The sequence below is a fragment of the Eulemur rufifrons genome, chromosome 28, assembly GCF_041146395.1.
Source record: "Eulemur rufifrons isolate Redbay chromosome 28, OSU_ERuf_1, whole genome shotgun sequence".
Classification (NCBI taxonomy): Eukaryota; Metazoa; Chordata; class Mammalia; order Primates; family Lemuridae; genus Eulemur; species Eulemur rufifrons.
The window spans coordinates 13,195,997-13,405,505 of record NC_091010.1 but is presented as its reverse complement, the minus strand read 5'-3'; the positions used below and the strand labels follow the sequence as shown (position 1 = coordinate 13,405,505).

Below are 209,509 nucleotides of genomic sequence, written 5' to 3'. Positions count from 1 at the left end.
GTATACCAACATGCATTATGGAAATCCCAGAAGAAGGGGGAAAAGAAAGAACAAGACAGATTATTTGAAGAAATAATGACCAAAATATCCTGAATTTGCTGGAAGATGTGAATCCACATATTCAAGATGCTCAACAAATTCAAAGCAGAATTCACTCAAAGAGATCCACACTGAGACATATTATAATCAAACTGCAGAAAGACAAAGACAGAGAATCTTGAAAGTAGCAAGAGATAAGTGACTCATCACGTACAAGGGATCCACAGTAAGATTAATAGTTGGTTTTCATCAGGAACCATGGAGGCCAGAAAGCAGTGGAATGATAAATTTAAAGTACTGAAAGAAAAAAAATCGTCAACCAAGAATCCTACATCTGGCAAAAGTATCCTCAAAAAAATGAAGGAGGCCGGGCGCGGTGGCTCACGCCTGTAATCCTAGCACTCTGGGAGGCCGAGGCGGGTGGATCGCTGGAGGTCAGGAGTTCGAGACCAGCCTGAGCAAAAGCGAGACCCTGTCTCTACTAAAAATAGAAAGAAAAATTATATGGACAAGTAAAAATATATATAGAAAAAATGAGCCGGGCATGGTGGCGCATGCCTGTAGTCCCAGCTATTTGGGAGGCTGAGGCAGTAGGATCGCTTCAGCCCAGGAGTTTGAGGTTGCTGTGAGCTAGGCTGACGCCACGGCACTCACTCTAGCCCGGGCAACAGAGCGAGACTCTGTCTCAAAAAAAAAAAAAAAAAAAAAAAAATGAAGGAAAAATTAAGACATCCCCAGATAAATAAAAGCCAAGGGAGTTTATCAATAGCAAACTTGTACTATGAAGAATGCTAAAGTGAGTCCTTTAGGCTATAATGAAAGGACACTAGATCTTAACTCAGAGCCATATGAAAGAATAAAGGTCACTGGTAAGGGTAACTATGTAGCTAAATACAAAAGCAAGTGTTATTTTTTTTTGTTACATAATTCTTTTTTTCTTCTTTATGACTTAAAGACATGCATAAAATAATTTTACATCAATGGGCACTCAGTGTTAAAAGAGGTAATTTGTAACGATAACAACAGAACTGTGGGGGGATGGGGGAGGAGTTCAAAAGAAGCAGAGTTAGTGTATGTCGTTGAAGCTAAGTTGGTATCAGTCCAAACTAGATTGTTACAACTCAGCACGTTATAATAAATTAAATCTTCATGGTAACTGCTCAGAAAATAACTAAAAAATATACAGAATAGAAATTAAGAGAGGATCAAAATGGTACAGGAGAAATAATCAACCAAACACAAAAGAAGGCAATATTGGAGGACTTGAGAAATAAAAGAGATACAAGACACGTAAAAACAAACAGCACAATGGCATAAGTAAATTCTTTCTTTCAGTAATCACTTTAAATGTAAATAGATTATGCTCACCAATTAAAAGACAGATTAGCAGAATGGATTTTAAAAAGAAGCAAAGTGACTCTGCAGTTGTCTCCCAAGGTGGGCTGCACTGCCCAAGCCACTGGGCTGGGGAAGCCCTGGCAGTTCGCTGCGGGGCCAGCTCCTCCCAGCACTCTTAGGCACACAGCCCGGGAGCCAGTGGCACCGCCCAGGATGCTACTGAGCCGGCTGCACAGCCCATCGGGGACCAGCACCAGCAGAGCTTCTCCCACCTTGCCCTGGGGCAGATAAGTGGCACCCTGGCGCCCCCTCTTTGACCGAAGCCCCACCAGCATCACACCCTGTGGGCCATGGGGGTTCATGCAGCCATCAAGCAAGATGGCACCCTAGAAGCAGCCTGTACAACCATGCTCTCGCAGAAAGAATCAAAAGTGGTGAATATTCCCCACAAATGGAAACCAAATGTGAACAGCAATAGCCATTCTCTTATCATATAAAATAGACTTTAAATCAATAATGGTAAAAAAAAAATACAAAGACGGTCATTACATACTGATGAAAGGATCAATTCAACAAGAAGATACAATAATCCTAAATACATATGCACCTACACAGGAGTTCCCAGATTCATTTAAAAAATCCTACTAGATCTAAGGAAAGAAATAAACAGAAACATCATAATAGCTGGGGACTTCAACACTCCACTGACAGACTCAACAGAAAATCAACAAAGAAACACTGGACTTATGTGAGATTCTAGAATAAATGGACAGAACATTCTATCCCCAAACTGCAGAATATATATGCTTCTTATCAGCACAAGGGACATTTTCCAAGATAAATCATACGTTTGATCATAAAATAAGTCTCAGCAAATTTAGAAAAATCAAAATCATATCACAGTGAAATAAAACTAGAAATCAATTCCAAGAGGAACTCTCAAAACTACACAAGTACATGAAAATTAAACAACCTGCAGCAGAACGATCTTTGGGTCAATGACAAGAAATCAAGAAAGAAAGAAAAAATTTTTTTGAATTGAACAACAAAGATGACATAAGTTTCCAAAATCTCTGGGATACAGTAAAAGCAGTGCTAAGAAGGAAGTTCATAGCCTTAAATGCCTACATCAAAAAGATAGAAAGATCTCAAATTAACAACCTTATGTCACACTTCAAGGAATTAGAAAAAGAAGAACAAACCAAACGCAAAGCTAGCAAGAGAAAAGAAATAGCAAAGATCAGGGCAGAACTAAATGAAAAGGAAACCAAAATAAAAATACAAAGGATCAATGACACAAAAAGTTGTTTTTTTGAAAAGATAAACAATACTGATAAACCACTAGCTAGATTAACTAGAAATATAAAAGAAAGGATTCAAAGAAGCTCAATAAGAAATGAAAAAGGAGACATTACAAGCGATCTCACAAAAATACAAAATATCATACAAGATTACTATGAATACTTCTACACACACAAACTAGAAAATGTAGAGGAGATGGATAAATTTTTGGAAACACACAACTTCCCAAGCTTGAACCAAGAAGAAATAGAAATCCTGAACAGATCAGTAATGAGTAGCAAGATTAAAACAGCAATAAATCTACAAAAAAAAAAAAAAAAAAAAATCTCAGGACCAGATGGATTCACAGCTCAATTCTACTAGACCTACAAAGAAGAACTGGTATCAATCCCACCAAAACTGTTCCAAAGAATTGCAAAAGCAAGAATCCTCCCTAATTAATTCTAGGAAGCCAATATCACCTGATACCAAAGCCAGGAAAGGACACAACAATAAAAGAACACTATACACCAATATCCCTGATGAACATACATGCAAAAATCCTCCACAAAATACCAGCAAATCAAATCCAACAACACATTAAAAAGATAATTCACCACAATCAAGTGGGTTTCATCCCAGGAATGCAGGGGTGGTTCAACATACACAAATCAATAAATGTGATTCACTACATAAACCAAAACAAAAACCATATGATCATCTCAATCAATGCAGAAAAAGCATTTGATAAAATCCAGCATGCCTTCATGATAAAAATCCTCAACAAACTAGGCATAGAAGGAACATGACTCAAAATAATTCAAGCCATATACAACAAACCCACAACCAATATCATGCTGAACAGCAAAGTTGAAAGCATTCCCCATATGAACTGGAACAAGATAAGAATGCTCAGTATCATCACTTCTAGTCACATAGTATTGCAAGTCCTAGCCAGAGCAGTCAAGGAAGAGAAAGAAATTAAGGGCATCCAAATTGAGAAAGAGGAGGTCAAACTATCTCTGTTTGCCAACTGTATTATCTTATATCTAGAAAACCCTAAAGATCCCACCAAAAGACTCCTAGTTTATGAATAAATTCAGTAAAGTCTCAGTTAAAAAATTAATGTACATAAATCAGTACCATTTCTATACACCAATAATAGTCAAGCTGAAAGTCAAATCAAGAGCTCAATACCATTTACAATAGCTGTAAAGAAAATAAAATACCTAGAAATGTACTTAACCAATGAGGTGAAAGATCTCTACAAGGAGAACTACAAAACACTGATGAAAGAAATCATAGATGACACAAACATAGGAAAAACATCCTATGCTTGTGGATTGGAAGAATAAACATTGTTAAAACATCATACTGCCCAAAGTAATCTATAGATTCAATGCAATTCCTATCAAAATATCGATGTCATTTTTCACAGAATTAGAAAAAATAATCCTAAATTTTGTATCAAACAAAAAAAAAGAGCCCATATAGCCTAAGCAAAAGAACAAATCTGGAGGCATCACATTACCCAGCTTCAAATTATGCTACAAGGCTGTAACAACCAAAACAGCATGATACTGGTACAAAAGTAGACACATAGATCAATGAAACAGAATAGAGAATCCAGAAATAAAACCATATACCTACAGTCAACTGATCTTTGAAAAACCAAACAAAAACATACATTGAGGAAAGGATGTCCTATTCAATAAATGGCCCTGGGAAAATTGAATAGCTACATGCAGAAGAATGAAACTGGATCCCTATCTTTTGCCATATATAAAAATTAACTCAAGATGGATTAAAGACTTAAATGTAAGACCTGAAACCATAAAAATTCTAGAAGAAAACATAAAAAAAACTATTTTCAATATTGGCCTAGGCAAAGAATTTATGGCTAAGACCACAAAACCAATTACAGCAACAACAAAAATAAATAAATGGGACTTAATTAAAAAGTTTCTGCATAGCAAAGGAAATAATCAACAGACAACCTATATAATAGGAGAAAATATTTGCAAGCTATAGATATTCAACAAAGGACTCATATCCAACATCTACAAAGAACACAAACAAATGAGCAAGAAAAAAAATGAATGACCCAATCAAAAAGTCAGCAAAAGACATGAACAAATATTTTTCTAAAGAAGATAGACAAATGGCCATAAATATACGAAAATATGCTCAACATCACTAGTCATCAGGGAAATGCAAACTAAAACCGCAATGAGATACCACATTACCCCATCCAAATGGCAATTATTAAAAATCAAAAAACAATACATGTTGGTTTGGATGCAGTGAAAAAGGAACCCTTGTACCTTATTAGTGGCAATGCAAATTAGTACAACCTCTATAGAAAACAGTATGGAGAGTCCTCAAAGAACTAAAAGTAAACCTACCATTTGATTCACAGCAATCCCACTACCAGGGATCTACCCAAAGGAAAAGAAATCATTTTATCAAAAAGACTCTTGCACCCAAATGTTCATTCTAGCACAATTCACAATTGCAAAGATATAGAACCAACCTAAGTGCCCATCAACTAATGAATGAATAAAGAAAACGTGATATTTATACACCATGGAGTACTACTCAGACATAAAAAGGAATGGAATGTCTTTTGCAGGAAGAAATGTCTTTTGCGGCAACTTGGATGGAACTGGAGACCATTATCCTAAGTGAAGTATCACAGGAATGGAAAACCAAATACCACATGTTATCACCTACAAGTGGGAGCTAAATGAAGGGTGTATATGATCATAAAGTTGTGTAATGGACATTGAAAACCAGGAAGGGGGAAGGAAAAAAGGGGAATGAGGGCTAAAAATTGTGTACAATGTACACTATTCCAGTGACAGGTATACTAAAAGCCCCGACTTCAGCATTATACAATTCATTCATGTAACAAAACACACTTGTTCTCCTAAATCTATTGAAATTTTAAAAAAAGAAAAAAAATAAATTTAATGCTAAAAAAGATGAGCAAAGTACATGATACATGATCCAATTATGCTGCTTGCAAAAGACTCATTTTAGACCCAAAGACACAAATTTGTTGAAAGTGAAAAAATGGAAAGAGAATGCATACAAACAGCAACTAAAAGAGAGCTGGAGTGACTGTGCTAATATCAGACTAAGTATATTTTACGCCAAAAAAATGTTACAGGACACAAAGAAGAACATTTTGTTTATAAGAGAGTCAAATTATCAATAAGATATAATGATTATAAACATATATGGACCAAAAAACAGCCCTAAAATATATGAAACAAATTGACAAAATTGAAGGAAGAAATAGTTCTACAATAATAGAGACTTCGGTACCTCAATTTCAATAATAAACAAGGCATTTAGACAAAATCAAAAGGGAACTAAAGGAATTGAATACTGTAAGCCAACTAGACCTAACAGACATATATAGAACACTCTACCCAATAACAGCAGAATATATATTCTTCTCAAGTGCATGCATATATATGGAACATTCTCCATGACAGAACATATATTAGGCCATAAAACAATTCTCAATAAAGTTAAAAAGATCAAAATCATACAAAGTATATTTTCTAACTACAATGGAATGAAGCTAGAAATCAATAATAAGAAAAACTGGACATTTTGCAAATATGTGAAAACTAAACAACACTTTTAAACAACCAATGGCTCAAAGAAGAAATGACTAGAGAAATTAAAATACTTTGAGATTAATTACAATGAAAATGCAACATGCCAAAACTTATGGGATGATGTGAAAGCTGTACTCAGAAGGAAATTTATAGCTGTAAATGCCCATTTAGGAAAGAACAATCCCAAATCAACAACCTAACTTTTCACCCTAAGGTGTAAAAGAAGAGCAAACTAAAACTAAGGCCAGCAGAAGAAAGGTGTAAAAAAAAAGAGCAAACAAAATCTGCAGCCAATAGAAGGAAGCAAACATTAGAGATTAGAGCAGGGAAAATGAAATAGAAAATAGAAAAAAAGGGAATTGACAAAACCAAAACTTGGTTCATTGATAAAACCAACAAATTTGATAAACTTTAAGCTAGACTGACTCAGAAAAAAAAGAAAAGCAGCAAATAACTAAAATCAGAATAAAAATGGAAACATTATTATTGACTTTACAGAAATTAAAAAGATTTGAAGACAATACTATGAGAAATTGTATGCCAACACTTAGGTGCTCTCATGGAAGCAATATTCATCGGGTGCCAGGCAGGTTGGAGGGGGGCGGAGGGGATGGGTAAATGTATAACTAATAGGTGCAGGGCACACTGTCTGGGGGATGGGCATACTTGTAGCTCTGGCTTGGGCTATGCAAAGGCAATATATGTAACCAAAATTTACCCCCATATTATGAAATTTAAAAAAGAAAATAAATTAATGAATTTTTTTTTTTTTTTTTTTTGTTGAGACAGGGTCTCACTTTGTTGCCCAGGCTAGAGTGAGTGCCATGGCGTCAGCTTAGCTCACAGCAACCTCAGACTCCTCGGCTTAAGCGATCCTACTGCCTCAGCCTCCCGAGTAGCTGGGACTACAGGCATGCGCCACTATGCCCGGCTAATTTTTTCTATATAGATTTTTAGTTGTCCATATAATGTCTTTCTATTTTTAGTAGAGACGGGGTCTCGCTCTTGCTCAGGCTGGTCTCGAACTCCTGACCTTGAGCGATCCACCCGCCTCGGCCTCCCAGAGTGCTAGGATTACAGGCGTGAGCCACCGCGCCCGGCCTAAATTAATGAATTTTAAAAAAGAAAAATTATTACATGCAAAGCTGTAACAGTTAAAAAAATATTGTATGCCAACAAATTCCTAGAAACATACAGATTAGCAGAACTGACTCAGAAAGAAATAGAAACTCTCACCAGACCTATAACAAGTAAAGAGATTAATCAGTCATCAAAAACCTCCCAACACATAGAGACAGAAAGCAGCACAATTGTTACCAGGGTGTAGGGGAAAGGGAGAACGGGCAGTTAATGTTTAAGGGTACAGAGTTTCAGTATGGAATGATGAAAATGTTCTGGAGATGTATAGTGGTGGTGGTTTCACAACAATGTGAATATACTTAATGCCACCGAACCGTCACTTAAAAATGGTTAAAATGGTAAATTTTATGTTATGTATATTTTACCACAGTAAAAACAAACAAAAAAATAAATCAATGCCCCAAACCAAACAAAATGTTCAGGCCCTGGTGACTTCATTGATGAATTCTAACAAATATTTAAAGGAGAATTAAGACTAATCTCTTCACAAACTTTTCCAAAAAATAGAAGATGGGGGAACACTTTTAACTCCTTCTATAAGGCCAGTATAACCCTGATATCAAAGCCAGACAAAGACATCACAGGAATAGAAAACTATGCACCTATATCTTTTATGAGTATAGATATAAAATACTGAACAAAATACTAGCAAACCAAAGCCAACAGCTTATTAAAAGTAGGATACACTGTGACCAGGTGGGATTTACCCCAGGAGTGCCAGGTGGCTCAACATAAGAAAACCAATCAATGTAATACATCACATTAGTAAAACAAAGGACAAAACACACATAATCATCTCAATAGATGCAGAAAACATATCTGAAAAAATTCAACACCCTTTCATAATAAATACACTCAACTAGGAATAGAAGGAACTTCTTAAACATAATAAAGGGAAATTTTATGAAGAATACACAGCTAACATCATACTCATTGATGAAAAGTGGAAAGCTTTCCCTTAAGAACAAGACACTTTCACCACTGCTAGTCAACATTCTGCTGGAAATCCTAGCCAGGATAATTAGACAAGAAAAAGAAATAAAAAGCATCTAAATTGGTAAAGGAAGGAGTGAAAATATTTGCAGATGATATGATTCTATATATAGAAAATCCCATAGAATACACACACACACACACACACACTATGGCTAATAAATTAATTCAGCAAAATTGCAGGGTACAAAATTAATACATAAAAGTAAGTTGTGTTTCTATACAATAGCAGTGAAAAATCTGAAAAGGAAATTAAGAAAGCAATTCCATTTACAATAGCATCCAAAATAATATAATAGCTAGGAATAAATGTAACCAAGAAAGTGAAAGATTTGTATGCTGAAAACTACAAAACATTGCTAAAAATAAATAAGAACATTTTTATTCATTCTTTTTGCTTTCTGTTCCTCAGGTTGGATAATTTCATTTGTTCCATCTTCAAGTTCTCTGATTCTTTTTTATGCTTGCTGAAATCTATTCTTGAGCCCCTCTAATAAAATTTTTGTTTCAATTGTACTTTCAACTCTAGAATTTCTATTTGGTTCTTTTTTAAAATAATTTGTATTCTCTATTTGGTATCAATTTCATACTTTCCTTTAATTCCTTAGATGTGGTTTCTTATAGCTCTTTAGATGTATAAAATAGTTGATTTAAAGTTTCTTTCTAGTAAGTCCAATACGTGGGCTTGCTTAGGGACAATTTCCAATGTTTTTTCCTCCCTGTGAATGGGCCATAACATCTTTCTTTGAATTTCTTGTAATTTTTCTGAAAACTGGACATTTTAAATAATATAATGAAACAACTCTGGAAATCAGATTCCACGCCCCCTCCTGCAATTTGTTGTTGTTATTGTTCAGTGCTTAGTGACCTTTCTGAACTAATTGTGCTGTCTGTTTTCTTTGTTGTCTGTGACCCCTGAAGTTTCTACTCAGTTAGCTTAGTGGTCAACCAATGATTGGACAGAGATTTCTTTAAATGCCTAGAACAAATCCGTCTCTCAGCTATGCCAAGGTACTCTGTATTCTGTGTGCGTGTTGGGGCTCCCTGTCAACACTCAGCCAGGTGGTTACAACTCTACCTTAGCCTTCACTTCCTGCTTGCTCAGAGCCTCAAGGTCAGTCAGAAGTGAAAGCTTTGAGCCTTCATGGGTCTCTCTCTTTTTTTTTTTTAGACATAGTCTAGCTCTGTCCCCGGCCTACTGGCATCATCATAGCTCACTGCAACCTCAAACTCCTGGGCTCAAGTGATCCTCCTGCCTCAGCCTCCTGAGTAGCTGGGACCACGCCTGGCTAATTTTTCTATTTTTTGTAGAGACTGGGTCTTGCTCTTGCTCAGGCTGGTCTTGGTCTTGTGGCCTCAAGGGATCCTGCTGCCTCGGCTTCCCAGAGTGCTGAGATTATAGGCATGAGCCACTGCGCCTGGCCAGGTCTTTAATGAGCAAGTACACAGCCCTACATGTGGGAGTAGCCTTCTAGATTCCCAGGAATATGTTAGAATTTTCAAAGCCCCTCTGGCCATCTCATTCCCGTTTCTCCTTTCAGGCTTTTGGTTAGCCTATTGTTTGCCCAAGCTGTTATCTCCTGCCTCATGCAGACACCGCCTTAAACAATGGCTTCTATTAATAAATGTTTTTGACAAATGGACCTAAGGAAAGGGCTTTTGTGCACCAAGGAGCTCCTAGTCAGGAGAAATAAAGACATCCCAGCAGTGAGGTCTTCCTGGAAACCACAAGCCAGGTTAAATAATGACAGTTCTCTGGGAATGAGGCTTTGGAAGAATGCCAACCCTGCGCTGTTGGTTTTCACTGCAGTTGTGAGCTGTTAGTTTTCAAGGTTGCAGTGCAGCCAGTGGTGAGGGGATGAGAATAAATAAGGCAAGTTAAAAACACCAGGAAGCTGGCTGTTCTTAGGAAGATTTTGTTTGGTTGGTTTTAATTTGCTCTTTTTTTTTTAAATTTTATTTTTAGAGACAAGGTCTCCCTCTGTCCACCAGGCTGGAGGGCAGTGGCCTGATCATAACTCACTATAACTTCAAGCTCTTGAGCTCAAGTGATCCTCCTGCCTCAGGCCCCCGAGTATCTAGGACTACAGGCACTCGCCACCACACCTTGTTGATTTTTAAATTTTTTGTAGAGATAGAATCTTGTGTTTCCCAAGCTGGTCTTGACCGCCTGGGCTCAAAGGATCCTCCCACCTTGGCCTCCCAAGGTGCTGGGATTACAGGCCTGAGCCACCATGCCTGGCCATATTTTTTTTTTTTTCAATTTTATTGTTTTTAAGACTAATCAAGTGCAGTAGGGAGAAGGGGGGAAAGGGTAGAACAAGGAGTTCAATCTGTACCTGACTGTGAACCATCAGTTGAGATTAACGCACTACTTTGGACCAACCTGTTTTTAATTTATTTTGAGTAAATTCTCCCTAAATTGCTACAAGCTTTCAGTTAACTTCCAGAGTTCTGGAAGAGTTGATTCTCTGTGTTGTTGTTATTATTTGTTTGTTGTTGTCAGTTTTTTTCATTGCTTTTATGAAGGAGAGAATTTTGGGGGGTCCTGACTCCACCATTTTTGTTGACATCGCTCTCTATTGCTTTTTTTTTTTTTACTGACGTTAAAATATTCACACAAAATCTATTGTTTTTATAACACATTTAGAGTTTGTCTGAGGTTGACTTCACTGCCCTCATTGCACAACACCCACACACAGTAAAAAGAAAAGGAGAGACGAAAGGAAGTGCTTATTGTGTCACAGCAGGCTGCAAAGTGGGGCCAGGGGATGAGGAGAGTGCTTTTCCAACTCTCTGTGGAGTGGACCACAGAGCGGGGAGTGGAGAGTCCGCGAGTCCAAGCCAGTGTCTTTGTTTGTTTATCTACTTCATCGAGGTATGTGGTCCTGCACGTGGCTAGTTTACATGCAACTTGCTGTGCAAGTTCAACAACCCAAGCTGCTCTGTACCTGGCTCAGCAAGAATCATCCAGGGATCACTCTCTGGGAGGTCTGGGCAATGTCAAATTGCTGTGAGTTTCCAAACCCTCTCAGTCATCAAGTGGTAACAAAGTTCCCAAACCAGCAAACTTTGAGTAGCACTTCCTAGGAAGTCATCTTAAATAAGCTGGTACTGCCCTCCATGACCACATTTTTAAAAACATCTATGTTGGTTTTCTGTTAAATTTATGCATCACGGAAATAAGTAATGTAGAAGCAAGGAGTTCCCATATTCCCACAGAGATGGCCACTGTTCATATGTATGTGATATATATGCTACCAGTTTCTTCTACTCTTACACAATTATATGTTTGCTTTATAAAAATGAACTCATTCTACATATATATCTTGCAGCTTATTACTTTACTGTACATTTTCCTGAATGATGTATGTGCATTTTCCTCATTTTTAACAGCCATGGAGTATTCCATTTCATATATTATATATGCAATATTCGTTAGCCAGTCCCTGCTGGTGGCTACCTAGAAACAGTTTCCATTTTCAAGCTAAGGTATTTATAACACACTAGAAATAATAGGTGTCAACTCCATACTGTGTCCCAAACATAATAAGCACAGCAAAACTTGCCATCCAAGTGATTTCTGTCAGCACTTTAGGATGTTTCCAATCTCTTGCTGGTACAAACATTCTACAACGAATCTGTGTTCGCCCTTTGGGCACCTGTATGTACCTGTGCACACCTGAAGAATAAAGTCCCGTGAGAGGAACTGCCATCCAAAGAGGGTATTTCAGTCTACACTGCCACCCACAATGTCCTCATCCTTTTGAGCTTGGATTTGGATTGGGGGATCAAAAGTCATCATGAACCAAGATACAGAGTCGCTGGACCGTGGCAAGTGTTCCAAAGCCAAGATGTTGGAGATTCCTGGGCTATTCAGAAACTTGTGAGGCCAATGCTAGCAGAGAGCCAGAAATATGGTGAGCACCTAACTTATTCTTTAACCAAAACACCTTTTCTTCTAATTTCTGCTGAGAACAAATTTTTGCTTTCAGCAAGATTAATAAAGGATGCCGTATTTTTACAAGTCATTTCTCTTTTTTATTCCAATTGTTTCTCTTTTCTTTTTTTTTTTTTTTTTTCTTTTTTTTGACAGAGTCTCACTCTGTTATTGAGGCTAGAGCGCTGTGGCATCAGCCTAGCTCACAGCAACCTCAAACTCCTGGGCTCAAGCAATCCTCCTGCCTCAGCCTCCTGAGTAGCTGGGACTACAGGCATGCACCACCGTGCCCGGCTAACTTTTTCTGTATATTTTTAGTTATCCAGCTAATTTCTTTCTATTTTTAGTAGAGATGGGGGTCTCACTCTTGCTCAGGCTGGTCTCGAACTCCTGAGCTCAAACAATCCACCCACCTCAGCCTCCCAGAGTGCTAGGATTACAGGCGTGAGCCACCGCACCCGGCCTGTTTTTCTTTTCTTTCTTTCTTCTTTTTTTTTTTTTTTTTTTAATTTTTTGAGACTGGGGTCTGGTTATGTTACCTAGGCTAGTCTTGAACTCCTGGGCTCAAGAGATCCTCCTGCCTCAGCCTCCCCAGTAGCTGGGACTACAGGCACACGCCACAGTGCCTGGCAATTCCAAACATTTTAAGCCAAATGCTACTTTAACATATGTTTAACTTCTATGATACTGACTTGCTTATGGGAGGAAAGAAAGAAGACCGGGCATTCTTGCCCACTACTGTCCACTACCAACAAGCCTGACACAAGTCTCCAAGTGGAGATTCAACACTGGCTTCTAGGACCAGTAAGCAGTGGACTCAGTTCCTCCTTGACAGGATTCTGTAACTGTGCAGCAGAAACTTACATGAAGCAGCTCAGTGGGAGCCTGCCCAGCTAAACTCTTATCAGGTTGATCTGTTATCCCCACCCGTCCTGCAAGAACATTTCAAGAAAACCCCAAAAACATGCAAGACAAATTATGGTCCTCCCTTGGGGTGTTTTTAAAGCATTGGGGGTGCCTCAAAGCTATTAATATACATAGTTTCTGGGGAAACAGCCTTTTAGGAAACGTAGCATAGACACTAACGATTCTTTAAGAGCTCCTTACTGATGAGAAATCTTAGACTGTGAGACAGAAGCATCTGACTCACCAGGGGAACCTATCCACCCCACAGCGGGTGCCCTGTACTGGCGTCCACCCGGCAGAGGAGAAACGGGACATGCACGGTGTTTCTGCTGAAAAATACTTGGCCTAGCGTTTCCAGCCAAATAGAAATAAATCCGGGACTCAGTGTGCACATTTCAGGGTTTTTTATTGAGATTTAGGAAGGGTCGGTGGTGGTGGCAGCTGTGCTCACTGCCCCAGCTTGCCTAGGCCCTCCGCTGCGTGGGTGACGGCATTTGTGACTGTGTTGGTCACCGTCTCAGTGACCTCCTTCACCACTTTGTCCCCTGATTCCTGGGCCTTCTTTAAGGCATCGGCAATAGCTGTTGGGAAGAAAGAGGAAGAATGTCTGGGTGAGCCATTCACCGGGCTAGCATCCCCTGGAGTGGCTGTGGGACGCGGCAGTCTTACTGGCTAGGTCCCTGGAGCAGCCCAGTGGGACCGAGGGCAGCAGGGCTCCTGGCGGAATGAATTCAGATCTGGTCCACTCGCCAGCAACTTGCGTTTCTTCAGCGGAGTGAGACTGAGCATCTGCTCATGGGTGTACTGGCTACTTACCCTTCATCTTTCTGCAAACTGCCTGCTTGAATCTTTTGGCCATTTTTATATTGGGTTGTTACATTGGATTATCATTTTTATTACAAATATTTTTCATCAGTTTGTGATTTTTTCTTTTGGCTTGGTTTATAGTTTGTTGGGGTATCTTTTACTATGGAAAATTTTGAAGTTTTATCTTCTCAAATTTACCTAGTATTTCCTTATGGCTGCTGGGGCTTCTGCCGTAGTTGAAAAGATCCTCCCATCCCTGAGATTGCATCATAGTCTCCTGTGTTGTTACTATGGTCTGAACTGTTTGTGTTCCCCCAAGTTCACATGTCGAAATCCTCCCCCCCAATATGATGGTATTCAGAGGCTGGGATTAGTGCCCTTATGAAAGAGACCACGGAGAGCCAGCTGGCTCCTTCTGTGCGAGGACACAGCTGGAAGTTGCCATCTAGGAACCAGGAAGGGGTCCTCATCCGTCACCCGCCTTACTCTTGGACTTCCTAACCTCTGGAACTGTGGGAAATAAATTTCTGTTGTTTATAAGCCACCCAGTTTATGGTATTTCTTTATAGCAGCCTGAGTTAACACAATTGTCATCTAACAATTTAATAAATTCGTGTATTTAAATTTAAGTCCTCGATCCATCTGGAATCTATTTTGTTGAGGATTGAGGCACACATACATATGCTTTTTACATAGTCCTACTCACAGCACACATACATACATAGCATTTATACAAATATGTATTTATATAAACATATAATTTTATATCTTAAACGTTTTGTCCCAGCACGCTGTCACATAGTCTTGTGACCTTGTCTTCTGAACATTCCACAGAGAAGACTGACTAGACGGAGCCCTAATGCAGAGTGATTCTGTGGCCGCCGATGCGCCAGCGGGGCAGGGTTTGACCTGGTTGGTCAAACAAGGGGTTGGTCCCAGCACCCAGCTTCCCTGCCTCCCCACCTGCCTCCCGCCGGCCTCACCTTTCTCTCCAACCTCCTTGGCATGGTCCACCACCTCCTTCACCACTTCCTCCACGGCATGAACTGAAAAGAGACAAGTCCAGAGTGAGCACACCTGCAGCCTGCGTCTCCTCACGGCGGCCTCGGCACCTCTGGACATCCAGGGTGGGCCTCTGGGATGCTGCCCCCAGCCAGGATGGGCTGGTTCCTGGGAAGGACCCCCAGCCAGCTTCCTTCAGAGATGCTGGGAGACAGCCCAGTGACTCCCGCTGGGGAGTCCTCCTGGCGGGGCCCAGTGACTCCTCCTGGCGGGCCTGGAATGCCCACGAACCGGCCCTCCTGCCAGCTGGGGCCCGGAGCCCAGGCCAGGCCTGTTTGCCAGGTCACAGCCTGGCAGGATGTGCCGGCTGGTCAAATCCTGCCTCCGGTCAAATCCTGAAGCCTCCTCCAACAAAACTAAGTCCCCCCAGGCAATTCCTCCAATAGGAGGGAATTCTCTGCCCTCCTCCGGTTGTGTAAGGTGTGGGTGGGAGTGTGCTGGATCAGAAAGATTTCCGAGTCCTAATTGTTACTCCACCCTCCACTGCTTGGTTCCCTCATCTGTGAAATGGAAATAATGCAAAGCTAGAGGGCTAGTGAAAGACTAAAGGGGCGGTCAATGCCGGCTGGAGAGTTACAAATGAAGGAAGGACATGTCTGCAGCAAACTCCAGCACGAACTTCTTCCCAGTAACGGCCGACAGGAGAACAAGCCTTCCGCAAACAACGTGGACCTCTGCATACGAAATGGGTTTCCAGGGACTTGGGCGAAATTGAAAATGTCCTTTTTGACTTTGAACAGAATCAGACTTAGTGGCTGCTTAATGAAGAAATATTTGAAACGTTAAAGTTACGGTAAAAATAAAAATCCATCTCCCTTTTTCTGCATAGGCTATTCAGGACAGGCTGTTTTGACACAGAAGGGCTCCCCATGTCTCCAGAAGGAAGAGCCCAAGCTGCCAGCTGCTCACCCAAGACTTGGGTTGCCCCCTGTCCCCAGGAGCCTCCTCTAGGCCAGCCCCTCCTGGCTCTCAGCCACAGACCCCAGGGGTCTGAGTCGAGGCACCCGCTTCACGCTGAGCTGCCCTCCGGGCTTGCGCCCCCAGGTGAATCGTGTCCTGGTGGGGCTGGTAGGCGGGGTTCCCCGCGGGGCCAACGCCCTCTCCTGCCTGCTGGGATCAGCTTCTGACAGGCCTAGGTGGAAAAGAGCCCCAGGGTCCTTACCGGCTCCCTCGGTGGCCTTCTCAGTGCGGTGGGCCAGGCCCTCAGCGGCAAGTTTCCCCAGTCCTCCGAGCATCGTGCGGCAGCAGGTGGTAGCCAAGTAGGATGCTGGGGACTGGTGCAACGTGCTTTTATAGACGCCTCTGCTGCCTCTCTGGGTTCTGGGGCACCAAGCCCCCGCCCCAGCCCAGTAGGAGGCTGGGCAGGTGAGTCAGCAAAGGCGGTGGCAGCAGGAAGAGGCTGGGCGGAGCCGCCCCAGCGGTGGGGTGGCAGCTTTGCCTCTCTGGCAGCATGAGATCCCCATACCCCACGTCCTAGGGACCCTGTGAAGGGTAGGGAAGGGCTGAGGCTGGACAGGAGAGGCCAGCTCTGGACATGACCCTTCCCCAAGGCAGGGGGCCTGAGTGCTCTGGTGGATGAGAGCACTTGGGGACAGCAGCCCTGCCAGTCCTCTGGGTCCCAAGCTCCCCAAGCCTGGGCACTAGTGTGTATCTAGTGACAAGGCCTGGGACTTCCAGCCTGCTAGTCAGGAAGTTGGAGGTCCTATGTAGCTGGGCACCTAGGCAGCCCCTAAGGTCAGGAACACAATGGCCCCCCAATTAGCAAGGACCCTGGCTCTGCAGAGCAGCTCTGCGGCCTTGATGGGCAGGTGGGGTGCTCACGGTAGTGCCCTGCCCAGGGCAGAGGAGGACACAGCAATGACCAGAAGTGTAGTCACCCTGGCTTGCCAGTCAGCTGATTCTCACTCACCCAAACAGGTGAGTGGCCCAGTGCCGGGGTGGCCGGCAAATGAGGGAACCCCAACCCTCTCTGCGCCTTGAGGCCCGGCCTCTCAGGGAGGCTCTGTGAGGTCAGCAGTGGCTGTACGTCACATTCGCAGGGAACCAGGCTGCTCCCTCGTTACTCAGGATGGACAGAGATGTCTCAAGCCACCTGCCACATACGGCATCCCTTAGTCACTAGCCCAACCTGAGCCTCAGTTTCCTCAACTATAAAATGGGGACAACCCTCCATGACTTCCTGGCTATGTCACTTGCATGTTTTGGGTGGGACAAAGCATGCAAGCTCTTAATAAACACCTGTTCCCTTGCCCTCGTCACTGAGGTGCTAGGGAGGTGTCCCTTGGCAGTGAACCCCAACCAACCAGTGGGGTGGGTCAGGAAGTGGCTGGGGCATGAGACTGCCTTGGAGCCAGAGGGCTGGGGCATGTGATCCCTGCTGGCCAGGAGTTGAGGCGAGAAGGCCCAGGCCTGGGGCGGGAGTCCGAGGCCACCTCCCCCCATGCAGGCTCCCTCATCTCTCAGAGCTGCCGTCCTGGGTGTGGCAGGGCCTAATTAGTGTTTACCGGACTTCGGGGCGTCTCAGCCTGGGCCCTAGGAGCTGAGGCCCTCTCACATTCCTGTGCAGTGCTGAGAGGACTCTGGGGCTATGGCTGGCCCCCTGGGGTGGGCGGTGGGTGCAGCACGACCTCTGGGTCACGAGGCCACTGTGCCATCTCCCTTGAGCAGGGGTGGATCAGGGCATGAGCAATTTGGAAACGGCCTCTAAGAAAAAGAATACAATAATTGACTCTTACACACTTTACAAATATATATATATGTATGATCCCATGGACCCAGAAAGGGCCATGAAATTGGGGTGCCCTGGTGCTCAAGCAGGTCCAGACAACCCTGTCCTCCTCTTGTTACAGCCAAATTCCAGAGTGTTCCACCAGGGGCATCAGGCCAGCACTGCAGGGGGTAGGGGGTGCTTCTGGGACACGACTGGTAGGAACTGGGCTGAGGGACCCCCTGGACCTGTCAAATTCCTTCTCTGTTTCCTCTGCGGCTGTATGTGTCCCCCCCACCCCCACAGGGATCCTCCCTGCACCTGCTCCCCTAACAGATGTCACCCACTACCTCTGGGATGGCTTCCAGACCCCTTCCCACAAGCCCCCACCCTGGGGTACTCTTCCTAGTTCCCTCTCTTGGGAGCTCACCAGCCCCAGACAGGCCCTCGTCAGGGCTCGACCACTCAGCGAGACTCTGGCCCAGTGCCCGGTTCAGAGCCTGGCTCCCCACAGCCTCGGGGTACCGCCACCCTTTGCCCCCGATGGGCTACTGTTGCCCCCTCCACACCGTCCCCTGCCCTGAGACCCTGCCCTTCTTTAACATGCTGCCTTGCAGTGAGCACAGTGACTCCACTGAGCACACACCACAGCCCCCGGTCTCCTGGGGAGGGCTGGGTCCTGGCGAGCATCCTAGACACCTGCTGGGGAGGAGGCAAGACACCTGGGGAGGCCGGGCTGCCCGGGACCAGACCCGGACCCCAGGTGCTGCTGCTCTGGCCCAGGTCGGTCCCACTTGGCCTTCCGGCCCCAGCTGTCACCAGCCTCCCATCCTCCCAGCCTAGCCCAGCCTGTGTACCGCAGCAGGCCAACCCCTGAGGACTGGATCCCTTTCTTGCTGAAGAACCTGGGATAGCCCAAGACCCTCCTAACCATGGATGGATTCTGGTCTGAGGGCTGGGCTCGGTGACTCCTGCAGGGAGCAACTTCACCTGCCTGGATGAGGCTGAAGATGACTCAGGTGGGGCCCGCCCAGGGGGTGCCTACCCTCCATGGTCTGCCCTCCACCATCTCATCTTGGAAGAGGCCCAACCTACACTGGGCCCCGAGGGAGCCACCCCTGAACACAGGGAGGGACCCAAGTCAGCATATCCTGAGTCAGAAGGTCAAGTCCAGCCTCCTCTCAGGCAGGGGGAATCTGGCTTTGACGGGAGCAGACCAATTCTGCAAGTGGAATTTGCCCACAACCCAGTTTGGCAAAGGACCAGGGGCTGAGTCACCAAGTTGGGGAGAGCCCATTTGCAGACAGCAACTTGCCAGCTTAGCAATTATTGCCAAAAAACAAATCGTTCATTTCAGACAGTTAAATACTTAGAGCCATCTCACTTCTGAAGCATGACAATTGATTTCTTCTGTGAGTTAAACCACAGACGTCACAGATGTCCTGAGTTTTGTGAGAATCCGTCTCACCTGTGCTTTCTCCCACCTCTGCTTCGTGGACTTGAGCCCAGAGTGCGTTCTATGCCCCCAGATCCTGCACGAGCCGACCACGCTCCAGAGCAAGACTTGCCCAGAAGCGTCCACGGTGTCAGTCTGGGTCCTGGTAAAAACCAGAAGGCATACTCAATTGGGTACCTGAGAAAAGGGACAGTTCACAGGGGTGTGGACAGAGTTAAGGACACCAGTGAGACAGGGTGAAGCGCCATGGGACAAGCAATTGTGGGAGTTGTTATCTCCCTGGGTCTGGAGGGGCAGGAGAGGTGTCCGCAGACCCCAGCGAGAGCCGGGACCCTAGGAGCGGATCTCCAGACAGCAGCTGCAGCTGGAGGAACACGGCCACTGCCACACCACGCCCAGGAAGGAAGCAGCTGCGGAATAACAACCTCTCTCCCCGTCTCCGGTCTCCAAACAGTATCATCCCCCATTGGGTGCACTCAGCCCGGGCCAGAGGGTGAGGGAGCCCGGGGATGCAGTCCAAGAGGGCGCAGGCAGGGAGGAGGCAGGCGGCGAGCTGGTGCGGGAGGGGCACGCAGAGAATCCCAGCTCCCCCTGCCTGACTTCTGGGTCCAGTGGGAACATGGCAGCAGCTTAATTCTAAACTGTCCCATCTCTCCTTCTTGGAACTCTACGGGGCAGCGAGGAGGACAGAGAAGGAGAAGAAAAGGAGAATGAGGAAGAGAAGGAGGAGCAGAAGAAGAGGAAGAAAAGGAAAAGGAGGAGGAGCAGGAAGAGGAGGAGGAGAAGAGGGGATCTCGTCATCAACACGTACATCAGACTTAACTTCAGAGAAACTAGGGAGCTGGGAAGATATGCAAACCCAAACTCAGGTGACACCAGCAGGACCGATGCAGGAAGCCAGGGAAAGGCAGAAGAACAGGGCACAGGAGGGACCCTCTGGACGGGGTGGGGGGGGGGTGTTGGCTGCTACCAGCAATGCTCATTCCCAGGAGGAGGGGGCCCTTTGTGTGAGAATGAAGATCTGGGGAAGTGAAGAAAGTAGGGACAGATGGTGCCCAGGAAGCACAGGGGTGTGGCATCTCAGTTCCACTTTCCCAGAGAGAAGGGAGCCCCTTGGGAAGGCTGCAACAGGGGAAAGAAGGCTGGCGGTAGAACCTTCCCCAAGCCAGTTGGGTTCTGAGAGGCAGAGGGGTTGTGGCTACACAAGTGAGTCTGACACATTTGTGAAGGAAGGACAGGCTGCTGAGGAAAGGAGCCGGGTACCCCTCCCTCAGAATCCCACCGAGCCCCACCCCCACCCGTAGGAATTTCTTTCTGAGGTCTGGGAAATTCCACTTCATATTTGAAAGACACCACCATGAACAGAGAGTCTCATGGCTGATAGGGTAGGTTTCTCTCTTCCAAGTCAATAGTATAGTTTCCGTACATTCCTTGCCAGCACTCCCCGAACATTCACTTCTTACGTATAACCACAGTACAGAGATCAGAACCAGAAAATTGACATTAGCATATTTTACTAAATTAAATTTAATATTATTTCATGAAATAACTAAACTTTTTAATTTAAATAAATTTAAATTATTTAAATAAGTTAAAATTAACATATTAGCTAAATTAAAGACCAGTTTTTCCACTAATGTCCTTTTTCTGTTCCAGAATCCCACCCAGGGTCACACACTGCATTTAGTGGTTATTTCTTCTTCATCCTCCTGCAGTTTCGTAGGACTGCAATGACAGTTCCTCAGTCTTTGCTCATCTCTTTCATGACCTTGACACTTGTAAGCAGGACTGGTCAGTATTGTCAAAAGTTCCTTGATTTGAGTTTGTCTGATGTGTTCTCATGATTGGACTGAGGTTATGCATTTTTGGCAAGATTACCACAAAAAATGATGTGCTGTGCTTCCCAGTGCATTATATAACAGGGTTATGGTGTTGATATGTCTTATTACTGGCAATGTTGAACTTGATCATTTGCTTAAGGTGGTTTCTGCTGGGTTTCTCCACTGTGAAGTTGCTATCTTTCCCCCTTGTAGGTAACAAACATCTTGGGAGAAATACTTTGAGACTATGCAAAATCTGTATCTCCTTAAACTTAACAAAAATTCTATTTTTAATTGTGGTAAAATATACATAAAATTTACCATCTTAACCATTTTTAAATGCACAATTGGGTACTGTAGAGTATAGTCACATTGTTGTGTAACCAGCGTCCAGAACTTTTTCATTTTGCAAAACTGAAACTCTATCCATTAAACAACTTCCTGTTTTCTCCTCCCCCCACAGTCCCTGGCAACCACCATTCTACTTTCTGTTTCTGTGAGGTTGCTGATCCTAGATACTTCATGTGAGTGAAATCATACAGTATTTGTCTTTTGTAACTGGCTTATTTCACTTAGCATAATGTCCTCAAGGTTCATCCATGTGTAGCATGTATCAGAATTTCTTCTCTTTTTAAGGCTGAACATTTCATTGTACGTATGACCATATTTAGTTTATCCATTCACCTGTCAATGGGCAGTCAGGGTACATCCATGATCATGGGTGTACAAGTATGTCTTCAAGACCCTGCTTTCAATTCTTTTGGATATATACCCAGAAGTGATATTGCCGGATCATGTGGTCATTCTATTTTCAATTTTTTTAGAAACTGCCATACTGTTTTCCATAGCAGCTACACCATTTTACATTCTCACCAACTGTGTAACTAACTAGGATTCCAATTGCTCTACATCTTCACCAACACTCCCTATGTTGTTTTCTTTTTTTTTTAAATAGCAGTCATTCTCATTGTAGTTTTGCTTTGCATTTCCCTAATAATTAGTGATTTTGAGCCTCTTTTCATATGATTATCAGCCTTTTGTATATCATGTTTGGAGAAATGTCTATTTAAGTCCTTTACTCATTTATTGAGTTTTTAAATTGTTGAGCTCTAAGAGTTCTTTATATGTTCTGGATATTAACCTCTTACCACATACATTATTTGAAAATATTTTCTCCTATTCTACAGGTTGCCTTTTCACTCTGTTGATTGTGTGGTGTTTTTTTTCTTTGTTGTTGTTTTTTTTTTGACAGAGTCTTGCTCTGTTGCCTGGGCTAGAGTGTCATGTTGTCAGCCTAGCTCACAGCAACCTCAAACTCCTGGTCTCAAGCAATCCTTCTGCCTCAGCCTCCTGAGTAGCTGGGACTACAGGCATGTGCCACCATGCCCGGCTAGTTTCTTCTATATATATATTTTAGCTGTCCAGATCATTTCTTTCCATTTTTAGTAGAGACGGGGGTCTTGCTCTTGCTCAGGCTGGTCTCGAACTCCTGACCTTGAGCGATCCTCCCGCCTCGGCCTCCCAGAGTGCTAGGATTACGGGTGTGAGCTACCGCTCCCGGCCAGTTGATTGTGTTCTTCATGCACAGAAGTTTTAAATTTTGATGCAATCCAGTTGATCTATTTTCCTTTTGTTGCCTATGCTTTTGTTGTTATATCCAAGAAATCATTGCCAAATCCAATGTCATGAAGTTTTTACCCTGTATTTTCTTCTAAGAGTTTTTATAGTGCTAGCTCTTATATTTTGTCTTTGATCCATTTTGAGTTAATTTCTGTAATGGTGTAAGGTACTGGTCCAACTTCATGCTTTTGCACGTGGATATCCAGTTTTCCCAACACTATCTGCTGAAGATTGTCCTTTCCCAATTTAATGGTTTTGACACCCTCATTGAAAATCATCTGACAGCTCCTCAAACTTTTGCATACTAATTTGAGCATCTATCAGTGAACTTCATTTGCAATAATTATTACTGTGGTTTGCCTAATGGTAGTTCACAGTTGCCCTCTTTCCTCCCACGTTAATTAACTGGAATTCTCCCATAAGTGTTGCTCCTTCTCCACATTTATTTAATCCATGATTTATTTATATTAGTATGGATTCATGAATATTAGATAGTAATCTAATACTATCATTATTTACTTTGTTGCTCAAATGATTCCAGCTTTTGCCATTAGAAGTTCCTTCAGGTTTGCTCCTGTGTTCTTTCAACAAGCCTCTATTTTTAAAAAATTATTTATTTTTGTTTCTTTATTTTAGTGTTTTCTGACTTTCTGGCACTCTAAGGTGTTCTGGGCTCATCTTGCATTTCCCATCCCCTAGCCCTACAATCAACCACTTCTCCTGAGAAATGTGGCCCCTGTTATTAAAGAATGGCTGCCGGGCGCGGTGGCTCACGCCTGTAATCCTAGCACTCTGGGAGGCCGAGGTGGGCGGATCGTTTGAGCTCAGGAGTTCGAGACCAGCCTGAGCAAGAGCGAGACCCCACCTCTACTAAAAAATAGAAAGAAATTATATGGACAGCTAAAAATATATATAGAAAAAATTAGCCGGGCATGGTGGCGCATGCCTGTAGTCCCAGCTACTCGGGAGGCTGAGACAGGAGGATCGCTTGAGCTCAGGAGTTTGAGGTTGCTGTGAGCTAGGCTCACGCCACGGCACTCACTCTAGCCTGGGCAACAGAGTGAGACACTGTCTCAAAAAAAAAAAGAATGGCATTTGGACACCAAGATCTGGTGCTACATATGCTCATTATTTCTGGTTGTCATTGTCTCTAGGAACTCTCAACAGACAGAGCTAGGAAATATATGTGTGTGTTTACTAACCCATTCATATATATTTCTGTATGTATCAGTATATGAATTAACAACCCATGCATCTACATTGGTACTTCAGATTCCAATCCAGAACCACATAGGGTGTTGGAATACTGTTCCCCATTCTTCATTTTTAATTTCTTTCTCCAACAGTGACAAACCCAGTTCTTACTATCTACAGTGTATTTACTTGTGTGTTCAATTCTACTACATGCAGAAAGTTGTTTCAGAATTGCTTACCTACAATCCTGTGAGAATCACATTTACTGAATAGATTACAGAATTTATGTACAGTTCTTCTTGCCTTTAGCCCTACAGAATCCACTCAGTATACTATTCTCTAAGGTTACTTGGGTGTTTTTCTTTTCTTCCCCACTCCCTTCAGTGCAGCTATTTTCTTCACTTAGAGTTAGGTTAGCTTGTTAGTGTTTCTCTTCCATTTTGGACTCCCCACCCACAAATTCTAGTTGGTTTTAATTGTCTGTTTATATTTTGGGTGCGTGAACATTATTATGGTTCTGAGAGTCAGAGCTATAAAAAAGACTGAGAAGTGTCACTCTTCTTGTCCCTGCTATCTTGTTCCCACTGCCCACTTCTTTCCACCCCTTCCCCACCTCCCCACTGTAGGGAACCAATCTCTTTAGTTAGAGATGTACTTTCTTACAGCCTCTTTCATTCTTACAGGAAGGATAGCATACCATAGATATACACTTCACTTTTTTCTAACAGTGAAAACATACTTTTTTTTTTTTTTTCAAGACAGGGTCTGGCTCTGTCTCACAGGCTGGGGTGCAGTGGTGTGGTCATAGCTCACTGCAACCTCCAACTCTGGGGCTCAAGTGATCCTCCCACCTCAGCCCCCCGAGTAGCTGGGACTACAGGTGCATGCCACCATGCCTGGCTAATTTTTTATTTATTTATTTTTGGTAGAGACGGGGGTCTCGCTATGTTACCCAGTCTGGTCTCAAACTCCTGGGCTCAGGGGATCCGCCCGCCTCGGGCTCCCAGAGTGCTAGGATTACTGGCATGAGCCACCTCACCTGGCCAAAACATATTTTTAAATGTGGAAAAAGAATACTCAACATTCCAACATGAATTTTAAAAATAAAAGAAAACACTTAATGAACAATAGTAGTCATGAGGGAAGACTATGAAACAGAAATGCCAGAACTCTGAGATGACTTGGCCAGATAACAGGAATAGATGGATCGGGAACGTACATAACTCAGGAATAAAAGAGAAGAAAAAGGTCCTGGTCGTGAGCGCTGCTGCTCTGGCTGGCCTTGGGGGCGGGGCTGTAAGGAAAGTGCCAAAGCCACTGAGATAAGACAACTGAGGAACAGAAAGTTAAGTGATTTGTCCAGTCATGCAGCAAGTCTGAAGTAAGAACTCTACCAGTGAGAAAATGGCTGCCTCTGCATCATTCTCCTCGGCTGGTGGTGTCAGTGGACGTTCTGTGACTGGGTCTGGTTTCAGTGTCTCAGACCTTGCCCCACCACGGAAAGCCCTTTCCACGTACCCCAGAGGAGCTGGAGAGGTGTCAGAAGGTGGCTCTGAGAGAGTCCTCTGCGCATCTGTGTTCAGTGTGGCATCCACGTTTAACCAGGAGAAACATGATCAGCGACTTGCTCGGATGGAAAAACGAGCTGGTTTGGTACAAGAGCTGGCGCCTTAAGCCCATGGAGCAGCTGCTGGGGTTCACGCCCTCTCCAGGTTGATGCTGCCTGGGTGGCCACCTCTGGAGGCAAGTGCAGAGCCAGCGGGGGACTTTCTCACAGCTCACATAGCCATCCAGAGATGCACGGCTGCATCCCTGAACTGTTGATTCACATTTGTGCTTGGTTTCTCTGTATCTATCCACAGGCAACAAACCCTTAAACATGTTATCTTGCAGGGGAAATTTGTGTTTATTTGTTTTAAAAAGTGTTGGGAGGCCGGGCGCTGTGGCTCACGCCTGTAATCCTAGCACTCTGGGAGGCCGAGGCGAGCTCAAGACCAGCCTGAGCAAGAGCGAGACCCCGTCTCTTCTAAAAATAGAAAGAAATTATATGGACAGCTAAAAATATATATAGAAAAATTAGGCGGGCATGGTGGCACATGCCTGTAGTCCCAGCTACTCGGGAGGCTGAGACAGGAGGATCACTTGAGCCCAGGAGTTTGAGGTTGCTGTGAGCTAGGCTGACGCCACAGCACTCTAGCCGAGGCAATAGAGTGAGACTCTGTCTCAAAAAAAAAAGTGTTGGGAATCAGTTTAAGACAATCAGTTTTAGGGAACCAGGAAGTTTAGGTTGAAGCAATATTTGTAAAATTTTCACAAGCCAGGTAAGGCACATGCCAGAATTGGCCAACCGAATGGCACCTATCCTGTCACCCATACGGTGCCTGGAAGTCTTCGCCAGTCAAGTCCAAGGTCAGGATCTGTAGTTATAAAACACATTTCTAACCCAAAACAGTTCTTTTTGCAGATGAATGTGATTTCAACTCAGGACCTGTCCAAATGAATTTTAAATGTTTTTTTTTTTAGACATCTAATTCTATAGATTTAATTTTTTCTAACCTCTTCTAAATATGACAAATGCTGGCAAAAATAGTTGCTTTTTGAATGTTGTAGCTCTTGTAAAAATAGCAAAATACTTTTATTTTATTTATTTATTTTTTATTTTCATTTCAGGATATTATGAGGGTACAAACATTTTGGTTACATTTTATGTCTTCGCCTCACCCAAGCGAGGATTAGAGGCATGCCCTTCCCCTCTACAATGCTCACCACGTCCATTAGTTGTGAGTTTACCCCCCCACCCCCTCATCCCTGGAGAACATTACTACCGTGTGAGCACCATAGTGTTGATCAGTCAGTGCCAACTTGATGGCGAGTACATGTGGAGCCTATTCCGATCTTGTGATACCTCGCTTCAGAGGATGGGCTCAAGCTGTATCCAGGAAAATATAAGAGGTGCTAGATCACTGTCGTTTCTTATAATTGAGTAATATTTTAATGTTATATTGATGTTATAATATTAATATTATAATTCAGTAATATTCCACTATATTATTCCAAAATACCAAATTTTAATAATCCACTCATGAATCGACGGGCACTTGGGTTGTTTCCACATCCTTGCAATAGTGAATTGTGCTGCCATAAACATTCGGGTGCAGGTGTCTTTGTTATAGAATGTCTTTTGCTCTTTTGGGTAGATGCCTAATAGTGCTATTGCTGGATCACATGGCATTTCTATTTTTAGCTCTTTGAGGTATCTCCAAATTCTTTCCACAGAGGTTGCACTAATTTGCAGTCCCAGCAAAATACCTTTAAACACAGAAATCCTGAATTCATCTCCTTGGTGGACTCAAGCAATTCTGTAGCAAATAAATCCTTTGAAAGAGCTCCAAAAAAAGAAGACGAAGAAAAACAATAAAACAAAATATTGCAGATATGAAGACTGTAAGAAGAACAAGAAAGTGGATACCACAGTAGGTGCCTATGGAATGGAAATGAAAAAAGTAAAGGAAAAAAAGGAATCATTTAAAAGATTCACAGTATTCAGGAGACAACAGCAGATATGGAAACCAGGTAGAAAAGAACCTCATACTCACACCTGGAATTCCAAAAGAGGAAAGCCAAGCAACGGAACAGAGCAAACATTTTAAAATACAATTAAGTAAGTACATGAAAGGTGCTCAACATCACCTATCAGGGAAATGCAAATCAAAATCACAATGAGAGCTTTCACCTCACACCTGTTAGATGGCCAGTATAAAAAAGACAAAAGAAGCCAGGTGCAGTGGCACACGGCCTGTAGTCCCAGCTTCTCGGGAGGCTGAAGCAAGAGGATCTCTTGAGCCCCAGAGTTTGAGGCTGAGGTACATCATAATTGCGTCTGTGAATAAGCACTGCACTCCAGCCTGGGCAACATAGCAAGACCCCATCTCTAAAAAAAACAACAAAAGATAACAAGTGTTGGTGAGAATGTGGAGAAAAGGGAACCCCTGTACACTGTTGGTGGGAATGTAAATTAGTACAGCCATTATTAAAAACAGTATGGCAATTCTCCCCAAAATTTAAAAATAGAACTACCATATGATTCAGCAATCTCTCTTTTGGGTATGTATCCAAAGAAACTGAAATCAGTATCTGGAAGAAATATCTGCCTCCCATGTTCATTGCAGCAATTACTCACAATAGCCAAGATTAGGAAACAGCCCAACTGTCCATCAGCAAACGAATGGATTGTGAACCAAAATCAAATTTTAAGGCTCATCCCCAACCGGCTGTCTAAATGGACCCCCTCCTGGCCAAAGGGATATCCCAAAACTAAATTGCCTGCCAGGAGGAGGGAGGTCACACATGCCTCATCACGGCCCCCTCCCTTCTTAAAGACATCCTTTGTAACCCATTAACAGGCCTAAGGGTATGCAAGACAAACCTGCAGGTCTTCAATTTACACAACAAACATATGTCAGGTGGCTTGTCTCTGATTAACAACTCCTTATGTTAAAACATTCCAAGCCTTTAGACAAAGCTTCTTGTCTTTAAACCAATTACAAGTCAAAAAATCTTTAAACCCATCTATAACCTGTAAGCCCTCCCCCACCTTTGAGATGGCCCACCTTTTCGGGCCAAACCAATGTATGCCTCCCACGTATTGATTTATGACTTTACCTGTAACTCCTGTCTCCCTGAAATGCATAAAACCAAACTGTAACTTGGCCACACCGAGTCCACTTGCTAAAGGCTTCTTGGGAGTGGCTCTGGGTCATGGTCCTCAAATTTGGCTCAGAGTAAATCTCTTTAAAATTATTTTACAGAGTTTGGTCTTTTTTTTCCATTGACAGGATAAAGAAAATGTGGTCTAGGCCGGACAGGCGGTATCTCACACTTGGGAGGCTGAGCAAGAGGATTGCTTGAGGCCAGGAGTTTGAGGTTGCTGTGAGTTATGATTTCACCACTGCAGTCTAGCCCAGGCAACAGAGCAAGACTCAGTCTCTAAAAAAAAAAAACAAAAAATTATTAACTCAGATCCAAGATGTCTTATCAGTTTATCTGTAAATATTTCACTCTTAATACTTCTGGAGGACTAACAATAACCAAATAGCAGAAAATATTTCAGTAAAAGGAATGGCATCTTCAATTGCAGATCTAAGACAAAAACAAACATGTGACTCAGGGATGAGGAATGAAATGTAAATGCTACGTGTTTTCACAACGTAGAAATGAGACAACCAATAGGAGGGGGGAAAAGGGAGAAGGGGAGAGAAAGTAGAAAAATCTGCCCCTTGCACCATCTGTAGTCTGATGGGAGTGAAAGGTGAAATCCAGTGGTAGGTGTTTCAGTACAGAGATGTGAACCTAAAATAAACTCTTAAGCCCCCCAGCCAACTGAATGGAACCCCTCTTGTAACAGAGGTAATAGCTTGAAAAAGGGTAAAATGTTTTATGAGCTATCTTTTTAAAACTCCCCCCACTCTTTTTTGGGAATTAAAACCTACACCCCTTCCCAAGGCCAATAATCAGAGGGGGAGGGGAGTGGTCCTTTGTTCTTTGTATCACAGGAGCTGGCTCAACTGGATTCCGAGATTGTCTTTGCTGGAGATGGGATGGATCGGGACCATCAACTGTAGTTAAACAGCAATAGCCTGAAGCTGAAAACCCTCCCTCTAAAAGCTTAGCATTTCTGCTTATAGTTAGAACGGTGGCACTTAGAGTCTCCATCCTCCTCATTTGCAAATTAAGAAACCTCCCTTTCCTTCTCCTCAAACCACTTGTCCTCGTTCTTCTGATGTAGCCTTGGGAACAAGTGCCAAACTTTCAGTAACACTCTTGGCCAAGGAGACCCCAGAAATACCCTAAAGGTGAGTTGCTGGCCATAAGAAGGGAGATCAGACCTGCCTCTTCATGTCTTCTCCCTTGGAGATAACCTTTGTAACTCATTAACAGGCATAACGATGCTATACAAGACAAAGCTTTAAACCACATCTGCAGGTCCTCAATTTACTTAACTGATCACTTGAGTCTGGGTACATATCCGGGGCTTGTCTCTCACTGGCAGACTTCCTTAACTTAAAACATCGTAAGCCTTTAGACAAAGCTTCATTTCCTTAACCAATTACAAATCAAAGAATCTTTAAACTCATCTATAACCTGTAAGCCCCGCACCCCTGACCCCCGCTTCAAGATGTCCCACCTTTTTGTGCCAAACCAACGTACACCTTCCATGTATTGATTTATGACTTTATGTGTAATTCCTGTGTCCCTGAAATGTATAAACCAGACGGTAACCCAACCACTGTGAGTCCACTTGCTCAAGGCTTCTTGGGCATGGCTCTGGGCCATGAACTTGGCTCAGAATAAACCTCTAATTATTTTACAGAGTTTGGCTTCTTTTCTGTTGACAGAGATAAATAGAAGGAAAGCTCATCCTACTGACTGAAAACGGGCAGTGAGGAAGAGGAGGGAGGAAGGAACACCGTCCAGAGAGATTTATTTAAGGAAATGTTCTCTACTCACAATGTAATTTTAGTGACTTTGTGTCCGGCTAGACAGGGAACCGGGATCCGGAGAATTAGGGATTATTTGGGGGATTGGCAATGGAACACTGGATCTCTGGAGACCTGACTGAGATCCAACGAGGTACAGTGGCCACAGCTGTCTCCTCCTCAGCTAGTCTGGGCTCAACCAGCCTCAGGAACTTCAGTGGAGACAGGCCTGGGAACACACAGGCTCCCATGGGCTCCCCTGGCACTGTACCCTCTGTGTCCCCAAAATGGGCAAAAGACAGGACCCAGCTGGCCCTGCGCTCAGGGCTTACAATGGAATAGAGGCACACAGGAACAGGCACATGCCCGGTGCCATGGGAGCACCAGCTCCACAGAGCTGGGGACAATGCAGAAGGGGCTGCATTGAAGAGACGGCTCCATGTGAGCCTGAAAATGTGAGTACTTACTGTCATCCAGCAGAAGGACGAGAGGACAGTCATTAATGTATTCACTCAACAGTGCTGCCTGGGCACTGTGCTAGGCACTGGGCAAGCACTAATTAGAAGGGACTTGGTTGCAGCCCCATGAACACCCATCACAGAGAAGCACATGGGAAAATAAAGGATTAATTAATTGTGACTGTGAAAAAGACGTACAAAGGATGTGAGAATGTGTTGCCGGTGGCCTGGCCCATTCCAAGTGTGTGTGTGTGTGTGTGTGTGTGTGTGTGAGCGCGCGCACTTGCACTCACGGCTGAGGCCTGAAGGATGGAAGAGCCGGAGCCAGCTAGGCCAGGGAGGTTTCTGCAGAGCATTCCAGGCAGCAAATGCAGATGTGAGGACGGCAGGGGCATGATGGGAATGGAAATGAATAAAGAGCAACCTGGCTGAGGCGCAGAGGGAGGGCACGCCTGAGAGGAGGGTGGCCAGGACTGGCTCTTTCTCTAACCTGCTCTGCCCTAATCAACAAGCTGGCTCTTCCTTAGGCTTGTCCCTCCTGTGGTCGTACGTGGCTGCTACAGTTCCAGGATCCTGTCAGGCCTCAAGATGTCCAGTGGAAGACAAAGGGTGCTTGTCTTTTTTTTTACGCAAGAAAAACCTTTCTTAGAAGCCCCCTGGCCCTCAAACCTGACCTCTCCAGTCCTAGGCCCGCGCTGGGTCACACCCCACGCCTAAGGCAATCACTCACAGGGAGAACAAGTGAGGTCCCCCCTCCCCCGCCGAGTTATCCCTATCCCTGAGTCACGCCACCGGGGAAGGACGCTGACTAGAAAGACCTTGGGGCTCTGCCAGCTCAGCCCCACCAGCCTCCCTGGGCGGCCCCGAGGCCATCTCTCGCGACCCCCGCGCCGGGATACAAGGGCTCCTAGAGACGCTGGAAGCGCCCCCGCACTGCCCCAGGTGTCTCTCCCAGGACCTTCTCATGGAGCCACAGGTAGCAGCCTTGGCTCATTTTGCAGACTTGGGGAGACCTTCTTTTGGGGGCAGTCAGCAACAACAAAGAGCTGAGCATGGGGTCGGGCGCGGCCCCGGGTGAGGGTGGGACCTGTGTCCCGCCCACGGGAGAGATCTCAGAGCGTCACCCACAGCGAGGCCTGGGCTGGGAGCGGGCCTGGGGACACTGCCGCCTGCAGGCAGGCCAGGGAGGGCCCGGAAAGCCGCCCTTGAACGGGCTTTCGAAGGAAGGACGCCGCTTTGTCCCTTAAATCTTCCCGGAACTGAGAAATGCCGCGCAGTCTGTATTTGTGAATTGAAAAGGAAAGTCTCCGAGTGCGCTCGTGGGAAGATCAGATCACAGGTGGAGGGAAACACGGTGTGGCGCGCGTAGGCGGGGAAGAGGAGCCGGGCGTGGCCGCCGAGGGCTGGGGGTGGGGGTGGAGGAGGACAGCGCCGGGCGCCGGGGCTGGGCCTCATCCTGTGGGAGCGGTGAGTCACCCATCAGCAGGGCACACCCAAGACTGGGGTCGCGTGCTTGGACACGTGCCGGGGTGGGAGGGAGTTCGGCTTACTGGAAACCCGGTCCTTCGCGTACCGGCGTTCTGGGCCGGAGGCTACTGGTCTGTCTCAAGGGAAGGGGCACTTAAGGGAGGGGACTCGTGCTCACGCGCGCGCACACAGGGCCTTGTCCCCCCCCGCCGCGGCCCCCGGGCACAGCCCCCTGCGCTGGAGCCCCTCCCTAGAGGGCGGGACCGCGTCCAGCCTTACAAAGCAACCGCGCGGCGCCGCCCGGGACTGGTGCAGGGTAGGGACCGCGTAGACGTCCCGCGGGCCGGGTTGGGGGAGCGAGGCCCGGAAACCCGGCTACTGCGACTCCGAGTCGCTCCCGCAACCTCCCGCCGCCTGAGGTCGTTGGGGACGGCGGCACTGGCGCAGCTCGTGGGGAGAAGTTCCCGAAGCCCCGGCCCTTGCAGCACCCCCCTCATCCCCCCATCCCCCGCCCAGAGCTGAGCCCTTCGAGGATTTGGGGACGGAGCAGGGCCGGGCCCCGGAGCAGGAGAAGCGGCTTTGGAATCAGGGGCGGGGGCTGGGGAGGAGCACGTACCCAGATGGGGATTGGACTGCGGGAAGAGCCATTGAGGGGCGGGAACCGAGTTCCTTAAACAGTCGATCTGGGTTTCCGTATTTGGGGGCCCAGGACTCGATATGGGAGTTCTGCTCTTGGCGGGGGAGGACTGGGCCCGGTTTCCGAGGAGGCATGAAGTGCACACGGGGTGGAGCATGAATTTTAATGTGGGGCCAGACCAAGGAGGCAGCTGGTGAGCAGAGCTTGGGGCCAGGCTCCGCTGCATAGGGCCTGCAGGGGCGTCACCCTGTCTCCCTCTGTCATTTCATGAGGCCTAATTTTTTCGCGAAACCTGAGTAGGTGTCAGAGGCCTGCTTAGCAGTCTTGTCGATGGTTTCCTGGGTGGAGCTGGCCAGCTGGTCCATGGCTGGGGAAGGAGAGGAGAGGTCAGGGTGCCCGTGCAGGGTTAGCATGGCCAGGGTCTCTCCCCGGGAAGCCTGTCTTGGGGCATTGTGGGCAGAGGGGCCTGCAGAGGAGAGGGTGTGCCTGAGCTGGGGGTGTGTTGGAGCTGCCCACCCTCCCTGCCCTCCAACCCCACCAGACCTTGCTGCCCGGCCTCTGTGGCCTGATCCACCACTTGCTGAGCTTTTGCTCCGGCTGTTGTCACTGAAACAGAGAGATGTGACTTTGAGCCCCTGTTGAGGCACCACTGACTACAGGGGTCCCACCATTGCTGCACCCCCATGCATTCTTTAAAGTACTTTGTCCTACAGGCCCAAGGGGTGGATGCCAGTGACATGAAGTCCCTTACCCAAGGCCACCCAGCTAGCAAGGGGCATGAGCCCTTTCCATGCCTCTGAAGAGTTCTTGTTTATTTATAATGCTGGGCCCCTCCCCTCTGGCCTGCTTCCCTTCCCCTCCCCAGGCTTGCAGAGAATCTGTTGGACAGAGGAAGGAAGGTGGGGCAGGGCCAGGCTGCAGCTGGCATCTGGGCTGTGGCTGCTGCTGGACATTGCCAAGGAAGACCCCCTTTAACAACTTCTCCCCTAGAAGCCTGGCCCAGATGCCTCAATTCCCATCTTTAGTGCACTTGGCCCTGGAGCCTCCTCTACTTTTGCCGAGCTCTCTCACCACCTCCTCCCTCCTGAGGCCGGCCCAAGAGAGCACAAAAGCAACAAATGCCAGTGCTTCCTTGGACAGGCAGCTTAAGGCATTAGGAGACCAAGTGCAGGAGGAGCTGAAACTTCCAAGGTCAGGCTGTCCCCTCTGGGCCAGAGTTTCTGCCTGTGTTGAAGGAAGTTTTCCAGGTGGGTCAGCCTGCTGGGTGGGCTGACGGGTGGCTGCGGCCTGGAGAGATCTGATCCATCCTTGCTGCAGGATGGGAAAGGGCTTACCTTACCCAGAGCCCATCCTTGGGAGAGGGCTAGGCAGGTCCTGGGTGTGCTCACAGAGGGTCTGACATGACCCATCAGAAAGCCACAGAGAAGCAGCCTTTGCACCCAGCTCACAGATGGGAAAAGTAAAGCCTGGAAGGAAGGGTCCTACAGACAGAGGCTTCCTTGGTGGCATTGTAGTCTCACCGGGAGAACTGTGGGATTTCCCTGGGACACTGGTGAAGGAAAGGGTTGGTTAGGACGGTGTCACTTGACTGGGATGTGGGGAGGAGGATTGAGAGCTGGAGTCCCAAGGAAGTCTGGGCTAGATGCTGGAAGAGCCAATCCGGTGAGCCAGGGGTCACCTCAGGTCCCCTACCCCCAGCTCCAGGAATGTGTAGCTTCCGGAATGAGGAGGAGAGAGGGGAAGGGACTAAGGATGGGACGTGCCCTGCCGGGTGAGAACTTAAAGTAAGGAAACAATTATTTTTGGGGGGATGGAGGTGGAGTTGAAACAAATCCCCATGGAGTCTGGAGCAGCCTCCGCATCCCATCCGGTCCTTGGGCGGAGACCCCGGCAGGCGGAAGTCGGGGGTGGAGCGCGCTGTCTCCGTGAACCTTCATCCTCGCCTAAGGGCTGGGGTGGGGCAGCTCCCCGCCCGCGCCACCTCCCGTGATGGGCTCAGGCTCCTCGGCACTGATGTTCCCAAACCTCGCTCAGGGCATCCTCCCTCCGCTGCCCGCCCCTCCATCTCAGGGGAGGGCCCTCCCGGGCCTGAGCCTCTGGTGTGCGGACTTGCGGGCTGCCTAGACCCGCGGCTTCTGCCCCCGCGCCTCCAGGCGGGAGCCCCTGCCTGTGCCCCAGGTGGCGTGCAGTCCTCACCCGCTTCCTGGGCGGTCTCCTCCACCTGTTGCTTCAGATCCTGCAAGCTCTTGCTGGCCATGGCTACTGGGGGTCTGCGGGGTCGTCAAGGGCAGTCGCAGCAACGCTGGATCCTGCCCAGAGCGGCGGTGGCGAGCGCCAGCTCCGGTTTTTAAGGCGCCCCGGGGCCGGCCCGCCCCGCAGAAGGGAGGAGGCGCGGGGCGGTTCCCGGCAGACAGGCTGGGGAGTGACCGGGCCCTGCTCCAGGCTCCGCCAGCCTGGGAGCACATCCTGGCCTCAGGCTGGCCGCGGTGGGGAGGGGACAGTTCGAACCCAAGTCCGAAGAGGGGCCAAGGACTGCAGGGGGCCTGTGTCTGGGGTTCAGAGCGGGATCCAGGGAGGAGCTGGGGCAGGAGAGGGGCGCACACACCTCCCCGCACCTCCGTCTCCGATCCTGATTCTGGGCATCCCCCAACCGGAGAGCGCGGGGTCAGCGCCAGGTCGGGAGCTCAAGGCTGGAGTTGACATTAATAACAGCAGCTGCCTTTTATTGAGCATTATCTCTTGTGCCAGGTGCTACCCTAACGCTCTACAGTCTCTTGTATAGTCTTACAACCACCTCATGAAATGGGTGTTTTTATTAATAGCATCAGTTTACAGACGGAAACTGAAGCAGAGAGAGGGCGAGTTAGGTCTCACCCAAACTCATTCGGCAGGGACTCAAATCCGCGTAGGTGGGCTGTAAACTCTAGGGTCTTGGCAACAGCCGCGCCGGCCAGCCCGACACCCGGGTTTGGGCACTGCAGACTGGCCATCTGCCCAGTGGCTCCCGGGACCGAGCGCATGCATACATGGGAGAGTCGGGTAAAGCCCACTCCCAGAGGGCGAGGCACCTGCGGCCGATGCAACTCCAAGTGGAGGGGGAGAGGATGGTCCTCGTATGCCTGGCCTAAGCAAGGTGATTGCCATCGGTCGCCAAAGCCTGACGAGTTGGGCAGGAAGCACGGCTCAGAGAGGGCAGGAATGCGCCCTGGCCTCTCAGGTCATCTCTCCTGCCGGGACGCATGAGGATAAGGGGCGATCTGAGGGGCCAGGAGGGGAGTTAGGAACCTGAGTTTGAGTGGAGGGGTCAGGGATCCCGGGGGCAGCAAAACGACCCGCGAGGCACAACCCCCTGGCACACAAGAGGCGCAGGTCAGGCCTCACACTGCCCAGCGCTGTCCCACTCGCGACGGCCTTTGGAGCCCGGAGCCCGCGGCACACCCTCTCTGGGTCTGTTTGTTGCACCGATGCTGGAGGCTCCCCTGTTCTGAAGCTCTGGGAAGCCGCCCCACCCCCACCCCACTGCGCCACTCAGGCCGGCCCGCCTGCAGGTTCCCTGCCTTTAGTGGAGGAGGAGCCCCTGGTGTGGGGCGTCTGGAAACGCTGCACAGACACAGCGCGCCTAGGACACGGATTAATTGAGAAAAGGTTAACCCTGAGCAAGCGGGAGAGGCAGACAACGAGATTAGGTGGAGGAAGAGGGGGAGCACAGTCGTAGACGGCAAAGCAATGCCGTGGCCCGCCCAGCCCCCGCCCCTCCTGGCCCAGAGCCTGGCCCTGCCCTGGGTGCAGTGGTGCAGCGGGGAGCGGCCTGCTCGCAGCCAGGGGGGGGACCAGGGAGCCAAGCCCAGTCCCTGCCACAGCCCTGCCAGCCCTCCTCAAATCACTCGGGCTGGTTTCTGTAGCCAGGAAGGCCTCTGACTGCTCTAGTTAATCCCTCGGCCGCTGATGCTGTTTGGAACCAGGCCCAATGGGTGATGAGCAGACAGAAAGGCAGCAGCCTCTGTGGAAGAGACAGCCAACCCCCAGCAGGTGATGGCAGAGACAGCTCAGGGTGGCCCTAAGACGGCAGGCACTGGAGTCACTGGGCTCACATACCCCTAGGGCAAGTCCCTTCACCTCTCTGAGCCTCATAACAGAATTTCCCCAAAGTGTTTTTGTGAAGATTAAATGGGTGCCCAACACTCACAGAGGACCTTGCAAGAGGGGTGGAGCACTGGGGCGTCCCAGACTCGGAGAGGCTAAGGAGGGAGGACATTTCAGTGGTCCCCCTTATCTGCACTTTCACTTTCTGGAGTTTCAGTTAGCTGCTGCTGGGGCTCAGAAACCAATACCCCCAAACATGGTGCTTTGCTGAACTGAACAAGCCTCAGGGTGTCTCTGACCATCTCCCGTCCGCCCATCTCTCAGTCCTTGGTCTTCCAAAGCACAGGCTGATGCTCTGTAGTCCCCTTATCTGCCAAAAGTCTGCACCTGCCACAAAAGAAAACCACCACCTCTAGGCTCTTTCCTGAGTTTTCCTTAACTGAACTTGTACAGGAAGAAAATCTGAAGTCTCAACACACCTCTACAGACTTTTGTCTGCTCTGAGGGCCCAACAGACTTGTCCCAGGCCACTGTATGTTCTCCAAGCCCATTGAATTTCCCTAAAAATCATGTACTACCCCCCTAAAGTCATCCACACTTCCCCAACCCCCTTCCCCATACAACCATCTGCACCCCACTGGGTGGTGGGGGCAACACTCTGATTTTCACCCCGTGCATACGAATAAATGTGTATGCCATTTCTCCCACTAATCTGCTTTTGTGAGTTTATTTTTCAGTGAAACTTCAGAGGGCAAAGAAGAAGTTTCCCTTGGCCCCTACGCCAAGGTCAACCAAGGTCAGATGCAGTAAATGGAAAATTCCAGAAATAAACAATTCATAAGCTTTAAATAATTTTTCTTTTTTTTCGAGACAGAGTCTCACTCTCTTGCCTGGGCTAGAGTGCCGTGTCATCAGCCTGGCTCACAGCAACCTCAAACTCCTGGGCTCAAGCAATCCTCCTGCCTCAGCCTCCCGGGTAGCTGGGACTGCAGGCATGCGCCACCATGCCCGGCTAATTTTTTCTATTTTTAGTTGTTTGGCGAATTTCTATTTATAGTAGAGATGGGGTCTGGCTCTGCTCAGGCTGGTCTCAGGCTCCTGAGCTCAAACAATCCGCCCGCCTCGGCCTCCCAGAGTGCTAGGATTACAGGTGTGAGCCACTGCACCCGGCCTAAATAACTTTTATTACAGTATATTGTTATAATTGTTCCATTTTATTATTGTTAATTTTTTTTCTTTTTCTTTTTAAGTAATTAAAAGGGAGGCGAGCCGGCTGGGCTGGCTCAGACGTAGGCAGGGAGGCGGCATGCCTGATACCAGCGGGTTATTGTTGTTTTGTTGTTGCTTTTATTTTTTGCCTTCCTCGCCCCACCTTCTCCAGTTATTGTTAATCTCTTACGGTGCCTCATTTATAGATTAAACTTTATCATGGCTATGTATGTACAGGAGAGAACATAGGCTTCGGGACTGTCATGGTTTCAGGCATCCCAGGAAGTTTGGGATGGGGCAGGGGACCTCCGGCCTCCTCTGGGGAAGTGAGACGCTGCCTCACAGGGCCCAGAGCACGAGACAGGGGCTTAAAGGCAAAAAGCACTGCAGGTGCCCATGGGCTGGGGAAGGGGCTTCCTGGAACACGCAGATCTGGATGTTTGTCATTTGAGTCCAGCAGTAGGCCCTGCGGGGGTGTGTGTGTGTGTGTGTGTGTTAGGGAGGGGGTGCGAGCAGCAGGGACCCTTCTAGGCCCCTTCAGCAGAGGCAGAGGGAGCCTGCGCAAGGCTGTCCCCAGGGGCCGGGTGTAGGTGCCCTCTTCACCACCCCCAGTCACCTGAGCTGGCCTTGCTCCTCCTTGCTTTCTCTCACAGCCCAAAGAGCTTTCGGGCACACCCAGGCCCGGGGTGGCCTGCTGCTGGGACATGCACAGTCCTGTTTACCTGCACGTGGTGTCTGGGCCGGGGAGCAGGAACACCCCTGACTGCCCTGAGCTGCTCCCAGACCCTTCTTCACTCCCACCCTGGCAGGGTTTGCGGGGCAGGGGACCAGCAGCCCCCTGCTCCTTTCTGCCTTCTCAGTGGATGCCCAGGGCAGCTGACCAGGGGACAGCCCAGCTCAGCTGTGTTTGATGGGGCTTCTGGTCCCCAGGCTGCCTTGACCCCTGCTCCCCACTGCAGAGGCTGGCTGGGGAGGTGGTGTGGACGGGGCAGTGTCTGGAGTCAAGTGTGTACTCGGGCTCTGGCCCGGGCACCCAGCACTGGAGGCCCGGGGCAAGTCACTCGGATGCTCTGAGCCCAAACTGGCTGGGTGTCAAAGGGGAGGGTGGGGTCCCCAGGGAAGCCCAGTCTCTGTTCAGCCAACTCTGACCACGACTGCTGGGCACGACGCAAACAGCCCTGCATGTAGGACATTGACCAGCCCAGTCCCTGGGTTGTTTTGGAACTTTGGGAATGGGGGACCTGCCACCAGCACCCTGGAGCTTGTGCCGTCCCAGTGGCTGTAGAAGAGAATGGAGGTCGACCGGGTGGCTCTGGGGCAAAGTCACCTGGGCTTGTGCCCAGCACTCTGTGTCTCAGCAGAAGTGGGATCATACAAATCCTATCTGATAGGTTTGTTCTGAAGATTAAATAAGGTAAAGTGCTCAGAACGTACCTGACAGACGCCTGGGAAGAGCTCAGCAAATACTAATTTTTACTATTTTTCTCTCAAGGCGAGGCTTACTCTCGTGCACCTCCGCTGCTGTGGTTTTTAATGACACCTCACAGGCTTCTGGGTGCAGGAAGGGAAACTCCAGCTCTACTTCCAGAGGGAGCTTGAGGCTGGGTGGGGCCAGGCAGGAGGTGCCCTGGGGTCACCTCGTGTCTTTGCTGGGGAGGGCGCTCCCCGTCTCACTGTGGGTGTAGACTTCACCATCTTTGAAAGATCCTGTCTGCTCCTCGGAGAACGTTAGGTGACCCTGTTCCCTGCAGGACACTGGAGCCGTGGACGCTGGTCCTCACCTCCTGCTGACAGCTGGCTCCTGGGAGACAGAGCGGGCAGGTGGGGGCCACCCCAAGGGTGAGCTAAGGCTGCTCCTGCAGGCAGACAGGATTGTCGGCAATCTTGCCGATGGCCCGGGCGAGCCGAAGGCAGGGCCACCTACTCCGTGTTAGAGGCAATGGGTGAGTTGGGGTGGCGGTGTTCCTCAGGGCAGTGCCTGCTCTCATGGGTTCCAGAAGTGCCCAGTGTGTCCCTGCAGGGTACCTGGTCCCATCAACAGGCTGAACCAGTTCCAGTTCCTGGGAGGGCCCAGCCGGCCTCTCTGTGAACTATGCAGGGCAGAGAGGACGCATGGCCAGCAGTAGGGCTCAGGTTTTATTTGGAGTCACATACACACAAAATAAATAAATACATTCACAGCAGCATCTGTGGGGTCAGAAGGACCAGAGGGCAGGAAGGGCCAAGGGAGGGCGGTGCGGGCGGCACAGCAGCTTGGGCGGCCAGGCGAGGGGCGGGGAGTGTGGGCAGCTGCAGGTCACACGCCGGGCCGGCACTCCTTGTGCCAGGAGGGGGCGGGGTCCAGGGCAGAGGAGTGTCCTCGGGCCTCCGAGCTGGCTGGCAGCCCTCTAGTCTGCCCCACTCTTGGCCTGGAAGAGAGAATGACCCTCACACACAGCTCCAGACCCCCGACCCTCAGTGGCCACACTGAGTGGCCTGGGGAAGCTTGCCACTTGTGCCCCCTGCCTGAGGGATCATTCCTGAGGGGATCTCACACTCAGGTCCAGGATTGGCCTGGCCCACAGTCCCTGTGGGGGCTGCGGGAGGTCAGGGGGGCCCCACAGACCCTGAGAGGGAAGCAGCGAGTCTGTGGGGAATGGGGACCCTACCCAGGAACCCTCCGTGGTGTACCCCAGACCCATCTCCTACCTCCTCAGCCGCTTCCTCTTCCTCTCTGGCTGCCTCGTCCTCCTGTGGGGGGGCAGGTTGCTTCAAGTCATCCTGTAGGGGAGCAAAGGGGACATGAGGCCATGTGGAGGACGCAGGGACCCGCAGCTGCCCTGCAACCAGGGGCTCGTCTACCCCGGCCTCAAAGACGAGCAGAGGGGCTGGAGGCGCGGGAGTGCGGGAGGTGTGGGAGCCAGACTGCAGCTGGGGCTCCGTCTGACGCCACCAAGGCCTTCTGGCATCACCCCCCAAACTCTGGTTGGGCTTCCTTGACGAGGAAGCCAGGGGGGGTGGGCTGAGGTTGGCGGGGTGGGCAGAGGCCCCTGAAGCCCCAGGCCTGACCCTGCCCACATGAACACACACACCTTTCCCCTGCTGAGTCCCGAATCAGCCCTAGGACAAGGGATGTCATCAGTGCTCACACAGGGACCCTGCAGGCAGCGGGGCTAGGTGTCCAGCTCAAGGCCTCAGAACTCACAGGAGCAGGGCTTGTGGGCCTCAAGTCAGGCTTGCTCCAGGCCCACTCAGGTCTCCAGTAGTGTGGGTCCCTCTCCCTGCCTCCTGGATGGGCCCTGGGCACAGGCTGGTCAGGGCCAGCAAGGGTCACACAGTCCTCTCCCACTTCCCATCTTCTGTCCCCCTATACTCCAGGCCAGCCAGACACTTGGCCCAAGCGGTCATGACAGCTGGAGATCAGCCTGGACACTGGTCTCAGTGCCTGCCTCTGCAGGGTCCTGCCACCTCTGTGCTGCCACAGGACTGTCCTGCCCCTTGTTGGTGTGGGGTATGAAAGGGCAGAACTTCAGAGTTGGCCAGGTTCCCCAGGGGAAGGGCAGGTGGTCACCTGCCTAGTCCTGCTGCCCCACAGGGTGATGAGACCAGTGGAAAGCACAGTCGGTCTGCATCCTTCTACGGTTCACCGGGGGTGAGTCATGACTGGGTTTGGGGTGTCACCAGGAAATGAGTCTCCCTTGGGGCAGCTGGATAGGGGTCACCAGCCATCCTCCAGGCTCCTCGAGGAGGGCCCGGGCACCCCCACCCTAGGGCTTCTTTAGCTGGGGATGGGCAGGGAAGGGGGTCTCCCAGGGCACGTATGGGTTCTGCTCAGGCACTGATGATGACAATACAGTCACCTTCATTTGTTGGGCATTCACCAAGAACCAGGCAGACCTCTTCATGGGGGTCCTATCGCTGCCTCGTCACACAGGCCAGTGAGACAGACACTTCTGCCCCCGTTTTACAGATGAGGTAGAGGAGACTCAGAGAGCTTACTTGGCTTCCCAAGGTCACACAGCTAGGAAGGGGCAGGGTGGGGACCAGGAGAGGGAGCAGCTGCCAGCTCCTAGGATGTGGAGGCCCCATGCTGGCCCTGGAAACAGAGACTTGGGTGCCACCCCAGAGCCAGGGGCAGGGTGGCCTCTACTCTTCTACCCACCCACTCTCAGGTTCTCAGTGCTGGGAGCCTCGGACTCCGCTGCCCAGGCAGCCTGGCCTGTAGCAGGTAGGGGAGCTGGAGAGGGCACCGCCACCCCCACCCCCACCCCAGGTTGGAATCTCAGTCCCCCAGCCCACCACCACCTGCACTGCCAGAGTCGCTCAGGGCACAGGCCCCTGGTGGGGAATCCAAGCTCATGTGGACTGGCCAGGGGACCTGGGGCACATCACTTAATCTCTTGGGGCCTTAGTTTCCACACCCTGTCTCATGGGATTTTGTGCCGACTGAATGAGCTAATAAGCGTAAAATGCTTAGTGGAGCCTGCCCTGTGATAGGTGCTGGGACAGCTCACCTGGCCAACACCCACCCTGCGGGAGCGCACCACTGCTCCCACGCTCTCTGCTGCCGGGCCGAGCACACACGTGCACACTCACACGCGCACACAGTGCACCCATAAACACACGCACGTACACAGACACACAGAGTGCACGTGCACACGCCCACTCGCACACAAAGGAAGCCGCAGAGGGCGGGGTCAGGCCGCACTCCCTTTCCACCACCAGGGGGCGCCGCTTCCCTGCTGCTTGGGGAGCCAGGCCCGGGGAGGGAAGCTGGACCTGGGGGCAGGTGGTGACTTGGCAGCTCTGGCCTCGTGTCCACTGCCCGGGAGGCTGCCTGTCACCGCGTGATGCCCTGTTTTCACTTACAAAGTGTAGTATCTCCTAAATGCTGGGAGCCATACAGAGGGCGTGGTGTTGAGCCTCACTTTCCTTGTCTGTAGAATGGGCCCACAACACCCCCCTCATAGGGGAAGAGATGTGAGGATTCCAGTTGCGAATGGGTGTGAAACGTGAAACGCCAAGTTCAGAACCCCCTTCCACCCTGGCACACAGTGGGTGTGGAAACTGAAGCTTCGGTCTGTTTCCCTGTGTGCCCCAGGCAAGGTACAAAGCCTCCTCCCTGGCTGGCGTCCCTGGGCCGAGGACAGATGGGCCAGTCGGAGGGCTGGGGCTCACCTTGCGCACCACCCCAGAAGTGACCGCGATGTTCTCCGCCTCCTCCACGGTCTTGGCCGCCACGGTGTTGACGCTGGTGACCACAGCCTCGCTCACGGCGTTGGCCTGCTCCTTGGTCTTCTCAGCCACTGTGGGGGGACTGTGGCTGGTCTTGGCCCTGACCCTCCCCACTGGGCTGGCCCGCCCAGGTCAGGCCGCAGTGGCCCTTTCCCAGGGCACTCAGAGCCGGGGCTCCACTGGGACCCTGTGCTGCCCCCTTTCTGACTCCAGGGCAGCTCTAATGCTGGTGGGGGGAAGGGCAGGCCCACCCTGGTCGAGCCTCGGGGTCTGGGTTGGGAGCTCAGTTGGGAGTAAGGGAGGACACTGGGCTTGGGCCCTCAGTCCGAGGGTACAGATGTCCCGGGGGTCCCAGCCCCCATGGCCCCCAGGGCTGGGGCTCCTCACCTGAAGTCACGCTGTGCACCACACCCTCCTTGGTCTTGGCTCCTGGGGAGGAAGTGGAGGCATCAGCCCAGCCCGCCCCTCCGGGTGTTGGCGGTGTCAGGGCAAACACGCCACAGAACAGCTGACAGCTGGCCCAGCTGAGGGGTCAGTAGGGGGTGAGGAAGGTGTCTGGCGGCAGCGGCCCCTTCAAAGGGCCACTTCCTTTGTGTCTGGAGGAAGTGGATGGATGGGAAGGGGACAAGACAGGGTGGGGGACAAGAGAGACCAAGCCTGAGGGGGACACTGGTTGGACTCAGGGTCTAGACCCTGTTGGGGTGTGGCCCAGGCCTGAGAAGCGGCAGCAGGACAGGGCGGCCAAGCGCTGAGTCATCAGCCTCCCCTTCCTCCTCTCTGGAGGGAGCCACAGGGGGATGGGGCGGGTCGGACACTGAGCCCGGGTCTCATCTCCCCAGCCCAGCCTGACCCTCTGGGCAACGTGGGGACCTGTGGCCTGGTTGCTGGCCGTAGCAGCTCCCGTGTGGAGAGGGTGGAGAGCCCACCTGAGCACCAGGGTGCTTCGGGGGCTGCAGGCCCAGGGAGCCCAGTGTGCCTGGCCATGCCTTTGTGTGTGCACAGACAGGTGGCCAGCCGTGTCTGCCATCTGAGTGTCCCTCTTGCTGTTCTGCCCCAGGCACTGTGGATGCTCCAGGGCTCAGAGACCCTGCCTTGACAGCCAGGGCTTCACCCCTCCCAAAATGCCTCCCTGGGGCTGGGAGCAAGGTCAGGCCAAGGTAACTGGGCACCCCACCCTCAGGCCACCATGTAGCCGCGCCCTGCCGCGCCCCCACTCACCCACATACACGACCCCCTCCTTGGTCTTCTCGGCTGCCTCTGTCACCCCCTGCTTGGTCTTCTCCACGGCACCCACCACGCCCTCCTTGGCGATGGAGAAGCCCTTTTTGAAGACATCCATGGTGTTGGACAGGTCTGGGCTTGGCTGCTGCAGGCAGGACGGGAGCCGGACTCTCCCTGCGAGCTGCGGGCTGGAGCTGGCGCGAGTGCTGCTGCAGTGGCTGTCCCCGCCGCTGCCTCCTATTGACGCGATGAAATATTGATGCAGAGGCCAGCTGGAGCCCAGCCAGCCCGGGGTGCAGGGAGGGAGGGAGGGAGGCCTGCCTACACCTTCTCCCAGGGTGGGGCAGCAGGGGACCCTGCAGGCTCAGCCCTGCCCTCCTGCCCCTGCTCTCCAGGAAGGGGCTGCAGGGGGCTGGACACATCTTAACCCATCCTGCCCCTCATTCATTCGCTGCCCTGTCCACCTACGGCGTGGGCCCTGGCTGGGTGCTCTCGGGCTGGGGCTGCTGTGTCAGTGCTATGCCTGGGGAGACAGGCACAGAGGGGGAGGCGCCTTGGCTGGTGCCCCCACGTCCCAGGTAGGGCAGGGGTCAGGCCATGCAGGCCTGTCAGGTGAGAGAGGCCAACCTCTCAGACTGATCTGGGCTGACCAGCTACCCACCAGCATCCTGGATGCCCCTGGCCAGGCTCTGCAGAACCAGCTGGAGGAGCTGGGAGGGGCACACAAAGGGCTTCCCCATGCCTTGGCCCCTGGCTGCACGCTGTGCGACCCCAGAATAGCTTCTTTCCTTCTCTGAGCCTCCACCCACCAGCTGGCTCCCACAGCCCAGCGGTGAAAGATGCTGAGGAGGCATGACGTGCCCCCCACTTCCTGGCCAGCAGTGTGGATGGGCAGCGGGTCCCCGAGACCACCCCCACCGCTTCCTGCAGCCCCACCTTGAGGCTTATGTGCTTCTCCTGGCTCCCAGGGAGCAGGTTCCCATGGGGACGTGTTTGGTGGAGCCACCCCTTGTGTCTCCCACATCCCCAGTGTCCCTGAGCCAAGTCCTCTTGGGGTACAGGGAACGGCCTGCGTGGTTGGTGGCTCCTGTGGGGAGCAGGCAAGGGGGGGCGGGGGCCGGATGAGACCCACCGGGTGGGCCGGCCCAGGCCACTTCCTCTCTTTGTTGTCCCTGTGTTTTTTTCCTTCTGAGATTTAACTTGAAACCAACGTCACTGGCAGTTTCTGGAGTCACTTGCTGAGCCAAGCCTAAGCCTGTCCCACCACCAAGATGATCCTGACTCTGCTGCTCGGCCTCGGGGGACCCCTAGCCTGGGGGCTGCTGGGGGCCTGGGCTCAGACCCCTGGTACTGGGTTCTCTGACCCACACAGCTCCAGGCCGCCTGGGGTCTGGAGCGCAGAGGCTGAGGACACCAGCAGGGACCCAGTTGGACGGTAAGAGGGCCTGGATCTTGGCAGAGGTCATGGTGCAGGACCTGAGTCCCAGCTCAGCCAGAGCAGGGCCTCTCTTCCCCATCTGTGAAATGGGCTGATATTGTCTCTCTGCTGGGCCAGCTGCGAGGCTTAACCAGGCTGTCCTTCGAGGGGCCACCCCCAGACAGCCTGGACTGGATGCTTCAGGGTCCGCCTAAGAATGACAGGGAGCTCCCTGTCTGAGCCATGGCGGGGAACACGGCCTTGGAAAGCAAGGGAACAGCTCCTGCCATCAATCACCCAGCATGGGGGCGCTGAGGGACAGTGGCCCTGCACGGTTCCAGCTGGCCTGGCCATGGCTTCTGTTCTTCGAAAGAAATCAATTCTGAAAGCTGAGCCCCAGCAAGGCTGGCCGGGCCGGGGATGGGATTTTGGTCTGAGTCCCGGGGGCGCAGCCTGACTGCCCAGCAGTGAGCAGAGAGGGAGCCCTGCTCGCCAGAGCACGGAGGGGCAGGGGCATCTGGGGAGCTCCGCCTCGGCGCCCCTGGGGAGGGGAGGGGTGGTCTTGTGACTGGGACCCCCGACATTGTCTTCCAAAGTTCTATTTGTCCAGGGTCAGGGCCAGTCCTGCTGGCAAGGTGCTGGGCCTGTGGGTCCCACCGGGGTCTGCAGTGGCCCTGGAGCCTCATCTCCAACCACAGCAGAGGAGCAGGTGCCATTTACTGCGCGGTCTCTGGGCACCTCGCCAAGTGTTAGCTCAGTTAGCCCCCCAGAGCCTGCGGCTCAGAGAGGCTGAGCAGCTTGCCAAGGTCACACAGCCAGGGAGAGCCAGGGCAGCATCTGAATGTGACTCCAGAGCTCATGCTGGACCCTCAGAGTGGAGCGCTCAGAGGCAGCCCACCCCGCCGGGTGCTCTGCCCCACCCCCGGCTACCCCCACCTCCCTCACACACCAGGTTGGTTGGGTGCATCTGTGTGCATTTGGAGGGCGAGGGGGGCCCACTCGCATTCACCCAGCGTCTCCCATCTGGATGTGTGACAGTCACCATCACGCCGGCTCACAGAACTGATCTGCCTGGGACAGTCTCAGTCCCTGGCAGCTTCCCGTTTCCAGGTGAAGGTTTGCTGGGCACTTTCCCAACAGCAGAGTTGCCTGGCAGAGGCAGGGCTGAGAGTTAAGTGCCCATCGGCCCATCGGCCCTTCGTGAGCGGGGCTGGCCATGGAGAAACCCCCTCCTGCGGGCTCCCAGGTCGTCTCAGGGCCGGAGGCGTGGGGGATTCTGGGGGTGGGGGCGAATCCAGTCACCCAGCTCTGATTTCAGGACCAAGGACCAAGCCTTTCCTCCCCAAAGCCACCAGCTCCATGCCTGGGTCTCTGGGCCACCTTCCTCCCTCTGAGGAAGGTTGGGGTCAGGAAGGAGGAGGGAGCTGCTCAGTTGTGGGGAGGAACTTGGATCCCTTGGCCTCAGGGAGCAGGCCTGGGTCCCCTCAGCTGTCCCTGGGGGTCTCAGTGTGGGAAGGTGTGTGCACCAGTACACCTGGCCCAGCAATACCCAGGTGTCCCAAGCCTGGAACCGCCCTGCCTGCTGGGGTCTCCTTCCCACAGCCCGCGAAGCTGCGGTCCCCACAGGCCAGGCCCAAGTTGTCCAGGCTTCCGGAGGGCTGGTGAGAAGGGAGGAAACACTGCGGCTTCCTGGACTAATTGCTTCCCAAGCTCCTGTGATGGGAGGCGGAAGTGTGCGCCAGTCCCCCCCTGGAAACGCTAGTCCTCCCCTGGAAACGCTAGTCCCCCCTGGAAATGCTGCACTCCAGCAGCGGGGGTGGCGACACCGTTAGTGACGAGGCCTCCATTTGCCCTCACGCCTGTTTCCAGAGCCCGGGACCGGGGCAGGCCCTGGACACAGACCTTGTCAGAGCCCGAGCAAGGAGGAGCACGAGCCAAACAACTGTGTCCTCGGACTGCTGGGTGGGGGTGGAGGAGGGGCGTGGTTTACTGCTTCCCAGGTGCTTGGGGACCCCAAAGGGGCCCCAGCCCAGGGAGCCAGCAGTGTGAGAGCTGGGAGTCTGAGAGGAGGAGGCTCTTTCTGTGCTCCCAGGCGTGGTGGGGTGTTTAGACTGTGGGCTCCTCAGACCCAGGACTTGCTGCCCCACTGGGACTGTGTCTGAGGTTGGGACCCTGCTGAGCCCCAAGGAAGGTTTCCCATCTAGCACATTGCTATGACAGCTCAGAGGGGTGGGGACGCTACCCAGGGCCACAGAGCCAGGGCCCCCCAGACATCCTCTGTCCTGTCCCCTAAGAGGGTGGTAGTGTAGGGGGTGCTGCTCCCAGTAGCCTGGCGGTCGTCACCAGCACCAGGCTTCTCCAGCCCTCACACAAGGAGCAACTGGGATTTTGCCACTGGGGTTGAGCCCCAGAGCAGTACAGCGTATGGCTGGAGGTCACACAGGAGCAGGGCGGAGCCCAGGCCAAGGTCTCTGGGCCACACTGCACCTCCTGCACCCACTCTTGCCCTGGGGCACAGGGCCCTGGGCATGAGCAGGGAGGAGCCCCCAGGCCCACACTCAGGGAACCTGGCTCTGGGCTGGCCGCTGAGGGGGCCTCAGGCTTCTCTGCCAAGGCCCCTTTCTGGCTCAAGGACAAAGCCCTGCGAGTTTCTCCCCTGGGATGGTTACGTTAATGGCTGCATTCAGGGCCTCAGAAAACAAGGCTGCTGAGAGTACGCCCTCCTTCCCCAGGACCACGTGGGCCCAGCGGGAGGTGGGTTTACCGGCTGTTGAGAGGCCCTCCAGGCCATTTACATAATGGCTGTGCTCCCGGGTAGCCGCATCCATTATGCGGAAGGCTGGGCTAACAGCCCCTTCCCTGCAGGACGCTCCCTCTGCCTGCCCCACCCCCGTGCTCCAGGACGAGCGAGCGCTTCTCCACGTTTCCAGAACTGGGGGAAGGGCCTGTTCAAGGTCACCCTGGGTTCAGAGAGCAGAGGGCTGAGAGCCCAGGCCTCCCAGCTCCCAGTTAGAAGCTCCAAAGGGGCCAGCAGACTGTCCCATCTGGGGCAGGCCAAGGGCAGGCCAAGGGCAGGCCAAGGGCAGGCCCAAGCCAGACCAGAGAGCCCCTTGCTACCCCCCTACCCGGCACCAAACTCTGGGCTGGCTCCCTCCCCTCCGGAGACCACCGGGAGATGGGGGCACCCAGCGGGGCTCCCAAAGGGAGGGCACAAAGAGGGAACTGGCCTGCGACAGGGGGCGGTGGAGGGGCGGTGAGAACAATGGGCACTTCAGCAAATTGGGCCGGGGGCACAGGCACGGAGGGCCATCATGAAGCTGCCAAGAGCAGGAGGAAACCAAAGCAAAGGTCAGGAATGTTCCCAGGGCTTCTGGGCCAGCAGCCTGCGTGGTGCCAAGGGAGGGACTGCCCAGGGCGGGGGAGCGCGGGCAAGAATAGTGGCTGCTGGAGCCCAAGATTCCGGAGGCCAGAAGAGAAAGTTCCTGGGCAGGAAGGGTGGGCGGCATAGTTTTCGGTTCCAGGAGCTGGAGGTGGAAAGTCCCCATCACTCCTGGCAGGCTGGACCAGGCCGGGCGCACTGGGGCCACAGGCCTTCCAGGCCCTCTGCAGCAGGTCAGAGGGTGTGTGAGAAATGGAACTTTGTTTAGAGACAGTGTTTCTTAAACCTTGGCACTAATGACATTTTGGACAGGCTAATTCTCTGGGGGGTGTAGGGGCTGTCCTATGTATCGTAAGGTGTTTGGCAGCATCTTTGGCCCCCACCCACTGGATGCCAGTCATGGGTAGTACCCACCACCCAGTTGTGACAATACATCTGGGAATAGTCCCCTCTCCTCCCGTTCAGAACCACTGAGAGGTGGTTTAGAGAGGTGCTTTCCCCGACGGCTGAGCCCGAGTTCCAGGGATTTCTAGGGGGCTCAGGGCAGGTGTCTGTGCAGCCAGGTGTCTCACCCGGGGTTCCAGGGCTCCAGTGTTGAGCGAGCCGTCCTTCCTTTCTTCCGTCCTCACCTTGATGTGCTCCCTTTTGCCCACTTCCTAATCCCTTGGGGATGCACAGGCCCCTTCCTGGTCCCTGTCCCACTGATTGGTTTGCCAAACCCTGTGCCAGTGCCCATGGTTTTCATTACTTGGCTTTAGAGCTGGTCTTGACAGTTAGAGGAGAAACTCCTTGCTCATAGTTGTCTTCCAAAACCTTCTTGCTATTCATCTGCATTTTCTCTTCCAGATGGAGATAATTTTATTTACTTTTTTAAGTTTTATTTTTATTAGTTATACATATCTACAGGCAGGGGTCAGGAAACTTTGAACACCTGTTTTTGTTAATAAAGCTTTATTGGAACACAGCCAGGCTCGTTCATTTACATACCGTCAGTGACTGCTCTTCTGCTACAATGGCAGAGTTGAGTAGATGTGACAGAGTCTATGTGGCCTAAAACAGCCTAAAATTGGGGTCAGCGTCAGGAGCATGTGACCTTGCAGGCTCACACAAGGCCCTAAACTCCGCAGGGCCCCACACTTGGTGTCACCATCCTGAAATTCTTCATAACACCTGGACGACAGGCCCCACATTTCCATTGTGCCCTGGGCCTTGCAGGTTATGTAGCTGATCTTGTGTGAAATGTTCACTATCTGTCCCTTTAGAGAAACAGTCTGCTGACCCTCTGGGTTAGAGGGAACTGCTTCCGCAGTTGCGTTAAGACAGTCAGAAGCCCAGCCTCCTCTGATCCCCAAAGGCAATGACTTTCAATTTTTGAGGTGATTCTTTTGCATTTACCTCTGTGTCTCTAAGTAATATGGTTACATTGCTGCTGCTTGGGAGGGAGCGTTATCTGTGACTCAGCTCTCCTTCCTACCGCACGCCACACCCCAAAGTGCATGCGTGTGGACACATTCATGCGACTATACTACCACTTAGGGTTGAACCTTGAAATAAACTATGAATCTTTTTCTCCTCCCTGCGCACTTTTGGTCTTCCCTGGAGTAAAAAATTGCCTTGCTCTTTTCTTTTGTTTAGTTTTCTGCGTCTTTATCAACTCAATTCCCAACTCTCAGCCAGCTGCCCACATTTGCTCTCAACATCTCATTCACGTCAGGTGTTTGACCAGCTGCGTCTTCTTGGAGATGCTGCTCCCAGAGCCTCCAGGTGTGCTCCAGTCTGACTGCTGCCCCCCGTCCCCACAGCCCACTGTTGTCCCTGGCGCTCCCTTCACCTCGGTTCTGGATTGGAACCTGTTTCCTGATACCAGGCTTTCTCTGTCTTGGTTTTCTCTCTTGTACTGCTGAAGGGCTTCCCACGGCACAGCAGTTCAGTCCCGGGCTGTACCTTAGCATGACTCAGAGAGTTTCAAAATGCTGATGCTCAGGTCCCAACCTCAGGGAGTCTGTGATGGGGCCCAGAGACTTTTTTTTTTTTTACAGTCTCACTCTGTCACCCTGGGTAGAGTGCAGTGGTGTCATCATAGCACTCATCATAGCTTACAGCAACCTCAAAGTCCTAGGCGCAAGTGATCCTCCTGCCTCAGCATCCCAAGTTGCTGGGACTACAGGTGCGCACCACAACACCTGGCTAATTTTTCTATTTTTGGTAGAAATGAGGTCTTGCTTTTGCTCAAGCTGGTCTCAAACTTCGGAGCTCAGGCGATGCTCCTGCCTCGGCCCCCAGGGTGCTAGGATTACAGGCGTGAGCCACCGCGCCTGGCCTGGCTCTTTATTTTTCTTATCTTCTCTCTCCTATTTTTCATCTCTTCGTTTGTTCTTCTTTTAGGGAATTTTCTTTAACTTTACCCTCTAACATTTCTATTAAATTTCCTTTTCATTTCTACTGTTAGGTTTTTAATTTCCAAGAGTTCTTTTTTGTTCACTCCTCCTATCTCCTTTTTTTTTTTTTTTTTTTTTTTTTTTATAGCTTTCTGTTCTTGTTTCTTGGGTGCAGTGAATTCTCTTATCAATCTGGGAATAGTGGAAGTTTTGAGGAAGTTCACTTCTCCTTGCACAGTCTTGGTTTTCTCCAAGTTGACTTTTTTCCTTTTGCTCATTTTGACCTCCCCTTTGTAACAGAGATGTTTCTGGGGTGATCCTTGGGTCCCTCCATAAGAGGAGGGAGACTGAGAAGCTGACTAGAAGCTGGGTGTGTGGATGTGGCTTTATGGTCCATGTTTCAGTAGGATGCTCTGGCTGGGCAATTTCATTGGGGGAACGCTGATGTCAGCATCTTTGGGTCTTTTCCTCTTGGGCTGGGCCATTTTCCTGAGGAGCTTTTCTAATCTGCAGTGGAGGCTGACAGCTGCCACCAGGCTTCTGGGAGCCAAGTGGGAAAGTAGGCTGGGGGGGCATCAGCACTCAAAATGGACAGGGCCACTCGGTCCCCTCAGTCCTCTCCCTGCCTTTCCCAGCAATATCCCTGTGTGACAGTGCCCGATGGTCCCAGGACAAAGACCAGCTCCAGAGAGTAAAATCCCAGCACCAGCCACCCCATCACCAAGGCCCTGCCCTCTATATCTCACAAACATGGCCACCTCTCCCATAGCCACCATCCTCCAGTCCAAGCTGCCCTCATCTCCCCGCTGGACCCCTGGCATAACTGCCTACGTCTTACCCCTGGGTCCTTTTTGCAACCAGGAACCACGGTGGCTCTTTCGTGTCACTTCCCTGCTGAAGCCCCTCTGTGACTTCCCATGTCCTCAGGACAGTCCAGCTCTTCCTCAAGGTCTGGCCTCTCCTGATGTCCCCAGCCTCCCTCCTCACTCCCCCACCCCCCTTACAGCTCTTGCTGCCCCAGCTGACTCTCTCCCTTTAAGACATGGTCCAGTGATCTCCTCCTGAAAGTCTCTCCAGATCCTGGCACCCGTCAGCCCTTCTGCGCCGAGTGCCTGCTCTCCCTTGGGACCCTGAAGGGAAGGTCTGCACCTCCATACCTGGCGCCTGGCACCGAAGAGGTGCTGAGCTGATTGGGCCTCGGAGGTCATTACCACTTGCAACTCTGGAGAGCTTTGCCCTGGGAGCTGACTGCCTGGAGAAGGGCCCTCTGACCCCTTCCACTGACCCCATGGAGCCAGCCACCCGGTCAGTGAGCTGGGGCTCTGCCAGCATGAGTGTCCCCCCGCTCCTGGGACCCCACAGCACATGCTGGGGGAGGGCAGAGATGGAGAGGCTACCTCTCAAGGGTTCAGGATGCTGAGTGACACCCCCCGGCCCCCTGCAGGAGCCTGGAGCAGTGGCCTTTCCCAGAAAGGAGACTGCTCTGCCAGCTGCTTTCCTTCCCCTACAACAACTGTTTGAAAGTCCATTTCTGTAATCGTCCCAGTGGGCATGGCCAGGTAGCTGGTGTCCTCGCTGCGGTCTCTAGTGAGGAAAGATGTGAGCAGTGATTGGGCAGGCTGCCGGGGAATGGGGCCGCGCAGCGCGTTCACAGAGCACTTGTCAGGAGCCAGGCACGTGGTCTCGGTCGCCCCTTAGAGGAGGCACTACGATCTCCACGCACAGATGGGGAAACTGAAACTCCCTAACTGCCTGGCTCATGCTCACATAGGCAGAAAGAGCGACGGATTTGAATCCAGGACTCTCCAGCCCCAGCTTCACCCTGAAACCTCCTGGCACCAGGAGAAACAGTGACAGCCCTTCTGGCTCTGCGAGTAACTTTGCTGTGTGATTTTCGGGGCTCCTCGGCCTCTCTGTGCTGACTTGGGGAGGCTTCAGGAAGGCGGCGGAGCAGGTGCCCTCCGCAGCCCAGGGATGAATAATGCAGAGCGCTCCCTGCTCAGGCTAACGGAGTCCCGGATTCCAGCACCGGCGGGGAGGCGGGGTGGGCGCTCTGCACCAGCGCCCCCTGTTGACCAGGGTGTGGCTCAGCAGCCCTCTCCTCTGGCTTGTTTTCCAGTAACTGGTGCCCCTACCAGAAGTCCAAGCTGGTCACCTTGGTAGCCGCTTGCAAAACGGAGAAATTTCTCATCCACTCGCAGCAGCCGTGTCCACAGGGGGCTCCAGACTGCCAGAGAGTCAAAGTCATGTGAGTGGGGGAGGGCAGGCCACTCGCCCAGGCCCCACGGGCTCACCTTGGAGTCACTGAGCCAGCCCTCCTCCCCCAGGTACCGTGTGGCCCACAAGCCAGTGTACCAGGTCAAGCAGAAGGTGCTTACCTCCGTGGCCTGGAGGTGCTGCCCAGGCTTTGGGGGGCCCGACTGCCAGCACCAAGGTAGGGCTCCCTATAGCACCACCCCCTTTGATCTCTGGTTAAGCAGCTCCTCTGACCTCTGGGGTCAACATCCCATGCTTTCTTCTGCAGATTCCATGGCAATTACGGAGCCTGAAGATGCAGGTGATGACCGCCAGGAGCCTTGGGACGGGCCAGTCAGCGTGGCACCTGGTGTGTTGCTTTCCTGGGAGCGGCGGGCAGGCAGGCTGGCAGAGCCATGTGTCCTGCCCTTTCTCCCCTGATAGGGCAGTGCCATTTCAGGAAAACCTTGCTCCAGAGTCAGCAGGGGCTCTTCTGAGGCCCTGAGCCACCTTCCCCCTCAGGGGCCAGGTTCACAGGGCCATCGGCTGCCTGCCTGCTGGTTGAGCAAACATACCCTTTCCCTTGACCGCAGTGTCTGGGAAGAACTGGTTTGTTGGCATTTTCCTTGCCTCTGAACCCATGCCTGGAAGAGGCATTCTCACCCTCCCCTACCCCCCAACCAGGGCCAGGAAGTCGTGCTGGCCCTGGTCTTGGAGTCAGCACAGGAAACCCACCAAGAGACTCCATTTGCCACAGGGCTTTTTGAGGCTGGGCCCAAGGTTGAGAAGGCAAACGAGTTTTGTCCTGTGGTGAACTACTGTTGAGAAGGGCTGCGGTGAATGATGAGAGGCCACATCCATGTGCTGAGGAGGAGAGTGTGCCAGGATTGATTAGTCATGTCTGCTGTGGGCGTGGGAGGCAGGGAGGGCTCACTTGCTATGCATTTGCCCTCCTGGTGCTAAAGGCTGCAAAGGTCCTGCTCAGAGGACACCAGCATGTACCTCCCCTGCTCTCAGCCCAGGCCTGGTGGGTTAGCCCTTGACTCTTACTTGTGATGTGTATTCAGGCCACCCTGTTGCTGAGATCAATGAGCTTGAGGTGCAACAGGAACTACAGGAACGCCTGCTGGGAGATGTCCAGAATGACATTCAGGAGGTGGCAGACAGCCTGCCAGGCCTGTGGAAGGACCTGGCTAGTAACCTCACAGCCGCAACAACAACAACGGAGGCCAATGGAACACAGCAGCTGGGTGAGTGGCAGGCTCTAGAGGCAGAGGCAGAGCCACATGGAGAGGGGAGAGCTGAGAGAGGTGGGAAGGCTCAGACCTCAGAGGACTGCGCTAGTCCCGGCCTGGGGAGGGGCTCCCAGCCTGGGAAGGGGTGTCTGCTTCTGCAGGGCTTTTGTACAAACGTGTGTCTGTTGCAGAGTTCCCTGGTAGCTCCTTGGAGCAAGTGTTGCTGCCCCACGTGGACACCTTCCTGAAAGTGCATTTCAGCCCCATCTGGCGGAGCTTCAATGAAAGCCTGCATAGCCTCTTCCAGGCCATAAGAAACCTGTCTCTTGATGTAGAGGCCAACCGCCAGGCCATCAAGAGGGTCCAGGACAGTGCCGTGGCCAGGGCTGACTTCCAGGAGCTTGGTGCCAAATTTGAAGCTAAGGTCCAGGAGAACACCCAGAGGGTGGGCCAGCTGCAGCAGGATGTGGAGGACCGCCTGCACACCCAGCTCCTCTCCCTGCACCACTCCCTCTCTGAGGTCCAGGCCGATGTGGACACCAAGTTGAAGCGGCTGCACAAGGCCCAGGAGGCCCCAGGGACCAACGGCAGCCTGGTGGTGGCAGCTGCGGGGGCTGGGGCAAGGCCAGAGCCAGACAGCCTGCAGGCCAGGCTGGGCCAGCTGCAAAGGAACCTCTCCGCGCTGCACGTGGCCATGGGCCACGGGGAAAAGGAGCTGCAGAACACCCTCAAGGACATAAGGACCACCCTGGCCCAGCACGCGGATGAGATTAAGGAGCTGTACTCCGAATCGGACGAGACCTTCGATCAGATCAGCAAGGTGGAGCGGCAGGTGGAGGAGCTGCAGGTGAACCACACAGCGCTGCGGGAGCTGCGGGTGATCCTGATGGAGAAGTCTCTGATCATGGAGGAGAATAAGGAGGAGGTGGAGCGGCAGCTCTTGGAGCTCAACCTCACCCTGCAGCACCTGCAGGGCGGCCACGCCGACCTCATCAAGTATGTCAAGGACTGCAACTGCCAGAAGCTCTACTTCGACCTGGACGTCATCCGGGAGGGCCAGAGGGACGCCACGCGCGCCCTGGAGGAGACCCAGGTGAGCCTGGACGAGCGGCGCCAGCTGGACGGCTCCTCCCTGCAGGCCCTAAGGAGCACCGTGGACGCCGTGTCGCAGGCCGTGGACGCGCACACAGCGGAGGGCGAGCGGGCGCGGGCCGCCACGGCGCGGCTCCGGAGCCAGTTGCAGGCGCTGGACGGCGAGGTGGGCGCGCTGAAGGCGGCAGCGGCCGAGACCCGCCGCGAGGTGAGCCGGCTCCACAGCTCCTTCGCCGCCCTGCTGGAGGACGCACTGCGCCACGAGGCCGTGCTGGCCGCCCTCTTCGGGGAGGAGGTGATGGAGGAGATGTCGGAGGAGGCGCCTGGGCCGCTGCCCCTGCGCTATGAGCAGATCCACACCGCCCTGCAGGACGCGGCGAGCGGGCTGCAGGAGCAGGTGCTCGGCTGGGACGCGCTGGCTGCCCGGGTGGCCGCCCTGGAGCAGGCCGCGGGCCGTGGCGCACAGCCCCCACGGCTGGCAGAGCGCCTGGAGCCCAGCCATGACGCGGGCGCACAGGAGGCGGGCGCCATGGCCCTGGCCGGGCTGGCCCAGGAGCTGCAGCGCCTGAGCTCGGACGTAAAGCTCGCCGGGCGGTGCTGTGAGGCCTCTGGGGCCGCCTCCCTCAACAGCTCTCTCGAGGGCCTCCACGGCGCGCTCCGCGCCACCGAGAGCAGCTTGGAGCAGCACCTGCACCTCTTCCACAGCCTCTTTGGGAACTTCCAAGGGCTGGTGGCTGCTAACGTCAGCCTAGACCTGGGGAAGCTGCAGGCCATGCTGACCAAGAGAGGAAAGAAGCAGCAGAAAGGCCTGGAAGCTCCCCGGAAGAGGGACAAGAAGCAGGTGGAGCCTTTGGCGGACGCACATATCACAGGGCCTGTGCAAACTGCCTTGGGCGCTGAGCTCTGGGAGGCAGGTGAGTTTCTGGGCCGGGGAGACCAGGGGATTCTAGGGGGCCAGGATGAAAGAGAACAGCCTGGTCACTGGTCACCATTACCTAGGGTCCACCTTCCCCTTGACCCACTTTCTTTACAGGGCTATGGGCCTCTTAGGCCACCTAGAGTGTGGAGGGGCAGGAGAAGTCACAAGAACCAACTGCTGATGCCAGAGCCTACGAGCTGGCAGAGCCCCCTCCATGCTGCTGTCCCCCGCTCATATCCACACGCTGGGTGCCTGCTGCTCCTGCCGCAGAGGAAGGGGGCACCACCCTCCCTTCCATGGCACATCCTCAAATCCCTCCAGCTCTGCCCTCCCCCGATGTGTCTTTAACCAGCTTACCGCTGTACACAGGGAGTGTGTGCACAGGCAGTGTGTGCACGGGGGCTGGAGCCGCCTGCCATGGCAGTGCCCCACGAGGGCGGCAGCAGTCCCCCTGATCTGCTGTTTTGCTTTCCACAGTTTCAGTTTCCAGCATCAACCACGGTCCGAGAATAGGCAAGTGCAGTACAGTAAGATATTGTGAGAGACAAACCACATTCACATAGCTTTTATTTCAGTATACTTGGTCTATTTTATTATTAGTTATTGTTGTTAATCTCTTACTGCGCCTAACTCATAAATTAAACCTTATCACAGGTATGTATAGGAAAAAATATAGTCCATAGAGGGTCTGGTACAATCTGTGGATCCAGGCACCCACGGGGGGTCATCCCCATGGATGAGAGGGGACTGCTGTACAGGGAAAGGCTGAGGCCTGAGAGAAGCTCATTCTCCCCGTGTGTCCCACAGTAGTTAACCTGGCTCGCCGCTCTGTGCCAGAGCCCCTGCAATGCGCTTTCTTGGGCTGCGTGGCAAGGAATCATCACAGCAGCTCAAGGATGCACTCAGTATCACTGCCTACCACCTTGCCCCAAACTGAGGCTCAAACAGGGGAAATGTCCTGCTCCCACAGCCGGCGAGTGGCACAGAGGAGCCTTGGACCCAGCCCAGCTGTCTCTAGCGTGCTGGCTCTCCCCCTTGGAAAGGCCCTCAACGGCTGGTCCTCCAGGGCCCTGGGCTATGGGCCTGGGAACTGGCTCCGAGGCCGAAGCCATGTGTGGCCAACCTTCTCACCCCCTCCCTGAAAGTGGCCCTAGGAAGGGACCACTAGGCTTTGTGTCTCAAGTAACTCTGCCTGAGGCTGGCGCCACTCCTCACCCAGATGCAGGGGTAAGCACAAGGCTGTCATGCTGGCTGTCTATACTCTGGCGCAGCCTGGCCCGTGGGAAGTCCAAGGCCTTGTTGAAGGTCCCACCCCCGAACCCCATGGCCCAGGAGGCAGTGTGGAGCAATGGGAAGAGCCTAGGCTCCAGCATCACTTATCTGTTTCTTCCTCTGTAAAATGGGAGAATCACTGCCCACATCAAAGGGTTGATATGGAGGCAGCTACCTTTACCAAATACCCAGCACAAGGCTCAGCACATGCAGGAACCCAGTCCATGTTTTCCCATTTCCCCAGCATTTTCAGGGCTGAGGTTGTGTCCATCACCTACCCTAACTCTTCCATCCTTTTTCCTCAAATGAGCGGTGCAAGGCCTCAATATGCTGATGACTTTCAGAATTTGCCCTGTGGTTTAGGTATCTGTGTTTACCACTGCAGTATTTTATAATTTCAAAAAAAAACCACAAAAGTTTTCCTTAAAAAGAAAAGCCCCCTTATTAGTCTTGCAAGCTGTAGGGCTTGAATTTGTGCCCTGCAGGGACGGGCAGTCTCCATTTGCATAAGCCTCCACCTGCCGAGGGGGCCCGCACACCGCGGGGTCCGAGGCCTTCCTGCGGCTGGGCGAGAGCGCCACCTGCTGGGAGCTGGGGGAACTGCGGAGGCCGAGGCGGCCTTCCACTTGGCGCGATCTTACACAAACAGGAACGCTGTTCTGAACTCGCTCATTCTCAGAGTATCTTCCACAACCAGAGAAAAGAAACATTCTGTCATTCACAAGGCTATTGCTGGATTGGGAGCCAAAGAGCTGGGGCTCTATTTCTGGAGCCTAAGTGGCCGACTGTTATGCAAACTGCTCGTCCTCTGGGCCTTGGTTTCATCCCCTGATGAACAGGGTCGTGGTCTCAGCTCCTCGAGAGCGAGCGCCTCGAGGGAACCCACGAGGGACGGGACATGACCTTGGTGCCACGGCAAGTGTCGCGGCCGGGACTCACCCACGCTACCCGTCCCTTGGTCCTGCCCTCCCCCTGCCCACAGCCGGCCAGGCAGCGCCGCTGGCTCCTTGCTGGCTGTAGGGTCCCCCACCCACGCGGCAGGTCCTCGGCCCCCATGCCTGCGCATGCGCGGGGCACCTGCGCTCTGTCTCAGCGTTATTGTCCTCCCAAGGCTGGCTCGTGTGCTCCTGCAGGTGGGAAAGGTGAGAACATCTGAAATCAAGAGACCCAAGATCTGCTTCCAGCTTGGTAATTTACTAGTTGTGTAATCTGGAGCAACAAGCTTTCTGGGCCTCAGTTTCCCCATTTGTAACCCCAGGTCTCTGTGCAACATTTTGAAAACCACCTTAAGAAGACCAGCTTGAACAGGCCTCCTTTCCACAGCCCCACCTGCTCGTTCCTTCTTTCTCTAAGGTCCTGTGCCCTTATCCAGTAGGAACCACCCTTCACTGCTCCAGAGTGATCCCCCTATCAGCATCATTACCATGAGGATGGCTAGTATTTTCTTTCTTTCCCCAGGTATCTCAGGATTCCCAGCAGGTAGCAGTGGTTTGGGAGCAGACGCCTGGGTTCCTGCCCCCGTCTGCCCTTTGCAAACCGTGTGGCCGTGGGCAGCTGGTTAGCCACGCAGCCCCCGTTCCCTCAATCAGGGATACTTTTCCCTCAAGAAAGTTGGAAAAGGGATCACACAAGAAAGTGCTTTGTTAAAATGTACATCAGTTGAGACAACGGACTTGTATTTTCCCTTCTCTGGATTCATGAAAAACTGAGAATTGGCCGTTCAGCTCCTGCTCCCGGCAATAACATTACTATTGGGAAATTGTATTAACATTTCCAGCGCTAATCCAGTGAGAAAGGCAGGTCTCAGGGTTTAATTTCCCATCCAGGGGAGTGAGGGACGAGTCACTGAGCACTTTCCTTCTGTTTCAGGCGCCCCTGTGGCCTTCTATGCCGGCTTTTCAGAAGGGACAGCTGCCCTGCAGACGGTGAAGTTCAACACTACATATGTCAACGTTGGCAGCAGCTACTTCCCTGAACACGGCTACTTCCGAGCCCCTGAGCGTGGTGTCTACCTCTTTGCAGTGACCGTTGAATTTGGCCCAGGGCCAGGCACCGGGCAGCTGGTGTTTGGAGGTCACCATCGGACCCCAGTCTGTACCACTGGGCAGAAGGGTGGAAGCACAGCAACGACCTTTGCGATGGCCGAGCTGCAAAAGGGGGAGAGGGTGTGGTTTGAGTTAACCCAGGGGTCAGTCACAAAGAGAAGCCTGCCGGGCACTGCATTTGGGGGCTTCCTGATGTTCAAGACCTGAACCCTGGGCCCAGCTCTGGTCAGACATCATGGACTCGCCCAGCTCTTCTTGGCCTGGGGCTCTGGCAAGAGATAGTCCGGACACCACCACCCAGTTGGTCTAGCTCTTCCCTGGAAACCTTCTGCAAAGACACCGTGGCATAGGTGGCCTCTCTCTAGCCACACTGGATTTGGCTATTTCTCAGTGATGAGGAGGACTGGAATGCTTCTCTGGCGGGACCTGTTCTTGGCAAGTGCGGACCTGGGCATGGCTGTGTCCTTGGATAGCACAGCCTGGACACCAGCTCTCTGCCACGCCCTGAATTCTACAACTGCTTTGGTGTTTTGCTCCTCCTGTGGTTGGAAACCTCCGTACAACACTTTAAACCTTTCTCTTGCTTCCTCTTCTCCCTAATCATATGCTAGAAAAGTCATTCTTTCCCAGAAGGAATATTTAAAATGGAGGTGACATTTTGGCCAATATTGGAAACTAGTCTCCAGCCACTACAGGGCAATAGGATTAAACCAATCCCTTTGGTCCTTGTCGGTCAGAATTGGGAGACAAAGGACTGGTTGAGTTAACCAAGGGAAAGGAGATTAGTGTCTTTTCTATAGTTATTCCTTGTATTTTCTACAGTCATTCCTTGTATTTATCTGTAATTTTAATTTCATGTCTTTTTCTCCTTGCCTCGCACAGGGGAAAGGCCAAGGCATGCCAAGCATGAACTGAATGTGTACAGCCGTCACCTTTTTTGCTTCCTCCAGTATCTTATGACCACCCTCATTCTTGTTAGCATCTCTACCCAGGAAGGGAGCTGAGGGAGGAAGTGAAGGAAGACTAAAGATCTCTCTCGATAACGATCAACTTTGGAATAAAGCAATGCCCTTCAAACCTCTGCCTCATTTACTTCGAGAGAGCAAAAACATTTGGTAAAGTAGCTAGAAATATGGGACAAAACAAAACTGTGTGGGGTAAATGTGACTTTCATAATTCCAGGTCGTATTTGACTTCAGTTAATTCTACACAAAACATTCAGAGGCCTCCACACCAGGCAGTGACACTAACACTGGACCAGACAGTATAGCTCAGGTCGCAGTTTTTCCTGCAGTATCAACAGCTTTCAAAAACTTATAGATCCTCAAGTAAACAGGCTTGAGAAAGCAGTCATGTAGTTGTTCTAAAATAAAGTGGGGTTTTTTTGATAGTAGGTATTCAATATTTGTTGAATATGCTCTTTGTAAGAAAATCCAATTGGACTTGGTAGTGAGTTGGTTGTTGGGGTTAACAAGGTTACCAGCACTTCTCATTGTTTTCTGGGGGTCGTCAATTCAAATAATTGTTTCTCAGAGGTTTTTGGTTTTTTGCCAGGAAGCTTCATGTGTTCAATGTTCTAAGATCAATGTTAAAATGAATAGCATACCAGGCCACTCTGCCACTGACAGTTTGACTGTGGGGTAAATCACAACCTCTCTTGAACTTTTTCCATCTGTCGTGTGAGGTTGTTAGTCTAACAGCGCTCCTGAAGTATTCTAGTATCTTATCATCTTGACCACAGGTGTGAATCCAGCTCACCCCCAGTGCCGCTCTCAGTTGCCAAGACCAATCCTGACTTGAGACATAATGGGCTTGGGCCACTCCAGACCACAGATGGAAACCCAGTGGCGGGGGTGGGGGGTTACCCTTGCTGCTGGCCATACCATGCTGCTCAATCTTGCTGTTATTGGTCAGGCGCTGTTGATGACTCAGCTGAAACATCTAAGACTTTCATTTGGAATTTATTGCACTAATAAGCAGCGTGAATCGCTCCCTCCATAAAGGGTACAAGTCATCCAACCTTCATATGGTTGGCACTCTTCGATAGGAAAGTGATAACTGATCAACTCTGCCAGCAGCATGTATGAGTCACCCAGAAGTTTCTGGGATGAAACTAGAGAAATGGTCCCTTTTAGACAGGATATTTTCCATGCAACAAAACAAACATGATTAAATTTCATAAAACCTTAACAAGTGTAAATTTTGTTTAAACAGTTCTATAATTAGGACCCCAGATCAGTAAGAATTCTAAAGTTCATCTGGCCAGGAGTGGTGGCTCACACCTGTAATCCCAGTGCTTTGGGGAGTTGAGGAGGGAGGATGGCTTGAGGCCAGGAGTTCAAGACCAGCCTGGGAAACATAGCGAGAACTCCATTTCTTAAAAAAAAAAAAGAAAAAGAAAAAATTAGCTGGGCATGGTGTGCTCATATTCCTAGCTAGCTACTCAGGAAACTGAGGTGGGAGGATCGTTTGAACCTAGGAGTTTGAGGTTACAGTGAGCTATGATGGTGCCAGCCTGGGCAACAGAACAAGTCCCTGTCTCAAAAACAAAAACCCAGGAGGCATCTAGTAACTCTGGATGGAGACCCAGTAACACCCTTCCACTTGTGGCACCAGAATACCACAATGGACTGAGCACACAGTGGAACCTTCCCCAAGCCTGCTGGGGGAAAAGAACATGAAAGAATATTCAAAAATATTAGAAAACAAAGGGTACCATAAACACATCAGGAAAATTAGTAATTCCTGAAAAATAGGAAGTAGAAGGGATCAGGTATAAAATGAAACAGAGCAGTAAATCACAACCCAAAATATTTGAGACTGCTGAGGAGGTGGGAGTGTGTCCAGGGGTGCCCCAAACTCAACCCAGCCCTGCACATGCTTGGGGTCAATGGAGGCAGGAAGCTCCCACACCCAGATAAGCCCAGAGACGTCTCCACAGACCACAACATCGTGTCAGAATAATTCTTGTCCTTTACTCTTATTTCAGAAACTGAGAAGAGGCTATGCTGTATGGTCTATAAAAATATTTTTTGGCCGGGCGCGGTGGCTCACACCTGTAATCCTAGCACTCTGGGAGGCCGAGGTGGGCAGATCGTTTGAACTCAGGAGTTCGAGACCAGCCTGAGCAAGAGCGAGACCCCATCTCTACTAAAAATAGAAAGAAATTATATGGACAGCTAAAAATATATATAGAAAAAATTAGCCGGGCATGGTGGCACATGCCTGTAGTCCTAGTTACTCGGGAGGCTGAGGCAGGAGGATCCCTTGAGCTCAGGAGTTTGAGGTTGCTGTGAGCTAGGCTGACGCCACGGCACTCACTCTAGCCTGGGCAACAGAGTGAGACTCTGTCTCAAAAAAAAAAAAAAAAAAAACCTATTAACTATTTAAAAAAAAAAAAAAATTTCTTAAAATCCTTCTTTCCTCTCATACCCCAGCTCCTCTAGTATCCCTTTATCTCAAAAACAAAAGCTCTCCCACCACAGCCTGGGCATCATTCTTCCATCCTCCTCCAAGAAAGCCCCAAGCCTGTCCTGACGATGATGACAGAACTCTCTGCGGGGTAGGGGAGGTGAACAAACGAGTGGGGAAAGCTGAAATCCTCCCGAGCAGGCAAGAGGGGACAGGATTGTTTGTTTTTGCTCTAACAAACAGCTGCAGGAAGCTCAGGAACACGGAGCAGAGGTGAACAGGTATTCATTAATACGAAGATGCGCAACTATCCCCAAACTGGCAAACATCTGTGAAGGACTATTAATAGCATCATGAACAAGAAGACCCAAAACTCAGCAAACTAAGATTTTGGAACATACACAATACATCTCCAGAAACACAGGAAATTAGAAATTTTAACTTGGATAGTGGTTCTAAATACCATCACCCCTAAACAGAACCAGAGTGCCTTGGAGAAATGGCTGACTCCAGGCCGGGGCAAGGAAAGTACAAGAGGAGTCTGGAATCTCTTAATGTGCTCAAAAGTAAGAGGTGAGATGGGCACGTGTCACAAGGACCCAGGAGCCAGCTTGATGAACTCCCAGTAACCAAGTCTGGGTCAATTTGGGCATCAAAACAAATAATGACCTAACAGACTATAAGTCATTGAATAAAACAAGAATCCATGAGTGTATCCTGATGATAAAAAAAAATAAGGGAAGGCCAGGTGCAGTGGCTCACGCCTGTAATTCTAGCACTCTGGGAGGCGAGGCAGGAGGATGGATTGAAGCCAGGAGTTCGATACCAGCCTGAGCAAGAGTGAGACCCCCCCCCGTCTCTACTAAAAATAGAAAGAAATTATCTGGACAACTAAAAATATATATAGAAAAAATTAGCCGGGCATGCTGATGCATGCCTGTAGTCCCAGCTACTCAGGAGGCTGAGGCAGGTGGATTGCTTGAGCCCAGGAGTTTGAGGTTGCTGTGAGCTAGGCTGATGCCACGGCACTCTAGCCTGGGCAACATAGCGAAGACTCTGTCTAAAAAAAAAAAAAGAAAAAAGAAAAAGAAAAAAAAAAAAAGGGAAAAGCTCTTAGAGCAGAATGCCAATTAAATACAGATGTAGGCCAGGCATGGTGGCTCACGCCTGTAATCCTAGCACTCTGGGAGGTCGAGGTGGGCCTTGAGCTCAGGAGTTCGAGACCAGCCTGAGCAGGAGCAAGACCCCGTCTCTACTAAAAAAATAGAAAGAAATTAACCAGACAACTAAAAAATATATATATATATATATATATATATATATACACACACACACACACACATACACACACACACACACACACATAAAAAATTAGCTGGGCATGGTGGGACATGCCTGTAGTCCCAGCTACTCGGGAGGCTGAGGCAGGAGGATTGCTTGAGCTCGGGAGTTTGAGGTTGCTGTGAGCCAGGCTGACGCCACAGCACTCTAGCCTGGGCAACAGAGCAACATTCTGTCTCAAAAAAACAAAAACAAAAACAAAAACAAAAACAAAAACACACACATATATATGTATGTATGTAATAATGGAATTAGAAAAAGCACCACTTTGCAACTGTTGATTCAGACAAGAATCATTGCTGGATGCTAAAACATAGTCTCAAAGTATCTCCCATAATTTACTCATTACAAGGGGAAAAGGGTAACTTCAGAGAAAGGAGTATCACATTAAGTGACGATGCTGACATCATCAATCATGAGACCCACTGACGTCATGGCCCCCAGATGGGATGTGCTCATGAGTACCAAGTCTACAAAACCACTGGCTTTACTCTAAAAAATGTCAGTACCACAAAGGAGCCATTTCAGGTTAAAGGAGAACCAGGACCTGAGACCAGATTCAGGGCCAGGGCCAGGGCCAGGAAAATGTGTTCTCAGGTCTTCACTAGAACAGGCAAGACTTGAATAAGGTCTGTAGGTTATGGCATTGTTGGTACTTGCAATGGTATCAATGTTAACTTTCCTGGTTTTGATAGTTGTACATGGTAAGTAACAGAATATTAATATTCTTGAAGTATTTAGGACTAAAGGGGCATCAGTTCTGTGACTTCAAATAGTTCCGAATAAAAATGTGTGTGTGTGTACATGAACATTACAAACAGTGCAAGATGAGATTTTACGATTCTTGTATACATACACACACACAATGACAAAGCAATTGTGCAAAATGTTAGCAGTTTATGAATCTGGGTGAAGGGTAAATTCCTTATACTATTCACACAACTTCTCTGAAAGTTTGAAATTATTTCAAAGTAAAGTTAAAATAAAACTTAATTGTTGAAATAAACTTGGTAGGCAGGCTGAAAAAAGCAGAAGGTAGGATGACAGAGATGAGAAACGTTAAGAAATATGGAAGAAACATTTAGGTGACTCGGTATTTGTCTAACAGAAGTTCTAGATCTAGAAAAAGTAAAAAGGGAAAGGAGGAAACAAAAAATAAAGGGAGAAAATTTCCTAAGTCCAAGAAAACATTAGAAGGATCCAATTAGCACTAAGCAACAGAACTAATATATCTAGGAAAGGCAAGTTTAAACTTCAAAACATCAAGAATAAAAAGAAGGTTGGTCCAAGTGCAGTGGTGTTTACAACTAATTGATCACAACCAGTTACAGCTTCCTTTGTTCCTTTCTCCACTCCCACTGCTTCACTTGAGCAGGCTTAAAAAAAAAAAAAAAAAAATTAAAGAAAAAAAAAGAATAAAAAGAAAATAAAGTTAAAATAAAATCTGTGTTGTTGAAATAAAAAATTCAGTAGATGGGCTGAAAAAACCACAGGCTTCTTGAAAACAAATGAAACTACGTGATGTGTGTCACAGATTAGACCCATGTCAGAGTTCCCACCAGCAACAAGGGGAGCTGGGAGATCAGGGAGCGCTATGTTCAGAGTTAGATTCTATCTCCAGCCAAACTTCTAGCCAAGTATGAGGACGGGATCAAGTAATAAAAATTGCTTTTTAAATTACAGCTAGATAGGAGGAGTAAGTTCTAGTGCTCCATACCAGGGTCCCCAACCTATGGTGAGTTATATAATTATTTCATTATATATTATAATGTAATAATAATAAAGTGCACAATAAATGAAATGCACTTGAATCATCCCCAAACCATCCCCCCCATCTCCCTGATCCATGGAAAAACTGTCTTTCATGAAAATGTTCCCTGGTACCAAAAAGGTTGGGGACTGCTGCTGTATACCACTGTAGGATGACTATAGGTAACAATAATACATAGTTTCAAATGGCTGGGAGGATAATGAACATTCTGAACACAAATAAATGTTTGAGGTGATGGATACAATCACTATACATGTATCAAAACATCACTATGTTACCCCATATGTATAATTATTAGTTAATTAAAAAAGAAAAACATTTGCTTTTAAAATGTTTGATCGAAATACCTTGCACAACAGTGTAGGTCTTTTGTTGCAGATTTTCCATTTTGTCTTTTGAAAGTTTCTCAACACTTAACTTGCATCTTAGTCATACAGCAGAGCAACAGATGTACATCATCAACCCAAGCCATCATCCGAGTTTAAATTTGCTTTAAAAAATGGCTTCTTCCGGAAAAAAAAAAAAAAAAAAAGGGACGGTGGGCGGGGGGACCAATTCTTTCTTCTCCCAGCTTGAACATATTTTCAACGTAAGTGTTCTATATTGACTTTAACACTTCAGGTGTCCTGCATAAAATTTAGGATGTGAGCCAGGCACAGTGGCATGCCTGTCATCCCAGCTACTTGGGAGTTACGGTGGCAGGATTGCTTGAGCCCAGTAGTTTGAGGCTGCAGCGGGCTACGATCGCCCCTGTGGACAGCCACTGTAATCCAGCCTGGGCAGGACAGTGAGACCCTGTCTCTAAAAAAATAAAACAAAAACTTAGGCTATGAGTAGTGAAGTGGATGTAGGGGCAGTAGGGGATCTGGAATCTCCTTGGATTTCACGATTACAGCACAAATGGGACACTAAAAGTGAAGGTAATTAGACAAAGACCAGCTGCTAAATTTCAGGAGCAATAGGCAGGCCACACACACTCCATTTAAAAATAACAATTCCAATGTCATCCTATGGTGACTATGGATGAACCTTTCAGCCCTAGTTCCTGCTTCTGTCCAAAATAGTTTTTGTATGTATTTAATACCCTGGCACTGTCTCCTCTTGATCCCCAGAGTCAGGGTGACTCACCCACCTGTTCTGACCCTGCACTCACAGTATTTACCTCTCCATGACCAGGACAGTGCCACCACACCAGGTGACCTCCATTCACACTGCCAGCTGGCCACGTTCAGCTGCCCATGTCCACCCAGCCAAGGCCATACTCCCCCAAGAGCCGAGGGAAGGCTTTTTAGGAACATGCACCTAATTTAATAAAGTATGATGTGCCAGAAATGGTGCACTAGCAAGTGAATGGAGATGTGATAACTGAATTAGTATCTGCTTGAGATTATCTACAAGGATTAAGACTATTCTGGAAGAACAAGGATTAGACTATTGTGTTTCTTAATGTCTGCTCTATTACTTTCAAAAATATTAAGGAAACCTTGGAAATAGTCACTCTTCCAACTGAGCAGTGACAATAACAGATTATGCTGGGAAGGAGAAATGAATATATTTACACAGTGTTTGGGTTAGTGTTTTACAGATGAAAGGAAAGCTTGCAAGTATCTGATAGGCTCGGGAAAACTGAGTCGTCTTCATCATGCTGCATTAGAGTGCACGCTATTGTTCTGAGAAGCGTTTTACACTGACACAAAATGGATTCCTGTGAGGAATCTGTAATAGCTATCTCCAAACATGCCTTTCTTTTGAGGGACATTGACCCGTCCCAAATACTTTAGAGGATCTAACATGTTCACAGCCCTGAGCAAAGGCATCAGGAGGCACACTGACTGGATGGATTTGCACACAACAGAAGACAGCCTGGACAGAGGGTGAGGCTCACTGCAGACGGGACAATGACGAGACACTGTTGTGGAACAGAAGGAAAGCCCGCCAAAGCCTCACCTCCCGCTGCGGCAGGAACACCAGAATAAGGCCGGATAAATGCATTCCATCACTCTAAGTAAAAGAGGAGAAAAACCTTGGAAGTTCCCTGACCAGGTAGTAAGGTGAGCACTCTGATGAACTGCTGGTAGGAATATAAATGAAAACTCTTTTTGAGTAGCAATGTGGGAATATTTTTCAAAACCTTAGATTTTTTTTCATCTTAAACAAATAATCTCTTAAAAGTTCATATCCACTAGTCCCATTTTCAGAAATAAAAGAAAATAAAGATTATGTACAAGGATGTTCAATACGTATTTTCCAAAACAATGGGCACAATCCCAATATTTAGTAGGGGATCACAGAAATAAATTATTCCATCTACTTGGTAGAATATTATGCGGTCATATTTTTATTTACGTGTTTATTTATTTATTTATTTTAGTAGAGACGGGGTCTCGCTCTTGCTCAGGCTGGTCTCCTGAACTCCTGGGCTCAAGCAACCCTCCTGCCTTGGCTTCCCAGAGTGCTAGGATTACAGACGTGAGCCACCACACCCGGCCTGCAGTCATATTTTTTAAACTATGTTTTCAGTGGATATTTAATAGCATACTATGATTTAATACTGTAAAAAATGCAGCAGAAAAAGATTAAAAAGAAATATTCAAATGTAAATAGTGGTAATGTCTGGCAATAGAATTTTGAGTGATTTTTATGTGCTGCTTTATTCTTTCTTATGTTTCCCAAGAATCTCTGCCATGAGTACTTATTTTTATAATCAGAAAATGATGTTTCCTTTCTCTTTTTGTAAAGGAAAAAACCCTTCATTCTAATAGGTTTAACTTCTGTACCTACACAACGAAAAGAGCGTTAAGTCACTTACCTGCATGTGCTCCGTACTAGGTCCTGGTACGTCTTAGGAACATATGTCTGTACACTAACTTATCTGTTATAAAATCTCACCAGATGACTTCTGATACACAATACAGTCCGAGTATGGTATCACAAAACACATCACTAAAGTATACTAAAATAAGGTTATTTACTTAAAAATGATACATTGGACATAATCTGTGTATAGAACAAAGCAATTAATGGTAAACTTAATAAGGCACCTTTTAAACCAGATGCTGTACAAAATACATTTAGTGTGTTACATATCAAAGATGAATCTATATTTTTGGTGTTTTACAATTGCATAATAAAACTGCTTGTTTTTACCCTTCTTTCAATGCCTATGTACAGTATCCCTAATTAAGCTATGATGATATTTTCATTTTATACAACATATACTACATTTTAGTTTTTAAATGGGCAAGGACAAAAGTCACTAAAAGGGCTTAAATAATCCCATTGAAAGCAGAATACAGAGTACAAGCTAAAATTACAATGACATATTTAATCCTTTGCAAAAGCCGTACTCACATACTTTCCTTATGTGACCATCGTTACACATGGCTTCATCTGATACTGCCACAGATTTAATCTGGTTCTTATGAACACGTCTCCCCTCTGCGGTTTCCACTGTGACTCATCTTGCACTGAGGCCAGATGAACTGCTACACTAAAATTTTAACATCTGACTCACGTCAATAATAAATTTTATCACTTCTAAACAATACAAGGGCTATACTTAAAAAAAAAATCTATTACTATTTCTGCTGTTGAAATTATTTTACGTATTTTTAAACATTTCAAAACATTCACGTATATGAAATGTGTTTTAATTTATAAAATCTGCCCTGGAATAAACTATTCAATATCAAATTTGATCTTAGGCCAAATTAAAGATGCATGATTCTTTAAAAACTATAGTGCACTTTTGTTCTAAACAGAAACAAAGGATAAGGTGTTGAATATTTAGTAAATTAAAAAATCTGGCACATTCTGGGAAAACATAATTTTCAAAAACTATAGGTTACTTTCTAAGTTTAAGAAACACCTCTGGACATTGAAAAGGCAACATAAAATGCTGATCAAAATATCTCTGTGTAAATACTTCCAGAGAAATCAGATTCAAATTTTATACTTCAGAAACTTATTAAATAAGAAAGCACAGTGAAAGCTCAGAATAAATACATTGAAGCAAATCCTAATGTGCCTTTAGTCCTAGAGATATTTACCAGCATAAGGAGAATTCATAAGGAGAATTCTCTTTGCGGGTTAACTTTTGCTGTTTATATTTAGGTAGTTTTGGATTTTTGTTTGCTTTTATGCTTTAATTATTTAAAGGGATGACTGAGGCCACACATTTTGAAAGCACGAAATTGTAAGTGGGACCAAATAATGGCTCCCAGGGTTTTAGAACTTATTTCCTAACTATGGGACTAAAAAGCACTTCCTCTTGCTGGGCTGCCATATTCTTTCACTATTTCACTTACTGGGTGAGCTTCAGATTTAAGAGTGGGAAGGAGAGAAGAAAACAAGTTTCATTCAACACTTTTAGATTTTAGGATTCCAAATATAGCAACATTTGCTTTCTAAAGAACAAGTTATACTAGAAAATGTTTTTACTCAACAAGTTTCTAAGGTTAACTCTTGATATCACTTTCACTAGACCAAGCTAATTAAAAGAAATCACTAGAGTAGTCTCATAAACTAATTTTTTGCTTCCACATACCATTTTAACATTTCTAAGAATAAAGTTTGTACCTCCTTATATATTTTCTTTATTAAGATGACAAATGATTTTTAAGATTTATAGTTTACCAAGTCAAAAATAAATCAAGGTTAACTGAAACTAAGTAAATCGATGTCATAACTGTTCTCAAATCACATGGCAATTTAGATTAAAATACCTATATTTCTTAGTATATAGATGGGGAAATAATCCTGGAAAAGCAGGTTACTAAGTATTATCAATATGCAAATTTACTTATCTTGATGAACACTTCAAACTTTAAATATATTAGAGGAAACTTATCAAACTTAAAACGGTTAAGGCAAGTTTCACACTTGTGAAATTTAATGTGCAGACAAATACTGAAGTTTTAACCTTAAATTACAGTCAAATTTTTGGTAATGGATGGACACATGCTCTGAGTTTGCCCCACTGAATTTAAACCTTTTGGGCTATGCTGTGACATAATCACACTGATTTTATGTAGTAATCAAAGAAAATTGTCTCACTTGATGCATCATGAGTTGTATACTCAGAAGAGATTAATATTTAAAAGGCATTATGGAAATATAATAAATTTAAGCAAATCGGAATTATTCCTTGAGGTAACAAGGCATCTATAAAATATGTATCGTTTTGTTGAATAACAGCTGTACAATGTACGTACACATACTGACTAGATACTGCACTTTTCTGCCTGACTCTTCATCGTCTTCACGAGTTAGGGAACAGAAATCATAAAACCAAAATTATCAAACAATTTAGATGCCTAAAACATATTTAACAGTTGTTGAAAATTGAGATGGTATTAAGTTTTTACCTGAATTTAACAAAGGCCTGGATTTGATATATTACTTTGAATACATTAATTCTGAAAATTCATATTAAGTTCTACTTTATAACTTTTCTTCCCTTAAGGATGGGATGTGAGGTACATGCAAGCTGGTTTCTACAGTATGAATGTTATGTACATATATAAAATATGGTTGTAAAGGAGTGGGTATTTTGCAAATAAAGTACATTACACACAAAATATAAATAACTTCCCTTTAACAAGTTACTGAGAATAAAGAATACAGAACACGGTTATAGGCACTTACATTGCTATCAAATGCAGTAATTTACTTCAATAAGAAGTGCTTTCTTTATGAACATGGTTCTTTGCACTGGGATCTCCAACTTTGGATGGGATACTTTCCATGACAAAAATAACTGCCCGAAAAATGATGGCCGTGGAAGGAAAACAGTCCAAATTTACAGACACTTTAAACTTCTTTTGGCTTTTATATCAACTTTTATGTTAAAAAATAAAGTTGGTTGGGCAACTATCTCACTTGCAAGGTAAATGGCTTTTATGAGATTGGCAAATCTTGGTCAGATATTGCATTTTTAAAGCACAAAACCACTGGCCACCAATATCTTCCTGTGCATTCATAAATTATTTTCTTCTTATTCAAATGGCAGCAGAGGAATCCTGGTGTGCATGTGTGTGCACAGATACACACACCATGATCAAGGAAGGCATGACAAACTACCATAAACTAAGCAGTATCCCAAGCAGATCATAATCTACAGGCTGTTTTACAAAGGTAGAATACAAACAGATTAAATTTTCTCAGGTAGAAGGCAAAAGTGTCTATTTTTCCATTTCTGCTGAATTCATTTATCTTCTTAAGGCTTTCACAGAAAGCACCATTTTATGAACAGGCAATTCAGTACCCAGAGTTTGACTGGAGACTTATTAATTGGGATAGAAGTCTTGATGCAGTTCATAAAAACCTAATAAAAAAAAGGCATCAAAAACCACATTTAAAATAAAGCTGTCCACATATAAAGAATGAAGGGTTTAGAAGAAGTTCCCAGCTTATAGTCTAGTAAGAGTACTGAAAGGTTTAATATTAGCAGCCTGTGAATGTGTACTGAGGAAAGAGTCTGAGAACCAAGTTAATATCCTTAGTTGACTCTAATTCCACCCGTTCCTTGGGTAAAACAGTTCTTGCAGTCTGGAGTTTCTCCTCACAACTGTTTAAGTGTCAAATCTTTACATCTTGGGATTCGACCATCTTGGCAAGTGTCTTCTTGATTCTCAATGCTGTAAGTCTGGAGGCTGGATTGTGGGCCCAGCATTCTGACATTAGCTTTAAAACTGCTCGCAGACACTGAAAGGTAAAGAGAATGTAGTGAGCAGACAGTATCTTTCTTTGGTGACGTTTACCAATCACTTCTCCAGGGCACTGAGTTCCACTTACTTCATCACTGTTCCACCGATTAGACACAATTGGCCGCAAACGTTTGACACACACAACTTCACGCATATCTTCGTATGACGGATCACTTGGTACCATGTTGTAATATGGCAACTGGTATTCTTCTACTATCCCTGCAGGGAGTGGCAAAACACAGTGGGCACAAAAACGATGGCTGGACAAAATACACCAATGTATTTAGCATCCTCCTGTGAACTATGGAACTAAAACTCACATAAAGAAAAATACACACTGAATGATTCACTTTTAATAGTAAATGTATGTTTTTTTCTTATTTATGCCCAATTATTTCCTCTACCTCCTCCAGGGGCCTCCATTACAACTGTGATAGAGTCCATCAACAAATGGGATATCGAAATTCCTTTAAAAAATGCACAATGAAATCATTTATCCTAAATTTTAAATCTAATTACTTATATGATTATTCCTACTAATGAATATGGTTATTTTTTTTCCCCTTAAGTAGAAAGACTTACCATGATGTGCAGACAAGAGTTCACACAGCAGGCTTGAGACTGCTGTCCCTAGAAAGGCCTGCTTGCAGGGTCGGCCCTTGCACAGTGTCTGGGACCCTGAATGGTAAACAGTTCCCTACATGGACATAAAACTTTCCAAAAATGATAAGGGTGGCTCACAGTTCCTAGAATGTTTGTACAAACAGTGTGGTGTATGTTGAACATCTGCTTTCCTTCTGGGAGTTTGGAATTTTGGCATATGCCAGGCAGAGGATGCTTATGTGACCAATCTCCAATAAAATCTACAGGTGCTGAGTTGCTAATGAGCTTCCCTGGATGACAACACTTCACAGGCATTGTCACAACTCAAAGTGGGAAGAATTATGCACATCCCCTGTGACTCTACGGGGAGAGGACTTTTGGAAGCCATGCCTACTTTTCTATGAACTTTGCCCCAGACACCTTTTCCCTTTTGCTGAATTTCATTTGTATCCATTCACTGTAATAAATCTTAGCTGTGAGGACAGCTATATGCTTGAGTCCTTTGGGTCCTTCAAGAGAAACTGTAGAACCTAGGAGTGTTCTTGGGGAACACTGACATTATATAATCTAAATTATGTAACTGGAGCTAGGGTTTCTTTTAAAAAAAAAAATTTTCTTTTTTTTTAGACATGGGGGTCTCACTATGTTGCCCAGGCTGGTTTCAAACTCCTGGGCTCAAGCAATCATCTTGCCTCAGCCTCCCAAAATGCTGGGACTATAGGAGTAAGCCACTGGCGCCTGGCCTGGAGCTGTTATTTTTTAAATGAAGGGTAAACAAACATAATCCGAAACATACCACTCAAGCTCTTACCTCCTGTGATACAACGACGAGCCATTTCCCATATGATCAGGCCAAAGCTATAGATGTCAGCCATTATGTAGGGCTGGAAATGGTTTTTATTTAGGCTTTCGTCTAGCACTTCTGGAGCCATGTAGCGTTTGGTGCCCACCCTGGTATTCAAAGGCACATCAACTTCATTTGTATCACTGAAAACAGAAGAAAGACAATGTCCAGGTTCATTCAGAGCCAAGAACAAAATATTTTTGTCATATTTCATAAAAGCTTCTCTCTTTCTAAATACACATTTCCTTATCAGAAATCCTTGGGGCCAGATGTATTACAAAATTTGTATCTTTCAGACTTTAGAAAAGCCACACACCCTTTTAAATATATGCTACATAGTATAAAACATCCATAGCAGGGTTTAGAGCAGTATTCTTTTTTTTTTTTTTTTTTTGAGACAGAGTCTCACTTTGTTGCCTGGGCTAGAGTGCTTTGGCATCAGCTTAGCTCACAGCAACCTCAAACTCCTGGGCTCAAGCGATCCTCTTGCCTCAGCCTCCCAAGTAGCTGGAACTACAGGCATTCCCTGCTCACCACCATCCCCAGCTAATCTTTTCGTTTCCATTTTTAGTTGCCTGGCTAATTTTTTCTATTTTTAGTAGAGACGGGGTGTCCCTCTTGCTCAGGCTGGTCTCGAACTCCTGAGCCCAAACAATCCACCCGCCTCAGCCTCCCAGAGAGCTAGGATTACAGGCGTGAGCCGGTGCCTTGGAGCAGTACCCTTAATCAAACTCATTACTATGCCTGCAGTGAAACACTAAGCCTGAATACTCATATTAAACTGGAAAAAGACAATAAATACCTCACATTACGCCAGGTCAGGTTTTGCCACCAAGTAAGTTTGGTGCCTCTCTGAGAAAGAGGACAACACTGAATATAAGAAGTGGTAATTATGCCTAAAACCAAGTGAATGTGAAAATAAAAGAGGAATCATTTGCTTTTACCACTCTCATATCATAAACTCAGTCTTCACAATGTAAGATTACATTTCTTCTTTTTGGGTCCAATCAACTTAGTTCTGTTGTTAGTAATGTCTACATAATCATATTGATAATAAGTAATAAATGTTTATTGGCTCTTCAATTTTTGGACTATATTTTAGAGTTGAAGACATGAATGTTTGTTGCTTAGGCCCCCAGGTCTGGCAGGTCTCGGAAACTACTGTCAAGCAGAGAGCAATATAATCAATTGCATTTTCTTATATAGCACTCAATGAGTATTTAAGCCAACAAACACTACATTGACTTAGGACAGTCCAACAACCAAGGGAGACGATTCAAGTGTTTTTTACAGTTGTCTTACAGACTGGTACTTTTATTTTATGGCATGAAATGAATTCTGAAATGTGAAACAGCTACAGTATTCTAGATAGAGTTATAACAACATTAAAATGGTTTCAATGGTTTCCTACAAATGTGGTAATTCTAATTGTTTAAAAATATTGCTAATATCAAAGTGGTGATGGAGAAATGATATATGTATCCTCCCTATTTGTGGGAGTGTAAACTACGTGCACTTTCTGAAGGGATAAAATGCAATCCACCATAGTTTACAAGGCATGAGCACTTTGTCTCAGCTGTCCCTTCTCTAGGAATCCGTCACGGAGAATACTTGTAGAAGTGCTCAAGGATATAATATATATAAATAAAACAGGACAATGTTCATTAAAATGTTTTTAAATAATAGAAATAAACTGGAAGCAAACTTAACGTTCATCAGTTGGGTTATAGAATAAATTATAGTACATCCATATTATGGAAAACTTGGCATCTGTTAAAAAGAATGAGGGCAATCTATATAAATTGAAATAGAAGTATGTCTATGATAATAAAAAGCAGGAAATCAAGAATTATGTACAGTAGGATGCAATTTTTGTAAAAAGAAAAACCCGACTATATATTAATATAACCATATAATGAGACTTGCACATTTTTAGAATTCCATTGTCCTGAATACAAACACGCAAAAGTCTTTTGGAGATTAAAATAATTTCAGAACAGCGGGGCAAAGAACCACTTACCTGTTGAATTTAACAGCAAGGCCCAGGTCAGCAATACAGCAACTTCCATTTTTCTTGATGAGGATGTTTTTGCTCTTTAGGTCTCGATGAGCAATTGCAGGCTTTCCCTGCGTGCCGTAAATTTCTGTGTGAAGGTGGCACAGACCACAGGCAGTGGAATACGCCAACTTGAGCAGGGCTCTGGTGTCTAGTGTAGCACATTTCAGGAAGTCATAGAGAGATCCATTTTCATGGTAATCAGTAATCAAATAGAGCTGAGTCCAGGAACCTGTACCTTTAATGTCTGCTGCTATAAAACCTGTCCAATGAATGAGTTTAAAAGGTTAGTTTTCAGAGATGGCTAGGAGGAATAATAAATGCTCATTCAGGAGACTGAGAACAACTTAGGTATCATGTACAGATAATAAAAATTTAATGTGCCTGACAAAATCTCTTAAATACGTGCGTTACCAAAAATTTTATTTCTACCATTTATAAATATATTTTTATAACAAATTTACAATAATTTTAATAATTATGAAACTGACAATAATATGACCAAGAAAAAGATCATATATTATATAACTAACCAGGGGAATATTACCAATCTACAGGATTCTCTAGTAGAAAAGGTTCTCAATTTCAAATCAAAAAGTGGACACTATAATGAGCTTAAAAACGTTCAGCCAAGAGTTGGCTTATTTGCCCATCAGTGACTCATGGCACCTGCCTTCTCAGTCAGCTCCCTGACTACCAAGTCCACAATACTGCTCTTGTTTCCTTTTCACTTCTTTCCTCCTCTCTCCCTTCAGAAAGAGGTCAGTGAGTGCTGTACTGAGTTCAACAGAGTCCCCACAAAGTTCATGCCCACCTGGAACCTATAAATTGACCTTATTTGGAAAAAGGATCTTTGCAGATGTAATCATGTCAAGATGAAGTCATATAGGATTAGGGTGGGCCCTAATTAAATGACTGGTGTCCTTTTAAGACGGAAACGTGGACACAGGCACATAGGGGAGAAGGCCGTGAGACGACACAAACAGAGACTAGAGTGTTGTCTATAAGCCAAGGGACACTAAAGATTGCTGGCAACCACCAGGAGCCAGCAAGGAAGGACCTTCCCCCTGGAGCCTCCAAAGGGAGCAAGGCTCTGCCAACACCTTGGTTTTGAACTTCCAGCCTCCAAAACAGTTCTGCTGTTTTAAGCCACCCGGGTCATGATAATTTGGTACAGCAACCCTGGGAAACTAATAAAAATACCCACTATATGCTGGCAAGGTGCGTGCTCTCTCCAAATTAAAGGTAGGAAAACAGCCTCTGAAAAGAAATTAAGACTCAAGATAGCTAGATCAGCGTATGCACCCTACTGATCAGATCATCATACCTAAGTTATTTTGCTATTGTGTAAATGGGGAGGGGAGAGGAACATATATTAAACACAGAACATACGATGAAGCTCCATGTTGGGTTGCTGAGCTTACCAAAGGCAAAAGGCATAGAGTTAATGTCACCCTAGAAAACTGCTTCAATTATCTATAAAAACTGTGGTCTTCAGCTGGGTGCGGTGGCTCACGCCTATAACCCTAATACTGTGGGAGGCCAAGGTGGGTGGATCATTTGAGCTCAGGAGTTCGAGATCAGCCTCAGCAAGAGTGAGAACCCGTCTCTACTAAAAAAAATAGAAAGAAATTAACTGGACAACTAAAAATATATAGGAAAAAAAAAAATTAGCCACGCATGGTGGCGCATGTCTGTAGTCCCCGCTACTCGGGAGGCTGAGGCAGGAGGATCGCTTGAGCCCAGGAGTTTGAGGTTGCTGTGAGATAGGCTGATGCCACGGCATTCTAGCCTGGTCAACAGAGTGAGACTTTTGTCTCAAAAAAACAAACAACAAAAAAAAACAAAAAAACAAAACAAAACAAAAAAACCACCTTGGTCTTCATTACTACAGGAATAAGTCCAATAAACTAGTATTTCTTTCCATTTGAAACTCATTGCTATTTCTTTAGGTGGTTAGTAAATAAAGTGGTTGGCATTCGGAACTGTGGTGTATTCTACTGGATTTCCTTTAGACAAACGCATATAGTTGAATTTGTATGTTTTCAAAGCACACATGGCAGGTTTCTACGTGCACCCCACTAACCCTGTCAGACACAGAATTGACCCAAATCAATGTGTACCCACCAAGTATGTTTTCATGGCGCATTAGCACAGTTTGGTAGATTTCTGTTTCTCGAAACCAGCTAGCTTCCTCAGTGGTAAAGAATACCTTGACTGCCACTTTTTCACCACGCCATTTACCCATCCACACTTCTCCGTATCGGCCTTTACCAACTTGCCGAACCATCTGAATCTGTTTGGCAATAGTTCGCTGGACCTTAAAGAAAAAAAAGTAAAAGGTTTTGAGCTCTTGATAAAAAGAACCTATTAAGACTGACAAAGGGGTCTGATGGCCCATCCCATCAAAAAGCATGGTATATCCAACCAACCAACTTCAATTTTAAAACTTATAATGTGCTTAAAAGCATGAAACAATGTACAATGTATTCTGAAGTTATAAACTAATAGGTTGGTCAACGTTGCTATGTTTGTTTGTAAAAATGGTCATAATAATTTGCCTCCCAGTACATACAGCATGGGGTGGTCTTCTCTGCAGAGTCAGGAAATGGCCCCTATGACTTGCTTTGGGCAACAGAACAGCAGCAAATGCGATACAGGCAAAGACCTCACAACTGTTTATGAAGTGGGGCTTGTCCTTGTCCTTGCTGTTTTGGGAACCCTGTGACCAACGGACAGCACCACGTGAACTGCCAGCCAAACGTGCGACTGTATCACCTAGCTGTAGCTGAGCAAGTCCAGAAAAGGAACTGCCCAGTGGTCTACACCCACAAAACCATGAGAAACAGTAAATGTTTGTTGCTTCAAGGCACTAAGTTTTGTGGTGGTTTATTATGCAGCAAAATGTAAATGATAGTTAAAAATCTTCAACTCAGTCTTTAAGATTCTACAGGATCTGGCCCAGCCCATAATTTGGTATGATCACTCCTCCGGCACTCCTTTTTGTTTGCCTTATTTCAACTTTTAGAATTCACTCAAGCTTAACTCCTGCCTCAGGGTCTTTTTGCACATCCAATTCCCTTTACTTAGAGTGCTGTTTCTCTTGCTTAAAACACCTTCATAGCACACACACTTCTCAATTGATGCACTTATCACAATTATATTTTCTTACTTACACATGTATTTCCTTGAATTCCACCCCCTACTCACAGGATACAGGTATTTATTTTGGATAATACCTGAAGTACAATAAGTATTTTATTATTTGTTAAATGAAAGATGTACACTGATTGCTATCTTTCAGAAGCATTAATGATCATTCTAAATTAAAAAGAACTATTGTTCCAAGTTGCAAATGCATCTATAAAATGGCTGTTTTGTGCAAACCTAAATTAACTTTATGTATCATTTATTACAGAATCCTTTTATAATTTTTTAAAAAGGTCATGATTATTGATGTATAATTTACATACAATAGAATTCATCCTTTTTGAGAATAGTGCAGTAAGTTTTGACAAATGTATAGTCATGTAATCACCCACACCATAATTAGGATATAGAACATTTCCAACACCTAAAAAAATTCTTACTTTTGGTTAATCCCCTAAGTCCCTGGCATCAGTGATCTGTTTTTTTATCCTTACAGTTTTACCTTTTCTAGAGTATCTTACAAACAGAAACATACAACACGCAGTCTTTTGTGTCTGGCTTCTTTCACTTAGCATAAAATGCCTTTAAAATTTATCCACTTTGTTGCACCTATTAGTAGCTTGATCCTTTTTAATGATGAGTAGCATTCTACTACAGCGGTCCCCAACCTTTCTGGCACCAGGGATCGGTTTCACGGAAGACAATGTTTCCACAGAAGGCGGGGTGCAGTGGTGGAACTCAGGCATGCACGCCCGGTTCCTAATAGGCCAGGACCAGTACCAGGCCTCACCTGGGGTTTGGGGATCCCAGTTCTCCTGTATGAATGTACCACAATTCATTTATTTATTTATCAATTAATGGACTTTTCCGGTTGTTTCTAATTTATGCCTATTATGAATAAAGCTGCTATGAACATTCATATTCAGGTCTTTGTGTGGTCAAGTTTTCTTATTTCTTGGGTAAGTAATTAGCAGAAAGATTGCTTCATTGTACAGAAAGTATATGCTTAACTTTCCAAGCAACTATCAAACTGTTTTTCAAATTGGTTGTACCATCATTTTGCATTGCAATCAGCAATGTGTGAGATTTCTAGCTGATCTAAATCTTATGGGCACTTGTCAGTATTAACCATATTAGCGGATGTACCGTAGTACCTCATTGCATTTCATCTGCATATCCCTGATGATACTGAACGACATCTTTCCATGAGTGTATCTGCCGTTCTTGTATCTTCTTTGGGAAAGTGTTCAAATCTTTTGGCCATTTAAAAAAACTGGGATGTCTTTTTATTGAGTTGTAAAAGTTTGTTATATATTCTGCACACAAATGCTTTATCAGATCTTTTCTTGCCAGTCTGTGAATTCTCTCTGTTTTCTTTCTTTCTTTTTTAGAGACAGAGTCTGGCTCTGTTGCCCAGGCTGGAGTACAGTGGTACCACCACAGCTTGCTGCAACCTCGAACACCTGGGCTCAGGTGATCCTCCCGCCTCAGCTTCATGAATAGCTGGAACTGCAGGCACATGCCACCACACCCAGCTAATTTTTTAAATATTCTGTAGAGAGGGGAACTCCTGGCCTAAGTGGTCCTCCTGCCTCAGCCTTCCAAAGTGCTGGGAATACACAGTGGTGCCCAGCCTCATTTTCTTAACCAGTGTCTGTGCAATAGCAGAGACATTACATTTTGACAAAGTTCAATTTATCATTTTAAAAAATGATTCATGTTTTTTGTGTACTGAGAAGTCTTTGCTCAAACCAAAGTCACAATAATTTTTTTTTTTTTGAGGCAGAGTCGCGCTCTGTGACCCTGGCTAGAGTGCTGTGGCATCAGCCTAGCTCACAGCAACCTCAAACTCCTGGGCTTAAGCAATCCTTCTGCCTCAGCCTCCCAAGTAGCTGGGACTACAGGCATGCACCACCATGCCTGGCTAATTTTTTCTGTATATTTTTAGTTGTCCAGTTAATTTCTTTCTATTTTTTAGTAAAGACGGGGTCTCGCTCTTGCTCAGGCTGGTTTCGAACTCCTGAGCTCAAACAATCTGCCCGCCTCAGCCTCCCAGAGTGCTAGGATTACAGGCATGAGCCACCGCGCCTGGCCCACAATAATTTTTTTCTAACATTTTCTGTTAGAGGTTTTATACTTTGACTTTTACATTTAAGTCTATGCTTCATTTTTTTTTTTTATATATAGAGTGAGGTAAGGTTGAGATCCACTTTTTGGCAAATGAATGCCAAATTGCACTATCTGTTGAGTACACGGTCATTTTGCCACTGAATTACTTTGGCAACTTTGTAAAAAAAAATTAGTTAACCGTGTATGGGTGTGCCCCTTTCTAGACTCTATATTCTGTTCCATTGATCAACATGTCTATCCTGGCCAGGTGCAGTGGCTCACGCCTGTAATCCTAGCACTCTAGGAGGCTGAAGCAGGAGGACTGCTTGAGGCCAGGAGTTCAAGATCAGCCTGGGCATCATAGAGAGACCTTGTTTCTACTAAAATTTAAAAAAAAGGTAATAAATTTAAAATATATTTAAAAAAACATTTTTTTTTTTTTTTTTTTTTGAGACAGAGTGTCGCTTCGTTGCCCGGGCTAGAGTGAGTGCCGTGGCATCAGCCTAGCTCACAGCAACCTCAGACTCCTGGGCTTAAGCGATCCTACTGCCTCAGCCTCCCGAGTAGCTGGGACTACAGGCATGCGCCACCATGCCCGGCTAATTTTTTCTATATATATTTTAGTTGTCCATATAATTTCTTTCTATTTTTTTTAGTAGAGACGGGGTCTCGCTCTTGCTCAGGCTGGTCTCGAACTCCTGACCTTGAGCGATCCACCCACCTCGGTCTCCCAGAGTGCTAGGATTACAGGCATGAGCCACTGCGCCCGCCCAAAAATTTTTTTAAATTTAGTTTTAAATATGTCTATCCTTATACCATAGTATGTACCATACCGTGCTAATTATTGTAGCTTTATAGTAAGTCCAGAATCAGGTAATAAGTCCTTTTTGTTCTTCTACTTCAAAGCTGTTTTGACTTTTCTAGTCCTCTGCATTTTAATATAAATGTTAAAACAGACTCATCAATTTCTATAAAAGTTTGCTCTAATTTTGACTTGAATTGAAATGAAATTACACACCAATTTGAGGAAAACGGAAATCAATAATATTGAGTCCTCTGATTCATAAATACCTCTACTTTTTTTAGATCTTCATTAATTTCTTTCAGCAATGTTTCCTAATTTTCATTGTATAGGTCTTGCACAAATTTTGTTAAGCTTATTTCTAAATATTTCATGTTTTTTATGTTATTTTAAATGATACTGCTCTTTAAATTTCAATTTGTAATTCTTTGTTGCTAATGTATATAAATTCAGTCATATTTGTATAATGACCTTGTATTCTGTAACCTGATAAACTCATTTATTAGTTGTAGTAGCTTTTCTGTACCATTCTTGGGATTTTCTACATTAACAATCACATTGTCTACATATGAAGATGAAGACAGTTTTACTTTCAACTTTTCCAATTAAATTACAGAATTATTTAGTAAGATAAATTTTAAAATTAAAGATCAATGTATTTACTTTCAACTAATGCAATTAAACAACTAAAAACCTATGTACTGTTATAGAGTCATATAGAGTCCTCTCAACCTTTAAATCTGAATATTTCCATATATAAAATCTGTTGGCATTATTTACAACCACCTTTAAAATTATTTTTATTGAATTTGTGTTTTTACATCGACAGAAGTATCCTCTCTATGAAGATCTATGGGAGAAACTTCTCTTTGATTTTAGAATCTGAAATAGTTAAACATCCCTCAACCAATCAGTTTAACCTTATAATGCAAGGAAACTGACACCTGATTCCTCTTCAAGTTGGCTGTTAAAATGCTTAGAGCAAAACTTGTGAGCTAACTCTTGAGCTTATACACATGTAGGACTTTCATGATCTAACTCTCTCTCTATATAGGACTTTTTCCTAACCTTGTTTATGGTTCTATCTTACTTGCCTATTCTATTTTTCCTGGTTCATCTATTTTTTAATTAATATCATCTTTCAATACTGCATACATCTTTCTAAATAAGGAGAAAACAAGGCGTCTAGTGTTGCTCTCCAATCTGCGGTAATTATGCTGTCCATCATTATCTGAGGACACATTCTGTATCAACACCCCATTCATGTGTACATGAAGTTTTAACTTACCAATAAAGGTAGTCCAGATCCACTCCCAGAACTTTGTGACTGGTCAATAAGATCTTTTAATGATTCTCCAACTGGAATAAATGCTTCATCCTGTTCCAAATCACGATTATAACGACGTCTGCTTGAGATGCTCTTGCAATAATGTCTTTTAAAAAAGCAGAAGACAATCTATGTTAAAATTCTAAAACCATAAAATTTTGAGTTAAGAAAAACTGAGGTTTTCTACATCATCATCTTTCCTTCAGAAGGAATCATATCCAATTTAGTTTATCATAGGATAATATATTCTCTGTAAAAATACATCCAGAAATAGACTTTATGAGGTAAACTTCTCTGTATCATGTTAAAATGGAAAGATATCTATGATGTATTGGCAAGTGAAAAAAACAGACCAAAATCAGAATGTAAAGCATCATCTTAGCTATAAAAAAATTAAAGATAATATATTTTTACATATGTCTAAAAAGGTAAGAAAGAATATATAGCATAGGACTATTTACTTGCTACTTCACATATATATATTTTTTATTTGAATTTGTAACCATGTATTTTCATGTTAAGATGAATAAACATATTTCCATTTTAAACAAAGGGAAAAGGAGTTTATGGAAAAGAAACCAAACATGTTCTCTTAATTCATTCTGATGTTTTTGAAGGCCTACTTAAAATTTCAAATTATGAAATATTCTGAACACATAGGAAGGTAGAGATTAACTGGCACCTATGTATAGATCATTTTAATTTAATTAATATTAACATTATGGTATATTTATTTTAGATATATATTAAATAAATAACCAGTAGAAATATTTGAAGCTCTAGCCATTTCTCTGATAATTCCATTTCCCTATTTTTCACCTAAGAGAAAATCACTACCCTGAGGGTTTTTATATCCTTCCTATGTATTTATACTTTTATTATACATGTATATAGTCATGAACAATATCATTTCTCTATAGAAAAATTTACATAAATGGCATATGTTGTATTAATATTTTATATCTTGCTTTTAAAACCCCCTCCTTATGTTTCACAAATTTATCCATGTTGATAGCTCATTTTTACTGATGTTGAGTGTGTCAGACATTGTTCTATGACTCAATTCATTTTTATAAAACCCCTAAGAAGTCAGAACCGTTTTTCTATTTTACGAATGAGGAAATCACGGCCAAGAGGTTCATCACTTGCCCCGAGTCAGACAGCTGCCAAGTGGTGAGGCTGGGATCCAAACCTGAGGCCTGGTGCTAAAACCCATAGTGCTTGTTACTACGATTCTTTTAAGGAAATGACTTAAATGGTGCCCAGTGTTCCTGTTATAAATTTGTCACAACTTACCCTGACGGCCATAGTTCAGTTATTTCCAAAGATTTGTATATGTTAATATAAATGGTACTGCAATAAACATTTTTGTGCCTATCCCCTTGTGCAGATATATGAAAATTTCTTGAAGGTATACATAACTTCAATTTTATAGATATCACCAAACTTCTCTCCAAAGTGGAATAACTTATACTCCCACCCAAAGCATAGTATCACAATATCCAGTTCCTTACAGTCTAATAATACAAGTTATGAACTGTCATATTTTTAGACTTTTGCCAATTTGATGGGTATGAAATACTGCCTTATTTTAATTTGCTTTCCCTTAGTGAGGCTGAATTTCTTTTTCCCCGTGGTTCATAGTTTTTCTGTGAGCTGCTCATTCGTATGTCTCTTGCATGTTATTCAATTAAGGTGTTTAATCTTTTTTCTTTGTTGATTCATAGGAATTCTTTATATAATCTGGACACTGAATCTTTGATAATTACATGTTACAACAATCGTCCCTCAATCTGTGATTGTCATGGCATTCTATTATGGTGTTTTATGTCAGGTTTTAATTTTAATATAGGAAAATTAATCATTCTTTTTCCTTTTTTTTTTAATTGAGACAGAGTTTCACTCTGTTGCCCAGGCTGGAGTGTAGTGATGTGATCACAGCTCACTGTGGCCTCAAACTCCTGGGCTTAAGTGATCCTCCCACCTCAGCCTCCCAAGTAGTTGGGCCTACAGGTGTGTGCCACCATGCCCAGCTAATTTAAAAAAAAATTTTTTTTGTAGAGATAGGGTCTTCCTATGGTGTTCAGGCTGGTCTTGAACTCCTGGCCTCAATCAATCCTTCCGCCTTGGTTTCCCAAAGTGCTGGGATTAGAGGCATGAGCCATCATGGTCAGGTTCTTTTTGCTTTTTGATATATGCTTTTTTGGGCTTTTTTTGTTTGTTTGTTTGTTTTTTTGAGACAGAGTCTCACTCTGTTGCCCGGGCTAGAGTGCCGTGATGTCAGCCTAGCTCACAGCAACCTCAAACTCCTGGGCTCAAGTGATCCTTCTGCCTCAGCCTCCTGAATAGCTGGGACTACAGGTATGTATGACCATGCCCAGCTAATGTTTTCTATATATTTTTAGTTGTCTGGTTAATTTCTTTCTATTATTTTTTTTTTAGTAGAGACGGGGTCTCGCTCTTGCTCAGGCTGGTCTCCAACTCCTGACCTTGAGCGATCCTCCTGCCTCGGCCTCCCAGAGTGCTAGGATTACAGGCATGAGCCATCGTACCCAGCCTTGTTTTTGTTTTTGAGTCTCTCTTTGTTGCCTGGGCTAGAGTGCCATGGCATCAGCCTAGCTCACAGCAACCTCAAACTCCTAGGCTCAAGTGATCCTCCTGCCTTAGCCTCTCGAGTAGCTGGGACTACAGACATGTGCCACCACATCTGGCTAAGTTTTTCTATTTTTCGTAGAGACAGGGTGTTGCCCTTGCTCAGGCTGGTATCGAACTCTTAACCTCAAGGGATCCTCCCGCCTCAGACTCTCAGAGTGCTAGGATTACAGGCATGAGCCAATGCCCCTGGCCTGCTTTTGTGTCTTAAGATAACCTTGCCAACCCTTATGTCATCAATACCGTCGTCTCAAGGATTTAAAATTTTGATTTTCTCATTTAGTCCTTTAATCCATTTGGAATTTATTACATATATTAGAAATCAGAAAACTAATCAAATTAGATTTATTTTCCATATAAACAGCCCAATTTACTTAACCATTTTTGTAATTTTATTTTTATTCTTAAAACTTTATATGAGTAATCAACTTGACTGGTTTAAAATTCACAAATGGGTATACAGTGAAAAAAGGGTATACAGCCCTATCCTTAAGCCAGCAAGTTCACTTCCCTGGAAGTGAGTATTTCCCTAGTTCCTTAGAAATGGAGGTATTCATAGTTTCTCAGGTTATCTTCTGGAGACCATGTATGCATATTCAAATAAAAACATGGCCCGGCGTGGTGGCTCATGCCTGTAATCCTAGCTGTCTGGGAGGCTGAGGCAGGCGGATTGTTTGAGCTCAGGAGTTCGAGACCAGTCTGAGCAAGAGTGAGACCCCGTCTCTACTAAAAAAATAGAAAGAAATCAACCGGACAACTAAAAATATATATATATAAAAAAAAATTAGCCGGGCATGGTGGTGCATGCCTATAGTCCCAGCTACTTGGGTGGCTGAGGCAGTAGGATCGCTTGAGCCCAGGAGTTTGAGGTTGCTGTGAGCTAGGTTGATGCCACAGCACTCTAGCCCGGGCAACAGAGCAAGACTCTGTCTCAAAAACAAAACAAACAAACAAAAAAACCCATGTATCTTGATATTCATCTCCCCCACTTTTCTTTTTTTCCCTTCTTCCAGAAGTGGTAATATACCATATATACTGTTTTGCATCTTGCTTTTATATTTAGTGATATATTTAGGGTATCATGCCACGGCAGTACACAAAGAGCCACCGTTTTCTTTAATGGCTAGATAGCATTCCATTGTATGGCTGTTAAACCATTCCCCCACTGGTTATATTTAGACTGTTTCTAGTCTTATTACTTACAAGTCTGAAATGGAAAAATTTCTTGGCATATCTGTAGTACAAATTATTAGAAGTTAGAACAGAATTTGGAATTTTGCTGGAATGCTCTACTGGCCTCTGTAAAGGCTGTACCAGTTGCAATCCTTCCACCATCACTGGAGTGAGCCCATTTTCCGTATGCCTTTATCCAAACCACTTAGTTTTTAATTTGATCAAACTTTGTATTTTGTTTTTACAGAACTTAGTACTTAATTTTACCAAATTTATTTTAACAAAGTACTTAATTTTTGAATGTTTATCTGTTTAGATCAACATTCAGCATCGGCATTATTAAGACTGTAAACTTATCCACATGTGGGCCTCACTGTATCCCATGATTATTTTTTCTTTCCCGCACACTCTCTCACCCCCACACCCCCAACCCCCAGCATAGGCAAAGCACCATTACTTCTGGGGAAGAGGAGAAGCAAATCCCTCTGCCACTGGTGGATGTGTAGGAAATGCTCCCAGCCCCAACCAGGTAAAGGTCTGTTGATGCTGAGGGGGAGTAGACGCAAATACCCTCTCTCCTTGTGGAGAAGAATGGAACCCTTGTGGACACAGGATCCTAGAGCAGGGACAGCCACCTCGGGGGAGGGCAAGAAACCACTGCCCAAGACCAAAGAGAGAAGCTAGGCAGGATCTGGCTGCCCAGAGAGGAGGTGCAGGAACCCTGAGAAGCCCTCATCCTTAAGGTCTGGCAACACACAAGCCTAACAAAGGACAACAGATCCCTCCCCCGCTTTCTACCTGTCTCCCACGTGAGCGATATGTGACAGCGGGAGAGGCAAGAACATAGAGAGGGACCCCACGGTGGTTCAAGCATGCTGAGAGAGCCGAAAGCAGGAACAGAGAAAATCTCTCCCCTCTGCACCTAAATGCCCACTCCAAGCACAATGAAACAGCAGCCCACGCACCACCAAAGGAATCTGACCCCTGTGAGGCACTGAAGGCCCAGGCCCAAAGAATAAACAAAACCTGAACCAATTCAAACCCCCACCCCCACGAACAGCCTAAGAGAAGAAGAGGTGTGCCCATTTCTAGGCATATGTATGTTTTATCTGTCTCTGTTACTCTAAATGTGATGGACAACATTTGAAGTTATAAGAGACAGCAAAAAGCTGGGAAAAACCACCCACTGTTGAGAGGGAAGGTGATCAACAAAACCAGTCTCAGAGATGACCCATACGTTGGAACTATCAGATAGGGCCTTTAAAATAACCGTGATTAAAATGGCAAAGCATCTAGTGAAGGTAGGCAACATGGATGAAAAGATGGAGAGTTTTAGGAGAGAAATGGAGCCAAACAGGAATGCTAGAAATGTAAAACATGATATTAGAGATAAAGAATTCTTTTGATGGGCTCACAAGCACACTGGACACAGTTGAGGGGGAAAAAAAAAAAAAAAAAAATCAGTGAATCCAAAACTAGGTAGATAGAAATTACCTGAACTAAAACACAATGAGAAAAAAGGGTGAGAAAAATTGAATAAAGAATTCAAGAGCTTTGGCCGGGCGCGGTGGCTCACGCCTGTAATCCTAGCACTCCGGGAGGCCGAGGTGGGCGGATCGTTTGAGCTCAGGAGTTCGAGACCAGCCTGAGCAAGAGCGAGACCCCATCTCTACTAAAAATAGAAAGAAATTATATGGACAGCTAAAAATATATATAGAAAAAATTAGCCGGGCATGGTGGTGCATGCCTGTAGTCCCAGCTACTCGGGAGGCTGAGACAGGAGGATCGCTTGAGCCCAGGAGTTTGAGGTTGCTGTGAGCTAGGCTGACGCCACGGCACTCACTCTAGCCTGGGCAACAGAGTGAGACTCTGTCTCAAAAAAAAAAAAAAAAAAAAAAAAGAATTCAAGAGCTTCAAATAATCTAAAGTATGTATAATTGGAGTCTCAAAAAGAAAAGACACAGATAAGGGACAGAGAAAATGTTTAAAGAGATAGTGGACAATAATTTTGCAAAAATAATTAACGATATCAAACCACAAATTCAATAAGCTCAGTGAAACCCAAAGTAAATACCAAAAAGGAAACACACATACCCCTAAACATATTATAGTCAATTTGTTTAAAACCACAAAGGGAAAATCTTAAAGGAAGCCATGAAAAAAAAAACTACATACAGTAGATCAAAGATAATTATGTCACGAATTATGCAAGCTGGAAGATAATAAAGTGACTGCTTTAAAAGAAAACAAAACACAAAAACACCAACCAAGCCAATCCGGAATTCTGTATCTAGTGAAAATACCTTGGAAAATGAAGGCAAAAGATTTTTCAGACAAAAGCTGAGAACTTATGGCCAGCAGACCTCCACAGAAAGAAGAAATGTTAAAGGAAGTTCTCAGGCTGAAGGAATATAACAGATGAAAACATGGACCTAATACCTATAATTAAATAAATTAACTGAAGAGTGCTGAAAATGATGAAAATAAACACGATATATATGACCTTTTTTCTTATTAATTACTTTAAAAACTGATTAGCAGCCTTTTTTAGGTATACAATAAATGTTCATTTTCTTTCTTGTTAAATGAAACATTACTTGCAATTTTTTTGCTACAATTGCTGTAATTTTAAAATCATTCATTTTTAATATTTAACTACTGTGGGAACAGGAATCCCTTAATGATAGTGAAGATAACGGGCACACTGTATAGCCAGAAATGGGCTTTTTATCTGATAAATTAATCTGTGATATTGCTTCCCAAGGCAGGCATTTCTGGGCCAAGGGGTGGATGGTTAGCATCAACAAAATTTACTGAGTCTTTACTGCATGCCAACCATCAGGGACACACCGATTCACCATGCTCACCCTTAATAATTCAACAGAAAAGTGGCAATTTAAATAGCCAGCCAACTGATCATCGATATTAATGGACAAGTAATCTCTGCTACCTGTGAAATTCCTGTTCAATGATAAAGGCAGACTTTAGGCAAATAATCATGAATAAGTAAATGAATATTTGCAAATGTCAAAAATGCAAGGTAAAAGTAGCAAATGTTATGGGGGAAAGCATAGGATCTAACCAATTTTAAGTGCTAAAGGAGTTATAAAATAGGATGCCAAAGGAAAAGTACAAGGAACTGGCAGAATGGTTACAGAAATGATACCTCATCCAGAATGGAGGGAGGTAATGGTTAGAGAGGAGGTTGTAGAAAAGGTACTGATTTTGAGGGTCATGTTGTCATGAATGTACATCAGATTCAAGAATAAATTCGTAGCCAGTGGCCTGCGGCTTGGCGTTTGGATAGCGTCTCCCAGCAGCTGCACTGCACCGCTGGGCCTGCTCCTGAGCCCAGTTCGGGAGGGCCCTCTCGCACCTGGGAGCAGACCCTGGTCACAGTGAAGTCAGACAGGGTCAGGAGTGGCTGGCTGGGATGTGATCTAGTACTTTGAGAGGTGTGGCTTCAAGCTGGTAGAGATGAACATGCCGCAGGCACCAGAGAACATCCTTGCTGAGCATTACCAGCACCTGCGGAGGAAGCCCTTCTACCCAGCCCTCGTCAGCTACCTGAGCTCCAGGCCTGTGGCAGCCATGGTCTGGGAAGGGTACAATGTGGTTCACGTCTCACATCAACTTGGTGGAGGCCAAGGACACTTCAGCATCCACATCGGCAACTCCATGAGGGGGCCCAGAGAGAGACCCAGGTGTGGTTCCAGAGCAGTGAGCTGGTGAACTGGGCAGACAGGGGCCATCAAAGCAGCGTGTACCCAGCCTGAGGGTTCAGGCTGCCCTTGGCCACCCAAGTGTCCAACTGGGACCAACTACCCTGATTAATAAGAACTCAAGCCCACACCCATACCTGTCTCTCTCAAATCACTTCCATGTTCACCTGCCCCAACCCAGCCCAGAGGAGTTTGAGCCACCAACTTTACGTTCCTTTCTGTATCCTAGCCAGCATAAGATTGGACCAAATCTTTTCTGTACCAAAGTGCCACAGACAACCTTTGTGGTTTTTTTTTTTTTTTTTTTTTTGAGACAGAGCCTCGCTCTGTTGCCTGGGCCAGAGTGAGTGCTGTGGCATCAGCCTAGCTCACAGCAACCTCAAACATGTAGGCTCAAGCTATCCTTCTGCCTCAGCCTCCCAAGTAGCTGGGACTACAGGCATGCACCACCATGCCCAGCTAATTTTTCTATATATATTTTAGCTGTCCATATAATTTCTTTCTATTTTTAGTAGAGACGGGGTCTCGCTCTTGCTCAGGCTGGTCTCAAACTCCTGAGCTCAAACAATCTGCCCGCCTCAGCCTCCCAGAGTGCTAGGATTACAGGCATGAGCCACCACGCCTGGCCCACAGACAACCTTTGAAGTGTCTTCAAAAGTGACCTCTCCTCCCCCAAAGGGGAGATATTAAAATTCACTGTGCTGGCCGGGCGCGGTGGCTCACGCCTGTAATCCTAGCACTCTGGGAGGCCGAGGTGGGCGGATCGTTTGAGCTCAGGAGTTCGAGACCAGCCTGACCAAGAGCGAGACCCCACCTCTACTAAAAATAGAAAGAAATCATATGGACAGCTAAAAATATATATAGAAAAAATTAGCCGGGCATGGTGGCGCATGCCTGTAGTCCCAGCTACTCGGGAGGCTGAGACAGGAGGATTGCTTGAGCTCCGGAGTTTGAAGTTGCTGTGAGCTAGGCTGACGCCACGGCACTCACTCTAGCCTGGGCAACAGAGTGAGACTCTGTCTCAAAAAAAAAAAAAAAAAAAAAAAAAAAAAATTCACTGTGCTGAGAAAAAATAAAGAATGAATCTGTAGACTAATCTAAACTGGAGGAAAAATGTCATCAGAAAAAAGTGAAACAAAATATTAGTAAGATACAAAAAAGATATACCTTAATATGTTGAAAGATACACCTCTCTTTAACGTTAATATTACCCTTTTTTGGTTTGCTATGGATAGCAACTTGTGACTTACTAAAGTCCAGTTAAATGTGAATGAATACCTGAAATTACTAATCTTGTATAACTGATCAATAATGGATCTTCAAGCATCTAAAACGAGCACATAAAGTTCAAAAGCTAAATAAACAGGGCAGTCATGAGGCCCCTGTAATATTTAGTTTAAAGCTATGAAGGAAACCTAAATGGCCAGTTCCTGATGTCTGTGTATTTCATGAAGTGTCCCAGGTCACTCACTTGAGTGCCCATAGTTTGATTCTGAGCTGAGTGGTCTTTTCAATTAATCTTAAAAGGTACTGTTAGTTTGTTATACCGGGGTTCTCCCTGTGTCCTGAAGCCAAAAGCTCTCTTCAGGCAGTAAGGTGGGTAATCATAAGGCTCACCTCACTTGTTTCCGTTTCTCTGAGATCAGTGTCTCATCCCCTGATGTCCTGACCAGCAGCTGTTAGGATGTGAGTGGGGCGTATCTATCAATTATAGGTTTCATTTGTAAGATATTCTGCCTGGGGGCCATTTACCAGAGCCCTAATGGCAGTATTTTTAGGTAAAATTTTTCTCTTGGGCTGGACAGATTTCCCTAATAATCATCCTTTCTGTTGTCTAGAGCTGGATGTTGTCCGGGCTGCACAGCAGGAGGTGAGTATTAGAAGAAGCTTCATCTGTATTTACAGCTGCTCCCCATCGCTCACATCACTGCCTGAGCTCCGCCTTCTGCCAGATCAGCTGCAGCATTAGATTCTCATAGGAGCGCGAACCCTAGTGTAAACTGCGCATGCGAGGGATCTAGGTTGTGCGCTCCTTATGAGAATCTAATGGCTGACGATGTGAGGTGGAGCTGAGGCAGTGATGCTAGTGCTGGGCAGCGGCTGCAAATACAGATTATCATTAGCGGAGAGGTTTGACTGCACAATAAATGTAATATACCTGAATCATCCTGAAACCATCCTCCCACCACCACCCTACGCTTGGGTCCATGGAAAAAGTGTCTTCCATGAAATTGGTCTCTGGTGCCAAAAAGATTGGTGATCGCTGCTCTAGAGGGTACAGGCCTGGCTGATAGGGTTCTGGGAGGGCTGAGGGGCCCACCAATCAGTATGTAAATGTTCACCACACCTGCTTCTTTTCATTATAATGCCTCACACTCAACAATGGGGTACCACAGTTGAGAAACTGTGTTCTTGTTCTTTCTAAAGCACATACTTCCAAGCCTTCTGTTAGGTAAGAGGTAGGGAAGTCACATGATTATTCAGAGTAGTAGAGAAGATGGAGTGACAATCTCAGCATCTGTGGTAGCCAACATCCCAAATGGCCCATAACGATCCTCACCTCCTAGTGGTTCATGCCCCTGGCTAGTTCCCTCCCATAACACATCAGAGCTGATCTGTGTGACAAATAGGATATGGCAGAAGTGATTTCCGAGCCTAGATCATAAACACCATTGCAGCTTCCACTCCACTGTGGTCTCTGGGATCACTCACTCTCTAGGGGAGGGCAGGTGGCATGCTGTGAGCACACAAGCACTCTGCGGGGGCTCACACTGAGAGCTACTGACTTGGCCAGGGAAGTGAGCTGCCTTGTAAGGTGATCAGCCGGCTCCAGTCAAGCCCTCAGGTGAGTGTGGCCTCAGCCGCCATCTGATTGGAAACTCATGAAAGACCCTGAGCAACCCAGTCAAGCAACTCCTGAATTCCTGATCCACAAAAACAGTGAGACAACAATTGCTATTGTAAGCCACTAAGTTTTAGAGTGATTTGTTATCACAGTATTGGATAAATCGGGCGTCTGACTTTCTGAAAACAGACTTTTAAGCAATCCTCTTGGTTTTATTGTCACCCTCAACTTTACTTCCAGAGATAAAAACAATTGCCAATTCCTGAGTTTCTTGGGGGAATTCTATAGTATAAACTGGTTGTTTCTTGGCTTTCTCAATTTTTAGCCTAGGATTCAGACATTTTAGGTCTACAAAGTCACTTACTAGTCATCCATCTGCTCCACGGTTCCAAAAATTTTTTACTATTACTTTATCTCCTGTTCTCCTTGTCCTAGTTAGACAAAGAAGTTCAGAACTCTATTGCTGTTTTAGTGGGCTGCTAAAAGTACGCTCAATCTGCTATCTTTATTGAAAAGACCTTTTGTCAAATATTTGAATCTTTGCCAGTTAGGAGTAATAAACAATATCTCAGTGTGATTTTTTTTTTTGAGAAAGGGTCCCACTCTGTCACCCTGGCTAGAGTGCAATGGCATCATCATAGCTCCCTGCAACCTCAAACTCCTGACCTCTGATCCTTCCAACTCAGCCTCCCAGAGTGCTGGGATTACAGGCATGAGCCACCACACCTGGCCTCAGTGTGATTTTAATTTATACTTTTCATATTATAAATATTCTTGAGTATTCTTTTATTTTTATTTTAAGAGCTCTATGTATTATTTTTATACAAATCATGTGTTCATCTTTTTTGTCCTATTTTCCCATTGAATTGCTTAGACTTGTTTCCCCTTTGATTCACAGAAATTTTATATTTGAGAAATCATCCCTTCGTAATATGAACTGCCAGTATTTTTCAATTGTAGTCTGATTTCTGACAGCTTGTGGTGGTTTCTGCCCCATAATAAAGTTTTATTTTTATGCAGTTGATACTATTAATCTTTTTTTATTTTAGTGTAATTTGGCGGTGGGGGGGTGGCGGAGTTTGCTTCTAAGTATCATGTCAGACTCAGAAAGTTCTTTCAAAGTCTGAGATTATTTTTAAAAATTCTCCCATGGTTCATTCTAGTACTTTAATCACATATATATATAGTTCCAATCTGACTAAAATTTATTTCAGTGTAGGGAATTGATCCAATTTAATTTTTTTTCCCATATAGCTGCCTAGTCCCAAATCCATTTATTGAATAATCCATCTTCTCCTCAGTGATCTGAAATGTTACCTTTATCATATACTAAATTGCTTTATGTACTTGGGTATATTTATGGGTTTACTAACCTGTTTCACTGATATCCCTATATTCTGCCAGTATGATAATGTTTCATTATTGAAGTTCATATACATTAGGAGCTGCCTCCTCTTATTACTCTTTATTTTTTGGCAATTGTCTTCTGAAATCATGACTAAATACAAATAATTCAGAAGCCTAAAATTACTAAAAAACTATACTATAGGCCGGGCGCAGTGGCTCATGCCTGTAATCTTAGCACTCTGGGAGGCCGAGGAGGGTGGATAGTTTGAGCTCAGGAGTTCGAGACCAGCCTGAGCAAGAGGGAGACCCTGTCTCTACTAAAAGTAGAAAGAAATTAGCTGGACAACTAAAAAAAGAAAAATATATTAAAAAAATCTATAATATAGCTGGTTTCTTGGGACACGCTTAAAAATTCACACATAAGAATTTCATTAATAAGAAAATCACAAGCATTCATGAACACACAAGAAGTATAAAACTGTGTCCAATTAACTAATTGGTAGTAAGGTCTTCTTTTTCCTTAAGATAACTATAATCTAGTAAGATATATAATCAGAGAATACTAAGTTAATGACTTATACAACTGGCTTTAAAAACTGTTGATCCAAAACTGTTTGATCCAAAACATTCAACAAAATGTTTTGGATCAAAATAAATATCTTACTTGTAACAAAAGCAGCTGGAGAAGATGATCATAGCAATTATGCAGACAGCCATAGAAATGAGCAAAACCAGCCATCGAATGCTGCCATCAAATGGACCTGACAATGGAAGTAAACAAGGAAGTAAACATATTATCTTTCTGTCGTATCTTATTAAATATAGAAAATAATTTGTAGTGTTAAATTCTAGGTAGCTTGGTTATTGTTAAAAGCAGAGAAAATATTTTACTGAGTGTCATGCTCAGACTTTTCTTGGCTAACCTACCTATAACGACAGGGGGCAGTGTAGGTTGCAAATACTGGTTACACAAATTTGTCCGACAACATTCTATTGTCCGGCGTAGCTGGGCTTTTGGTGAATCCTAGAAGAAAAGTAATGCTAAAATTAGAAATGGTTTGATATATTAAATCCATAATGAACTTTTTTAGTATTCATAAAATAAATTTCTAATTCACTGAGTGAAAATAACCTGCAAATTTTATATGTAAAAGATTATTGGAAAATTAAAATTTGTGCTGACATAGTGTTGCGAAGACTGTAAAGTATTCTTTCTTAAAGGAGAAATTATCTCTGTGGATGATGTGGTAGAACACTAGATTATAACTCATTTAATTACAGATAAACCAAAGTTTAAAAGCGTTTTTCATTCCAAACTTCGGCATATCTTAACAAATTTGGTGTTTTTAGTGAAAAAGTAATTACTTCAAAGGTCATGAGATAGATCTTTTCCTAAAAAATGTGGGTAATAAATTTGATTATAATCATAAACTAGTACGTAAAGATGATCTCACAGTGGTACTAAGACTTGGATGAGACTTAAGATCAGCCTAAAAAGTGGGGATTGTCCTAGTCCAAAAAAAATGCTGGTTGAGAGCTGGGTTCAGTGCTAAGGATCATTTGAGGCCAGGAGTTCGAGGCTGCAGTAAACCATGACTGTGTCTATGAACAGCCACTGCAGTCCAGTCTGGGCAACACAGTAAGACCCTTTCTCTACAAAAAAAAAAGAAAGAAAGAAAGAAGGAAAGAAGGAAAGTAAAAGAAAAGGCTGGTTAAGAGAAGTGGTTGAGTAGGTAGAGGATACTGTAAATCATAAATCCATATATCAACTATGTCATAATTATAGAGGCTTTACCTCCTTCAGAGCTTCTAAAAAAAAAAAAAAAAATTAGAGAGCCTGATGTGGAAGCAAGTTGAAGCCTACATGGTGAGGAAAGTGCAAACTACAGAAACCATTACGGACCACCAACCAGACAGGAGCTGCATCCCTAACAGATCAGGAAACTAAGCAGAGACAGGGTGTTGTCACAGGAACAGATATTAACAATTATGTGTCACGTTTTATTGGATTTACAGTACAATATCTGACAAGTTAAATGCTGACATTTCAGCAATGCCTGGGAGAACTGTCATTCTAGATCAAAATACTAACAGAAAGAAACTGTTTGTCATTCTAAAAGTAGTAAGAATATAAGCAGCAGTTAACAACATCATTCTTAAATATCAGATGGCCACAAAGAAAAAGCCTCAGTATTACTTTTAAAAGGTGAACCTGAGTCCATGACTTGAAATTCTGTTAGGGAAGATGGACAAGAACATCTGGAAATTTCCAAATGAACAAGTTTTAGATTTTAACTGAATTTTTAAACTTTTTTTTTTTTTGAGACAATCTTGCTCTGTATCCCCAGCTAGAATGCAGTGGCATCATCATAGCTCACTACAACTTCAAACTCCTGGGCTCAAGCAATCCTCCTGCCTCAACCTCCCGAGTAGCTGGGACTACAGGTGTGGGCCACCAAGCCTGGCTAATTTTTCTGTTTTTTGTAGAGACGGAGTCTTGCTCTTGCTCAGGCTGGTCTCAAACTCCTGGCCTCAAGTGATCCTCCTGCCTTGGCCTCCCAGAGTGCTAGGATTACAGGTGTGAGCCACCATGCCTGGCCAATTTTTTTTTTTTACTTTTTAGCAATATTTATTTCTAAATGATCATAAATAGAAAAAAGAGAAAAGCAAGATATGCTAGGGATTACACTGGAGACTGTGAAATAATCCCAGATCTAGAGAAAACATAAATGAAGGATGGAATTAAGAGCAGATAACTAAAGATGAATAAAAGAAGTAACCAAGCATCCAAGAATAGTTCCAGGAAGGCCAAAATGAGCTTAGCCTTGCAGAAGAGAAAGTGTAAAGAAAAACCAAGAAAGGGTTTCTTTGGCAGCGTGGGGAGAAAGTCCACCAAGCCCTGGATGTATTGTTGACATAATAGTGGGTAATGGAAGACAAAAAAATACAATTCTTCAACTCCTGTTTTGTTTCTGTCTTCTCTATCGGTGATGTCTATAGGAATGAAGATGGAAAATCAAACACCAGTAAAGTGGGAACTGATATCCCAAATGTATGAAGAGATTTTACAATGTTTCTGTATTTTATATGAGTTCATATCTTCTAATGCAGGTGAATTAAATCCTGGGAAGATGAGATGGCTGAAAGGTGTGATTTAAAGATTTTAGAAACAAGCAGTGTTGGAGACTAGATAGCTAAATGTCCTATTACTTTTCTTTAAAAGAAAAAGAAAGTACACTTTGCCAACAGATTGAAGACAGCATAGTACTATGGAAAAAGCCGGGGCTTTGGAATCACACAGTTTAAATTCTAGCTTTGCCAGTTACTTTGTGACGTTGAGCAACTGACTTTTCTCTGGGCTTTAGTTTCCTCTGCTGAAAAATACAGGATAAAAACACCTGCCTTATAAAGTAATTGGGAAGAAATGAGGTAGAATATACCAAATACTTAGTATAATAATAGCAAGTATTCAATAAATAAATTCTTCTTTCTCTGGTGAGCCTGACTTGAATCCCAGATGAGATTCCAGAGTAAGTCAAAAAAAATTCTTAAGCCCCTAAAGACCCAGTGTGGTTTCACCAAGAGTAAGCAACATCAGACTCAACTCACATCTTTCTGACATAGGCTAACTATACACCTGGGTAGGCAAAAGTCAGGTCTGCCTAGATTATGGATTTGGGTGATATAACCTTTCCTTTCCTGCACTTCTCACCCTTCTCCTCCACCTAAATCAATTTGTATCTCCAGATTTATGTGGGGAATAAAAATCTTTGTGGGAAAAAGATTCACTTGGCATTTATGAAGTAAGAGATTCTGACTTAAATAAACTTATTTAGTGTGTTTGGCCCAGAGATGGCATATGAGGAAGGAACTGAAGCCAAATTACAAGGAACAGCATTGAAGTTTCTGAAAAATGACTCACCCTATAGGAAGAAACAGAATCAACTAGGTTTACCAACAGAGACTGGGAGACTGGGGGGAATGTGAGGCATGGTGATGATTTGATCCCCACCTGGCGGGATGTGACAGCACTGGGGAAAGGCTCAGGGTAAAACTGAAGAGCTGTTCTGGCTACGTGTTATGATAAAGGCAGTGATGTTTATTTACCAAGAGACACAGAAAGTTATATAAAGTGCTGATCAAAATTTTTTCCTTGTGTAACCCCTGAACAAATCCTGAAAAACAATGTATCCTTCACATATTTTTAGGCTGACAGCTAAAAAATTTCACTCTAAATTTAAATAGTTGCAAAGAATGTATTAATAATTTCTGGCTTTCTGTAAATAATGACAGTTTAAAATAGAACTGTTACATCATTCTTTAATCTATTCAGTAGACTCTAAGTAGCACTGCAATTTGATATCCATTACCATCATTAAAAAAAATAAATGAACAAATGCTTCTATTAAAAATTGGGAATTTTATATTCTTATTTCTCCTTGAACTCTTATTTCCTTTCAACATCTCCAACAATAATTATGTCCTAATGTAATAAATTTTACCATAATTGTCCACATCAAAAATAAGTACATACAAATTCTTTTATTTCCTGTGACTGTATATCTAAGTCTCAAAAAATTTATTCTATTTTATCATAATTATTATCAGTATAAAATTGATATATAGTACAATCTTTATTAAAATACTAATGTAAAAAAATTTTATTGGAAAAGGCATTTCTCAATGAGATGGATGGGACTTTTAAAAAATTAGTGCATAAATTTATGGATAAATATTACTGTTACAGTAAGAAGATTCAGCATTAATTTTATTCTTATTTTTTTCTTTTGTTGGTTAGAACTTAGACATCTTGTCCACATAAAAAAGATGATAATGGAAGAAGTCATCGTCCCATAATTCTTTATTTTTTTATTTTTTTTTTTGAGACAGAGTCTCACTCTGTTGCCCAGGCTAGAGTGAGTGCCGTGGCGTCAGCCTAGCTCACAGCAACCTCAAACTCCTGAGCTCAAGCGATCCTCCTGCCTCAGCCTCCCGAGTAGCTGGGACTACAGGCATGCACCACCATGCCCGGCTAATTTTTTCTATATATATTTTTTAGCTGTCCATATAATTTCTTTCTATTTTTAGTAGAGATGGGGTCTCGCTCTTGCTCAGGCTGGTCTCGAACTCCTGAGCTCAAACGATCCGCCCACCTCGGCCTCCCAGAGTGCTAGGATTACAGGCGTGAGCCACCGCGCCCGGCCCCATAATTCTTTAAAGTCTTTCCAAAGCATCTGTTAAAAATACCATAATGATCCTATCATCAAAAATTATTTTCAATGATCTAGTAATTTGGTTGAAAGCAAAAAACTGACAACCACCTGACATACAGAAGTATTTGATATCCTCACATACCCTACGCTGATACTTTTATTTCAAATTACAATACCGTTTGGAAACTTGAGGTTTTGCACCCTAGGCCTTCCATATGCAAACTGGGAGAGGGATGATTGTGAAAAGGGAGGAGGGAAAAGAGAAACTGCGTAAGAAGCGCCATTCTCAGGCAGATCAATAGTAAGCAAAAGGACCTAAGGAAGTTTAGGATCTGTAAACTGATTCCCTTAAAATTACCTATGTGCCTATGTTCCCTTTGTGGGACAGTCTGTGTGTACCCAGGGATATGGGTAACTCAGTTTGAAGACTGCTCAGTCAGATAACTACACGGTAAAGGGTAACATGTGTTAAGCTCTTACTATGTGCCAACTGTGCTGAGTTATTTACATACATGTTATATCATATGATCTTTTCAATAGTTCCTTTGTGGATGAGAAAACAACTTCAGAGAGTAAAGCTCCTTGCCCAAAGTTTCACAGCTATTAAGAGGTAGCATATGGATTAGAATCCAGATTGTCAAGCTTAACAGCTAATTCATCCTGGTGAATTCAGCTTATCACAGGCCTAGTTTAGGGGCCTACAGGATACTGGTTACTACTGCTGGGCTCACTGCCATAACCATATCTCTTTAATTTTTTTAAGTGATTAAAAAATGCACAATATGTGTGGTTGATCAATATGCAAATGGCATAAAACTGGAAGAAACAATTAAATCAGCCTCCTTTAAATCCTGATAAATTAGAGCAAAGGACTAAATTTTTTGTTTGTTTGTTTGTTTGTTTGTTTTTTGAGACAGAGTCTTGCTCTGTTGCCTGGGCTAGAGTGCCGTGGCATCAGCCTAGCTCACAGCAACCTCAAACTCCTGGGCTTAAGCAATCCTTCTGCCTCAGCCTCCCAGGTAGCTGGGACTACAGGCAGGTGCCACTATGCCCGGCTAATTTTTTTCTATATATATATTTTAGCTGTCCAAATCATTTCTTTCTATTTTTAGTAGACACAGGGTCTCACTCTTGCTCAGGCTGGTCTCGAACTCCTGACCTTGAGCGATCCTCCTGCCTCAGCCTCCCACGTGCTAGGATTACAGGTGTGAGCCATCGCGCCAGGCCTAAGTTTTTTTTTTTTTTTTAAGACAAAGTCTCACTCTGTTGCCAGGGCTAGAGTGCCGTGGCACCAGCCTAGTTCACAGCAACCTCAAACTCCTGGGCTCAAGCCATCCTCCTGCCTCAGCCTCCCAAGTAGCTAGAACTACAGGAGTGTACCACCATGCCCCGTTGATTTCTATTTTTAGTTGGCCAGCTAATTTTTTTCTATTTTTAGTAGAGATGGGGTCTCACTCTCGCTGAGGCTGGTCTCGAACTCCTGACCTCAAGTGATCCTCCCTCCTTGGCCTCCCAGAGTGCTAGGATTACAGGCATCAGCCACTGTGCCCGGCCTAGGACTAATTCTTATATGATGAAATTTAAAATAGACAAGTATGTGACAAGTGTAGAGCAAAATTCCTTCCAATGCCAAATACTTCTCTGTGTCAAGAAAGCAACAGCACCAGTAAAGAGTGGAGGAGATACGGCTTAGCAGCAGCATGAGTGAAAGACAGGATTTTAGCTGACAGAAAGCTCAGTGTTCCAAGAATATGGTGTGACTGCCAAACATCCACCATGAGGAAAAGGGAAGGGTTACTTATTCTCTGCTTTTTCCCTGGTCAGACCACACTCAATTCTGCACATTACACCGAGAAGCTGGAGAGTGAACAGCTCTAATGCTGGCCCTGTAAGGAGCAGCTGAGGTCACTGTGAAATACTGTTTTATTGAGCAAAGACTAGAGGTTGTGGGGAGGAAGGTAGGATGAAGCTAACTTCCTCCACATAGTAACAGGCCGCCATCTGGAAAAGGGGTTAGATCTGCTCTCTATAGTCCAAAGAAAAGAAAGATATGCAATTCTTTGCAGAGAGGTTGAGACGTACAACCTTTCAGGTTTCTATCAATTATGAGAATTTCTGAATAGTATTAATAATTTTCTAACATAGCTGAGACTTGAATTGTGTACAAACAATTCTATCTGGAGCTATTTTTCAAAAACATTGGAAGGATCTCCTGGAGTAAAATTACTATACAGAATTTTGAAGAGATCAGGTTTGTAACCCAGAGCCATCAGGATGTTGATAAACCATTACTGATCCTCTGAGTCCTTTGCCACTGCTCTCAAACTAGCTCCACTGACATCTCCTTACAAAGGATTAACATTTCTAGGTTGCCTCACAGTGATACAAAGGTCACTGCCCATCATCTTAAAGTCATTTCAGTAAATTTTATAATCTACAAATAAGTGTGACAATACTATTTGTTACAATAATAACAACTTAGGATGATTTAAAACATTTTTTAAAGCAAAATAATCTGAGCTGGGCATGGTAGCTCATGAGGGTAATCCTAGCACTCAGGGAGGCTGAAGCAGGAGGATCGATCGAGGTCAGGAGTTTGAGACCAGCTTTCAGCAAGAGTGAGACCCCATCTCTACTAAAAATAGAAAGAAATTAGCCAGGCGACTATAATAGAAAAAATTAGCTGGACATGGTGGTGCACGCCTGTAGTCCCAGCTACTTGGGAGGCTGAGGCAGGAGGATCGCTTGAGCCCAGGAGTTTGAGGTTGCTGTGAGCTAGGCTGACAACGCCACTGCACTCTAGCCTGGGCAACAGAGCGAGACTGTCTCAGAAAAATAAAATAAAATAAAATAAAAATAAAAAAAGCAAAATAATGTGGAACTTCAATTACCACGGTCATATTACTTGAAGTAAGAGCTAAGCTTCCTCTTACACATTTGCTTACATGAACATACAGCAATGTGTAGATCGAGCACATTTCTCCTTGGAGAAATCAGTGTTCTCCATAGGGCCTCTCCCTTCTTTACCTCATGGGTCTCAAATTAGATCTTACCTTGCACTGAAAATCAGATCCTTCATATTTCATACACCCTGAAGCTAATGTGGTTTCTCCCTGGTCATCTTCTTCAATGATGGCAAAGCAATGTCCATTAGTTCTATAAGAGAAAAAAACAACATAATTTCACATCAGAGAGTACGAATGAAATTTGAGTTTGAATGTGAACAGGTACTGATCGCCGTTAGTACCTTGTTTTTTGAATTAGAAGTGCATTCACATGTAATTTATTGGCAAAGCCATATAGGGTTTAAGGCCAATGAAAGCTATGCCTGAACTAAGATTAAAAAGGCCAATGAGAACTCTATGTCAGTGGAAAAGGATTTCCCTTAAACAAGTGCTCCAAATAAGATATGTGACTTTTCTTTGTAAATCAGTCATGTGATCATAGCTGATTTGTAAAATTCTATAAGTAAATAATCTTAATGTTTTGAAAACTACTTAAAAATAACTTTGTCTCTTTTTACCCGTAATATTTTCAGTATTCACAAACTGAACATGACAATAGATAAAAACAAACTTTTCTGTGAACCATACAAACAGACTCAAAGACAAAAAAGTAGTATATTTGGGAAGAAAAGTATCAAGATTCTGAAAGGCACTTTTTACCAAATGTGGTAGGAAAACAGGGAGAACTTCTGAATGTTGAGTTTTTAGTATTTACATAAATATATCTATATTTAATGAAATTTTATCATTTTAGTATTAGTATCCTGTGAAAATTTAGGATACGTTCCTTTCGACTTTAATAGGTATGGAAGACACTTCTAAAAACTTTTTCTGTGCTATTTATTGTTAATATCAGTGAATGTATTGCTTCTACTTAAAAGAATTTTGCAGAGTTTTTCATTATCTTTTTTTTTTTGTAGAGACAGGGTCTCACTATGTTGCCCAGGCTAGTCTAAGACACAATGAACTATCACACAATCTCAAGATTTTACTTGTCAAGTTTTATGCTTTATATCTGTCCCATTCAAAGAACATACAATTATTATAAAAGTATAAAACATGACATCCATTATTACTTTATTAAGAGACAATTAATTAACTGATGAGATGGAGTTGTTCAGGGAATTTTGTTTTTTTGTCTAGTAAGTCAATTCCTCAATGTCCCTAAAGAATATGGAACAGAATTATATGATCATATGTAAACATTTTGAGTAATTAACATAAAATTTAGTAGGAAAATTAAGATAATTATATAAATCAGATTTGGACTGGAGAGTTTACAGGTAAGAAAATAACACAAAATTATCACATCATTTTCATATATCCATAAAATATTTCAACCAATTAAGAAGTAGGAAGCCTGTAATCTTAGCGCTCTGTGAGGCCAGGGTGGGAGGATCACTTGAGTCCAGGAGTTTGAGGTAGCTGTGAGGTAGGCGGACACCATGGCACTCTAGCCCGGGCAACAGAGTGAGACTCTGTCTCAAAAAAAAAAAAAAGTAGGAAGTTGTGGGTAAATTTTGGTTTCTTCTTAGTAATCTTTAAGTTTTCCACAACAACCATAAATAATTTCATGATAAAAAGATCAGTAAATAAACTCAAAATGTTAGATAAAATTAGATTCCTTTTATCTTCTTTAAAAAGCTGTAATATAACTCTAATAAAGTAACTATTGATCATTTAATGGTAATATTATTCCTATATACAAAATAAGAAGCTTTTTGGCTCTTTGGGAACATGCCATGAGGAAAAAAAAAACTCAGATAATCTTAATTCTTAAAATAGCACTAAATGCAATTTTATTCTTCTAACTCTTAAGAAGGACTGCATAAAATACTTACATGCATGTGTTATTAATAGCATCATCTGGGCAGTGTCCTGAGCAATAGCACTTTAAAAAAGGTAAGGTATCCTCTGGTGCTAAGGTTACTCCGTTTTCTGACTTTTTCTGGTCGGAGTCTGATTTCATCCCGGTGCCATGGAGCATGCTGTCTAGATTCTGCCCTGTATTCAAATATGGAATTGTAAATAAATCATTTCTGAAAAGCTAATTGTTTGATTATAACTTTCAACAAGAAAGTTGCTAAGCTTTCTTATCATAGTAATTGCAGCTAATGTGTTTCTCTAGAAAATAACTTTCAGTCATACAATTAACACATTTACTAATAAACTATTATGCACAGAACCCCAGGTAACTGCAGGGTATACAAAGACAGCTATGTCACAATTTTGGTCCTAGTGAATGACAAACAAGAATGGCACAAGGTAGAATATGGTCGTAACTTGTAAGAAAGGTACAAAATGGGGAGTCTCTTCAGGGAAGGCTGAGACTGTTTCCAAACATTAAAATATAGACAATTATGATTTTTCTTTTAAACCTCATTCAAAACTTATGACTGGCCAAAAAAAAAAAAAAAAGTCCTTTATTTGTGCCTCTGTGGAAAAGGGGTTACTAAGCATCTTGCTTTGGCCTTTTATTGCTTAAGTAAGGGAACTGTGAGAGCATGGGGACCATATGTTATCTGGAGGCTTGTACCGCAAGGTCATTACTCTGAACCCAGATCGTGCGGCCATACAGGGAAGGCTGCTGCACCGCAGTAGGGAGCTTATGGAAATAGAACTGGGTTCTTGCACTAGAGTCTAGCAGCCTCCAATGACAGACACTTTGCATTCAGTTCTATTTGATACTGAATCTTTCAGGTTGGAAGCAGAACTAAAACAACTATTTTAGTAATTCCTCCCTCTCAATCAGCTGAGATCAGCTAGGCTGTCACTTGCAGGTTACTCTCAAGGGAATGAAAGGTGGAGCCAAACAAGTAAGTATGTATGTATTTCATTATAAATATTAAATAAGTGGTTCAAGACACAATGTGAACTTGACTTTAAATTTAGCCATACTGATGAGACGAACTATTAAAAAGAGAGAAGAAAAAAAAAAAACACATATGCATACAACAATGACAGAAAAAGAAAATGCTGCTAAATGAAGTGTTTTAGTGATCCATACATTCAATTTTAATTATCTTCATTGTTTATTTGTTTTTCAGAGACAGGATCTTGCTATGTTGCCCAGGCTGGCCTCAAACTCCTGGGCTCAAGCAATCCTCCTGCCTCGGCCTAATTTTTGCTTTCTTATGCTGAATATTTAGTATAGGAATTCATTACTGAATGAGCATTTATTAATAGAAATAAACACCAAGAGAGAATAATTAAAAATAAAAAGAGAGCTAGAGGTTCATGTATATACATGTATCACCCATCTCCCTCACCACTATTCCCCTTTCAGAAATAAATACTGCAGACCTCTCCATGATCAGCTCACAGCACTGTCCCTCCACTGTGCTCAGCACAGGGCCTTCTGTCAATTCCCAGAACATGTCAATCTTCTCCCACCCACAAGTCCTGTGTATTTACAAATCATAAAATTATGCCCTGGGGTGGGCTGGGGGCATAGGTTATATTTCAAAACACACACACAATATTTAATAGCTTACACATACAAGTTATACACGTACTCAGTAAAACATGGAAATGTATACATACAGAGACAAATAGCTGAAAGATAAACATGACTATATATAGGCCAATTTATAGAATGCTCCATCACCAATGGCAATTTTTGACATCAATGATTTTACTAGATTTTTATTCCTGGCTAAATAATTTTTCTTACTTTCCCAGTAATTTATTGGCTTCCTTTATATAAAGCAGAGGAACTGCCTCTGTCCCAATCTTAAAATAGAATGTCTATAATAGGATTCAGATGGCAAAATACTGGAAAGTTGGAGAGACTAATGGGATATGTAAGCATTGCACATATAAGGTAATCAGCAACAGTAGTATTCCAAATGAATTTTATAACAATAGTCTACATAATTAGTTAAATAGGGACCAGGAATACATCAGTAAGAGGAAAGTCAAATATAAGAATTGGCTAAGGTGGTGTGTCTACTAATAGAATTGTGCTGTCCAATATGGTAGCCACTAGCCACATGTGGCTATTTAAATTTAGATGAATTAAAATGAAATAAAATTAAAAATAAGTTTCTCACACTAGCCACAAATCAAGTCCTCAAAACCACCCATAGCTAGTAGCTCTCATAATGGACAGCACCTATACAGAACAGGTATTGGCTTGGTGGACCACCCAGTTTCACAACTATTCAACTCCGCTGTTATAATGCAAAATCGGCCAGACAATGTGTAAACAAATGAGTGTGGCTGCGGTCCAACAAAATTATTTATGGACAATGAAATTTGAGTTTCATATAATTTTCATGTGTAATGAAATATTATCTTCTTGATTTTTCTTCAATCATTTAAAATTGTAAAAATCATTCTTTACTCATGGGTGATACAAAAGCAAGCAATGGGCTACATTTAGCCTGTGTGCTATCCTTTGCAAATTACTGATAAAGAACATTTCCAACATCAAAGAAAGTTCTCACACTATGGTGGGAGAAAAATTAAAGGGAAAAAAAGATGACTTGGTGGCAGGGTCAGAAAGCACAGCAATGGGCTTTCATTATCTGATGTGATATTATGTGAATAATTAAGCTTATTTTATGACATTCTTGGAAGGCAGAATAAGACCCAATAAAGGGAAGTTACTAGTGAGATGCATTTCACTTGAATACAAAACACATTTCATAAGTTAGCACTAATCAAAATTAGTTCTGAACCCATTATCAAGAATGAAGTGATTCCTATACGTACTGACATGCAGTGTTACTCATAATGTTACTGAATGACAAAGAAAGCTGCTGGAAGCCTGACTAATATTACCCATTAAATACCACATGCTTGGCCAGGTGCAGTGGCTTACACCTGCAATCCTAGCACTCTGGAAGGCCGAGAGGGGAGGACTGCTTGTGGCCAGGAGTTTGAGATCAGCCTGAGCAAGAGCAAGACTCCCATCTCTACAAAAAAATAAAAAAAATTAGCCAGGTGTGGTGGTGCACACTTGTAGTTCCAGCTACTTGGGAGGCTGAGGCAGGAGGATCACTTGAGCCCAGGAGTTTGAGGTTGCAGTGAGCTATGATGATGCCACTGCACTCTAGCCAGGGCAACAAAGCGAGACTCTGTCTCAAAAAGACAAAACAAAAAACAAATGCTTAAAAAAAGTTTACATTTTTGCATTCTTGTTTTATTGCACTTTGATCAGAGAATGTGGCTTATGAGATATCTGATTCTTAATGGAAGTATTATTTCAAAATTAACCAAGATAATTCAAGGGTGGTGTGGGTATGGGAGAAGTGCATGGGGGTATAGGTGAAATGGGTTTGGTCAGGAGTTGGTAATGTCAAAGCTGAGTAACAAGTTCATGGAGTTTCATTATATTATTCTCTCTACTTAAGTACATGCGTGAAATAAGTATTTTTCCTATAAGTAGTTTTTTAAATACCCAAATAAAACAAAATGCATGCTCCCAGTAAAAAAAAAATTAAACCATATAAGCAAAACGAAAAGTCCCTTTTAGTCCCATCTAATCCTTCCCCCTCTCCTTAATTGTAATGCTGTTATCTGTTTGGTATGTATGCTTCTAGTCCTTTTGCTATGAATTTGCATATATACATATGAAATATTCTTTCAGAAAACTTAACAGAAGCAGAGAAAATTGTAGCCCACACATACCATATAACCAGATTTTACAATGACCAATTATGGCCCATCTTGTTTTACTCTTCCCCTTTCATATAATTATGAATCTAATACCAGATATGTCATTTTATCTGTAAATATATCAACATGCATCTCTAAAAGATAAGGACTTAAAAAAAAAATAACCACAATCATCACACCTTAAAAAGTTAACAGTTGTTCTTTATCCTTACCAGTATTATCAAACATCCAGGCAAAGTTCAAATTTCCAATTATATCATAAATGTTATAAATTGTTTTAAGAGTTTCCTTCGGCCAGGCGCGGTGGCTCACGCCTGTAATCCTAGCACTCTGGGAGGCCGAGGCGGGTGGATCGCTCAAGGTCAGGAGTTCGAGATCAGCCTGAGCAAAAGCGAGACCCCGTCTCTACTAAAAATAGAAAGAAATTATCTGGCCAACTAAAAATATATATAGAAAAAAAAAAATTAGCTGGGCATGGTGGAGCATGCCTGTAGTCCCAGCTACTCGGGAGGCTGAGGCAGAAGGATTGCTTAAACCCAGGAGTTTGAGGTTGCTGTGAGCTAGGCTGACGCCGTGGCACTCACTCTAGCCCGGGCAACAAAGCGAGACTCTGTCTCAAAAAAAAAACCAAATAACAAAAAAAAAGAGTTTCCTTGAATCAGGATTCAAATAAGGTTCACACATCACAATGGCTATCTCCAAGTCTCTTTAATCTATAGGTTTCTTCTTCCTTTTTCTTTCCTTGAAATTTACTTGTTGAAGATAATGGGTAATTTGTCTTATAATATTTACCACCACAGGCTGGATGTTCTGATTGCATCCTTCTAGCATCACTTAACATGTTCTCTTGTTCCCGATAGTTTGTAAATGGTACTTTGCTCTAAAGCTGTCCAACAGGGCAGCCACAAGCCACACAGGGCTACGTGTACTTGAAATGTGGCTACTTTGTAAGTTGTAGTGAGGAGGGACACAAATGTCTAGTTATCTCTGTTTTCAAGGACTAGACTAATTCAACAGGCGTAGTATAAAATAATGTATTCTAATTCTACCATTTCTTCTTATTTACAGAATACCTCTATAATGAGATGCTTTCCTTCATCTGCTAACTGGATACAAGAGGCATAGTTCACATAAGAAAGGTGGAATTAATGCTTGATTTTTCCCACTACAGTTTTCAAAATTAATGAGTTCGCTAGCATCTTTCAACAGTAGCCAATTAGTTCTTTTTAAAATGTCATTAAAAACACATGGATTTAAACATAATTAATTTTTTCAATCTACTGCAGTTATTATCCTTACTGTTGGCTCAAACTGTTCCATCTCTGGCCAATTCAAACCGTTCCCTGTATCCTTTTAACTTTCTCCTGCTTTCTGGGCAAGATAGTCCAAGCTTACCTTGTACCCTACCTGTCACAGACTTAAAAGTGATTCCAAGGAGTTCCAGAACCTTTTAGTGAAAAAGATAATCAGAGACCATAATCTGGGTGTTACAGGTGCTTGTTGCTACTGTGTTGATCAGTGTAAAAATATACAGCTAAAAAAAATAGTTTTGTATTTTGCTTTTTTCACTTTATCTGTATTCATCTGTTAAATAAAAATGTATTGAGTAACTACACAGTGCTAGGCACTGGTTTAAGCCCTGGGTGACTAGAACTGTAAACAGTATAAAGTCCCTTCTCTATTAGAGCTTATAGTCCCAGAAAGAAACAATAGAGACCAATAAATACTGACATTTGTACTATTTTAATATTTATTCATAGATAAGGGCTATGAAACCAAATAAAGCAGGGTCATTTTCTAGCATGGGAAAGGAGTACAGTGCCTCACAGCAGAAGTCACTGACAGCCAGGAGAACAGACAAAGTAAAGGTCAGGAAATTCCAGAATACCACATCTAGACAAGATATAAGTTTAATGGACCTAAAGCAAAGACCAGAAGCAAGTAGATATTAACACTACTAAAATTTTAAAGGAACTGTACTGCCAAAGATGTCCCAGTAGTCAGGCTGACTCACTGAGCCTGTAAGTTTTCGATCTATCAGGTAATTTCCAGTACCCAGACCTCTACACTAACAGAAAGACCATCCTCCACTAAGTCTATCTCAGAAGTGGCCATGATGGCAGAAACACTAGCCAAGGAACACCAGAAACAAAGGAAATGCTCCCAGAAAATAAAACTGGGGGCTGTCAGACAGACTAACCATCCTTAATTGATAGGCTATGAAGCAATGACTACTGAGGTTGCTCCCAAATTTTCCTTTCTCTGAATGGGAGTTTATATAGTACTGATCCTATTTCATCTTCATCACTGAATCTGGGTACATTGTGCATTTATAATTTCTCTTTTAGCCATACATTGCTGGACCATGAAGAGCCACATCTGGACATGAAGGAGAAGGCTGCACACTAGCCAGAAGTCCTGGATTAGTAGCTGAGTGCACCAAATGGATAAAACTCTGGGTTATATAACCCTTTGAAGATGAATTCAGTATTTCATACCAACATAAGCATTTTCAGTGTATGCATGGGAGTAAGAGTATGTATGATGTTAGGGAGACAAATGTGGTGCCCTACAGCAGATACTGTTATTTCTCCCCCCTTTTACCTTGCTGGCAACAGACATGCACAAGTGTATATACACATACATGCACACCCTTTTTTTGTTTACCGTCTGTCCCTCCTCTACGTGATTCAAGAAAGCACAGCCCTATCCTCAGCAGAGATAACTGTTGGTCTAATCCAACAAGTTTAGGTCTACTCTCCTTGCCCCTGATTTGTCTAACACAAGAGCATGCAATAAACTTTGGCCACTATGATTAGAAGGAATTCTGTTGGAAAAATGAAAACAGTGCCTGGGGAAAGATTTACCAATTAAAAAGAGACAGAAAGAGATATCAATTCCTCTTCATTCATTGAATGTTGTCAATTTGAAGCAACTATTAATGTATCTGTGTTATGTCTGGCCCCTCAGCAGCCACACTGTGGCTGTGCAGGGAATTAAACTATAGCTAAACTGATATTTGGAGGATGACACAGTTGAAATAGAGAAAGAATGTGGGTCCTTTTTTTTTTTTTTTTTTTTTTGAGACAGAGTCTCGCTCTGTCACCCTGGGTAGAGTGCAGTGGTGTCATCATAGCTACCGCAACCTCAAACTCCTGGGCTCATGTGATCCTCCTGCCTCAGCCTCCTAAGTAGCTGGGACTGCAGGTGCCTGCCACCACACCTGGCTAATTTTTCTGTTTTTTGTAGAGACGGGGTCTTGCTCTTGGTCAGGCTGGTCTTGAACTCCTGAGCTCAAGTGATCCTTGTGCCTCAGCCTCCCAGAGTGCTAGGATTACAGGCGTGAGCCACCGTATCCAGCTTATAATCCGGGTCTTGATGAACTACATAATTAACAACCTGTGCAGTCCCCTTAGTCTCAGACTTCTTGTGTGATATTACAAGTCTGATCCTTTCCCCATTTTTCCTGCCTTAAATGCAGACAATAGCAGCCATTTTGTAACCATGAGGAAAATGCCAAGAAAATTACAGAGATATCAACCTTGACACTACTCAGTTACTGAATGAACACCAGCAAACACCCACCACCTACATTAAAAATAAATCTCTTATTCACTTAAAGTTACTTTTAGTTGAGTAATCAGTTACTTAAGCTAAAATCCAATTCTAAAATTTGTGACAAAGAAAAAAGGATTAAGTATCTATCAGATGTTAATATCAAATGATTCGTTTTTATATTCAAACCTGAGTAATTCACCTCAGTGTAAATCACTTAAATCTATACCTAACAGTTGATGCTCAAATATTTCCTTGTTGGCTGAGGTGGGAAGATCACTTGAGGCTAGGATTGAGACCAGCCTGGCAACATAGTGAGACTCTGTCTCTACAGAAAAAAAAAAATTAGCTGGGTGTAGTGGCATGCACCTGTAGTTCTAGCTATTCAGGAAGATGATATGGGAGGATCACTTGAACCTAGGAGTTCAAGGTTACAGTGAGTTATGATCATGCCATTGCACTCCAGTCTGGGCAACATAGTGAGACCCTGTCTCTAAATCAATAAATACAAATTCCTGTTAGGAGAAGCGTTATTTCTATGTTATAACAAGGAAACCAAGCAAAGAAATTTACTTTCTTAAGCCAAAATTCAAGACAAAGCTAGAGATTAAGTCAAAAGTTATTTCCACTAATACCATTCTGCAATCCTTCTTAGTGATCACTAAGAAATAGTATCTTTTCTGCATTGGTTTTAGTTTTCTAATTTTTAAGAGCAAACATTTTTGTGTTATCATTTGAAGCAACTATCAAAATAATTTTTTGGACTGGAAATGTTAACAAATTTTGCTCTTCATCAGAGAAATGTAATAGTTACTAAGATTTTTTGCTTACACATTATACATAACTAATTACCAATTTATTCCATATAATAAAAATTTATTATAGAGCAACTTAATTTGTAGTGGTAAATGAGAATTTTCTATCACATTACAAATATGTGATCTAAACAGATTTAAAATTTTTTATACCAAAAGGGAAATTACCTGGGAGTCAGGTAGCAAATATAAATGTTACATTAAACACTTCATCTTCAAAACTATGACAGCTTTGGTCGATGCTGATCAACAGGCATATAACATATTAAAATAAAGGTGTTGTATTAAATAATTTGGTGTTTCACAAATAAAAGTGGCTTTTGCAAGAGGGCTCTATTCTGAGCATGCTAATAATGAGGAAACTGTTATAATACTGAGGCAACATACAAAGAAGCCGTAGAGTCCATTGTGTGTTCATACTTTAAAATGAAAATATCAAAGGTTTGTGGTGTTAATCATGTTTCTTCTTGTGGGCAGATATTAATCCATACCACTGTGAATGAAACATGATGAAAGAACAACCTGTCAAGTCAAAAACTTGAGAATGAAGATGTCCAATAAATTCTACCTAAAATCCTTTTGCAAAACAGTATTGTCTCTTCAGTTTAAAATATTATCCTAATTAAACCATACAGGAAGAAGCTCATGTGCAAACACAGTCTATCTGGTCCTAAGAGTCATTGTAATAACTTCCTGTTGGACAGTTCCAAGCTGTGAACACATACTAGCAAAATTACAATACTGCTCATAAATAAACTTGCAGTGCTCTATTAAGAAAGTTTAGCAAAAGCAAGTGCCATTTATCTTTCTGAAGTCTTTTAACAATAATAAAATGATTTTTAAATTATTATTTACACGTATCCTTCTTGTTTTAAAGGAGATAGGAATTTTGAAGCTCAGCCTTGAGTGCTACCCTGTCTTTTAGGCACTAGGTTAAGTGCTTTATATACTTTATCTCATCTAGTCCTCACAAGGCCTGATGCTGTGTATCATAATGCCTATATTATGGAGGAAAAAACAGGCTCGGAGAGGCTGAGATTTTAAAAATACTTGAAGATGTTTCAATCACAGCCAGTTCAAAAATTATTTGGCATGTATCTGTTCTTTGCCTCTTTACTTCAAAGCTGTGCTGGTATGCTGGGCCTTACTATTCAAGAAGGGTGAGTTGAAAGAACAGTTGTAAAAAATAGTGCTTTTTATATACAGAAGCAAATTGCTAAAATGAATATCAATTTACCTTGAACATGAGAAATGATGAACAGATAGGCTCCCAATAATCTGATATAAATATATAGCTGAGTCATTGTTCAATTTTAACGTTTCCTGTACACTGTCACCTTCAATAACTGGTCCTCCTAGTTCACTAATTTAAATGACTATTATTCAATGAGATTTTTCTTGTAAAAGGCCGCAATCACTTGACAATGACTCCAACTCCCACTGCTTTCTTCTTATTCCTGAAAGACAAAAATATTAAGAAGGTAATGAACATACCTGAATTTTGGAAAGTTTTCAAAAACTGAGAGGAAAATAAATGTCTAAGCATACTTTTAAACTAAATATATTCTTAAAGATTAAAGCTACTCTTGTTTTCTTTTTCCTTTTTTAAAAAAGGCACTGTAGTTCCAAAGCTTAAATAATTTAATAGTAATTTGCAACCTCCCCTGACCTCAGATTAGTCACACGTAACACAAGAAAAGTACTCTAAATAATCTCAGCAGTCTTTACTGGCTGCTCTAAAGTAATTAAGTTATTTTATAACTATCAAAAATTCCTAAATATATTAAGAATAAAACAAGAAAAGTTAAATTTTAAATATAATTTTAAATATTTTAAATACTTCATCAATATTCTTTTAAATCCTAGATGAAATAAAAATATCTTAAATCTTTCTCATAAATAATTTATTCTGATAGAAAAGAAAGCCTACCTAGAAAATTATACATATTTAAATAAGCAGATGCTTCATCATTAAAGCAAAAGCAAACAGAAATTTTTTTTTTTAACTTTAAAAAAAAATTTCAAAGTATTAAGGGGGTACAAACATTTTTGGTTACACGGATCACTTTTTTTTTTTTTTTTTTTTTTTTTTTTTTTGTTGAGACAGAGTCTCACTTTGTTGCCCAGGCTAGAGTGAGTGCCGTGGCGTCAGCTTAGCTCACAGCAACCTCAAACTCCTGGGCTCAAGCGATCCTACTGCCTCAGCCTCCCGAGTAGCTGGGACTACAGGCATGCGCCACTATGCCCGGCTAATTTTTTCTATATAGATTTTTAGGTGTCCATATAATGTCTTTCTATTTTTAGTAGAGACGGGGTCTCGCTCAGGCTGGTCTCGAACTCCTGACCTTGAGCAATCCACCCGCCTCGGCCTCCCAGAGTGCTAGGATTACAGGCGTGAGCCACCGCGCCCGGCCACGGATCACTTTTGTAATGCTCGAGTCATGGCTGTAAGTGTGCCCATCACCCAAATAGTGTTCATGTACCCATTAGGTAGGTTTTTGCCCCCTGCCTGACTTCCACTAAGTTTTACATTTCTCTGTGCACATGCTCATCTGTTAGTTCCAGTTTAATAGCAAGTACACATGGTGTTTGTTTTTCCTCTTGTGATATTTCACTTAGGATAGTGGTCTCTAAAATGTATCTTAAATAAAATTATTTTCCTAAAATATTGTAAATCTGACTTAATTAGCGTAAAATTGGGCTTTTAATATGGATGACATGAAACATGACCTTTTCAAGTAAAGTCTAGTGATTATTAACATAGACAGTGAACTTTATTATTTTTTTTTTTTTGAGACAGAATCTCACTTTGTTGCCCGGGCTAGAGTGAGTGCCGTGGCGTCAGCCTAGCTCACAGCAACCTCTAACTCCTGAGCTCAAGGGATCCTCCTGTCTCAGCCTCCCGAGTAGCTGGGACTACAGGCATGCGCTACCATGCCTGGCTAATTTTTTCTCTATATATATTTTTAGCTGTCCATATAATTTCTTTCTATTTTTAGTAGAGATGGGGTCTCGCTCTTGCTCAGGCTGGTCTTGAACTCCTGAGCTCAAATGATCCGCCCACCTCGGCCTCCCAGAGTGCTAGGATTACAGGCGTGAGCCACCTCGCCAGGCCTAGTTGCCCATTAAATATCTCTACTGGGATTACATTCCAGCTGGGTGAATCCCACTCACGTCTTTCCTTCTCGCTGCTCTAACCCTGCTCCTATCCATCCGTTGGCTATAGTGGGGAGAGGCGGCACCATCTCGGAAGTCACGCCAGAAATCCTAGCTTCATTCCTGCCTCCCTTGCTAGCTCTCAGCCCCTCTCCAAATTTTCACTTACTCATTCACTCATTTATTCACCAACATCTGTTGAGTGCAAATTACAGACCTGCCTAAGGTACTAGAAATACAAACATGGGTATGCCTGTTTCTGCTTCAGTGAGCTCACAGTCTTGGGCAAGAGGCTGCTATAACTTGTTACATCTTTCAGTGTCACCAGTGTTACTGTTTAAGCTAATTTATTTAAAGCGCTACCACCAAGGCACTCTGCAGAGCTGCCCATGAGACCCTAGGTACTTTTCCTGTCGGAGAAAGGGGACTGCATGATTCCTTCTGCAAAAATGTCCAGGACCCTGCTACCCTTGGCACAAGTTCAAATCCTGGATCTGTCTTAAATAAATAACCTAACCTCTCTGGATGCATTTCCTCATCTTTAAAACTAGGTGCAGTTTTAAACTAGTTTAGGCTAGGTGCAGTGGCATGCCCCTATAGTCCTAACTACTCAGGAGGCTGAGGTGGGAGGATCACTTGAGCCCAGGAGGTCAAGGTTATAGTGAGTCATGATCACGCCTATGAATAGCCACCATACTCCAGCCTGGGAAACATAGTGATATCCTATCTACAAAAACAAACAAATCTGGAATGATATTTATTAATCCATAGTTATTTTGTGAAATAAATAATAATGAACACACATATTCACCTCTACGTACCAGTACCATTATAAATGCTTTGCATATACTAACTCATCTTATAAAAATGGTACAATTATCTTAATTTTACAGAGGAAGAAGTAGGCAAGTAGACTTTAAGGAATTTATCAAAGATCACACAGCTGGTTAAGTGGTAGGGTTATAATTCAAATCAAAGAAATCTGACTCCAGACTCCATGTGTTAACTGTTACCTTACGCTGCCCTACTGGATATTTTGTGTATATTATATATTGCAAAATACATATTATAAACCATTTAGGAGAGCCTGGTAAAAAGTAGGTGCCCAATAAAACTCTCCTCCTCTCTTGCATGTTTATAACACATTTGACCACCCAGCTCAGGAAGTAACAGGTGCTACTCCTGACAATACCATCTGTAAGAAATTTTTACAGACAAAAAGCTTGTGATAACTTGTATGGAGAACAGCCATCAACAGAAACACACTGCTATAACCGAAGAGGATAACTATCTTACTTTATTCCACCTGGTCAGGCCTGTTAAGCACTTTAGAGATGAATGGTGGGAATGCAAAGGACATAGAAAGTACTACACTTGAGATACAACTAAAAGAACCAGGGGTCTTTACTCAACAAGTATGAAAGGAGCAGAGTCTGAATGCACCTTTGTCAGGGACATGACTGACATGACAGAAAAGAAGACCAGATCCCTTCCAATGCTGAAGTCCTATGTGAACAGTGTTTTTGCCACTGAATATTAATTTATTCCCTAAATGTTTATTAAGTGCCTATGTTATGCATGATTCTATATTAGATACCAAGAATACAGTGTTGAGAGCAAAAGAGATCCAGCCTTCATGGAGTTCACAGTCATTAAAGAAGACTAAGACAACTAAGATATTCAGACACTGAACAAGACAACACAAATGATACATAATCATAACCTATAGTAAATGCAGAGGAAAAGTGCCAGGTCCTAGAGGACTATGGAGCAGTGACCCCATCTAAGCTAGATGGAGGAGTTAAGGGAAGCAACGCTGAGAAGTGACGAAGTTCTAGGCACAGGAAAAAGCCTGTGCAAAGATCTTGAGGCAGAGAAAACCAAAGAGAGAACAATGTTTGAAATGTTAAGAATAAGTGATAGAGTGATGGTTAAGGGTGAAGAGACAGAGAAGACAAAGACCAGGTCAAGCACAGTCATATGAAGAATCTGGGATTTAAACCTAAGTGGCCATGATCTGGATTCTATGTAACGGACTAGAGGGGGCAAGAGCAAGTAGACCAATAGGAAGAATATTGTGGAAATTTAGGGGACTGACGACAGTGGTTAAGATTAGGGTGGCAGTGGTACAGTGGATGGATTCAGGATATACTTCAAAAATAGACTAATGGTACTTGGTAATGGATTAGATATGGGGTAAGGGAGAGTGAGGGGGTCAAAGAAGATTTCCACATTTTAGTCATGAACAATTACTGAAATGGGAATAAGTAGATTTTGAAAAGAGTGAAGGGAAGAGATCAAAGGTTCAGATTTAGACATTTGAGATTACCCAAAGGGAATGGTCTAATGACCATTTGGTTCTGAAGCTTACAGGAAACATTTGGGGCTGAAGATATAAATCTGTTATGTCAACAGCATAGAGATATTCAAAGCCATGGCTCTGGATAAGATAGCCTTCTAAGAGTGAAAAGAGAAGAGGGCTCTCTTCTCTTTTAAATGAACAGAGAACTGTTCATTTAAAAACTGCATCCTAGCCTGAGTAAGAATGAGACCCTGCCTCTACTAAAAAAAAAAAAAAATAGCCAGGAGTTGTAGCGCAAGGGTGTAGTCCCACCTAGTCAGCTAGTTGGAAGGCTGAGGCAAGAAGATTGTTTAAGCCCAGGAGTCTGAGGTTGCAGTGAGCTATAATGACACCACTGCACTCTCTACTCAAGGTGACAGAGTGAGACTCTGTCACAATAAATAAATAGCATTAATAAGTGCATTAACACCACATACATTTATGTGGCATTCACTGATAAAATAAGTTCATGGTCCAAGATCATGAATGTACAACATTTATGTTGTGTATATTACCACAGCTGAAATACAAACTACTATTCACAAGTGATATTTTTAACAGTTAAAAGTAGAGCCTAATTCCCTCCCTTGAATGTGAACTGGACTTAGTGACTCACTTTTAACAAAGTAAGATGGAAACAACAGTGTGACTTGTGACTAGGTCATAAAAGGCACTTAAGCTTTCTCCTCGCTCTCTCTTGAAACACTCACCTGAGGGAAGCCACCTGCCATGACATAAGGACACTCAAGGAGCCTCACAGAGAGCCCATGTGACAAGGAACTGAGGCCTCCTGCAGACAGTTATGTGAGTGAGCCGCCCTGGAAGTGGATCCTTCAGCCCCAGGGAAGCTTTGAGGTGACTGCGGCTTCACAGACACCTTAACCGCAATTTCATGAGAACCCTAAACTGGAACCACCCAGCCCCCAATGGATTCTTGACCCTCAGAAAATGTATGAGAGAATAAATGTTAGTTGTTTTAAGCTGCTATATTTTGGGGTAATTTGTTAGGCAGCAATAGATAACTAATGCAATCATTATTCGAAATAATAAAAGCCTAATCACTGAAAGCCACTGCAGAGTCAACCAAGACAGAAGTCTGAAAAGCACAGACAAAGAAGGAATACAACAATATAAGATAGTCAAAATGCCCAAAGAACTGGATCATGTAACTGATATCTTTCTTTCAAGGGAGTTACCAAAAGCAAGCTCTTGTTTTCAAATTATCACAATAAGGCAGGCTCATTTTAGGGGAAAAAAATCCTATGCCTAGTTCTATACTATATACTGCTACATTTGCCCTTTTAAACCATGAGTTCCATAAAAAATGACATCAGTTTTGTGTTCTATGTAAAGGCACTTCTCAAATCATACATAACCTGGGTAGCAAATTTAAGAGAGTGAATTATGATGTCAGCCTGCTTGGTTTAAAATATCAACTCCAGTACTTACTTACCGTATGACTCTGGGGAAGTTACTTAAGCTATCTAGGTCTCAGTCTCCTTAGCCACAAAATGAGGATAATATTACTAACTCCAATGAGTTAGTACCTTGCATATCAGTCCTAAACTCTTCAATAAAGAATAGATGTCAATGGTTATCATTGTGATTGTTGTTATTAGTAACAAATACTGAGGACTTCTCCTTTACTTGTCCCATATTAACTGTTTCTATAATCATGATATAGCAAAATATTAACCTTATTTTACAACCACTCTTAAAACTATTATATAATTCTAACATCTGAGAATAAGACAAATTTTTTAAAATTCCTAAATAACTCATCAGAATTTTTATGTAAATTAAAAAATACCTACTCTTGCAATGTCAAGAATATAAGGATAAAAAAAAAAAAAAAAAGAATATAAGGACATGCAGACATTTAAAATGCTACATGATCAAAACTTTAAAACGCTGCTGGCATTTAAAAGCTCTTAAACCAAATAGGCATCTAAATAAATATGTATTTTCCTTTGCTATATACAAAGATTGGTGCAGTTTCTTCTTCAGGAAAATAACATTAGGGCAAAATTACTCAATAAAATATAAATAATTTCTTTTGAAATAAAAAATTTTAAAGCTTAGCAAATAGCAAAAAGCCTGAATCAATAGTTCAATCAGAATTTTAAAAAAAAGAAGCAGGAAAAGGCTGAAGTCAGCTGAAAAAACAGACTAAAGTCATTCTTTCCTCTTCCCGTTAAGCCCCCCACCCTTAATTTTTACTTTCTAGTAGAGAGGTTTGGGAATTTCCAACAAGCTGGCCAGCTGCCAATTCCATAAAATAGCAAGGAGAAAAGTCGCCTTTCCAGGGGTCCCTCCCCCAGGCAGCTCCAGGCGCCTGGTCTGACAAGCTTTCGGAGAAGGAAAGGGCTCGCTGCAGACTTTCTGGCTCCACAGCCATTGTTTGCACGGCTGCTCTGCTTCTTATCCAGAGCTTGCATTAGCATAAGAATATCGTCTTTTCCCTTAACAAGCAACTCATCCATTCCTTCCCTGATTTCTAACCTCCTCCCCATCAATCTCTTAAGTTAATATACACACGTACAACTGGAGCAAGAGGACTCATGGTTATTATTATTTTTTTTTATCAGTAACAGTTTCACCCAAATTTAAACACAAATGCTTAAGAAAATAACTTGCTTAAAGAGTTGTGTGAGTGTATCTGAGGTAATACACACAAATCTTACCAAAAAGCCTGCCCTGGATGGAGTCCATGCTGTGAGATCTTGCAAGGGGCAGGGCAAGACATTCATAACAAGGTCTTTTAGAAACTCTGACAATTACACCAATGAACCAGGAGAAAAGAGAACCAACCATATAGTTAAATTCTGACCTAAAATAGAAATGGGGAAGAAGTTCCACTTTATAAACTGTCATGTCTTTATCACCTTGAGGCTACTAATTTCATCACCACCCTTGAAATTACTTTCTGACTAGACTCTACCTGTTGCCCACACTCACTCATTCAAAACAAATCACACATTTAACCTTTGTTTTTCTGCTCAATTGTCCCCTCCTCACTCAAAACCTTCATTTTCCTTCTGTGTCAAGATATTTTCACCAACAAAGTACAAATTCTTCCAGAACCAGAGAGGTAAGACAAACTAATATAGCATTATATATAGTTGATGCATTTTTTATTGTTGTAGTTTTTTTTCTTTTCCTTTCTTTTTTTAGAGACAGTGTCTCGTTCTGTTACCAAGCCTGGCTCAAGCAATCCTCCTGCCTCAGCCTCCCGAGCAGCTAGAGTTAGAGGCACATGCCACCACGCCCAGCTAATTTTTGAATTTTTTGTAGAGACAGGGTGTCACTATGTTGCCCAGGCTGGTCTCAAATTTCCTGGTCCACCTCAGCCTCCCAAAGTGCTGGGATTACAGGTGTGAGCCATTGCGCCTGGACATAGCTGATGCATTTGTACGTTTTATGCTTCCTCACTAGGGCCCTCAATATTAGATGCACAAGAAATGCTTTCTGGTTTATGAAATACCTTTACAAATATGAGATAATCTATTTTAAAAAGACCCTGTACTGCAAATTCCCTAACCTAGTTTCACCAAAGCTCATTTAATTGTATTAAATTTAAAAATCTCACAAATAATTAAAACTACATTGTGCCATACACCAGACTTTGGCATATCTGTGCTCAGAAGGCATTCTTAATGTCTGTCAGCTGTTAATTTAAGAGATCTGGGTGTTATTCTCCTGTTTCTCCTCTGGAATAAGCACAAATGACCAAAACAGGTGAAATGAATCAGTAGTTGCAGAAATGCCTGGAAGGGGAGAGGGTCTGCTCACCCCTGTGGGTACATATTATGTATACAGGTTGAGTGTGCCCTATCCAAAATGCTTGGGTTTCAGAAGTGTCTTGGATTTTGGATTTTTTTTTTTTTTGGACGTTGGAATATTTGCATTATATATACTTACTGTTTCCGCATCCCAAATCCAAAATGCTCCAAGCAGCATTTTCCCTTAAGCATCATGTTAGCACTTAAAAATTTTTAGATTTTGGAGCATTTCAGATTTGGGATTTTTGGATTAGGGATGCTCAACCTGCACTGGTAAACAATACTGTCTATGTTTTTCCACAATATTTGAATAGAGATAAAATCAGTATAATTGTGGTACAAGTTCAGGGTCTAGCATGAGACACATCTAAGTCTTTTGTGCAGACTAAATGAGAGAATCTCATCTATATAGTATTTAATGGTAACTGCTTAATTATGTTAGCACACCATCATCTTTGTTATTTTTATAATTTGCAAATTAGTTTTGCATGCATTATCCCATCTATATGACCCTTATAGTAAGTAAAATTATTCTACTTTTACAAAGAAAAGATAGGTTCAGGGAGACAAAGTGAGTTGTTGAATTTCAGACAGCTAGTATCTACAGTGGACAAATTAATTAACACCCAGGTCTCCTAATCCAAAATGCAATGTTTACTCCAGCATATCATAAGTAAGTACATTCAAAAAAAAAAACCAGAAGTTATTTTTTTATTTAGCCACGTAAGATTTTATTTCATCCTCATAACTTTGCAAGGAGAAAGTGAAACTCAGCAAAGTTAAGAAACCGCCCAAGTTAAGAAACTTGCCACAACCAGTAAGTGGGCAAGTCTGCTGCTGACAAAGCCCAAATCCCACTGACTACTGCATGAGAAGAGCTAGTAGGAAAGCAATGGGATTAAAACCCAAACTACTGTGTCCATTATTACACTATTGCTTTTCAGTTCAAAAGCTCTCTGTTCTATGTATGTAGACTCTGCTTTCTGATGCTGAAGCTAGGACACTGCTAACAACATGTCCTTCACCAGCTGGCTCCCTGATGGGTTCAGGGAACGAGAGGAAGCTGGAGGAGCAGAGAAGGGACTTTCTTCTTCCCTGATTTGGTTTGCTGTTTCTGTCAAGAGCTGCCTGAACGCCACCCTTTACAACAGGCAGCAGAAGTTTGCTCTGGTTCCCAGCTTCCGTCCACACTCCTACTACTAGCCTCTTGGCACCCTTTTGGACCCAGTGGTACCTACTCCTCAGAGTCTTAGCCCCAGCTCCTCAAAACCCCAGCTCTGAGCTCCTTAGGTGGCAGCAGTAGCTGGGCTACCACCCCTTCCTAAGAAGATCTAAAAATATGTAGATGATTTTTTGGTTGGAATAATGTCTGGGATGTGACAAGACATATGGTGACCAGGGACTAAAATGGAAAATACAATGCAATGTGCAGGGACAATCCCTCAAAATAAAGAACTGTCTCAACCAAATGCCAACAGTGTCCTCCTTGTTGATAAACAATGGTTCTTGAATAGTATGGTGCAATTGTCATATTTCATTATCATCTAAAGGTCCCTTTGCAGTTCCAGCTATTCAAGTGGCAACAATTTTAGGTCTCTAAGAAGAAAAATTATCTTGATCAAACTAATGTCTGAATATAATTTTACTTTTTATTCTTTTCTTCCCACCTGACTGCTTTAAAAAGGAATCATTCTTGCTGTATTAAACACAGTGCTTGTACAATGTAAAAGCAATTTAAAACTCAATCATTCCTCTCCACTTTTTACTCCTATTTACAATTTTTAAAAAATTCAAAGTATAAAGATTTTCTCTAAGCTCCAGGAGTAGAGGCTCTGTCCTGGGCTAAGCCCATCAGCGTATTCTAAATTCTATGCCACAAAGAAAAGTTAAGAGTTGGTCTGATGGAGTCTCAGGACTTTTCTGGGATTGCAGACTGCAGAAACAAAGTCACTCTTTCAGACTGAATTTGAATAAGGAAAAAGTAGTCCAGAAGCTGCTGGCAGCTATGATGGGCCAGAAGGCAGAGCTAGGAGACTCAAAGAAGCCAGCTCTCCTTGGAGACATCAATGAACCACTCAAGCTACCTTGCCTGCAGCCTTGAATTACTTAAGGAGTTTTCAGCTAAGAGCCAATAAATTCTATTTTTTAGGCCAGAGAGAGTCAGTTTTTCTGTTACAACCAAAAACATTCTAGCTGATATAAGGATTAAAGGGAAAAGCAAACTTTAGTATTCTAGGTTAGATTAGCATAAAATCAGCAATTCTGAATAAAGTCAAAGGTCTTGTCAGAAAAGATACACACTTGCAAAGGAAACACAGGCTGGTATAAGAAAGAGCTAATTATTTTTAAGACAGCTCAAATAGTATAAAAATTGACGTAATAATGTTATCAGCAGCTATATAATTATTACTCCTGATCTTTTCTCTTCTCATCCCCTAAATATGCTAGACTCTGAGTCTTTCCCACCTCAGTTAACAGCCTCATTTCTCTTCTAGTTTGCCAGGCCTAAAATCTCAGTCATTCTTGACCACTCTTTCCCTCCTTCTCATATTCCTTATATTACCTGTCATCAAATCCATTGATTCTACCTTCAAAATCTACCCAGAACCCATGTACTTCTCACTGCCTCCACTGTTCTCGCTGTGGTCCAAACCACTAACACCTTCACTTGGATTGGTGAAACAGCCTCCTAACTGGTCCCCTGCTTCCACCCTTGCCCGCCATGTACTCTCAACACAGCAGCCACAGTGATCCTAAGAAAAAGCGTATTAAACCACATCATGCCTCTGTGCAAACCCCTCCACTGGTGCCCCCAGTCACTCACACTGAAAGCTAAAGTCTACAATGGCCAGCCAGACCGCACTCACTTCATTCCAGCTGCACTGGCCTCCTCGTTGTTCCTTAAACATGCAGCCCCCCTAGTCCTGCTGCAAGACCTTTGCATTTGCAGGTCCCTCTGCCTATCACATTTTTCCTCGGGACATCTGTAATGACTTGCTGCCTTACCCACTTCTAAGCGCTTACTCAAAACCCCTTTCTTACAGGGTTCCTGCCCACCCTATTTAAAACTGTAATGCCATCCCCATGCCTGGCACTCCTATCCTCCCTTTCCTACTATTTTTTTTTTCTTTTTAGCAGTTGTCATGCTGTAATTTAATATATAATTTACTTTTCATTTTGTTTATTGCCTGCCACCTGTTCCAGAATATATACTCCACAAGGGCAGGAGTGTTAGTCTGTTTCATTCACTCTGTATTTCCAGGTCCTAGAACAGTGCTTGGCACATAGTCGGTACTAAATAAATATTTGCTGAGGGAATGACTGAATAGAGCAGGAGGAATTAAAACGTTATGCCAATTCCTTTTACTTTTATATACAAACCAGACTTTCCCAAAAGAGCAGCATAGTGGATAAACTATCCCATTTCCTTATCTCAACACAACTGAAATGATACAGAAACCACACCACTTCCTTTTGCTCACTTCCAGCTCTGACTGTGTCAAGATCCAGTGAGGAAAAATTTCCACTGTTTTCATGCATATCCTCAAGTTTGAGATATGAATTAAAAGGTCTTAAGAAAGGCTTGTATAAGTAAACATCATGTCCCAAAATCTAAAATACTGCTTAAGGCAAACAATGGCTTGGGTTGTACTGTTACAGTACCATATAGTTACACCACATTAAATGACTGTGAGAATAATCACAGACAAAAAGAAAACACAGTCTTTTCTTTAGTACAAACAATGTGATCTGACAAAAGGAACTTCAAAGCACTATTTAAACTCAATTGCAATCTTTCAGTAAGTACGCACAAGAAAAGGTTCAAAAGTTATATTTATACATAAATTTTAAGTCCCCAACTGCTCTGAATAAGAGCAAAGGGTGTTAAAATCATAACTTTAACAATTCTTCCCTTACAGGCATGACCTACAAACTACAGCATAGGAAGCTAAAACCTTACAAACATGTAGGTCTAAGAAAAAAACACCCTAGGATTACGTATTCCTACTGTATGAATGTGAAGCCCAAGAACTTGGAAACCCAGGAAGAGCTTGCCCCCTTGTAATGAGACATCTACATTTTATTTTCTTTACTCTGTGTCACATCTCTTCAGGTTAAAATGTACTGGCTTAGGGTGTTTTCATTAAATTCTGTGGCATGAAATGGACCTGACATTTATTTGTCCTTTTTTCCCTTTTAACATCTTTCTTTAAGCTCAGGCACCTGATTTTTTTCTGAGATTTCTAGTTTAAACAGCAACTTGTCTTTTTATTTTAAAGAAAGGATTGTAACTTATAGCGTTATTTCGCAAATTGTTAAACTTTCTATAGATGTATAAAAACTTTATCATTCCATATGTATAATTTTTTTTCAAACATTGTGAGACATTTCCATGATGGATACATGTAGTTATTCTTAATTCATATTCATTATTATGTAGTTTTCCGTCCTATGAGTATCTCATAGCTGTATTTACCCATTCTCCTGTTAATGGACATTTTATTTTTTATATTATGAAGGGATGTGGTCTCACTATGTCGCCCAGGCTGGAGTGCAGTGGCTAGTAACAAGACTTATCATAGTGTACTGCAGCCTCCAACTCCTGGTCTGAAGTGATCCTCTCACCTCAGTCGCCTTCCTGGGAACACAGGTGCATGCCACCATGCCCAACCATGTTGATGGACCTTTTAGATGGTTTCTAATATTTTGGTATAAGCAATGGTTTTGGTAGATAAAGTTGACCCTTGAACAACAAAGGTTTGAACTGCAAGGGTCCTCTTACATATGCATTTCCCCCCCACACCCCGTACAGTTGGCCTTTGTATAGCAACCTAACACAGATCAAAAATACAGCATTCACTGAATACGAAACCCGCAGATGCACTGGACCAACTTTCCATTTGTACAGGTTCCACAGGGTTGACTGCAGGATTTGGGTACGTGCCAACTGTGGTTTCTGCAGAGGTTCCTGGATCCAATCCCCTGTAGATACTGAGGGATGACTGTATTCTGATGATTTTTTTGCTTTTATTTTTAATTGACATAATTGTACGTATTTATGGGGTAAAATGTGATATTCTGATACATGTATACAATGTGTAATGATCAAATCAGGGTAATGAGCATATCTATTACCCCAAACATTTATCATTTGTGTGGGGAACATTCAAAATTCTCTCTTCTAGCATTTTAAAAATATATAATAAATTGTTAATTATAGTCACCCCACAGTGCTATACAACACTAGAACTTATTCCTCCTATCTAGTTGTAATTTTTATCCATTAACCACTCTCTCGCTATCCCCCTCCCCACAACTCTCCCCTTCTCAGCCTCTAGTAACCACTCTTCTATTTCTACGATACCATTTTAAACTTCCACATGAGTGAGAATGCACAGTATTTGTCTTTCTGTACCTGGCTTATTTCACTTAACATAATATCCTCCAAGCGCCTGTTGCTGTGAATGACAGGATTTCCTCCTTTCTGTAAGGTTGAATAGTATTTCATTTCAATTTCCCCACCATCATTTATTGAGGAGACTGACCTTTTGCCAATGTTTGTTCTTGGAGTCTTTGTTGAGAATCAGCTGGCTGTAAATGCATGCATTTAATTCTGGGTTCTCTGTTCAGTTCCACTGGTCTACGCGTCTGGTTTTATGCCAGCAGCATGCTGTTTTGTTTACTATAGTTTTGTATCATGTTTTGAAGTCTGTTAGTGTGATGTCTCCAGCTTTTTTCTTTTTGCTCAGGATGGCTTTGGCTATTTGCAGTCTTTTGTGGTTCCACATGAATTTTAGGACTTTCTTCCGCTAGTTTCAGGGAAGAATATCATTGGTATTTTTTTACAGGAATTGTAATGAATCTGTAGATTGCTTTTGGTGGTACAGTCATTGTCACAATATTAATTCTTCCAACCATGAACATGGGATGTATTTCCATTTGTTTGTGTCCTCTTCAATTTCTTTCATCAGCGTTTTACAGTTTTCCTTGTAAAGAACTTTCACCTCCTTGGTTAAATTCATTCCTAGGGTATTTTTTTGTTTGGTGGGAGGGGGTTGTAGCTACTATAAATAGGATTGCTTTCTTGATTTCTTTTTCTGCTAGTTCATTATTGGTGTATAGAAATGCTATTGATTTTTTTGTATGTTGATTTCGTCTCCTGCAACTTTGCTGAATTCATTTATCAGTACTAAAAGTTTTCTGGTGAAGCTTTTAGGGCTTCCTATATATGTATGTATGATACGTCATCTGCAAACAGGGAAAATGTGACGACTTCTTTCTAATTTAAAATGCCCTTTATTTCTTTCTCTTGCCTAACTGCTATGGCTAGGACTTTCAACCTTCATTTTTGATTTATCATTTTGCAGTTCCAAATACAAAACAGTGATAAGCACAATTTTAAAATAGTAAAGAACATAAGAATAAACTTTAATAAACAGAAAGATGTATCATGTTATATACAGAAAGCCTCAATATCAGGTATGTCAATTGCTCCTAAATTAATTTAAAATGTAATGATACTCTATCACATGAAGGAAGCTCCCTTCTATTCTTAGTTTGCTGAGAGGTTTCATCATGAATGGAGTTAAATTTCATCAGTGGTTTTTCTCCACCTAGTGATACGATCACGGGATTCTTCTCCTTCAAAATATAAATTAATTAACACTAATTCACAAAAAATATACTAATTCACATTAAGAACTTTCTTGAAGAATACACCATCTTTGGTAGTTTTTAAATATGTCCACAAATTCTTTCATATGCCTCTCTTCAAGAGGTGGACACCAATTCCTTTGGTATGGGCTAAACTGAGTGAACTTCCTTCTAACAAACAGAACAAAGAAAAAGTCCCAAAGTATGACTTCTAACATTAGGTCTTAACAGGCACTGCAGCTCCCTCCTTGCTCTCTTGCTTGGATCACGTTATGGGGGAAGCCAGAAGCTGCTGGTGTGAGGAACTGAGGCCTTCTGCCAACAGCCATGTGAGTGAGCTGTCTGGGAAGTGGATCCTCCCCGAGTCGGGCCTTCAGATGGCTGCAGCTCCTGCTGTTACCCCAATTGCAATCTCAGGAGATATCCTGAGCTAGAACCACACCCAGCTAAGCTGCTCCTTAATTCCTGTAAGTCAGTAAGTATTTCAAGTCTTTTAAGTTTTGGGGTAAACTATTCTTGGATTCCTGAGATAATTTCAATTTGTTATTACTGTATAATGAATAATTTGGTCTTTGTCCTAGGTCCTGGGAGGAAACCTCTAAATCCTTGGGATTTCCTTGATAATAGGAGTATCTTTGCTATTCATGAGCCTCATGGATCATTCCTGAGTCTGTGCTAACAAGATGACTCAGGATGGGGGTTGGTCACCAGAAAGATCACCATGTGATTAGAGGGTTTGAGACTTTGAGTCAGCCAAACCGCTGGGGAGGGGAGAAGGCTGAAGACATGGCCAATTATTCAATCTTGGCTACATATAAAAACTCCGTACACTGTGGCTCAGGTAAGCCTCCTGGTGGGCTAAGGTATTGATGTACCTAGAGAATGACATGCCCTCATTCCAGCAGAAGAGAGCACAGAAGCATCATGTTTGGAACCCTCACAGATCTCAGTCTGTGTCTCTTTTATTTGGCTGGTCCCGATCTGTAACTTTTATAATGAAACCATAATTGTACGTATACTGCTCTCCTGAGTTGGACAAGTCATTTCAGTGAGTTATCAAACTCAAGGCGATTCATAGAAACCCCCAGATTTGTAGCTAATTAACCAGAAGCCCATGTGCCCGGGAACTACCAAACTTGTAACTGGCACCTGCAGTGGACCATCTTGTAGGGGACTGTGCCCTTAAACCTGTGGAGTCTGACGCTAACTCTGTCAGAATTATATTACAGTCAGTATTGTAGACACGATATATACAATGTTTAAATATACTACTGGATTTGTTTTGCTATTACTAGGTTTTACATATACAAGACTGGCCTGTATATTTTTCATATTATTCATGCCTGGTTTTGGTATCAAGGTTATACTAACCACATACAATAAACTGACGAACTAACTATTCTGCTATTCTCTGGAACAGTCTGTGTAAATGTGGACATATCTACCATCTGAATAGTTTGAAAGAATTCACTCTTAAAATCATCTGGGTCAAGGACTTACCTGTAAGCATATGGGAGGGGGTAGCTCTTTAAATTACAAATTGAATTGTTTAGTAGTTACAGAAATATCCAGGTTTTCTCTTTAGTCTGAGTCAAATTTATTAAGTTATGACTTTCTAGAAAGCTGTCCTTTTGTTTAAATTGTAAAATTTATTGGCATAAAGTTATTTAAGGTATTTTGTTATTTTAAAAAGTCTCTGTATCTGAAGTTATATCCCCTTTTACATTTCCAGTATTATTTGGGCTTTTAGTGTTTTGCTCGACTGATCTTTCAAATGCTTTATTGACCTTTTCAGAAAAACAACTTTTGGCTTTGTTAATCCTCTCCAATGTATCTTTTTAAAAAATTGATTATTTCAAACCCCAAATTCTTTTTTCTTTCAGATCCCAAATTCTATCATTAGCTAGAAGCCTGGATAAGTTTCTCTCTGTGCCTTAGTTTCCTCATCTGTAAAGTGGTGACAGTAACAGCACCCACCCCATACGGCTTGGTAAAGATTAAATGAGATAATCCTTGAAAAGAAATTAAACAGTACTTGGTACACAGCAAGCGCTCTGTAAGTATTAGCTTTTTTTAATCATCTTTTATATTACTTCACTGGAATTTATTTTTTTCTTCCTCAATTAAAATTAGAACAGCTTATTAATATTTAATTATTTTAAAATACAAATACATAGGGTGTCAGTGTATCACACAAGTTTTAGTATCTCCTAATTTTCTTTATTGTTTTATTCTAGATGTTTTCTGATTTGCATTATTATTTTTGATCTGTAGGCTTTACAGAATGTGTTTTAAAATTTCCAAGTATGCATACATACAGTTTGTTATTCATTTCCAACCAAAGTACATTTCTTGTCAGAAGGCATGGTTGATATTAAATGAAATGTATTAGAACTTGCTGTACAGCCCAGTAAATGGTCACCTTCATAAAATGCTCCATGTGTGCTTAAAAGAATGTATGTTTTCTAAGAATTGTGAGAGATTAACTCTTTTATTATTATCATCATCGAAGAGGCAGGGCCTCAATCTGTCGCCAGGCCCGAGCATCATAGCTATTCACAGGCAGGATCCTGGCTCACTGCAGCCACAAATGCCTAGTCTCAAGTGATCCTCCCTCCTTACCTCCAGAGTAGCAGGGAATACAGACGTGTGCCACTGCATTTGGCTAGAACTTCCAACCAAATGATCGTGTCCTTTTCTCTGCTCAAAAAACTAAAAATGTTCTCATTTCATAGGATGGAGTTAGCAAGACTTAAGAAGAATTTTTGTGACCTGGCTCTGCCAAGCCCTCCACCAGCGTCCTACTCCTCCACAGCCTTACAATGCGGAAGCCCTTGCAGCCCCTCTAACGTCACAGGCATTCCCTTCCAGACTTCCATTCTTTTGCATACCCTTTGTGCTCTCCCTTTGGTCTTTGCTAGGTTATGTACAATTCACTCTTCAAGGCTTAACTAGGAGTGCTCACTTTGGCAGCACACATACTAAAATTGGAATGATACAGAGAAGATTAGCATGGCCCTTGTGCAAGGATGACAGGCAAATTTGTGAAGCATTCTTCAAAATTAAAAAAACAAAACAAAACAAAACAAAACAAAAAAAATTTAACTAGGAGTAACCATCTGTAGGCAATCCTTGATCCCTACTCATCCAGCTGCTTGGGGTGTCTCATCTCTACTTCTAGTGCACCCAGGAACGCACCACAGCTGCTTCACAGAACTGGAACATTCACTCAAAAACTAACTTGGTTATGTGCCACGTACTGATTATCCAAGACAAATAAAACAGACACAATTCCTCCTCTCATAAAGCTTAGTCAGGTGATATTTTTACTTACCTTGTAGCACTGTAATCTCCACTGCCTAGTACATTACTAAGTAAAGCAACAAATATTCAGTAAATGAATAAAAGGAATAAAAATAATATTAATATCCCATTAAGAGAAATATAATTGGGGAGTTAAGCCAACTATAAAATCACATAATGCACTTTAACAGTTCTTTATAAGTACACTGGCACCTAAAAATACATGTCCAAACTGTACAGTAACAGCCAGTTAGTTACTACTGACCCAACAATCTCTATCCAAGTGCTAGCTCAAGAATTTTGTTCCCATAATCACCACCCTTTTGTGATTTCTAGATGTCATAGAAAAGAAATTTAGATCTGCATCATAAAATGGAGAACCTTAGTATATATAAAAGACCTCTTTTGAAAATATTTCTGGCTTATTTCATATTTTGAATTATCTTAGTACTAAGAAAGATATTAAATACCAAAATTACCTAATGAAGGAAAGGAATACATAAACAGACCAATAACCTGACCTAAAAACAAGAGGTCATTGAGATGGAAATGGGACAGAGGAAGGCAATGGGGTCAAAGGGTAGTGAAAAGCGACTTAGGCTTTGGTGCTTATCATTTAAAATTCTATATAAGAACTTATTTAGGTGTTACTTATGTAATCTTTTAAAAAGTAAAAAACTATTTTAAAAAGAGGCAGTGAGGCCTTCCCTAACCCCTATTCCATAAAAGATGGAAGGCGGAAGGGAAGACTGGAGGGAGGAAGAAAAGAATGTAGGAAACAGATGTGATCAGAGGCTATATAGGAATTTCTATCTAAGGCACCTAGATTGGAAATTACCTTACACATGCTTGAAACGATCAGATGGACATGCCGGAAAGAGGTTATTAGGCTGGAAGACAATATTATGAACTGAAATGTCACTACAGAGAATGAAAAGATGTTACCAAAAATCTTGCTGCATATTCACAAACAACCTGAATCTAAAAGCACCTCAACTGGAGACAGATCAAATAAATAAAGGAGAAACATAACCTACCAAACTTAAAATTAAGAAAAAAATAATAGTATCTTAAAAATTTAGTTATGAGGAGGCAGCTGGGTGTGGTGGCTCATGCCTATAATCCTAGCACTCTGGGAGGCCGAGGAAGGAGGATCGCTTGAGGTCAGGAGTTTGAGACCAGCCTCAGCAAGAGTGAGACCCCATCTCTACTGAAAAATAGAAAGAAAGCTGGACAACTAAAAATAGAAAAAATTAGCCTGTTGTGGTAGTGCACACCTATAGTCCCAGCTACTTGGGAGGCTGAGACAGGAGTATCCCTTGTTTGAGCCTAGGAGTTTGAGGTTGCTGTGAGCTCGGCTGACAACACAGCACTCTGGCCCGGGCAACAGAGCAAGACTCTGTCTCAAAAAAAAAAAAAAAAAGTTATGAGGAGGCAGTCAGAATGAAAGAGTGAGAATAAACTTTCTATGTCTCTTTTTCTGGAGTAGCATAAGAACTAAAGAGCCTGAGGACAAGGCCTGGATGATGCTTCTGAGACCATGAGTTCAAGGCCTCTCTACAGAAGTGAGTGGATGTGTGGCTAAATGTTCAATGGGGTCCAAGGAGAAACCAATATTCAAGATACAGCTCATCTTTTCTACGTGCCTAGGGCTAAGTGCAACCTTGCTGCACGCAGGCCCTCAAAAGGTTGCTAGACCTAACACATCTCAGCAGACCCAAAGGCAACCTTCATACGCTACACTGCTATAGAATCTTGCATTTGGAGGTGTCCAGAGACACTGAGGACTCCCAGAGCTTCGAAAAATGGGTAACAGTTTGATATCCACAGGACGGAAAGACTCCTGCCTTCCAATGCCTACTGGACAACAGATGCCTACAGTCAGAACTAAGTAAGAGCTCAGGGAACTGAAAACCCCCAAAAGTGAACATAAAAAAATATAATTCATTTAAAGGGAACTCAGTAATAGGCAGGAAGACCAAGCTTAAAACTATGACCACTTAAGCAGAACTAACAGATCAGGTGACTCTGAAGCTGACAGTTTTGATTAGGGACCAAGGAGAAGAGGCTCTCGGCAAATCAAGCCCCAGAGCTAACTGCCCTGATGCTCAGGCTCAATAAGCTCAAGGGCACTAGAGGTATCAGTGGTAGACTGAGATGCTGTGCAGATTTTCTGGTAAGTCCCTATAGGAGAGCTGCAGCACAGACCTCTAGACTTCCCGAAGCAAGCACAAGCCTTCGACAGCCCTGTCTGAAAAGCAGTTCCTGCGCTGGACCCCAGTAGGGAACTCAACCACAGAGCACCAAGGATTTTATGACCAGAGCTACCCATCGTGATCCACCAATTCACAAGGCCAGGTGCAGCAGCAATCCATCCCAGGGTGGAACCGGTGTATTTGGAATAGAGCCTAGACAGGTCTAGAGGGCCTGCCTCCAGTAAACTGTAAGAGGTAACCCAGCACCTCACGTGTCCTACCCCTGTCACACTGATTTTTTAATTTCTCCTTGCACCAATAACTTCATGGTAGGTAAACTTGGGTCCTGGTTAACAGACACAAGTGAAAAATGGACTGCGGCTGCTCTATAGACCTACTCAGAGAGCTATGAAAGACAACAATGAAAGGACATTCTCTCGTGAAGGGAAAAGTGAGCAGAAGAGAAAAAACATGGGCCTCTGGGCACTGGAGAATGGTTTGGCTGATTGGTTAGAGGGATGGAAGGGGCAAACCAGGAAAATAAGAGAAAAGGGGCCTGGAAAAGAGGCATGTTGATGGTCCTATGGGAGTCAGCAAAGTGCCAACCTTTATGTTTTATGTTAATGCCCACCACAAATCACCACCAACAGAAGAGGCATTTAACTACATCCCAACTACCAGTGGATGACTCGTTAGTGGCTGTCAGCCAGCTTCTGACCTTGGCCTCAATGCCTGAACAGGCCCGTGAATGGAGCCATTACAGCAACAGAGGAAGGCTTTACATGGGCACCACAGCCTGGGCGCCTTCTTATGAAGGGTGATCTAATTACTGCCACTGCTGAATACCAATAACACAAGGAGGTGCAGAACTAACACTCCAGATGTGGGTTCGCCTTCTTTGCCCAGAGTACACCCCTGTAGAGCATCTCATGGTGAATATCAATTACGGCCTCAGGACCAGCTGCACTAGTGGGGATTAAAGCTTATTCTACTAACCCTCTTGTTTTAGATATTTCTATTAGTGATTAAAACCAGCTACCACTGTGAAGGGTCAGTGACAGAGTGGACTTAATGGGGCATGAGATAATCTTAGTGATGCAAGGGGCCGACTCTAGCAGACACTTGCAGGGCTGTACAACACATTCCCTCAGCCCACCTTTCTCACTGCAGCCACTGTGGACAGTCCCAGGCACTGTCCGGCAGCATCTGGCATCAAGTACGAGCCCAGGCACTGCTCTGTTTTTCTCCTCAGAGACTTCTTCAAACCTAAAGAAGACAGTTCAGCAGTATGGAGACATAACCACAGAAGTGCTAGAGTTAAAGCTCATGGAGCAACTCTCAATTAGCAAAAGATGAAAGTCAGTGGATAAATGTCCCAAGTTCCCTGTTGTCTGGTGGGACAACAGTAACGTATGTTCAGCAGGTTACTAGGGGGGCGGAACCCCAGTTCTGTTGCCAATACTGGCAACTGGCTCATTAATACATTTTATGTAGCTCTACTCCCTTCTCTGCCCACTTTTTCCATTCTCTTACTTCTGCTTTGTGGTTCATCACCCAGATAAACGACCAGCTGTAAGTCCTTTTCTCAGGCTGGACTTTCAAGGGAACCCAAACTAAGAGGCGGTAAAGTCAGGATTCAAACTGAAGCCATCTGGCTCTACTGCCTGCGCGTTTAAACAGAGTATGCTGCCCCTCTACAGTAGTAACGTGTGCTGTACATCATGGGGCACTAAACACAAATTAGAAGCAATGAACAAGTGTGCACACAGCAACAGGAGCTCTGTCTAGTGTTGAAAAAATTTTAAAAAGGCAAAGTGTTTGTAGCAAAACTTACTTGTGTTAATTAAACACACATACACGCACACCAAGAACACTATTTGTTTTATATGGATACACTCATTCGAAGAAATATAGCAAACAAATCAGAATGGTTTCCTATGGCACAAGGAGAGGAAAAATAGAGTCGAGGATCAAGAATAAAGGAGATACTATAAATTATCAACTGAGGGGCCTTATAGAAAACAAAGATAGTAATTTTCCTGTCATGAATTGAAGGTACGATTAACTTAAGTTTCTGAATCATAGTCCAAAACAGAAAAAAATAAAGGGGAAAGAACTGCCATTACTTAAACAGAAAAGTAAGGATTACATGTCATGAACAGGAGGTATCAAGATAAATACACAACTATTAAAATTTTTTAAAATTCAGCCAGGCACAGTGGCTCATCCCTATAATCCTAATACTTTGGTAGGCCAAGGTGGGAGGATCACTTGAGGCCAGGAGTTCGAGATCAGCCTGGGCAACATAGCAAGACTGTGTCTCTAACAAAAAATACAACAATTAGCCAGGTCAGTGTAGTCCCAGCTATTTGGGAGGCTGAGGCAAGAAGATTGCTCAAGTCCAGGAGTTTGAGGTTGCAGTGAGCTATGACGACGCCACTGTACCTAGACTGGCCCACAGAGTGAGACTCTTTCTCCAAAAAGGAAAAAAATTAATTCCCTTGCATTCTGTGAGTATGGAAAAAACTTGAACTGTTTTTCCTCTGCTTTCTCACCACTACAATCAACAAAGAAGACCTGTATGACCAAATGTGAGGGGACTTCTCCCTACAAACAAGCAAGTAGTCAATTCTGCATCAGACACCAGCAGGCTGTCCTCCAACTCAGTTCCAACACCATCTACCTGGAGATGGCGTCAGACCCCACAGGTTTGAAGGCTCAGTCCTCAAGAATGTCCCCCACTTCCGATGCTAAGTGCAAGCCCCAGGTTATTTTGCCCATGCTTTTGACCAACCAGCTATAAATCAGGGTTCCCACAGCCCCTTCCTCAGGTTCGATTAACTTGCCAGAGTGCTCACAGCAGGGAAACAGGTTTGCTGGTTTATTATAAAGGATGTCACAAAGGATACAGAAGAAGAGGTGCATAGGGCAAAGTAGGGGGGGGGGCAGAGTTTCCATGCCCTTCTAGGGTACACCACCCTCTAGGAACCTCCACATGCTCAGCTAGCCTAAAGCTCTCCAAACCCAGTTTTTTGGAGTTTTTATGGAAGCTTCATTATATAGGCATGATTGATTAAACCATTGGCAATTGCTGATTAACTTATCCTTTAGCTCCTCTCCCCTCCCCAAAGTTTGGCGGGGGTGGGAGTGTAAATCCCAACTTTCTAATCCTGCCTTGGTCTTCCTGGTGACCAGCCTCCATCCCGAAGCTACCTAGGTGCCGCCAGCCAGTCAATCATTAGCTTACAAAAAAAGACATCACTTTGGAGATTCTAAGGATTTTAGTTGTATGCCAGGATACAATTTGACTAATGAAATATATATTTTATAATATCATACCTTCCAATTTCCACTCAGCAATCTTCTCATCCTTCAAGACTCTGCTCAAATATCATTTCTTACATGAACTCTGCCTGACAATTTCCTCCTTAGCCTTTCTAGGTGATGCCAATACTTTCTTTTGACATGGTTACATGTGTATTGTTTACATTTTTTTTGAAAAATTATAATCCTATGTAACTATGGGGTACAAAGTGATGTTATGATGTATGTGTACAGTGTGGAATGATCCAATACACTTTTTCAATTATAATATAGCACTTTTCGAATTGTACTTGAATAACTGTTTACATGCTCATCTCTCAACAGGCTATTCTTGGAGAGTAAAGCAAGGAACTTGATTTACTGACCATTTTGTCTTCTCAACACCTAATACAGTGCCTGGCATAGACCAGGTGTTTGATACATGTTTAAAGGGAGAAAAAATTGAACAAACGGAGGCAAAGGTGTCACTCACTGCTATACTTCTGAGAGGTTTTAATATTAGAGTTTGTCCTTACTTGGATGGTGAAGGGGGATTAGAAAAAAAGGAGATAATGAAAACATTTGTGACACATTATAGAGGTAAAACTAGTAGGACTGGAGCTCTGGCTGAGGGCAGGAAGCAAAAGATGAGGAATCAGATACAGGACTGAGACTTTGAGCCTGTGTGACAAAGAGGTCCACTAAAAAAAGAGGGATACTGGGTGTGAAGCTCATGATGAACTAAGCGATAGACAATGAATGTGAAGTCTGTGGTGTTAACACGCTAAGCCATCCTGCAAACAGTTGAAATTATGGGTCTGAAACTTAGACAAAATGTAACACCCGAGAGAGAAAGTTGAAAAAGATCATTTTAGAGGTAACTGTTGAAATCATGAGATTAGGAAAGACAAAGAAAAAAACAGAAGAATTTCAAAGATAAAACCTTGAGGTCATTATTTAAGGGTAAGATCAGAAAGGAAAAAATTGTGAAGGACTAACTAAAGAAGTAGAATTAGAAGAGCACAGGGTCATGGAAACCAAGAGAATTTCAAGAAGGAAAAAATGACAATTACTACAGCAATCAAAGAATATGAAAACTAATAAAAGAATTAGAGAGTCACAGTATTTTCAGAGGAGCCAGTTTGGCAGGGGCAGTGGAGGATGAGTGAAAGCTGTGAGCAGAAGCAACAGGCAAAGCCTACCACTTCCAGAAGTGAAAGTAGAGACTGCTTCATAAAACTGTATGCCCTGTCTATTTTTTAAAACGTAGATCCCTAAAGAATTCAAACCTTTTACTTGACAATTTCAGTATGGCTTTTACACCAATGAGCTTGATTTCCCAGTACATATTGTCTTAGAATGGCTTCCTTTGTCTTGTTTCTGGCATGACTGCAGCTCCTATTTCTTTAAATTCTATTTCCTACTTCTTTAAATCAAATTCTATTTCCAAAGATCTATCATCCTGACATGTTAAAAATCTTCTCCTGAGTTCTAAAATTTGTGAAACTTTCAGAATAATGTAAACATTCATTTTTTTCAATACAATCTACCATTCTGAACTCTGCTTTGCAATCTTGGAAGAAATAAGTAAATAAACCATTTAATGCTTATTTTCTACAAGTACAGTTAATAAAGTGATATTAGTAAGAATAAACATTTTTCACTCTTGAAGAGGATCAACATTTATAAGAGGAAAATATATTAGAATTACTTATGAACTTATGAAGAAGGTGATTAAAGAAACTAATATAAAGTGGTGTTTTAAAGAAACTAAAGAAGCTGAAATGTTGCAGTGATAATTTTCAATTGTTAAGAAATGAGAATTTTCATATTATTTTAATTATTTTATTAAAAGGAAAAGTCTTTTCCTTACCTCGGAAATGCAGCTAGATAAAACTGTGTTTCCAATTTTCTCCAAACAGCTTTGACCTATGCTTCCATCTCATGAATTCCAAGACAGTATTAAACTGATGCATATTTTCATAAATCTGTTTAGGAAAAAAAACTTATTTAAGACTTGAAGAACTTTTGTTTTTCAGAATAACACATGTAGAAGCAATGCTAAAAATGTTTCACGTGCAAAACTATACATTTTCAAAGTAAAGTCAATGAAAAGTTCTACAGTTTTTAAGAAACCTATCACTTTGCCATTTTCCCCAACCTCTGCCCAAAGAAGTTTTTAGTTAGCTTAAAGCTTTGAGAGGGGGAAAAAAAATCTCATCTCAATTTGAAAAAACAGAAACAGGTAGAAGCAGCACTACAATTTACAATTCTGTAATATTCAGATTCCCACTTAGGTAAAAATATATTTGACTACCTAGCTAGTATCTCTTTTTTCACTTTTTATCACAAAGCCTCATAACCAGTTTTAATTTCAGCTGAACTTCTACCTGGAACACTAGGACTTGTGAAGATAAAGAATTAATTGCACTGGTTGGTCTAAGTCCGTGGGATAGGTTTGAACTACTGAATGCTAACGCTGCCATTAATATCCTACTGATTTAAGGGACAAACATTCACAAATCTAAAAGATGGAAAACATTAAAACATTTAATTTATTTAAAGATCTGTGTGCTGTTTACTTAGAGATCTTAAAAATAATTTTACTACATTTATCTTGTAACTGAAACTTGAAATAGCAGAGTATTCTGTTTCGTATTTTAAAATGAGCTAGCTGTATGTACATTACTTATGTCCCACTGCAAGGTCAACTGCCTTTGTCTTCAAGTCCATTTAGAAGTATCATTTGTGTCAACACTGAGGTTTAGTAATCTTGGCAATAATGACTAAATTCCTGTAAACTGGGGCAACTTGAACCGGTCTAGCATATCAGATAGCAGTCTTTCTTAAAGACAACAGTCTCCACTAGGCAGACAGGCGGCCAGAGGACCATGCTAAATCTTTCATGGTCCAACTAAAGACAGCCTGACCCTGAAAGCAATTAGTAATGCTTTGTCTGCATTCAGGAACCTTTAACAGTCTTCTCAATGCGCTAGTTACCCACAACTTAACCAGGCCCTTAACATTTTTCAGAGTGCCCATGACTATAATACTCTCAGACTATCACTCAGGGAAATGAGGGAAGGCAAGAATGGAGACGTCGTTTTTAGTGTTTTTCTGAAATGTTCATAATCTTAAAGAATTTCCCTTATACTAAACAAAAACGAAATGCATTGTATTTCCATTTTAGAAATGACATAAAGGTTTTTCTCCAAAGCCACTCTTTGCCAACTACTCCATTCATCCCTAAGGGAGTGTATGAGAGTGGGGGGGGGGGGGCAATCATTGTATTAATATTAAACAAAGTTCAGATTAATCTATTCCTGAAAAAGTACAGTCCATCAAAGTGTCTCTGTTTAAAAATATATGACTTGATTCTAATTCTACCAGATATTTCCAATGGATCAAATAGTAAATGAAATTAACATATAAGCCACTTACCAAGCATTATTACAGCACTATTTATCACAACATTATTTCCTTGGTTAAAAAAAGTTTTAAGCTTTAGGCTAAATCTAAAGTTTTTAAAAAATATGAAAATATATAACTAAAAGAATTTTCAAATATCCCATCTTCAAAGTCCAAGACCCCAGATTATCCATTCTCTCTCTGTTCTCTCACAAGTACAAACACTTAACAAAACAGAAACTTCAGAAAACCTTTTCTAAAGATTAAACTTAAGACTGGCTGAGGAAAATCAAGTAAGATTTGATTTCATTACTCAGAGGTAAACAAAAGACAATCAAAGGAAAGGATATGCTTCACGTACAGGTCTGCAAACTACTTTGTATTATACATACTAAAAATTATGTGAATAAAGTAAAGGTTAGGAACTTCACAATACAGTGCTATAGTCTTACAAGCACAATCTATAAATATCTACTTAGGATTTACATAGGCAAAATGTTGCTAACAATTTGAGCCACTTAATTTACTAGGTAATTTAGCACAGGCTTTTAGCACTATAAACTTGTGTTTATCTGCAAGGGATGCTACTCAAAACTGAACACTAAATAATAAATTAATTTTTTCACCAAGGATTTTGTGTCTGAAATTTTTAAGCTTATCAGTTGTAGAAATATATTAAAGAGAAACACATCAGAGCTTCTTAATGACTTGGAATAAATGAAAATCAAACCTTTCTAAACATATTCTAACATTTTATATTTCAGAGCTAACATTAAAATTTCCTCAATAACTATTTTCAAAGAAATGTAAAAAATCATTCTAATCCCACATTTTCTTTAAAAATATCTTTTTCTGCCATCAAAATGTAAATATCCTTCTTGGTTTTCAAAATTATTAAAATGGTTAAATCTTAAACCATTAATGTACTTTAAAGATCACTAACCATATGGAGCCTGGATATTATACTAGTTATCTTGGACTCTCAAGTGTTAGAATATCACCCATTGATTTCCGTGTTAGTAAGATTTGCTTTACAGGAAAGAATACCAAGAATATGCTTTTGATAAATATACTCTGTCTAAGACAAAATTTAAGATTACTTTAGAGTTTTTACCATACATCAAAATGTAGAATTCTTAGTATTCTGAAGAATCAGCAACACCGATTGCACACTTTGTTCTTCTACCACTCCAAATCCTCTCTTCCCTATCTTCATTTCTCCTTTCCTCTCGGCACCCATGAAAAGCACCTCATATACCATACAAACACTGCTATAAACCCTCCATCTGTATTCATATAGCCATCATTTATAAACCAAATTACAAAATATTCTACACTTTACAAACATTTCAGTTGGGATCTTAAACTAAAGGTATTACTGTTAAAACCTTCAGTACATTAACTAGAAAACTCAAACATTATGCTCTAGAAAGACATAACACAGTTTTAGTTTTAAATAACTCAAATGAACAGTATAATTTAGGCTAGTTCATCATGTATTTCTATAATGAAACATATGACCACGTAACACAAAAAGGGAGGGTCAACTCATGAATCAGTTGTATTCTAAAGTTCCAAAAGTTCATTTGTAAATTGAATATAAGCTTGATTTTGAAACTCAAGATAAGTTTTCTCATAAAGCCAAACATATAAACACTAATATTAAATCCATAATACAAATAAACTTAAGTGTACAATTCTATCACAGCACTCTTGTGCTTAAGCTTATTTCTAAATCAAACTGTATGCTTCTTATTCATTTCTGTATCCTAGAATCTAGTACAGTTAATGACACAGAGTAGGATTTCAGCAAGTATTAGCTGATCTGAAGTATTGAACAAGAACAACTCAGTGATTTGAAACTGAGTTGTCTAGAAAATCTAACCTGTCTAAACAGCAGAAAAGAACCAAAAGGAGAGGGGAAAAGGCTTCTTCCATGAGATATCAGAAAAAGATATTAATACTTGGCCTAGACAGCTCTGATCTAAACCAATTGTGGCAATTTCTATTCCCCTTGCCTGTGAGTAGTTTGGCAACAAGAATTTAATCGAATTCTGGTCAATAAGACAAGAGAATAGGGAACTTCTGGGAAAAGTTTTCCTGGCTGATGAAAAAAGACACCCAGGTAAAAACATCCTAAACTCCCCCCCCCCTTTTTTTGCATACAACTCTGTTTGAATGTGTCAACCAGAACTGTCGTAGCCATCACAGGACCACAAGGACAACCCAACAGATGAAGAACGGCAGCAGCATTAAAAGATGCAAAGAACCTGGGTCCTTAGTGATACTGTTATGCCTAAATGAATTAATCCTAGAACTATCTTAACTTGGATCTTCTTCTTATATTAAATTCTCTTATTATTTAAGCAATTTTCAGTTGCCAAAAGTAACCCAGAAGATACAGTGAGTTAGGAACAGATACACCATGTGTTTCCATGAATTCAACTGTTATCCGCACAATATTGACTCCCTTAAATTTATACCTCAGCCCAGATATTCTTTTGAACTAGATACGTGCTTTCAAACTACCAAACAGCTCTGTTAAATATTTCCTACAGTGGTACATCATGACAACAGTATCAATATAAAAGCCATCACCTACTAGCACAAAAATTGTTTATGTACCTGTAATTCACATTTTTGGCTAATAGCAGCACAATCTACCCAACTGCCAAAATTTGAAATCTTGGGATCATAAGCCCTACCCCCTCAGCTTCATATAGTATATTTACGCAGTTATTAAATGCTGCCTGTTCTTTCTAAGTCTGATATACATATCTTCAAAATCTGTCTCTCCTCCTCTCTATATACATCATGTAGTGCAGGCTCTCATCCTTCTTTCTTTCTTTTTTTTTTTTTTAGACAGAGTCTCACTCCATTGCCCTGGCTAGAGTGCTGTGGCGTCAGCCTAGCGCACAGCAACCTCCAACTTTTGGGCTCAAGTGATCCTCCTGCCTCAGTCTCCCGAGTAGCTGGGACTACAAGCATGTGCCACCATGCCCGGCTAATTTTTTCTATACATATTTTCAGCTGTCCATATAATTTCTTTCTATTTTTAGTAGAGATGGGGGTCTTGCTCTTGCTCAGGCTGGTCTCGAACTCCTGAGCTCAAACAATCCGCCCGCCTCGGCCTCCCAGAGTGCTAGGATTATAGGCATGAGCCACTGCGCCCGGCCTCTCATCTTTCTTATAGCCCACCTCAATTCTTGCCTCTATTCATTTTCCCTGTGTTTCTAAAAGATCACTGTGCTTTATGAAAAGATTATAAACATCATAAGTCATTAGGAAAATACGAATTCAAACTACAATTAGATACTGCTACACAGCCATTAGAATGGCCAAAATCAAAAAGACAGACAATACTAAGTGTTGATGAGCACATAGAGAAACTGGAACCCTCATACATTGCTGACGGGACTGTAAGATGATGCAGTCACTTTGGGGAACAATTTGCCAGTTTCTTAAAGTTAAATATAAACTCACCACAGAATCCCAAATGTCCTCTATATAGGAACCTAAACAAGAGAAATGAAAATATGTATCCACACAAAGACCTATCTACAAATTTTCACAGCAGCTCTATTCATAATATCCCCAAGCTGGAAACAATCCAAACATCCACCAACTGCTAAATGCATAAATGCTAAATGCATAAACAAAGTGTGGCATAACCTCATAATGGAATACTATCAGGCAATAAAAAGGAACAAACTACTAATGCATATTACAACATGAATGAGCCTCAAAACATGCTAAGTGAAAGAAGTCAGATGGAAAATACTACATATTGTATGATTCCATGTATACAAAATGTTTAGAAAAGGCAAATTTAGAGACAGAAAACAAAGCAGTCGTTGCCCAGATCAAAAGGTACGAGTAACTGTGGGAAGTGATGAAAATATTCTAAAATATCCACAGCACAACTCTAAAAATTTTCTAAAAATAAAAAGCACACTTTAAAAATTTTCAATGATTTCCAATTATTTACAAAACGAAGTTCAAATTCTTTAGGAGGGCACTCATAGACTGCTATAATCTGCTTTCAACCTATTTAACCTGCCTATCTTCTGCTACGATCCCTGCCAAAGAGCCTCCTGCTGGCTACAGTAAACTGTGTGTTTGCTGTTTCCTAAATAGGCCAGCCTACTTAGTACTTCTACCTTTCTTCACAGTTGCAATTCCATTTCAAAAGTCAAAGTGTTCTTATCTTTTATCTTTTGCCAGGTGAACTTCCATTTGTCCTCACAAAGACCTACCTCAAATATCTCCTCCTTGTTAAATCTTCCCCACTCCCTTATGTAGTCGCTTATTCTAAAGGAGTCCAGTAATAACACACTGTGCACTTACCACAACGAATTATGATGAATTGCTCATAAATATTTCATTTTTACAAATGTTATCATACAGCAATACCATTTCACTAGTGCTGTGTCCCTAGTGTTTTAAGCATAGTCCAGTGCCCGGCATATTGGAGGTAATCAATACACTTGTGCATAAGTGAATCGTGTTACACTGAACAGAAAAATCCAAAAGTAGGTAAAATGAGCTCTGCACTGGAAAGACACTTGTATAAGGGTGCTTACTGCCACTAGTACATAAGAAAAACAGGAAGTTATCCAATGTCACCTAAATGTTTATCGGTATGGGATCAACTAAATAGTTACACTAAAACACTATACAGTCATTTAAAAGAATGAGAAACCTTATCTATTTTTATGGACATGGAAAGAGGTTCCAAATACTTTAAGTTTTAAAAAACTATAAAATAAGTCACTCCTCTTATTTAAAAGAGCAAACAAAACTATACACACATACATAAGTACGTGTGTGCATCACGTATGAGGAAGGTGAAAGGCTGGCTGGCAGGCTACATATGCAACTGCTTTGGTGTAGGCAAAAAAGTAGAAATAACATCTGCCGACAGCCCATCAACTGACAAATGGATAAACAAAACATGGTCTATCCACACAATGGATATTATTCAGCCATAAAAATAAATGAAGCCATAGAAAGAATTGATTCATGATGCAATATGGATGAACCTGGGAAGCTGCTAAGTAAAAGAAGCCAGACACAAAGGGCCACACATTGTATGACTTCATTTATACGAAATACTCAGAATAGGCAATTCCATAGACACAGAAAGCAAATCAGCAGTTGTCTAGGGCTGGCGAGTGGGAGTGGGAATGGAGAATGACACCAAACGTATGATCCATGAAGAAAAAAACATAATAAATTGGACTTCATCAAAATTAAAAATACTTACTCTACAAAAGACTCTGTTGGGAAGGTGAAAAAAAGGTACAGACTATGAAAATATATTTGCAAACCACATATGAGACAAAGGACTCATCTAGAATATATAAAGAAATCTCAAAACTCGAAGTCTGTGGGGAGGGGGCGCACAGGCTTGGGTCTCTATTCAGCAGGATGGGGTTTGTAACTAGGCCTTATTCTTAAAGGCCGACTTTAAGAGATATCAAGTGAAATTTAGAAGATGATGAGAGGGTAAAACTGCTTACTACACTCAGAAACGCTTGGCAATGTAGGGTAAAAACAAGCACAACACACCCAAATACAGAATGATACTTTGTGTAACTAACATACCATTTGTCAGACTGCTTATGCCCGTATAGAAGGGGACATGATAGTCTGCGCAGTTTATGCACATGAGCTACCAAAATATGGTGTGAAGATTGTCAATGGGAAAAAGTTAAATTTTGTAAAATAATTTTAGAGAGATTTATTTTGAGTCAAATTTGAGGATTATGACCTGGAGTTATGTCCAAGAGGTCTTGAGTAAGTGGACTCGTTGTGGCTGGGTTACAGTTTGATTTTATATATTTTAGGGAGACAGGGGTTATAGGTAAAGTTATAAATTAATATGTGGGAGGCATATATTGGTTTGGCCCGAAAAGGTGGGCCACTTTGAATTGGGGGGGTTATAGGTTATAGGTGGGTTTAAAGGTTTTTTGGCTTATAATTGGTTAAAGACATGAAGTTTTGTTTAAAGGTTTGGAATGTTTTAATATAGTTGTTATTAGAGATAAGTTACCAGACATATATTTGTTGTATAAATTGAGGACCTGTAGGTTTGTCTTATATAGTCTTAGGCCTGTTAATGGGTTATAAAGGATGTTCCCAAGAAGGGAGGGGGGCATGATGAGGCATGTCTGACCTCCTTCCTCCTGGCAGGCAATTTAGTTTTAGGATATTCCTTTGTTCACAAGGGTGTCCATTTAGTCAGCCGGTGGAGGGGGTGAGCCTTAAAATTTTATTTTAGTTCACAAGGCTGACCTGACAAATTGTGCCGCAGTGTACCGCACTGGCCTGTCGCTGGCCCGCAAGCTTCGCAGTAGGTTTGGCATGGACAAGATCTACCCCAAGGCAAGGCCAAGTGGAGGTGACTGGAGATGAATACAATGTGGAAAGCTTCGATGGCCGGCTTGGTGCTTTTACGGGCTATTTGGATGCAGCCCTTGCCAGAACCACTACTGGAAATAAAGTTTTGGGGGCCCTGAAGGGAGCTGTGGATGGAGGCTTGTCTATCCCTCAAAGTACCAAATGATTTCCCTGGTTACAATTCTGAAGGCAAGGAATTTAACACAGAAGTACATGGGAAGCACACCGTGGGTCGGAATGTTGCAGATTATATGCGTTACCTGGTGGAAGAAGATGAAGATGCTCACAAGAAAAAGTTCTCTCAATATATAAAGAATGTCATTCCAGACATGATGGAGGAGATATATATGTAAGAAAGCTATATGAGATAATCCAGTCTATGAGAAGAAATCCCAAGAAAGAAGAGGTGGAACCATCCCAAAATGTCCCTTGCCCAGAACAAAGACTGGGTAGCTCAGAAGGCAAGCTTCCTCAGAGCTCAGGAGCAGGCTGCTGAAAGCTAAGCCAAACAGCAATTTTCTATGAGGATTTTTCACATAAAGACAATAAATTTATTAAGCAACCCCGCCCCCCAAACAAACAAAAATCTCAAAACTCAACATTAAAAAAAATTCAACTGAAAAATTGGGCAAAAAATATGAAGAGACATTTCAATGAAGAGGATATATGGGTGGCAAATAATCCCATGAAAAGATATGGTCAACATTACTAGACATCAGGGAAATAGAAATTAAGACTATGCTGAGATCATCACTCCATTCCTATTGGTACAGCTAAAATAAAAAAGTGACAAAACCAGGTGCTGACAAGAATGCGAAGAAAATGGATCTCTCATGCATTGCTGGTGAGCATGTAAAATGGCACAGCCACTCTGGAAAAGTTTGGCAGTTTCTTCAAAAACTAAATATACACTAACATGCAACTCATCAATTGTACTCCCAGGCACTGATAAAGATTCTTGCTTGGTCAGGTTCCTGAACTGTCTCCTACACCCATCTACGCACTTCCTTATAAAATCCAGTTTTAGCCAAGAACCTAAGTTAGGCAAGCACCTCCCACCCTGGTATCTGATCAGGTTCCTCATCCTCCACTACCCCCCAGGTGATGTCTGGTCACCCGGACCCGTCTTCAGCAAGAATCCTGTTAGGTTGGTTTAGCCAGAATCCTCCTTAGCCCCTGATGTTTCTTCTTGGTAATTTCCCATCCACTGACCCCACCTGCTCCTTAGCCGTCACCTCCCACTTGCCCAAGCTATACTAAGCACCGAGGCCAATCTCTCTCTGCCCCCTGGCAGGACACTGCAGCAGCGGTCCCTGCACCTACAGTGATAGTCTTTATCATGCTTTAACAAGTGTCATGGAATCACTTTTTCTTTAACAGCACCTGTCCCAAAGAAATAAAAATTTATGTCCACACAAAAACCTCAACATAATAAATGTTCATAACAGCTTTATTTTTAATAGCCAAAAACTAGGAGCGGGTGGAATTATCCTTCAACAGGTAAATGGCTGAACAAACTATGGTACATCCATACCACGAAATCCTATTCAGCAATAAAAAGGAAAGAACTGTTGATTCACATTACTTGGATAGATCTCAAGGAATTAGGCTGAGGGAAAAAAAGCTAATTTCAAAAGGTCACACACTAGATGATTCCATTAAACATTCTCAAAATGACAAAATCACAGAGACGAAAAACAGATTAACAGTTGTCAAGGGGGCAGGTGTGTGTAGTACAAGGGAGAACTTTGTGATGACGGAATTTGTGTCTTGCTGCCACGGTGGTTACTTAAATCTACTACACGTATGTTTAAACAACATAGAACTATACATGAAAAGTACCAGTATCAATTTCTGGTTTCATATTGTATTATGGGTAGTAAGAAGTAACTATCAGGGGAAAGATGAAGGGTGCAAGGGACCTCTCCTTACTATTTTTGCAATTTCCTGTGAATCTATAATTGCTTCAAAATTTTAAAAAATCTATTTTCTAAAGATAGTGCTTTTACCTCTGCGTTCCATTAGATCTTGAATAGTAAAATAACTGTTCAAAGACTATTCAAGACATCATCTTTCTTTTATGTGAGTGTAAGTATACATATGTGTGTATATACCTATGTGCCTTTTTTTTTTTTTTTTTGAGACAGGGTTTCACTCTGTCTCCTGGGATCTCTCATGCATTGCCAGTGAGCATGTAAGTGGCGTGATAACTCGGTGGTGTGATCATAGCTCCCTGCAACCTCAAACCCCTGGGCTCACACAATCCTCCTGCTTTAGCCTCCTAGGTAGCTGAGACTGCAGGCATGTGCCAACACATATGGCTGGGTTTTTAAAAATTTTTGTAGAGACAAGGGTCTCGCTATGTTGCTCAGGCTGGTCTTGAACTATTGGCCTCAAATAATCGTCCTGCCTTGGCCTCCCAAAGTGCTAGGATTATGGGCAGCATGAGCCACCGCATCCGGCCACACGTGCATTTTTTGAATAGCAAAGAAGAAAAGATTAGCTAGGAAACTTCAATTCTGCAGTGGTTTCTAGTTTCCTATGGAATGAAGAGTCCCCAGAGTAGAGGACTAAACAAAACAGCAGTTCCCAGGTCAACTTCTGAGTCCTCAGTCTTAAGTTAGGAAAGGGCCTTTTCCTCTTGGTATCCCTCCTCCTCTGGCTCTGTGAAGCAGTGGTTATCCCAAGGTGAGTGTCAATCTGTTCTAGGGGTAGCACCTGCAGCAAAATGAACCCCCAGATAATCATCTATCTCTATGTTCTTTCTCAATTTATCTTTCCCAACTATGAAGCATGAAAACCACTTCAATATTCTTTTATTCACTACAATTTAATAACACACTATAATGTAAGACATTTAAATTATTTGATACATCATCTTTGCCTTTCCAAGTAAATCCAATTTAGTCAGTAGAGAAATATACCACATATCACCTGTTTTTATCCTACAGAGCAGTGGTCCCCAAACTTTTTGGCACCAGGGACTGGTTTCATGGAAGACAATTTTTCCACGGACTGGGGGTGGGGGGCAGTGGGAATGGTCTCGGATGATTCAAGCACATTACATTTATTGTGCAGACAAACCTCTCTGCTATTGACTATCTGTATTTGCAGCTGCTCTCCAGTACTAGCGTCACCTAGCGTCACTACCTCAGCTCCATCTCAGACCATCAGACATTAGATTCTCAGCCCAGATCTCTCACATGCACAGTTTACAGTAGGGTTTGTGCTCCTGTGAGAATCTAATGTTGCCACTGATCTGACAGGAGGCGGAGCTCAGGCAGTGAGTGAGCAATGGGAAGTGGCTATAAATACAGATGAAGTTTCTTCTGCTGCTCGCCTCCTGCTGTGTGGCCCTGTTCCTAATAGGCCACAGACTGGTACCAGTTCAGGGGTTAGGGACTGTAGCTATGGAGGTGTTCAGAAATTACCAATAGACCATTTGTTTTATTGGCTGATAAGTAAAAGTACCTCGGAGCAAGCTACTCTGAATTTCACCACATGAAACAATAAAATTTCTACTATGAGGAATTATCAGGAAGTGATTCTAGATTGCTAAGGGTCCACTAATTCTTTTAAAATGTGCATTGTTGCACCTTCTCAACACATAAAGAAATTTAGAATTGACATTATGAACACCAGTTACAGAGTTATGCTATAATATAGTGAAATCATCAGGGACTATTAATACATACTGTTTATTCTAGACCTAAATGGTCCCCAAAGAGTGTTGTGTCTACTTATTTACTTGCTTATTTGTATGTTTTAGCTTGTATCCCCATCTTTTTCTTAAGTTTTCTCTTCTTTGCTAACACCTACCTGGAATGCACATTTGCCAATACCACTACCCTCTACTCGTTTTTCATTTACATCATCTCTGGGAATCAGAAAGTTCTATAGCAGCAGCCCCCAACTCCCCAACTGTTTTGGCACCATGATGATTCAGGATGATTCAGGCAGTTTCATGGAAGACAATTTTTCCACGGGAAGGGGCAGGGGGGTACTCAGGCTGTGATATGATTGATGGAGAAGGCGAGTAGCTGAAGCTTCTCAACCACCACTGTGCCCCCTGCCTTCCTAAGTTTCACTGGTGGCAGGGCGGGGTGTTGGGGACCCCGCAGGGAAATAAAAAGGCTGCATATGACAGCCTGAGACTGAGGTATAAAAACTGAACACATCTTCCATTACAATGAAGTAATTATTATGCTGTGATATTATGATTGAAAAAAAAAAAAAAGACCACTTACGGAGAAGGGAAAGATGACATACCTGAATGAATCAACCCAGGAAAAAACAAAGATGGGTGGGGCTTAAAAGCAAACACATCTCAGACTCCTACTTGACATTTCTAAATAGATATGCTAAGACTCAAAACACATGAAACATAACTCATCTTGCTTTTCCATCTTCTCACAAACCTGCTCATCTTGAATTCCTTATTTGGCTTAATCCACAACTGTTTAAAAGAAAACATTTTGCCATTACCTAGTAAAGTTGACAGTACACATACCCAAAGGTACAACAATTCTAGCTCTGGGTATAAAACCTAGAGGACCGTTTCTATACAGCTACAGTGAGACATGCACAACAATATTTACAGCATTTTTTTCTTAATAGCAAAAACTAGAGGAAACCCGAGTGTCAAAGAACAGCAAAATGGATAAACTGTAGTATACTCACAAAATGGAATATCACATTGTAGTGAAAACGAATGAACCTCAGCTAAGAATGTCAATATGAATGAAATCTCAAAATTAAAATGTTGACTTAAAAAACAAGTCCAAGATGAATACATACATACAGTATAACTCTATTCTTATAAAGCTCAAAAATAGGACAAGCAAAAAAAAATGTATATTAAAGACAAAATACAAATGTGGTAAATCTTACAGAAAAACTAAGGAAATAACACCAAAATTTAGGAGGGCAGTTAACTCTGGAGAGGGAGAAGTAATTGTCTAGAGGCATAAAGGGGTTCAAAGATGCCATTACATTTCTTAAGAAAGAAGGTTGGGCCAGATTTATTCACTTATGATTATTATTATTTAAAATGTACATCTATATTATACATACCTTTGTGTGTAGGATAGGTTTTAGAATATAAATTCTATTTTAATCTGAAGCAAACACAGCTAAATGTTAATATTTTTAAAATCTGTGATTTAGCTACATACCCAGAGGACATAAATGTCTTTACATTTATGAAAATGTGCATAATTGTCTATCATGTATATTATAGACATAGTACTATAGCACTTTCCATATTTTTGGAATATATCATACTAACAAAATTAAGAGTAAATTACTGCAAGACTGTATTTTGAAATTTGAGGACACTGTATCACAAATCTTTAAGAGCAATACATCAAAACAAATATCAAGCTATTATAAAGTGAAAAAAAGAGAATGTAAAAAAATTTACTTCACCTCCTAATGTAATGCAATGGAAAATACACAATGCTATCTACATTGTATTCATTACAAAATATTTTAATTTTAATGCATTAATAGTCATGAAATATAATCATCAAACTGTGGGATATCCTATATATAAAAAGAAAAAACATGATAAGATTTCATAAAAGACCACGGGGACAGGGGTAGTAGAGGTGGGGTAGTGGCTAAAGAAATTTAACAGTCAAATGCAATATATATATATATATATATTTTTTTTCCTTGATTGGTTCCTGGATCAAAAATCAAAACAGCTATAAAGAACTGTTCTGGTGGGAAAATAAAGGAAATGTAAATAAGGGTCACATATTAGATAATATTGTATTAATACTAAATCTCTTAGGTTTGATAATAACTCTTCAGGAAAACAACCTGTTCTTAGGATATACCTGCTAAAATAGGTAGGGGTTAACTGTCTAGATGTTTGCAGTTTACTTTCAAATGGCTCAGAAACAAAATGTATGTTTTTATAAACAGAGAGAAAGAGAAAGCAAATGAGGCAAAATGTTTGCAAGTGAATGAGTATTTACTATCCATTCAACTATGAATTTGAAAGTTTTTAAAGTAAAAATGTGTGAAATATGTACTTTATTAGTTACGAGTAATAATTTTACTTTTAGGGTTTAGTGAACAATGTTGGTCTGAGTTTATTAAAATCAAATATTGACAGATGCACAAGGAAGTCCCAAAGATCTTTTTCCTTTCAGCAAATTTTTAAACGTCTTTTTCTGGAAATTGTGAATTATAAGTTGAATGAAAAATTAAATCTTGCTTTAAAGGTCAAAGATTATGTCTGTGCTTCAGAAACAAGGGCAAGAACTTTTTTTTGGCAATTCAATTATACAAGATATAATTTATGAAGATTTTATTTGATATTACCGAAATAGATATTAATATAACCATACTGATACATTAGAATAGTATTTCTAAATGTCCTATTTAGCAAATAGAAGAATATTTAAAATTTCTTTCCCAAAATAGATTTATTTCCTAATGATGCATACTCTAAGATTATACTTAAAATATTTTTCAGGATTGCTAAGCAGATAGTAAGGGTGGAACGAATTTGTTTACATGGATACAGTTTCCTTAAAAACTAATTACACTTCATGAAAAATGGATAACCATCTATCACCTTAAGGACATGTACTGGTTATGCCAGAATTTAATTCAATCAATCTGTCATATAATATTTGACTTAATTATTATTTACTAAAAACTTAAAATTATCTTTACTAAAAACCCAGTTGTCATTCACCCAAAATGTATCAATGAGAGTAATGACATTCTAGAAAATGCAGAAAATAAAATCCTTTTCAATTAACAGCATCCCTGTAAAATCTATCACTTGTATAGGAGTATGTAAATTAATCACTTCCAACAGGAGGGGGAAATAGTCTAGAGATACTTCTTCCAAAGGCCAGGTATGGGACAATGTTGCTACATGTCTGTAGGTGGGTAAATACACAGGGAAGAAAGTTTTAGCTGGGAAGCCTACATTTAAGCTCTCATCTCTATGTGATGAGAGGCAGGTAGTTAATTACTGTACAGCACTGTCTTTTAAATCAGTGAGTCACATGCCTAAGGGAGGGGCTTATATGCAGCACGGGCAGCAACTAGGGCAATCAAGGAAGATTTCAAAAGGAAGCAACACCAGGTTCCAAAGAGTTGCAGGCAGACAATTAGAAGCAACTACCCCAATATAATGCACATAATCCAACAGCCTGACTAGGGACTACCCACCTTCTTGCAAAAACATATCCTGTACCTTTGGGACTAAATTTGTGAGGCTAGATATATTTGAATTTCAGAGAATATTCTTTTTTCATCTTCTATTCTTTCTTTCTTTTTTTTTTTTTTTTTTTTACTTTGGATCACTTACACCAAAGAATTTCAGAGAATATTCTATCATCAACAGACAAGTGAGACTTAAAGAGAAAGGAAAAAATATATAATACTTCCAGGGGCACTGTAGCAAATTTGAAACCACTTAAGATACAGTTCCCCACACCTACAAGCAACATTTAATCAACATGGGGAGTCAGGCCATAAAGATATTAAAATTTAATGAAACCAGATGACAATACAAATGTTGTCATACCACTACACATGATGATTAACTAAGGAGCACAAAAGACCACTGTTTCAACAGGTGGGAAGATCACCAGGGCTGACTCCAGAGAAGTCATTTAAGGTAGCCTTCCAAGGACTGGCAGGATTTGACAGCATGCAAGGAAGGGGGTGGTGCACCTTCAAACAGGTATTCTGCGGGGAGAGCCCAGGAAGGGTGCCCTGTGCCTGGCCATGGTCCCACAGGGGAGCCACATTCTAGGATGGTGAAGCAGGATCATCAATGTATGGTCTGACCCAGATGATAAATATACAGGCCCCCTGAGGCCCACAGCAGACATCAATACTCATTTCAGTTCTCCTTGGAACCAAGCATTAAAGACCTCACAGTCCTTCTCAACATAGAACCCTTAGCAGCCAAGATGTCAAGACGTTTGAAATCCTCTACCATTCTTTTAGGAAGGAGAGGGTAAAAGTGAGGAATATAGGGATAAGAGCACGGGCTTTCTGGCCAGACTGAGTAACAAGGTTAGATTTCTGGCTACTCCACTTACCTGTCATAATCCTTTGACCAAAGTTGCTTAACCTCCTCTATACCCAGTCTGTAAAATGAGGACAATAATTGCATGCATCTGAAAGGTGAGGATCAAAGGAGTTAATATAGGGATAGAACTTACAACAGTGCCAGGCAAACAGTAAGCACTTTCTAAGTGTAAACTACTATTATTGTTCTCTATCAATAGGAAACCAACTGTATTCTCCAAGAGTAATTAGAAGTTTTTGTAAGAAAATAATGTAAGCAGCTGCATTAAAAGTTCCTAGATACAGAAAACATTCTGAATCACTGATAGAAACACCATTCAGTACTTAATAACAATGCCTAATAGCATCAAACACTTGCTGGTTGGTTTAAGAACAAAATTATGGCAACAATGATATTTACTGAGCTCCGTTTTTTGAACATTTACTATGTGCCAGTTACTGTGTTAAATTCTATACATTTATTATCTTATTTAAGCCTTAAGATAAGCCCAGGAGACAGGTACCACTACTAATTCCATATTATAGATTAAGAAAACTGAGACTCAGAGTGGTTGAGTAATCTGGCCAAAGCCATACGGTTAATAAACGGCAGAGAGCTGGGATTTAAACCCAGATCAGTCTGACTCCAGACACTGCACTTTTAATCTTGATGCCATACTTTCTCTTCCCAAAACCTGTGCCAGTCGTCCATGATATAACAACAGAGTAAAATCCAGAATACTATTTAGATGAAAATGTTCTAAAACTGAGTAGGATGATGGTTGTACAGATCTGCACATATACTAAAAACCACTGAAATGTGTCTTTTAAATGGGTGAATTGTATATGTGAATTATATCTCAATAAAGCTGTTTAAAAAATTCTTACCAAAAAATAATAAAATTAGGCTATAGAGTAATTAGGGTTTTATCTACATGCAAACTAAGACTAGAATAAAACGAGAGATGTGAATTTACTTAGGATAGAAAAATGAATACTTTCAGAACAGAAAGATTTAGAATCTACACACATATATATATACATTCACACAGACACCCCCACACTCAAGTCTGACCTGAGTAATGAATAAAATTTAGATCAAGAAATATCTGTGGCTAAGCATGATGTTACCGGTGATACCCTTAGAATCCAGTTTACCATTTTGGCAAGAGAGGGAAAACAACACATTCATCATATTGTTTGTTTTTTTTTTTTTTTTGAGACAGAGTCTCACTCTGTTGCCCGGGCTCGAGTGAGTGCCGTGGCGTCAGCCTAGCTCACAGCAACCTCAAACTCCTGGGCTCAAGCGATCCTCCTGCCTCAGCCTCCCGAGTAGCTGGGACTACAGGCATGCACCACCATGCCCGGCTAATTTTTTCTATATATATTTTTAGCTGTCCATATAATTTCTTTCTATTTTTAGTAGAGACGGGGTCTCGCTCTTGCTCAGGCTGGTCTCGAACTCCTGACCTCGAGCGATCCACCCGCCTCGGCCTCCCAGAGTGCTAGGATTACAGGCGTGAGCCACCGCGCCCGGCCCATCATATTGTTATACGCACTTTTAGTAAGGGAGCAGTATAAATTGTAGGCAGTAGCATGAAATTTTTTTTGAAAAATGTAATGATCTCTTAAACTTTCAAGTTGATGTTGTACGTACCATTACTTTTAGGAGATGAGATGCATAGTCAAAGGAAGCACCAAACTTCAAGCACAAATTTCTAATTTGAGGATAAAAATTAGTTTTCTAGGAAAACCCAAGTTGCAAAGATCTTAAACTTTATGTAACTGAAGTTTTCCCAGATAGGCAAATTGTTATGAAATATGGTATTTTTAATACACATACAGAGATGTCTACAGATGGAAGTGGCTTAGAAAATAAGTAGCAATCAAGCTTTTTATGTGTGAGGATACAGTCACAGAAATTAAAAGGTAAGAGAAACAGAAACAAGCCAAGTACTTATTTAATACATGGCTGGTTTTACAACATTCACATACTTTTGTCACATTTAATTCTCAAAACAAGTCTATAAGGTAGGAACTCTTCATCTTCAGTCAACACATATTTACTGGGTGCTAGCTATGTGTCCCGGGAACTAATCTAAACTTGGGGATACAGCAAAGAATCCAAAAACCCTGCCCTCTTGGAAATTATATCCTATTTCCCTGTGTGTTTCAAAGGGCTCTCCAGAGTCAGATTTAGTAGGTGGCAGAGATGGGATTCCAGTTCATATATGACAGATCACAAGTACATATTTTGATTCACCCAAACTATGATTCTAGCACATGTAACTACCGCTCAACAGAAGAAAAAAATAACGTCTACATTTCTCTAAATAACACTTATTTTGAGAATTTTGAGTATTTTGCTGTTTGGTTTATACTACTGCCCTCAATATAGGAAATGATCTGTAACAAACTTCCTCCCATCTACTTTGTAAATTTTAAAGCAAAAAAAATCACTGAGCTAAAAGAAATACGAAGACTTTTTCATTTGCTCCCTAAAGTTATTAACCAAAGAACGAATGATTTCATGCTTCAGCAAACTTCTTAAAATAGTGGGAGAGGATTTGCTAGTATTTTGTTGAGGATTTTTGCATCTGTTCATAAGGGATATTTGACTGTAGTTTCCTTATAGTGTCTTTTTCTGGCTTTGGTGTAAAGGTAACATAGCCTCATAGAATGAGTTGGGAAGTGTTACTGCCTCTCTAATTTTTTGGAAAAAATTGAGGACTGGTGTTAGTTCTTCTTCAAGTGTTGGGTAGAATTTACCAGCGAAGCCATCAGGTTCAGGGCTTTGTCAGCAGATTTATTCCAATCTCTTTACTAGTTACAGATTTATTCCAATTTTCTATTTCTTCATGATTTAGTCTTGATAGGTTTTGTTTCCAGGAATCTGTCCATTTTTTGTAGGTTATCCAATTTGTTGGTGTACAATTGTTCCCAGTACTCTTTTATTTGTACACCCATGTTCACAGCAGCATTATTATAGCTAAAATGTGGAAGCAATCCAGGTGTCTATTAATGAATGAATAGATAAGCAAAATGTGGCATATACATACAATGGAATATTATTCAGCTTTTAAAAGGAGGGAAATTCTGATACCTGTTACAACATGGATAAACCTTAAGGACATTATACTAGGTGAAACAAGCCAGTCACCAAAAGAAAAACACTACATGATTCCACTTATATGAGGTACTTAGAATAGTCAAAATCATAGACACAGAAGTAGAACCTTGGTTGCCAAGGTAGGGGGAAGGGGAGAAGGAACAGTCATTGTTTAGTGAGTATAGTTTTAGTTTTACTAGGTGAAAAGAGTTCTGCAGATGAATGGTGGTGTACAGCATTATTAATGTATTTAATACCATTGAACTGTACACTTAAAAATGCTTAAGATGATAAATTTTATGCATATATATTTTACCATAATGAAAAAAATTGGAAAAAGAATATTGAGGGAACGCAGATATTAAAGAAGAGCTTCAGCACAAAGACTATGTGCTAAGTTTTTCCTTTCACTTATATTTTCATAGGTAGCAAAACAACATCCTTACAGACCATTTAAACCATGCCAGAAGGGCAGAAACACAAAACCAATGTACTATAGCCTACTATTTCAAAATGAGCTAAAAACATTAAGAAAATTACATAAAGTATGAAAAACAACATCAGAATGGAAAAAACTCAGAAATGTGAGTACATGACTCAGCAAAGATTTAGAAATAAATAAAAAAATTTATTTCAGAAATGGAGAATAAAACTAAGGAACAAAAGAGTGAATAAACACAACCGATAATGCCCTAAGAGAAATGGAAAATGAGAAGAGCAATCCTAAAAGTAAAAAAAGAAATGAAGATATAAAAAGATTCTAGAGAAAGTGACAAAAATTGTTCCAACTTTTAACAGGAATCCCTGGAGAAAGCCAAAGTAAGGGAACAGCCAATACTAAAAATTGTAATTTAAAACAATTTTACTAAAGTAAAAGATTAGAAACTATATATTAAGGCATACACTGTATACTTGAGAATATTGAGCCAAAATAATCAACACCAAGATATATTATAGTAAAATTACAGGATTTTTAAGGAAAAAATATTATTTGGGCATCCAGGCAAAAACATCAAGGGAAAAAAATTACATTAACAACAGACTTTCCAAAATAAGTATTTTATGCCAGAAAAAATTAAAATACTCAAGGAAAGAAAATGAAAGCCAAGAATTTTATTGTTAGTATAACTATTTTTCAAATACAAACATTACACATATCATCGTATAAAAACTTCAGGGAATATTGTTCCTATGATCCTTTCTAGAGAAATCTACTAAAAAATGAGTTTCAGAGAACCAACGTAAGTAGAGGGATGTTGACAAGAAGACTGGAGATGAGCATTAAATAGTTACTTGTAGACTAACTGGGGATGAAAACAGAGTATGATGGGTATAATGGCCATGTATGCTCTAATGGCTACATGAACTTGTAACATATAGAACACAACTACACAGGTAATGCGGGGGAATGGGGAGCATATGCAAAAAAATATTTTCAATTGGCGCTGGATATATTCGTATTGTTATTCTACAACTGTCAGATATGAAATGTGTGACAAAATAAATGAGTAATTATGGAATATTCTATCACCCTTATGTCCTTGAAAACCAGAATTCCCAATTTTTATCTGCAAGTATAAAAGACCTAGAAACAAAGACTAAAGCATGTAAGCATCCCTACAGTCCTGACTGGGGTTTTGGAATACCATTTTCCATTGGAAAAAAAAAACAACAAGGCTTCTTGGAGATACTCCAGGTGTGAGGCAGAAATTGTGTATGTTCCTGGAATGTCTTGTTTTACAAAGTAGTAAGGGAATTTCAAAAACTATTTGAATCATGTCTAAAGGACTCAGAAGCCAACCTGAAGACATTCCCATGGCCAAAAATGGGACAGTTTGACTTTCAACAAGTATAAAAATTACAGTGGATTGAACCAATAAATGGGTTCATATCAATTCAAGAAAGAAAAGAAAATCAATCACCTTCAGAAAAGACAGGGAGCCAATTCATTATTTTAAAAATTGTTACAATTCCAATTATATGACATTCTGAAAACAGCAAACTATGAAGGCAGTAAAAAGATTAGTGGTTGCCAGGGGTTGAGGGGAAGAAGGGATAAATAGGTGGAGCACAGAGGATTTTTAGGGCAGTGAAACTACTCTGTGTGATACTATAATGTGGATATACATCATTATATATTTGTCAAAACCCATATACTGTACAACACCAAGAATGAACCCTAATGTAATGCATAGACTGGTTAATAATGACATGTCAACAAAGATTCATCAGTTGTAACACATGCACTGCTCTCGTGGGGGATGCTGACAGTGGGGCAGGCTATGCCTGTGTGGATCAGTTTTACTGTGAACCTAAAACTGCTCTTAAAAATAGTCTATTAAAAGAAACTGCTAAGTAAAAAAAAAAGCCTCAAGCATTTATCTTGCCTTTCCTATTTCCTGGAAAACCAATATGGAAATATTTCTTTATAAATATACCAGTAATCCCAATCCAAGGTATTTACCCAGTGAAATGAAAATTTATGTTAGAACAAAAACGTATGCATGAATATATACAGCAGCCCTATTCATAATCACCCCAAACTAGAAACAACCCAAAAAGTCCTTCAAGAAGTGAATGGATAGGGCCGGGCGCGGTGGCTCACGCCTGTAATCCTAGCACTCTGGGAGGCCGAGGTGGGCGGATCGTTTGAGCTCAGGAGTTCGAGACCAGCCTGAGCAAGAGCGAGACCCCACCTCTACTAAAAATAGAAAGAAATTATATGGACAGCTAAAAATATATAGAGAAAAAATTAGCCGGGCATGGTGGCGCATGCCTGTAGTCCCAGCTACTCGGGAGGCTGAGGCAGTAGGATCGCTTAAGCCCAGGAGTTTGAGGTTGCTGTGAGCTAGGCTGACGCCACGGCACTCACTCTAGCCTGGGCAACAGAGTGAGACTCTGTCTCAAAAAAAAAAAAAAAAAAAAAAAAAAAGAAGTGAATGGATAAACAAACTGGCACATCCATTCAAGGGAATACTAACCAACAACACAAAGGAACAAGACTCTTGATACATGCAACATCTTGGATGGATCCCAAAAGGCATAATAATGCTAAGTGAAAGAAGCCAGTCTCAAAAGGGTACTTCAAAAAGACAAAACTATGGTGACAGAGAACAGATTGGTGGTTTCCAAGGGTTAGGGAAGGGGTAAGTGTGTGACTACAAAGGGGTAGCATGAAGGAGTTTTTAGGTGACTGAACTACTCTGTGTAGTGATTATGGTGGTAGTTACATTAATCTATGGATGTGTTAAAATTCATAGAACTATATACCCCCCCAAAAGGTCAATTTTAACAGTATAATGATTTTAGAAATAAAATTTAAAAGCCACTGAACATAATCTGATCAAGTCTCTTGGCGTAGCTGCCAATTTGTAGAAAATACAGAAGACAGAGAGGTAAGTTGAACTGTACCATGAGAACACAATAAAAAAAAATCCAGACCATAGGAAACTCTACAAGTCAAACAGACACAATTCTTCAACAGATAAATGGGGGCGGGGGGTGGGCAGTAGAGGGAAGAACCAGTAGATTAAAATAGTCTTAAAAGACATATTAAATTAAGATACATACACAAAAAAAGTAACAAAGAAAAAAATAGATAAACTAAACAGTATGAAAATTAAAAACTGTAGTGCTTTAAAGGGCACCATAAAGAAAGTGAAAAGTAGGCCTTACGTGGTGGCTCATGCCTGTAATCCTAGCACTTTGGGAGGCCAAGGCAGGAGAATCCCTCAAGGCCAGAAGTTTGTAGATCAGCCTGAGCAAAGACAAGACCCCATGTCTACAAAAAACAGAAAAATTAGCCAGGCATGGTGTGCACACCTGTAGTCCCAGCCACTTGGGGGGCAGAGGCAGGAGGATCTCTGGAGCCCAGGAGTTTGAGGTTGCAGTGAACTAAGATGACACCACTGCACTCTAGCCCAGGAGAGCAAGACTTTTTCTCAAAAAAAAAAGAAAAAGAAAGAAAGTGAAAAGACAACCCACAGAATGGGAGAAAAATTTTCCAAATCATGTGTCTGATAAGGACTTATACCTAGAATATAGAAAGACCCATTACAATTCAATAATAAAAAGACAACCCAATTAAAAAATGGGCAAAGGATCTGAAAGATACGGTTCTCGAAGGAACATAAGCAAATGAGCAATAACCACACAAATACATGTGAACATTAGTCATCAGGGAAATACAAATAAAAACCACAATGAAATATCACTTCATACCCAATAGGATGGCTATAATCAAAAAAATATTAATAATAACAAGTGTTGGTGAAGATTGGAGAAACTGGAACTCTGATACACTGCTGGTAGGAATGCAATTGTTGCAGCCAATTTGGAAAAGAAAACCAGTTCTTCAAATGGTTAAACATAGAGTTACTCGATGATTCTATAATTCCACACCTATACAACTGAGAGAAATAAAAACCTATTTCCACACAAAAACTTTAAAAAGAATGTTCACAGTAGCATTACGAACAACAGGCAAAAAGTGGAAATAACCCAAACGTGTATTAACTGATGAATGGATAAATTAACCTCTACAATGGAGTAATATTCAGCAATAAAAAGAAATGAAGTACTGATACATGCTACAACATGGATGAGCCTTGAAAACAATGTGCGAGGTGAAATAAGCCAAACACAAATATGTGATTCCACCCACATGAGGTACCCAGAATAGGCAAATTCATAGAAAACAGAAAGTAGACTAGTGGTTACCAAAGGCTGGAAGGAGGGAGTAATGGGGAATTATTGTTTAATGGGTACAGAGTTTCTGTTTGGGATGATGAAAAGTTCTAAAAATGCACAATGGTGATGACTGCACAACACTGTAAATGTACTTAAAGCCAATGAATTACACTTAGAATGATTAAAATGGTAAATTTTATGTTGTATATATTTTACAATTTTAATAAAACAGCAGGAAAAGTTAAGAGAGTGATTTTTTGCCTTCCCTGTCACTGAGAAGAGATTTTCACGATGAATAAACTATTCATAATAAGAGAAGTGAAACTAAAATAGATAGGAGAGCACTGGACTCACTGTCTCTGAGTTCAAGTTTTGTTTGTTCCAAGACAGGAATACCATTTACAATTCAAGTATTGACAAAACTTTCAAGGCATGTAACTGGAACCCCTATGAGTAACCTGTGATGAATGAAACAACAGAGGTTATAGAAGATGGGCATGTAATGTCCTGACTGGGGTATCGGTGGGAGATGAGGAGGGGACAGAGAAGGGAATTCTGGAAACGGAAAACCAGAATGCTTGACCATAAACTGAGGCAAAATGCCAGTGGTGATTGTGAAAGTGGTATCAAAACTGTAGCACTTCATAGTTTAAAAACGGGTTTTCACCCACATTCTAAGTGAATTTGACAATAATCTCATGACTTAAGTCAATATTCTTCTCGATTTTTACGGGAGCTGGGGTTCAGACAGGACAAGTGGCTTGTCAATGAGAAGGAGACTAGGATACAAACTCAGGCCATAGTTTCAAATCCCTAAACGCAATTATGTTCTACCAGGGCCTTTGATCCATCCACATTGATGCACCTAACAATAGTTCATTCCTTTCTGATGCTGAATAGAATTCCATGGTATAGATGTGTCAGTTTTTTTAACCATTCACCAGTTAAAAGAACTTTTGGCTTGTTCCCAGTTTTAGGCAATTATGAATAGAGGTGCTGTATGCGTTCACATACAGGTTTTTGTGTGAACCTAAGTTTACATTTCACTAGGATAAATACCTAGCAATGAAAATGCAGATATATTTTATAAAGGGATACTTCCCCTGTAATTTGGGAATTTCAACTATTATTTGGTTTTCCAGGGAATAAGAATGCCAGGAATAAATGTTTGTTTCTTTCACTTATCAGCTTTTTAAATGAACTGGGTCTCTATCTTCTCTGAAAATGTAAACAAATAGTGAATTCTAATTAATGATGTGCATGATGAAGTATTTAGTGGGAACTGCACTGTCTGCAAATATTTTGCAATATATAAAACAGTGAAATGGATTAATCAATTCAGAGGGATGACAGATAAATAGGCACATATATCCACATAGGTGTTCATAGTAGAATTATTTTAACTTCTTTGTATGTTTGAAATTTTTCATCAAAATGTTGGACAGTACTTTTTTGTACCGTAACATGCAGCCACAGATATTGCTAAAAGCAAGACAAATTCTGCTGCACATTCAAGAAATACTTTTGAAAGTAATTCCTACATCTCATACCAATAATTCAGGCTCAAATACAGCACAACCTTAATATAACACAGATGTTAAGGGAAAAGCCTTAAAATTTTCATTATAAAATCTGTGTTACAAATTATAGAAAAAATTACCTAATTTTAAAAACACCTATTTTCTTTAAATTTATAATTCAAAAAGAAAATATCAACTTTGGGTTTCCAGTCCAGCATGTAATTTGCTTGGAAACTGATTCGCAAACTTCACAAGTAAAAAGCTGAACAAACTGAAAAATCAACTCCTTTAAGATCCATCAGAGAAGTGAGGTCACAGGGCAAACCACTGGCCCCCAAATTGGAGACAGACAGGCAACTTACAAAGGATCACAACTTGCCAGAGCAGAAACCCATGAACAGAACCTCAGCAGGAAGGAGTGCTGGTGTAGGAAAACCTGAATTATAATTAACAAAAATTTCTTCATGCTTACAGCAAGGGGAGGGGAAAAGGAACCCTGTTGAAACATACCAGAACATTCAGTTCTTCTTAACAAGTCTGCCTTTAGCAGAAACTACTTAACCAGAGCCTAACTAACCTGGGAGGAAAGAAATACCCAATTCCATCTGACTCTAGGCTTCCATATAGAAGGGAAATAGCCAATTCCAGCTCCCTGTAGACAACAGAGTAGAGAAATGCCCAACTCTAGCCCTCCTACAGCCTTCCATGTGAGGCAAGGGGAAAAGACTGAGAAGCACTGGCTAAGTTTACAGTCTAGGGATAGAGACTCACTAAGGCTGAGAACTAATCTTAAGACTATACATCACTTCCCCTCCCCCCACACCTTACCCACATTTAGTAATGGCCTATTTACAGCAGTTCTTTTTACCCAGTACCAACATGTCTGGCTATCAGGAAGAAAGTACAAGGCCTACTAAAAGGCAAGAAACTTAGTTTGAGGAAAAAGAGAAAGCATCAGACCCAGACTCAGATATGACAGGGATGTTGGAACTATCAGACCAAGAATTCAAAACTATGATTCATATGCTAAAGACTCTGGATAAAGCAGACAGCATGCAAGAACAGAGGGATAAAAGTAAGAAGGGATGGAAATTCTGAGAGAGAATCAAAAAGAAATGTTAGAGATCAAAAACAATGTAACAAATTAAAAATGCTTTGATGCGCTCACTAACAGATTGACCATGGCTGAGGAAAGAATTGCTCAGTTTGAGCATAGCTCAACAGAAACCTCCAAAATCGAAAAGAAAAAAGAAAAAAGGCTGGGGAAAAAAAAAAGAACACAATATCCAAGAACAATGGGACAACTACACAATATGTAACGCATGCGTAATGGGAATATCAGGAGAAGAAAAAGAGAAAGAAATAGCAATATTTGAAGCAATGACTAAGTATTTCCCCAAATCAGTGTCAGACACAGAACCATAGATCCAGGAACTTCAGAGAACACCAGGCAGGATAAATGCCCAAAAAACTACACTAAAGCTTATCATATGCCGACTCCAGAAAATCAAAAGATAACAGAAAACCTTAAAACCAGGGGGAAAAACACCATACTCGTAGAGTAACAAAGGTAAGAATTAAATCCCATATCTCCTCAACAACTTGAGTGGAGTAAAATATTTAAAGTGTTGAGGGGGAAAAAAACCAATCAAACTAGCATTCTGTATGCTGAGAAAGTATCCTTCAAAAGAGAAAGAGAAATACTTTCTCTCTCAGACAAACGAACATTGAGGGAATTTATCATCGGTAGACCTGTCTTGCAAGAAATGTTAAAAAGTTCTGCAGGGAGAAAGAAATTGATAGAGGCCAGAAACTTGGGTCTAAATGAAAAAAGAAACAACATTACAGAGGGAATAAGTGAAGGCAAATAAAAACATTTATTTTTCTTATTCTTTTTTTTTTTTCTGAAACAAGGTCTCACTCTGTTGCCCACACTGGAGTATGATGGCACAATCATAAACTCACTGCAACCTCAAACTCCTGGGCTCCAGTAATCCTCCTGCCTCAGCCTCCCAAAGTGCCAAAGTGCAGGGATTACACTTGAGCCACCATGCCCAGCTATTTTTCTTATTCTTAACTGATCTAGCAGAAAATAGCTTGTTCAAAATAATAGCAACAATGTATTGGATTATATACACTTACATATAAGTGAAATAAATGAAAGCAATGGTATAATGGATGGCAGGAAGCAATTAGGAATATTTTGTTATTACAAGGCATTTGCACTGCCCATAAAGTAGTGTAGTATTATTTCAAAGTGGATGTGGATTTGCTGTAAATGTGTATTGCAAACTTTAGGGCAACCACTAAAAAGGTAAAAATATGTATATATTTGATATGCTAAGAAGGAAAAGAAAATGGAATCATATAAAAAGCTCAATTAAATCAATATGGTAGAAAAAGAGAAGAGAAAAGAATAAAGAATAAGGGCAAGAAATAGAAAACAGTAACAAATATAGATATTAAATTCAACTATATCAATAATCACATTAAACTTCAATAGTCTACATACATCAATTAAAAGACAGAAACATTCAAAATGGATCAAAAAATAAGACCCAACTATCTACTTTAAATATTAATATAAAGACATATACATATTAAAAGTAAAAGGGATGGTCCAGATGCTGTGGTTCACACCTGTAATCCTAACACTCTGGGAGGCCGAGGTGGGAGGATTGCTTGAGCTCAGGAGTACAAGAGCAGCCTTAGCAAGAACAAGACCCCATCCCTACAAAATATCCCATAGAGTTCACTGGTCTTTGCTATTGATAGTTGTAGAATGGTGATTTTCTTCTAGTTTCGTCACTAGATCTACATTTATCATCCTGAATTCTACCGTAAGAATTCTTCTTACTCCCTTATCTATCTAGCTGTTACCATTATGGACTGTTAGATGCCTATCTATTTTATTCAATGAGTTATGATCCATTACAGCCCTTATGTTTTTTCATGTTCAAATTGTCCCAGATTTTGACAGTGTGAGTCTCTTCATTCTGGCTCTGGTGTTCTTTGGATGTGGGATATGGCCCCATCTTTTTTTTAAAGCACTTTTTTACTTTGACACAATAATGTTCTAAGGCTTGTCTTGGACTTTCTTTGCCCCATCTCTGTACTCGATCATATCTCCAAGGAGCCTTAGTTTTTCTTACTGGGAATTGATATGCAGAAACCAAAATCTGGGCATTGGGTGTTCTCATTAGTACTGAAGTGTCATTGCTTTTAGCCCCTTTCAGTGAACATATCCTGAAAATAGAAAGCCAGACCTACAGGATTTCTTTTGCTTTTCTTCATTCCATATTTTATTCTAATTTATTTTTAAATTTTTAAAAATTGAGGCCGGGTGTGGTGGCTCACGCCTGTAATCCTAGCACTCTGGGAGGCCGAGGGGGGAGGATCGCTTGAGGTCAGGAGTTCAAGACCAGCCTGAGCAAGAGCGAGACCCTGTCTCTACTAAAAAAAATAGAAAGAAATTAACCCGACAACTAAAAATATATAGAAAAAATTAGCCAAGCATGGGGGCTCATGCCTGTAGTCCCAGTGACTCGGGAGGCTGAGGCAGAAGGATTACTTAAGCCCAGGAGTTTGAGGTTGCTGTGAGCTAAGCTGACGCCATGGCACTCTAGCCAGGACAAAAAAGCACCCCCCCCCAAAAAAAAATTGAGATTTTTTTTTTATATGCACATATAGCAAAATGCACAGCTCTTATGTATACAGTTTGATCAGTTTTGACAAACGCATACACCTCTGTGACCACTATCAAGACACTGTTCTATAGTTTTAAAAGACTGTTTCCCATTGCAGGTAATATAGATTTATTCACAAATTCATTTGTACTTCATTTGAACAGGCATAATCAAAGGTAATTTTACTGATAGTATTCCACTGAAACTTAAAAAATGTATTATATTCTGTGGCTTAATGCAGATAGAATTATTTCCTACCACTCATTTGTATTTTATTTTGGTAGAATTGGGCAGCAAACGTTTTAACATTTCCTCAAGGATTGTATCGTTACACTTTCTAATTGCAAATTATAACGATATAGGAAACAAGGTGTGTATTTCCTTATGAGTGAGTGAAGTACATTGTGCTTTCTGGATTTTCTGTCAAGTGTTTCTTAGAACTGTTCTATCAAATGATGGCACTACCCACAGAAAGGTAATTTTCAATAGCATTCTTTTTTTAAACTAATGGAATAGGATGGATAGAGTTGATTGATCTTCAAAGAGAAGGCATGACTTTTAAAAGGGATGTTTCTAGGGTGGAGAATCTGTCAATTTAATTTCACAGGTAACTCTAAAGTCAGATTAGTAAGATTTTGCAGGACCAAAGGAATGATCAAAAGGTGGAGAGGGGGAGGAGGAATTGATGGAAAATTAAAAATTGTGGGATCTAGTGAATAAAAAAGCCAGCCTTTCTTCTATAGGATTCTAAAATGAACTATACATTTGGTTAAATACTGTACTTTAATAGCATTCCAAATTCACTGGAAGGTGTTTTAGACTGATGAGTTCAGGAAGTATGCTTAGCATAAGAAATGAAGGCAGGCCGGACTCTGTAATCCCAGCACTTGGGGAGGCTGAGGTGGAAGGATCCCTTGTGAGACCCTGTCTCAAAAAAAAAAAAAAAAAAAAAATCAGCCAGGCATGGTGATGGGCGCCTGTAGTCCCAGCTACGCTTGCTGTCTCTAGGCACTCAGGAAGCTTCTCTTCATATATATGTACATCAGAGATTTTTTCCTCACAGCAGTATCACTAATTTTATTCTTACTTTAAAATAATCCCTACTGATGTTTTAATTCCCATTCTAGTTAAAGTTTTCCATTACATATCTTTTCCACATGTCACATTAATTAGTTCTTACTAGAATTGTTTCTCAAGTCCTAAGAAGTAGGACTTTGACAGATAACACGTAGAAATGTTATTTTCACAAAGAATTACCATATGCTCTCTTGTTTTTCTTAAAACACATACAAATGGCCCTATTTTAGGTTTCCTTCTTTCCACAGATGTGAGCATTGTCACTCCCCCCTCTGTCCCACTATGTGAAAACCAGTGCAAATGCAGTGAGCGACGGCACCTGAGAGCCACCGTGGGTTGGGGAGGAACCATGGAGCTCCAGAGGTGAGGGGACCTTAAATTTAGCTCCACTGCAATTGGGAATATAGGTCCCATGCTGCCTATCTTACAGTTTTTCAAATGTCAGAAACCTGCGTTTTCTTTTTGTGAAATCTCCCAATTTTTAATTTTTAGCAACTAAATTTTTTTTTAAATTACAGTATAAGCCAAACATAAGCCTACAGGCCAAATCCAGCTGACAGGACATTAGTTTGCAACCTCTAGGTTAAAGAATCATGGTGGATCTGCTATTCCTCTTTTTCTTGTTTTTATATAATTCTTCCCTCCAAGCAGAGATACAGCAAGTCAGAAACTTGAAGTTAAAAGACTCACCACCACAGCCAACTGCCATTAAAAATCTCTTTTTAAAAGTAGTATTCCATATTTGCATTTTGATACTGATTTGGGGTGGGAAAGAAATTCATTTTTTTTTAAGGATTGATGGTAAGAAATTAATTTTTAAATTTACAATTACTCTTGAAAAAAAGTAGTTTTCTTATATCCAGAGAAGTATTATAACATTTATAGAGCACCTACAGTATGCCAGCCACATTGCTAAGCACTTCACACTGATTTTCCATGAAAGCCTAAATTATCTTGTGAAGTCAATTTTATCATCTCATTTTGCAGATGATTTGCAATAGTTCACAAAGTTCTCAGTTTTTGTTCCTCAGCATTCAGAATCCAGCAGAAATGGCTGGTTAGGGTTGCTTTTTGATAGGTATTATCAATCAAGAATAATTACAACCATCTTAAACCACAATAACAAAAATGCAAAGTGAAGGTTTTGAAGGACAATATCCTTTGAATAAAATAGCTAAAACTTTAACTTCAACTCCTTAAATTCTCCAGTTTCAGTGATCTTCCTTGATCATTATATCACTTTAATAGTCAATTATTTAATATTTTCACGACAAGTAAAACTGAAGTCAGCTCTTCTTTTTGTTTAATATGTTCCTTTTTAGAGCCTCTAAAAACAAAGTTTTGCAAAAACTGAAGCTTTTTTATTAGTATAAAGAGGACCAAAAAAAAAAAGCATAGACTGCTGCCACAAATAAGTTATTGAGCACACAGGCTAGGCAAGGGCACTCAGCTAGGCCATTATGCAATGAATATGTAATGAACCAAATAAGATTCCCTACTCACACAGAGCTTATAATTTCTGAGAACAGAAATGGATCTGAAAGAAATGTTCATGCAAACTATACTTTAATTATGATAAGTGCCACAAAGGAGATCTAAAACGGAGTGCTAGATAGCTCTGACAAAGGTGTGTGAGTTTAAGTAAAAAGACATTACTGGGCAAAATCTCAATATAATTGGGAAGGTAAAAAGACAAACTGCTCTCTTACAATGAAATGGTTCCTTTAAAATATTACGAAGTCTGAAGACTTACATTATTAACATCTTATAAATATATAATTCTATTCATAATTTAGATGTCCTAGAATAAATTTCTATGTCTAAGTCTTCACTTTTTATCTTTTCAAAGCCATTCATTTTTCCATAAGACACACACATACAAATAATAAACCTAAGTATTTAAAAAGTCAAACCCTTATCAGGATTTAAGTCCAAGGCTCAAGAAACATTTCAATAATAAAAGCAAATTATATGCTTATAAAAATAGAAAAGACAAAACCAATGACATTTATCAAATAACAAGGAAAGGACAAATGATTAAAATGCTGCTTTTACTGATAAATGTAAAATACTTAAAGTTAATTTTTTAAGTATGGAAATTGTGATGAATAGTCCAATTACTTGGTTTTTGCAAAGATATAAAAATGTCATAGGTTAGGAAGCTACAAAAGCAAAGTGCCAAAGTGAGTCATAATCTAATAAAAAATTGGCACCAAAAAAGGAATAGATCTAAAAATATGCTTATAAGACTTATGTAAAGCTTCCATGATCTTAAATGAACAAGATGTGTTGAAAATGTGTCTCAAGTCTCACAAGCAACTAACAATTTTTATATCAAAATAACAGTCTTAAGTGAAAGATTCAAAAATCTAATCTTTCTCCTGAGATTTACCTATGAGGTTTACCTACATCTGATTTTTAAATATAAAAATATATTCCCTTAATACTTTAAATAATAATAACCTATAGATAGCATCCAAACCTATTCTCACTAGTCACTTTCAAACATCTTCCCTGTGTCATGCAGTAATAGATTTCTTGACATTATAGTAAACCATACATCAGTCTTTTTGGAACAAGGTCCATTTGGACACATGGAAGTTTAGATGAAAAGCCCTCGATGGTGCCTGACAATGTCATGCAATTTGAAGAATGAAAAATCCACAAATTCTAACAGACTCGGCTTCTCTTGCCCCTTCCAAAAACCAACCTGAAAAGAATGAACCAAAATATAAGTCATCTCATCACCATACATTTGTTAAGCATCTAGTATGTTTAAGGTCCCCAATATGTACGATAGGAACCAGAAAGCGAGATGAGTGGCTAAACTGCCAGAACAGGTGTAGGCTAATGCCTACCTTTTACCAGGTTATTTTAAATTTTACAAAATTTACAAATATTATGGTAAAATTTGTATACCTACTGTATACTTTATTGTATACAGTAACTACTAGTGGTAACTAGTGTCATTATTTAAAATCAAATTAGAGACACAGAATAAATACATAACAAGAAACACAACAGAACAAGCTGGCACTAAGCACTAAAGAGGCATAGAAAAGAAAGAAATGACCAAGCACCGGGATGAACTGAAGGCTTCGGAAGCCTAGGGCTTAGACAGGCAGGGAGAGGGAGGTCACAGAGCATAAAAGAGAAGCAAAGAGAAAGCTAGAGAATTGGAGCAATAATACAGAAAGCCAAGTATGAAATCAAATGGTTAGGCAAAAATATGTAAGTAAATTATAATAGAACTAACTTATGAGCTAGAGAGAATAAAACTTGTATGAATAGAACAAGACAGAACATCAAGTTCCAATGCCTAACCACAAATTTCTACTGGCTGTACCTTTTCTCTTTTGGAAAAAGTGTACTGGGAAAATATTCTGTTAAGAAAATACAGCACCAACTCTCAAAATACTAAAAAGATTGGTACAAATGTGACTAATATTTCTATGACATAATTCTGATTATTAATTATAGTTACATTCTTCAGAATAATATTAAGCAAATTGATGAGCATTACTCAAAATGACCTAGAAATGAGGAATAAAAGCCGGATTTCTTAATGGACTGATAATGTTTAACAAACCTTTGTAAACAGAGGTTTACAAATAATGCTTAAGCTTCTTAAAGCCTCAGAAAAGGGACCGGTTACACATATTTATGTAATGCATTTAAATTTTAATAACCAAAATTGTTTAAATTATTCCTCAAAGGTTAAAAAGTTTATATTCTAACTAAAACTCAACTAGGAAAAATTATAGCTAAAACAGTCAAAGTAACATACAGAATGTGGCACTGGGATTTTTATGACAGCTGTTATATGACTTTTAAAAAGTCTTCATTTATCTAGGAGGAGCAAAGAAACAGAACAAAAGAAATATTGTACCTACTTTGGGGACTTTTTATCATCACGCTCCTGAAACACACATCCAATTCATGCTACTTTATCCCAAGAAAGTTATTTTTTTTCCCTCAAAATACAATACAAAATAGTCTCTGATACTCTTTAAACTTAACTCGATTATAAATCTGAGATAAATTTAACTGTATTATTAAAATATAACTTTAAAGCCTCTCAAAACATTTTTTAAAAATACCTCTGAATATACAAAGAAATAATCTTTTGGCTTACTTGAAATGCTAACTTATACAAAAGTAAAGCCTTTAAAAGAATAAGTAGCAATTTTTACAAATATTTAAGTTAAAAGATGGTACTTATTTGGGGGCCTACTGGGAAAGTGTCTAATTCTCTTGCCCCCGTGTGGGGGCAGGTTGAAGACATCATGGCAAAGGTGTACTCCAGCCTGGCAGCGCCTCTCCAAACCTGAAGTGCAGTTGCAGGCTCTGGAACAAAGAACCTGTAACTTGATCTTTCCTTCTCTCCTCCTTCACAGCAACAGTCAGAAAGTAATTTAACCTCTCAAAATGGCATCTTTGTGCTACTTAGGGAGAAGAGATCTATTCGCTATTACAGCGTAAGGGAAAAACAAATCAAATCACTTCTTAAAAATGATTTTTGCTTAACATATAGTAATATTTTTGCATCATACTTAGACAAGCCAATTATAAATGAAGACTTCACTACTTGAGTAAAATGTCTGCTATCCAATATTAAAAATGCAGCTCAAGTTTTAAGAACAATCAGTCTTACTAACACAAGGTGGACTTAATTTTGTTTCTACAACAAAGATAGTAAGTAGCTCCTAAGAAGTCTTCAGAAGAGAAATAGTTAAGAATAAAAATAATCTAGATAAACTTGAATTTTAAATCCTAGTAGCTTAAAAGAATCATGCAAGTTATGTACTTATAATTCTCATATTATCTTTTCATTTACTCTAATAAAGGAAATAAGTGAGTCTGGAAATCTGGAAAAGAACAATAGAAAGCTGAAAAAAAGATTTGCTAGGGACACCAAAGGGTGTATTGAACTTTCTCACCATTGACAAAAATTTTAAAATGCATTCTAAAATTAATACCAACAAAATGTTATAGAATTTTTATACATTTCAAGGCACTTCTACATTCATGACCTAATTCGATCCTCACAATAAGCATTGAGTTAGGTGAATCACATATTTGCTTATATGAGCCAGACACAAAGAGTTTGGTGAAAGCCTCTTGACTCCAGTTTACAGCCCAAAATTATTAATTCTATTTCAATATAGACTGGTAAGCATTACTGTCCCTACTTCATCAAAGAAACAAGTTCTGAGACTTAAGTAACTTGCCTAAAATCACAGTGCTGATACACAGCAGAACAAGATTCAATCCAGGTTTTACCCCTAATCACAACTGAAGTCCTTACCTTTATCAAAATAAATAGATAAAATTAACAGTTTAAAATTACATAGCTGACCAAAAACCAACTGTGGTAGCAGAATAATGGCCCCTGCAAAGACATCCACATCCTAACCCCTGGAATCTGTGAATATGATACCTAAATGGCAAAAGGGACTTGATGTGACAATGGGTGAAAATTGGAGATGGGGAGATTATCCTGGATCATCCTGGTGGACCCAATCTAATCACATGACTCCTTAAAAGCAGAGAACCTTTCCCAGCTGTGGTTAGGAAGGGAAAGAAATGACAAAAGGTCAGAGGTACAACCTGTTGACTTTGAGGATGAGCAGGAAGGGGGGCATGAGCGAAGGAATGTAGCCAACCTCTAGACCTGGAAAAGGTAAAGAATCAGATGCTACAGCTTCCAGAAAGGAACACAGCCCTGCAGACACCTTGATTTTAGCCTGGTGAGACAGACCTATGCTAACCTACAGAACTGTAAGATAATACATTTGTGCTGTTTAAACCCTAAGTTTATGGCAATTTGTTACAGCAGCAATAGAAAATCAATACACAACCTATATGACATGACTGTTTTGTACTTTAAATTAACTGAATACTGTCTTAAACCACTAAAAAAAACTATCTGTTAATGAGCAAATATGCAATCAGAAAATCAGAAATCCTTTCCCCTGTATAGATGAAATAAAAATACAGGGACTCTTCACTATTTAACTCAACGTGATCTTATTGCTTAATGGTATCTTGCTTGGTCCAATGCTATACTTTTTTAACTCTTCTTTCTCTTCTCCTAACAAGTCAACTGTCAATTCAAAATCCTAAAATTCCAAAACACACATCTAACTAACTTTCTTTTGCCCTTGTCTACACCACTGTGTGTGTGTGTGTATAAATCAGCAGGATGATCAAAGGACACAGAGTAGCTGAAGGAAAGACTGCAGTGATGACTAGAAAAAATGGGATCATTAAGTACAGGTGACAGAAGGCTTAGAAGGAAACAGGGCAGTGAGCTGTTGAACAGAATGTGGAATACTGACTATAGCTCAAAGAATATATGTCAAGGAACTGCGCTAGATAAAATAACAAATAAGGTAGTCTTCGGTTTAGGTACTATTATAATCATTTACATGTGGGGAAATGAGCACAAAACAATTATATAACTTTGCAAAGTCACTATAACGTCACTCTTAAATCTGTTCAACAGAATCCAAATATCGTTGTGATCTGATACCCACCACGACCCATTTTAAAATGAAAATTTCACATCAATTTTTTCCTCCTTAAACTCATATTTCCATTAAATTTGCCCCACATGTAATAATTTCTAATGCTTGAAAGTCTTAATCATTTAGTCATATATATCTGAAAAAAATGGGAATTTTTAAAAAATTCCTTTGACCATAATAAGCCTCTAAGTGTTTAAAAAGTATTTGGAATTCAATTATCATTACAATTATTAGCAGTACACAACTGATTTAAATGACAAGTAAAGATCTGATAAGTAATTACATTAAAGGTAAAAATTTTACCAGCAATGTATCTCTTAATGAGATGGATAAGGCTTTTTTCAACTAGTTCATGTATCTCTTTGAATAATTATTACTAAAATGAGACATGATTCAGCAAACTTATTTCTACTTTTCTGTGTGTATGTATGTGTGTGTGTTTTTAAAGAAAACACTGAAAAATCTTATTCCCATAAACAGGTAAAAGGGAATGAAAGGAATTTTGTCAGTTGGGTCACACAACTTTTAAAATTCTTTCTGAGTTCATCTGTTAAAAAATCCCATAGGGATTTACCATCAAAAATATTTTCAATGATTTAGCAGTTAACAAATTATTGTTGAATATTAGAACTAAAAATCCTTCAGTTTTGTTAGAAGCAAAAAAATTGGACACCGTTAAAGGATGTGTTCCCCAAAGGTCAGGGCCACTTACTTAACACTAACACCAGCATCTGGAATCACCACTCTGAGGGGCCCTTAGGTTTGGTTTTGATTTTGGATATGAAATTCACATGCCATAAAATTCATTCTTTTAAAGTATACAATTCAGTGGCTATCAGCATATTCACAAAGTTATATAACCAGCACCACTATCTAATTCCAGAATATTTTCATCACCCTAAAAAAAAAAAACCCAACAGTCATACCCAACTATCCATGTCCCCAGTCTACTCATCTACTTTCTCTATACATTTGCTTTTTCTCGACATTTCATTAAAAATGGTAAAATATGTGATCTTTTGTGACTTACACTGTGCATAATGTTTTCAAAATTCATCCATGTTGTAGCATGAGTCAGTACTTCATTTTCTTTTCATGGTTGAATAATAATCCATTGCATAGCTAGACCACATTTTGTTCACTTGCTGATGGACATCTGGGTTGTTTCCGCCAGTTGGCTATTATGAATGCTGCTGCTGTGAACTTTCATATACAAGTTTTTGTGTGAATGTATTTTTTAATTCTCTTGAGTATATATCTAGGAGTGGAATTGGTGGATAATATGTAAACTATTTAACTTCTGAAGAACTGCTAGTCTGTTTTCCAAAGCAGCTGTACCATTTTACATTCCCACCAGCAGTGTATGAAGGTTCCATTTCTCCACATCCTCACCAACACTTCTTATTATCTCCATTTTTTATTATAGGCACCCTAGTGTGTGTGCAGTAGTCTCTCATTGTGGTTTTGATTTGCATTTCTCTAATGACTAATGATATCTTCATGAGATCATCAGCCACTTGTACATCTTCTTTGGAGAGACACCTATTCAAATCCTTTGCCCATTTTTAAATTGGATTATTTGGCTTATTAGGTTAGTTGTAAATGTTCTTTATGTATTCTAGACACAAGTTCCTTTTCAGATGTATGAATTACAAATAGTTTCTCCCATTCTGTGGGCTGTCTTTTCATTCTGCTGATAGCGTCCTTTGATGCACACAGGTTTTTAATTTTGATAAAGTCCAAATTATCTTTATTCTCTGATTGCTTATGCTTCTGATGTCCTATTGAAGAAATCATTGTCTAATCCAAGACAAAGATTTATACCTATGTTTTCTTCTAAGAGTTTTAAGGTTCTAGCTCTTACATTTAGGTCCTTGGTCCTAATTTAATTTTTACATATGGTATGAGGTAAAGGCCCAACTTCATTCTTTTGCAATTGAATATCCAGTTGTTCCAGCACCATTCTTTTGGTGTCTTGGAATTGTCTTTCTACCCTGTTCATCCCTGAGGTTCTTCCACAACAGGGCAGGTACACCATGGTAAGAGTACGGGCAGGGGAAGAGTTATGCCATCCTTTTTTAATAATGGAAAAGGCTGCGGTGGAAAGGAAATGTGGAAGAAGGGAAACTGCTCGAAACACTGGTTCAAAGGATGATCAATTTTAGGAAAGAGCGTATGTGGAAGTCTAAATTTAGGATTTGGAAATTGATTCACTTGAAACTATCCATGCGCTTATGTACCTCCAGGAGTCTGTGTTTCCACTTCAGTCCTAAGACCGATGTTTGGATACTGTTCTACACTACTGCCTCCTAAACTCGGAGGGGACAGGGGTGAGGATGGAGTATCATTTGTGAATAATTTTTTATATTTCAATTGCGTGAATAATAAAGTGAGAAAGGGCTTAGGATGAAGTTGATGAAAAGATGAAGCCTACAGGTTTTCAGCCCATATTATTTAGCCAAACAGAAAAGTTCATTTCCCTCCCATTTTATAAGAAACATATTTGATTCAATGTATGATTTAACAAAATAGAATTAATTTTTGAATTGTATTTTATCTATCTTGATTCAAAGAATTGCTATCTTGCCCAGGCTGATCTCGAACTCCTGGGCTCAAGAAATCCTCCTGCCTCAGCCTCCCAAGTACCTGCACTACAGGCACAAACAACTGTGCCTGGTTTACTTTATTTTATAGGTTACATTTATCTATAGATTATTAAGTATGAAATGTCCATTTCCTTACATGCTAAGTTTGACAGTTAATATCTCTGATTTCACTTTGATATTTTTTTTTTTTTTACTGTGAAGGTACATCCTCGTTCTTTTAAACACACGTTTTGGCTTGTGATCATCTTTCAAATTTTTTTTAAGAGCAATTTTTGTGAAACCATGGATAAGTCAAAAATTTGTGTTATTTTTGACTATGAGTTCTGTCATGGAACCAATGCAGCACAGACAGCTTGAAATATCAATGAAGTGTTTGGGAAGGAGGTGGCCAATGAATGCACAGTAGGTGGATGGTTTGAGAAGTTCCATTCTGGTGATTTTAATCTTGAAAATGGTCAAGACCAGCCTGAGCAAGAGCAAGACACCGTCTCTACTAAAAATAGAAAAAATTAGCCAGGTGTGGTGGTGCACACTTGTAATCCCAGCTACTCGGGAGGCTGAGACAGGAGGATCGGTTGAGCCCAGGAGTTTGAGGTTGCTGTGAGCTAGGCTGACACCACGGCACTCTAGCCCAGGTGACAGAGTGAGACTTTGTCTCAAAAAAAAAAAAAAAAGAAAATGAGCCAAATAGGTGACCTGAAACAGACAACCAAGGTGGATAATGATGAGTTGAAAGCTGTAGTGGAAGCAAATCCATCTCAACTTACAAATGAATTAGCAGCAAGGTTTGCAGTTACTATTCCAACAATATTGGACCATTTGCAACAAATCAGCAAGGTAAACAAGCTGGATAGATAAATTGTTTCTTCATATTATTATACATATGTCTGCCAGTTCAACAGGGGACTTAAGGATTATGTTATTTCCCATGTCTTTAAGGATGAGTAAATATTGACAGCATTTCTACAGTTGATGATTTTACTATTGCTGCCTTTTACTCCTAATCTAAGTACTCAGCCTCCAAATCTGTCTTTTATTTTAGATTGAAGCTTCCACCTGGTTGGTCATGTATTTTGTATTCCACTGTTAACCTCTATGTTAGCTATACCTTATTGCTTTTTCCTCTATGTTAAATATACCTTATTGCTTTTTACTATATAAAAGTTAGTTCTTTTTCAAACTAAAAATCAAGAATCTAAACATTAATTAGTGACCCCCTTCTTTACTAGTGTGTTGTTCAGGTTTATTAAATGCTAAATTTAAAGTCTGACTCTATTTCTATACTCATATTCAATTTATTTCATCTATTTTTTTTAAATCCAGTATCAAGTATTCTACTTCACACAGTTGTACCCTGAATTGAAATGACGCATATTTTAAAAGGGGGTGAAATCCACAATGCACACGGTAGATGGTAATTTTATTTATTTTAAACCCTGATATAATTCTCTGAATGATAAAGATGACATTTCAATCAATTAAAAATGCATATTCAATAGTGTTGACAAACTAGCTAGCCAGCTGATTTAAAGGGGGAAAAAGTTCTATATCTCATGCTTTAGACCCAAAATAATCTGTAGATTGATAAGATATTTAAAGCAAAATAACATAGTTTTGGTTTGGTTTTTAATATTCTTGGACAAGGAAAGGCCATTCTAAGCATGAGACATTAAGTTATTGAAGGAAGAATAAGTTCCTTTTAGAGAAAATGACGAGACGTTTCAATGGCCTATTAGACATCCAAGTGGAATATAAGTCCACATTTCCAAGGAGGGGATCAAGCAGCACAGTAAAATTTGGGCATCATCAAAATTTGAAACATAAGTGGTTTCAAAGTCACGAGGTCAGATAAAATCAACAAAAGGATGAGTACGGCTAAAAAGGAGGTATAAGGAGTGAGTCCTGGAGGTACTCCATGAAAAAAAAGGCTGAGATGGAGAATTTCTTGGTATGCTGTCCTGGAAGCAAGTGAAGAAAGTATTTCAAGGAGGGAATAAGTAATCACCTGTATCAAATACTGTTAGTTAATAGGTCAAATAATTCAGAGATGAGAAAGGTAGAGTCACAACAATAGTTCAGGCAGGGTGCTGAGAGTGAAAGCCTGATTTGAGTGGACTCATGAGATACTGGGAGGAGAAAAATTGGAAACAAAGTATAGATACTTCTTTTGGGAAGAAGAAGGAAGGAGGAGGAGGAAGAAGGAGGGAGGGAGGAAGGAAGGAGGAAGAAAAAGAAAAATGGAGCAACAGTTAGAGGGGAAAGTAGAGTCAAGAGAGGCTTTGTTGTTTTTTAAGACAAGAGAAATAAGGCCAGGCAGGGTGGCTCATGCCTGTAATCCCAGCACTTTGGAAGGCTGAGACAAGAGGATCACTTGAGTCCAGAAGTTTAAGGCCATGACTGTACCACTGTCCTCTCCAGCCTGGGCAACAGCATGAGATCCTGTCTCAATAAAAAAAAAGGTAATCAGGTGAGAGAAATAGTAGTACATTGGTATGTTGATGAGAACAATTCTGCAGAGTGTAGGAGAAAAGGGATGGAATTAGAGCACAGTGGAGGTTTGGGGCCTTGCCGGAAGCATGGTCAATTCATTCCATAATAATAGAGAGAAGTGAGAATACATGAAGCACAGACAGGTGGACAGAAGTACTGGCAGGAGCTTTACAGACATTTTCTTCTTATGGTATTTACTGTTTCATTGAGATGAAAAGCAAAGTTGTGCGCTGACAGTAAAGATGAGAGAGGTTGATGGTGGATGATTGAGAATCTCGGTCACACCAGGAGAGTAAATGGACTAGGAACTCTTGCTGAGAAGCATTAAGGGCTCACCTGACCTTAGTGGTCATTATTTAGAGGTAAGAACAAATCAGCAGTTAATTCTCCAGTCACTTGTAGCTGTGAAAGTGCAAATGCAGAATCAGAGCACCCAAATATATGAGACAAACACTGACAGAATTGAAAGAAACAGACAGCAACATGACAGTAATAGGAGGTTTCAATATCCCCACTTTCAAAAACGGATAGAATAAACCAGCAGAACATCAGTAAGGAAACATAGAACTTGAACAACACCATAGACTAATTGGAACTAACAGACATACACAGAACACTCTACCCAACATAGGCAGGATATACATTCTTCTAACGTACACATGGAACATTCCCCAGGATAGATCACATGTTAGGCCACAGGACAATCTTAAAAAATTTGAGATTAAAATGTATCTCTTCTGACCACAATGGAATGAAATTAGAAATCAACAGCAGTAGGAAAACTAGAAAATTCATAAATATGTGGAAATTAAACAACACACTTTTGAACAACTAATGGCTCAAAGAAAAAATCACAATGCAAATCAGAAAATATCTTGAGACAAATGGAAACAAAAACACAACATTCCAAAACTTAAGGGATACAGCAAAAGCAGTACTAAGAGGGAATTTTATACAGTGAATGCCTATATTGAAAACGAAAAAAGATCTTAAATCAACAAGCTAACATTGCACCTCAAGAAACAGAAAAAGAACAAACTAAACTCAAAGTTAGCATAAGAAAGTAGTAAGGATTAGAGCAAAAATAAAATCCAGGCCAGTAAAACAACAGAAAATAATCAATAAAAATAAGAGTCGGTTTTCTGGGGAAAACAAAAAAAAATAATCAATAAAATTTACAAACCTTTCGCTAGATTAAGAAAAAACCAAAGACTCAAATAACTAAAATTAGGAATGAAAGACATTACTACTGATACCGCAGAAACAAAAATGATTATAAGAGACTACTAGGAACATTTCTACACCAGCAATTTGGATAACCTACAAGAAATGGATAAACTCCTAAAAACATACAACCTGCCAAGACTGAATCATGAAGAAATAGAAAATGTGGACAGACCTATATAACTAGTAAGGAGATTAAATCAGTAATAAAAAACCTCCAAACAAAAAGCCCAGGACCAGAAGGCTTCACTGGTGAATTCTAACAAACATTTAAAGAAAAATTAATGCCAATCGTTCTCAAGCTCTTCCAAAAAATTGAAGAGGGAATACTTCTGATGTCATTTTATGAGGCCAGCATTACACTGATACCACAGACAAAGATACCACAAAAAAAAAAAAAAAAGAAAATTACAGACCAATATCCCTCCTTAACATTGATGCAAATATCCTCAAAAAAAAAAAAATACTAGCAAACCAAATTCAAAAGCATAGTAAAAGGATCATATACCATGACCAAGCGGGATTTATCCTGGGATGCAAAGATGGCTCGACATATGAAAACCAATAAACGTAATACACATCAACAGAATGAAAGACAGAAATCATGTAATCATCTCAATTGGTACAGAGAAAGCATTTGAGAAAACTCAACACCCTTTCATGACAAAACACTCAACAAACTAGGAATAGAAGGAAGTTACTTCAACTTAGTAAAGGTTATACATGATAATCAATGGTGAAAAACTGAAAGCTTTTTCTCTAAGATTAGTAACAAGGAAGGAAACCTACTCTCACCATGGCTTTTCAACACAGTAAAATCAGAACTGGCAAGAAATAAAAAGGCATCCAAATTGGAAAGGAAGAAGTAAAATTATCTCTTTTCATAGATGGAATGATTTTATATGTAGAAAACCCTAAAGATTCAACCAAAAAAAACCTGTTAAAACTAATAAATGAATTCAGAAAAGTCAATACACAAAAATCAATTGCATTTCTATACACTAACAGTGAACAACATGAAAAGGAAATACAGAAAACAACTCCATCCACAACAGCATCAAAAAGAATAAAATATTTATGTATGAACTTGAAACCAAGACGGTGAAAGATTTGTACACTGAAAATTACAAAACACTGATGAAAAAGATTAAAGACACAAATAAATGGAAAGACATTCCATGTTCATGGATTGGAAATTTAAGTATTGTTAAAATGTCCATACTACCCAAAGTGATCTACAGATTCGATACAATCTCTACGACATTCCAATGTCACTTTTTACAAAAATAGAAAAAGCCACCTTAAAATTCATAGGAAATCTCAAAGGACTCCAAATACCCAAAACAATCTTGAGAAGGAACAAAGCTGGAGGCCACACATTTTCTGATTTCAAAACATATTGCAGGCCGGGCGCGGTGGCTCACGCCTGTAATCCTAGCACTCTGGGAGGCCGAGGCGGGTGGATCGCTCAAGGTCAGGAGTTCGAGACCAGCCTGAGCAAGAGTGAGACCCCGTCTCTACTAAAAATAGAAAGAAATTATATGGACAACTAAAATATATATATACAAAAAATTAGCCGGGCATGGTGGCGCATGCCTGTAGTCCCAGCTACTCGGGAGGCTGAGGCAGTAGGATCGCTTAAGCCCAGGAGTTTGAGGTTGCTGTGAGCTAGACTGACGCCACGGCACTCACTCTAGCCCGGGCAACAGAGTGAGACTCTGTCTCAAAAAAAAAAAAAAAAAAAAAACATATTGCAAAGCTACAGTAATCAAAACAATGTGGTACTAGCATACAGACAGACTTGTAGCCCAATGGGACAGAATACAGAACCCAGAGAGCCCAAATATAAACCCTCATGTATTTGGTCAAATGATGTCCCAAGACTACACCATGGGGAAAGGACAGTATCCTCAACAAATGATGCTGGGAAAACTGGAAGTCTATATGCAACAGAATGAAGATGGATCCTTATCTTACACCATATATAAAAACTAACTCAAAATGGATTAAAGACCTAAACATAAGATCTGAAATTATAAACCTCCTAGAAGAAAGCGCAGGGGAGAAACTTTATGGCATTGAACTTGGCAATGATTTCTTAGCTATAAAACCAAAAGTACAAGCAGTGAAGTAAAAAATAGACAAATGGGACCATATTAAACTTAACTTCCATGCAGCAAGGAAGCAATCAATCAAGACAAGAGTGAAACCAAGGTAGAGGGAAAAGGCAACCTGCAGAATCACAAATGTTTGCAAACCATATATCAGATAAGGGGTTGATATCTAGAATATATAAAGAATTCCTACAACTCAATAACAACAACAAAAAAACCAATCTGGTTTAAAAATGGGTGAAGGACTTGAATAGACATTTCTCCAAAGAAGATACACAAATGGCCAACAAAAATATAAAAGGATACTCAGCATCACTAATCATTAGGGAAATGCACATCAAAACCATAATGAGGTATCCTCTCACAGCAGTTAAGATGACCACTATTAAAAAAAGAAAGAAAAAAGTAATAGAAAATAACAAGTATTGGTGAGGATGTGGAGAAATTTGAACTACTGTGCATTGTTGGTGGGACTATAAAATGGTACAGCTGTTATGGAAAACAGTATGAAGGTTCCCCCCAAAATTAATGATCCAGCAAAACCACTTCTGAGTATATATCTAAAAGAACTGAAAACAGGATCTCAAAGAGGTATTTACACACTCATGTTTCATTGCCGGACTATTCACAATAGCCAAGATGTGGAATCAACCTAAGTGTACATCAACAGATGAATGGATAAACAGAATGTGGTATATACAAATGATAGAATATTATTTAGCTAAAGAACATAATCATGTCATATGCTACAACATGGATGAACCACAAGGACTTTATGCTACATGAAATAAGCCAATCATAAAAAGATAAATACTGCAATGATTCCACTTATATGAGGCATCTAAAGTAATTAAACTCAGAGACAGAAAGTAAAACAGTAGAATGGGGGTTGCCAGGGGTTGAAAAGGGGGAAACAGGGAGCATTCTTCAGTGGGTAGAGTTTCGGTCAGGCACACAGTTCTAGAGATCTGCTGCATGACTACATATATATACACACACACACACACACACACATAGATATGTGTGTGTGTGCACATGTATATATATATATATATATATATATATAAAATTTTCAATACTGTGCTGTATACTTAAAAATTGTTAAGAGAGTAAACTTATATTGTTTTTTACCCCATTTTTTAAAAGTACAAGTATACAGAAGGCACAGTTGGATTTAACCAGCACTGGGGTTTTTCAACTAAGCAATGAAGCAAGTAAGAGCAAGAGTCTTGAAAATATTTGCAAGTGAACAACTATGATGGAAAACAGAAATTAAACTGAATAAGGAGAAGGGTGAGGACATAAGGGGACAGTGTGGTAAGGAACAGTGAAAAGATAATAGGATCAATGGGTTCTAAGTCCCATGATGTAAGAGAATTGTTGGTACTAGAAGGTGTGAGATGAAAAAACGAGAAGCGATAATCAGAGTAGAATCCTTGAAATTGAAATTATGCAGGGGGTTACAGTTATTATAATTTTTAAATTATTATCTATAATAGACCTGGGCATGACCATGGGTGACTGATGGAGGATGGAGGACAAGAAACTAAGAGGCTAGGAAGGCGGGAGAAGAATCACCCACCCAGATGTTGAGATCACCAAAAATTAGAATAAATACAGGAGAAAGTGAGCCATATAATATAAAATATTTAGGGAATAAGGGGTTAATAAGCCAAGGTTCCATGGAAAACTGCAGGGAGGTATTATCTGATGACACAAGATTTAAAATCATGTTTTTTGTCTGATGTTCAGGAAGGTGGGAGGGAGGGTGATCTGGAAGCAGCAAAGAGGGCAAAGGATAACCTACCTCCAGGACCACAGGAAAGGGGGTCTGCAAGAGAAAGTTCTCCCTTTTGGGTGGGCTGCAAAAGAATTAGCATCCTCAAGTATGAACCACGTTTCAGTTGTAGGGAGTCTTAATCAGGGCCCCATGTTCTCACAGAATTCAAAATCTGGCCAGGCGCGGTGGCTCACACCTGTAATCCTAGCATGCTGGGAGGCTGAGGCAGGTGTATTGTTTGAGCTCAGGAGTTCGAGACCAGCCTGAGCAAGAGCGAGATCCCGTCTCTACTAAAAATAGAAAGAAATTATATGGACAGCTAAAAATATATATAGAAAAAATTAGCCAGCCATGGTGGCGCATGCCTGTAGTCCCAGCTACTCGGGAGGCTGAGGCAGGAGGATCGCTTGAGCCCAGGAGTTTGAGGTTGCTGTGAGCTAGACTGACGCCATGGCACTCACTCTAGCCCAGGCAACAGTGTGAGACTCTATCTCAAAAAAAAAAAAAAATTAGCCAGGTAACTAAAAATAGAAAAAAATTAGCCGGGGGCATGGTGGTGAGTGCCTGTAGTCCCAGCCACTTGGGGAGGCTGAGGCAGGAGGATTGATTGAGCCCAGGAGTTTGACGTTGCTGTGAGCTAGGCTGATGCCACGGCACTCTAGCCCGGACAACAGAGCAAGACTTTGTCTCAAAAAAAAAAAAAAAAAAAAGGTCAGAATCCATGAACTTAGACGGGAAAAAAAAAATGACATCTTTATTTTCACAAACCTCAAGCTGAACTTTAAATTTTTCTTTAATTATGAGAGTAGGCAGGTCCTACAGTAGTATTATGTGACTTTATAACCAAAAGAAATTAGATATTCTCATCAAATTATTAGTTGCAAATAACTCAAAGTCTTATTTATGTTCATCACTATTTAAAAATTAGGGCAGTTGTTAAAACCCATCACTGCGTTATTTAATGAGTTAATAAAGGAACATATTATATCTAAAAATTTCTTAATTACTTTAATAGCTATATTTCAATAATTGGTTTCCTTTGCAATCTTATGTATTTTATTTTACCCGTTTAAAAACATTAGTCTGAGAAGGGGTACAGAGGTTGCCCAGAAAAGTTAAGAAACCCTGAGAAGGAGAAAGTGAATAGAATGTTCAGAAAGAGGAACATGGGAGGTTCCAAGAGGGGGAGAACTGTGGGAGAAAAGGGTCTGCCAAGGGAAAATACTGAGCCAGAGAGGAAAGAGGCCCAATGGGGGGTGAAAAAACAAAAAAAGGAGGGAGGCAGAGAAAATGTTAAGCAAGAAAAAGGCAAGCTGCAATGCAGGATGCGTTATACCATCTGTATAAGGCACCAAAAAAATGGATATATACTTTTGTACTTAGACAAAAAATCTTAGGAGGATATACAAAGCAGCAACAGTAGTTACCAACAATAAGCAAGAAGGACAGCAAGGAGAGAATGGGGAAGAATGAAGTTCACTTTTCTGGGAAAAAAATACCTAGTTACTTTTATTTATTTATTTATTTATTTTTTTGAGACAGAGTCTTACTCTGTTGCCCAGGCTAGAGTGAGTGCCGTGGCGTTAGCCTAGCTCACAGCAACCTCAAACTCCTAAGCTCAAGGGATCCTCCTGTCTCAGCCTCCTGAGTAGCTGGGACTACAGGCATGCGCCACCATGCCCGGCTAATTTTTTCTATATATATATATTTAGCTGTCCATATAACTTCTTTCTATTTTTAGTAGAGATGGGGTCTCGCTCTTGCTCAGGCTGGTCTCGAACTCCTGAGCTCAAACGATCCACCCACCTCGGCCTCCCAGAGTGCTAGGATTACAGGCGTGAGCCACCGCACCCGGCCCCTAGTTACTTTTAGAGGAATCCTTTTTCTATCTTCCTTAGTATATTCGTGGGTATTCTTGCAGGATACTAAGGGTGAGGCCTCAGGCTCTCCAAGGAACTCAGTGATACATTTTTTCAGGGAATGCTGTCCAAAAAATCACATTTTTTAAATAGCAGGGTGAGATGGGCATCACAGTGAACGGACTTGCTCTCTGGGGCTGTCACAAAGAAATAAGCCTTGTGTTAGCCCATCAAAACATTTGGCTTGCACTGTGGTAAGTGGGAAATTGGAAGCCTCATCTCCTATAGCACTTCCCTCATTATTCAAAGCGTGTCTGGGAAAGGAAACTGCCCACTAGGCCAAGGATTAATAGGCACATCTTATCAAATATGACAAACACTGATGGCACTTGTCAAATTGAACAGCTACTGATAGTGTACAGGGAACCTACTGATTTCTTTGTTTACCACTAGTATACAGCCACCTACCTGAACTCATTTATTAGTTTGTCAACTGATTCTCCTGGCTTTTCTAGGTAGGTTACATGCTGTGCAAAGAGTACAGGCAGAGTACACATTTTTACTTTCCCCTCAAATTACTTATACCTTTTTTTCATTTAGCCTCTCTTATTCCATTGGCTGGGGCCTTCAGCATTAACACGAGCATTAAAAGTGAGTTCTTAATATTGTTATTTCTTTCATGGAAAACATTTTACCAGCTGGGTTTGCTATGCTTTAGGGAGGTTTACCCTTTATCAGGCTGAGGAAGTTTCCTTCTTTTCTTAAACCTAGTCTATCAGAAACGGTTATTCCCTCAGAAATGATTACTCAATTTCATCGAATATCTTTTTTGTCACTAACTGAGATGATCATACTCTCTTCCCCCTTTATTAATTTACTGTAAAATGACACTAATATATTTCCTAAGGTCAAATTATCCTTGAATCCCTGGGCTAGCTTTATCCTACAGTTTTAATACACTGTTTGATTCTATTGCTAGTATTTTATTTTGAATTTTACAAGTAGGTAGTAAGTGAGAATAGCCTATGGTTTTCTTTTTCTGTGCTACCCTTGTCTGATTTTGCTATTAAGAGCAGGGCTATGGCTAGCTTCAAAGAGCATCTTCTCTTTTGCATTTTTTTCCTTTTCTTGGAAAACCTATGTAAGAACAATCCATTCTTTTTAAAGTCTTAAAAAAAATCTGGTCCTCTAGTATCTTTGACAATTCTTTCACCAGCTACTGGGTTATAAAGCTTTTCCATTTCTTCTGACAATTCAGGCTTGGTCCAAGACCATCCTTGAATACTGACAAAGAGGAAAGCAATGACAGATTTACAACAGTATCACACCCTTTAAGTTATCAGTGAATATCCCTTGATGTGTAAATTTAATAAAATACTGATTCAGTGCTGAAGATATAAATAGGATATCTAAATTTAATTTAAAAAAGTGATCTGCTATTTTTAAAACAGAATTTTTATAATTCCTAGGAAATGGGAACAATTTATTTAAAGATGAATTAAATACACATTGTACAACAATGTACACATCATAATTAATGATACAAATATATGCTCAGTTTATTTAGGATATGTTTTTTCTTTCAAAGTTCCTTTTGCTATTTCCACAACAGAACCTATAAATAGAAAACGCACAGCTGCCCAGCAGATGTATAATTTCAGTGTTTAGATTCCATTCTCTCTAGCTTCATTCTGCTAGAGGTTTTGGATTTTCTATTTCCATCTGGTTTTTGACCTCCCTCAGTTTAGTTTCTACCTCCCCACATCCATTATTGCAGAAAAGTATATCAAATCTGAAACATATGAACTTTTTTTTAAAGCTTAAAAGTTGCAAGATTAAAAAGGAAAGGAAGAATATAGAGGGGGAAAAAAAGATGAGGTAACTGGAATAAGACAGCCAAATTTTCAAAACTTTCTATTTCTATTTAGATAACTCCCTCCCCTTAATTTCAAGTTTCTTATATTTCAGGTTCAGACATTCAGGTATAATGCATGAATGGAACTTCAGCTTTACTCACCTTATTTGCACAAATTCTTAAGTTATGGTAGAAAAAATTAGATTTTTAAAAAAACTTACAATGAATATCTGAAAACGTTTACAGATGCTATCTTTGGTATGAACATGGAGGATTTTTACTGTTTTCTCAGGGCTTTTTGTGTTTCAAATTTGTTCTGTTAGCATTACTTTTGTAATCAGGAGGGGAAAAAAGACTTTTGAAGAGAAACTTTCAAGAAAGGGGATTATTTTTAGATGTCTACATGCGGTAGCTAATTATGTTTAAACAATTTTTATAGCACAAAAGCAATTTTAATAAAATAGCAGATTAGTATTCAGCACCATTAACAGTAAAGATCAAGTTTCATTTTTCAGTCTATTTGACTCCAAAAACTACCCCACAGATGGGCTTATTCACTTTCATTTTCAATTGATGTTGCAGTATTTTTTTTTTTTTTTTTTTTTTTTTTTTTGAGACAGAGTCTTCCTCTGTTGCCCGGGCTAGAGTGAGTGCCATGGCGTCAGCCTAGCTCACAGCAACCTCAAACTCCTGGGCTTAAGCGATCCTCCTGTCTCAGCCTCCCGAGTAGCTGGGACTACAGGCATGCGCCACCATGCCCGGCTCATTTTTTTCTATATATATTTTTAGTTGTCCATATAATTTCTTTCTATTTTTAGTAGAGACGGGGTCTCGCTCTTGCTCAGGCTAGTCTCGAACTCCTGACCTCGAGCGATCCACCCGCCTCGGCCTCCCAGAGTGCTAGGATTACAGGCGTGAGCCACCACGCCCGGCCGATGTTGCAGTATTTTTCATCTTTTTTTCTTTTTGTTCTCTCACAGGGTAGATTTTAAATGTATTCTAAGAAAAAATACAAATTACATAATTATGTTACGTAAACATCTACCAATTTCAAATATTTTAATTATATTCATGGTGAAGCTGTGAAAAAAGGCTCATCTGTGTGACCACATCAATTAAACATGTATCTATCTCAGACATGAGAAAAAACAAAGAACTAATTTTTTTTTCCTTTGAGACAGGGTCTCGCTCTGTTGCCCAGGCTCGAGTATAGTGGCATCATCACAGCTCACTGTAACCTCAAACTCCAGAGCTTAAGCGATCCTCTGGCCCCAGCCTCCCGGATAGCTGGGACTACAGGCATGTCACCATGCCTGGCTAATTTTTCTATTTTTTGTAGACACTGAGTCTCACTCTTGCTCAGGCTAAAGCACTAATTCAAAAAAAAAAAAAAAAAAAAAAAAAGGGAAAGGTTTTGGATAAATACTTTAAAAACAACTATATTCCACTGACCTTTTAAAATTGTTTAAGATGCAAAGAAAAAAAAAATCAGCCAAGTCAAAAAATATAAATCAAAAGGTTACCTATGGAAAATTTCTAACACATTTTATATATTCAAAAGAGAAGTAAAAGTTAACTAATTGGTAAAAGTCAATCCAATTTAACCCATTTTATATATTTATTTATATATATACATTTAGACTTGGAGTAGAAATGATGTTTTTACCAGATACTTCAAGTAACACCACAGCAAACATAGGCAAATTTATCTAATCTATGTGGAGAATCAGGGGAAGAAGGGCTGGGCATGGTGGCTCTAGCCTGTAATCCCAGCACTTGAAGAAGCTGAGATGGGAGGATCATCTGAGGCCAGAAGCTCAAGAACAGCCCGGGCAATATAGCAAGACCCTGTCTCTACACACAAACACACACACAAAAAAATGGCCAGGCATGGTGGCACACATCAAGTCCCAGCTACTTGGGAGGCTGAGGCAATAGGATTGCTTGAGCCCAGGAATTTGAGGCTACAGTGAGCTATGATCACAACACTGCACTCCAGCCCAGCCAGCAGAGCAAGACCTTGTCCCTAAAACAGTTAAATTTAATTAAATACAAAAACAGGGGAAAAACTAAAATGTTTGTTTATATAGTATTAATACACATCATCCTCATCTTAAAACTACTCTACTCCATTTGAGAACTGATATAATTCTGTGATTGAGAGGATGGACTTTAAAGTCAGAATGTGTAGGTTTGAATCCCAACTCTGCCACTTACTAGCCTATGTAACTCTTGACAAATCACTTAACTTCTGCAGCCTCAGTTTCCTCATGTAAAAGGGAACTGGTAACAGTACCTATATCATAGAATACCTATAAGGATTAAATGGATTCAGGTATAGGATTCAAAATAGAGGCTAGTATTAATATAGAGCAAGGAAATATGTTAGATACTACTTAATCCATCTCAATCTTGTATTTTACTGCTCTGCATTCCTTAAACTAAAACCCACTTACTTTTATATGTGAATAATGGCTGAAAATTAACTTAAAACTGCATAACACTCAAAATCTCCTACACTAAGTAAAAATATAATATCAAACTAGTACTTCTTGAGTGCTTTTTATTTTAATGTTTCCAAGGTTTGATAAACTCCAATAACTCCATAAAAACTAAGGAATAGGCTGGGCGTGGTGGCTCACACCTGTAATCCTAGCACTCTGGGAGGCCGAGGCAGGTGGATCACCCGAGGTCAGGAGTTCGAGATCAGCCTGAGCAAGAGCGAGACCCCATCTCTACTAAAAATAGAAAGAAATGATCTGGCCAACTAAAAATATATATAGAAAAAATTAGCCGGGCATGGTGGCGCATGCCTGTAGTCCCAGCTACTTGGGAGGCTGAGGCAGTAGGATCACTTAAGCCAAGGAGTTTGAGGTTGCTGTGAGCTAGGCTGACGCCACAGCATTCACTCTAGCCCGGGCAACAAAGCAAGACTCTGTCTCCAAAAAAAAAAAAAAAAAACAACCAGGGAATAAGATATTTGAGTTAATGTTCCAATTAAAAGGGTATAACATACAGTTTATAAATTTGAGATAGAAACAATATACTTAATGCTAAAACTATATTGAGCAGAATTAGAATACACTTGGAAATGGAAACACTGAGAAGATCAAATGGTCATCTATAATAACGTGATAGCTCCACATAGAGAAAAGAGAATGAGATTTGGTGTCCAAAGGGCTTTAGTAGGAACATAAGGTGATAATCACACGTAACCTTAATAAATAATCTGAAATCAGTGCAAACACAAGAAATAGTTTTATTTTTCCAGTCCCTATCACCAATTGTGGCTGGTCAAATCTCCCTTTTCTACCTCTTAAGGACATCTTGAAAAATCCTTGTAGCTTTCAGTTATTAAAAAAGTCCAGTCCAATTTACTGCAGTTTAAAACTTTAATCTGCAGTCTCATAATCATCTTCTTCCTCTCCAAATTCAGGCTTGGCCCAGAGTCTAAGACAGCGCACCCGGAGGAAGGGGTGTGGTCTGATCTAGGGGAAGGATGGCGGAGACTGGAACAGCTGTCTCAGCACTGGAGCACTTGTGCAGGTATCTGTGGTTGCTGCCACTTCCTGGCTAATACTGACTATACTGTCTGCATCACAGGCAGCCAAATGATGGCTTTTCTTCTCAGGACAAGTAGAGCTCTTTGGTGAATGAGGGGACTGGGGTCTCTTACTCCCACCTAAAGACCAGTTTCAGCTCAGCCTCTTCTACTTTTGCTCCCCTCTCCAGCAGAGCCAGCCCTAGCAAGAAGGCTAAAGCCTTGGTTCTGCATTACCCACCTAAACAGAAACCCACTACCATCCCCTCTATTCACAGATTTCTAATTTTCTTTATCCCTTGCTCAAATAGGCACAGATAAACCAGCCAGCTGCATAATGACCATCACCTAGGTAACCAAGACACCCCACTCCATTTTTGGCTAGTACTCTTAACATCCAGGACTGGTTATCTTGGACTTCTCCACACTAAGCTTCTAAGGGAAGGACACCCCAAGGGAAGGAGAAGGGAGGAAAAACTACAATGCTCCCCTCCAGGCAACACAGACTACTGCAGTGACTACTGTATGCAACATCCCTCCCCTCAACTTCTGACCTAATTCTGCCACATTTTAATAAGCCCCGGAGAGGATTCTGGCCACTAAGTGCTTGGGGCTTTCTTTAGAATGTGGAGTTTTTGACTTGACTTTATACTTAACTTTGAGGTCCTCGTCATCTATTCTGAGATAACAAGGAAAAGTCTGATTCTATTTACTTTTTACCCTTAACTTGTATGAACTTGGTGACAATTAACCTGTATGATAATTAATTTCATTAGCCTCAGACTCTTTTGGTTTTTTTTTTTTTAAAGATACACACACACACACCCCCATCTTTTTTTTTTTTTTTTTTTTTTTTTAAAGACACAGGGTCTCACTCTTTCTTTTGCCCAGGATGGAGTGCAGTGGTCTGAGCACAGCTGGCTGCAGCCTCCAACTCCTGGGCTCAAGCGATCCTCCCACTTCAACTTCCCAAGGAGCTGTGACTACAGGTGTGCGCCATCACACCCAGCTCAGATTCTTGATGTACAAAAAAGAAAAAGCAACAGAATTTCCTATGTCCATTTGCTAGTACTGATGATATACAGAAGTACTTTATAAATTCAAATGTGAATATCAATAATGTAAATAAAAATCATACATTTAGGCCGGGCGCAGTGGCTCACGCCTGTAATCCTAGCACTCTGGGAGGCCGAGGCGGGTGGATCGCTCGAGGTCAGGAGTTCGAGACCAGCCTGAGCAAGAGCAAGACCCCGTCTCTACTAAAAATAGAAAGAAATTATATGGACAACTAAAATATATATATACAAAAAATTAGCCAGGCATGGTGGCGCATGCCTGTAGTCCCAGCTACTCGGGAGGCTGAGGCAGTAGGATCGCTTAAGTCCAGGAGTTTGAGGTTGCTGTGAGCTAGGCTAACGCCACGGCACTCACTCTAGCCCGGGCAACAGAGTGAGACTCTGTCTCAAAAAAAAAAAAAAAAAAAAAAATCATACATTTAGAAGGTATCAGGATTAGATTTAATTTAAGGACCCTATCTACATATGCAGCCATTCAAATTTGCTTTTTAAGATACAACTCTGTCCAACTTATTTCTCTCTCGTAAATATTCATCTTCACTAACATTTATTAAGCTACTATGTGGCAAGTACCATGTTAAATGCTTAACTGTATTCTTCTGTTTAGTCCTCACAATAACCCTGTAAGAGAGGACTATTATTATCCCCATTTTACATATGAGCAAATAAAGCTTACAGAGATTAACTACTTTGGCTGACAGTCACAAACCTAGTAAACAGAGTGCAATAAGGTACAGAATACAATAAATAGATAACTAAACATATAAATAAGCCAAGACTTAATTACCCTTTTTAGTTATTTGGTATCCAGATAAATGGAAAGTCACTGTAATCGCATCAGGATTTCTTTACTCTTTTAAGAAATTAATACCTTCTTGGTGTAAAGATTTAACTTAACCTTAACTGAATGACTTTCTTTGTTGTCCTCCTCAATGATATGAACAGAGGAACTTGTTGCAAACCAATTATTCTTCCATGCAAATTGATGAAATGCTAAGAAAGAACAAAGATGACTGAATAACTTTAGGAAGAGCAAGGCTTAGTAAACACAATTAAAGTTATTATGCCACTTCACTAATAAACAGCATTATTACTGTAGGAATAGATGCACAGGAGTGGGAGGAGTGTTTCTCTCTAACAGTATATGCTACTCCATTTAACAAATTTTTAGTTTTGGAGAACAGATTTGGGAAAATGCAGTTTAAAGAAATTTGACTCATGCTCTTTATATTTAAAATACTTTTTATTTTTAGAGAGAGGAACTTCACTTTATTATCCTTTGCCCTAATAGACAGAAAAACATCTGGCCATTGTTGGGGGAATAAAAAAATTTTCCTCTACCCTCTTATGTTCAGTAACCGGGGCCTGAGAATTAAACTGACAAAAAACAAATTTGCAAGAGAAATGACAGATTTTGATTCACATATGTACAGAAGTCCACAGAAACACATGATTCAAGGGGGTCATTAGAATTTGGGGCTCATATACCATCTTAATAGGGAAACTAGAGAGGAAGAAAGGGAACTTACACTAAAAGCAAGGAACTTTGGGAAGGATAAATGGGCCCTTAGAAGACCAGACAGAGATAGGATACGCTAGTTTGTAGCAATGTCTGCTTAGGTGTGGGACCAAATTCTCTCCTGTGATATGACTCAATCATCTCTGGTTGCAAAACTCCCAAGAAGGGGATTTATGACCATTGAAGTTTGTAACAATTGAAGTTGAAGGGAGGAGATTTATGACAATTGAGTTCTTTTGGGAGGCTCTGCTTCTTGGTAGACAAGAGAGTTCAGGAAAAAAGCCTATTCTCACATGTCTTCAGCCCAAAATCATTTTTGTGTCCCAGTAGCACATTCTGGACCCCTCTGCTATGAACAGATAGAAATATCTGAACACCGACTTTGTACAAATCAGGGCATTGGTACTGTTGGCAATACAAAGGAGCTTATAATAAGCTGAGAGTATAAAACAACTTAATTTTTCTGTTTTTTAATACTTCTACAACAGCAAAGGAATTCTATAACATTTTTTCAACTGGCAGACTGGCAAATATTTAAATAGACTGATACATGTTAGGAGGGGAGCACGTGCTCAAACACTGTTGGTTGACGCGTGAATTGTTAAGAAGATTCTGCAGCACAGTCTGACACTTTCTACCAAATATGCATGGCTTCTCTTACAGTAAATGCATTTCTAAGAATTCATCCCATAAAATAAAAACAGTCTCACAGGATATGTACAAACACCAGAACATTCCCTGTAATGTAAAAGAAAAAACTGGAAACAATCTAATTATTCATCAATAGAGGATTGGTAAGTAAAATTAAGGTATATCTACACAATGGAATAATCATCTACTAAAAACAATGAGAAAGTGGAAAAGTACTGACATAAAAAGAGTCCCCCTTATGCAGTGAAAATAGAAATTTAAATAAAAGGATGTATACTATGACCCCCACTTTAGAAGGATGGGGAAAGAGAAAGAAATGAAGACAAATAGAAAATAAACTTATACTTATCTCCATATATGTAACGTCTATTAACAGAAAAAACACAGGGTTCTATAGTAATATGCAAGCCATACTAGAGTTTCACCAAGCATATTAGCATATTAAAAGCTCTGAGAAGGTTTATAGTAAGAAATTTAATATATTAATAGATGGTACAAGAAATACCAAAATACTATCTTCAAATAATGATGCAGGAGAAGAGATAACTTCAAGGTTTCAACCACTGAGGGAGGCTTCATAGAAGAGACAGGAATTTACACTATATTTTAAAGCATTCTGATGGGCAAAGAACCAGGGAAAGTCAAAGGCAGCATTGTCCAATATAATGGGTAATTTTAAATTTCCTAGTTGTCATATTAAAAAAGTAAAAAGAATCACATGAAATCAGTTTTAATGTATTTCTTTAATCCAATGTGTCCAAAAAATTATCATTTTGATATGCAACCAATATTTTAAAAGCATGAGATATTTCATATTTTTTGTTCTATCTTCAAATCTAGTGTATAATTTACATTTTATAGCACAACTCAATTCAGACTAGCCACATTTCATGTGTTCAAGTAGCTACATGTGGTAGTGGCTACTGTAGTAGACAGTATAGGTCTAAGGATTCTGGACCCAAACCCAGAACTGGACATTTAGGTGACTTAGGCTAATAAAAGACTAGTAGGAAATCAAAGAGGCAGAAAAGGCAGACTGGGCCAGAGCAGAAGGCCAGTCTGAGATAATTTGGATTTTATATTGTAAGCAAATAAGAAACCAAAGAAAAATATTTAACAAATAGGGATGATGACTAAAGCACTATTTCAGGAAGATTAGCTGTTTTTCTTTACTAAGATACACATAAAAATTCAACATGTAATTTTTCCCCAACATTTTTATTACATGAAAGATTACTGAAATGGAGATACAAAAAATAATCTGTCATCCAGTAACTGTATTTTGTCAATTTGGTGTACATTTAACATACTTCTAGGCCGGGCGCGGTGGCTCACGCCTGTAATCCTAGCACTCTGGGAGGCCGAGGCGGGTGGATTGCTCAAGGTCAGGAGTTCGAGACCAGCCTGAGCGAGACCCCGTCTCTACTAAAAATAGAAAGACATTATATGGACACCTAAAAATCTATATAGAAAAAATTAGCCGGGCATAGTGGCGCATGCCTGTAGTCCCAGCTACTCGGGAAGGCTGAGGCAGTAGGATCGCTTGAGTCCAGGAGTTTGAGGTTGCTGTGAGCTAAGCTGACGCCACGGCACTCACTGTAGCCTGGGCAACAAAGTGAGACTCTGTCTCAACAAAAAAAAAAAAAAAAAAAAAAAAAAACATACTTCTAGATAATTATTGTTGAAATATTTTTATTTCATGACATTTTTCAATGATTTTTTTGAAAAATACAGACATGTTAAGGGCCAAAATTTAAGTCTTTACTGGTTTTGTTTTTTTGTTTTTTTTTAAAGAGATGGTCTCACTCTCTTGCTCAGGCTTAAGTGCAGTGGCATGATCATAACTCACTGTAACCTCAAACTCCTGGGCTCAAACGATCCTCCTGCCTCAGCCTCCTGACTAGCTAGGACAACAGGTGCTCACCACCATGATCAGCTAATTTTTTTTTTTTTTTTAAGACACAAGTTCTCACTATGTTACGCAGGCTGGTCTCAAACTCCTGGCCTCAAGCAATCCTCCCACCTCAGCCTCCCAAAAGCCTTTAAATTTCCTATCAGGAGCTTCTTTTAGCTAGGAATCTAAAAAATCCTTAAATACAAATTTAAAACACACAAGACCTATACTACTGAAATATATCACAAAGAATTTTCATTGCTAACAAGAAAACTACCTGCAAATTTTAACATACATAAAACAGTATCACAACTATGCAAGTCTCCTACAGATTTAACTTAAAAATTGAGAATCTATACTCACGTTTTAGATACTTTACCTAATAGCTAAAGAAAAAAAAAAAAAAACACTAATGCTCAAAAAAGGAGGTAAGAAAGCAGGGTATGAGAAGAGTACCACTGATCATAAACTATATTCCCTTCATTACGTGCAAGGCCTGCCGAGGTTGGAAGAGTGACTTTTCAACCAAAAGTCAGAAAACCAGTGATGTCATTAGGACCAAAAGCATTATATGACCTGCAATTTTGGCAACTAAATTCTCTGCATGGAATTCTCTCTCTCCTTTTTTTTTAAGTAGAAAAATGTTCTTAAAGTTTACCAAGTCCCTTTTACTTTTTAAGATAAGAAAATGGAAATTCAGGTAGGTTCAGTGTGGCATCCAAGACTGCACAGCTACTCTCAAAAGTGGAGAAATTAAAGTAAAAAAGAAAAAAGAAAAAAGATTGCAAAGCTACTTAGTGATAGAACCAGTACTAGATATTATTTATAAAAAATGAGAAGCCAAAACTTATTCATTTTGCTACTTATTAATTTTTTATATTTCCCAAATTATCAAGCAGCAAAAACTGTCTGCTTTAAAAACTACTGAATACTTTAAGAAACATTCTCTTTCTCCTTTCTTGCCTAAGGTCTCACTCTGCAGGGCACTTTCTCCAGAAAGCCTTCCAAAGCACCTGCATCGGAGACAGGCCAGCTTCCCGTATCACGCACTCTTGGTGTAAGCTCCCGGGGCTTCTCTGTATAGATCTTAGCATAACTACAACAGATAATTATTTAATGTCTATCTTCTCTACCCAGGCTTTAAATTGGCATTTCTCAGGGCTCTGTTCTAGGCTCTTTGCTGTATATACCAGGAGTTCCTGATCTGATGTCCATCCTAGCAACAGGAATTATACACAAAATTGTTTTATTTGCATATTTTTCTTCAGATTCTAAAAAAAATTGACCTTAAAAGGTGCTAAGAATCAAAAAAATACTGAAATAGTAGATTTATGTTGTTTACCTGCCCAGAGCCACCTTTTCTTTGGGGAAACCACACTTGCCCCTCTCACACGGTTCCACCGAGACTATCAGTCCCGGTATTTAAACAGCTCCCTGACTGCTCCAGCAGGGCCGTAAACCAGGACTGGCCAATAATGGCACCCCATTCTCCATGCAGACCCAATGAGACTCTCCAGGAGACAGGACACATGCACCTGGAAAAGAGGTTCCCTATTCCCCTCCTGATTCCACAGCAGTCAAGCCCATTTAAGCCTGGAGGTGCCAGTGGGCCTCCTCTGCCAGATGAATGCACCTGCTTGAAAATGAGGCCCCAAAAGTGGAGAACAGAGAAGACAGAACCCCAATTACATCATTTGAACACTTAGATCCAGCCATGCCTATTTCTAGTCTCTTGAAAAACACGATGGGTGGGGAGGGGGGCAACTTTTTTCCCCTTTAAACTAATTTGAGTTGGGTTTGTCACTTACAAGCAAAAGTTACTTGAGAGAGCCACCCAATTCCCACTGCTGGAATATAAAACCTATACGGTAATCACTCCCAGATGCCTATCTCCAGCCCAAACCTCTGTCAAACTCCAGATCCATATGTACATTTGCCAAGTGGAAATCTCTATTTGGTTGTTTCAGAGACACCTCAAACTCTGTAAGATCAAGATTACACTATTTTTTCCCACAAATTAGCTTTCCCTTCACATTTTTCATCTCAGTCAACACGCATCTATCTACCCTGCTTTCCAAGTTAGAAACCTGGGAGTTATTCTTGCCAAACTCATTCCTTCTCTCATCCTTAGCTAGTTACCACCTCCGGTCCATTCCAGGCCCTAATTATCCTCCACCATCTTATGTAGTATGGGCCAGGTCAGAAACGCCTCCCTATGAGTTTCAGTGTCTTCGGTCTTCTTCTCTTCAAACTGATTTTCCAATGCATAACTAATATCCCCCTAAACTGCAAATCTGATTATTCTATCCCTATAGCTGGCATAATTCACCCTCCTTTATAAGGCAACAGCCAATTAATTATACACAGCTAGAGAAACAGCCGAGCTCCACTGTTTCAGACATTAGTGGTTAACAAATCTATACCATGAGAAAACAAGGTTCACCAGAAACAAAATTATAAAAGGAAGAGTAACAAAGTCCACATCAGAGTAAATAAAAGATAATCAAAAATAATTTCCTTATCTGTTTAATGTCTATTCATTAGTTCTATATTTAATTGCCCATATGAACTTGGTTTAGGGATCCACTTAGCCCACCCTGAAACGCATGCCACCGATCTGTTCTCCTTAGGCCCTTAACTAGTGCTCTCTTCAAAAACCAGTACAGGGGATCTCTAGGCACATCATTTCATCTTTATTTTTTTAAGAACTAATAGTCTTTAAAATATCGGCTGGAAAAACTCATGCACATTATGATTTAGTCAAATATCCAAACACATTTTTGGATTTACTTTTTAAAAAACTAAGTATACCAGAATTGTTAATGCTATATAAACACTGGATTTTTTTTTTTTTTTTTAAATAATGTGTCATCCTTGCGCAGGGGCCATGCTAATCTTCTCTGTATCATTCCAATTTTAGTATATCTCTTGCCAAAGAGAGCACTAAACACTGGACCTTATCTTTAAAATGATCCATACAATTGGGCATCACAATTCTCCCACAATTCCCCTATTACACAGTCTGTGCCATTTTGTGAAAATTACCAGCTCTCAGAAAAGTTGTGAGTTCAGAAAATAAGCAAAAGAAATTAGGAGGAAAAATATAAAAAGTTGGGGATCAAAGTACTTCCCAACCAGACTGGCCTACCTAGTTGTGGGAGACCCCATTCAAAAATAAATATTTCTCTGTCCTGCCTGAAACTTTTCACTTAAAAAGAGGTTCAACAAGCATCCTCCTTTAAAAATAGCTTTTCATAGTAACAGTAGAGCCACTCCCAGGAGTTGAAATTTTTTCTTTTCAACATCCATAAGGAGTAAGTGTTTTGGTTAGGAAGAGAAACTCTATTCATCAATTCTAAGATGCATATATTTTTCATATTTTAGTATCTCTGAAAGTGGGGTACACTCTACAATCAATGGTTTCTTGCAGCTAAACGCATATTTTCTTTAGTGGTCTATAAAATTATGGTGCATCTTACAACTGACATAATTCAATGCAATTCAACATTTAATCTTATAGGTCTTAAAGATTTGGTCCAACTGGTCAATATGGACCCTCTGGTATTAAAAAGGCATTCTAAGAGCATAAAAACTAGCAAGAGGTGGGAGAGGGTAAAAGGAAAGAAAAGGGTCATACTTCAAAATTTAGCATGAGAGGAAGTCCATTTTCCTTTCTCTCCATGGCTCCCTGCTCCTAAGATCCAAAACCGATCAGTACAGTTCTCCAGCCACTGCTAGGCCACACAGAAGTCTCTCCACATTTATTTATTCTAATATACAACAAAGTCAGTTACAGACAACCTGCAATCGAGCAGTGGAGCTAATATTTGCGTAAAGAAAACTGCTCTAAAAGACCAAATGGCTCATGGAACTGCACACTTAATATGTGCATAACATTCTGTATAAGTTGTACTTCAATAAAGGTGATTTTTTAAGAAGACAAATAAAATACTAGATAAAAAATTGTATGCCTTAAAAAAACAATGTAGGACTTTGGAAGAGATTCCATTCAGAGGAAGAAAATGGGTAAGATTTGAGAAAGAAGTAGAATTTAAGGAACGGGTAGGACTTGGACATATGACAATTTGACCATGTATGCAGTCCAAGTAGAGAAAACAGTATAAACAACAATCCAGGAGAAGGGGGAAAAAAGAATATGGGCAAGGAACTAAAATAGCGATAGGTAAGAATAAGGCAAATCTGAGGTAAATTATCATAGAAAGAACTTCATTTAATGGAAGACACTGGAAACCTCTGTGCAGAGAAGTGGTAAGAACTGGCTTCAAGATTAATTTAGATAGAAATGCAGAAGATAAACTGAATAAAGGAGAAAGTGAGAAAGTAAAGGTAAGAAGGTCTTAACATTAGTCCAGGTGGGAGGAGAACCTGATTTAGAGTTAGCAAAAAAAAAAAAAAAAATTTTTTTTTAAAGTACACCCCCCCCCCCCACACACACACACGGGGGGGTGGGGGGGGGAACTATATGAAAGCCAAATAACACTAGAGTTGAAAACTCAATAAATAAATTTCTGGAAAACATATGAAACACTAAAATTCACACAGGAAGTAGAAAACCTATACAACCAACAGCTATTAAATAAACTGAAATGGTAGTCAAAGTCCTCTCCAGAAAAAAGATCTAGGCCTGAATGGTCTTACAGGTGAGATCTGCCAAACTTTCAAGGAACAGATAAGCCCAGTCTAAACTGCTTCTGAAAAGAGAAAAAGGAAAGGTGCCCAGCTTATTTTATGATTTTATTGCTACCTTGATACCAACATGAATTAGGAATTGTAGCAGAGTTAGCAGGAATAGAAAGCAAAAGAGTTATAATATCATGAAACCAGAATCACAGATGTTGGCTACCACAAGATACGACAAAAAGGGAAACACTTTGTGTTTGGTATGTCATTAACAGAGACAGGGAACACCAGAGAAGCAAGTTTGGGAAAGAAAAAGAGTTCAGTCTGAACCAGAACAAGCAGGTACAGATAATGCATAAAGCAACTGAAAAAACAGGATTCAAGTGCAGAAAAGAAAGAATAAAGAATTGGGAAATTCAGATATAAAAGTCTGAACAATAATGTCAAGGGACTAGAGACATATAGAAAAGTTATATATATAACTATATATATATGTGTTCTCCAAGTTTCACTTTTCATATATTACAGGAAAGAGCAAAAAGAGAAGGCAGAAAAGGGGCAAAGAAGAACAAAGTCCGTATGTCACATAAGCCCCCTTTTTCATCTAATTGTTGTCATCCTTCACAATTGCCCTGGGTTCCAAGGTAATATTTTTAAGGAATCCTTCTCAGATTCTCCCACCACCAGCAGCACCAGGTCAAGTCACCATTTTAAGCTCTTATAATACTCTGTACTTTAATCAAAATCAAAATTATATTTATAAAATTCATTCTTCAATATATGTCTCCCCCACTAGACTTTAAACTCCATGAGGGTAAAGACTATATCTGTTACTGTTTTCTGAGCATTAGAATACAGCAAGTATTTGCTGAATTTTGAAATGTACAGACGAATGGAAGCCAAGAAAAGGAGAATGTTAAATGTTACAGAAAGCTCAAGGACAGGACTTAGAAAAGGTGCTTGAATTTGTGAAGGAGAAATCCAGATAACAAGGGGTTAAGAATGGAAAGTCACCAAGAAAAGGCAGGAAAAGTAGACTACTCTTGGTAAACTCTAGAAATGGGATTATGGATTCATTATGAATAAATGAATTCTACCTTTATTTCAATTTTGCTCTATTTTGCAATTTTTCTTTAATGACTATGTATTACTTCTGTAATGAAAAAACGTTCTAAAATGTTAATATGATTTGAAAAGGAAAAGCAGCAACAAGACAGCTTGAGGGAGTAAGCAGACTTAGAGAAAGGTTTTTGTAAATGGAAGGAATCTTAAGTACATTTGAACTTTTAAGATCCCAAAGAGGACAGAGAGGATAACTCATGCTCTGTTAAATAGGAAAATTAGAGAAAAATGAAACAAGGTGTTACCTACTAAGAAGGACAAAATAATATTCTTCCTCTGAGCTGGAAGTAAAGCAGAGGATAGAAAGAATCTAGGGCAAGAACTCCCACCCGCTGCCTCAATCTTTTCTGTAGAGGACAGGAGTAGTGAAGAAAGCAGAAAAGGTTTGAAATGGGGTCCAAGGAGAAGGTGAAGGGAGAAAAAATAAAACAGGAACAGAGTACTGGTTCTATTAAAAATACATTCTAAATTTCAATAGACCTTTCATAAACTCAACCCTTCCTAGATCAGAGAATTGCCCATATTTTAGCTTTAAATTTAAAAATCTAAGTAATTCTGGTCTACAATCTTTCTTTCAACAATCGAAAACAATAAGAAGCATTAAGTTACATTCTACTTTAATTCAAAATTTGACTCCTCTTACAAGTAAATACAATAAAGGAGTTGTTTTCAACTCAAGCAACAAAATAGCGATCATTTTAAGTATGAGTACCTAAAAATGTTCCTAAACGTAAAAGTATTTTAAGAAAAAGCGTGCTTTAAAACAAAACAAAATCTCGTAAGCCTGAATACGATGTTCCTGGGTTCAAATCCCAACTCACTTAGACAAGCTATTTAACCTCTTTGCAACTCGGTTTCCTTGTCTAAAAAAAAAAAGAAATGAGGACTACAATAAAACGGGATTGTTATAAAGATTAAATGACGTAACACTGGTGCCAAGTTCACACTATATACTCAGAACAGCTTGTTAACCGTTTAACAGAGAAAACCTGCAGCACTTTGATCAAATTAAAACATCCGAGAGTATGAAAGAGTACAAGTCACAAAACGCCAGACCCTACCACACAGCATATTATTTTTCTTCCCTGACGCAAGCTCATTTTTTTTTCTTGCCAAACCTTTCCACTAGGAGTCTGGAAAGAGAGAAAAAAAGAGTCCATGCGATCCAGCAGAAAGTTTCCGAAGCTGAAGTGCAGAATCACAACACAGACATGGCAGCGGAGGCCGCGCAGGAAAACAGGTGAAACGACAGCAGACCTCGCGGAACGCGGCACCTTCCCGCGGGCCGGTGTCGGGGCTGCCAGCTGCTCCTCCGGCGCGCCCCCCACCAAACTGACTTCGCTCCTTTCTGCTTTCTTGCCAAAGCGCACAGAGACAAATCACGAATATCAACCTCGCGGCGCCGGGGCGGGGAGGTGAGCGCCTTTCCCATGTAAGGTTCCAGAGGCGTCCCTGGCGCGGCTCGCCCACACCGCCGAGCCCGGACTGGGCCTGCAACCCGGGCTGGGGAACAAAAGAGGGGCCCGGCGGCGGGACGCGGCGGGGGGCGGCGGGTCTCCAGCGGGGCCGCGGCCCGGCCAGTCGAGGTGGGACCCCCGCGGGGTGACCGGGCCAGGCCGCCCCCTCGCTCGGGCCTCTGCGCCCGGCTCCCTCCGAAACTTCGCCTGCGTCCGCGCCGGCCTCCCCGCCGCGACTGGCCTCTGCGGCCCGCACACGCACTTCCCGGCCGCCAACTCACCCGGACCCCGGGGAACTCATCCTCCAGCCCTCGGCGCGGAGCGGGGGCGCGGCGAGCCGCCGGGGCGCGGCGGGGGCCTGGCTCGGCCTCGGCCCTCGGCGTGCGCGGCCCAGGCCCGGTCGCCCCTCGCGCGGCCGAGCGATCCTCGTCTCGCGGGGACGTACGCGCCGGAGCCCGAGCCTTCCTGCCCGCCCTCCTCCCTTCTCCTTCCTCCCTCCTCCTCCCTCCTACTTCGCCGAGCCGGGCAGGCGGATTCCAATCTCGGCAGCCGCCGCCGCCGCCGACACTCGCACGGGAGGAGGGGGCGGCGCGGGCGCGGGACCTGGGGGAGGGGCGGGCCTCCGCGGGCCTCGGCGCGGCGCGCGCGCACCCGACCCCGGGCGCCGGCCCCGCCCGCGCGCGACACGAGTGCAGCCGAGCGCGCGGCGAAAGCGCCCGAAGGGTCCTTGGAGCCCGGCGCCCCGATGCCGGGGAGGTGGACCCGCCGCCGGCAAGGGGGCGCCGGGCTGCTGTTGGGGCGGGGGGTGCTTCTCCGCGCGGGCCGGTCCCTCCCCTCCCGCCAGCCCCACCGCCGCCGTGGCGGGGTCGCAGCGCTCAGACGGAGACGGCCGAGGGCAACGCGGACACGGCCGCCGCCTCCCCGGGCCCCCGTTCGCGCGGACCCCTTCTCCGACCCACACTCGCCGCACGGGAGCGGCAGTCAGCTGAATTGTAAAATCAGCCAGATCGCTCAGAAGGCACCAAGTTACCAAGGTGGGAGATTGCCAAGTCGTGGTAGCAGTCGTCGGTGCGACAAAGAAAAGAAAAATGTAGTCACATTGCATTCCTTATTCACCCGCCCCCTCGCCCCCCCTCCCTGGCCTCTCTTCCCGGGCTCTTTGCCACCGCGCCGACACGGCGACGGAGGGAGGAGAGCTGCGCGCGGGAGCTGCGGGGACATCGATCCGGGGGCGCCGGCCCTGCCCGCTCGGGCCCCTGTGATCTGCGAGCCCGTGAATTCCAAAGGCATAAGATAAGCCGCGGCCCGAGCCCGTCTGAACTGAAGTCAGCGGACTATAAATATTCCTCACATCTCTACCTTTGGCTCACTCTAGTGACCTCGTATACCCTCCGGAGGCTCATTCCCTCCGTTCGGAAAATGCAAATAATTGACACTACCTCTTTTCTTACATTTCTCCTCATTTGTGGAAAACTCTGTTAAAAATATTCAGTGACCTGTAGGTGAAGAAAGAGGCGATAGGCTCCATTTAACCAAACGTGACCTTAACCTCTTTGCTGAGTAGTTCAACAAATGCATTGAGTTCAATTAAGCCACTTTGCAAAAGATAGTATTTTTTTTAAAATCCCTTTTTAAAAAAATCACTTTTAAAACTGGGTAAAAAGAGAAAGAAAAGAATGTGCCAGACAATGATACCTGGATTTTCACACATTTCTTGCCTGAAGAGATGTTTAGATT

General features: G+C 42.0%; 5 protein-coding genes, 2 non-coding genes and 2 pseudogenes across 7 annotated transcripts; 4 read left to right on the top strand and 5 right to left on the bottom strand.

Annotated features, from left to right (window-relative positions):
• Positions 1 to 13,716: 13,716 nt before the first annotated feature.
• FAM25A (family with sequence similarity 25 member A) lies at positions 13,717 to 16,374 on the bottom strand. Its single transcript, XM_069460157.1, has 3 exons — positions 16,301 to 16,374; positions 15,060 to 15,122; positions 13,717 to 13,850 (listed from the first exon to the last, which is right to left on the bottom strand). Exons 1-3 carry the CDS (start codon positions 16,371 to 16,373, stop codon positions 13,717 to 13,719), a joined length of 270 nt encoding a protein of 89 aa, XP_069316258.1. The 5' UTR covers position 16,374.
• An 8,965-nt stretch (positions 16,375 to 25,339) lies between these two features.
• LOC138376199 (anaphase-promoting complex subunit 16-like) lies at positions 25,340 to 25,652 on the top strand (annotated as a pseudogene).
• A 7,476-nt stretch (positions 25,653 to 33,128) lies between these two features.
• Positions 33,129 to 35,325, bottom strand: ADIRF (adipogenesis regulatory factor). Its single transcript, XM_069460673.1, has 3 exons — positions 35,170 to 35,325; positions 33,517 to 33,579; positions 33,129 to 33,340 (listed from the first exon to the last, which is right to left on the bottom strand). Exons 1-3 carry the CDS (start codon positions 35,228 to 35,230, stop codon positions 33,234 to 33,236), a joined length of 231 nt encoding a protein of 76 aa, XP_069316774.1. The 5' UTR covers positions 35,231 to 35,325; the 3' UTR covers positions 33,129 to 33,233.
• A 5,107-nt stretch (positions 35,326 to 40,432) lies between these two features.
• SNCG (synuclein gamma) lies at positions 40,433 to 44,868 on the bottom strand. Its single transcript, XM_069460635.1, has 5 exons — positions 44,698 to 44,868; positions 43,867 to 43,908; positions 43,423 to 43,550; positions 40,954 to 41,025; positions 40,433 to 40,673 (listed from the first exon to the last, which is right to left on the bottom strand). The coding sequence occupies exons 1-5, from the start codon at positions 44,816 to 44,818 to the stop codon at positions 40,653 to 40,655; spliced, it is 384 nt and encodes a 127-aa protein (XP_069316736.1). The 5' UTR covers positions 44,819 to 44,868; the 3' UTR covers positions 40,433 to 40,652.
• A 1,095-nt stretch (positions 44,869 to 45,963) lies between these two features.
• MMRN2 (multimerin 2) lies at positions 45,964 to 61,496 on the top strand. The gene is made up of 7 exons (XM_069461175.1): positions 45,964 to 46,135; positions 53,994 to 54,122; positions 54,202 to 54,308; positions 54,399 to 54,479; positions 55,177 to 55,359; positions 55,536 to 57,350; positions 60,497 to 61,496. Exons 1-7 carry the CDS (start codon positions 45,972 to 45,974, stop codon positions 60,877 to 60,879), a joined length of 2,862 nt encoding a protein of 953 aa, XP_069317276.1. The 5' UTR covers positions 45,964 to 45,971; the 3' UTR covers positions 60,880 to 61,496.
• An 11,287-nt stretch (positions 61,497 to 72,783) lies between these two features.
• On the bottom strand, positions 72,784 to 208,075 carry BMPR1A (bone morphogenetic protein receptor type 1A). The gene is made up of 13 exons (XM_069459916.1): positions 208,054 to 208,075; positions 141,350 to 141,464; positions 115,980 to 116,199; positions 106,592 to 106,754; positions 104,799 to 104,901; positions 97,460 to 97,556; positions 97,197 to 97,293; positions 84,755 to 84,899; positions 79,533 to 79,725; positions 77,370 to 77,667; positions 75,317 to 75,492; positions 73,991 to 74,121; positions 72,784 to 73,900 (listed from the first exon to the last, which is right to left on the bottom strand). Exons 3-13 carry the CDS (start codon positions 116,044 to 116,046, stop codon positions 73,775 to 73,777), a joined length of 1,596 nt encoding a protein of 531 aa, XP_069316017.1. The 5' UTR covers positions 116,047 to 116,199; positions 141,350 to 141,464; positions 208,054 to 208,075; the 3' UTR covers positions 72,784 to 73,774.
• LOC138376706 (U6 spliceosomal RNA) lies at positions 133,633 to 133,739 on the top strand. The gene has a single exon (XR_011231690.1). It is a non-coding gene; the product is annotated as a U6 spliceosomal RNA (small nuclear RNA).
• Positions 148,195 to 149,789, top strand: LOC138376125 (large ribosomal subunit protein uL18 pseudogene; annotated as a pseudogene).
• LOC138376701 (U6 spliceosomal RNA) lies at positions 203,390 to 203,493 on the bottom strand. The gene has a single exon (XR_011231685.1). It is a non-coding gene; the product is annotated as a U6 spliceosomal RNA (small nuclear RNA).
• Positions 208,076 to 209,509: the final 1,434 nt, after the last annotated feature.

What these genes read in the sequence shown, in the direction of transcription:
- ADIRF (XM_069460673.1), bottom strand. Translation starts at nt 35,230, where the DNA reads ATGGCCAGCAAGAGCTTGCAGGATCTGAAGCAACAGGTGGAGGAGACC. An exon ending in GGAGACCGCCCAGGAAGCGG is followed by an intron (nt 33,580 to 35,169) that starts GTGAGGACTGCA and finishes TCTCTGTTTCAG; the next exon opens with TGACAACAGCCGGAGCAAAA. An exon ending in CACAGAGGCCGGGCAGCAAG is followed by an intron (nt 33,341 to 33,516) that starts GTCTGGTGGGGT and finishes CTCCTTCCCCAG; the next exon opens with CCATGGACCAGCTGGCCAGC.
- BMPR1A (XM_069459916.1), bottom strand. Translation starts at nt 116,046, where the DNA reads ATGACTCAGCTATATATTTATATCAGATTATTGGGAGCCTATCTGTTC. An exon ending in GCTATTAATAACACATGCAT is followed by an intron (nt 104,902 to 106,591) that starts GTAAGTATTTTA and finishes TTTCTCTTATAG; the next exon opens with AACTAATGGACATTGCTTTG. An exon ending in TCCAGCTGCTTTTGTTACAA is followed by an intron (nt 84,900 to 97,196) that starts GTAAGATATTTA and finishes CTTTTTTAAAAG; the next exon opens with ACATTATTGCAAGAGCATCT.
- FAM25A (XM_069460157.1), bottom strand. Translation starts at nt 16,373, where the DNA reads ATGCTCGGAGGACTGGGGAAACTTGCCGCTGAGGGCCTGGCCCACCGC. An exon ending in GAAGGCCACCGAGGGAGCCG is followed by an intron (nt 15,123 to 16,300) that starts GTAAGGACCCTG and finishes GTCTCTTTTCAG; the next exon opens with TTCATGCCGTGGAGGAAGTG. An exon ending in CAAGGAGGTTGGAGAGAAAG is followed by an intron (nt 13,851 to 15,059) that starts GTGAGGCCGGCG and finishes TCTTCCCAACAG; the next exon opens with CTATTGCCGATGCCTTAAAG.
- SNCG (XM_069460635.1), bottom strand. Translation starts at nt 44,818, where the DNA reads ATGGATGTCTTCAAAAAGGGCTTCTCCATCGCCAAGGAGGGCGTGGTG. An exon ending in GGTGCACAGCGTGACTTCAG is followed by an intron (nt 43,551 to 43,866) that starts GTGAGGAGCCCC and finishes GTCCCCCCACAG; the next exon opens with TGGCTGAGAAGACCAAGGAG. An exon ending in CTTCTGGGGTGGTGCGCAAG is followed by an intron (nt 41,026 to 43,422) that starts GTGAGCCCCAGC and finishes GCTCCCCTACAG; the next exon opens with GATGACTTGAAGCAACCTGC.
- MMRN2 (XM_069461175.1), top strand. Translation starts at nt 45,972, where the DNA reads ATGATCCTGACTCTGCTGCTCGGCCTCGGGGGACCCCTAGCCTGGGGG. An exon ending in AGCAGGGACCCAGTTGGACG is followed by an intron (nt 46,136 to 53,993) that starts GTAAGAGGGCCT and finishes CTTGTTTTCCAG; the next exon opens with TAACTGGTGCCCCTACCAGA. An exon ending in CGCTGAGCTCTGGGAGGCAG is followed by an intron (nt 57,351 to 60,496) that starts GTGAGTTTCTGG and finishes CTTCTGTTTCAG; the next exon opens with GCGCCCCTGTGGCCTTCTAT.